The 212,246-nt window shown below is 41.6% G+C and overlaps 1 protein-coding gene across 9 annotated transcripts; it reads right to left on the bottom strand.

Annotated features, from left to right (window-relative positions):
* Window positions 1-30,063: 30,063 nt before the first annotated feature.
* CHL1 (cell adhesion molecule L1 like) lies at window positions 30,064-171,724 on the bottom strand. Of its 9 annotated transcripts, XM_049826741.1 has the most exons (28): window positions 171,199-171,248; window positions 139,181-139,261; window positions 90,817-91,007; window positions 88,713-88,818; window positions 86,873-87,063; window positions 77,977-78,099; window positions 76,688-76,858; window positions 74,859-74,906; window positions 72,805-72,925; window positions 69,776-69,960; window positions 63,349-63,480; window positions 62,573-62,710; window positions 61,772-61,883; window positions 60,905-61,071; window positions 59,245-59,410; window positions 57,960-58,084; window positions 55,175-55,276; window positions 54,766-54,963; window positions 53,833-53,903; window positions 51,073-51,295; window positions 48,631-48,746; window positions 48,259-48,463; window positions 47,903-48,025; window positions 45,849-46,028; window positions 38,819-38,980; window positions 38,006-38,137; window positions 37,077-37,149; window positions 30,064-35,112 (listed from the first exon to the last, which is right to left on the bottom strand). In XM_049826741.1, the coding sequence occupies exons 3-28, from the start codon at window positions 90,905-90,907 to the stop codon at window positions 34,896-34,898; spliced, it is 3,678 nt and encodes a 1,225-aa protein (XP_049682698.1). In that variant the 5' UTR covers window positions 90,908-91,007; window positions 139,181-139,261; window positions 171,199-171,248; the 3' UTR covers window positions 30,064-34,895. The 9 variants fall into 9 exon arrangements, with proteins under 9 accessions (XP_049682698.1, XP_049682699.1, XP_049682700.1 ...); XM_049826742.1 differs by lacking the exons at window positions 139,181-139,261; window positions 171,199-171,248 and adding an exon at window positions 171,645-171,724; XM_049826743.1 differs by lacking the exons at window positions 139,181-139,261; window positions 171,199-171,248 and adding an exon at window positions 122,856-123,210.
* Window positions 171,725-212,246: the final 40,522 nt, after the last annotated feature.

Here is a 212,246-nt window from a genome sequence, read left to right as displayed (position 1 = left end):
TTGGCAGAGGAAAAGAAAAAAACTCCACTCAAAACTAAAGGCTAAAGCAATTATTCCTAGCTGTATCTTTGCTTTCTGTGAAATGGCAGTGCGGCTTGCAAGGAAAGCTAACTTTTTTTTTGTTTTTAAGGAAACCAAATACAGTAAGAATGAAGACCTTGGTGAAGTTTCTTCACTGGCCACTGCAAATGATTGATGCCATACTCCTCCCTTTGAGCTCACAGCAATGTAACCTCAGAGCGAAGACCTCTTTGAACATCTTCTCCATGCTTTCCTAACTCAGTGCCATTAGTACAATAGTTGCAAAATGCCTTGTTTCTTTCTTCTTTTTTTTTTTTTTTTTCATGTTTAGCTTTCCTTTCAGATGTTATGAGCATATGGGGACTTCAAACAGCGCTCACTTGGGCTTGCTTTCCCTCCCATCTGGTCCTTCCACCGGGATGGCCTCCCACCCCTGAAACACCCAGCTCTTCTCTCCGCTTTGGATCATGGGTGAAGTGACGTGTTTCGTTTGCTGCAGCTACTGGACTCAGACAGACAGAACTGGGTTTTTTCCCATAGTGGTTGAGGTATCTGCTAAATATCTCCCCCACGTCTCTTTTCTGCAGGATTACACATGCAGCTGTAGCTACATTCATTTTTCTGCTCAAGCATTATAAAGGTGGACTTACTGCGTCTCTCACATTACTACAATATGTAAATACAAGTTAGGAGATGACTTGCGTACACTTTCGGCAAGTTCAGCACAGATTAGAGCTGGGCAGAGATTCATGGACAGAACGAGTGCCCAACAGCAGCTGTACGCCGCAGAAATCTGGGCTGCATCCCTTTGCCACGAACAAACTAAAACATAGATTAAACTCAAGGCGTTTTCTGGGCTGCCCACTTTGACCCTCAGTTGAGATAACCTAATTCAGTTTACGAAATTCTTTTTAGGCATTTGCTAAACCAGACTTAATCAAACAAACAAAACAGAAAGCTGCCACAGATTAAGTCTGGCTTGTTGCATCCCAGATTGAACTGAGGCCAGATTCTGCTTAACATTCACAGTTATGAATAAGCTTTCTCTGTCAAATGGGCGCTGCTAAGCCATGTGCAAAATAAAATTAACACAAAATCCAGCTTTCTTAATACTGATGGGATAAAGCAGCACCCAGTGAGGAAAAGGACAGCAGAATTAGGCCCAAAACTTTAGTATAAATCCGTTTACATTAAAAAGATATTTGACAGAAGGACCATGCAATACGAATACTGTCTTTAAAAAAGGTGGTTAGTGCTCACAAAGGTGCACTGCCCATCAATTGGGAAGATGCTACATCCATATTTGAAAATAATGTCTATTGGACTGATCAGTTTGAATATATTAGGTGGACATCTGTCTTCAGTTGAGATAACGCTAATTTGGTATTGTTCTGTTGAAGCTGACTACAAACTTAGATAGATGAGGTCTTAACTGACAACTATTTGTTGACTCCTAACAGTACGATCTGTATTTAGAGGGGAATTTCCCAAAACAAATACTAAACACGCTGCTTTTAGCATATATTGAGGGGTGCGGTGTTAACCCCTTTCCAGCCATTCAAGATATTTACCTGTTTTAATTGTTGTATGGCAGTGATTAGGAAACAGCGAGAAGTGCTGTCTCTAGTGGTTCCACTTAAGTGTCTTCATTTGGGTTTCAGTTTGGGGTTTCATCCCAAAAAAGCTAAGACGAGATCCCTTTTCTGTTTTGAGCCATGATGTTCAGTAAACATCTGAATTGTACCTTCAGTAATAGGGGTTTTTTCATTCAAAACACTTCCAAAACCAGCGAACAAGCAAATCTCAGAAAATTCTGCAGGCTATAGTTACGTTTGCTACAGTGCTCTTAGTAAGACTAATACGTAAAAGGCAATAGAAATACAACTTGTAGGAGACCAACACTTCTGAGACTAACTTTACAAAACTGCCCTTTGCTCAACCTGAAAGGCTTTTAATAATGCTGTGACACTCAAGACACGCTTCCACCAAACTGATATTTATTTATTGACCCCAATCTTGTGACACAGGTCAGGGCTACAAAGGGTTATTTGCCAGACAGAAGACAGGGGCTTGCCCACTGGCTACTGTCAAAGTCCTTAAGTCTATTTTCATTTATCTTAGCAAAAATCTTGCCCAAGCAAAAGCTGCAGGGCTCGACTCTCAAAGTTTAGAACAGGTTCATTTCTCAAATTAAAATTTTATAGGGCCTTGGCTGTCAGAGCAATTTGCAGACATGCCAGCCTTCATCACTTCTGCTGACACCGGATCGCCTACAACCCTCTCTGCAGCCGCCGCGATCCCCTGCCACCGCTCCGGATTTTTGTTCTGCCCTCGGAGCTGGAGAAACACTACCAGTAGCTTATGCCCCGTTTGCCTTCTCCTTCACCCCAACACAACCGTGCTGGCCTTTTACTCTTGATTTCCGTCTGTTTACAGGGGTGTTTTATGTCGCCAGGTTTATGATTGCTGTTTCTGCCAAGTCTCGGCCATGACTGCATTTATCAGCCCAGCTGAGAACAGGTGTAAACCAGTTCTTAAATATGGGTGTGAACGCGGAGTTAAAAAAAAAATACCGTAAGACTGTAAGGAATGCATCTTTTGGAGGAAAATAAACCCAAAGGAAGTAGACGAGTTTATCTGAAAGTAAACTGATAAATAAAATCAGTCCTGTGGAATACTCCAATAATCTGTTTTTAATATTTAGACTGCTTTAAATAGCATGCAGATTAAATTTGATATAGATGAAATTGCAGCCTCTATTTATTTGTGTTCATACACAGAAGCCACATAAAAACCTCTTGAGTTTGTGGAGGAGTCTGTAGCGAATTTGCAAATAACCGTATCTACAGCAGTAGTGCGTAATGTACCAGTATAATATACTGGAGAAAGTTGTCACTTGTTTGGCAATTAACACTGATATAGGAGGGAAAAGGAATGAGAGGATATTAACAGATTAATCTTGGGTCCTTTTAGACTGCGCTGAAGTAAAATGACAATTGAGTTTACTCCAACTTCTATTAGATCAGTGCCCTCTGCTGATCACTGCTTGGATTAAACCAGCCGCACTCTGCTCCTGCAGCAGCCCAGCTCACAACCACCTGAAACACAGTCCAAGTATGCGCCTTTACATTTACAGGAAGAAACCGTATATGGTTTTAACCCTCAACACCGTCTTTCTAACTGAAGCTACAAACAACAGGGAAATTTAACAACCACCACCTATACTGGCAATATTGCCTAAAAATAAAAGCATCTCTACGTATCGTCAGAAGTCCTGTGGTTCAGCCCAGAAACAAGAACTCCCCGACTTGCTGCGTTGCTGCTAAACTTTGTCTTTTTCTCCTTTCTGATGAAGTGAAACGTTTTTAACGTCTTAGGGAAAAAAAGTGATCGACAGTTTCATATTGCAGCTGTATATTGAGATAAACTCTCCCACTTTGCAAACAGCCCATGCCATGACGCTTAGCTTAGCACTTAGAGCAAGGAAATTCTTAAGGTGAGTAAAACTGGCACAGCCAAACACGTGGATGCATAAATAAATGGTCACAAGCTTGCAGTCCTTCTCATGCTGAATGAAGTAAAATAGAAAATGCTGAGCACCGTCTTTCATATCTGTAACTTGTTATACACATATTATCAGCTTAATATCCTTGTTTAGCTAATAAGCAAAGTGCTAACGTGGGGCAAAACCTGAGATATTTACCAACTGTCATTGCGTCCAGCAGATACAGGTGGAAGGGAAATTTTATCTTGGCTAGAAATAGTATTATGCTTGGGGATGCTCACACAGTAGAGGGTCTTACTCGCAATTGAGTGAATGTCAGAAATGCATAAAGCCACAGAAAATATAAAGCCTCTGTTAGTTTAAAAAATGGAAAGATAACTACAAGAAAGCAGAACAGTTACAAAAAGAGAAAAAATCCAATAGTGATCTGGGAAACTTGACAGCAGCCTAAGTTTAAACGCTGCCTGGAGGAAGGAACACAGTGCTCCATGAAGAATAGGAAGAAATGCACATGACAATAGTTGGAGTCTATTGATACCCTTTACATTTAATTCCTTCTTCTTTTTAGATTGAACTTTCAGCTTATATGCAACAATAGGATTCAGTCAAATTTGAAAAACGCACCAACAACTTTTTCTTCTGGGAGTCCATTTCCCAGAGAAGTGTTGCAGGCTGCTTTACTGATGTCTAACCTTAGCTCTAGTGTTCGCTATTCATATTTTTCACGGAAATTAAAGTAGAAAAATATTTTGGTAATGGTTCTGCAACCATATATTCCCTGCATAAGTACATGCCTTTGTGCGCGCGCGCGCGTTGTCTTCTCCAACAGTCGGTGAATTTGGATGCTGATTTTATTTCAGGTGGGCATGTCTTCTCCTATGATACATCATTCAGCAGTCTCACAAAGCATGGAGCTACACAGTGCCTTGCTCGCCGGAATCAGTCACATATTATGGTGGCCAAAGAAAAGCCCATTATATATTGGCTGCTGAATATCCCCCAGCTATCCCCCGAGGTACTTCATCTCAAAACGTAACTAGAAGATAGAGAGGGTCAGCGTTCACGTTATTCACGAGCATCACCATTCCCGCGCAGTCTTTTTAGTGGTTTGCCACTGTTCTTCCTTCTGTGCTATGAAAATGTGCTGTACATATTACAACGGGGCTTTTATATTGCTCAGGAAGCAATCAGAAAAAAATCACTAACCATTAGAGTGAGGAGTGGAAATGAATAGTTGACAACTTCTTTATCTGTTGGTAATCATTTTAAATAGAGTGGAAAGGACGCTGGCACGCTGCAGGCAAGGACCTCATCTCAGCGTGGGATCGTACACCGCTTACTGCAGCCCCCCCGACCTGGAGCAGCTCACCGCAACATCAGCACTATAATAATAGTTTGCAAAAAACGCAGCTGAAAGGACAAAGGGAACAGTAGACGTTGTACTTCTGGTAGTAACTGGGACACCCACGCTGGGGCTCTGCCTGCCCTGGTTTGTCACCAGCAGGTCGGGACCTCAGGGCAGCGCCACAGCCTGGAACCCAGCCACCGGTTCCCAAGTAACACATCCAGAACAGATGTTGGGAAATCTCAGGAAAACACAGGAAATAACCCCTTGCTGTGCTCTTTTGTAGGACACGCTATTTTTTTTCTGCGCTTCCGTGCTAATTAAGTTCCTGGAGGTGCCACTTCCTCACCAATCCTTCCCTTTCCCTAAGTGAAATGTCAGTATTAGTGCTGATTCAGTGGCAAGCATTGCTTTCGGGACCTAACATTTAAGCACAACGGTATTGCTGGCAAGGTACTACTTGGCAGAAAGAGAGCGAAAAGTTTGGCAACTATGGGCCAACACGGGTAGCAGATGTTTTTAATGCCAGCTTCTCTCTAATTGTAAAGCAGCAGCAACAGCACAGCATGAAAGGAGAATACCATAAATCTCCAATGTAGAGACTAGTCCACGAGCACATAAATTCTGCCACTTGTTAACAGAGTTTGCTGACAATCTCCATGCTCTATTTAAAATTGCGTGGTGTGCAGTCTCATTTGGCTTCCTAATAATAGGCACAGCGAGCTCAGGCTGGGCTTTCAGACACAGGTTGCCATGATACAGCTCCCCGCGCCACGAAAATCACAGGGGCCAATTTGGAGTACAGAGATGAATCTTGCATACAGGAAAGCCTTGGTGCCAGGCATCTTTGCTCAACAGCGGAGGATTAGCACATATAATCAAAGCTTCTCTGCTTTTGAGGACGCGGCAGCAGTAACAGGCTTTCCCCCTCACCTGTAGATAAAGCACCCAGTCCTTCGACAAGCTGCGAGGGTCGAGTCCTTGGAAAAGCGTTCATCTTACAAACATAAACCTGGCTTTGTGCCCTCAGTTCCTCCACGGAACCATCCACCGTCTCCTTCCCTCTATCGCGCTGTAAGACGACGAGCTTTCTTGTGCGGAGGGAGGTGAGCGGAGTCAGCAGTCGCTACGGGCTGCTGTCGCTCTCGGGTGCTGAACCTCCTATGATGTACTCTCATGGGGTTTGGCGACGATTTCCTCAGATTTTTCTACAGAGAGAACCCATGTGATATTATTCCTCATCCCCAAGATCGGGGTATCAGTCTTGCACATTCTTTTCCTGGCTGGAGGCACTAGGGATGCGACTACTCACGAGAGTCGGGATGTCCAGGAACACATCCCTGCTCCTCGTCCCATCTCACCGTGCCGCTTTCGCTAAGTAGTAAGGGTTAAAACCACAACCATAAAATCGCGGTTTGGAACTGACCTGGAAAGCAAAGTTTATGAAACATTTATTCACTGTTCTGACATCTGGAGGGAGATAATTCGTTTAGGTCATGAATTTTTCTGTCTGGATCCAAGCTGATCACTCACGCTGCCACACTCCACCCTCTGTTCCCCTGCACCTTCTAGCCCACAACTAATTTTCAAAACAGAGGAGGTTGACTCTTAAGAAGGCTTGGAAAGTAAACTGTTTCTTTTTCTTTTTTAAGCAGCAGGAAACAAGGCTGTTCACAAGAAGGGAAAATGTAAGAAATAAATGTTTAAAGAGCAAGGAGCTAATATGAAGGAAAGAAAATCTTGCATATTTATGAGTAAAATGAGACTGTGTCCTCTTGAATCTTGCAGTCAGAGGAACCTGAACTGAATTAATCAATCAGCAGACTATTGATAGGGGAAAAAATGACTTGTCAACAAGCAGCTTGCAAAGGATGTAGATGGAGAGCTAGACATACCAGTCCACTTTCTCTAAACAATTAAAGGACAGACACAGTTAATTTAAATCCACATAGCAACATCCTAATCAATACAGCTAAGCTGAGTTTCTCAGGCTAAAGATATTGTTGGGTCAACTTATATTATCCTTAGTTATAAAATTAGAAAATATGGACGCAACATGCTGTGGTCAACGCCATTCCAAGAAGTTCACGCTACCTTCTTTGGTAGGCAATGCGCTTCTCTGCCCCCATAAGAGTTATCAGAAAACTAGAAGGGTATTTGCAAAGGAAAGGGTGAAATCTGCCAAAGAAGTCAAAATCCATACACTTCTCCCTATTACAGTTCTTCCCAAGACAGAATCCCCTGAAGGAAGAGACTGTGTGAAAATGGGAGCTGGTTCTCTGACAGAGAACGGATTGACAGATTCTGTATTTATTTTTAAAAAATGCCTAACTAAGCATCATTAGTCACCCATCATCCATATTTCTCTCCATAAATGAGAGTGCATGAAGCTATAGAGTCTCCAGAGAAAGCAATTACAATATTAATTTCAACTAAATGACAACTAGGAAAAAAGAAAAAAGAAATCAGTTAGCTTAAGGAGTTCAGTTCTCTTAGATCGTGATTATGAAAACTACTTCACAAACACTGAAAACCACCAGTCACCAATATAATCTTTAAATGAGCTCCCTGGAAGGCACTACGAAGAGCAATATCTGTGTAGGAATACATTTCAGCAGTAATGAACATGCAAATCTTCAAGTCTGTCAAGCCACAAGTTTGACCATAAAACAGGCTAGATCCTCGAGCTGGGGGAACCAGACGCACACGTGTGCACACGGGCAGGCTGCTGATCCAGCTAGGTTTATCGGCATGTTTGCACTGAAATTCAAGGAGCTGTACTTTCTGACCCCACTCCACGGGCCGTGATCTGTCCCATGCAACTGGTTGCTGTCCAAAGCCTCGCTGAAGCCCTGAGTGACTCTTGCCTTGAAGATTTCATAGACTCGTAGAAATCTTGGTTGGAGGAGACCACATCGGATCATAATTTCCCCACTCAAAGTGGAGCTCTTCATGCTGGATCAAGTCAGCTGTGGCTTTTTTCTAGCTAAGTCTTGAAAATTTCCAAGGATGGAAATTGTGCATCTCCCTGGGCAGCCGGCACCAGTGCTGCTGGAGGAAAATTTGGGAGAAAGGGCTTCCCATCCTTTCTTAAACTGGAGAGCTGAAAGAAATCTCACTCCAGCTTTCAAATACTATAAAGGGCAAAGTCACAGTATGAAAGTCAGCGTGCCCCAAAGTGCTCTGGCTGTCTCCTCATCTTTACTCACTGCTGACAAGGTCAGACCCATAACCTCAACATCAGCTCAAGTATATTGTGTTGCTACTTTAACACCAATGGGAGCCTTTGTCCTAATTTAGATTTCAGGCCAAATTCTTCTGACAAAATGGCTTGAAATGACAACAGTGTAATGATTGTCTAGTTAATTCACTTAATAATGCGAAACAATTATATACCAAGAACATTTCCCTTGAGTTATTTTCCTTCTCAACAAACAGTCCTGTTGGAAACACGATGGTCTCCCATCCTCAGAACAACACAAAATATTTTATCCTAGTCGTTTAGCTGCCAAACACACACTGAAATGTGTTCCTGCAAACACTGACAAGATTGATGTGATGTTGTATTCTAGCTACACTGGCTGATTCTTGACTTGGGCTTTGCTTTTATTTTTTCTGGCAAAATATTGCCCATTAAAAACTGTAATAATGCTAAAATAGCATAAAAAAAAGTGGAAGGGGTTCTTTTGAAAGATTTCAAGGCACTTCCTATTTCAAACCAGCCTCTTAGATCACCAAAGCCCATTTAAAAGTTGTCTTCAAAAGGAAAAACAAACAAAGCAAAAATACCCTCCATTCTAATAAGCTTCACTAACTTCTAAATATCCATAATTTGTCACAGAACTCACTCTTTCTTCGGAGGACAGCAAACGCCTGCGTGTCTCTGACGGGCTAAACGACACCTTGTTGAACAAAACGTCTGGGAGTCTTTCAGAGTGACAGGATTTCGCAGGAGCTGTGTGATATTTTCTGTCGGCTTGGAAAACAAGCAGAAGTGCCGCTTCATTCTCTTTGTCACACAGTATCACCCAAATGAAGATATAAATGTAAGGAGCCAAATAGTTGTATCCTATTCCTTGAACTTCCGCCTATGCCTTCAGATCTGAGAGATTCAAGTTTCTGACCCCAATTAAGCAGCTTCATCTCCATACCTCAACCTAGGAAACAAATAGGTAGAAGGGACTACCATATGTTTTGGTTTTCAGTTCATTAAATCCTTGATTGTGCAAAACCTTTTAAGAGATATTACCCCGTAAAATTCATACAAAGCTATATTTTGTGTTGTTTGGAAGAATCTTATTAAACATTTTCTCCAAAGAAGTATTTCAACCTTTTGAGAATCAGCGTGACACTTAAATGAATTATTCATGCAAGGCTCCACAAGATGGGCAAGTTTCCTGCCAAGACTTGCACAGTGAGGGGTGTTATAAAACTGAAATTGGAATGTGGAGAGAACTGATGGAAAAGATTTCAAAGATCATTTCTGTTGGAAAAAACCCCCCACAACTTCAGACCTTTAAACTTGCTTCTTCACAGTAGAGAGCCTTCTAAATGTCCCTCTTCACATCCACTCCCAAATTCTTCAATTTTAAAATGTGCTCACAAACAGATACATGTTTTTAAATGAAGCCACTGAGTGATGTAGGTGCAATTTCTGAGAATCATTGACGCACAATTCATTTCAGTGATCCTTAATTGAGGCTTCATCTCAGGAAACTCTGGTAAGATTTCCTTCGCCATCTTCATGGAAGCGCTACCCGCTGACACCATGGAGCTCTTCCTAAATTACCCAGTGTGGGACAAACCAAGAGTTGCCCCGTGTATATAGGAGATGACCCTGAAAACCAATCAGTCAGGCCTACGAACCAAATTAATGAAAATTTGTTGAGCCTAACTCAAAAGCTGACATCTGGCAACAACCAAAAGACAATTAAGAGTCCAAACATTAAAGTCTTTTATTTTTAACCCATATTTGCAGGTTTAGATGCTGATGAAAATGAATAAAGCTTACTTCATCCCCCACAAATGCGCTGCACTGAATGACTAATGAAAGCCGCATTTTAAATAATACAAAAGACGCAAGAAGGGACTGCTATCATTAATGCAAAGCAACTCTGTACCACCTAACATTGTTTTGGTGGCATTTGCATAAGGGGAAAAAAGCCCTGTAAGCATAGAGGGTTGACAGGCATGATTGCTGAGCACATTTTAATAATTAATTCCACAAATAAGTGAAGTCTATTTTAATTTCACCTTAGACAGCATTGCTATCTCAGCGAAGTAAACTGTAAGCCCTCTTCTGTTACTGTACCCAACACTGACACTTTGGAAACATTACAAAAGCAGCGGGAATGTAATGAAAAATATATATAGTGCTGAGACTTCTGAGCTATCCAAAGTGCTCTTTAAGATCCTGCAGATAATCTTTAGGGAATAATCCAAACAGCTCTGTTGTATAAAGTTACATTAAATGACCGTACATCATGCTGTGATTGAAAATGCTGATCAGTTTGATTGGACATGGATTCAGTTCCAGCTCCTTAAAAGGCCTGTAAAGAGCAGCTTAGTAAAGAAAAAATAAACTAAAACCACCAAAGTGATGATGTTTGTGTGTTTCAAACAGAAACATAATAGTATTATTTAGCTGTGAAGGAACTGCTAAGAGGATCGGGGCGGGGGGGGGGGGGGGGGGGGGGAAGTGTTCAGAAACCTCTGGTTTTCTCGAACTAAGACAAAAAGTTGGTTTGTCCTGTATTTTGACTTCTCAAAAGTTTCTATAAAGCCTTTTTACATCAGCATCCCCATGGATAATACCACACCGCTGCTTTGGAAAATGCTAACACCTATCCATATTTGGCCAAGAAGAATTTCATGCACAGAGCAGATGAGGTGGATACTCTTTCTGACAAATGAATGTTTCTACATTTTCCCAGCTGCCTCCTGAAAAAAGAAGGGTTTGAAACTCATTCACAATTTCCAGATATAGGCCCTCTTATCATTTGTAGGTGGTATGATTTTTTTTTCCTCCCTTCTTTCAAAGGGAGGGGGTTTCATCTTGGGAAATCGCATACATCTGGGGGAGCAGCTTCTTCACCTTAACGCTTTACTGGAGGAAGTCCTGCTTCCAGAGTAGAGGGAATGGGAGAAAGTTAAGAGTTTTCATCAGTATTAAGTCTCTAACATATTTCTCTGAAACCTGAAAATTCATGGCCCTATTCCAGTTTCAAAAGAATCTCTGTGGACACAGTATCCAGGATGTATGCTTTCTCTTATAAGAAAAGCTACATTTCCTTACAGTTTCTTTGCATTTTGAGCAAAAAGGACTTAGAAACAAACAACATAGCCCAAGCAACTGACTTATTATATTGCATCAGGTACACATTTTATTCCTGCTACTCTGAAATGTTGCAATTTAAAGGTACACTCAGATTGTACTGGGGACCCGTATACTTTTTCTGAGATAAGACCTTGGGGATTTTTTTGAGATCAAGTCACATAAGAAGAAGAGATTATAAACACTTGTTACAGAGTTGTCCCAGCCTAAAATATATTCTGCAAATACATCTTAAGGTTCTGTAAATAAGGTTACTATACATAATCCCACAGGTACGAGTATTATATGTACATAATAAAGCTTAAGATCTTATTCAGTTTTCAGGTATTTTATGAGGAAAGATACTGCCAGATTCTCAAGGGCCAAATATTTCATTCAAAGGCAAGGAGATATTATCATACTCTCAATAGATATAGTAGTTAGTTTGTACAGCATCTCATAAAAGTGTAATTTGCAGACTTCAGGAGAAAAAGAAATGCTTTAAGGAACACAAGGAATATTTATGTAGCTACACAAATTACTTGGTTGAGTGGGGTTGCCTTTTCAGAATGATTTTAGAAACTGAAATTACTCCTTACAATATAACTTTTGCCATTATTGTTATCCCTTGCACTTAAAGATATTAAATCCTTGCCTTGAAATTTGGCTCATGAACATGCAATTATGATTAAAGCACTTCATCTTCTTAGCCCATTAATTCATCACAGTAACTAGCCAAATTCCACTGCACACAAAGTCTGGAATAAATGGCAACCTCAGTACAACATAGCAAATACGACCACAGGGTGAGCACATCCTCATTTTGTTCCAGTGACAATATCATCTCTGCTTAAACATGCATTTTTTGGATCTCAAGCAATACATAGCAAAGAGCAGATGAATCAGATTACCTGGAAAATGAAGCGATTTTCACATTTTCAAACCAATTGTGAAAATAAACTTAATAGATTATTAATGTGAAGGAAACACGTTTTTCTCATGCTTAACCAAAATTGCTCAGGCAAGTAGTTTCATTCCTTCTCAGTTCTTTCCCTGAATGAGCTGTCTTTCAGAAAAGCATGAAACATGTTATACTGAAGATTATATTGTTGGAAAACTTGAATTAGATATCAGTAAACTCTAAGATTCAAATGCTAATCACGCAGGTATGTATGCAGAAGGGCTCTAGGACTTGAGTGTTAATATGCTCACTTTAATAATAAAGTTAATGAAAGCCATTGTTTCAGACAAGAAGATATGCCTATCACAGTTGTATCTTATCTATCTTTAATACATTTAGTCAATATACAATGATGCTGAACATACCTGTGCAAACATACCTAATTTTTTACCCTGAAAGCTAATCAATAATATTTCTGTTAGCATACTTCAGCTTAACTATTGGAAACAAGTGGCTGGAAACAAGTAACTGGTATTTCCTCCGCATCCTATATTTGTGGGTACTAAATCCATATCAAGATGACTGCTGAGCCTTGTAACGACACCTCTAGGTCATGAAAAAGCCAAGAGTCATTCTGAAAATGATATTACTGCAAAGAGATTTTCCCTGCACTAGATATTTAGAAGACTGAGAATACCCCAGAAAGGTTTGGATCCGCTTCAAGCATCTCATCACCCAGGAGACAAGACTGCAGGATCAGTCCAACCACCTACGTGCACAGGTAGCAAAGACAACCCACATATACCTCAGACTCCCCGGTCAGGCAGGAGCAGAATCTTCACAAAATACCCTTCCTTTTCATGGGAGCATGGATTGAGAGTCGGTCCGCTGGTGTCCTGGGCTGTAACGTCTCTTTTAACATACTGGTGAAACAAAGCTATGCACACCCAAAAATCAGGGCGTGCAACAGTAGTCATGAGATGCTTGAGAGCCCAACTCAGACAAGCGACTGGACAGTAAACCAAAAGACTAAACACACGTCTACACGTCACACCTCCCATCACAGTTAGGTTGGTTGCAAATAGGTATTGTACAACAGACACAGCCCAGCTGGAAATTTTCTGTAGCGTTCAAAGCTACAGAGCATTAAATGATCACATCAATTGGTAATGACTGAAGCATGAATATAAAATAATTACCACCTTCAAGGGAAAACAAGAACGACAAAAATAATAACTAGCAGAGAATAAAATATAAGGAATATATTAATGTATAAATGAGAGACGTGGCTAGAGCCTTTGAACCTGAGCTGCAGGCCCGCTGTGAGAGCTTTGATCACCAGCACAGCGCTCACCAGGAGACACCGCCTGCACGAGGAGCAAGAGATGAACGCGGTACCGACCTTGCACAGCTCGGCCAGAATCTGGATCAGGATCCCAAGGCTGGCACTTGCCTTTTTGCTCTTTCTTTTCTTAATGCCAGGCTTCTTTCTCAGCTTGTTCTTCACTGAAGGACACCACAAGTTTCATCGTTTTAGTAGAACAAAGGAGACCTCCCAGCTCATCCTAGCGAGCAGCAGAGGACCCCGTGGTGGCACATGCTGATGGTGACCAGTACACAGACACCCCCTCCCATTCTCCTCACCTTCCATTTATAGCTCAAAAATATCCCAGTTTCACAGGCCACAGCACAGAGATGCTGCAGGGGTTCTCTGTGACTGACACTCCTTTGAAAATCATTTACTGGCGGTCAATATACTCTGTGAAGTAATCTCTGTTTTATTTGTTTCCCTTGGCTATAGTTCCCTGTAAAGTTAAAAAAAAAAACAAACACCACAAAACCCAAACAAAAACAAACCCAAACAACAAACGAGGTTGTGCGATCAAAATTTCATATTAAGCTTCTGATAATTCACTCCCAAGTGATTCAAGTAGGAACCAGAAGGCCTAAATGAAATCACAGCTCCATGTAATTCATAGTCATTTGCCAATTAATGTATTTTAGCACTAACCAATGAAAGACAACCTGACAACACTCAAAATACATGCATATCACAATAATGAAGACTTCATTAGAAACCCCATAAAAAGTGGCTTCCATATGTTTCACAAAAATTGGATGTTAGCTGTTCATTGATTCCGGTTTTGCTCAATTATGGAAAGCACATTTGCAAACATTAAAATAGTTAAAGAGCATATTTTATCTTCTTTAGGACTTGGAGGCTGAGGACAATATGTCAACTGATCAGAGAACAAATTTTGTCCATAATAACTCAAACTGACTCCTATTTGACAAAATTCTGTAAATCAACAATAGCCTGAACATTGCTGGGCTTGGACAAGACTGCAGTTGTAAAGTCACTACCTTTTGTCAGTAGCTTCTCTAATGATAAAAACAAAGAAGTAGTCATTAAAAAACCCAAGCCAACAAACCAACCACTGTTAGAGAATTAAAAGAATGCCTACTTTCTTATTTTTAATACTAAAGAGATATAGAGCACATTAAGAAAACCATTAAATTAAGATCTGTATAATGGCGAATACTCAGAGGAAAAAAAGTTATTTGTTAATTGGTTTTGGTTGAAAGTGATGTTATCCTACCAGTTATATTCCAATGAGCTGGATTCTGTTGATTAAAAGTTAACTTATAAATCTGACATGGTTCCACCCAAATCAATAGAATTCTATTTACTTGCTAGAGGAACATTGATAATCAGGCTCATCAACTTCAAATGAGCAAAAAACCAATTTGCTAGTCATGAGGAAGAGCCAAATCAGACTCCCAAATACAAGCTAATTCTAGTAGCCCTCCTCATAGACTTTTTGTACATGAAGGTAACCAGTAAATATTTTAATAATCTTACAAATACTATAACTAAACACAGAAAGCTTCAAAAGCTTACTTCCCTAAAGAAAAAGGAGAAAAACTGGAATTTTGAGGAAAGGGAAAGAGAAAGTCAAAGGAGAGTCTCTGAAAGTGAATTTCTGGAAACAAATATATTCTAGAGGCTGCAGCAAAATGTATCCTCAGCACAGCAGGCATGAGACGAATGGGTTGTCAAAGCCGTTAGGAGCCATTCATACTCTCAGAACAGCCGTGTACCAATATGATTGTCTGCCACACCGAGGGACTTCAACCTCCTGAAGTGTTTTTTACTAGTAGCTAGGTCAAGGAACCAAATATGGGACTATTTTGTGAGAAATATCAATATTAAAATTCACCTGCTTGGGAATTAAATGGAAGGTAAAAAGCTCAGTTTGGGGCAGAATGGTAAAAAGGAGAGGGGAATTGTACCACAAAAATTGAAACTTGGAATTTTCCCTTAGTGAACAATTTGATGGACTTCGTTTAGTTTTAATCTTTAAAAAATATAGGATATTGACTTAAATTCCAAACCATTAAATTTCACTTAAACTTTCCAAATGCATGTCTTCACTTAAAAAGGCAAACAATACTTTTAAAAAAAATTAATATATTCTAGTAGCCCTCTTCATAGACCTTTTGCACATGAAGGTATCCAGTAAATATTTTAATAATCTTACAAATACTATGAAGAAACACAGAAAGCTTCAAAGGCTTTTTTTTTTTTCAGGGGAAAATTTGTCAAAAGCATCTTTATTCGCACAACACCATTTTATATCCACATCTCCTGGTGAAAAATCAGGGTAGTAGTACCCAAAATGAGCTAACTGCTCTGCAGTCTCCAGAAGCCCTTCCATACCAAGTTCCTCCAGGACTTTTATGTTTTGTTTTGGTTTTTTTCCTAAAGGCATTGGCAGTTTCTTTTTTAAGATAAATAATTTACAGGCCCAACATAAATGTGCAAATTGTATTGGTAATGCATAATCCAAGTTCCAAAAATAGAACAGTATTTTTGTACAAAAGATCCAACAAATAACTAAAGGGGGAAAAAACCAGGGAAGATACTGTTGCTAATTTTGTCAATTAATTAAGAGAAGAAAGAAACTTAGAAAAGAATCCGGACAGCACAAGATTTCAGTGGTTGCTTTAAAACCAGGAAGATCATGAGTTTCTGAAGAGAATTTAAAAAATGCTATATCTGGAAAATATTTTTAGATTTTGCAGAGTCCGTAGACACCTGTGCACATCCCGACCTCCAGGAGAGGTACTAAAAATAGGCTTCAATTTAGATTTACACTGCACCTTCAAAAAACAGCCTTGTAGCCTGCATGGCTATTTAGACAGCTATAAATAATAGAAGAGCTTATGTAGGACTCGCCTCTGAGCTCAGTGGTCAAACGCATTTTGGCAACCCGAAGGGCGGATTATCAATTTTACATTTTGTTGCAGAGGTCCGTTCCTCATTCCCATGGGGCGGCTGCTCCAGCTCAAGGTCCTGCTGAAATCTCTGCCCGCGCAGACACCCCGCCGTGCCCCCGACCCGCTCCGTGCGTCCTCAGCCAAAGTCAACGGCAAAACTCTTCCGACCCGCAAAACCCACCGGCTACGCGCCGGGCAAAGCCTGCCTGGTGGGAAGACCAACCAAGGTCTCTCCCAGTTCAAAGGCCACCAAAGACGGTTAGACTAGAGATGATGTTTTTATAAAACAAATTGCGATTACTGCAAAGAAATCCAGCGGCGGAAATTGGCCACAATTCTCATTTATCTGGTCAGTAATTAATGAGCACTGCGTACATCGTTCGTAGTCTGAGCTTTCTGCCTTCGAGCTGCAGCGACTACATTTTCTGCCAGTGTTATCCCAGCACGGATCATTAGAGACCGATCGGGGAAGTCCTTCGCGTTTTCTCTGTGGCTTAAACAGACCTAGTTTGATATGGCTGGATTGCGAAATCTGTAGCCACTCTGGTGAATTTTCCCTGAACTCCCTCTGAATTTCCAAGCGGCTTCATAAATCGTGGACACCAAACCAGGACAGCAGCTTTGCCTCATGGAGTTGCCCTGTGACAGAGAGAAAGAGAGTTTCTCCCCAGACCTATTCAGTATTCTCCTGTTGTACACCGCTTCTCGGGATAAAATCTCCTATCCTGCAAGTATCAGCTACATTCATTATTCTTAGATATATGACCTTACATTTGGTGGTATGAAACACATATTGATTGAATGCTCATCTGACAGGCTTGTAATTACTCAGGTCATCCCATTTACCCTTTTTAAATAATGGCAGAACATGAGCTTTCTTCCAGCCTATTGAAACTTCCCTAGTCATCCAGGACTTATTAAAAATAAACATTAATGATCCAAGGAGTAGCTCAGCTGGCTCTTAAAAATTTTAGGTGCCAGTTACCTAGACTTACTGATTTAACAGAGCCCGACAATAGTAGCTGCCGTTTAACTGCCTCTTAATCACTGCTGGGATATAAATTATTCCCTCCTGCGAGGCGGCGGCATCACCCCCCTCCGTCCCCGCCGGGGAGAGGACGGACACACCGACAGCGCTGTTTCCATCTGCAAACGGGCTGGTGCAACTTGTTAAACTTCATTTCACTCCTGTCATATTTAAAGGACATTATGAAATAGGTTGAAACTTGCTGGCCATACATTTTCTCATGCTCTTTTGCTTGTCAATCTCACCGTGTTCAACTCCTCATTTATATTCTCTGCTATACGCTCCTAATGGCCCCACTCACCATTTGTTATAGAGTATTTTGCTAAGGGCGGGGAGGTGGGGGCAGAATTAGGAGAGTTTTATTGTTTTCATCTTTGTGAAATTGGATCTTTTGGAGAGGAGTAAATAAATTATTGAGACTTTTTTTTTTCCCCCCATTAGCACATACTAGACATAATCAAGCCATGCTTCCCTGCACCAAGCAACCACTAACATTTCATTCAGTGATCAATTACTCTCTTGCTGTGGAGATAGGATCTAATATAGAGCTCCCTTCCGTTGGATGCAATGCATCCTGAGTTAGGGAAATGTCAACCACAGTTTTTGAGCAACGCCAAGGGCAATCTCATACCAGCCGCTCGAGACCTTCTCAGAGGAAAGGACCCAGCGATGCCGCAGTTCTCCTGCTCCTCCCATAAGCCCACCTCCCTTCTACCCTGCAAGTGCACATTGCAAAACAGAGAGCGAAAAAAAATCCTGTGGGATTTGTTTTCCTAGCAGACATGACCAAGTGCCCCATCTTGTATTTTAGCTATTAGGAAATTGAACTGGAACACCGATCGCTCATTTCTATTAATTGCCTGTGACTGACGAGGGTAATGCACTCTGGTCTAAGTGCCATTTCCCTGTGCCTTCTGCCTACTTGCTTCTATCCAAAAGAGCAGAAAGAGCCACTAATTGTTATATTCAATACTCCCTATTTCCTGCAAGCAATATCAGTTTAATTAAATTTACATGGTTATAAGTGACCATTTCATTGCTGACATCTTCATTTTAAGTGCTCCCTCAGTCCCCTACTGACCTTTTTCTTTTTCTTAAGCTGTTTTCTACCCTTCCTGCTCAGCTATTCCCACCGTCCCAGCTGAGGCTGGCTGAAATAGAGGTCTTCTCCTTCCAGAGGAGGACAACAATCCATAAAACCCAAATCCCGCTGACTGCTATCACTGCCAGGGTATTTCCCTTCGCGCTTAGAGCATGAAGGGTCTTTCAGAAGAGAATTTGGACATTTCTCTTCTTTTACCCATTCAAATCCCCTAGAGCCATTCACAGGTGAAACCAGAGGCTGCAATGCCATTGCCCTCAGCAGAGACCATCATCATCTTCACCACGGTGGGTACCTGAAGCTGGTGAGACAGGCACTGCTGGCGATGCCCCAGCCCTGCAAAGGCACTGCAGTGGTCTCCAAAGCAACGAACAGCAAAACATGCTGCTACTTTAAACCCAAAACAGAGGGGATTGACCCGTGAGCGGCTGCTCCTCCCCATGCCACCGAGAGCCCGCTCCTCCGGCACCCGCGCTCCAGCACCGAGGGTAAAGCTCACCCCGTTCCCGTGTGCTTTTCCCAGGACAGCCAGGTCCACGATTCCATTGCAACTCAGAAACCTGAAAATCTGAATAAAGCAGCTTAAAAACCACCCCTCTTCTCAGTAGCTCTCATTTAGGTTAGCTCAGCTCTCTGCCCAAGCCCAGAGGAAATGCCCAAATGCTTTCTCCTTGTTCCAGGCTCCGATTCCCTTCTGAAATTGCTTTTTCTTTCGGTCGGGCAGGAGGGTTCCTACAGCCCTCACTCCCTCCAGTTAGTGCTCAAAGTGGGGTTACATTAATGCAGGTGAGGTTACCGCTTCCAGCCGCAATCGCTTCAAAGCGGCGGAGGTTGCCTTTGAAGGGTTGGCAGGACTGAAAATGAAACACAATTTTCAACTGCACGAGCATGAAGGAAAGAGGAAGGAACAAGCCGCCGGGGCTGAGCATCACGTGTCCATCCTCAGAGCCTGCGCTCAGAAATCAGTTTGCGTTCGCCGTGCCACCGGACGGCTCCGGTGCAGACACCAACAGGGACTTCAACAACTGGTTCTCTTGCAATTAATGGGAACTCAATTTTTTTCGGTTGTTTTGACATATTTTTCATAAAATTCTGTGGTTGGGTTTTTCTTCTGGAACAAGGGAGAAAAATAATAGCAGCAGCGGTTCTTATAAATCACTTTTATCTGTAGGTTTCAAAGCACTTTGTAAAGGAAAAGATTACAAAAGAAAAACAGGTTTATGTACAGGTGAAGTAGGTAGTAACTGCAAAAAACCACCAGCTATGGCTATCAACTCTAGTGACCCTACCAACACCAGCTCTACCTGTAGATAGAGAGGTATGCTGGGGACAAGAAGTCACGTAGAAAGAAAATTGATGTTCCCATCTCATCTGCCATTCTCCTCTAGTAAGAGTTTGTACCGAAACATTCACTTTGTCAGGGAAATACATGTAACGTCATCCGTACAAAACTTCTGCGTGATGTGTCATGCCACGTTCTGACTATGATAGTTTAGTAAAAAGAAATGTACACAAGAATTAGAAACGTATTGATTATGAATGCAGTCTGATTGGACTTCTATCTTTGGGGGTGGGTGAAGAGAGAAAAAAAAAATCTTTTCGGAAGAAACAGTAGTTAGCTTACTGGGAAAAAAAATAATAATCCATTCTCTTGACTTGAGAGATAGACAAGCTGACAATGAAAGCACAACTCAAATTAAATATAATGTAGGCATCCCTTTAGAATTTGTGCCATGTCTAATTCACCTTGGAGTTGAAATCATCACATTTTACTTTTCACGAGAAGTAAAAAAATAATAAAGGAAGTTTGGCTCCCTATGAAAACAGGGCAAATCTTTAGCACAATGGTAAATTATTTCTAATTCATTGCAAGGGAGCCATAAAATAAATGACATAGAGCTGTCAAGTAAAATTCATCTAAACACTTCTAAAAATCTCAGAGGGAAACTTCCTTCTTCTGCAAAATACAGTTACAAGGAAGTGGGTCAACTGTATAAATCTAAATGTAAATTCCTCAGTATACCATGACTAAACGAAACCACGAGGAAATCTCAGTTTAAAAAAATCAGACTTGATTTGTCTCGTAAGATTTGCACCAGAAACAAAACAGCTTCAGCATAAAAACTTCTTAAGAGCACGCGAGGGCCTGATTTCAGACCCCACTACAGAAACCTGACCTCCTCGCATCTAAACCGACCGGGACTTGAGACCAGCAGAAGACTGAGGCTCTTCCACTCCAGACACGACTTCGATCCCCAGCGCTCAGTCCTGCTGCATCCTCACCTGCCAGCCAGACCCCAAGGTATGGCCGCAACAGACAAAACCCAGCTGAAGGATGCTATAAATATAATTTTTTTTTTTTTTTTTTCCTCTGTGCGTGCCTGACCCCCATCAGAGCAACCCTCAGGCTGTTCTCACCGCTACCTGCTGCGGCTGCCGCAGGAGGACCGCAAAGGTAAAGCACTGCGGGGGCTCTGGCCACTTTCTTCTCGTCAGACAGTACCTGTAGCAGGGAGATCGTCTTCAGAGTCCTACACTGGCTGTGAAGATGCATTTGATACGGAGTTGAAGCCGAGCAGAGCGATTATACCACTGTTGCCATGTGTGTTAAGTCGGAGACAGAACTCCAAGCAGCCAAAAGGCAAATCTGGCCCAGTTTCTCCCCTTTCCCTCTGGGGAGAATTCAATCAAGAATTGATTAATGCTTGAATTCTCATCAAGAATTAATAAGTTCCTGATGTGGTGAAAATGAATACTCTCAGGGAAGCAGCTAAGCTTGTTGGGTTTTTTTTTTTTTTTTTTTGGGGGGGGGGGGGGGTGGGGCGCAGAAATTATATATATTTGGCAACTCTGATGCCATGGCTAAGTTACAGAGAGGGGAAATTCTGAATTCCCTGACTGTTTATGCTTTTTTTAATAATGTAATAAGTGCATTGACTGAAGGCCAGTTCTCAGAGATAACTTGGACTGCTTCCACCACTGTTTTCTCAAGCTTAGGTACAACGCTCAGACTCCTTACAAACATATCGGGAGAGATCCAGGCACATCCCTTCACAGCCTTGGTAGGACCCAGGTCCCAGCAAACAGGGGACACCGAAGCTCAAGATGCCTTTGAAGTGTCTTAAATCTTGTGCCTTTCTGGAGCTTTTGCATTTTACCTCCAGGCAAGAGTGGCAACTAATGCTGAAATAAGACTGAAGGATGGGTTTTTGCTACGGGATTGATTTATTTAGAGCACCCCGTTCTTGCTGCCTACCTTCACTGGCTGGAGCCCCCATTCCAAAAGGGATCCTCCAGCCTCAGGTGGGTCAGGTCTCCACATCGCACCTCCTGCCACAGGGTCCTCGCTCCCAGGTTACCCTACTGGAGGCCCAGTCCCACCAGTAGAGGTATGCTGGAGGAGAATATAGACCAACATCCACCTGCCTCAGCACCCAGCGAGGTCTGCCCTGGTCATACCTGCAGAAGTACAGCCACGAAAAGACAGGCAAAATCCGCTGGGAATCCTTCCCCCAGCTCAAACACGAGATGCTTTGCGGCGTTACGAGCGAGAGCTTTGGGGTACGCACGCCCAGGAAAGGAGCTACAGGGAGATGGTAAAGTTTAGTGTTAAAATACAGCTGTAGCTGTGTTAAAATACAGCTGTAGCTGTGTTAAAATTAAATACAGCTGTACCTATATACCCACGGATGTCAAGCACTTGCAGGTTAGGCAGCAGCTAAGCACTGGGCTCGGGTGCTTTAGCTGTTCTGAAGTTCTTAAATCCTCGAGCAGCAAAAGTTTCAAGAATAAAAAACGGATGCTGAAATACAGTTAAACCTCAAGAACTGGAGGCGAGAGAGTTAGAGCGCACGTTACTGAGGTGCAGGGAAGGCTGTCATTCAGTCCAGGAGGGAGAAGACACAGGGAAATAATAATCTCAGGTGATTTCTTACAATCACTATGTCCTCAAATCCTTCCAGAGGACACAGCCAAGGAGGTTATAAAAGTTATTATCTGAAGAGACACAGGAACAAGCAATATCCCTGGCACAATCGCTACTTGTAATTATCTTGAAGCATTTCCTGGAAGAGTCATCATGCATGTTGCAGCATCTGCCTATTTCCCCGGTGTAACCACAGCAACACTTGCTTTTCTGCTCCGACTGGCAAAGAACAGAAGGGATTTGGGGATAATAGCAGGGAGCGGAAACGCCAGGTGAATACTGCGGAATATGAAATTCCAGACTGCATTTGTTTATATTTAGCAATCGTTTGCTTTTATGAAAAGAGTTATCAAATGGTGATCATCCGGAATTAAAAAGCCAAGCGTGACTTTTGTCTGCATCACCAGCAGATGTTTGGGTCTGCAGAAGATGGCTGCATGAAAGATAGCTGTGCTACACTGCTCTCATTACCAGCCTGGAGGGATGAGGATTGTAAAATGTATCTTAGTGATGCCTCACAACGATGATTAAAATTAAGGTAGAACTGAATAAAATATCATTGTAAAGAAATAATTAAAAAGTCTAGACCACATATCTGTTACATACAGGGGAAGGCTTTTTGTTTTATTTTACTGCTTACTGTTCATCTCGGGGTAGAAACGAGAAAACAGGTTTCTGTTTTATTTCATTCATTTTCTTCCATTGCTGCATGAACATTCATTTGTGTACATGCAACAACAGCAGAAAAATATCCCCCCAAACCCCTTATGGAATATGCTTGATTTCCATGGCAAAAATGTGCAAGGAGGGGAGGGGGGGAAACTGTGCAAACGTGGGGAAAAGGAGTTTGGGGAAGGGAGGGAAGGGCAGGTTTAAGACCACTAGAGGGGTTTTTTCCCTCCCTCCATGACAAGATCATGTCCAATACAGATTTAATTCCACCTCGGATCTCTTTGCCCTTTCACCTGCTTATCAGGCATAGCTTTGTCTAAAATCCACCTTTACACATCCAACTTAAAACAAAGTCAGTGATTAATTTGGCTAGAAAGTCCAAGCTGGACTTCCATCATGTTTGCATAGGCACTTCACCTGGATGTGAGTTTTATTCTCCATATTCTTCTCCCTCCTCATCTCCCAGCTACAAAATAAACACTGCCACAGAAAATAGCATAGTCCCTGGTCAGGGAGTCAAAGGACTTTATGTCCTTTTTATAAAGGGGAGGGGGGGGGGGGGGGGGAATAAAAAAAGGCATCTAAATAGTTAATAAATTACAAGAGAGAACAAAATCCACTTATTTTTGTCCCCTGTTGCCATGCATTTTCTTTCATTTACATGACTAAAATCAGACCAGAAACTGTTGCTTATATCCCTGGCACTGCTCTTGTTTCACACAAAGTGAGAAACAAATAAAGCTGCACACGTTTCTCCATCTCCACATGGCTGTGGATGTCAAGAACACAATATTTCTTTTCTTCCATTCTCCAAAGCCAAGCCCTGGCCATTTTGTGTGGAAAGACTCTCTTACAATAACAATCCCAGAAAATGTATATTCTTCTCTCTTCCTTTCCCATATTTGAAAGTGCATACAACAGGGTCTATGGGACTTATACCCGACTCCTTGTTTGTTTGGGGTTTGTTGGAGGGGGTTGGGGTTTTTGTTTTGTTTTGGTTGGTTGGTTGTTTTTTTTTCCCCCTGGAAGGAAACCAAAATCCTGCTTGGAGCGGTGCCCCAGCCTCGATGGGAGCAGCTGGGCTGGGGACAGAGCAGCCCACCCACACTGCTCCAAAGTAGCCAAAGTGCTGTCTTTTGTCAGAAAATAGCTATAGGCTACGCCACTGCAGTAAAGCCCATTTCCTTGCCCAAGAAAAATGTCACTAAAGGTTGAAGAAAAAGCACAAAGCCAGTCAATACTTTCTCATAAATAAACCTCATCAATTTATCTATACATATACCAGTTAAAACGAGGTACAGCTAGTACTGATAGAAAGCCATAAAGGGAAATATTTAGCAACATTCTTGGTACTTTCTTTGACTGGCTGGATAACTAAAATACCTTAAAAAAAAGAAGAAGAAAAAAAGAGAGACATGATGCTTTAAGACTAATTGAACCAATAATCAAAGGCTGTCTCTAATTCCTGGACTAGGAGGTCAATTACTGAAATAAATTTGACAGCAGATAGATGGTAACAGTGTGCAATTACCATTTAAAGACTTGATAATTATGGCAAGAATTAGTCTGCATTTTCAACTGCAGCAAAATCCATCAATTTTTAGTAGTTATTATCTTGATTATAAGAAGAAACGGATTCAGCTATGTCTTGTCAAACTGACAGAAACCTGAAAATACAATGGGCGCTGATAACAGGCTGATGAAACGAGCCAGTTGAGTTTAAAGTTTCCATTCCTTAGCTGGAAACTTAAATTGCAGATGTGAGAAAATTTTAATGTTCAGAACATTCGGCAAGGATAGATGTAGACAAATTTAAACTCATAAATAATAGGACTGAGAAATGCATATTTTTATGAGGTTTGTGAAAATTAGTCAAAATAGGGGCTTCTCACACAGACATTTAAACTCTCAATTTTGAAAGTCAGAGTCAGCTACAGAGTCACAATCCTGCATATTTAAAGAATTAGCGTGCTCTTCTTCCATTCCCCGGGGCTTTATGAACCTTTCGGTTCATGGGTGCACACTTTCAAAGCTCCACAAGGTTGGTGAGTTGGGTTTTGCTGGAACCATTTCTTTAAAAATAAAATTGAAAAAATAATCTGAAATCTAAAATTCTCAGTAAGTCACGCATGGTGCTTGATGTCCTTTCTTCCTTGAGGTGGACTGTATTATATTTTTCCCTATTGAAACAATCTGAAAACAGAACAGTTAAGATCTCGCTGTTATTCACAAATCTGAAGTCCAGGGAGGTTCAGAAAAGTCAGAATCGGGTAAACCCACGGCGCTCCTGCTGCCCTGGGAGAATGAATCCCTGCGCAGGAGAGCGGCAGTACTGCTCAGCCTAGCAGAGCTCAGCACTAACTGCATGCAGAAAAAGCCAGAAAAATGGGTAAAACACGGTAGCTAAGAGGCATTGTAACAGCAACCATGATGCCACTAAGAATTAGATAATCTGCACACTTGGAATCATTAAAAAATGCAATTAAACAAAAAGTAAACAGGTTTTGGTCAGGGGGTTTTTTCAGTAAAAATTTTTCAGCAAAAATTTTTCAGCAAACATATCAAGAAAAATTAAAATCCTCAACAAGTGACAGTTATGGGAAATGAAACAAAACAAACATTTTCAGTAAATAATTTCCTCCCCCACAGATTGAAAACAAAAATCACTTAAATTACTCCTGACGAAGAAACAATGAAAACAAGTGGCTTTAATATCTTCCGTGATGCTTCCCCCCTCTATCTTGCAATGCGCTTCAAGACCTGTGTTCCAAAATCACTCTCCCCCTCTGCTTGTCGTTGCCACTTTCAGATCCCTTTGCTGACACTACTCTTTGCAACAATTATTTTTGCCTCAAGAACTTCTTTTTTTTTTTCTTTTAAGTTTTTTTACATTGGATGAATTAGTGTGTCAAGTGATCTGATTTCACTGCACTTTATGTAAATTTATTTACTTAGTAGCCTCTTGGTTTCATGCTGAGTTTGGACAAATGTACTCTTTTTTTAAATTATAAATAATTAACCAGAACTCCTGCTCTATTGGAAGTTGCTACTCCACTGTCAGTCTAAATAGCCCAGTACTTTTTTTGTATGCATGTTTTGTGTAAATTGCCTCTTAGAGGAAAATAAATGCTCAGAACAATGACCGACTGAAGTCGTAAAGGATAACAACCCTCTTACATGGTAAGCTTATTTGTATTAGAAACTGGTTTTGTGCTTTTAATTATTTAATAAGCAATCATTAAAGGAACTCGCTTCAAAATATAGGTAATCTCAATTACCACGTGTCCAACCACCTGCAGACACGCAGTGTGGCAGAAGTGACGCGAGTCATTCCCGGCTGGAATCCTGCACCAGGACTGGGCTCAGGCAGGTGTCCACACCAGTAACACACTGGTGAGGCCCTCAACACCTGTACAGATCTTCTTTACATCCCCAGAGGGGCAAGCTGAAACCAGTTTGGCCAAATTGTTGTGTTTTCAGCCCTCTGCTTTCCAGTGAGGGCCGGGTACCCGACCAAGAGCTCCCCGGGCTCCTGCGCCCTGGTCATGCTCCCCTTTGAGTCTCTCCTCTTCCCTCCCAGAAATAAGTATTTATTACATGGAGGCTTAAAACCTGTAGGTTAATCTCATTTTTTTTTAAATTTTTTTAAGCTTAAAAAAATGTTTTAAACTTTTTTTAAACTTTAAAAAGATGGAAAAACCCCGCAAACACTAAAATAAAAGTCTGAAACAGTTCAGACATCTTGGCCCACGGCAGTTTCAAAATCCCAGGTGCAGCTGTAAGTGGAGCACATTTTCCACCTTGAAGAGACAAGGGAGGTTACAGGCAGCGAGAAGAACACATGGCGAGGAAGAAGCTCCAATATAGCACCAATGCAAACAGGCTGGAAGTTTTCCAAGCCCAGGGACCGGGGAGTTAAGCGATCAATATAGACAGATCCCGATAGAAAGTCAGGAGGAAGACAAAAAAAACCCACAAAGTTTGTGCAGGAGAGGCAGCCCTGCTACTTCAGGGATAACAACAAACCTGTTTCAGAAGAAACACGGATCAGCAGCATCACCCAGCCAGGAGAAGGGGGAAAACCCCACAGCACGTAGCGTGGGAAAATGCCTTTGGTAGGGGTCACAGCCCTGTAAATCTCCCCAGCGAGGTCTCCTGACCTTCCCACCTTGCTCTTCCAGGTAAAAAGCAGGAACAAACCCATTTTCCCAGTACTGGTGTGCTCTCACCTGGGTGTCCGGGTCACCCCCCCACAGCCGTGGGGCTTTTCTGCAGCTCCATCCCCAGCCCCACCTCCCGCTCCTGTCCCACACGACGGGCCGTAACACCGCTGCAACGCTCGCTCATCCATCAAGAGGTGACGAAAACACTTCTCAGTCATAAAGAGAACTACGTCCCAGATTGGAAGGAAGGAAAGGCTACTGATTCGTTAACAGGGTAATTAGTAAAGAAGTACCACCTGTATGTCATTTCCTTCAGGAAGAGCAATTGAGAATGAGCCAGTTCTTATTCTGGCCAAGTGCTGCTGGCTGCAGCGAGAATACCGTAAACATGCTGAAGAAGCATTCCAACACAAAGCTGTGGAAATCCAAATCAAGACTGGGCTGTCAAAGGAAAAAAAACCAACCAAAAACCCAAACAAAGCACATGGCTGCATGTATTCTGTTTTGACATATTCCTGCCCTGATGTCCCAAGCAAACGGGGAGGACGGTGCTGCAACCCCCAGCCTGAGCTTGGATATGCAGCATAGGAGTACAAACTCTACAGGCAATATTTTATTTATTTATTTTTTTTTTTTAATTGCAAATTGTCCTGCAGCCAGGCAGGGACACCTCCTGTGCTTACAGAGATGCTCTGCAAAAGGAAGCAGCGCAGCAGGTATTGCCAGCTGGGCACTGTGTGGCCAGGCACCGGGGCAGAGCCTTTTTTCCCAGAAATACTCAGATCTCCAGGCAGCGACAGAGTGGGACAGCTCAGCTCGGCAGGTTCGGCCACATCAAAGAGGGATGTGGCCTCAGTGAGGCCACCAGGGCCTCCAGCATGGCAAAACCAACGCACAGGTCTTGCTAAAATAAGGCTTATAAATCTGCAGAGCTTACGCATTTCCAACAAGTGAGACTGCTGGTATTTCCCACCGGGTGACTGACTGACTTCTCTGCATTTCAAGCTTATTAACAGGTGGTAAAAGTCCAAAAGCCGTGACATTTCGTTGTAATACTGAAGAACAGAATGAAATGTTTGAACATTAGAAATAATGCTCTGCCCCCAAAATAGTGCCAATAATGCCAACTTGGTATTAAAAGCAAAATATCAAATAAAGGTATATTGGTCGCATACTTTCTCCTTAAACTCGTGCTCAGGGATTTGTCAGCTGGGTGTCAGCAGAGCTGGTGGGATGCGGTGAGCTGGGATCTGCCTCCCATGCACCTGACGGTGGCAGCAGCACCTTTTATTCTCACTCCAGTGAAGCACATGATTGTAAGACTTTTTCCTCTCCATTACATTATTGAGAAAAGTGTAAATCTTATTATTCCAGAATATGAAGAATAATAAAAAAAACTTGGGATGCCCTTGATGCCTTCCTGAAAGGTGAATGCTAGTTAGCACAGTCCTACTTCTTTCTGCATTTGCACTGAATGTACCCAGGAGTTTTTTGCAGGTGAAGAATGCATTAAAAAAGTCCTGATACCTTCCTGCTAAAGTGAAGAAGCTAAAGCCATGAGAAAAAAAGAATGTACAAAAGCATTTCCTTCACTGAGTGAAACACTCCTACAATAGCACAGAGACCGCACCAGGGTTGGAAGCCAAGGATTATTCTCTGTGTGAGCAATTTGTCTCACACTTGAGCGCTGCTTAGATCTTTCAAATTTCTGTTAAATACCCTTTTAAAAAAAAAAAAAAAAAAAAATCTTTTTTTTTTTCCCAGCAATATCAGCTGCCATGGATTTGTCTGCTGATTTTTAACGAGTCCTCGGTGGTGGTAGTTTTGCTGTTTCAGGTATCAGATGGGTGTACCTGTGTGCATCGTGCGGGTCCTGCCGCTTAACCTCTCTCCATGGACAGGCAGAGTAGAAATAAAGAACAAAATCATGTAACACTGAATATTAGAGGGCGTGGGGGGGGAAGACAGGATGACCATTTTAATACTCAGTAACAAAAGAACTAAGGTACTTTGCTCTTTTCCTATTTTCCTTAGCAAACAAAGAACATTTGTTATATTTCTGTATAATGAATACATATAGATTTCAGACTTTTAGCGTAAGTGGAGTTTTCCCTAAGGGATAATAAGAAAAGAATGAGTATTACTGGGTTTCCAGGTGCCTGGATATTTATAAAATCACCATTATTCTGGTGATCTTTAATGAAGAAGAGTAGAAATTCACCCTGCTAATCTTCATAGCTGTATTCTACCACCTATAACTGGATCTGCTCTTTTCACCTCCATTCATGCCTGGTATGTTGAGCTTTTTTATTCCATTTCATGGCTAAGTGTATTTTAATACTGGATAATGTTATTTTTGCAGATATTTCACATGCCATGGTTATGTGAAGTTATCCGACAGAGAGTATATAAAGCATGTTAGAGATGCTAATGTATATAAGATGATAGTTTGATCCAGGAGATGATCATACCATGAAATAAATGAGGTATTTGAATTCAGGGTGTTTGTCATTCAGGTTGATCCCTGCTTTGCCGTAGATCAGCTCTAGATAGTTGGTTGTCCGCGGTGTCCAGGAGTCCCAGCCAAAGCCAAGGGCAGCTCGACCTTGGTGTGGGGCCAAGAAAACCCACTGTAGACCACAAGCTAGAGAGGGCTATGAATGGCAGCTAAAAGAGATTCCCAGCAAAGAAATGGTATCAGGAGAAAAAAAAAAAAAAAGAAAAAAAAAAAAGCAAAACCAAACAGACCAAAACAAAAGAGAAACTTGCTGATTACAGCTAAGGCTTTTGAAGATTACATCAAGTCAAACTTTTATTAGCAAAGTTGTATTTCATGTAAAATGAAAATATCTTTTAAAACCATACGTGCACATATGCATGATACAAACAGCAACTACAGTACAACACGTTTCTCTAAACTTTAATAAATCCACACTAACATTTAGCTCAAAAAGTAACATTGGAACAGTGACACCACATTTGCTTTGATCTTTTCTCATGAAATTACAAAGTATATTGTTTAAAGTAATAATAACAAAAAACAAAACAGACAATATGCTTTGGCTCAAACCCACCTACTGGTTCCTGCCCGAAAACCAAACAAATCAGTGCAGATCACTTGAGATTTTACATGAAAGATACGGAACTGCAATGTAAACATGTACTGGTACTCCAACACGGTTTATACATCTTATTTTGAAATACTAAACATTAACAGAGATGCAGCTGAGGGCTTGATCCATCGTCAAACAAAGGAAATTCTTTTGCCACAAAGAATTTCCTTGCTTTATATCCGTCCTTACAGGTACATAAAATAATCTAAATTTACCACTCATTTGCAGAAAAAAAGACTATAAAAAATTATAATGAGATTTCCTTTCAGAAGCACACAGGGTCAGTGAATGTTATTGTAACTTTACTTTACAAAACTGCATACGGAATTACTGCTAGAAAACCCCACCTTTTTATATAGAAAGATTGTGCTAGTATTTGTTTTCATCTCAAAAATAAGATCAGCCTGAAAACTTTTATTAAAACCTCTCATGCATGGGATCTGACCCATTCAGTCAATGGAAGTAGTTATCAGACAAAAGAGCTACTCATTAAAATTTGTGTAATAAGAACAGAACAGAACAAATATCATAAAACATTAAATGATATGCTGATCAGATCCATTTAAAATGTAAGTTACAAAGAACGTTTTTTAAAATTTATTATGCATACACACATTTTTATCCAGAGGGGAAAGTCATTTTCTGATTTAGTTCCTAATTCTGCTCTTCCTAAAGATCCAGCCCCAGAAGGGCTTCGATAGCCGGTCCTGTACCGTTATCCTTGCTGAAGAGCAGAGTCAAGCACAAGTGAGGATTTCTTGAGACTGGGCCCCCAAATTTTGCCAGAGACTGAAGCTGGAGACATTCCTACAAGGTCTTGATTGTGCAATTACATTTTTTTAATTTTTTTTTTTTTTTTTTTTAAATAAAAACTTAGGTCTGAGGTTACAATCTACACCAAATCAATGGTACACTGCGCCGTGAATGCAAACGGCTCACTTGCATGGGAGCTAACACACAGCGGGGCTTCCCATATAGTTAGGAAGAGCTGATTTTATTTGCTTAATCTTATGCACAGCGAAAACTGCATGACTTTTTGAGAAACATCCATCCGTCCTTTGTTCCAGAGGCAGCTACTTAAATCCACAAGCCAGGATTCCGGGGGCCAGGGAAATGCCTCCTCCTTGCTGGATGAAACTGCATCCCGGGTTGACTAAGATATCAAATCTGAAAGTGCCATTTCCCCTCTCACACTTGTACTGCCAGCAAAATGTAATGGCGTACCATAACCAAATGTAACCACACTAAGAACCATGGTGCTGGGTAATTAATAATTCCCTCTCTGGCATGGCTTGCACGCTCGTACGACTGGCTGTCCCTGACTCCCTTCTCCCAGCAGGCAGTCTGAAATTCCCTGCTAGGTATTAATTAATGAAATCTCCACAGATTTCCATCAACTGATTTTAATAAACACTCTTGGCCAGAGCTTTAAAAAAATTTATTGGATTTAATGTACTATTTCAGACCTGTGGTACAGTTGGCGATACTTTTTATTCAGCATACATGGCTCCACTTCCTCTCACCTGTAACAGACTGCCCAAGAAAAAAAAGCAGCCCATCTCCTGGCAGTGACAAAAAACTGCTTGCAAAACTCTAAGCTTGCTCTGTCAGTTTACTTTTGAAAGCAAATCTCTAAAAAACCATTAGTGTCCTGCACTTTCCAAGGTACACAGTATGAGTGGTACCCTTGCAATAGAAAATAAAACCCCAATGGGAAGAAAAAAAAGGAAAAGAAATTATTGGGAAAGAGAAAAAAGCTCAGGTGAGTGAGATTCCCCAGGAGTTTTAGCCATTTGTTTAATATTCATTGAGCATATTCCTCAAAAGTCAGTGCACACTCTACAAATTCCATTGCACATCTTTTTGTCACTGTACGATTTTTAGGCCCTAAGGCATCATGAAACACCAACATTAAGATTTAAGGCTCTGAATTAAAATTTTAATAGAAAAAGCACTCATACTGGCACAGATGAGTAGCACATCACAGAAATGTCATAAACATCCCTTAGCAGCAACAGAACAATTGATAGTACAGGGGATTTATATTCATTATTCGATAATTTGACACTCACTAATACGATTGGAAATTTGTGTCTGTTTAACATCAGCGTTTTCCGGGACAAGGAGCCTAGCTGATCCCCGGGCACGCAAAGTACAAGAAAACGGACACCCGCGTCCGTGGATGGGTCGCATCCAGCCTCCCCCACGCGCGTCTGCCCAAAGCTCTGCCCCGGTTAGTGACCCTGCGGCTGGGAGAGCTCTGCAGGTACAGCCCTAATTTTCTTCCTATTTCAAAGCCCCTTGATCTTGCGCTGGTGAGGATGATTCCTAAAGGGCATACGTTAAAACCAGCCCGAAGCTTGCAACAAAGGTTGTCACGAGCCTAATCGGTTCTTAGACTTTCTCGGGTTTGGGCTGCAGCAGACGAGAGTCAGCAGATAAAGATTCTGGTGGGAAATGTCTCTGTTGACGAGATGCCAATTTTCACTTTTCTACAACGATGCAAGATTTTTCTTCCAAAATAAAAAAAGACTTTGGACTTTTTTCAGCACTTGGATTGAGAGAAATGCAGAAAATAAAACTTTATAAATAATAAAAGTTAATGTCTTGGGTCACTGACGTGGAGTGGGGTGATTTTGGCCTCATCTTTTTATACTCATACACACGGCATCACTGGGGGTTTCAGGCTGGCTGTTTGGGGTTTGCTTTTCCCAAACAGAAGCTATATGAAAGGCCCTTACAAGCTACAATAAAAAAAAAATATAAAAATAGAGGAACAGATATGCAGAACCATCGAGCACCAAAGGCCACTTACTGCTTTCCAAAATCGATGAGCGTGGGGGAGAAGCCCCGGCGTATGGGGAGCTGTGTACGAACCGTGGCCTTTCTACTGGTAACAACCTGCATTTCTGTGGGCACCTAACGGGTCTTAATTGTAGCCCTTCCTGGAAACTCATAACCGTGTGAGTAATTCTCGCTTCCTCTCTTTCTTCCATTGAAGTAATGGAGACCGTGAAGGAGCCATCGGGGATATTTGCCTAATTACTATCATGATGCAAAATGGCTTTTAGGATCTATTCCTCCTGCAGTAACTATTTAAAAACTATTATAATTGAAGTGACAGTCATTTGTAAGCGCAAGAAGAAATGAAGCCATATTGATACTCCACTCAAATAAGCATATTCAAAAATACAAATGCTTTTAAAGAAATTCAGAAGATTCCAATACAAAAAGACCAAAAAAATGTGCTGCACAGCTTTGCTGAGTTAGTGTTGGAGAGGCAAAGAAAAGGACCAGATTTAAACCAGCATTCAGTAAAGAAAATATAAAAGAAACTATACCATAATATTTTCTCTTTGCTTTTGCTTTTGTTTATTTAACAATGAATAGCTTGAAAAAAAATGATCTCTTGAAAGTCAGGTAGGTCTATTTTATGCGATACTAGGAAGATGTATATGACTGGTATACACACAACTCCTTCTGAAAACTAGTTTTGCTGGTCCAAACTCATATTGAGAAGCAATTCTATTTATTCCTACACAGCTATACAGACTCATGCTAGCAACATGTCTCATTTCAAAATAAAACAAGGCTGATTTTTACTTGTGTCAATATTAATATCATATGTACAACGTCTCCATGAAATGTATGCTAGCGCACAAATATACAGATATGAGACAGACAACAAGCATTTTGCTTAGAAATGCAGCTTGCAGAGACTCGGGAAAACAAAATATTTTCTAATGATGGTGGATGGGAACCCTGTTTTGCCTTGCCACAGGAAAGATACTGCAGCTTAACTTATTTAAGGAAATAGTGCCAGCTACTGGTCAGAAGATTCATCCACAAGGCCAGAGCTTTGTCTTTTAAGAGCAATTTTTCTGTGGATAAAGTTGCATCTCTAAGTATTGGTAATTGCAGTCAGCTGTAACCACTAAAATAATTTTAGAGTGTCATAAGCAAAGGAGTTTATTTCTTTATGAAAAATTATACAATATATAGAATATATTTCTCCAGTATTTTAGATTCTCATTTTTCTCAGTAGGATGTATTGTGTCACTTTGCAGAGTAACCTGTTGGTTTTGTTTGATATTCTTGTTGTGTTATAACCTCTACAATGCCGAGGCCACGGTACGTGAGGGAATACTACATATAAATGTACGTACAAAGTGACAACAGCCACACAGGAAAAAAAAATACTATACAGAGAAACATATTCCAAACCTAAGAAACACACGCAATAGCAGTTAAGTATACAGATGTAACACTGAGAAATTCTGTTTTGGTAAGACCGAGTAAGATGTTTCGTGTAGGAAAATATTATTTGTTTTGTTTTAATTAGAAGAAAACACCTAGAAATTAGGATGGAAAATCATCTTTTAGTGGCAGTGACTTATTTTTGTATTACCTGGCTGTCAGGTCCCTGACTGGCTCAATTGGCAACCTGCTTCCAATCACATGTGGCAACTGCGGAGTACTAATCAAGATAAATATCACAATTAAACACGAATCATTCTTGCTCATATTTTAGGCGTGGAGAGGAAAAGTTGCTGTAGAACTCCCAGTGCTTTCCACTGATCCTTTTTCCTTAGATCCAGAATAAGCTCCAATAAATGAACCATCTTCATTGAACATCCCATGCTCCCCTTCTCCATAATCTACCAGACTATCAGCACTTTCAGTGGCTTTAATGTCCCCGTTAATTGACTGGAGGCTGCCTTTCAGCGGCTTTTCATCGCTGTCACTACAAAACAAAGAAACGCCTTTCCAAAAATCTAGCTTTTAATTACAAGCATGGAAACTGCTCTCTTATTGTGAAAGCAAGCAGCAGGAGGGAAGAGCGAGGGAAACGTTTCTGTGGGGGTTGTACGTGGAGAATGATCCGACCCCGTGAGTCCTGCTCGGTCGGGTGCACCTCAAACGGGTCATGCACACCGACCTGAATTCCCCACATACCTGATTTGGGGATTATTACAACAACGGAATGGGTTAAAAAGGCAAACATCAATGAAAACTACACGTGTGTTTTGCTTTTTTTCCCTTTTTGCCTTGGACAGACAGAAGAATGGACAGAGAGGGAAAGGGAAAGCAAAGGAAATGCTGGAAAGGATTTGAGGGATCAGTTCCAGCGATCGGTGCTGTTGTCGAGTCTTCGGCACCTTACAGAAAAAGACATTTTCATTTTACAAAACAGTGGGCAATACTCAGGGCCTATTTAGTTCATTTTTCTTTCGAGGTGGGTGGGTGAACTGATGTAAAGTTGTGGAATGAGGCATCAGTTTTATCTCACTGTTTTGTGAGCATTTCTTTCATTTTAGATGACTAACAAAGGGGCTTTTTTCCTTTTTTTTCTTTTGTTCTGCTATTATCTTATCTTGCTGTAACTGATAGAGTTTCCCTCTGCTGAAGGGGAGGAACAGGGAAAAACGAAAGCAGGATCAGAGTGTCTGTAGCTGCTCATATGCAGTCTATGTTCAATGGCAATTTCGTGAAAAAGGACAGGCCCACCACCAAAATTCAGGAAAAAAGGGAAATTCCACCGGCCATTCCTCCTAATGGCACCACAGGAGAAGAACCAAAGCAGTCTGACTTCTCCTAACTGAACACAACGTGTGGGGGGATTGGGAACATAGATTAAAATATTACAAAAAAAACCCCAAATTAGGCCTCTGAACTAGGTACGTAATTACTCAGTTGTGGCCCTTGCTGATGCCAACTCAGTGTCAAAGCTTTGGTAACATTATCTAGGGAAGGACAGAGAAATGCACCTGAACCTTACCTCTTCAGCATATAATCATTAATGTGTATAATCAATACAGTAAAAATATTTGCTACTTTTCTACACATGGCACTTCTATTTATAAAAAAAGACAAGTTTGGAGTTTGGGGGGAAAGGAGGGGGGTCAAAGTTATTAACCTCAGGACTTTCTTACCTTTCTAAATATTTGTCCCATTAGAAAGCATTAAAAATTAAATAAAGATGAAATTATGCAGAAAAAAAACCCTATTCCAGTACAAATAATGTAGTATATATAAGAGGGATTTCAACAGAAATTTTATGCCCTTAAGGCCAGTGACATCAGTTTTCCAGCATGGTTCTTATAATGTATTTTTCTTCATACCACAGTTACATAATATTGTAAGCTTTAGTTATTTCAAAGCAGCCAAAGTGGTTATTTCGGTTCTCCTACAGAAACTTCTGTAGTGAGACTGGTTGGGTTTTTGCCATCTCTTACTGTATTTCAAACTTCTCTTTGTTTTCTTCCACAAAACGAACATTCCCCATATTACACGATTTGGGCCTGACTGGGTTTCAGAGACCCACCGAAGACATAAAAGTCTTTCTATTGACTTCAATGGACATTACAGCAGGAACTCAAATTATCATATATATTTACATTATTCATACAATGCTAATTAAAAAAAAAACAAACAAACAAACACAAAAAACAAAAAAAAAAAAAAAAAAAAACAAGTGAAAAATAACCACTGATACATCAACATTTACTTATATCCCAACCTGGATGGATTTCAGTATACTGGATATACCTTTATATTCCTACTATTATCCACTCCTGTGAGGTTTGCCTTGAAAATGAAAAATAGCATTTAATTGCATGCTATAAAAATGTTCTAAATAATGATGACATCTGGAAACAAACAAAACCCCAACAAACACAAATGCTTGTTAAAGCAGGTCCTATTTACCTATATTCCCCAAAGATTTCATCTTTTATTGATTGAGCTTCGGGATCTGGATGCAAATCTTCTTTTTCTTTCACTGTACAAATAAAATAAAGCACAGATCTGTATGCCGTGTTCCGCCGTGGATTTTTCTTTTCGCAGGTGCAACGGGAAAACTGCCTTGTGATCACCTCCAGCCTAACCTGGAAGGCAGCAGCTCGCCCTGCACGTCTGGTTGGACACAACCAGAAGGCTTCCGTCAAGGCTTTGGGGCCATTCCCTAATTTTTAAGAAAGCTAGCAAGTGTTTATAGAACCATAGAATGGTTTGGGTTGGAAGGGACCTTGGAAGATCATCCAAGTCCAACTCCCTTGCAATGAGCAGGGACATCTTCAACTCAACCAGGTTGCTCGGAGCCCCGTCCAACCTGACCTTGAATGTTTCCAGGGATGGGGCATCTACCACCTCCCTGGGCAACCAGGTTTATACTTCAATATTTATACTTCAATCCTTACTCACTGCTTTGAAAATGACAGAATTACTTTCAGCAAACTATTCTATTGTTAAGCAGTTTGGCTACCCATGGAAGTTACGTCAGTTAGTATGTCCAGTAGGAGTTATCAGGTGTGAAAGCGAGCAGGTAGCCCGGCCAACGGCGGCTCAGAGGTGCAGCTGGTAAGGACCTCGACTCTACATCTGGATTAAATACTGGAAGATTCACCAAGCACTATCAAAGGCCTTAGCAAGATCTCTGACCAGCACGCAGCACTATCTCACCCAGAGAGCACAGCTTCACTTATATTCATTAGAATCCATTCTGCAGATATTTCTCAAAAGCTACAAATCCTAATTGGATGCTTCTGCTTGTGGCTTTGCAGCCTCCAGAGATAAAAGTCTGAAGGATGCTTGTTATTAACACGTGAACATAGCGAAAGGACAATAAATCCATTTACCTGAATATTTTCCTCCTTTATTTCTTCTGACAAAGCAAATAGTTAGCAGCAGTAGGGTGAGCAAAGCGATGGCACACATCAGTCCAATAAACCACCCCTGGGTGGAAATTCCATCGTAAATGCCAGCATAGGCTTTGTGAAACAGAAGAGGAGTAAAAGAGAAGAAAATTAATCAGAGGAAAAGGTCATCACCCTACTATAACATGAATACATAACACGTTCTTCACTGGATCCTAACTGAATCGGTCTGTCACTACTTACTGTGTTCAACTTAAAGAACTGCAAGACAGAACTGTGTCCAGAGCGTGACATTTTTAGACTTAAGGGCAATGCGCAGTCTACAAGGCACAGTACAGACATTTTGGAAAGGTAATTCTGAGCGAGTAGTTGACTCAAAGGATTAATGCCAAATAGGAAAGCTGAACAGAGAATTGTTAAGCCTCTCATGCAAAAGCAGTTTTGCGAAAGAAATAGAGTTAAAAGTGCACCTGATACATGCAAACCGCTGGACTGGCACACTTAAAATGGATTATATCACAGCACTACCCTTTCAAAATCGCATAGGAGGGAAAACTGTTTTGTAAAGGTTTGTCATTGTTCTGGGCTATTGTGCATCAAGTAAAGCACAGGACTCAGCCAAGAACCACGGATGTGTTTATGCTCCCATGGGATTCAACTGCAAGGGTCAACTTAAAAATCACAGAACAAAGTAATGACTTTGGTACACTTTCACTGCACAACGTAAGATGTAACCTCAACATTTATTTACATTCAAAATAAATCTTTATCACCTTGAAGGGTTTCATGTCTCACCTCTCCCCCTTGTCTCAATTACATCTTCAAAAATGCTATTGTTATCAACCCAATTCTTAGTCACTAGACGAACTGTATATTCAGTTCCAGGCTCAAGTGCCTCAATGGGGTGAAACTTTTGGGTGGGCTTTACTGCTTCTGAAATCTTGCCGATCCCTTTACCTATGGAATGTACATATTCAAGTCATATTAATTAATGGTATTCATTGAACAAAAGGCCTGTGAAATGCACAGTTACAAATAACGTAAATAACACACAAATATGACATACAAGGATTTTTAACATTTGTCATCAGGTAATCTGATTTTCAAAAGCAGGCAGTAAAGTAAAAAACATTCCCCCTCTTTGATTTTTAATATTCCATCAGATAAAATAAACAGCAGACTGAAGTAATCCTGATGTTTATGAAGGGGTTGGTACACTTCCCAGGATGAAAGTTAATATTGATGGGGGATTATGAATCTGCTTTAACTAATGCGTGCTTAAAAAAATTACAACTTGAAAATGGGCTTGCTTTGTATAGATAATCTGGGGTTTGATGCTTCTCCCATTGAACTGAAGTCAGCAGGGAAGCACAGACAGCTTGTTATGTGGAAATGCATTCTTATGTGTCTCTCAGAAAAAATTAACATTGGGATTTGTACTCATTTCTCTCCTGACAGTGATTTTCCATGTCCTTTTAAATACCACAATGCCTGCACAAAGCACTGGTTTAGATATAGCTGAAGTTTGCTTTTAAATTGATATTTAGGCATTTAAATATTCCTGATGAGCTTAATATTTGATTAAGAGGTAGAAGAGAAGTTCCAGTAGCCCTAGTTTTAGAGCCTTTTCACTTGCAAAACGCCTACTGTAATTTCTGTCTGGTTAAGATTGCAGGGTATTAAAGCTTTTTTAAAACAGCATTTGTGGATCACAGAAAAAAAGGACATCTACAGAACTTAGCAATCACTGCCCGAGCACGAAAAGCCCGTTCGTATGAGCAAATGCAGAACCGCGTGTGACCTGCGGGATCTCTTTAGTCACCCAATGGGCACAACTCGGGAGCGTGCCTGCCCTCGGTGGCAGGAGAGAGATTTTGGCTGCTGCACGTAATAAATACAACTCTTTAATTGTGTTCAGTTGCCTAATTTGCCTGCTTTATCCAAAGTCGTCTGAACTAAGGATTGAGCACACAGTATAATTTGAAAACGACTTGACCAATTAGCGCTGACAGTAAAACAATGCTCGTTAATACTTAAACTAGTAAACAAGCAAAGCAAGAAGCTTTCAGAGATAAAGGCTTAGTTGACAGCTGAAGGGAAAAAAAAAAAAAAAAAGATTAAGATGAATCCAAGCACAATCAAAGCAGCAGTTCCAGATAAGTTTTCCAAGGCAACTATACATGTATTACAATAAGCAGTTAAATTAGTAGACCATTGGGACCCAGAGAGAGCACATACAGCTGAAATGTTGCTGATACTGAAGCACAGCTTATTAGCATAAATTAATCCGTCTATCGGTAGTTTTTGCTAAATGAAGTATGTGAAACCAAGTTCTAATTTTTAATCAAACTGCAAATTAAGCAACAGGATACCACAGGTATATTTTAATTACATGTTCTAAAATCAAGACATCAGAAAAACGTATTTAATGGAAACACTATCCATAAAGTAACAAGAATGAATGGGAACCCTCAACCCGTTGTGTATTAAATACCATATAACACTTATGCATGACACATGGTCCAATTTGTACACAACGCAAGCCTCCTTAAGAAGCATTTCTCCCGAATTCCTGGTAAGCAAAATGCTTAACCCTGAGCCCAGTGGTAGCCCACCACTGCGGTCCGGTGTGCATCTTCTTAAACCAGCGTAACCAGTCCGTATCTACCACCTATTGATTTCCAGCTCGTGCCAGCCTCTTCTTTTTGAACGGACGGCTCTTTACAGAAGCAGAAAGGGGGAACTGATATGGCTGAAAACCAGCCCTTTTCTGCCAGGTTATTGCTCAGCTGTATCAGCCGCTCCGGCTCCACAGCGAACAGCGCGGGGCTGGGACGCGCGTCCTGGACCGAGGGTTTGAGCCCAACCTGAGCTGGGACTGGGGATTTACCACTGGCTCTCCAGGCTGTTTAACATCACCTATCCCAAAACACTAAACGAATTTTTTTCTTTAAAGCTCGGTACAGGTGTCCAGTGATGGGTGATTATGAGGTTTCTTTCCACGCGATTTCTTTCTGGTGTGTGTTACACACTCAATATAGTATGTACAGAGGAGAAAGCATTGCTAAGTGGGGCAAGTTTGGTGGTTGGAATAGAAAAAGAAGTGTAGCATCCTGAAAAATAAAAGCAAAGATATACAGATAAGGAAAAGCTCAACAGACTGAAAGGTCAGTGAGCTGCAGAAATTAGCTTCAGAGAATTGAAAGCAGTTGGGTTAGGTTTTTAATCTACAGTAAGGGAGAAGAAGCATTAGTAATAAAGGCATATCACCAGCACTTCTCATCTTCCCCCACTATTTATCAGCCATACCATGGGACTCGCGTGAACATTAAACACTGAACTGCAATTTTACAATATTCCTACTGGGCTTCAAGATTTATGAGAACAACAGAACACACATTTTTTATAGAAGCTTATGGTATAAAGGGAAAAACAACATAACCTGCCCCCAAAGACTTACAAGAGTGCTAGTTCTCCAAAAGTTAGCACATCTGTTATAAAACATACTTATATAAAAAAGCTGGCAGTCTAATAGCTAAATACTAATTGTGGGCAACATCTTAATTTACAGCCGTACCTGTCTAAATACATCTGCTCCAATAAATGGAAAGTTGGACTTGCCTTAATTTTCCCCTACTGCCTGGCTATTAAAAGTATATAAATATGCATCACAAGTATCCTTCATCTTCTGAGCTTTTTTAGTGCGGGAGGTAATTCGTGCTTAATTGGGAATAGTTTAAGCTATAGAGATTAGTAAGCCTGTTGTATGTAAACTCTATTGAGAAGAATTTATAGGTGAGTTTGTGATCATCTATTTGTACTGATTGTCATTTGTATGAGAAATCTGAGCTCGGACAAGACGACAGGTTATAGTTTACTTCATCTCTCTCTGCCTCTTCTAAGCTCTCTGTGTTGGCTACACTGGGGCAGGCTGGTAGAAGAGGAAAAAGCAAAAAAAAATAGCAAAGATAAACAGTTAATCACAAATCTGCTTCAAGTACTCCAAGACTGATATATTTAGCATATTATATTTAACACGCCTGTTTTTCTTGCTCAAAATGATAGGGGTTTGAAACAGCGATATGTCACATATTCCTTTTCCCGGTCCAGCCTGTGTGCAGCACCGGGGCTGGCAGAACGCTTCGTTGCCCGTCATTAGCAACAACAGGGTTTGATGGGCTATGGGTCCCCCGGCCAAAGAAAAAGCAGCAGAATGGAATGGCATAAATGACAGAAAAAGAACTTTTTCATCAAGATTTCATCAGATTCTTTTGATTGTGAAGAAACAGGGCATATTTGGGGGGGGGGGGGTGCTGGTAACAATACCAGTGGTTACATATGGCTAAGGCAGCTGTATTTTTCCCTTTTCACTGTGCCTGTGGCAAAAAAGAACTAAACCCATATATTTTGTAACAAATGGTTAGTCTCCTCATCTTATGGCGTGTCATGAAGGTTAGTACCCTCTGGCTAAGATTTTCAAAAAGCCTGTGGGAGTTATGTGCCAATTGCCATTGAAATATAATGAAACTGGTGAACTTCTGTTCTCTGGCTTCTCTGGAAAATAAAACTACAGTTGTACGGCTTCCTCTGGATGAATTTTTCATTAAGGCTTGAATTTCTGGACACACAGTAATCATTCTCAACATGTAATACGTGTTTAGTAATCCTCGAGAAACACTGGTAACTAGATGAAAAGAGGCTTTGTGTTAAAAAAAAGACTGCTATATTAAATTACTTTTTTTCACTTATGTGAGAACATTATTTTGTGTTACATTTCTGAGCTTAATGATCATTGGGAAATTGACATTTTCAAGGGGAAAATTAATTAGTTTGTAGGTCATTTAAAAAATACTGCCTGAAAATGAAAAATTAGAGATAAAACTCATTCTCCAAAGACAGCATACCTTCTTCTGTGGAATGAAACCAAGATGAAGCCACAAAAATTAAACTATTATTTATTTTGCAGTACAATGCCAATATACTTTTGCCCAGGTTTTTCCACGATTGTCCACAGTATTTTATCAACAACAGATAAAAAACCTTTAGTTGTCGATCGCTGTTTCATACCTGTGTTATTTTGGCTATGTTTAAGATCTTTCATAAGAAAGAGGCCTTTTATTTCATTGACTTTGTATTAGCTGCCAGCGGCAGTGGTGTTGGGTCGCGCAGCAAAGATTCTATAAACAAAAGGGTTTATATCTCCTACTGCTATTTCTCACTAATTCCAGTGGGCCTGCGTTTAATCTTGGAGACAAATATTAAAGCGTGGTTTTCCTCTGTTAAGCAATTATATAGCACCAGCCCCTTCTGAGAGAGGCAGTGCTGCAGAGCAGAGCGGAGAGCTCGGTCTCCGCCACTGCCAGACAAGCACAGAGAGTGGCACTGCTCCACCGGGGAATGAAGAAATCCAGATGCGAGCGTGCGAGGGTCTTTTCCTATCAGTATCCGCTCATTGACCTTTTGGTAAAGTGTCGCTAACTCAAAGCAATGTGTTACTCCTGATAAAAATCTGAATCTGAACGGTTCATTCACAGAGGAAGATGTTGCAGTTGTAGAGAAAGTGTATGATGTCCCCATTTATCCATCCAGGGAGTTATATTCATTTAATTGAGAGAAACTTTTTTTACTAAATTCAGTCATTCATGCCACTGCAAACGCATCTTCAGGAAATGGGTTGCACATAAATTGCAGGCTGGCAAAATTATCTTTTAAAGCACAACCATTTTCCCTACACAGACTTGGTTTTAGTGGTGATACGTGCATACTCGTATATGTACATATTAAAAAAAGAGAATGACTTTTCTTTCTGATTCCAGACTATAGTAGCAGGGAGAACTGCAAATAAATGAAAGCAATAGCAGTGATGCAGATTGAGTATATCAATGATTAAATGTGAATGAATCCATAGCTTCCACCTTAACATCTCCACTTTCCTGGCAAAACGTATTGTGAAATTCTGAAATACCCATGGCACAGCCTGCAAAGGCTATATTACAGCAGTGGAAGCTATTCAAAGTCTTAAAATGAACAATGAGAGCTTTATGTTTTTATTACTAAAACCAGAACATAGTGGATATAGAATCACTGAATCAAAACCCAAAGAAACTTGGAGCGCTCTATCACGGAGTTTCATTTCAGGGGGCAACACGTTTTATATCTGTCATTTATGTGGGTCATTTTAAATTATGAACTTTGACTTTCAAAATCACTCCCTTTCTTCAAAAAGAGAGATTGTTTTAATTTTGAGCAATCACCTTGCTTTCTATACCACAGCTTAAAACCCCAAGAAGGTCACTGAAGAGAGTGATTTTTTTTCAGCCCATCATGTTTAGTTGAAAAATATCAGAACAATTTAGCCAGCAAATAATGACACAAAACTCTAGCGGCATCTCAGTGACAGATGCAGTGTCCTAATTTGGGGTGGCTTGAGAACCAGCAAGGAGCACACATTAATCGCAGAACCGGACCCTTGCGGCTTTTATCAATTATACTACTCTATTCTACAAGCATTTCACAAGAATCAGTTGTTGCCTCTGCTGAAACAAAGTCTTAGGAAAGAAGAGAATGAGAACAAAATGAATGGCAACACTATCATCCGTTTAAGCATATCAGGCAGGGAAGCATTTCAAAAAACCTGACAAGGTTATTCAACGAAGTTATAGACTTTCAAGTGGCCAAAACACATTATTCTCCCTGCCAAATGAAGGCCAGAAAAGGTAACTAATGAGGTGATATGGTGCATTTTTTAGCTCAGGGAAAGAAAAAAATAAAGAATCTTCTACTTTCCTTAATTATGAATAAATTTTAAACCCTGCTGATAGATTCGTAGTTACTACTACGTGAGTACCCGTATACTACAGTGAGACTGGAGGCTACAAGGCAGTTGAGAAGGAGTTTTCCTACTTGAGAAAGTGGATGATAGTTCATGGCTGGATCCTGAACTGGGGCATGATGAGTTTAAAGTACTTTTTACTTGTTTTACCAATAACTGAAGAGATTCTGCAACTTAGAAGTCCAATAGGATGTTGTGCAACAAGGACCATTTTTCTCTTTTATATCAACATTGTTCCCGACTGTTATCATTGCTAAAAATGATGAAGCCAGGACTCTTTTGCTTATCACATTCTCTTTCTCCTTCCCTGTGGTAAGTGCACAGCAATGGTTTCTGATTAATAGCAAGGACTTGTTCCTCAGTATTGTAGAGTTTTCAGACTTGCTGAGCACAGTACATTTTATTTCATTTCAGCTGAATGTGAAAGATGAGCTACCATATAGTGCTTGCAATTTTCCTTTAAATCACTGAACATCACTGAACATCAGTGGTTTAGGATAGGGTATAAGTGGCACACAAATGCTCACTTCCAGTCTCTGATAAAATAATAATAAAATAATGGATCAAATGCACTGCAGTCAACTTTATGTTCATCTGGATTTTCCGTGTCAAATACCTGCCCCTAATGTTTCTGGCAGTCCTGCATCTTCATGCAAGGACAAAATTTGTTTTTATAATATTACTGAGGACAGATTATCTAGATTTTCAATTTTTTCTTTGTGACTAAATGCAATTCACTTATTCTAGTACGGCTTAAAGAGTTGATGGGTGGGAATAGAAACAGTGCTGTACAGCAAAATGAAACAGATAAGCTCTACTTTTCTGAAGAGCTGCATGGCTACATTAAAAAGTTCATTGATTGTTCTCATGGAAAGAAAAACAAATTTATTTCTTCTAATTACAAAGGAAATGTCAAGCCTGGAATATTCTCAATAGATTTTTCCATTATTGTTAGAGCTTCTCCGCATAAAAACATATTGCCTATTAACTTACTCCCTTGAGCCATCGTTAGTCCTTCTTCTGTGACCGGCTTCCCACAGCCTTTGACTGTACAAGCCTTCACATAGAATTTGTACTTGGTACTGGAGCTGAGACCTGAAAGCCTCCAGCTGAGCGTGGAGCGGTTGGTTACGCTGACATCGTTCAGAGGTCCGATTTCATGCGTTTCGTTTACTGAAAGGGAAAAGGCAGTTGAGTCAGATCCAGCAGCTAAAGGCTACGAACATGAAACGTGTCATGAAGTTTCCTGCAAGGGAGGCACTCTGCAGTAAGTAGGAAGGATGAAGCCTGAATAAACGTATCTCACCTCCCTGCCAAGTATTTAAATGGGATTTATCTCGTCCATGTCAATCTCCCAATTACTCAGTGAGCTATTACTGTTCTTAAAAAGCTCTCTGATTCTAGATAGGCATGTACTGAGTGGGAGGTAAAAATTACTGTCTCCCAGATCATTAAATATATATAAATTGCTTCTTGCTTTGCTTCCAAACATCTGCAAACTTTTGCAAGCAAGTTAACGGATGGCTGTCCTGCTTTGCTCCCCTCTGCCTTGGCAGAGCTGGCAGCTGAAGGAGGGGTTACCACCCACAAACCACCTAAATAGATAGATCCACTCTCTGCCCACAGGCACCAAAACCAAAGGGAAGATTCAGCCCCCAGCCCCTGATTGCAAAGGCGACTGGGCAGTTCTCTTTCGGCAGCGTGTCCTGGTTTCGGCTGGGATAGAGTGAACTTTCTTCCTGGTAGCTGGTACAGTTTTGGGACTGAGAAGAATGTTGATAACACACGGATGTCTTCAGTTGTTGCTAAATAATGTTTAGACTAAGTCAAGGATTTTTCAGCTTCTCATGCCCAGCCAGCAAGAAGGCTGGAGGGGCACAAGAAGTTGGGAGGGGACACAGCCAGGGCAGCTGACCCAAACTGGCCAAAGGGGTATTCCATACCATGTGACATCATGCCCAGTATATAAACTGGGGCAGGAGTTGGCCTGGGAGGGATCACTGCTCTGGAACTGACTGGGCATTGGTCGGCAAGTGGTGAGCAATTGCATTGGGCATCACTTGTTTTGTATGTTCCAATCCTTTTATTAGTATTGTCATTTTACTATTGTTATTGCTATCATTATTAGTTTCCTCCTTTCTGTTCTATTAAACTGTTCTTATCTCAACCCACGAGTTTTACCTTTTTCCTCCTGATTCTCTCCCCCATCCCACTGGGTGGGGAGAAGTGAGTGGTGCTTCACTGCTGGCTGGGATTAAACCACAACACAGAGATAAGTCAGAATTACATGGGGTGTTTTTTGTAAATAGGGCACAGTCTCATCCTGTTCCATCCTCAAAGAACATATAAAATACCCTGAATTGTCACCACGCCTCACAGCTGGTGGTGTGGTAGTCTGGGACCAATACTGCATCTTGCCTGAGGTTATCTGCTCAAAGTCTCTTCCCAGCTACTCAGTTCTTTCACAGACAAGAAAGAAATACCCCTGGTATTTAGTTGTTTCTCAGTGTGATTACTCAATAACATGACTCAGGTGGTAGTTGTCTGCATTTCTGCTGAGGCACTCTACAGGGAGGAGGTGCTCACTGACATAATGTGGAGATCTGAACAAATGTGGCTGAAGTTCTCTCATTACAAATTATTTTGCATTGAATGACTTTCACTTCAGTAAAATGCACCTACAATTTATGGGTCTTCTTAACCACTACGTTAGGTATAATTTGCAAATATGAAATAATTGAATTAGTCTATAAATGTGGAATAGGGCCTGGCAGCAATGTGAGCTTACATCAGAAAAGTGTATGGAAAACTTTTTGCTCTGGAAGATGACTTTAGCCTGCCCTCTAGCAGGCTGTGCACACATCGCAGATCAAAACACACCGTTCTGACGCTATGGTTGTTACAGGGATCTCAGAAACAGCCCTTCTCATCAGCCTCTGTTTTAAAGAACTGCACATATAAACCCTTTTTTTTGGTTTTGTTTTTCTTTTTTTTCTTTTTAACTAATAATGCTTAAATTCTAAAATCGAGGTAAAACAAGCACATACTTATCTGGTATTGCAAAACGTAGCCAGTAAGGTGGCCATTTGCTTTCTTGGGAAGTCCCCACGACAGAGTGACCGAGTCCTTGTCAAAGTTCAGGATCCTTAGAAAACGTGGTTGTTCAGGGACTGCAAGATACGGGGATTAGCTTTTAGAGAAGAAGATTGAACAGGTCTGTCTCAACACATACTTGTTAAATGAGGATATAGTTTAGCTCAACACCTACAGTTCCCATTTCTAGTGAAGAGTTTTATGAATATTGGAGATTTTACAATCACTTTAAATAAGGAAATCAACTTACCTTGTTACGTGGACAATTTCTATTTATGTCCCTCCACCCCATATTCTCATTTTGTCTTACCTCCTTCTGGAGTTTCAAACACAACGGGGGAGCTTTCCGGGCCATCTCCTTTGGCGTTGTAAGCCAAAACAGTTAAGCGGAATTCACTGAAGGGCTCTAGACCAGGAATCATCCCATAGTTTCTGTCTCCTACAAACGTTAGGAAGTGTTTCTCTGGGTGATGCCTTTTTCCATCCAGCATGCTTTTTGTTTTCCACCAACTGACCTGCATCGAGATCGGTATTTCTATAGCAAATTATGTTGTATGGGGCTGAACGCGATATTGATTTCTCTCATCTTCCCAGAAATGGGAGATTGCAATCTATCCTTGATCTGGGATTCATTTAGTAGATTATTCAACTATATACAAATATTTAAAGAGAAATTTGTAACCTTATAGCCTCTTAAATGTCCACGAACTCTGTCCCTTGGTATTCCAAACCAGAAGACTTTGACCAGCGTGCTGTTCATAATATCCACCGATACGCCGGAAGGAGCGGCATCTGGAACTGTAAAAACAAAAGTGCTGCATATTAAAGATACTTACAAAGGCTCAGTTTCATGCCGTTCACAGCTACAGGGCTTGGCTTTCCAGCTCAAGCTGTGGCAGTTCATGCAGTCTTACTGCAGGCAAGAAAAAAGCCATTCCACCTGCATCCAGTGGGTGAAATGGGCCAATAAACATTATTTTGCCATACCAGGGCTTTCTGCTGAGGGCTGGAATACAGGTGCACTGGGACATATGAATTTCTACATCAGTATTTATGATTTCCTGTTTCAAGTAATGCTTACAGCAGTGAGAAGAATAAAAAAAAAAAAAAAGATTAGCACAGCACTCAAGAAGGCAATCATAAAGTTTTTTTTTTATAATCAATTTCATTTTACAACTCAGCTCATTAAACAGTAGGATTTTAATCACTACACAATACAGAGAGCTGTTCCAGTGGCTGAAAAAAAAGAGGCCTTGATCCATTGACAACTGAGTTGCAAGGAAGATTTTCCACTGATAGGTATAAAATTATATCCATCACAGACACACAAAGAAAATAAACGCGCTGCGGGGTTTCTTTCTTTCTGTTCTCACTATTCACCACCGCTTCTGCCATACACTCCACAGGGGAGAGAAGGTGCACGACCAAACCTTCCCGTTGTCCACCTCTGGGTGCGCAGTGGGGATTCTCCCACCCAAACAGCTCCAAGACCGTTCCCAGCACTGACACCTGATGCGGGTGAAACACCAGGAAGAAGTCGGCAGGCTGTAAACATCCAACTGGTCTATTGAGGGTTGATAGGAGTACTCCGGAGAGCCTACCTTAGGGTTAGTGTCCCTCTGTAAGGCTGGTAACGTCTGTGGTTATCACAGCCACTTTACTGATGGTCCCATAACACCTACCATGGGTCAGGATACGATCTTCTGCGAGAAGCTGCAGCAAGTGGAGAGGTGGGAGCAGCAGCACCTATACTGCTGCTGGTGGGGAAAGACTCCTGCGGGACGTGGTGGGTTAAATCAAGGACATGGCTGGCTGGTCATTTTAATAAGCAGCAAAACACATGCTTGTCTTAGTTGGCTAATCCACTGCAGACTTTTCAACTGCCATTCAAACTGTCAGTTTGTCTCACTCTTACGAAAACAACTTAAAGACTTCAGATTCTGCATGGGATGAAAACTGCCTGACTGTAACTAATAAAATTAATCTGCAGATCTGAAGCACAGACCTTTCGCTGGCCCTCCTGGCCCCTCTTTGCCAACAGCTCCCAGCCCCTGCTGCTAAGCGTTTGCAAATGCAATAAGCATTTGTATTTGGGATCAGGGAAGCTTGGCACCCCACGCTAGCTGGCCACCATGCTGTTTACTCCCTTGCTGATTTAAATCCTTAATTCCTACAAAAAAAGATTCTTTTTTTTTATGGTGGTGGTAGTGATTAACTGGGTTGCTTCCTAATGTGAGGCTTGGCATTTCTTTACTGCAACTGGATACATTTCCAGTCCTCCAAATATCATCTCTAGTCATGCGGCAAACACCAAAAGGGGCAGACTGCTGTTCAGAGATGTTGGGGTGGCCTCAGCGTGACATTATCCAGCGTCCCACGGATGCAGCAGGGCTGAGACATCCTGCGTGGCACCGGCATAAATTCTTTTCTCAGGGCAATCCTCCTGCATGTTCACTTCTCCTAACGGGACATGATTATTAAAGCCCACCATGAAGCTGGAGCTCGAAGAGCATGTGCAAAGGGTGGTATCATATCCAGTTGCTGTGATTTCAGAGCAGCCCAGGGCACGTATTTTGTGAAAATGGGTGGCAAGGGGAGAAAGCCTCTTTGATCTGGCCTGGAAGATGCACTGTGGGCCAGGCAGAGTCCAAAATCAGACATGGGCGAGCGCTAAGACCCAAGGAGGGGGCTTGGAGCAGGAGTAGATTCAAAGCAAAGCCTTACAGTGGAGGAAGACTTCACTTCTGACAGCGTTAAAGTGCTGAATCAATCCCCAGACAAGCTAAAGATTTTTTTTTCCCACCAAGCACACCACCATGACTGCTACACTTCATAGAATTCTTATGGACTGTGGCTGTCAAACAAGTATCCAGATTAAGCCAGCAACTGAGGTTAATGAAAGCACAAGTGACCTTTCCAAAAAAACCCTCAAATTCCAGCAAGTTGGCATGCACAGCACCCAACATCAGTCGTATCTGCATCTCATGTAGCCCATCAGGCCAAGCACTGGCATTTCAGCAGTTTTGGCCGTGGGCTCCCTAATCCATCGCTCCGCATCCGATCGTTTCGCATCGCAATAATTCCCCACGCAGCGTATTTTTACATGGAGGTTTCTGCTACTTACCGTCCTCTCCTGAATATCCGATGGTAACGTTTGGTTCAGGACCAGATCCTAAATTATTTACCGCTTGGACTTTGATCTCGTAAGGCACAAAGGTGGGAGTATTTCGCAGGGTCAATGAATGCTTCTTCACCATCTCCTCGTTCCAGTCTGCCTCGACTCCCCGCTGCCGCCAGCTGACTTTGTACTCCAGCCCCGGCCCGTTCCTCTCCACAGGTTTCAATGGCTGCGGAAGAAGTTAAAAGAGCTCTTGTCTGCCTTTGTTGCAGTAATCATGAAACAGCAGCTGAGGGGAGGGGGGAATAATTTTGGAGGGCGTGTTACAACATTGGGAGCGAAAAGCGGGGGGAAATTAAGCTTTAGCTTTTCAGTGTCGTGTTAATTTTAAGACTGCTGGAAGAAAAAAGGTCATGACTTCAAGAGAAAGGTGGGTGAAAGGCAGAGAAACAGCTGGATTAAAAATAGTTTAATTGCTAGTAGACGTATTTCTGCATACTACATACATCAGGTTTTGTTTTGCCACAGGTTTTCTTTGTTTTCTTGTGTGATGTAAAACCGCATGCCTTTTAGCACAACTAAAATGCATATTTTGGCATAAGGCTGTGTGTGCTTTTTAGTACGGCTAAAATCTGTGTTTTACCTTAGAATTTTATGTAGCACAGCAAGTTGGGTCATTAAAATTTAGATTTGTTCTAAGTACGCACCAAATGCTTGAAACTATGCCTGGACATTTGATGTGCAACTGCTGCGCTACTCTTTTTTTCTGATCAGCTAAAGAATTCATCACAACATGGTTCCCATCTATTTAACATTCATTTATAAAATATTAGAAGACATAAAGCAATGGCTTGTCATGAGACATTCTCCAGATGAGTTTATTTCTCTGAAAATGTACTTCTTAAATTAATAAAGTTAACTGGTTACCTATACTACTAAAAATGATGAAGGTTATTTCAGTCCCCTGAAACAGCTGTGGGTATTTCCCACCACACAGCCTACTTTTCATAATATTTAAGTTATCTATTGTGCATATTAAATATATAATAACTGATAGGTATCCAAACTGCACACAGAGGTCTGAAATGAAACAGCATCAACTTGCAAGTGCCAGGAGAAAGCGATGCCCCATTGATGCTCCTCATGCACAGGGGGACCTAGGACTGGGGGATCTGCAAAAATTCCCACTTATCTGCTTGAGCGTATGAGGACCTTTGGGATGACTGCGGTGAAGGAGCCGGTAGACTGGGCAGCTTTCTAACGGGCACTGCTGGGAGAATCACCTCCATGGCAAAGGTCCCGGGGAACGGGATTTGCAAGAGAAGCTGAAGAAGTAAAAAATTCCTACTAAAAAAGAACTTCTCGTTTTGAGTTAAAATGCAGCATTGCTTGACTTATTTTGATCTCCCTTAATGCTGCAAATCCTTGGCTGAAAAGCTAGTTGCTAATGCTCATCTGGTCTCTTAATCCAAAGTAGGCAGATTAACATCATTTTGCAGCCTTTGTCTGCCAGAAATAGCATGTTCAGGGCCTAGCATTTCCTCTGAAAAGCATATAGGAAACACCATAAATAAATGAATATCCTGTTTACGACGTTTAAATGATTCAACAAGATTTAACAAAGCCTGTCCATCCCATTCTCTCCCTTCAGTCCCAGTTTTCACTTCTACTTTTGCCCTGTCTGAGCAGTGGATTACAGGCTTCCCGGCGAGGAGAAGTGCTCGTTCTCTGTTCAACAAAGCGTTGGTCATAGCAGCATTTCCCAGCCCTGCTGGTTACTACCACTCTGCATTTCTTCTGAGAGGCAGGATGGTCTTCCCTGACCCTGGGCTATGTCGTACAGCAAAAATCCCCGTTCAAGTCCAAGCCAATAGATCTAGAGGGCCATCTCCTTTTGGCGTAATTATAGCCTAAACCATGAATTCACGCTGGGGAAACATTTATTGTTCTTTGCTGCAAGCAGCAGATTGAGAAGTAAATCTCATGTAAATTGTGTTTAATTCCAGCCACAAAAAAATTATGCTTCCTTCCACAGTTGTTGAAATTTGTGTTAAATGAAGGAATATATATCTCTCTCAGCTGTTGGTACAGAAGCTATAAGCTTAAAAGCCAGGGAATTTGAAGACTGGAAACCATTCTCAAGACTTTTACGCAATTCCTTTGACACACATGCTTAGGTGCTTTATCTACACTCCTTTAGTTCCTGATGTAAAAATTCAAGCTCACGTTCTCTTGGACAAGTGATTCGCATCATTTTTAAACCTCTGGGCTGGAAGGGCAGAAGCTCTGCGTAACCCATCCCCTCCCTGGAGCTGGCTGCTCCCCTGCGGGGCAGGGTAAGACCACAATTATTTTAAGCACTTTCTTGTATGCAAGATACACAGCAGAAGAGCATACTCTGGGCAAGTCTCACTGTGCTTTACAGGACTTTCATATTTATTAATAAACCACCAAGTTAGATGTAAAAAATTCTCTTTTGAAACAAAAATGAAACTAAGAGAGGAAATCCAGAATGCATTTAAGTCAATAACAACTTTACCTTTGATTTCAGGAGCATCAGGGATCTTACCTATGGAATTTGCTAATACTTCCTAAAAAAACAGGGGATAGGGGAAGGGGAGATAAAGTCAAGGGATCCGTTATTTCTTTTTAAATGTGATTATATTAAAACAACATCCTGATAAATTCCATGCTGCTTTAGAAACTGCTGCTTGCAGGGAGAACCTGTTTCCGATATTGTAGCACTGACAGACACATTTGCCTTACCTCCCATTTCATCACCATTTCATTTGGTTCAGAAGCTTCAACTCGGATGTTTTCTGGGTTCTTGTCTGGAGCTGGAACCACACAGGTGATAAGGTTAGCTCGCATATTGCGGGTTTTATTTGCATTTATTATTTAAATGCAAAAAAAAAAAAAAAAGAGATGCAAATACTTTTCTTATTTCTGTATTACTGAGAGTGAAAGACACCTAAACAAAAAACATTCATGAGATTAATTACTTGGATCAGCAAAGCTGCTGTGACCAAAACACATTGTTTATGCAGTTTTGATTCCTAAGTGCCCTTGCTGGTTGGAGCCACCAGCTAACATGAAACTGTGACTTTTGGATTTCAAAGCACCAGATGTAGGGGGATTATGAGGAAGAGATTTCTCTCCCTATGGGGCTAGTAAACAGAAGGTGTATCATTAGTGGGACGCACAGAGCTGAAAAGCTGAAGAAGGACCTGAAATTGAAGTAAAGGGAAAAAAAACGAAAGAAAAATGCCAAGGAATGCAAATGCCATGCTGAACAGTTGGCCTCTAAAATGACTTTCAGGGACAAAACATTTTCTGTCACAGTGAGAAATGCACTGCGACTGGAGATTTTTGACAAGCTTAGCGCTGCTGAAGGGCTCCCCATAAACCCAGATCTTCTCCAGCAACTGCTTGTCCACAAAGGGCTGCAATGGGCTGTAAAGATGCAAAATCAGCAGAGCTCTGGAAAGCGGCGCGTCAGACTTACCCTGGTAGGAACCAGCCTGCTAACCACAGCAGCCTAGACCCCTTCCTTCGGCATCCCTGGGCTGCCACTGAGCAGCGAGAGCAGCACAAGTCCCCCTGATTTCTTTACACCCCTCAGAAGCACAGGAGGACACTGATATTCCCAGCAAAACACTAAAAATACGGATATTCAGAAAACTTGATGGCAGCGTTTACCAGCCGGAGGTGTCGCATAGCGCAGCGATGGTTTGCTAGGCTGGCTCCTTCCGACAGCGTTCACGGATACGACACGAAACTGGTAATTCATATACGGGGCCAGTGACAAAAGGGTTGTGGTGTCATTCCCCGGGGTTCGGGTTAGCTCCTGCCACCTCCCCGGCTCCCACCGGTTCTCTTCAAACTCTATAATCGACTCTGGGGAGGAAAAGAAACAAAACAAAAGAAAAAAAGGCAGAGCCTGTATAAACGGCTTATAAATAGCAAGGATGGAAATGAACTTACAACAAATTAACTGTCATAGTAAAACCGATTAAGTATGGCTGTGAGCATGGTTTGTTTCTTCTAACAGCCATGACATGCCATAACGCTAAACAGTGCAAGATGATGCTACTAAAATCCTTCATACCATTAATAGGGCTGTTGTGATTGGCCCCAGCTTTCCAAGATAGTCGAACACTTCGGTTTTGATTTTCCGAGAGCTGAAGGTCTTCTGGAGGATCAGGAACATCTGAGAAATAATGAAGAAGTGTCAAGAGCACGGCAAGCTATTTCTGTTTGTCTTGGCATTTTCCAAAGGACTGGAACAGCAAGTTCAGTCAAGATGGCGGTAAAACATCTTTTGATTTCAAAATAGACGAAATTAGGAAAGTGGGAATTGTTTTTAAAGATCCTTTTTATTACAGAAAACCAGTCTGAATCTTCTGGTCCTGTTTTCTCCCTTATAAACACAATATCTCTTCTCAAGTTCATTTCCATCTACTCTTGTTACTGTGCTTCCAGCAACAGATTTTTCTTTTCAAATCAACACTAAGATCTATTTAATCATTAATAGATATTGACACTGCTCTTAGCAGAAAGTTATATTAGCATCACTTGGATTTACTCTGGTGCAAACCAGAGCGGTAGAAGGTGACTCAGCTCTGACAGTTATTGAACCTGGCCTTTTAGAGTATGAGTGAAAGGATAACATTCATTATCCCAGCCACGGGGATCTATATTAAAAGGAAACAAGAAAATTAATTACCTGCCAGCTCAACTAAAGCTGCCCAGAGAATGTATCGGAGTCAGAGTTGGCGGTGGTTGGTATGATAACTGCACTGCATCTCCTGGGGACAAAAGCGGGGCTGTACGAGCCCCAAGCTCGGGACTACCCTGTTGCTGTCAGAGCTCGCTTTTCAGGGACGTGGTCTTAACCGGGGCTGAGGTTACCAGCACCACCGAAATGGGCTTCTCCCCTTCACAGTCCTGGGAGATGGCAAGTGGGGACACACGTCTGCAACCCAACCTGGTTTCTCAACAGCATCAGGGGCAGAAGAGGTGTTCTGTGGCATGGCTTTGTTGCCAAATTGCCTGTAGTGGAATGAACACTTTCAAATTTAGCGGTTTCAGGCTGACAGATGCTTATCTCCCTTACGGCTTGCTTTCACAATTTGCAGTCTTAGTTTGGTAACTGAAATGTACAGGGCCTGATGTAAAAGACTCATTTCTCACTGCTGCGGGCTGATGGTAACCCTTCATCCTTCCGAAGTCACACACACACACACCCCTGCCTAAACATAGGGCTGGTGTTTCAAAATCTAAAAAATACACAGATCAAGAAAATGAGATTGCACAACTTCAGGTCTTTGACCTCCTCCTGCCCCAGTGTCCCAACTACATTTTTGGCTGACAATGTCATTTCTTACAGAAAAAACAGCTACCTCAACCACCAAGTCTGTCTCTGTCATTGTGAAAGAAATTAATTGTGTCTGTACCAAATTTTTTAAATAACAATGTTGAGTTTTCTTGTATATCTCAGGTTACATAAAAAAGTTGAAGAGGTTATGCTTGGGTTTGGGGTTTTTGTTTCATGGGGTTTTTTTAATTAAGTATATTATATTAATTTAAAGATGGCAATGGTGTATCTCAAACACACTTATCCTTCTATCTGTTCATTAATCATAGAACAAATACTTAGAAGAATTCTAACAGAATACTTCTTTTGCTCTTAGTTGCCCATATTCTGATGTCTCCACCTGTGCCATATTTAGTTCTTTAGTCACCTCACAAGTCTTTCATTGCAAAAGAAGCCTGAATTTTTCATTTGGAAAATAACGGATATTGTTAATCCACCAAGACCTTCCTTATATACAATAAACACGGGGAAAGGAGCACAAGACTGTTTTTCTTCCTCTGCAAATCACCTTTTTAAAAGGGAATAAAGTGCTTCATGAAATTTTCATAAGTAATGTAACAAATAGTCTACAAACATTTTGAATTATACAGCACTAAAGAACACAGTACCATAAATAATGTGCATAGCATTTTCTTAATTTACTATTTACTGAAAAATACCATTCATCTAAAGTGTGGAAACATCTTGAAGGTCAGATTGTCTTAGCTCATGTTGCAATCACTGCCAGAAATAAATAAAGTTGTAAAACGAAGCAAAATTTAATGAAATTAAAACGATGCAAAACTGTCAGTAAAAATAGCATCTTAGCTATTGGCTGACGCCCTTTGGTACATGCGCAAAGGACTGCACATCACTCCGCAAGTTCCTCCCCTTAATTTCAAGAGGTCTTTCAGGAAGGGAGCCGTAAGGATGCTCACATGAGGTCAAGCTTCCCGCTCTGTGGGTCAAGGTTTTTCTCTGCTGTGAACTTGCTGTTTGCCACTGGATGATAATTCATGCTCAGGTTCACAGAGATAATTAATCCTTTGAGGTGCTTAACTTTCACTGATCATCAGAGGACTTGAACACCTAAATACTGGCCTTATGTCTTTCTTCTTCAAAATATAGTCCAAGTGGGTGGCAATTCATTGCAAATCTCTAGTAAAGTGGGGTGAAGGACCGATCAAGGACTTCAAAGCAGAAGCAGAGCCATTCTTAATATGCTATTACACCTTCCAGCCTGGGCAAGCTCCTACAGCCACTGTGGGTGACTCCTGAACTGAGAAAAAAGGTTGCCTTGTCTTAGGTATAGCAAAGATTAAATATAAATGAAAAGTTTGCGTCAGCATCCCCATTCCAGGAGATACAAGCATAGCACAACTGAGGTTAACAAGTGAGAGGTACATTGCACGTCCATGAAATTGGGTTATTGAGGCTCTGTAACTGAATTGGGCAAAAGAAACAAATAAGCAAAAGTGCTGCAGTGGCATTATGTACTGCATGGAGCTGTTTACACACCAGGAAAATATTCTCTTACCAAGAACAATTAGCTGCGATTCAGCTGTGACACTGTCCAGAGAAGTGCTAGCCACACACATGTAAACTCCTTGATCCTCCAGTGTCACGCTTGATATGAACAGTGTATCCCTGTCCAGAATTATCCTACGGGGCAAAAGAAGAGGCACATACAAATAAGGGAGAGAAAAATCTGTAAGATAAGCACGTGACAGACAGACACCAAAAAACTGTTCATAAAAAACCTTCGTAACAGGACATTTTGAATAACATAATTGCACGTTAGGCCTATTACTTTTAAACATAATTGTAGTTGTATTATACACTGCGCTGTAGACTATTATTTGTATTTTGCAGCAATTTAGCCTCCATGGCTGGAAGTTGGCATGTCTCTCTCGGTCTGAAAAGAGCCACATTGATATGCATCGGCTGAGTGTCTGGAACATAGGATTTTGGCACATCATTAATGAGGCAAATACATGGGCTTTCTGTCTGAATTTTTGAAAGGGTTGAGTAAAACCGAGCATTCCCAACCCACTTGTGTAATGTCCAATGCACCAGGGGAAGCTGGCATTAACCCAGGCACATGGGCTCTCCTGCAGACATGGCATTTGCTTGGCGCTATCTCCCCACACGACGTGCCCTCAGCAGGACCTGCAACCTCTCCAGCACTGCAGCGTTTGGGAAACCATCTCTTTTCTGTGGTAATTAATAAAGACATCTAATTGCCCACTGTGGAACCCTTCATATGGAATAAAGGCTGAGCTTCATCCCCTCAAGGTCAATGGAAACACAAAAGTAAGGCAAAATTCAGCCTGCACTTGTAAGTCCTAAACTCACATGCAGGAAAAACTCATTGCTTTTAATGAGTATGATTTTAGGCAGAATCCCAGAGACCTGTTTTCCATTCATTTCTACATTACGAGGATTTTGCTTTGGCTGAACAGGTAGAAAACACAGGAAAATACTAGTTCCACTGAAGTGAAACCCCAGTTGAGTGCACTGGGGCTAGGGTTGTATTTTGGGGTTAAACCATCATTTATGCAATATTCTGCCGTGATGGTGAGAGAGTTAATAAAATCCAAAATAATTTGCCAGCCATGGCTCAGAACTCATACAGATGCACTTGTATTTATATTTATAGGTGTATAAAATGCAGATCTATCCACATATCACGTGAAGAATTCTTGCAGACATAAATTTGCATTTCAAGCTATTAAGTCTCATGTTTATTGAGACTCGTGCTCCAGCACCATATAGCATTATTCATCCGAGATCAAGAAAACTCTTGTTCCTTCCCTGCTCACCTGCCATCTTCCGTGCTGTTGACTGGCAGCTCATCTCCATCTTTCCTCCAGGATAATTTAAAACTATGTTTCAAGTGTGAATCATATTCAGACTGACATTTCAATAAAATTGAATGCGATTTCAACACTCGGGGGTTCTTCGGAGTAACAACAATTTTTGTAGCATCTGATTGATCACAGAAAAACACTTTGATTAGGAGAGAGAGACTATTACATCAAATTTTCACCAAGCACTTCATACATAAAAATCAACCTTAGCAGCAATGATCATGTCCTTTTTTGTTATATATACAAACATTTCAAGTGAAGGATAGTTGGTTTTGAAATAGATATTTGCCAGGATTTCATTTTCTGTCTCGAAAAAATCTTTTTTAGTTCACTCCAAAGCAAAGAGCTCCAGAAAAAAAACCACAAAAATGTCACAGGTGAAAATCCTTGTTAGCAGACTGTCATGAAATGGATGATAAAAAAAAGGCTTGAATATGATTTTTATGTCCAATTGCCATATGAAATAGGCTTTGGCAATGATTCAGGAAAAATTACAAGCTTCTTAAAGTCAAGTGAGAAAAAATTATTGCAATCAAGTTTGTTCTTTTAATTGACTCTAATCTGAATGCAGAAACAGATGAATAAGTAAGAAGAAAGCACTTGGCTGAATTCATTTTTACAGTGAAATGTTGCTCTGTGAGAATTTCATTGTACATTTTCATGTTTATTATCACTGTAAAATTTACAAAGCAAAGGGAGTGGGTAGAAATAGAACACAAAAAGAGTGTGCTTTTTTCCTCAAGTTTGTCACAGCAAACCTGCATCTGAGAGTTCTGAGGACTTTGGTAATTGAATATTTAAGGGTTTTTTAAATTGGCAAGCCCTAAACCCTAAGTAAATTTGTATGCAACCCACTAAATTTAACCTGTGTGATCAACAGAAGCCGTCCACTGCCATCACAGCCTCCAGGGGAAAACCCCTCCTGCCCAACCAACCACATAAATCCTTTAAAACAGAATTGGAACACAAGATACGTATCTGAAATTTATCAGTAAACACATTTCAGTATTTTTTTTCCCCCCTCTATTTACAAATATTTGTCCAGTTGATAATCAGGCAAAAGCCCAACGCAAAGCCCTTAAACCAGCTGCACCCCCTAACTCATCCTGCTGCAACGTGTTCACCATAGAAGTTAATTTAGTTTGGGATGTACCTTCTGATCACCAGATGGGAAGTAGATTTAGAAAAGGAGGAAGCCCACGGCTGTGGGAGATGCAGGGACCCCGTCTGGCTCAGCGAGGAGCCCACCAACCCACGAGCACAGCGAGGGCTCTGGGCTCCCCAGGGTCAAACAAGAACCTGCTCTGAGTGTAACAAGGCTGGTGGCAAGGAGGAGGGAAAATCCTTTTAATAACATTAACGGATTTGGGAAGTAAACTGCGAGTTTTTGGTGGCTTGCGCAGGTTCTGCAAAGGTCAAGAAGATATGAGGATGGAGAAATCACACAGGAAAATAGAGGCAATTTCAGGTCTTAGTATACAGAGGATTTACAGCCTCACACAATAAATCTGTATCTTGGACTAAATATTTACTAATTACTTATTTACTGGAAGTTTGTAAACAGAAAACCTTAGCAGATGTCAAAGGTCTTTCTGTTTAAGTGAGATACTACCTCTTATATCCAGATTAGCAGTGATGGCTCTTTTTCCAACAGAGTTTGCGGCCCAGCAAGCGTACGATCCCGAGTCTTCTTTCTTTGTTTCTTTGATCTCTAGGGTGCCGTTCTTATTTAATTCATAGCGTAATGTTGAAAGTGGCTCTATGCTATCATCCTTAGTCCTAAAGACGATAACAATATTCATGGGTTATTTCTAGGGCTGCAGGAGCTGTTATTTCATGGTTAGCAGGTATTGCAGGGGACACAGGAATTCTGAGAGCTGATCTCAGATCTGCCGCTGAGCGACCAAGTCAAGATTAGCAAGGCACTTTACCCACGTGCAGGTAAATCATAAAGGGATATAAGCTTCCTGCAAACCAAAAACCACACTGACAGCGTCTAGCAAGGTCTTTAAACTAGTCTGGCTGAGTCTTTCATCTATAGCTGTCACCTGCAATTTTATTGCACCTGTCAAGTGCCCTGACAATCCTGTGATTTCCAACCACATAGAACCATTTCCAGGTAAATACGTTCTGTAAGTCATCAGGTTTCCACCTCAATAATGTGTCCACATTTAAAAGTTGCCAACATTAAACTGAGGCTGATGAAGCTGTAGCAGGGTTTGGCTATATACAGCATGGCTTGGTTTAATGAATATCCCAGCACTTTTCTCACACTGGTGTGAGGACTTTCATTAACCTTTTTTTATAAAGCAGTTTTTCGGGGTTCTTGAAAGTGCATTTAAACACAGAATATTTACATACAGTTTTGTTACAAATTTCTAATTTTAACTCCATAGAAATAATAACTAGCACATTTGCCAATGTTTGGGAGCCTGTATGAACTTGTCTCATGCGAAAACATCAGTTCGCAGTGGCTTACCATCTAATATCTGCTGCAGGCGAGGCAAAGATTTCACAGTGCAGGAAGGCACTGTAACCCACAACTGTAGCATAGCTTTCACCATCTGAGGTCAGTATTAAGGGAGCAATATCTGCAGAAGAAAACGCAAAATAAGCAGCACCGCACTTCAGAACTGGCAATATAAATACTGTCCCTGTATCATCCCCTTTTCCAGCAAAGGCCAAAGGCTTAGACACTTGATGGGAATTTCACTGCCTTTGGGAACCAGTTGCACTGAGCAACTGAGCTCTCATATGCTTTGCTGACAAAGATAACGGTGGTTGACTGCTGGGCATGTCAGAACACGGAACATCAGTGTGCTCCAGGAGAGAAAACAGACCTGGTTCCGATTCATCTAGAAACGTCTTTTATTAAATAAATTCCCATCACTCCCTTTCTTCAAAGAACAGTCTGAGCATCACAACTGAAATTAAAGATTAACAATACACTTAATAATTCAAAAACAGAGTTGTGGTCGAAATTCAGCCCCCAGTGGTTTTAGTCCATTTGACTTCAAAAGGTTTTGCGCCCAACCACAACCATGTTTTAAGAATAAAGGATATATCAAAGCTCATGTACACTAATGCTAAGCATATAACATTGCCCGTGATAAGGCTTGTTACATTAGTTTGGACAATGTATTTCTTAAAATCTGGGGCCAACGCAAAAGAAAATGACATGGTTACAATCCCCAAGCTGTTCTGAAGCATTTGGTCAGCAGAATGGGACACTTCAGTTCGACCTTCCCTCGGGAACGGGAAAGGCCGGGAGGGTACTCACTGAGGACGTTCACGTTGGCGCTGGCAAGGATGGTGCCGTGCTTGTTGCTGGCCTCGCACTGGTACACGGCACTGTCCTGCAGCTGGAGGTTGGTGAGGCTGATCTCTCTGGCAGAGATTCTCCCTCTGAAGGTCCTACCTGGAAAGACCCAAACTATATCAGAAGATGGAGAAAACACCGTGACTGCGGAGTTGACAGTCTCTCCTCACTGCTGGAAAGTCAAAGGCAAAGCACATCTTCAGGATCAAACCGGGACCTTGCTCAACAGCTAGAGAGCGAGTTGCAGAGCATTGCCTTTGCCAGCAGTCCTGTGGCCTAAAGAAAGTGCTCTGCAGCACCAGTTTGCAGTAAAATCCCCACATAGACTTTTAAAAATGGTAGTAATAATACTGCTACGGCAAGGAGCAGGGCTCCCCAGCCCCACAGTCACTTGTGCTTATTCAGAAGCACAAAGAAAGACCAGGACCCCTCAATGAACGTGGGCTATGCCAGATCCCCAAAAGATGGGAGCGTTACGGGGTGAGGCAGAGGCAGTAACCCGTGGGTAGCACCACTCCAATACCCTACACCTTTCACCCCTACTCTTTTCATGATCACATTCAAACATTTGGAAAACTAGCTTTATTAAGTAAATAAATACTAACTCATGTCTAAAGAGATGTCAAACCAGACGTCATTCAGCGCATTAGGATTTGCGCGTCCCCTCTAACTGGGCGCAACGCAGGCGCATCCCACCCGGCCACCACCTAAAGGAGGACGCTGGACCTCGCACTTACTATCGATGGGCATCCCATTAAGTTTCCACTGGATGGTTGGCTCTGGGTTGCCAATAGCTTCGCACAGCAGCACCAGGTTTGTTCCTACGCTGTAAACTCCACCTTCGGGCTCCTTTATCCACCGAGGAGGCTCTGTAAAGAGGGGACATAGCGGGTATCAGGTGCCACAGAGAGATAATTCTAACTCTGCTATTGCTATGGTCCTCCAGGAGATGGCAAACGCTGCCAACAGTTCCCAGGCAGCTCCTAGGAGCCTATTGCGCAGCTGTATTCTATTTCTTGCAATCCGATGTTCCGAAAGGTAAAATTAGCATCAGCACACATCAATTTCTGTCCTTCAGACCCTGTGAAATGTGAGTGTCAGGGAGAGAGTGTAGGAAACGGGCGGTGTTTATCCAAGTGGAAAACAAATGCAAATGGGAGGTGAGAGGCTGGGGAAGGAGGTAAACCTGAACGGGTCAGCATTTTCCCAAGGACCCTCAGACATGAGCCTGTGGTCTGTGAAATGAAGTGAGACTATTTCAGCAACTCAAACAAGGTGCAGATATCCATCCAGCTCAAATCCCCCTCACTAGGCACAAGCAAGAGGCTTCCAACCACCCGCGCAGGAGCAGAGCTCAGCGGTGCAGGAGCGGTGCGGAGCTCCGCGGCAGGATGCGGCACCTCCATCTGCTCACCTACGTGGACTGGGGAAATGCATGGTGGTCTTCGAGATGCTGGTTTTCCACCATATATTCAGACGAGAGGCTTGTCCGTAAGGTATTTAGGAATGATGAACCGTTCCCCACTGGGGATGAGAAGCACACCATCCTGAGGAGTGGTCCAGAAAGGTTGCCCACAGGGTGGTGGTAGAGGAGCAGCAGTGTGCTGCTGCAATCCCTGGGCTCTCCTCTGTCCCAGCACTGCCAGCTAAACTGGGGTAGCTCTAGGGAACTGCTCTGCCCTATGTCCCGAGGTGCGATGCTTATTTTGATCTCTGCTGTTGAGAGCACAAGAGCTTCCTTCAGAAGTAAACAGGTTGCTAAATCTGTTACCAGCAGTTTTATCTGAGCTGCTTCCTGCTCCTTCTTTGATTTCTGCTTTTGAATTTTCCTTTTTTTTTTTTTTTTTTTTTGCATCTTACTATACGTTTCTTTCTCTGCAGACCAGCCCCTGAGCATCAGGTACCCAAACCTCGTTGGAAAAACACAACCATAAGGGAGGGAGGGGAACCGAGGGGGTGGAGGGAGAAGCATTAATCTGATGAATGCTTTATTCTCCACAGACTGAATGCAGATCCCTGAGCATGCCTACCCTTCAGTGGGCAGCCTCAACCCAAAACACAGCCTTGAATTCATCATTATCTCTCCCTGAGAAGCAACAAACTTCCAAATTTTAATTCCAGACCTGATATTACCTCTTCTGCATGTGCTGGGCAGGTCACTGGGCCGCTTTCCCTATTTGAAAAAGATGAGCTAATGTATGGGAAACATGAGGATTCATTAGTTAATGCTTATAAAGCGCTTTGAAGATTAACAGAGCTGTTGCCTGGTAATACATCTCCAGATGTTATCAGTGTGATACACTAAAAACAAAGCGTCATTGCTCATATTCACACAGATATATTAAAAAAACACCCCTGAAGTGTGATACACAAGAGCTTCTACACACAGTCCACCATTTCCACAGTAGAGCACCCATGAAGAGACCCTGTTAAGCAACAGCTAAAACTGAAATAAAATACAAGACACCGAAGCTTATCTAAAATTATAACATCTTTGCATTTCCTTCACACAGCAGATTTCTTCTACCGCCTTCCTCATGCAACACTGGTTGCCCTCCCGTCATGCAACGTGTGACCCTTGTTACACACTTGTTACACGTCCTTGTATTTGGCTCTAGGAAAAAACTCTGCAAGCAGCAGGACATTTTGGGTTTGCAGTTGTTTATCCTTCTCTCTCTCTCTCTCTCTCATATACATTATGCTTTCACCAGGAAAAGACAGGTCAAAGGCATGGAGGTGTAAAGGTTTGTAACACCTCTGATGAATTTTTTTTTTCCCCACTAGGTCTGCCACAAACACAGTGCTTGAGACAGAGTATTTCCTTGGTTTGGAGGAGGTGAGACACCAAGCACAGACTGAATACAAACCACCTGATGGATCCTTTTCTATTTTCATCTGCGCATACACTCTGGAAGTGAGCTGCAGATATATTATGCCACAGCTTTCCTTTCTCAGCATGGGGATTGCTGTGGTTGCCCCAAGAAGGCGATGCAGCTGCGAAGCCATAGGCAATGAGATTTTGTCAAGTATGAAACGTAATTTCACAGAAAGGCTGAAGAACCTCTTTTCTGTGTGGCAGATATGTTATTCTACTCATAAGTATACAAAGTATAAGAATAACAAAATATACATGTATTTTTTAGCAACTACAAAAACTAGTGGTTGGACAGTCAAATAGTTAATCTGCATAAGCAATATGGTATGGCAAACATTTCACTGCATAATATCTTCTTGGTAAGAGTTATAAATGTGGGGCTCTTGATCAAGAGATTTATATGTATAAAAAGACATACAATGACAGGTCCAAAAATAGAAGGGATCTAAAATAGGCATCTAGTCCATCCTTCTGCAGCAAAGCAAGACCATCCGCACCTAAACCACCCCCAACGGATCCAAACCTTCACAGCTTCCCATGCTGTTTAAAACTAGAACAAATCTTTAATGTCTAACCAACTTCTGCCTTGCTGCAACTTCAGTCTATTGTATCTTGCATTGTCCCCAAGGAACAAGGAGAACAATTTGTGAAGAAACTTTGGTGCATCTAAAGGCTGCTATGCGTTCCTCAGATCCATTCTTTCCTAAATTAAACATATCTATCATGTTTTTTTCTCACATGCATGTTTTTGAGCTGTGTGACTACCCTTGCTGCTGTCTCCTGAACTGTTTTGAGTCAACTCCAGCCTTGATGAAGTGCTCGATGTGAAACTGGTTGCACTACATGAGACCTTATCAGTTCTCAGTAGTCTCCCTTACAACACCACTTTTCTTTGTACTTTCCAGGATGATTTTTGTTTTTTCTGCAAGACTAATATTTCCAAGTTGTGTTCAGCTTGCGATCCAGTATATCCTCCAGACTAGTCTAACCAGACATTTTCCATCCTGTGCTTATGAAGCCAATTAGCGCTGCCTGATCAGAATTGCTTTGCACTTGTGCTTACTGAAGCCCATCCTTTTTATTCCAGACCGTTTTCCCAATTTGTCAAGATCATTTCAAATTCTCCTCACGTCTTCCCAAGGGCTGGCAATCCATCCCACTTTGGGGGTATCGTCTGCAGCTTCAGATGCAGTTACCACCTTGGGGTCTGCATCCCTGTTGAAGCAGCTTTCCAGTGAAACACAGAACTACAGTTTGAGTCTGATTAAAACAACCAGCCATGGTTCTGCCTCACATTAGTTTCATCTATTTTATTTTTCTCTAGCTGAGTAATGAAAATATTACGAGATGTAACTGCAAAGGCCCTTAGCTATTATATCATTACTATAATTAATCATTATATTGTAATAATTATTTCTATTAAACACAGCCTAAGACCTTCAGTCAAGATCAAGGTACCACTAGATCAGGCACTGTGATAGTGACAAGATTTTGAGGCTATATGTACATTTTATATTGAGCTTGGCAGATTATATACAATAACCAAATAAACAAACATTTGAAGTTAAGACAATTTGTGGGCTTTCTTTGCTTTTTTTTTTTTTAATAATTTTCTCTCCTTCTAAGAATAACAGTGGGGGTTTTGTGCCTGTTCCAAAGTTTCAGGCTACATCTTTCCTTACAAAAAGAGATTAAAATGCTCAAACAGTCAAGCAATTTGCTAGCTGAATATTTTCATATGCTTGGTAATAATTGCCTGAATCTTTGCCCTCAGACTGCTGTAGGATTAGTAAGTGGGCTGCATGCAAATATCATTAATTAAAGACTGTTATTTAGAAGGCTGGGGTATTTGTTTGAGATCCTCAAATACTGGAAAGAAGAGCAGAACATGTGACATAGTGCAGAAACGATAGCAAAATCCTGATTTACACACCAGCACTAGACTGAGAAGGTTTGGCGGTTGGTAACTGAGATGATATTTTTTCTTCCACGTTTAATTCTCTTCTCCCTGCACGCATTCTTTGAGAAGAGCCTGTCAGGTGTGAGGAAGCCCTACGTCAGCATAACTTCCCTGAAACCAGCTGAAATTAATGCTCACTTCCACCAACTCAAGACCTGCCCTTGAGTGTGCACACGAGAGTTGCTGCAAGAATGATGAACGTGCCCATCTCTGATTAATGGTAGTGACATTTTCTGGTTAGAAACTCTAGAAGACAACAGTGTTCAGGCTCAATTTTACCTTGATACGCTGCATATGAGGTGACTCCTATTAGGAGGAATTCCTGCTAGTGACAGCAGCCAACATTAGTTACACATATGCAAAATGAACTTAATAGCAATTGCAAAAGAATTTTTTTACATGGCAATGGCTAGAGTGAGATTATTTCCTTTTCTTTTTTTTTTTTTTTTAAACTTTTTTCTTAATAAGCAGGAACAACAATTTGCCTGAAAGCTTCTCCCCCTCTAGAGACTGGAGGAGAAGATGGTCAATATTCTGAACTACTTAATTAATGTTATTTCCCTGGTATTTTGGTTTTTGCAGCTCCTGCAATTTCTTTGAAGGATTCAATTTTTACAGCCGAGAAAATCATAGCCAGATTGTTAAAATATTCAGCTACAGCAAAGATGCTCCAAACCATCTGGAATGATTTCTAGGAGTCAGCACTTCCCCTCCATCGCAGCTGAAAACTTGCCATGTCCTGGTATCCCCCTCTGCTACACTTCCAGGAAAGGCGACTGTAAGACACAAGGTTGTGTCAAGTGATTGGGAATGATTCATCACATACTGGGAGAAAAGGCTTTTCCTCAGCTGACGAGTAAATACAGAGCAGGTAGCCGAAAGTGCCTTTTCTCCCGTCAGGACCCCTCGTGACCACGGAGTGAGAAGAAGCACAGATTAAAATGAAGCCGTTGGCAGAGCCCGACAGTTTAATACTGTCTGTGGGTTGGGTTTTTTGTTTGTTTGGTTTTTTTAACTCTGCAGAGCAGAGGCTGGAGCATTTTTCTTCAGTAAAGAGAAAACGTTTTCAGCAAGGTTTTCAGCTGTGCTTCAGGATTCTCATTTTGTAGCTATTTATGGGCAGCACTGCTGAAAGAGTTGCAGTGGCAGTGATACTTCTGCAGGGCTCGCTTGTCTGTTAAGTCTCATTGGAGCTCTGCTTTGCTCCTGGAAAAGAGCATCTGCACCTGCCTCACGTGAAGGGCTCACGCCTTCAGGGTTTGGGGAGTAAAAGAAGGGAGAAAGGAGGATGGAGGGAGACCAGGCACCACGTGCCTCTATCTGCACTCTGCAAGATGCCTGTTATGGAGGTCTTTTGGCTTCATTAATCTGCCTTCTTCTAGCAGCAACATAAATAAATGACGACCAAACGGATGCACAAACATACCACGTTGTCCGTTCTGCTAGCCCAGCGCAAGCAGCCAGCACTCACCCAGTTCAGCCCCCAGACCTGTGTATATGCTCATGCACAGGGTTGCACCACCCTGTGCACGGAGTATGATATGCATGCGAGTAACCCTAAGATTATTTATGAATTGCTGCTAATATATTGGTCACCCTTCCAAGCACGCAGGCTAGGGTAAGAACGGGCCTTGGATACTCAGTGGGATGACAAAAAGGATCGTATTTCTATTTTTTTTAACTGTTAAAAATTAGTAGAAAGTATTTTTTCACTTTTTTTCATAAGTTTTTATGATATTTTTTTAGGGGCTATAGAAACCACTCTTAGCTGAGGTTGTCCCCATACAGAAATGACAGCAAGGGAGCACGTGAAGGAGGGGAAGAGAGGGGTCGTCCCATGTTTGGTCACTGCATTTTTCCATCCTCCCTAGGTATTCACTTTTGGTGGAAGACAAAGAAAGGAAATTGAGCTAAATGTACCTCTGATCTGGCCCAGCATAGCCTTTTTCACATTCTTTAAGAGCAAGTAGAATAATTAGATCTTTTGGTCTGACATTCAGATTAATACAAGACATTTCATCAATATCTCTGCTTGACTAACATCTTTAGAGTGTTGGATCTGCTCATATTTGTACTCCCCTTCATCACTTTGTAGAGCCTTCACGGTTCAGGAAAAAAAATGCATTTTATATATTTTTTTTTTTTTTAAAAAGGTGCTACTTTCTGCAAGCTTCCCAAAACTGTAAGGCGGGTCCTTGGCTAGCATAAACTGATAGAGTTGGTTGAATTTATGCATTACACTGAGCGATATTAGCAGAGGTACTTATTCACTTCCCTTCGACCACCTCTCTGTTCAAAATCAATAAGCTTAGTAAAGTGTACTCGGCACCTTCCACGTGAACGTGGAACTCGTGCTTCGCTCTCCCCATGGGGTTGCTTGCCGTGCACTGGTATGTTCCTTCATCGGCTGCAGTCACTTGGTCTATCTTCAATATCTTCCCAAAATTTTCTGTTTCTGGTTCATCCTTGGGTAAGTTTCCAGTGACCTTGACCCAGCTTAGGTGAGGAGTTGGGCTAAAAGCAAAGAAAAAAAAAGAAAGATTTTGAGTTGAATACTAGGCTCCTGCAATGCTTCGTGTGTGCAGAGCTGCTGGACTCCATGCATACGGTTTGCAAGGTGAAGTTTTCAGAGTCTTTTGAGCCCTTTTAAAACACTGGGGCTATACTAGGAGTTATACTATAGACTACAACTAGTCCATACTGCTTTTTAATTTGAAAGGCCCCTAAGAATAGGTTCTTCACAGCCGACACCAGGCCACGGCATGAGGCTGCGTTCCTTGCACGCGTATTGGCATGGGCTGCGGGAGAGGGAACCGAGCTCATTTCGTCCTACTAAAAAAGGGCACTTGAGGACAGACGAGGAGGTAAAGACTTCATTACAGTGACTTCACTCAGTGCCCTGCCTGGTTAGAAAGGTGGCCAACCATTGGAGATGGCTGAAAATGCTCTTTACGTTTTTAGAAAGTAAATGGCAGCGACACAGAAATCCAGGACAGACTGTTGTCTGCACATTCCCAGCTGGGCTTCGCGACCCCAACACCGTACACGACGTACATACACAGTGTCATATCTGATTACTCTTGTGTCCATCTGTTATTGTGGCAAAATGCCCGGGCACAAGCTACTTAAAGCCCCAGGTACCAAGAAATTACGGTTTTCCACGAGCAGTGAGCACAACCGTGCAAATATCCTATTATTTCCTGCCAGAGTCCTTGTCCTGTACCAAAGTCAGGCTCTGCGTTGCCTTGGTGTTGTATTGAGGCAATGCCCTCCTGACACTGGCATTACTCAGAATATAAGTCTTCACAAATGACAGATTGCAAATGTACTTATTTCCTTATTTTGCAGTTGGCTGCCCCTGATCTTAGTTACTTGAAATCTGGCTGAGTCTACCCGCTTCTGTGATTTGTGGACATTTGGTGGGATGGACTGGCAGAGATATAGGCAAAGCTGATCATTTTCCTGCTGAAAATGGGAATTTTAGCAAATAAAAATATCATTTAATTTGGTCTAATTGTTGCATTTTTGAAGGCTTTCAATTAAAAAAATATTTGTTTGGTGATGAGACAAAGAAGTACTTTGTCTTCCGTTGGGGCGGGGGGAAAGAAGGCTTTGTTTGAAAAACAATTTCAAAAAAAGTTTCCTGGAAAGTATTTCTTTTCTTTACTTTTTTTCCAGATAAACAGAAAGCCTTTTCTGGCTTTCTCTTCTTCTACATGAAATTAATTCTTGCACATGAAAATTCAGATTTGTGTATTTCCAAGGTGATTTGCCTATTAAGTACCTTGAAAACACTACAAACTCATAGCTGTGGACTTGTGAAGGTTTGTGGGTCTGCGAATTAGCTTGATGGGTAGTGAACTAGACAAGGAAGTGTTGCAACAGGGAACTAAAACTCACTGCAGATACTTGGAGTGAATCCAATAGAGACAAGTAATTCACCTTCTCTCAGAAATGGCAACCAATTGCAGAGGCATAATCTTGCCAGCTTAAATGAGCAAGGCCCTTTCAAGCCCACATGGAAAAACAAAATACCCTAAACGTGTTTGTTCAGGCAGATAAAGATCCTGATTTTGGAATTTTATAGAGGGAATATAATTGCACAGCCTTTAATATGAATTACCTATCTGCTAACCACAGTCTGCGTTCACAGACCTGCAGCTCTACCATACCGCACGAGAAGACGATGATTTAAGCCTCCATTCAGCAAAAAGCTCTATCACAAACAAACCAGAAGCGACTGTGCTTTCATTGTGGGTTTAGCGGTTGGAGAGATTTTCGCTTTACCTTTTTCTCTGGTGGCACCTCTTCTGGGGCAGATTATTGCATCTACGAGCACACAGTAAACATTGGAAAAGCGGACTGAGGGCAAAGTGGAGCTTATGTCTGTCTGAGTTACTGCAGCAGGAACAAGGTCTGAGAGAGCTATTCGCAGCTTCTTTGTGAGGACTGCACTTCACATTTATTTAGCCATTCCCTTTCCTTACTTACCCCTATTTTGTCCTGTGTTATTTACGATAAGGAACAAAATTGTCCAACTTTCCCATCACATACCATCTCCTTTAACCCTTCCCTATACTTCTACAGCGAACAACTCCTCATCGAGATACTCTGCCATGCTTAGTGCAGCCAGATCTACAACTAGAGCATAAGTAGTGCTCTAACAGAAATGCTGATAGCAATAACAAGCTTGAGATATCTGTGCAGCACAAAGCACCAGAGGCATGCATAGGAATGGGCCCAAGCAGAAAACATGGGATTGGAACTAAATCTGAAGTTAGCCCATTACTGTTAGTTTTAGCAGGATCAAACCGATACAGCTGACTCCAGTTCACTGTATTTTTACATAGCTGTGGACTTTGTTTCTCAACATACTGTCACCTGTGACCTGTGATTTGACACCTGGAAAAATGCGGAATAGTTTTTGAGCATTGAACCAAAACTGAATTGGCAAAACTAGAATAGAAACCTTGTAGGTTGTGAGCCAAACCGGAAGCTGAATTCTGATGTTATTGAGTTTCTCAACATCTCAAAAGTAGTACTACTGAAAAAAGTTCCATAATCGGGGTTTTTTTTAATATAACAGTTAAAAAAAATCAATACTTACCATGATATAATTTTAATTACTTGTTCATAAGCTATAGCAATAACAAATACATGAATGTTGCATGCTAGCTCTGTGCTGCTTTACAAGGAGTATGCATACTTCAGAAAAACTCAATGTAGAGGTTCAATTTAAAACTGTATAGGCAAGTAAGTATTTTCATTTGCAGTTGTATAATTCTTAATATAGCTTTTTCTTTGCTCAATTCTATTTCAAAAGGTGATTAAGTTTGTGCAGTATAGTGCATTACTCACAGCCCTTCAGCAATACATTCGAGTAGCAGGACACCTCCCTTGATGACAGTGACTGATGAGCTACTGCCAGCAGATTCAGGAGGGATCAGCAGTTTGGGTTTTCTTTCCTTGATAAAATTTGCTAAAAAATACAATAAAATAAAAGTTAGATATGAAATCTTGGAGCCTTTGCTTATCCTTCAGTAATGCCACAAACACTACTTCTGTCAGAAGGTTTTGGATGTCGATTTGTAAATCTGTTTTTTTATTTATATGGTTTGAGACTAATCCAGGACTCTCCTGTTTCTCCTGATAACAGTCAGAAGACGCTACAGTAATAACAACAGGCAGCAGCACTAGCGAAGCCCCTTTTCCTACAGTTTTATGTCCTGCTTTCCAAGCCCTGGCCCTTTCTCTCATACACCTCAGCCAGTCTTGGTTCACTCATCTTCTCAATTGCCGATCTTCGGGTCTACACCACCTTTCTTAGCACCTTTCTTCTGCATTGACTCCATCATCTTTTAAATCTCAAATGAAACCCCATCTTTCCCGACTTGAATATCCTACAGAATTGCCCTTCTTGCTACAATTATTAAATCTACAGTAATGGAGATACAATTTGTAAGGAAGACTGTTAAAATAATAAAACAAGATTGACCTGCATTTGATTTCAACGGACCATTTGTTCCAGCCTGCCAAACAATGGTTTCATGATGAAATATGCATACAGTTAAATGGCTATCCAGTTATCACTATAATAACAATTAGCACAGTAATGAATAAGTCCCCAAATGGTACTAGTTCTTCAAAAAAGTCAGTTACGGATGATTTGGTAAAAGACTACATGTATCTCTCTGAACCATTTTCTGATTTTTTTTCCTCCTCTTGCTTTGTATCTCTACAAATCTGTGTCACAAGTGCTCAGAGCTGCAGCAAAACACTTTGGTGCCTCTGGATACGCTTGCGCGTTTTCCATCTGCCCTCCACGTCCTGCTGCCAAAGGCAGACGGTCCCCCTTCCCAACCGACGACAGGAGTTCAGACATCTCTCTGAGGGAAAAATCAGGTTTTGAGTATCTGTCACTCTGTACAAGCCCTGCTTGCTCTGCTTACAAGGCTTAGCCTCCGTAGGCCAAGGCTTGAGGACTGATCAGTGCTTTGAGTCATCCAGTCCCAAACGCTCGAGGAGAAACCCGTTTCAAAAACCTCAGTGCTCATCCAGCAAAACAAGGTCTTTCAGGAGTTTCACATTGGGCATTTCAAAAAACAGACTCTCAAAAGCAGTTTAACCAAATAAATCAGAGTCAAGAGCTACATCCCAAACCCAAGACTCTCATTTTTACATATTTTAAACAAAATTAACTGGGTGGAGAATTGCAAGAACAGTTACTGCCTGCCTTCTGACTTACCCACATTGCCTGCATAAATCTCAGCAGAATATTTTCAGGATACTGCTCCACAAAGAGGGGAACACAAAGCGAGGATAAGAAGAGCTTCGTTGCATTGCGTACCTGTGGTGAGTATCAGACAGGGCAATAGACGGCCAAAAAGAACCACCTCCCACCTACCACGAGGTATGGCTCTAAGGTGGGCACAGGTAACACAGAGCACCTAAAGCTCTCTAAATCCACACCTGATGCTCACCCTGGTGTAATGCAGCCCCAGGGTGACCCTTTAGACATGAATTCACGGTTTTAAATGGTGGGTACCTAGCGCCAGCATCTTCTTAACTGCCAGAGGAAGATGTGGAGCATCCAGCTCTGGCTCCTGCTCTGAACTGATAACACAAGAAACCCAGGACGTCAGCCTCCTTACTTACATCACATTATGAAACGTGAATGTTCTTTTCTCAAGTACGAAAACTATCTCTTTGTTAAAAACCCTTCAGATTTCTGTCAAATAGTACAAGATGAGCAAATTGTACTCTATGGACCACTTAAATCCATCCCACTGCAATAAAAAGGCTTTTGTGGTTTTTTAATTTTTTTTTTCTTTTTTCCTGAGCAGCAGCCCCCATTTCATCTCAGCTGGTTGATTCTCAGTTTAAAGGCTAAATAACAGATGCATTCAACTCACCCTTAGTAACCGCAGCGTTAGGTGAGCCTGAGTCATTAGCATGCTTAACTGAAATAAATAAAAGTGACAACCAAACACAAACATGCATAGTTGATATAGAATCAAAAGAAACAATAAATCAACCAAAACAAAAACATGCCCCCCCAATTCTGCCATAAAAGAAAGAAACAAAGAAAAATGTAAAGCAAAGCAACAGATGAACAATAAATATCTGAAAATACAAAGAAAATTCCTCAAAGATATGTATTATTCTACAATGTACTTTATGGGTCATCATTTCATCCTACCTACCTAGTAGAATAAAAAAAATCACTAACGCCTAAGTATCCACTATAAAGAAATTTTGTAAAATTTATTCAGTCCCTTTTTTTTTTAATACTGCGCCTCAACAGGGACTGGGCACAGAGTGGAGTGGGCAGTCTCAAGCTGAGTTTACAAACCCCTTTAAGTATATGCCTCCCTTTTTTGCCTGCACCTGGTCTCGTGGCTTTGACGGCAAGGTGCATGTGAAGTGTTTTGCTGGGCAACTGCCAGGGCTATCAGCAGCCCCACAGTCAAACCCCATCTCATTTTTCTGTAATCTGCATATGCACGTGTGTGGGAAAGGACCCATTAGAAAAGCTATGGAGAGCAACATTTCATTTTGCTATTTTTCTCACAATTATTATCCCAAGATATGGTTTAAGCAAGTATTAAGATATACAAAGCCACTATTAATCCTTTATCTTTTTAACCCAACAAGAAAACTCTCAAAATCATATATTAAATATTAGGCTTTCATTCATGAAGAAAAATCTCCTTGGCTTTCTGGGCTGCATAAGCCCAAAAGGTCAGAAGTATTAGTGAAAGAGAAGACTGATATTAAGGGCACAGGCAGCCTCAGCAAGTGGTACAAGTGATACCAGAAACTATTACAGCCACAAGAGATTCAAGCAAAGTGGGATGGGTCTCCAGCTGGTATAAGCTGCCTTAGTTCCACTGGCTTTTCTCGGGCTTTGCTGATTTAATGCAGCTAAAGGCGTGCCCTAAAAGGCTGCTTTTTTTTTTTTTTTTTTTTTTCCTCCTTTTTGGGGGCTTGGATATTTGTATTCTTTTCCTGTGTTTCTAACACTCGTGGTTGTACACCCCATATATCCAGTGGCTTTATGCAGCTTGAATTAGCAGTTTGATAGGGCAGCAGGTAGATGTACATCGAACAAATGCACGCGTCTGATGATGGGACGGCAAACCCCACATACCCCGGTGTGACTCAGGGGCAGTACCTGAAACCATCTTTTGTATAAGACCCTCGGACCCTACAGGAATACAGAGATGTTAAAATAAAGAAAGAATTAAAATGCGATGTACCCTACTCAACATTTCATTAAGGAAACAGAAAATGCCTCATGTGGCACTATTGATGCTCAAGGCAGCCTGCAAAGACCTGGAAAGCATCGTCCTTCCCGAGCACATTGCTGCACCCAGACCAAAGCAGGCCAGCATCCAGGGAGGAGGCGGCCGCATAAAATCCTCAGGACCCAGAGAAGTCCCATCCATCGGTGACCCACTGGAGAAGCAGATTTCCCTAATGCATCACTGGCTTGCACTGGGGGAAAAACAGGAGGAAAAACGGGGCACTTTTGGAGGCCGACAGCTGCAAAAAGCTTTCGTCGGTTGATTTTAGCCCTTAGAGTAAGGTTAATAATGCAGGCATAAGCACAGTAACATGCATTTTCTTCAGAGAGAATCGCATCAGAGACACAGGGCGCACATCTGTATTTGCTGATGCCTGGGGAGTTTAAAAAAGTCAAACCAACAGAAAACAAGAAACTACTCATCCACAGACTTACAACGGGAAACCTTCAGCGTCATTGGCATTTTCTGTACAATTGTCCTCAGTCTTGGAAATGCGGCAAAGCAACAATAATCACTTCGACTGTCATTTTCTTCCACATTTGCAAAGTAGAGATCTCCCTTAAGGCTCATGGAGACCCTTTCATCTTGTGGAATGTGCTGCAAATCTAGCAAGAAAAAATAATTATGATATGGTAATGATACTGAGCTGTTTCACCAATATGACTACTAATGCTCTCCTGTCATATGTTTGCTTCCAGATACAGAATGCAACTTCGACGCAAAAGAGGCAGAAGACCCAGCATAACCAATGAGTCATTTATCAATATTCAACATACAATTGATAATAAATATTTTAAATATAGTAATGCATTTTAAATATATAGTATAATATATTTAAAACTAATTGATAATGAATAATTGATAATAAAAAAATACTCAGTACAAAGTTCCTGCTCAGGTGCAAGGAAATTTCCAGCACCTCTCCCTGGTGCAAAGACCTGTAATGATGATAGGGAGGTACCATTTACAGCTGTCCCCCACTGCCAGTCCCCCAAGCACTTTGCTCTTCTGTAACTACAGATTACTGCAGGGGAGCGTTAGTACGAACTGAGGTTGCTGTACTGTCTCATTGCTGATCCAACCAAATGCAGGGCTGTGCTAAACACGTATGTCAGGAGTAGCGAGGCTGCCTTATAAGATCAGAGGTTTAATCTGGCACCCTGTCTCTGCAAGTACTTGGTCAGCATCAGAAACAAACCCTTCATGTCATGGAGGCAATCTGAGTTACTTTGCCTCCCAAGAGCCAGAAATTCCTGCAGAACACAAATGCTGAAGAATGATGTGACAGAAACCCACAAGGAACTAATTGTACATACCTGACAGATTTTTTTTTTTTTTTTTCCTTAATATCATAACTCAACCATTAGTTTATGAAAAGAGGAAAACACTAATGATAGAAATAATATATTGACACATTCTACCCTCTCTACTGCAAAAGTAGTAGTCCTCATTACCGGTAGACTCCTTTACTGAAATGTAAGCTTTCTGATACCTCATATTTAATAACATGTTGTGTCAATGCACTCTACAATTTCACTTTGTGTTATGTAAAAACATATCTCCATACTCCATTCCTCAACTTTCTTTTTCAATATCCATATCTTTTTTCCTAAGCACTTGCACAATTACCATTCCTATCTATTATGAATCTGTAATGAAACTGCTCTGGAAGACAAATGTTTTGAGTCTCCTGATATGAATTGTGTACAAATTGTTTACTTACCAATATTCATCCAATAGATATGCAAAGGTGGGATGCCTTTTGGGGGGTTACAGTGCAAAATCACAGAATCACCATGCTCCACATCAAGGGGCTCAATTTTTTCTTTTGGGAATTTTGGTACGCCTGTACAAAAGCAGACAAGTTCCTCTTACATTGTTACCTTTTGAAATTTTGCCCTTTCCATCCCCTTTAATATAGTTCTTAATAAAATCTTTTCCTTAACATCATCCTTTGCATTCTCTGCCTTTAGTTACTACTATTATTTACAAAGTGCTACAGAGTAACGACGCATTTTACTAAGAGTAAGAAATCTCTGCTAGCATTCTCCATTCACAAAGTGCACAGACCATAGTATTGAAAGCCAGTCAACTGAATGGTGGTGTTTAACACTTGTCTGTGATGTCCATGAGCTTTGCCCAGGCTTTATTTTAATGCATTTATTTTCAAACACTTTCTATAGCTCCTTTGTTTGTGCTGTCTGGAAGGAACAACTCACAGTCAGACAGAACCAAAGCCTGAGGCTAAGATTGGCATAGAGGACTGTGCACTGGCAGGTCCCAGGCTGCTCCTGGGGGATCAGAAACCAGTCTGGGAGTGCGGTATGTTCTGGGAAGTCTTGGCTAAAAAGTGGTTCCCAAGAAGCCGCTGCAAGTCAATGCACGTGAGGACAGACATCAGGCAGCTATTCCACCTTGAGCCTGGAGTTGTCCCAATTCTTATCCATCTCCAGAATCAGATGAAGCAGAAGTCTGGTTTAAAGATAATATTACCTTCTCATTTACACCCCCTCAGGTGTAAAATCTCTGCTGTGCAGACCTGCAGGCTTTCTCTTTCGGGGTGCAGAGACAGGCTTTGCACAAAAGAATACACAGGGGTGTGTGAGGGTTGCGCTATTGCGGAATAAAAACAGGTTAAATAAATAATGGATCAAGGACTTTTCTAATCACCCAGAGCATCAGCACTGATGCCAGCAGACTGTTCAAAGCCTGAACCACGCTTGGCAAACCTGGGCAACCTGGGCGGTCTCAGCAGCCCAAAATGCAACCGGAGTGCATGCAAGAAGGAAGCTGAGCTGGGCTGGAGCCCACACCAAACCAGGCACTGGGAGGCTGCGGCTCAGAGATTATTGCAAAGAAATTAGTCGGCAATATGTAACCACTCCTTAAACGAATTTAGCTAAGACGGTTTCAGGGAGGACGTTGTCTTCTGCTTTCGTTTCAGGCAGGTTCAAACTAGCAAAAGTTTCAGTTAAGGCAACTGCATTAAACAGCAAAATTAACAGCAATTAAACAGCAAATGGATGAAAGCATCCTGGCTGTGCAGAGTCGAACTGGCACAGCAAATATTGCCATCCTGGTGTTCAAGTCAGGACAGGGAACTCTGATAGGGAATAAACAATTTGAAACATCAGTGGTCCAGCGGCTCCGCAGGATATCTGCAGTGTCACATTGCGGGTGTCAAACTGAAGGAGGAGGGTGAGAAATGCAGGGCCAGGACTCTGAGGAGACTTTATACATTGTAGGATTAGTAAACATAAAAAGAAGCAATCACTGTAATGCTGATATTGCCTGAATGCAGATTGTGCATAGATTTTATCTCCAGGAGGATTATTAATATGTTACGAGTTCTTAGGAGAGGCAAAACAGAGCTAATGAGCATTACCCACTCTGTAGGTGAAATTTCAGATAATAAAGGGAACTGTATATTCAAATCCAGTGCGCTCAATAATCTATAGTCTTCAAGCCCTGGAAAATATATCTGTAAAAAGCCAATTTCTGGATCTAAAGCTTACTTCCCGAAAGCACATCACTCTCAACAAAACTTTAAGAAAGCTCGATCAGGTGAAGGATAAGGGATTTCTGATTAAACCAAAGAGACCAGCAAAGAGACTAATAGTGCTATTACTCATCTAGGACATTGGAAATTCTTGTTCAAACCCATTTTTTGCCTCATTTGGCACAACTAAATCTGGGTCTCCAATATCCCAGTTGGGTGCCATAACCACTGGTCTTCTCAGTCAATTTCTGTAGCCAATAATTACAGAATTATACAACAATATAGTAAGTCCCACTAGGAGACAGTGAAAAATCATGGTCTCGGTGTCATTAGCTGACAGCGCAGACGTTCATCTCCAATGTGCGGCCCAGATGTCTGCCTCTGCACTTCACTGGGGGAAGCAGCAATTTGAACCCAAATGTCCTCCACCTTGAATAAGTCCTTGAACCACAGGTGGTCGGGGCTTCTGGGTTCTTCCATGCTGTTTTGTTTCCCTTTGTTCATAGTGCAAAACATTGGAAAACTTTGATTTTCCCCTCAATGCATAACGTCGAGTGTTTTGAACCCTTGAAGGGTTTTGCAAGAGAGGAAAACTCAAATTCCATGAGAAATTCCAAGCCAAACCTTCTGACAAGCATATTTCCTTGCTGGGGTCCCACTGGTCTCAAAGACTAGAAAAATAAGTGCTTCTGAATTCTGCATGAGGAGATTTATTACAACAAAGAAGCTAATATCACATTAGACTTCAGCTCTCGCACATTCGTCTTCGGTACGTATATGTGGGCAATATATTTTTTTTTTTTTTCAGTGTTCCTCTGTTTTAATTAGTGGATATTCCAGAATCAATCACTACTGATTTGTAGCTGATCACAGAAACTATCACAGCTGAATTAAGCTCGAAAGTATCATACAAGATTAATTGTGTCATGAAAGTGTTTAATACTGTATGGAGTTATCAATGCAGCACATGGACCCTGTAAAATTCACATCCAATTGATCTCTTTGCAGCGATACCATTAAAACTGTCATGTCAATCTTTCATGCAATTCCCCACACACAGATATAATGAGAGGGGACAGAGAATCCAGCATAGCTCCAAGTGCTACCTCTCACATATCCATAACACAGGGGAGAACATTATTTAATGACTCTGAGAAAGGCTTGCTGAAGTGCCAGCAGGATGGCTCTCACGACACAAGCAATCAAGTGGCATGGATGAAACAGCCAAAGGGAAGATGAAAAACTGCACACCTGGCTTCTGTTATGGAAACATCTTCTAAAAGCCCACCGTGACATATAAAGCTCTCAAAACAGTCTTGGGAAAGGTTTCACTGCCCAGGTATTATTTCCTGACAAGGCTGTACTGTGAATGCTGTACAGCTCCCAAAAAACAGAATTACAGTGCTTTGACAGTGTGTAAACCATGGAAATGGAAGATTATCAGTGCCCAGAGTCATTTGTGCAAGGAACCAGGCTCTGTTTAATCCCTGGGGTGACTGAAAGTTTAACGACTGAACTGTACTTGAGATTAGGCTGAAATACCACTGGCAAATTAGGTTGGCTGAGAGAAATTTCAGAAAGGAGGCTGGGTCACTCCCTCCTGCTTCTTATCTATCAGAAAATGCAGTATCTCAACAAAAAGCAAACAGGAGGCAGACCAATACAATGCAATGTGAAATCTAAATTTGAGTTTAGCAGTATAGATACAGAAATATAGCAACTGGAGTTGGGGTTCTCCAGCCCCCAGCAGGATTGCTTCAGATTTACTCAGGTACCTATTTGTCCTACAGCTTAGGTTTTGTCCTACTGCTGACTACAGTGGCTTCATACAACTGTAACTGTATCGAGGATGGCAATTTATACCAGTTTATATGAGAATGGAGACCATGCAATCTGATATTTTACAGGTTTCTGGGTAAAGTGTTGAGAAATTGAACTGAAGGAAAAGGGGTTTTCCAGGTAACTGTAGAAGTCCTTGAGACCTCTGTGTCTGGTTTGTACCAGTATCTGATGTAAAATGGGAATCAGCTCATTACGGTAAATCAGCAATTAGCAAATATTTTGGAAATTCTTGAAGGAAAACCTCACTATACAGCAGTCTGTTTTTCTAACCTTCCCTGTGGATGCTGCTGGAGATGTGTCCTGGGCTAGATGAACGCTTAGCCTGACCCGTCATGGATATTCTGAAGTTCTCCCATGCAAATAAATCCTTGAAGGATGTAAGAGTGAGGGAAAGTGGAAACAGTCAAGAAATTTCTATATCCTGGAAATTCCCAGCTTCTCAGACACTTTAATTAGTAGCTGAGTGATTTGCTATACAGATCTATATCTTGTGCGGTGAACAGCCCAACACATCAAAGAATCTTAAACATGACTTACAGTCACCAATCCTCTGAATACAGCTTGGGCAGCTTCCAGTACTCATCTCAGTGCATCAATTGATACTCTGATCCGTGGAGTAGTATAAGCAGTAGTTAAATCTGTAATTTTCATTGCCGCCTTTGAATTGTTTATGAGATATGATCCTGCTTATTTATGGATTTTTTTAATTGCTGCATTAAATTGAAAAAGTGAGGAAGGTCTGGCTTTCCATAGGAAGACCGTGGCTGTCAGTCCACTCGCTCTCAAAGAAGCTTTTACGATGGAATCAGTGACGGTCTTTTTTTCTGTGTAAATCTCTCTCTATTGCCCTTTCCAAAATGATGGTTGCTGGCAACAATCAGTGATCCCAATGATTTAGATGGCCAGAAAGTTTGTCAAATGTATCAGACACTGGTTTAGGAGCCCAGACATTTATAATTTATCCCCATCTACTGCAAAGTCTCAGTGAGTTACTCTCTTTGGTTTTCTCTTCCAAAAAGGCTATACTGAACACCTTCACGAAGCGTGTTACTGAGACCTCCTATTTTAGTATCAGCTCAATATCTTTTAATGATTTCACAATATTCACGTCTGGTTTTCTGAATATTAACACAAGTTTTGCTTTCTTTGGGAATTCTAGAACCGACATCATTGGCATAGCACAGCCTGCCACTGGACTTTATGTTTCGGCTGTGTTTCCATCCTCAGATCTTTGGTCTTTTGGAGCAGAGGCTTTAGAAATACTCAGCATAAATCTTAATGCAGTCTACCATGAAGAGTCTTTTACACTACAGTTAATTAAAGAAGTTTAAACTGTTCTTCTCCTTCCTCTGGCCTTGGGCCTACTCAGTAGTTCAGGCAACAGATTCCCTAAATACAAGAGGAGGGTAGCTGAAGTCTGTGTTCTCACCATTTAAATTCATTTTCATGCTGCATGTATCTTGTGACAATCTGGACTTTGTAAGCAATGCAAACATATAGAGATCTTCAGACCCCATTCTTCCCCACTCTCCTTAATGTCATCATATATAGGGGAGGTGTGGTATTTTCATTATGTAGGTGAGATTTAATGATTACTTTTGCTGACATTTCTATTGCTTCCCTGGAATGACTACTGTGAGTAAACAGTCTTTTGTTCTCCTTTTCAGCAGCAACCTTACAGACCCAGTATTCTACTTCTGCAGTGTAAATGTAATTTATGAAAAAAACTGGCCTCGTCTGACTTGCTGGGCTTTTCTTCACTTCATTGGCATAGTGACTTGCCAAGTAGCTTACATTTTACTTGAATACAGCTGGCAAAGCACTGCCACCTCTGCATCATTATCATGAATGCATGTAGTGATCTCACATGTACCAGTCTCTCCTTCAGAACTTGTGGGTGAATAGAGGTAATTTATCCCAAAGTCTTCTGTGTCAGTGATTTGCCTAATTTACAGCAGATCTGTGCACCAGCAGCTCTCTTTCACTTGAGCACAGTTGTAGACTATCCAGCACTTTAGAAAATCAAAGGTGTCTTCTACTACTCTCTGAATCCTGATTTAATTTGCAGCATCTACATTGCACCATTAAATGAAAGAACAGATGGCAGAAGAGTATGAATAAAAGCAAATGTGCCTTAAAAGGTGTGGGAGTCGGGTAAATCCCTCTAATACATTATCTGTACCATTTATTTATTTTCTGGATTTAGGACTTTGCATGTATTAGCACTGAAATTCCTCTCACGTTTGATAACAACCATGTTTGTAACTTCTCAATTAATTTGTTGCTAACTACCCCCCCCAGTATATTTAATATCTACTCAAGCTAGTATAGACAACTTTTCATTAACAGCAAAAATTATCTGCTCTGAGTACAGATTCAATAATCCCAGATACAGACATCAACTCGTTCTTGTTTTCCATTTTTAATCATCTTTTTTAGCTCAGTAGCAATGGAGTATCAGAATATTCTGCTGCTGGAGGTGACATACCTTCACTGAAACATGACACTGAGGTCTTGAACTCCTCTGAAAATTAATGAGTCTGAGACACTTTGCTTAAGAGAAGTCGTATTAACCCCACTGCCCTGGCCAGACTCCAAAGTGAATAATTATGTCCTGTCTAAAGCTCTGAGTAACTGCATCACTCTCCTGTTCCTGCCTGAAACTCCAGCTGACATCAGCTGCACTGTCCTACCTGTGGAGCCAACTAACATCAGTAGTTCAAAAAACTTCAATTTACTGTCCTCAAACTTTATGCAGTTCTCCTCTAATCAGGAATGCTATTCCCCTAAAGCAACTGCAAGTTGGTAGAGACTAAACCGTATAGCAATGTAATTGCTACATGTAATTAATACATGTAATCTTGGTAATTCCTCACCAAACACCAAGCTACTGCATTAGGGAATACAATGCAGTATGGTGCAACGTGAAATAAATTTCCAAAGGAAAAAAATCCATAAAACTGGCTGGAAGGAAAATAAATCATGTCTTTCATGAGGAGCACTCATAAAAATACATTTACATGGCATCCTTAGCAGACCTCCCCCAGGAACTCTCCCAGCCCCTGCGATGTGTCTTATTTTCAACAAGGCCACAGTGCCACGACTCTCCCACCCCCGGCTATGCCTAGAATGCTCCTCAGGATTATTTCCTATGAAAAAGACATGAGAAAAATGGTTATGCACGTTTCTCAAAGCCCATTTCCTCTGCATTGACCTGCTAGAAGTGGTTTTTGTAGATAGGTAGCCATCTCCTGTCACTGCAAAGGCTGAGAAGACTGTGGAGATATCCCCTGCCATGTGCACACACCAATTCCACGTGTGCACAGCGCTTTCAGATCGCTTGATAACAAAATATTGTAGGAACTTGGAAATGCAGGATCTCGTCTGAAAAAGAATTCTACTGCACTGCTGATTCTCTTCCTTGTCTCTGCCACTCATCTACATCGTACAATCTGCTTCATGTTCTCACCCTGCTCCATTGCAGTGCCAGTGAAGATTCTTGTCCTTCGTACTCCCACTAGGAAGGCTCTGCTTCAATTTTTCCTCTTCTAATTTCATATATTTCAATCCTGAATATAGGACCAATTGTGTGTTCATCTTCCTGTGTTAATTCCAAACTATAAGTGCTTAAATGTATTGGTACAAAACTGGTTGTATCAACGCTGTCCTAATCAGGACCTCGAACTTTGTAACAGTAAATTTCATCCCACTTCTATAAACCTGGCCCATAAAATCACCCGGTTCCTCCTCTGCCCTCCCTCGGTGCTACTGACAGAGGGACAAGTTTCTAGGATCAGTAATTTTGACTACTATATTTTTGATCTCATTTTCCATTCAGTTCTGAGTCTTGAATATTCTCCCCCTAAGTATTTATACCAAACCCTGAATGCTACTGACATCAGACTAATGAACTCACAGTTGACTGGATCACTTTCCCTTCAGCTTTCAAATATTTACATCAGTTGCTATTTTGCAGTAATAAACTGTTATTTCTCCCATCCTTCCCCCAGCTTCTGATTTCATGTTCCTTGCTCTGAGATGGAGACCATATTGTCCTCCCAATTTCTGGGCACTCAGTCATGGTTGCCAAGCTAAAATATTACAGTCTTAGGACTCTTAACAGCATTTGCTTTCCAAGAAAAGTTTGGAAAGCAAAGGCATCACATAGTTCCTAATTCTTTATAAATAAATTTCTCCAGCATTAGAGAGATCACTCCAAATTTAACTCAGGAGTTTCCCCAAACTCACCAATTGTCTTTTACAACACTTCCCCAAAGTGACCTGACTCAAACCAATCTTGTTTTCTCTGACAATGACTTCCTATTCCTTTATTGCCCACTACCTTATTAACTTTTAATGTATTTCTAACAGTATTTCATGTTCTATGCCATTATTTCTCTCTTTCATGAACAGCTAATATCTTTCAATAACTGTACTGCAGTTAAGATAGCTAGTCTGCCATTTTTTCTGCTATTTGTTTTATCTCTCCAAATATTTTAATTTCTGTATTTTCATGATGTGCCAGCATCAGCTCACAAACAAATTGTCTCAGCCCCGATTAGGTAGAGAATTTATCAGACTACAGCTCTCATCAATATTTATGCTTTCTTCTTTACAGAAAGAGAAAAGTATTAGAAGTGGAAGCATCACAAGAACAAAAAGTGGCTCTAAGCAAATACAAATCAGAAAAGAATTCTTATGGGTTTTATGGCAAAGGCAAAGCAAGTGCTTTATAAAGCATTTAAATAGTCAAGTCAAAGCAAATAATAATTTTCTGACATTGAACATTCAGCTCTCCTGAGATGGCTATTAAAAAGTTTACAGTTTTTATGCAAAGTGGGGCAGACGAGACTCACAAAGCAAAAGTAAACAATAAATGTTTTCCAAATGAATATACCCGGGAAAACATGTACAAAGTCTACCCAGTTGCATTTGTATTTATTCAAGTTGGGAAGAAGTGTCAGTATCAGCACTGGGAAACCTGTAAGGAGTTGATAGTCCAGTGGTATTGTCTGAAATCCTGCATTCAGAATTGGTTTCTGTCTTCAAAACCAGGAATGAAATAAGATCATTCCAGGGAGCACACAGAGGTTTTCCTTCCAATATTCACTGACTAACAAACAGTGCATATTTTACCATACTCCAGCTTAGTAACTAGTTCTTTCCCATTTAGTTTGAGGAAATGCAGTTTTCATCTTAAAAAAAAACCACAAAACAAAACACAAACAAAAAAAACCAAAACAAAACAGCAAACAAAAAGCAAAGTAAAAGCCCTTACTTGGAACAATTAGCTCAATTTCTTCTGACATGGCAGTTCCCAGCACATTGGATGCAAAGCAACGATATTTCCCTTGAAAATTGGTGATGATTCCACGGTTTTGAATCACAAACGTTCCAGAGTTGTTAGATGGAACTATCCTTGGGTCAGATAATAAATCGAACGGTTTTCCATCTTTAGTCCAATTAAAGCTGAAAAATAATGCAAGTGTTACAAAGGACAGGTGACAGACCAGAGCGCACTATGGTACAAAACCAGTGGTAAATATGGGTCCAGTAGCGTACTATTAAAATAAAAGGAAAAACTTCATGTAAGAGGAGGACTTGAGTGGTAAAATGACCACTGTGCTACTGTAACTTGTGTTAGCTATTGGGCATGTCTCTCCTGTCGAACACTTTACTTTTGGATAACTGACTGTGACATGACATAAGAATACAAAGCCTAAGGCAAGGACAATAAATGGGAGAGACGATCTGTGAAAGCAAGAGCCCCACACAGCGAAAGGAACTAGACGTTTGCAAAAAAGCTGTGTCTGTAGGAGAGTTGGGACTTTTGACTGGCAAGGATTGACAGGAGCTGTTCTCACCATCTACAGAAGATACCATGGCTGAACCCAGGAGAAACCAAGATGACTGAGTTTCTCCTGGTCTTGACTAGAATTTACTTGTAGTTTTGATGCCACTGGGGTGTGATTTTGATGAATGCTGATGCATTGGCCATAGGTTATGTATCTGGAAGTCTCAAATAGATTGAAATTGGGCTAAACTGATTCAAAATCAGAGACAGTTGGAAATTACAGTATAACATGTGTTTCGTGCAAGACGTACCTTTATCAATATTTTGCAATGTTTTCAAGAGAATAAATGAACGTCAACAGAAATGTATGTTTTGGCACTTCACTAGTATCGGCAAAACTGCCTTGCTACACTATGGAGGGGAATATGGGTTCCTACCGCCTAACCAAGACTATCACATACATTTAAAAATACCAGAAAACTTCTCATTGATCCACTGACAAACAGCAGAAAAAAAGGAAATTTGTTATCACGCTACAAATCTCCATTCAGACCTCAATAAAAAATGATCAAATCATCTTGATATAAAATAACAATTCTCAAAGCAAGTTTAAATTGTGTTGCAGTGAAAGAAGGGAAGGATTAGAGAGTAAAAATGACATGCAAACCAGCTATTCATTTAGCCCATAGACCATGCAGTGGCGAAAGTCTCAGGAGGAGCTTTTACTCTCTTATTATTATGTTTTTGTTAATCACATTTTCATTAAAAATCTTTTTCCTTTTTACACTGGTGTAAAATAGATAAAGCTTATCTTTGGATATTTATTTGAATAACTCCTTATGTGTATATATGTAACATCACCACGGCCATGATGATGTTAGGTACAGACAAGGTATCTGATAAAATGCAAATGTGATCTCTGAATACATGGTTTAATGTGCTTGGTATTTTTAGGGTTGCTGTGGAAAAGGCAGAAGGACAGCTGGGACCCTTTGATTACCATTACACACCTCCTATCTATTGCAGCACAGCCCAGACAAGCTCTTTTGAATCGTGGGGTGAACTTAGCACATGCTGGAGAAATGAAACGTCTCCCAACAAGGAAAAGGCATGTTGATATCTATTCACAGAATGAGTTGAAGTGATGGAGCAACAAAAGCTGAATGGCCTAAAGGGAAACCCAAACCTCAACCTCACCCTACGATGATGAGCAGGTTGCTGTACTTCAGTTATTCCTCCCCTCCTCAAAACCAGAACAATGTTTGGCAAAGGCTAAAAGCAAACTCAATCTCTGTTTGCTTCTCCTGGTGAAAGCAGTACTCACGTGGGCTGTGGGTTTCCTCTCGCTTCACATTTAATTGTAAAGTCCTCATCAAAAGGGTAGGCAACCTGGGCGTGAGATTGCTCCGTGATGGTTGGAAGCTGCGCAACTGAACACAAAGAGGTGCTGGGTTAAAACGCCATTCGAGCAAAAACCGTGCTCTGCTTAGGTCTTTTCTTCAAAAGGGACAATGTCAGGATTGCCTTAGTCCTGCAAAAAGTGAGGCTTGCCTTAAAAAAAGGATGATCATCACCATCTTCCTGGCATTGCCAATACTCTCTGCTCCCCAAACCAAACCCCGTGATTGAGGAAGGCTGGACAGCACAGACCGTGTTCGGCCAGCCGCTCTCGGGCATCACCCGCGCACGCTTCCATGTGTGACCAACCCACCCAGGGCAAAGGAAAGCTGGGGCCGTGCTAAAAGTCAAAGCAACGTTGTGTGGACTGGTAAATTTTTTCAGCACTGAAGTCAATAACTGGCTTTTTTAATCCAGAGGCAGACACACACACACGAAGTAGCAAACTGTTATCGCCATCCTGGATAAAATTGCCAGAAAACCCATGGACTGCAAAGATGACTTAATACCCCCTCCAGGGTACAGCAGGGGAAGAGCCGTTACCAGTCACACAGTCACACAGTGATGTTTCACTAACTTTTTTTTTTTTTTTACTAAGTGAATTAAACTGTTGCGAGTGCCTGTGTAACAGAGCCGCACGAGGGAGAATGCTTCCCACAGCGGAGCTGGGGATAATAGGATCATCACATTGTTATAAACAGCCAGGAAGAAAATTAACATGCTTTTGGGTTTCTCTTTTAAGTCCAGGAAGCTCAAAGCTGGAGTGAAACGTGGTGTCTTGCCATATTGTGTGCTCTCAAATCCGAACACTTCCAAGCCCACTGGCTTGACTGATCAGACATAATTCCTTTTTATTAAAATATAAAATGCTTCATTAAAGCAAATTAAGAGCTAGATGGTTCCCCCGTGTAGGTACGTAAAAGCAATGGATGCCCAGACAGTTTGTCCTGCACTTCACAGTCACAGCTCCACTTTTGCTTTATTTAAACACAAGGAGCCACTGCGGTACCTTCCTCCAAAATAACCTTCTGCTTCCAAACGCTGTTAAACAAGTTTGGATAGCTTTAGAAAAATATCCTATAAACCTGTTTGATTGCCTTCTCCTTTGCAGCCAGGGCTGTTGGCAGACTCCAGAGTGCCAACAGCTCACGGCAGCTCCACACGATGCCCTGAAACTGGCCCGTGTCCTACTCTGAGGCTACAGCACCCAAAGCCCTGCAAACAGCCTACATTTCTTCCTCCTTAAGTTTGTTTATTTATTTTTCCCTACCATAATTCATAAAAAAACAATATTGTTGAGTTTTGCTTTGCTGGTTCACCTCCCTTCCCCAAAAAAACCCCGCAAACTGTAGTTTGCAGTTCTGGTCCATTTATGTTCAAAAAACCGCCGAGTTTGGGAGGTCTGGGCTGTACTCCAGGCAGTGGGGTCCACTGGCTTTTATTGGATTGTCCCCTCTGAGCCTCATCCCATATTTTACACGTGTCCTGAAACCCCACCGACCGTGTAAAACAGGCAGTTTGAATGCATCACAGCCAGAGAGGGGGAAAGGAGGTGCTCCCCAGGGCCGTATGCGAGGCGTAGCAAATACTTCTCTGGGGACTAATGTATGCCCTGAGACATACACCTGCTCCTTTCTCAGACTGAAACGGCAGGTTGCAAGACAAGTACGTGAGGGTATATGCACATCAAACAAGCTTCAGGGAGATTCAGAGCCAAAATGAGGAACTTATGTGAAGGACAAAACCAAACCCTTGGAGCTAAGCGGTGTGTTGCATCACAAACACCAGATATATGTTATTAGACAAGTTTACCGCTCCATTTAAACAGGTCCAAACAAAGTAGCTTACATTTTTATCACATCTGAATTTCCCAAAGGCCATGTTCTGGCAGAATTAAAATGGAACAACTGAAAAGCAGGATTTAGGGGTTTTTATTCTTTGGGGAAAGGTTAAAAAAAAAAGGGCGGGGGGGGGGGGGGGGGAATACCAAAACAAAACACCAAAGTGTTCAGTAAACAGCTACAACTCACCTGATAATGGTATTTCAATAGCTGCTGCCAAACTTAATACAAAGAAAAACAGGCATATGGTGATCCCTTTTGTGCTTAATAGCATCTCCATCACTCTTCTGTAAACAAGGAGTCCAAACAGAACGAGAGACACCTTATGCTTCCTCTCACTGTCACTTCAAATCAGATGTAAGGACATGAGATTGAAAGTCCTGCAAGGAGAAGAAACAGCCATATTAGCTTGCAATATTAACTTGGTTCTAACAAGTTTACTAAATTAAAGCAATGCTTCAAGATTTGCAGCTGGATTGCAAATTGCACTAAGCGCCACAATTTCCTCTCCTCTTCCTCCACCCCCTGGCTTCAGGAAGGTCCTCTATTAAATTTCTAGCATAAAAATACATGCACAAAAGAACAAATTCATTAAAGCACAGAAGTATAATTATTTTTTGTTTTGCAATTAAAAGTAGGGATGGTTTAAAATATGGTATACTTGTAATCATTCCAGTTCATAAATTTTTCTAATGAGAGTTGTGCAAGTTGGAAAGTAATGTAACAAATCTAATGAGAGAAATTTGGTACACTAATGACCTTCTTCATAAATCTTTTATGTCTTTTATCTTTTGTTTATGTTTAAAAAAGGACACAATCTAGTTGAGTTCATTAATAAGGACCAGAACATGAAACCCTTGCTTTTCCTCCATAATCCCAGAACTACTATGCGTAGGTTTTACACAATCCATTATACATCCTTAGGTTCTGCGTTACAAGGCAAAAATGTCAGGCGGCTGCCAAAAGGAGACATATTCAGCTCTAATGAGCATTTAAGTGTAATTCACAGAGGAGTAAAGGAGAGCGAATCCTACAAATGTGGGTGTAAGGAGGATTTCAGTCCTCAGCATCATTCACAATATCTCGGCGCAATATTCACCGGTGTAAGATGTTTTGTACCTGTGCATCTTCTCACACATAGCACTGATGGGACATCGGTCTCAAGAGTATTTAGACCTCAGCTGTCAAGATAATTTTGCAAGAGCAATTTTCAAGGCAAGGCCACTATTCTGGAGGTAAGGACCAACCGGCCGGCAGCCCAGCCCCGCACAGCACAGCGAGCTCCGATTCAAGGCACTGAGTTCACGAGCAGAGCTGTACGACCACGGCAATGGATTTCCAGACTAAGCCTGGCTCGCGCACAGCTCTCATATCTTTGCACACACCACCGGGTTAATCCAGGGATCAGAAAAGCAATCCCGGGGTCACCGAGAGCTTTTGGCGTGTGGGGGCAGGCAGGAGGTGGGACCTGGGCAGCGCGTTGGGGATGCTCACCCTTGCCCAGCACAGCTGGCTGCAGCTGGAGCAGAGACAGTGCTGAGCCGCGCAGCCAGCCTGCTCCGCTCCAGGATGGTTTGCTCCCGATGGTTGGTTTGCTGGACCTCTACAAAACGCAGGCATAAAGCAGAGATTTCCCTTTTACCCGGCGTGCTCCCTCTCGCATCAGCTCTTGGAGATGAGCAACAGGTTGTGCTGTGGCCCTTTCTCCAGAGGCATTAGCAGGATAATTTCTGTTCACTCGGTCACCAGTTCATGAAAACTTCCTGGAAGTTAACGTCTTTGAGACCAAAATCCCCGGGTGAAGATTGAAACTGGCCAACGAGGGGACAAGAGACAGACACTATAATCACATAAGCCTCATTTGTTTAGAAATGAGGCTAAAAACCAGATGTCTTATAAGTATCTTAGGCACCGAGTGTTCGCTGATGGAAGAAGCTGACTAATCTGCTTAGTGCCTCGCTTCGCAGAGGGGGACGGCACAGAAGGGCACCAGCGGGGATGGGGACCTGCTGGCTGAGCTGCCACCCCCAGGTTGTGTTTGGGGACAAATCAGGCAGAATCAGGCAACACCAGTAAGTTCGGTTTTGCGGCACTCAATATTTCCCTCGGTTTGTTTTCTCCCAGCTCGGACTTGTGAGCAACAGACTTTTCCAAACCTCAGTCCAATAAAATCTGGGCAGTATCACAGCCTGGGGGGGTACACACGAGCCCCAGCCACACAGCAGCCCCAGCCAGCAGCTACCTGACGGCTGCAAAACTTCTGTCACTGCAGGACTGGGCTCTGCCACCCTGCCTTACCTGGTCCTGGCAGACGCTCAGTGCCTGATCCATCTGTGTCATCGACAGTAAAACAGATGCTCTGACAGCAAACCCTCTAGCCACACAGTTGCAATTCAGGCTCATAAAAATCTGACCAGTGTTGCCGCTTGCAGATGGTACATTAGCAGTAGCAAAGTCCTCTTCTCCCCCCGCATCTGCTGACAGCTTTGGGGACCAGAGCAGCCCGTGTCAGGATGCCAACTGGAGGAAGGGGAGCTGAGATTACGGGAGGTGTGGAGCTTGCTAGGGTTGCAGGCTGAGGAGCAGGAAGTTTCTTTTTGTACGAATGTTACAAAGCATTGCATAGAATCAGATTAAATTCAAGAAAAAAAAACCAGGGAAACAGCTTGATTCCTTAACCAAACCTATTAGCTCACACTTTCTTCTTTTTTTTTTTTTTTTAAATAAAGTGAGAGAGCAAAGCAGAAATGTACTAAATAAGAAAGATATCCTTTATCATGTGGTACAGCAGGACTTGCCTCTGCAGGCTGCTGTAATTAGTCGGTCTGTCTAGCGCCTTGCTCCTTTTCTCTGTGTTGAATACTAATGCAGGGGGCCGACAGCACCAGCATTTGGAAGCAGCGAGCACTTGGGGACCGACGGTGCTGGACTCGAGCACAGCAACCGGCTACTTCCAAAGGCCACTTGGAAACCTCCCTGCAGCTGCATTTAACCTCTGCCGTTTTACTCTGTGGCCGTTTCCACAAGGTACAATCCCAGGGTGATGCGAATTAAGCAACAGTATCTTTGCAGAGGTATTTACCTACTGATAACTATCCAGCAAGATAAGCCTCCCATTCGTACGTTATATACATCACCCCTAATAGAGCAGCAGAGGCGTTACGCTGGCTGTGACAGCAGTTATTATGGAAGGCTAACACTTCATGCACATCTTCCCCAGTGTGCGCCACTTAACCAGTCGCTCCTCTGTGCCCTGTTCTGGACAGTGATGGTCCTCAGCGGACGCACAGGTGAGACATACGTCCTCCCTGCAAGGAGACCTGCGTCAAGCGATTAACCTTATTTAAGGTGATGTATAGACAGGGCTGCTGGGCGTTAGGTGTTTAGTATGGCTGTCACACGTTTGGCTGTCCGACCAAGCCTCAGGCCCCCAGCTCAGCTGAAACTGCAGAGTCCCTGATTAAATCACCGACCTTCCCGCTCATCTCCAGCACCCAAACAACCCGAAGCCCCTTCCTAAATGAGCAATATCAGACTGCCTCCGGACACCCCGTCCATCCCGGTCTTAAACGCAGCTGCGTACCCAAACTTCAGGCAGCGCGATCTTTCACTGCTGTGATGATTAAACTCCAACCCAAAATTTCTCGTCTTGTGCCAGTTCCTCGCAAATGAACAATTTAGCTGCTTAAGTAATTTGGAGAAATAAATGAGGTAGCTGCGCAAGCACTTGGCAGCCAGGGGCAGGTTTCGGTCTCGCTGGTGCCAAAACACAACGCTCTCCTGGGGTCTAGTAAGTGCCAGAGAGCAACTGGCAAAACCTTGACCTTGGTAAAAACATCAGCCCTGCTCTCCGAGCCAGTGTGCTGGATCGGGCCCAGAGCTTGCTGTGGACCCCTGCTTTTTCCTAGGAATTCCACATCCCTCTTTGTTCTCACGTGGAGTCGGCTGTGGCGTCCCTTGCACCAGGGAGGGGGGGCAAAAGAGGAAAACCTTTCCTCGGCACAAGGAATGAACATGGATGCTACAGCAAATGTTACATTTACGATCCCTCCTCTTCCTTTTTCCTTTTCCCCCTCCTCCCCTTCCATTTCTATCTTAATGTTCTCTTTTCTTCGCCTCAGGCTTAAGTCAAGTAATTTGAATTCACTGCAAATACTTATCTGTAGTTCCTTACCTGCAATTCATTATTTACTGTGCTGTTCAGTTAATAGTAAATACTGATTGCTCTAAGGACAGCTCATTTGTTTGTTTAATGAGCTGCCTTTAACTTACAGTGAGCAAATCTTTCAAAATATCAGTACTTTTAAGGAGCAACCCAGTTCCAGATTCTTTTTTTTGTATACCATTGCTTCCAGAAGCATGTAATAAAAATATTGGACAACTAAACAAGGAAAAAAAAAATAAATTTCCATTTATCTCATAAACCTAGTGAACAATTTTCCCTACATATAATTACAACATTAAAATTGCTCATAAATAGTAGCACAATGACAGCCAAAATTCCCAGATTACTGGTCTACTGCTTCCAAGAGAAATTATGTTGCAATACTAAATATGGCATCAATCTCAGCTATTTGGTTCCCTCTTAAAATATGTAAGATTTAGTCCCTGTATAAGTCCTGTACAGCACAAATATTCATGTAAGTACTGGATTCCCATAGCTTAATACTGGTACATTTCTGAGCTGACCTTTTCATTAGCTAGAATCAGATTTAATTTCTCAGTGACATATATGTTACAAGATTGTTAAATAAAAGCCATTGGTAATTAGAAATTACAGCCTTCAGGGTGGCCCCAGTTACATAATAAGTGAACAAAACTCTGGAAAAAAAAAAAAATGCCTCCTGGTATGAGAAATAAAAATGTGGTTATTTAATTACACCATAAGTCGCAAGCTAAGTGACTATATAGCACAGGAGCTTAATGAAGGACTCTCACTCTTTCTCAATTATAAACACAGAAGAAGAAGAAAAAAAATCCCATCCACAGCCAAAACATCCCCCACCCCAAAACACCAGCAGTCCCTGCTCAGCCAAGGGTGATGGCTGGCTTTTACCCCAGGCTACCAGTCACACCGTGAAGCACATCACATCTGCCTGTGTCCTGATGGCACGGTCGGGATTCAGCCCGCTGAGCACCGATGCTCCAGAACCGACACCTCTGCCTCCAGCCCTGCAGAGCCTGAGGTCAGCCCAGACCCGTTGTCTGGGGAGGCAGCTCCCACCCACTTACCCCTTGGAAGGGAAGGTTCCTGAAGCTCTACCACCTTTGAAGACCTCTTTGGGGAGGCTGGTCAAGTGAAACCTGGAGAAGGTGAGGCTCGATGGAGGATCAGAGGGAGCGACCTTGGGTGCTGAGGAATTTGAGAGTGGAGGGCAGTGGGGATGCTCCACCTGCCTGTTTCCACCCAAACTGCTCCGAGCTGCACGCCCTGCTTGAGGGGCCACTGCAGGTGACACCTAAAATGACGAGGGCTTCTATTCCAAAAGTGTTCATCTCTGCCCCAGTGAGCCTCCATGTCCATTTCTCCCCGGCAAATAGGTGACAAAAAACTTACGAGGCAAGGAAATGTGTTCAGCGTGGGGCAAAGTGGTCCCCCAGCAGCTCCCAGAAGAGGGGTCACGGTCCCCTGGGGTACAGGCTGAGAGCCGGGGGGCACGCAGGATTAATCACCTCTGCGCCTTTCCATGTCATGGGTAGGAATACCTCCCTACTTCACTAACTAGCTAAGAAAGGTTGAGATTTATGCTAGTGAAACCTTAAATGTAATGCTATAGCAACAGCTGTAGTTTATGCAGCTATAGTTCTTTTTTTTTTTTTTTTTTTTTTTTTTTTTTTTTTTTTTTTTTTTTTTTTTTTTTTTTTTCCCCCTGAATGTCCCGAAACATGCAGAGTCACTCGTGTTTGGAAAAGATGAGAAGGAATATTCATAAGGACCCATCGTTTTACTTCAGGTGTCAATGTTATACATAGCTTTTCCCCTAAAAGCTTTTTGACATCCCAGCGTTAGTACCAGGGAGAGGATAACCTTCACTTGACTCTGTCCCAATCACCTATTTTTGGATGTTGCCAGTTCTCAGAAAAGCAGCCCATGATGCATATGCTGGAGGTGATTAAAATAATCATCCAAATCAGAAAGACGTTCTTCCTTCCGTGGTAAAATATTTCCAAATAGACTGTAGCACATCAGCATGAAGGTTTTTTTTAGATGCAATTCCACTCTCAGGAGGTTTAGTGAGAGAAATCTATGCATTATTTATCTTGCCAAGGACTTTAGAAACATTATTGGACAGCACATGTAAAGTAAAAGTTTTCAGTGCAGTTAAACTTCAACATTATTTCACAGAATTTATGTGTTTCAAATATGATTGTAACTGTTATGCCTTCCCAATTTTGTAATCCGTCAGGCTTCCAGTTTCTCAAATCACAAAAAAACCTCTAAAAATGTGATAGAATGAATATAAATAATAAAGAAATATGTACGCAAGGCTGTGAAATGTTTTACTGTAGCACAAAGAGCAGTAAAACATTCAATTTGATAAACAGTGTAAGTATCAGAATTAATTTCCCTGGGACAAGGTTTTAAGAAATAAGCAGGGATTTGGGGAGACCAGCTTGTCAAGTCCTGGTTTTCTGGACGAGAAGTCAGACACCGGCTGGGCAGGGCATCTCCCCAGCCAGGCAGACCCAGCGCGGTGATGGCTGGTGCCGGACCCCGAGCCGGCGGTCTGCCATCGCCCGGCCTTGACCGACATCTCACTTTGATGTTTGTGCAAATTGTGTGGAAATTCAATTTATGCTGTTTCTGTCTGAGATCTACCCTGAGCTGAGTGGAAGCTGAAAAGGTGTACGGGCATCTTCCCTTCCAAGTGCCCAGCCCTGGGAGAAGGCAGCTGGCACCAGCTATCCATCTTTGCAAATACTCCCTATCTACTCCCCGCTGTTCCCAACAAAATCCTAAAATGCAATTCCCCTTAAGTCTCAGTAGATCACATCCTATGCTCTCAAATCATTTAAAAGCTAGCTATAAATGGCTAATGATTTCTCTTGGTCATCACTCTGCCCATATAATGGTACAGCACCTGACAGATTTGATTTGATTTGTTTCATACATCTAGTAGCTGAAGCACTGTACTACTAAATCACAGAGTACAAGGACCGTATTTCTTAAAGCCTTGCATGTCTTTTACACACAGACAATGACTGAAAACTAAAGAAATGTGGTTTCTAATCAGTACAAATGATCTGCTTGTCGGTAGCTCTCTGCTGACATTTGCTGACGTGAGCCACCTTTGTAGGATCTGGAGGTGCTTGCTGCCAAAGGATGTGAGGTCTTCAGGTTTTCCTGAAAAAATAAATGGATTCCCTATTGTCATTTCACCAGTATGAGTCATACAAACTAGATTATCTGAATACTTTTTTTTCGGGGTTTGTTTTTTTTTTTTTGGCTTACACCTTCCAACATGCTCCATTGGCTGGCTCCTTTCAATTCAGAGTTTGTTTTCTAAAAACAGGGCAGAACTAAGCAATGTTTCTGGCAACACATTGTTACGGATGCCACACACATGATATTTAAGCTTAATAAATAATTAGTCAGTACCCATTTTAGTCTATCTGCTAACGTTAACTAGACGTGACTTAGCCCAGCAGAGGATCATTTGTAAACTTTAAATCAAGCAATCTTAAATAAAATTCCCCACTTTTTGTATTTGTTTCCTATGAAAATTTGTGCGAGCAAGCTTAAGACCTGCAACGTTTGACAAATCCACCGACTTCATACAAATCACACAACCGCCAAAAACAAAGTTCATGTTTGCAGCTGTGGATATTCATAATGGAAACCTGCTCAATAAGTGGCAGCCCTGCAAAGACGGTCAGGAGACCAGCTTTGCCAGCCCCATCAGATCAGCTCTGCTGTGAGCTCAAAATGCCTCTGAGCAGCGCTTGTAATAGAGACTCAACAGAAAATCCAGTGTGGAAATCAATACTTGGTTTAGCTTTTTCATAACCAAAGAAATAAATGTTAACTGTGAACGGTACATTGTTTATGATGAATACGTCATTAAACTTCAGTTATACCGTTATTGACACGGCACTTACAAGTAAATTGAGATAACCATTGATGTGGTTATTTCTACCATTAGGAACACATAAACCTGAATACCCTGCAGCCAGATTCCACCGTTATGGATGTTCTTAAATATGTGAATAAATACAAGCATCTGTATTGATTTAAAGAGAACAACAGTGCTTAACGACGAGCGGGACACCAGGTCACACCGAAGTGGCTCTGACTCAGCCCTCCCGATGGGGCAGGCGCAGGTAAGCGGCAGAGGGAGTGCAGGAGGATCCTCTCCCGGTACATACATCCTCCCCACCTCCTATAGCTGCTTGGGGACTTTCTGAGCCAGATGCTGCATCTAACCTTTTGTCCATAATAGCCACCAAGGGGCCTTTCTTCCACAAATTTAAGTACCTTTTCCTTTTTTCTTAATTGATGATATCCTTTGACCTCCACCACCTGAGAAAATGAGTCCCTCAATAAGTACGGTGTTAAACTTGCTGCTTAATAGTCTCACCGGCTCTCCCCGACTCTCTGTGGGTCCCCCCCTCTGCATCACTTCTGATCGTGGAATTCCCTTGTATCCCCCCTTTGCAGTCCCGTTGCCGGACTGAACCCTCCCAGAGCACCAGCACCAGAGCGTGTGCGTGCGGTGGGGTAACTTAGCTGCCCAGTTTGGTCTCAGATGTTTCTTCTCTGGCCATCCTCACTGCGCGTAAAATCGTTTTTTCTCCAGTTCATTTTCAGGCTGGGTCAACTGGGCAGCAACTCTGAGCAGCGGGAGCACTGGGCCACTATAGCAGCTCCTTCAACAGATGAGTTTAGGTTTGTACACACAAAATTAGTCTTTCCTGAAGTGGGAACCAGTCCATATCTTTACATTCACCTTCTAGCCTGCTTTCTCTTCTACTGTGGCAGCAACCTCTCTTTCAGGGGAAAATCTGGATTTAAGACAATGTACTTGAGCTGTATGTATCCAATCCTGCAGCATCAATTGCTTGTGTAAATATTTTGCAGACTTCTGAGAAATCTACAATTATTTAATTAGCAAGTTTCTAAGGTATCTAAAGTTGAATTAAATATACCACGATGAAATTTTAGATTATATTTCTTCATTACACTATAAAGTGTACTTTGCATAACACTTGTACAAGACTCCATAAAATAAGGGTCCTGGCTTTACATATATGCACATTTACACATGTGAGAGCAGTCTAATCCCCCCCATGTGTATCTGTTGTATCTCCTTTTCTTAAAGGTATGGCCATACATTCATTCATTTTTTGTTAACCAATGAAATCAGAGAAATTATTGCAGCACAAGGAGATAACGCTGTATTAGAGGAATGTTGTGAGCATGGCTATTGACAGACCTACAAATACACAATGACAATCACTTCCCCTTGCTGGTAACAAAACAGCACAGATCTGAGCTTTGCAGATACATCTGAAAGCACACCAGCTGGTTAAAAATTAAGCTATTGTCTGAGGCTTTTACAGTTATATATTTCCTTGAGATTCTATACCTCCTAAATGAGCTTACCACATTTCCTGCTAAAACTAGTTTTATGTTAATTGAAATTTTCATCAGCGATTAGCATTTCAGCTCATAGGTCAAGCATGAAGCATAAACCAAAGTACAGTAGCAACTGGGCTGGATGACTGGAAATGACGGCGTGTCAGCCAAGCACAAAGGAAATAAAAGCAGGTTGCCGTTTGTTTTCAGACGAGACTGCTAATGACAGCCTCCTCCAATGGAGGCAATGCAAATTCTTCTGAATTTCAAAACGAATTTGTGGCAAAGGCACTTTCTTCTTTTGTACGCTCATTCTCCCTCTTTCAAAGCACAAAATAATAGCAGAACCGTGAGCTTTCTCGTGTTAATAACAAACAAATGCGGTCTAGTAAAGCAACACCTCCTAGGAGAAATCCTGCCTCACCTTGAAAACCTCTCTTGAAACCCAGCTCGTGCCACGGTTACTTTTAGCCATTCCAGCTCCCGCTCCGCAGCACATGGTCCAGCAGCCACAAAGCCAGGCAGAGCCCTATTGAATTGGAAATGCGGGCAGGGGATCTGCCAGGCAGAGCTCCTTGCAGGCCTGGAGTCTAATGAGATTGCTCATTCAGCATAAAGCTCGGTGAAAACAGCATCTATCCCTCCCCAACGTATGGGTACGGGCTCCTCGAAAGTCTGCCATGGGAGAAATTCTGCACTCTAGCAGGTAGTAAAGGAGGGCAAAAATCTACAGCACCCAGCACCTAATGGGCTCCATTTGAGAGGGTGGCATGCTCACGCTGCGGGAGCAATCCCCATGCCAGGAAAATCATCTGACAACAACAGAAACCGCTGCAGAGCGGTGAGGCTTCCACTTTGCATTAGTGATTTTCACAGCATGGGTTTGTGTTTACTTGAGAGTTCCCTGTGCTAGTAGCAAAGTGACAATACAAACAGGGGAAAGAAAAAAAAGTAGTATTTGATTGCAAATGAATTACTTCTATAAACAGCAGAAAACAGCTATTATTCCCACTTGACCCATTAGGGATCATTTTTTCCTGATGCATCCCAGACAGGTGAACTCATTCACACCGGTGAATACTGTCAAATATCAAAAATCCTAAATCTGAGCCCACTGCTTCACCTGTGCTATGCAAGATGCACGCTCACAGCACTTCTCTGCCTCACGGACTCGGGGGAGGCTCAGCGTGTTCCCAAGATCCCGAGAGGAAAATCCTGGCAGGCTTCACACACAAAACCTTAAAACCAAAGAAAAAACTAACATCAAAACCAAAGCAAATCTCCTTCTATATCAATTTTATTCTTGTATCTCAGCACAATAGCACAACAAGATAGTGAAAGTCATTGGGACACTGTGCATTTCTAATTTAAATTGCAGTCAGCGACTCATGACAACGAAGAGTTTCACGGCAAGCAATCTCGTGTACTTTCTGCCTTCCTCTGATTTTTCCTCCTTCTGTGTAATAAAGGAGATTAGCTTTTCTAGCTTCACGGAGGACCTCACACTGCTTGCTTTTCCCAATAAGTCAAGGCCATTAAGCTTCCAACATTTTCCACATTACTAGAGATTCAAGGGATTACCTTAAAAAAATTAAGAAAAAAAAAAATCAAGTTAAATGTAATGATTTAACCACAGACACTGCATGAAAGTGTTTAAGGATACAAATTAAACACCATCCACATCACTGCAGGACAAATTCTGAAATCCTGGCATGCCCTGCCTGGACAAGGAGCACCTCCTCTCGGTTTGGGTACCTTCATTAGCTTTTACAGCAGGATCCACACTTACCAGTGGGATTTGCAGTCTACCAAGGAAAAAGTACCAGAGGAATTTACTTAGGGCAATAAGCGCAGGATTTGGCCCAGTTTATGCATTAGGAAGTCTAAGCACTTGAGCAAACATGATAACATAAAAGAGGAATAGATATTTCATCCTGATTCAGCATTTCCGACTCTCCTTGTCTTTACATTGGAGGCTGAAATCTACAGTAATTTCCTTTTCCATGAACAATTTTACAGCTAAAAAAACCCAATAAGCTTGAAGAAAAACACACATGCAAAAACCTAGCCCATATATGTGGGAGACTCTTGTCTCACCTGTATTCCTTAGGAGCTGTTACAATCCCAGCAGAGGCATGAGAGAAACTGAGGGGACAAGGTTTTGGCTGGATCTCCAGGGAGGAAAGAGTTTATAATCTTACTGGAAGTGCCTGAAACATTCTTTTAAGTAGCATAATGCTACGATTTATCTGGTCACCATTTTATTTCAATAGCTTGTGTTAGTGGAAATGTTTTGTACTAAGGCTTTCAGGGGAACCGAGTTGTTGATAAGGTGAAGATTATTTCTGAGCATGAGCAGCAGTTTTCTGCTCTCACTTATGTAGTTTTACCATTGTAAGGGAAAAGAGTCGTTCAAAACGCTCCAGACCCAAATGATTTTTAGCTGCAATAGTTGCTTCTCTCCATTAATGCCTTTTTTTTCAGGGCACTGAATCAAAACATCAATCTACACTGAAGACAGTTAGCTGACAGTATATTGAATATATCTACTGTAGCTGTGAAAGAAAGGGAAAAGACTTCGTAATTCTGTTTCTCTCTCCCCTGGATCTATGCTCATCATCCCTTTCACTACCAGCAAGATGCAGAAAAGCAGCTGTTCGTGACTGCATTATTTTCAGGTGATCACACAGAAGATATTTCATTAGACAGATCACATAGGCACATGGTATATTTTAAAGGACAGTTGATCTTTAGAGATGCAATTTGACTCCAACTAGGTGCCTGTGCAGAGAACAACGAGGAAGCAACACACGTAGCAAAACACACTATGCAAACAGTCTAAAAGCCTTAAAAAATGTAAGATTACTCACCTATTTACTAAGTACCTGGAGAAAAATGTATTGAAGGAAATTGGGCAAAACTAAGTCCATTCTCCCTCAGCTAGCTGATGGGAGTTCAGTAAAGTATCTCTCAAGACCAGACAAGTAGGTTTAGAAACAACCCGGAGGTAATGCCCACTAACTACACGGGTGTAATTACATCATTACGTTTCGTTTCTCTTTACTTTGGGTGGTTTGCTTTCCATGGCAGCAGTGAAACACATGCACCTGAACTACACAACCAAATCTTAAGTCTTTGTTCCAAAAGCTGGAGCTGCTGCCGGTTCCCCATGATGTGATTGTATGAACACTGAGCACAAACACACCATTTTTTCCCCTATCCCAGTTTTGGAAAAAATGAAGTCCACCTTGCTGTAAATTAAAGTCAATAAAATTAAATTAGAAGTACAACAAACATATATCAAGAGTGGAAAACTTCTGTCTGAATGTATAAAATCTGTTACAGTGACATAAAACTGTAAGGAGAATCTTAACGTTGAACGTTGAATACGCAGAACCATGGTCTTCATTACCCATTCTGCCCATAACACAATGTTCTTCAGAACAAGTGTGACTTTTGCTCGCCAGCCCGTCTGCAGATGTATTGTACTAATCAATTACATGCACATTGGGAAAAAGCGCTCCCCATGTCACACACGTGAAAACTGTATTATACACTTCATACAGAGCTTCTATAACATCACGTGTTGTTCTACCTTTTTCTTAAGAAAAAAAAAAAAAGAAAAGAAAAAATGGAGAAATCATAAATACTGTTGGTCATACTATTTTTCATCTCATTTGTATCGCATCACATGGACAGATCCACTTTATTGCCCTCTAATCATTATCTCACATAACTGATAATGCAGCTTAGAAAGACTAACCAGAAAATGGCTAAGAAAACCACAGAGAGGAGTCAGTTATGAAAAAGACAAGAACTGCACAATACCTGTCATACACTTTGCTCTCAAATATCTCCAACTTAACTTCTCCTTCGTGCTTCCCTGCAGCCAGCTGTGAGCCTACAAAGGTCCCCAGACAACAGGTAAGACTGGCTGCACGGCTTCACTCCTTACGAATCTGAGCACTTCAAACAGCTCTCCCCAACACATACAAATGCACAGACACCCCACACTCTTCTTGCTTGTCCAACCCGATTGGTGTGTCCATTAGATTCATGCCCTTGGGGTGAACACCATCATTTATTATATAGCTGAACTGCATCTGGAAGCCTGATGGACGCTCTTAGGTATTACCTGAAAAATGTGACTATATTATTATAAATAATATTTCATGTTCAATGAATAGCATGAATCCTTTAGAGGTCCATGTCACAGCGTGACAGCTCAAGAGGGCGCAAAGGGAACTCACAGCGAGTCTGATCATAAATGCAGAAAACTGCCCACAGCCAGGGCAGTGCTCTGGCATGAGGGCACAAGGCCAAACCTGCTACAATGGGAAGCCACACGCTTATCTATAAATTAGCCACTGCATACTAGAAAAGAACTAACCCTGTACCTACCAAATTCTGTTTTATTCTACATGGCAGAAAAGCCAATGGGAGACTTCCTTAGTAGACCTTGTACACCTAAAATACAGGTAACAGGAGCTGGCAGGTGATGTATTGACTTCCATGACATTCCCCTCCCTACTTTTTGGCAACCATGTAAAGCTCCCAGAGCTTGAAGCATCCTGATTTTCCAAACAGGCAGATAAGCAGCTAATGGCTACTAAAGACATTGCAATGCAAAAATGAAAACGACTTCTGCAATTACAGCACATGCCCTTTGAGCTTTTCCCTTCACTCTTTTTTTCTCCCTTTATTTAGCTGAAGTTATTTAAAGGACAGATCTCTGTTTAAGCAGCTGCTGCCACAACTAGTCAGCCCAAGTAGCTCTTTTAATTAAATATTTGCTGCTGTGCGAGTTTTCTCTTCCCTCTCTGCTATCCTTGTGGACAACATTTGTTCTTGCAAAGATAACAGGTCTGCTGAGCAGCCCGTGCCTTCGCCTGCAAGGCCTCCTCGCCCCTATAATGATGCGAAGTCTCCACAAAAATTAATTTCGTGATATGCACCGTGACATTTGCTATCAAGGACAACCATCAACAATAAGGAAAAGAAACAAAACTTGCTGGTATTTAATAATCATTATTAAATTATGTAATTTACATAATTAGACTTTAGTAATAACTATGGCATATCTCTTTTATGGCATGGTAAATTGGCAGAGCACTTCACAAAGTGATATTTTTTTTTTTTCCTTCTCTGCCTTCTCTCCCACCAATAACTGAAAAGTAAATCAGGTAAATGATATCACAGCAGGTACTAAGCAGGTTGCAATAGAGGATGGAAATGGAGATGAGTATTGCAACGTGAATAAGAGAATTCTTAGGAAATACAGATTTCAAGCAGGTTTCTTAAAAATTTCATTCACCTTGAATTTCTCCCCAGTCAGTGGCCAGGTAGAGCAATGCCTCTGTGATGCTTTATGGTATTTCCCACCCAGGATCAGTGAGGCATTGGGTTTCTCTACCATATGTGTTAACAGAATTGTTCACTGTGTTCCCCCCAGCAGGTAACCCTGGGAATAGCATTAAAGGCAACTGGGTTGACCAAATACCAGTAAAGGCTTGACTTGCCCAGGGAAAAGCTGCTTTCCTACTGACGTCTCATAACGCAGATGTGTGTCTTGGTTCATCTTTACCCAGTTTAAGCATCAATCAGAGATTCTCACCTATTTCCATACTGGAAACAACAGAGCCCACTTAGTGTGAAAAAAACCTATCCATTAGACCCAGTTTGACACTGGAGGCAGAAAAGGTAAAGGAGAAAAAAAATAATTAAATGCTTTTTGAGCCAAGATGTCTCAACAGTGGGCATAGACACTCGCGGCAGTGCAGAAATGAGAAAGCAGCAAGGGTTGAGGCTGAAGGGGCGAAGTGCCGTGAAGCCGCACAGAGGAGAGCAGGACTTGGGGTATGGAAAGGAGGTGGAGAGGGAAAGGTTTCAGGAAAAAAGAGGCAGCAAAGAGAAGTACATGAGGAAATTAGACCAGACACCAACAAGTCTGGTACAGCTACGCGGGGCCTCGAAGCAGCTGCTGTTATATGTAGATGAGCGAGTGAACAGATCCTGGGAGAGGGCTGATTCTGTCAAAAATAGCAGGGAATGCAGATGAGCGAGGGCTCGGTGCTGTGCGGAGAGAAGCAGGGCAGGAGCTTGGGAGAATTTGTGAGGCTGGAGCAGTAACTCACTGGGGAAGGAATGAAAGACAGATTGAGTCTCAAAGCACCAAGCAGGGAACGGGAGATCCCACGATGGTGATGGCAGTCCGCAGGGATCAGAGAGAAAAGCAGCTCACCGAGGCAGAGCGTGGCAGAGAACTCTTCGTTCAACAGTGTATTTCAAACCTGCCTGTACTCTCCAAGTTGAGAGACGCAGTGGGAATTTATTTCAAAAAGAAAGACTAATAGCAGCAAGCAGATTTTATATATATATATGAATGAGATATATTAAGACAGACAAGATTGTACAAGTTATTCAGTTGCATCAGTAGAGCGGCACAAGAGGACTCAGCCTTCACTTTAATCTACACCAGACTGTATCCTTTGAGGTGAGGACAGATGCTCCCAACTGACATCACCTTCACTGGCAAAAAAAAAATAAAAAATAAATCTGATCCTCTGTTTCTATGGGAAACCTATCAAATTCCACTCATGCACCAGATCTCTTCCCTGCCTTTCCAGCTAACAGAAGCAACTAGTAAAGCAAAACAGGGCTGGGGTTGGGGCCACTCTCTGTTACCTATCTCAGGAAAACCTTTCTTGGGGGAGATTTATTAACATGGTTTATATTGTTTATAAACGTTACCAGATAACTGCAACTCAGTGTGTTTCCTGAGAGGAACAGAAAAGGGCAGTATCCCAAAGTCCCTCTGCTTTCCTCAGATCCATGTGCCAGTAAACCTCAGATCATTAGCACTCTCCAGGGCACCAGGCAGGTAAATGCAGACTCACAGGTCCTTCAAATCAGTGGAGAAATCAGGGAGAGTCTGAGAGCTATTATAAAGAGCCTTTTACATTTAGGAGTAGCCAGGAAATGAAAAAAAAAAAAAAAAAAAAAAAGAGGAGCAAAATCTCCAAGTAGACTCCCACCTCTAATAGACCTCACCAAAATCTGAGCGTTATCAGGCTGGAAGCACCAAAGTTAAAACAAACGAGTTTCCTGATTCAGAGGTCACGCCTTCCGCGGCTGCTAATCCACGTACACGCTAAATTTCTGTTTCCTAATTTTGCCTCTTTTCTTTTGTAACACTGTTTCTAATTTTGCAACTTTTGCTTTATTAGAGTCAAAGTTGTTTTCATTCTCAACTTGTCTGATGTTTAAATGGGCTCACGCAAACTTGTTGAGCATGAGGAATACCGCTTTCACCCTCAAAGAAAGCAGTGTTTTCAACAAATACTTTAAACCTCTATAATCCAGGACAAGTTTGGGCATCCCGGGCGTTGGGGAGTGGCTCTCACTAGCTGCAAAATCAGCTCCAGGGCTGCTACCAGCAAGCTGCAGGCCAGGAGGAACCGTCCCAGGAGCTGGTTGTTATCTCTAGCACAGCTTCTCCCTCTCGAAAGGGACAATCCAGGACTCCAAAAACCATCCAGACTGGCGTGCAGTGCAGCTCATCTGTTTTTAGACCTAATGGACCGCTGCATAGACAGGACTGGTGTTGCAGAATGTGTCCCGGTCCAAAGCAGGCTGAGCATAACCCCAACACCTGCTGAACGTGACAGGTCAGCAGTCTGTAAAAGAGCTGAAGGTGAGGCATATGCCCTGAAATATTCAGCTCAAACGCGGGCCTTTACTCTGGGGCTAACCAGCACAATTGAAGAGCCTCTCAGCAGCAATTTAGCAATGAATAGTCAAGAGGGCGGCTTTAAGTTTCATCAGAGGCACTACCTTTGCTCCAGGCTTCGTGGAGATCAAGGGTTGAAGAGTAACCTGGAGGGAGGAATGACACCGACCCAATCCCAAAGTCATCCCGATTTTCCTACAGGCGACGGAGCTTCCCGCGGGTGCCAGGATCCCAGCGTGGCCGCCAGCCCACATATTACCCACTCAAACAGGTCTGCCTGTAAATGTTTCACTAATCCTGAACCACAGAAAGGCTTAAAATATCTGTCAATCACACTGCCTCCCCGCTGTCCTCCCCGCAGCCCTCGCAACCTTGCTGGGAGGATTGCTATTGAGATCGCTGGCGCTGCCAATGTACTGCGGAAAATTAAACCCCAGCCGTGGAAACAATAGCTATTACAAAGTGTGTAATCAGCGGGAGATGGGATGAATGTTTGTAATTCCGAGCCGTAGAAAGCGTTTTTAAAATGCCTTTAGTCTCATCTGTACTTCTTTAGTATTTTGCTGCCTAATAGTTGCATTTTATAGCTAGGCCATAATTTTACTGAGGTACAAACTTGTACAGTATAATGTCAAGCTAAGTACAAACTTCTACAGGATAGTGTCAAGCTATGTGGTAAAGTCAAGTAAACATTTGTAGTAATTATATGCCCAGGAGATTTCATAACACCATAGAATTAACAAGCAGCTCAGTAAATTATATATCACTTGATCTGCAATTGCTACATCTCCAGCAAAGAACTTGGCTTTATCTACAGCAACTCTGACATGACATGTCAGCGCGTGGTGCGAACCTGTCAGGCAGTTATTGTGCATTAATATTAGTTACCACCTTATCTCATAATGTTTCTTTTCAAAGAATTAAAGCGCAATTTTCTTGCACTTTCTTTTGAAGAGAAAACACGACCCCAACTAGTAAAAAGAAGCCATTTTCTTGCGCCTTGTGATTTGCACTAGAAATCATTTCCACTTTTCCTTCATTACAGAGCAATCATTCAAAGGGACCAGCTCGATACAAAGGTGATAAGTCCTAATTCAAAATGGGTGTCTTGAAACATTTAAATGTTACATGGATAAGCTAAGCAGGGAGATGCAGCTTGCCTGCTGAGAGGAGCAGTGTGCCCAGCCAGCGGGAGCAACGTTCTTGCTGGAGACATATGTTACTAAAGCGGTTGGTCTGGCACAAAGCTCATTAAGCGCCCTGACAATCATTTTGATAAAGCATAAGCCAGAAGCTACTGCCTCTCCTGTTGAAAACTTATGGAATGAGAATGGTTCAAAAGATTTCCAATAAAGAAAATGCAGATTTTTTTTTTTTTAATATCTCTTTATAGACTACTTCAGCGATGCCAAGGTTAGCAGTCAAAGCGATTACAAACTATCAACTCGAATAGGTATTTGAGCACGGCAATGAATTGCTAAAGCAGCTGCTGCATTTCGGCTCAGAGGTGAGTGCCCTTTAATGTTTGCTAAAGTGATTTCCTACAAAATCCCTATCATTTGTCAGGCCACTACCTGAAAAGTGTAACACACTTAAAGAATTCGCAGATTCATCACCAGCTAATTCTGTTTTCCGAACAGCACAAAAAAAAAAAAAAAAAAAAAAAAAAAAAAAAAAAAAAAAAAAAAAAGAGACAATGCTCAGGCATCAACTCCCTTCATATTTTACAGCAGTTTTAAGGCAGACTATTTACTGCCTTACACATGTCCAAGGCAGACAGCCTGAGCCACCCGAATGGCACAGCCATGGGGCTCCGTGTGGGACATGTTCCCCCTCTCCAACCCTTCTAGGGCAAATTTGATCCTGCTTCTAATCCTTTTGGTTGCAGGAGCGATGCACTGGAAATGCATCTCTGAACAGAATTGACCTTATCGCTTGTGTATTTTTTTCTTTTACTAAATGTCTAATTTATGCTGTGCAGACTCTAATACCACAGCCATCTGCCAAAAGGTGTACAAACCATCTATATTGTAACAAAGTTTATTAATATGTATTAAAAACCACATTACAGTTGTCATAAGCCATTTCTGTACATGAATATGAAAAATATGACTATTATATTTAAAACTTTCAACTAATCATGCATCACTGATTTCCTCACTCTGAGTTTATAATTTAAACCTTTAAATGTTTCATAGCAGCCTCATCAAACCAAGATTTCTGGTGGCTGTAAACCGGAGACAGCCCATTACAGTAACAATACGAAAAAGACAAAAGAAAACAAGTAGAAACCTGTTCTTGGAGGTGGGGCTGGGGCAGGGGGGTGGAGGGAATGGAAGAGTGGAAGAGTACAAATGAAATTATTTTTACATCAAAATAGAATTAAAAAAAAAAAAAAAAAAGGAATTGTGTGCACCTGGTTCCTTCATTGTTTTATATCATATCGGTCACAGCACAGGTATGGTGTATAACATAAATCTGTCCAAAAGGGCACCAATGCTTTGCAGACAGAACAGACAGATCAGAGGTGACTTCTGTGTAAGCCTATGTCCATAACAGGGCCAGTCCTGGTAAAAGCTATCTAGATATTAGATCCGAGTCCACGAGTACAGCTTTGCCTTCTGCAGAGTGCAGGAAATATTCCCTAATTCATATTTCACTCACGGTTTTAGGGCTTTTACTCAGCACAGCTTATTTAAAACCTTGGGACTCAACAGCCTGAAACCTCTGAGCCGCTGAAGCCCAGAGCAGGAGCACAAACTCCCAACTCTCTGCAGGAATGATTCCCTCCAGGACACCAAGTCCTCCAGGCATTTGACATGATTAAGACCAATATTTCAAGGGATTTGGCTACTCTGTTCACATTAATACCATAAGCAATCTGTGTGCCCAATCTCCAAGGGTAATTTGAAAATCCCAGAGTGGGTTTTTGGTTTTCTTTTTTTGGTTTGTGTATTCTTCCCAAGTGCTGAGGAAGCAGATCCACTTATGAAAGCATTTATTAGACTTGCCCAGCTGTCTTTTTCCCATCCCTGAGTTACTTTGTGTGAATGTTAATCACAGTCATTATAAAGTTTATTGTGTATTAAATGCTTACCTTCATTCCCACACACACCCTGACCAGAAAAAAAAAAAAAAAAATTTAGAACAGGTTAGGAGAGAAAATGAAGAACACAAGCCCCAAAACTGGGAGCCATTTGATAAAGAATTATTTCCAGTGATTCAGATCCCTTCCCCACTTGGCCACACTCCTCATTTCCAAACTCTAGCAACTACCTCTTCATAGAATTGTCTTCAAAAACAATGCTAAGAGACAGCGCAGTGCTCTTCACCATTAGGAAGATGGAAAGCTGAGAGACAGAGCAGGTATTTTTGCAAGCCAATACACAGTTCAGTAAGTGTACGAGGGTTTCAGGTAGGTGTAATATCTCAAGTCGTTCTGTATTTTTCCTAGCGTGTGTGCAGGTTCCTGGAGCTCTCCACTGCATCAAACATGCACACGTAGGTATATATGCATGCATGTAGGTAGGTATATATGCATGAACATGAAAAAGAGACCAAGATGGACAGCAATGAAGTCCTTCACTTTCACTTGGCCTCACCAGAAAGGTTTGATTTCAGCTGTCATAAGCAGTGAGGCAAGAGCACTCCTCTTCTTTGCTGCCTAGTCTCCACCCTCTTGCAATCAGCAACTCTACTGAGGTAAGGTGACAACACCTAAAGCAAGGAAAGTCAGTATATTTAAGCTCAAAGAGCTGCTATAAGCACCTCTCTTGATTCACAGGTCATAGCATGCTCGAATGGGAACATGACTCTCACAGAAACTGCACCTTTTCCTTCAGCATCCCTCTCTAAAGGAAGATTTCCTAGAAAAGTGATGTACAGGAGTTTCTACTTTGTCCGACATTACCTTCTTGCCTCTTCCAGCCCTTTCTGTGACTAGCAATGCCCTCTACAGCACTAGCACAGACTTTTTAAACTGCTTGTCCTGATAAGAGAATATTCCACTAATCTTCTCTCACCTCAGCGGATCCATGGGATGTCAGGGATTTTGGTAAAACTAGAGAGAATCAAGTGCACTTCCCATTAAAAAAAAAAAAAAAAAAAAAAAGGACATATACAAAAATGAACAGGGAACTTGCCTCCGAGTAATTCTTTATTTACTTTGACATACAGAAACCCTCTGCATGTAAAAGTGAGCTCTGAAGAAGAAAAATCATTGAAGTGTTTTCCCACCCTGTGTGTGCTGGCAGAGCCATGGCCTGACTGTGTCTCCTGCTGTGCCTCCCCAGCCAGATCCAGCAAGTGCTGGAATACAAACCTGAGTGACTCCTGTACAAAATCCACTGATAAAAAGACTTTCACATTTGGATTTTGTGCAGCATGCACAAAAACAGCCTTTGGGGCCCTGAAACTGCTCCCCATCCAAGCATCTTAAAAGCAGGAGAGATAAGCACCTCAACCTCAAAGGAAACATTCTTTGTTTCTCTCCTTTTTGTAATGTTGACTGTGATTAATCTGTCTCCTGCTTTAATTACCTCAAGAAGATCTTCTAGGAGGACTTGCCTCCTGGTTTAGAGATGCTTCAAAATTGAATGGAGATGATTAAGTAAATGATATAAATAATTAAAAGGTTCTATTAATCTAACTACCATTTAAATGTTATTCTTCATATTATATATCCAAACCTCAGTATCTTATTCTATGCTATTCAACTAATATTTCTAGCATGTAAGTCCACGACAAATTAAAGATTTGAAAAAAACACTTATCTTTATCTGATGTTCACATATCTGCAAGTCTGTAATTTTGGAATAAATCAGCTTGAACAACAGTCACTTACACTGCTGCATCATAAGCAATCTGCTGCTCATAGTGTTTACTCCTCCCAAGACTTGAATTTTCTTCTAACATTGACTTGATGTGAAGATGATCTTAACTCCAGATGATGGAGCTTTAGAGGTCAGAGCATTTAAGGAGACAGTGACTGTGTGTTTTGCCAACAATATACAGTTGTGATGTGAGTTGTAGCAAACAACATACCTGTTACAGGAGCAAACTACAGGAAAACCCCAGATGGCATAAAACACAAGAAGTCTGGTGCCTTGAAGCAGAAGAATTTGAATGAAAGCAAAAACCTGTGAGGAACCTCTGGATTCTCTCATGAGTCCAAATTTTTATCCTGGCCTTTCTTCTAGAGCCACTGAATAAAGCACTGACTATTGGAATCTAAAATGCTGCCAATAAATTATTGCATTGAGAGTTGAAAGGTGAACTGGGAAAGGGGATGAGGACAACAGAAACAAGTTTTTCTAAGGACCTGGAGAACTGCCGTGTTTCAAGACTGAAATATATTCATTGCTATGAATCTATGAGGTTAAAATTACCTGGAAAAAGAATGCATGTGTAAAAGTCCAGACTATAAAATAAAGATGCTTCCTTCCTTACTCTTTATTCCCATATGATCTTGCGTAGTTTGTGCCCTGCTTCCTTAGGTGACCTAGTACCAACTACATTTTCCAAAGTGGTTCATATGTTATTGTACGCAGCCTACTCAATATGCCCTTTCCTGCCCAGGCCCCTTTGGTCCACCTAGGCTAACATTACACCCAGTTTAGTACAACCAAAGCTTTTTAGCATTTTCCTCAAGCTCCCTGACCTCTCACTCTTACCATTTCAGATGGGCAATAACCATCTTGACCTGTAATGCCACAGGTGATTTGGGGGAACTCACTTGCCTCTCAAAATAAAATAAAATAAAAATATCTGCAGCTGTAGCTATGATATGAAAAGGGCAGAGGGCTGGAAAGGGAAAGATCAAGAAAGATGAAAGAGGTGATTTCCTCCTGTAATATAACAGACATTGCCCTTAGCAAAAAATAAAGGCAAGTATGGAATTCAAACATACTACTACTGCATTCAGGATTTACAAATAAAGTACACAACAACATAGTAATCATCCAGCTTTTTGCAGTGTTAATTGAAGCAACTTATAGGACTGAAATACTGCAAGAAAACTAATTTAAAATGGACATGCACTGAAAAACTTTTGGAGAAACAGCTGGAGTAATCAAGAGACATCACTTTATAAATTCAGCATGAGCAGTCTAAAGTATTCCATCCACACACCTGAAGGAGCACCTTCATGTAGACTTGCTTTTCTTTCATTCAAGACTTCAAATGTCACAGCCAGTCTGAGTAACACTAACACAAATAGCACATCAGCTGCAAAAATCTCCCACCTGCTCCCGTGGACCAGAATTGCACCAGAGGCACTTGACATTGCACCGACAGAGCTGGGGCACAGGTCCTGCACCCCAACATCGCCTGCACTCACTGCCGGGGCCGGGTTACTCTCTTGCTTTGTCACGTGAAGCAGCAGTAGCAAAGCAACGCCCTCTGAATTCTCAAAAAAAAAAACCCCACCCAAAATGAAAAGCAAAAAACAATTCTTTTTGAATGTATTTCATTGCAGACATTGAGGTTCTTTTCCCGGAACGCTTGTAAAAATGTAGTTAACATGTAGGAAATGCGTTCAATGTCTTTTGAATCACAAAACATAAGCTGATGTTGAAGTGGGTTACAGAAATCCATTCTATTGGGAGGTAGACCTGAATTTATCCCCAGTATGCCTCCAGATAGATAGGTAATACTGTGATTAATTTTAATCTATCAGAATAATGTTTAAATATTAACAACGTTCATCCCCAAGTTCATTTAAATTATTAACACTTGATTATCTATTAATTGATTGTATTATTTTTTCATCAAGTGCTGGAGTTTCTCTCTAGGACTACTGCTATTCCATCTCCTTCCTACCACACTGAAATCACCTATGGCCCTGCTCATGGTAGTAAACACAACACTCAGTAGTGAGAAATTAGCATTTGTATCTCATCGGTGTCAGAAATTTGGACTTGTGAGGAAGTCTGTTTGTGTGAAAAGAAAATATCTTTCATTCTAAGGTTGTATCACGAGTGACAACTTAATTTTACTCCTCGGCATATTACTGCATACAGAAAAAATCCAACCCGTCAGAGAACAGCAATCACCTCACCAGGTAAGCGCCTGCTGTAGTGCAGATCTGTCATTGTACCAGCTTAACAGTTAGGTTGCTTTTCTTGGTAGCAAAATATTTAATCATACAGAAAGCAAAATGTGCAGTTTCTTTCAGGGGAGATCATGTACCTGATAAAGAATTCTCTTCAACCTGGATGTGAAGAACTTATTACTTGAAAATGCCCAGGTGCAACATAGCATAAAACCGTAACATCGCACTGTATGTGTCATTATAGCTTCAGTGCAATGAACTGCATTTAGATTATTAAAATGAAACAGTTATTCCCCCAGGATGTTGTGATCATTTCATCCAGCAATCCGAAAGAAATGAACCAAAAGTGAGGAACTGCATGGTATTAAGGGCAGTGATGCCAGGACAGCAGCCTGCTCACTCAGCATCGAGGACTGTGCTGATGCCAGGCAGAGACGAGGACCCACAAGCAGGACCTGCACTGAGCACTCACTGGTAGCTCTAGTTTTAGGAGGATAGCAAAAGTGCTACTGTGCGCTAGCAACTGCAAATTCAGTCCCCAGATCTACGGGATGCAACTTGTATATCAAGAAGCTTGAATTACAGGCCTGCTTATCCCATTATTCATAATTACTGGTTATTCATAATAAATAAAATCAACTTTTATACCTTTTTCCCCATTTTAAACCCCTCTGTTTCCAATGCTGACTTTCACATCACTGCTCCTCTTCATCAGCAGACCTAAGACCATAGTTGCAGGGACATAAAATGACTTAGACAACTAATGATTATGGTATTTTGGTGTTAAATAGTGGGGTTTGGTTATGACTGGGCTCTGAGTAAGACTAAGACACAAAGAAGACTTCATATATGAGCATGCAGATTCTGCTCCTATTCTGCGGAGAGATGCCACAAAAATACATACAGCATTCAAATGCAATTTTTATGTAAAATACTTGGGATTAAAGAACAATGGGCAGTCAATGTTTTCAGCACACTTGCTTAGAAACAAATATGAACACATCATATCAGAATAAAGTCAAATCTGAAGGGGACAATTTAGGATAGCAAGTTGCATGAAAGCTGGCTTGGAAGGATAAAGGAATAAGATAACAATCCAGACACAGAAAGGGGCTGCAAAGGTGAAAGAGGACACAAATAGCTTTAAGAAAGAAATTGCAAAGCCAGGCCCTCTCATCTTGGCTGCTGTTGTTATATTATGAACATGGCATCCCTTTACAGCTCCCCAGCCACCACGACACTGTATGGCAAATCCCTCCGGCACAGTATGTGCACACGGATGGCGCAATGCTTCTCTTTCCCCATCTAACATAACCTTTCTTCTATATATCCCATGTTTGAAACGTACTGAAAAAGCAGTTATCAAGGACTGGTTCAGCTTTAGGAAGAGGTTAGCCCAAAGCCAAAGTGCATACCAGAAGTCAGATAACATTCATGATGCATATGAGCAGCCATCCATGAGGACACACGATGACATGACGTACAGCTGGGAGCTGTTGAGGAATGAAATGCGCCAGAAGCAACGCTTAGGTGACTTTTACACTCGTAAATTAAAATGGTACAAGTAGAGAGCAGAGAGAAGACTCTTTGAGTTACAGCATATTAAAGGCTTACTGACATTGAAGTAATAAGAAATAATGAATATTTAACTTCCATTTCATATTAAAAAACCTATTAAAGTTTTATTTTGTCATCCATAATGAAACAAGAAATTAGGCTGGTGATTCCTAATGATATATATGGGGCACTAGCAAAATTGCTGGACCTAAATAAAGGCTCTTGTTAGTAAGGGCAGGCAGGAGTGGGCAGCCGAGGTCCACGTCAGTCTGCATTTCGGCTCTGCCAGCTTCATACACAAACCAGAGCTTCTCCTGCACTCAATGAAATGTTTGCAAGGCAGAACGTGAGCTCAGAAAAGGACAACATGGATTACAAATCTCAAATCTGACCTTGTCTCTGCAGTCCTTTGCTTTCCCAAATCATTGTGGCGCTTTTAATTGAGGAGATGGTCTTGGACTGCCGGCAGAAATTGAGATCCCAACTCTGACAGACTTTATATGCAATCTTACTCAATCCTTTTGCACCCAGCCATGTTGTAACTTCTTCCATCTTTTGGACACCTTCTCTATCCATACCATAAGTTTCTCAGGATGGGACCTGCGTGCAATGAGTATGCTCCCTGGACTTCCCATGGGATAAACATGTCTATTCTAATAACAAGACATTTAATCATGGCCTGAAAGTACTATTTAAGCCTTATTCGGAGGTACATTTGTTCCACATTTGCCAGAAAATCCAGGCTTTTGATTACAAACAAAAGGATGCTTAAATCGGCCCTGTACCAGTTCATAAATGTTACACGGAGGTTTAACAGAAGAATTGACAATGCTTCTGAGCCTATAAAAATAATAATTAAAGTGCACAAAACCCAAGTAATATGAGTAAGTATCCAGGACATTCAGCAAGGTGAAATTATTGGAATTCAAGGCTTTGTAAGAGCCGAGCGGGGAACACCGCCCGCTCCTGCACAGCGCTGTGGGCACACAGCTCCCACGCTCAGTGGGCTTTCCATGGTGGACAAAATGACACTGGGAAACCAGTATAGAAATGAAAGTGACTGCCATTTGGGTTCCCAACATTCACGGCTGCTCTAAAAACCAGGGAACCGGTGGGACTGCGGACACACAGAGGAGCTCCAGTCACGGCCCCGGCCTGGAGGTGGCTGGCGGGAGCTAGAAGGCCCGTGCAATAAAACACAGCTGAAATAAAATCCGGGACTTTCCCTTCTGGAGGAATCAGTGACAATGACAAAAAAACCAGAAATTCTCCAGCAATTCCTTCCTCCTGCTTCCAACAGACACGATAAGGCCACACTGGCAGCACTGATGCCTGCCTCGGTGCAGCGGCCCACCTCCATGGCACACCTCAGGCCTCGCCGCCTCCTCACAGGCCTCACCCTGCCAAAAGGAGCAAAAAATGCTCGCTATTTCTTACTCCTTCGGTGCTTTTCCCTCTTCTCGTTCCGCCAGAGAACAAAACTGGCACTGGAGAAGGATCCTGACTTGCTGAAAATCCAGGGCAGTGTGGATAAGCAAGCCTGGGGGACACGTCTGAATTTCAGATTATAACAATTTTACTAACTTGGGTTTGGCTAATAGAGGTTTTACTGCAGCGCGCTTCCCTGCTATACTTCAATCATTTATTACATGACAGGACCTACGAGTGCAGATCTACTTTGCATATACTATTACTTATCAAGAGCATTTAGTAATAAGACCCTCTGGAGAGCACATTATGAAAGATTATAGACTAATTTGACCAAAGATGTCCCTGGAGAACACTAGTGCTTCGGTGAAGAAGACATACAAGACTGCTGCTACAGCCGAAGATGAGTCAGGGAAGACTGGTGACAGGGTTAAAGCCTTCTGCTTTGGATTCTCTATAGACTAAACTGGTCACTAATCCCTAAAAATGTAATTTATTTGCATTAACGTTCTAGTGAGGCAATATTCGCTTTAGCCTATTGCACAAAATAATTTGAAATGTTTCTTCTAAATCTGGTTCAATTTCATTTCTAAATGCTAACCCACCTTTATTTCATAATATACCAGTAGCCTAATTAATATTTAGTGCTTATTACATAGGCTTAGTCTTACAAGAATCAAGTCCGAAAAACAACTTCCACAGGACCCTGGTTAAGGTGCTTAACCTTCCCTTTCGATATATGTAGTGCACCTCTGGTTTGCAATGGACTTAGGTCAAGCTACTTTGCTTCTGTTATCATACATGGACTTTTATTGTAAGTTAAAAAAGAAAAATAAGTATATCATTATCTCTACAAATGGGGTGTTTATTTCCTCTCCATCTTCTCATGGTTTTCCTCTGCACTTTATGTCTACAAGGCATAAAGTATAGAGCAATTTTCAAACACAAAGTTTCTGAATTTAATCTAAACTAAGCCCCATGTCCAATTTGGTAACAAATCACTGGAATGTAAGTATTCACACTTGGTAAATACTCCATGATTGTAATTACATACCTAAAAATCATAACGTGATAGTGTTAAGTGATGCTTCATAACAGATTTTTCCACCATTCTATACATAGAATACATCTGATATGTCTACACGTGATTGCTCTGTTTGGCCTTAGGCTAGAAATTAAAGGCCAATCTTTCAAACTATTTCTTCCCATTATAAACATTTCTACTGGGAAAATTGAACACTTTCTTTTGCATTTGAAGATCTTTGAATTCCAGTCACGGAGCTAATAAATACATCTTCAGTTAACTTATTTTCTGGAAGTAACCAACTTGGTTTGTACTGCAACACACATCACCGCTGAATGGCTCGTGACTTTGGGAAGTTAAGCTGCTAAACTTCAAAGGACTCTTCTATAGCAAGAATCATCTAACAGCCAATTTTCTTCCTAGTCCTTTTCCATAGCCTTTCCAACTGCAACTGAGGCAGAAAAGTATGGTTGGAAATGTCACTCATCCTCCCAAGCACTCTGATAGAGCTGGATAAAATAAAAATACTTTCAGATTCATTTCCATGTCTAAGACTGAATAAAGTCACCTTTCTGGAGTCCTGGAGCATCCTTCAAACCTTCCCTTCTGGGAAAGAGCTGGCCATCAGCATGTCCTCCTTTTACAGAAATCAACTCTGAAAATTAGGCTAAGCTTTCCTTATTGCCAGAGCAAATCTGGGGCATCTTTTCCACAAGGACAAACTCGCAGAGCCCGTGAAAGCCAGCAGGGCCTGTCTGCACCCACGGAGAGCCTGAAACCCTCTGAGAGCATGTGGCGAGGGGCGATGGCACAGCGACCACGCTGGCTGCCTCGGCCGCTTCAAAGGCAGCGCTCTGGAGAGGGGCTTGGGAACCCTGTACCACTGATAATTACCATCCAGCTCTCCTCTGCAGCAGGAGGATCCCTGCTGACTTTACTACCAAAAGATGCAGTATTTTTAATATTAAACAGCCACAGGGGGGGGAAAAGAGGGCGGGGGAGAGAGGGGGGGGGGGGGAAGAAAAGACTGTTAAATTCATAAGTTTCTGTGCCTAAAGGGGATCAACTTAATTCTAAAAATATCCCAGTTTGGACATGTTATGGACAGCTCTCATAACTCGGGTGTCAGCTCAGACAGCCAAGCTGAATATACACAAATTCCTCACCCAACACACACAACTGTCTTTTCTTTAGCAAGGCAGCCAGCAGTTATGCTGGCATACTGTGGAAAAAATTGAGAAGATCCCACCTAACCATAGCTTTTTCTGCATAGCTACATATTCAGTTGACTCTGTGCACAGTTTACAGTGAGGGAGTGTGGTTTCAGTCACTGCTTTCATCAAATGTGATTTTTTTGCAAATGCAAAAGCCTGTCCAAGGAGGCTTAAAACTTGCTTTCTGGAAGCAGCAGTGCAAAAAATCCTAATCACACCAACGCTCATGGAAAATAAAGTGAATTCTTTTAGAAAAAATCAAATTTATAGTCACTGAAATTTCCCCCTCATCTTTTGGTGTTATCTGCTTAGCAATAGGTCTGACCTGGCCTTCCACAGATAAATGGAAAAAAATGATAGATCTAATGGCAGAAAAATACCTCCATTAATATGAAAACCTAAATATGCCAGTGTGGAGCATTTTGAAGATAGTTTTATCCTACTGAATCTTGTTATCCAAACGGAGAAATGTCAGCAGTGTGTTAAGCAGACAGGAAAGCTGGAAGACTCATTAAGCCACATTTAAAATATGAGAACATGCAAAATTGAATATTTTCCAGGATCGTTACAATAAAACTTAATTACAGAATTCAGGTTTATCTGTGTCACCCAATGTCACAATACTTCAAGACAGATGATGAGGGGAAGAGGCAAAACATCCCCAACAACTGCATTTAGCGTCACAGCAGTATCTGCATTATTCATCATCAGTTGTGCAATGACAGATCCAAAATAATTAGTATTACTCACGTTAAGTTATGCAATTCACCCGCCTAAAAGAGGAGCCGTAAAGAAATGCAAACTAATTATAAGCCAGTCACACGCTCTGCTGCTGATGCATAGCCACCTCAGACCGACACTGCTGTGAGTGCCAGCCTGGTGCCTATGCTGGAAAGCTACAGCAGACCAAACCTCCAGCTTTGAGTGAGGAGAAAGACCAAACCTCATTAACACCATATCGTGACCAAAAATGCAGCTATCAAAACAGAGAAGTAAACGGATTCAAAACTCAGGTGTGTACCTTACAGCGTAGTCAAACCTCTGACCTTACATAAAAAAAAAAAAAAAAAAAAAAAAAAGGAGAGGAAAAAATGTTTCTTTTTTAATAGACAAACCTCAAAAACACAGCATCTACCTTAGAATAAGACAATTCACTGCCGTAAATGTCCCTTTCCTTCTAAAGACAACTGATGTGTACCCATTCCTGCTCATTGATGTATACATCCAACACAGCAGAACTGCGCTAGTCACCAAAATGAGCAGCACCGCACATGTCCTGCATCGCTCCAGAGATACCCCAGGGCAGGCAAAAACTCTCACTAAACCCCTAGATTATTTGACATCATTCGGCACCGCCAGACTCAGACCCCGGAGCAAGAAGAACAGCCTCACCATAACACTGTCTTTTCACAAAGGCTGAGAGAAGGAGATAGAAGAAGAAATCCAACACAGGTTTGGGAGGTTTATCCAGCAGGAAAATAGGAAAAGGCTTGAGATGGGTGTGTGAGAGCTGCAGTTCAGAGGAGACAGAAATTCATGTCAAGAGCTAAGAAAACATATATATATTTTGAAGGTTCAGTTACTTCCCCCCCCTTACAGAGTTTAATTTTTTTTCCTGTTAATTTTCCTTCAGCTGTCATAGACATGAAAATTTACTCACATCTTACCAGCAAGACAGATTTCTATTTCATCTTGAGATACAAGCCCTGAAGCATTATTGAATGGGTTTTCCAAGAGAAAGAATTCACCTGAGGCAAAATTGCTCTGCTTATAATTTGTAAAGGAAAATATTGGTTTACCACTGCAAAACACACACCTGTGGATCATAAACCTACATGCTCCACATAAAGACCTGGCTTCAAGGGTGGAGACAGACAAGAATACAAGACACTTTAATAGAGACAAAAGGAATCAATACCTAAAATTAGAATCGATTCTGTGATTGGTAAATAGAATATTCCCCTTCTTTCCCAAACTCAGGGCAAATAAGGCTATTATGCAAACTTTGTAAAATAAATCATAGCATTTCTTCCATTCAATCACACCTAACAGCAGATAGAAAGAAAACTTATATTATTTCCCACACGGTTTCATACATGAGTAGTATGTATTGACACTCATGGCAACATGTATAATATTCATCGACATACATTCCCATTTTCCCCATCACATCTTCTTATTGCAACCCAAAAATGCCCTGGGATCTACTCAAGGATTTTGTCCCTCTGCCTCAGATCAGATGAATTGAGAACTTTATTTGTACTAGCTTCCACAGAACATGCTAGAGAAGAAGAGAGTTCATCCAAATTTGTTGGGATTTAGATGATGGTATGTCAACACGAATCCGTATTTTGATGTTTATGAGAAAATAACTGTTCTTTTTTCTTTTCAGGTACATTTTTCTGCCCTCCCCAGTTTCAACCACCATTAAGCAATGGATTACTTTCCCTCCTTATTCTTCCTTCCTTCTCTCTACCTGTCCCACATAAACTTCTTAACATGAGAGTTTTCTAGTAGCAGGAATAAAATATGTATATTTTATTTAAGTTCCTTTATTCTGAGCTTTCAGGACAACACCCTAGGACACAGTCCCATCAAGTGGGGTATCTCTACAAGGACCTCTGTCTGAAAAGATAATTGACATTTACTTTTACTTACTGTCCATATAGAGCCAAAGATGCAATGACCACTAAGGTATCATGAAAGTTAGCAAGAGATTCATGTTGACTTCAGCAGAGTTTGGATCCCTCCTCCATAAGGAATTGCGAAAGACTATAGCACAGTTTTGATGAATCTTGAATATTTGGAAGCACATATAACTGGACTCTTCCCGATTTATTTTTCTCTCAAGGTCCAAAGAAGAAAAATGAATAATTGAACACAGGAAGCAAAAATATATCAGTGCACCCAACCAAATAGAAAAATTCAGTAAAGATTCCTCAAATAAGGATCAGAAGCTATGAGAAATAACCATGAAAGACACTGCCTTGATGCGCAGCTCTCTCCATTTATTGAAAAGACAGAAAGAAGCTGGTTCTACTCAGAAGGAGGCAAAAAAGGCTGTCAGTCAAAACCTGGCACGTACCGCAGCAGCTAAACACGGAGCTCATTAGGCGTGAGAGCCTGCACATTACTGGTGGTTTCACCTACCCGTGCCAGCTGAGACTATTCAAGGTTGCAAATGGTTGTAGTAGGATACTCTAAAAATCTGATAAGTGCTTAAAAGGATCTGCTTTTCAGCAGATGAAGTTACTGTTTTCTGAAAGGTGGGTTCCTGCAGAGCACCTGAATTTAGATTCATCAAAACTGAAGCACTCCATACCAGAAAGATACTTTGTAAAGAAAGTCTGGTGTGTTTGCTCAGCAAACAACTGGCAAAAATCAAATTCCTTTATGACCAAGATGACAGAAATCTTAAAAGGAATTGTTCCAGTAAAGGCTATTCTATACGTGTTTTAACAAGCAAAAAGCACCAGACACTTGAGAATAAACTCAGATGTCTCAGCTTTGCACTAGCTTAACATTTGTCACTTCAGCTCTGCCTCATTGGCATATTGAGCTATGAAGGGACATCAGGCATAGCTGTGCCCCAGGAGCTCACAGCTTGCAGGGGAACAGCCACGAGAGGTCAAAAAAGCAGGTTTTATTGAGAAAGAAAAAGAAAGAAAAAATAAAAACAAAACCCCCCAAAACCACAAAACATCTGGGCTGAGATAGAAATTCAGAAATACTGACTTAATAGAAGAAAAAAACCCTGATCTTATACGAAGATGTGCTTTAAAAAAGGCTCTGTGATACGAAACAGCAAAGAGAGCAAAGGAAGATGGAGAGATTAACATAGATACGAAATACCAGCTACAGCCCGCGCATCAACAGGTCACAGACATTTCACCAAAGTGGTCTGATATGTCACTGCGATGCCCAAGCCCTGCCTCGCACACCATAAACAGCACACTGGAACAAGAGGACAATATTTCACATATGCTCCTTTCTGGTGACCCCACTGGTTAACCAGCCATTTGACAGCCAAAATCTGCTTTAGATCAGCTTTTAATCAACTCAGAAATTTCAAACCTTCTTTGGGGTAGCCTCAGCGCTCCTCCTCCTCACTGCTCAGGATGGCTGTAGGTGCTTTTGTTGGACCCCGTCCCTCTTCCAGGACGATGCCACCTCCCTTCCTCCCACCTCACCAGGACCTCAGCAATGGGCTGAGGCTGCAGCTCTGCCTCTGTAACACAGAGGAGCTTCTACAAGAAATCATGACTATTTCAGAGAATTTAACCTGAAATGCTCTGCAGATGCAATGAATGGCCATTTAAGTAGTGAGTCATCCTTTCTCAGATCCTTTTAAGGAACTTAGCTGGCACATTTTCAAGGCATATTTCTTAATACTTAGTTTTGCAATTTTCAGGGTGATACATCCCAGAGCTGGAAACATGGATCATATGGCAGCAGAACCACATTTGTCATGGGGAAAGCGTTTAGCACTATATTTTCCTATATGTGGTACTTGCAAAGCCTGATCTTAAAATATCTGGGCTTCTGCCCTTTACGGAATGAACTTTTTAAAAAGAAGTCAGCTGAACTTGGCCAAGAAAGATTTTTAATTCTGTCTTCCATTACAGCCAAGCAAATTAGATTTTAAATATTTTTAAAATGCATTCCCAAACTCAGCTCATTACTGTCTTTGACTGTCATAGCAATCCTAAGCTTTTCCAATGCTTTACTTTTTCATTTTTCTCAGGTACCAGCATCCTATTGCCTATATCTGCACTCACTTTTGAGGAGGGTTTCTAGGAGGCTCTATGTAGTGCATAAGTAACTAAAACTACCCAAGTATGATCACTTCCAACAAGTACATACTAGGCTATGATGGCCTCTAACAGAGTTTCTGTTAGCCCAATATGAAACGACCTTCTACATGTGCATTATTCTACACTGAATGTACCCAGGCTGCAAATCTGTTACAGAGATGACCAGGTTCCCTTCAGGGAGATCTCAAGATTCACCAGAAGACCCTCTACCAACTTATGAGATGTGGCACCTTTTCTTTTTATTAAATTTTCAGTCAGTAGACTATTTTTGATTATTCTAAATTCTGTAGCCCATGTCAGTGTGCACCTGCCTTTGATACGTCAGCAAATTGCTATCTCTCTGCAACTGACTGTTGAAATAATGCCTGTAAGTATTTTTAGCCCTCTTTTCAAACAGGCAACGGGTTGCAGATGGGTGAAAGTGACAGACTTAAAAACAGAAAAACCCACAACTGAGTCAGAGAAATCTGACAAGTCATCTAAACCCAAGGATTTTATCACTGGAAATAGGAAGAAAAGAGATTTGGTCTCATGTCTTGCTCTAAAACAAGTAAATGATGTTATCTGACATGTCCAGATCACTAATTTGGACAACTCAGCAGCAAACTGAACAACCACCTACACAGGAACAGTAAAAAAATAACAATTCATAATAAATTATTAAAATATATCCTTATGTTATGATTACTTGTTGTCAATGAAATGAGGTATGATGACTAGTCCTGGAAGTCTGAAGAGATTAATACCAAACTAATATTCCTATGTATACACACAGTAATGGTGCAGGGATTAACACCTCATTAGTCCATAAGGAGCAGGGTGCCAACCCGTGCTTTGGATGTCAGAGCTCATTACATGGTAATATAGAATACAATATTTATTCTTTCTATCATATATATATATATATAGTATATAAATATATATGACATACAGACATGATCTGTAAAGGACACCACGCACATCAAGAAGATGAATCAATGGCATTAATTAGATATTTTATGACTGAAAATCTTTATTCTTTGCAGGTCTACCAGGCTGCAGTAAAACACTCTCTTACCTTTTCACACATACACAGAAAAAAATCCTAAATAAATCCAATTCTTTTAAACTTTCATCTAAAATATTATTCTCTACTTCTTACTATTTTCACAGAAATATGATCTTTTTTTGGATATATTTCTCATCGACTGACGGCACAACATTCATTTGCTGCCTTGTGGCACAATCATCTTCCCATCAGCAGCATCCTGACTATGGCTGTCGACTCCTGTGGGATCCAGGGCGGCACTTTTCCTTCAGACACAACATTAAATGGCTGGTCACTTGATTTGCAAGTGTGAGAATGACTTTGAACAGAAAATGGAGTGAAGAGAAACTGAAGCTCAAGTTAATCCTAATACCAAGCAACCTTTTCTCACTGATTTTTAATACTTACTACAAGAAGGAAAAATAAAGTTTCAGGTCTGGACATTGCCAGCAAACCACAGGGAGTCCAAAGGCTACAGCTCACGATGGGAACTTCAAAAAATATGTCAAAAGCATTAGCAGTTCAGAGGGAGACGAATGACTATGTTTGTATTCAAGCCCATTTGCTAAAGAAAGCGTTTAATAATGAGTGGCATCAAGAGCTGGTCTCCGTTTTTCTTAGCTGCAAAGCAAAAAGTTTTGCAAGTGCTTTCTTAGTATCGCTATTTCAGCGCTTCCACTAGCGCCTTGACAACACTAACATACTGAAATCTTTGATAAAGCCGCTGCTTCCCAAAACGCTCTTTTAAAAAGTAAAATGCCTCGATTATCATCTTGAGAACATCAGGGTGAAGTTATCACTTATTCAACGGATGCCAGGCTTGGTTTTCAGAGTTTTACTGAAAAATGCTACCGAACTCCCCCCGCAGTGACTCCCAGCTCCCCTCCATCCCCCCCAAGGGAGGTGCATCGTCCCCCATCGGCGAGGGCTGACTCCATCCTCGGCCACCAGTCCTGGGGACAGGGCAGGGGACCCTAGGGGCATTGGGGGACCCTGTGTACACCCCCCCCTTCCCGGGAATTCACCCACTGCACTTGCATGTAACAGCTCCAGCATAAGCCCTTCAGAGAGAAATGAAAATCCTGTGTAATGAGCAGGGTTTTGGCAAAACCTGCGCATCTCTATTTGGGGATAAAGGTTATAATGTTGAAATAGATTGGTTTGATGAGGACTTCTTTTTTCTTTGGCAAAGGAAAAAATGCTCTTTTCTGGGACAGCTTGCTGGAGAAATGGGGCTTTTTACACTTGTGCAGCCTCTCCCATCTATCCAAACCCCTCAATCGCTGGCAAACAGGGAACTTTCAAAGGAAAGAAACTCAAACTAGTGCCTCCACTGAGAGAAAGGACATTGTAAATTCTGTTTGAGAGCAGCTGACTGGCAAATCTCAATATATTTACTGGCAAGCCAGTCAGCCTGTTCGTAACATAGGCTGTGAGTAACCCAGTATTATCTCCTGCCTGCTGGGGAAGACAGAAAATGCACGAGCACTGCCCCGTGCAGAGCAATTGGGAATGCAAGTCAGTAGGAAAGCAAATCAGGCTTTTAGGTTCACAGGTTACAGAAAGGCTCCATTTCTAATTACCTGGAGAGAATTACTTTCCCCGTTATTTTGTGCTGTATGGGTATTATTAACTTTTTACATAAATGTGCATTGTAGAAACGTAAACCAAAGCTGGTTAATGAAAAAACCCACCCTGTAGGGACAGAGCAGTTCAACAGATGATCAGAGAGGCCTTTTGCATCGTTAATCTACATGATTTCATGACACCGCCTTGGATAGAATTAAGAAAAAAATAAGTATTTTGCTAATGTGGGCGTGAAGCATCCTTCAAAAGGTCTGTCCCTCCCCCAAAACTAGTTCGCCCAGAACCACTGCACAGCAACAAAGACTTACTCAAATTTGAAACTAAATCATTAACCAGAAAGCACTCAGTGGGAAAGCACTTCTTGCCCAATATAAGAAGTTTCATAGCCATCACGTCTGTAGCCTGCCATTTGTTCATTAATTTTCAAATGAGGGATTATGAGCATAGACAACGTCCCTTTGTCTTCCAGCGTGGCACAGTGAGGATATAACGCTGAGTCCCTTATTAGTGGGTGTCCTCCTCACCCCTCGCTCAGAGACAGAGCTTCTCATATGACGACAGAAACCACGCAGTGACCTCCAGCCAACGCAAGCTGTCGGATAACCAGCTAACAAAAAATGTTTATTTCACAGAAGCCTCTTCCAAGCTCTCAGTACGTGCAAAATCTGCTGTGGCAGCATCCCTGCACCCTCACACCTCAGGCCTTTCCGACAGCCCTTCTTCTACATTTATCAAAGCTCCAACCCTCATCAGATGCAGAAATCTACTGAGCATCTGTCAGGTGTCTGCATGCTATGCGGCAGATTATAGAAAAGCAACCCTTTGGAAAAAGCATGCCTATTAAATCTGGAAGAGCGATAACAGTATCGAAGTTCTTGAATTTAATGAGGCAACATCACTTAGGGCTGACTCTTACTAAATGTATATAAGGAAATAATTCCCTTGTAATGAACTCATGCGGCAACTGGCTTTGCCCTTTCTGCATGCTAATGATAATAAATTCCATCCAAATTATTTCAGGCATGGCATAGCTGGTACACTGTACTTACCCTCAGCCCTGTATGCAAGGACAAAACAACAGCTACACTAAAGGGGAAAAGGTGCATTAGGCCACTTAGTAAGAACTCTTTTTCTTCTTTTGCCATATTCAGACATGATCAGCGATTTTTTTTGGCAGTCTATAAAATGCTAGGCTTGGCAGGGAAGTATTTAGAAGCAAATGACTTTTTTCAAAGGTAGTAGTGACGAAATGTGCAAAGTGAGGTATCTCCAAGAGATATCTGCCCGCCTGGGAATCCTACTTCTACACAGCCAAGGAAGATGGTACAGCCAAATAAACAGATGACTAAACACGGGCTGTCAGTACAATTGAACAACAATCTATCTTACAGCTACACAGGAATAACTTCTACTGCAACCAATTTTGATCTAGCATGACAGGATGGGTTTTGAGGAAATCTGTCAATAGTATAACAGCATTTAAAGAAAATGCCCGAGTAATTTGTCACATCTCTGTCAAGCCAGGTTCGGGCACGCAAGTCATTCTGTAGTGAGACGTCAGCTTTCAGAAATGGGAGTTGCAATGACTTTCAAGGCTTAAGATTCTAAAAAGTGGTTGATTTGCTTAGCCAAGGTATAATTTTGTAAGTCTTCTCAGCGTACTTGCGTGGCACGGAAAACAGGAGTCCGCATGGAGACGTACCAGGCATCCATAATGCATGATAAAATGACGGAGGAGAAAGCAGCAGTCCTTTCAGACAAACATTAACTTCTGCACACATTTTCCCGTTGCTACCCTAAGCACTTGTCATACATGGGAGACATGAGCACTTTGCAAAGCATATGTGGTTTGGGCAGAGAAACGGAGGGCCGATACTAATAAGAGCTGGCACGTTGCCACGGCTCGGCCTGATGAGGAGGGAATTTGTGAACACCGCCTCTGTCGACTCATCACCGGATGGATGCCTTGTGTTTTGTTTGTTCTTTTTTGGAAAAATGTCAGTTCAGTTAATCCAATCAAGGATGGATCAGGGTGTCAGAATCAGTTTTCAGACTGTCAGAAAATAAAGCAAGTCCTCATCACTTAAAGACTGAGTTACTGTTGCCTCAAGATAAAATATTGTTAATACTAATAACATGGTTCACAAGTCATATCTCTTTATGTAACTATTTTCCTTTTCAAAATCTTCCTAGTTACCACAAACTACATTCAAAGAAAATTGTAATTCCAATTTCTAGTCTGATCATTTTCTTAGTTTTTATTAACTTAGTATTTTACCTGATAAGAAAAAAAAAAAAAAAGGGGGGGGGGGGGCTTTTTTTCCTATTCTTCTTCTTCTTCAGCTGACTATTTTGGTTTTGCCCCACTGGCTTCATTAGGGTCCTCACACATTAGGAGTGTTATTTACGTGAACTGGCCTCAGGACTTTTCCAAACTAAATGCCAGTGGTAAATTAATTCTTTAATCCTCTTTATGCCACAGGATGCAAATCTGTACACATAACATCTGCTTATCTACTTTTTGCTATTAATTATTACATTTTTAATCACTTTCCATTCTCTAGCATTTACTTATGCTATTCTGTGAAAGAATGAATTTAGAAAAGGAATTCAATAGCTCAGCCACTTTCAGAAAATTAATTTATCTTTTCATTTCATGGAGGGTACTGTGTCGTTTGGTTTTTTAAAATAGTTTCCTTTATTCCAAAGTACAGAATGGTATGCAACCTGTTATCAAATCTGCCTCAGAAATACCTAACTGGACAGTGGCATTGCAGAAAAGGTGGGTGTTCTTCATAGAAGAGTGAAATACATTAATGTTCAAGTCTATGGGGGCAGGACTTAGAAAGAGAAAAAACTACTAAAACATAACAAAAACATGCTACATTTTTTCAAGAGAATCTTATAACGCATGGTTTATCACATCTTTTTAATAAATTTACTATACTTAACATTCATTTATTATTCCAGTACTGTCTACTCTCTACAGTGGACATCAGAGTACTGCACTATACTACACACTGACCAAGTCTATAACTAATACTGCAACCAATGCATTAATTTATTGCAACCATATTCATATATAGTGTTGTGGTAAAGCCTCAAGATTGTACACATTTTTTCCCACACGTAAAAAACCTTTCACAAAACAAACCATGCATTTTAAGAGCTCATTTTGGTAACAACTTCCCCTTTCAAAAGTTGGCACAAAAATCTAATTTTTATTATTTCATCTAACCAGAGCGTTGGAAAGGACTTCAAGAGGTCACCTACTCTGTTGGCAGACTCAACCACAGCTCTGTCAGTCCTGGATGTACCCACCGAGGGACTGCTCCTTCCCAGCAGCTGGAGCCTCAGTGGCCACCCCAGCAACCTCAGGCTGGGCTTGTTGACTCGGTCACCGGCTAGTGTCTCTCCAATGTCCGTCCTCACTCATTCATGCCACAGTTTTGGCCTTCCTCCCTATCCACAATGGAAACCAGACTCTTTACATTTGCCTTTTCTACATTTGAGGACTTGCTCCTCCCCCACCACACTTCTCTATTTTTTTCTTTTGACTCATTTTGACCAAAATGGATCTGCATTTCCCTAGGGTGAAAACTAGCAAAAATATACTGGTTTCTTGTGCACATAATACAAATCCTTAAGCTCTTTTCCTGGAAGAGCTCTGTCTTCCTTCCCCTCCAAATTCAGTACAGGATGCCTCCTGTCTCAAGGACATGCCCTTTGCCATCGTCATGAAAAAAACCACCATCATGGTGTTATCAAGCTATAAGCCTCTAAATATCCCAGTGCACACCAACTTCGGAGACATTTGACAGCTTAACCCTCCCCACCCCTCTAACCCCCACATGTAGGACGCTCAGACTGCCAAAAGATCAACTCCCCGTCACTCTCATTCCTACTGCTGTTAGACTTGAGATTCACCATCTCAGAGTGACTAACCATCACCTAAGCACGGCTGCTGGAGCGGGACATTCCCTGCCGGAGCAAGGCTCAGACACCAGGACTGCAAAAAAGTGCTGAAAACACAGCCAGGAAGGTAATGTAATCAGAGAACATAACCACAACCGCGGTGCGCGTACAGAAACCATATTAATGCTGTATGGTTAATACAGTTTCTGTGAGTAATACAAAAATACGAATCTTCAAATCTTCCAGTTCAACTAATGAAGACCAATTAAGCAATAAGAAATACTTCATATAAATCTTAATGAGTTTTTCTAACCCCTCAGTAGTTGAATTGACTCTAATTAATCAAAAAAATAAAGATGGTCATTTACTAAAGAACCTTTTCCTTTTGGGGACAAGATCCACCCTTCCTACCTTTCCTGCAAAAAGGGATTTAAAAGGTAAAGGGAAACATTGGCTTGTTACCTAATAGGGAAAGAATAGCAAAACACGTTCCACATATAAAAGGTTGGCATATTCAATAACTTTTTTCCTTAAGTCTTCACAAAAAGATGTTTTACAGTGCCCAGACTCTCAATATAATTCATTTTAACTAGGAGCCTGGAACACAAGCTGAGCAGAGAGTTAAAGACTGCATGGGTAAGATACAACTGAGTAAGTTATTAAGGATTAACTTTATTTTGAAATACTTCAGGTATCAGATGAAGTTCTCTTTAAACTATTAGTAATTACTTTTTAGTACTCCCACGGTATGGCTGAGGTCCCGGAGGGGAAGGGGTGGTCAAACACAGCAGCTATTATTAGAAATGGGAAAAAGGAAGACTACGCAGTCTAGATTCAGTACATAGAAAGACCCAGGAACAAATGATTAAACAATGAAATTATAAGCACCCAGAGGAATATAAAGTGAGAAGAAACTGCCAAAATATATTTGTGAAGAACTAATCATGTCAACCCAGTCTTTTTTTTTTTTTTTAAATCAAGATAATTGCCCTATCATAAGAAGGAATTAGATGCGATACATTTTGAATAGACAAACATATTCCTCTATCACAGGAAGGCAGATTTACTAACTTGTTTTTTTAGACTAACAATAAATACATTCAAAGAACAGTTTTCAACAGTCTGCTTGCAAATTGAGGGAACACACCAGTGTATCTCCACAGGTCTTTGCACCTGGTCCCATATTTTCATGAGTAACTTAGGTCACATGTAGTGTGGAGGATCTGCAAGCACTCTGGAGGATAGCAGTAGCATAACAAATTATCTCAGCTTATTGGGAAAAAAAACCCATCTGAAATCATGAGGATAATTTAATAAAAAGATATGCAAAGTCCTGCCTACTTTGGAAATAATCAAGTGCAAATTCTAAAATGGCTTTATCGGGTAGGTAACAATAGAGAGCGAAGAGGGAGGTTAGCAAGGATAAAACCTAACCATGAGTCAGCAACGCGAGTCTGCTGCCAGAGAGACAAGTAGTGTTTTGGGAAATATTAACAGATGTTCACCACAGGACACAGGAGGTAATTATTCATATGAGATTTAGAAAACATGACCTAGAAAGAAGGATATCTGTTCACTCCATAAAGAGAGAGGACCAAAAACTAGGCGTAGCAGCAATATTGCAATACATAACAGGTTTTAATTAAGAAAACTATGATCAATTGTATTTCATGAGCATGAGTAGTGACTGCCTTAATTCACAGAAAGGAAAATTAAGGACAGATATTACAAAAAGCTTTCTGAGCCATATAGATAGTTAATCATTTTAATACGTTATCTCCAAGACGGCTGCTGGGACCCATCGCTGGAAGCTTCTAAAAAGACCTTGACACAAACATCTCTCCTGGAGGCAGGCTATGTAGTGTGGTCCAGCGAGCTGAACTGGATGACCGCCTAAGATTTTTGTGCCAGATTTGCATTCTAGCATGTTCAGTGTCAAAAAAACAAGAAATAACATCTTCTAGAAACATTATCTCCTCTGGAACAGGAGGAGATACCTCTGTTCAGCACAGCACAGTCAGCACAGCTGACTACCGCTGCCCAATACAGCACCAGCTTCATATTATCTTTCTTTTAAAATTCATGTTACATACTTGCAAGTCAGATCAAATATGGGCAATTAGCTTGAGAGTTTACAAAGAATCGGTCCACAAAGGCGCCTCTTTATCCCAGTGCTGCCAATTTTATCTTTTCCTAAGAAACACAATCAAATAAAACTAAAATAGACAAAGATATGTTGTCATACTTCTGTCTAACACTCCTGTGTACATTGGTTTCTTAACATGGTCTACTCAATATTATCTTTAGGGAAAAGCCTTTTAGGAAGGAATGTAATATAATTCCTTCATTGTGATGGTTTGTATTACATATTCTTATTCATTTGTCTTAATTTACTATGCATTTGGTAGTCCCATACAGTACTTTGCAGGAAAGCTTATTTCAGCATGAAACCAGAATTTTATATTTCAATTTACTGAAGTAATGAACGAGCTTTGCTGATGCTGAATATATTTTAACTTTGTATTTTTCTGTGATTTTATTAACTCATTTATATATACCTGGATTATAGTCTCTTACCAATCTATTTTCTCCCTGTCTACAAGTATGTAGTAATATAGCAGATATATTTGAAATAATAGGAATAACAAAAGTAGTATTATGCACAATTATAGCTAGTAGCTCTCAAAATCAGACATTGTTAATAATAAATTACAATATTATATAAAAGAAATACCATCTGAAAACTGATTTTACACGGCATATTAAAGACTTGATGGCTCAGGAGATGGGTAATAGAATAAAAAGCTTTTCATCTCAAGGTCATCAATTCAAATACAAGTCAGACGGATAGTAACTGAAAGCCATTTGATGAGAGCTCTAACAAACCTAGTGTCGTTACTAAAAATTTAAGAATAGCCTTAGCATTTAACCCTTTCTCCTGCCTCTGACAGCAGTCAATACAGAAATCAGAGAGAGTATGGAGGAGCAGATCTCATTCAGCAGGTAGAGTTGTATTTCCCTTGTCATACACTGCCAGTCCCAGGCTATCACTATTTTAGCAGCTTCCTAGCAGGTACCCATTTGTTCTGTTCCAAAATTCAACATCTTCAGCACTGCTGTGTCTTTTATTGCTTGGTGGGTTGAAAAACAGAATTGGGCTTTCAGCTCCGAGTGTCCACTTCACATGATGCATAGGCAACACTCAGGCCCTTTGTCTGAGCCATAACAATTTGGTACATTAATGCATTATCTTTATTTGATATCTTCCAATTTTTCTGGTATGTATTAAATAATGTACCAAAAGAAACCAATGCACTGGGGAAGAGAAGAATCCCTGTGCAAACTAAAGGAACTGTTCAGCTAGCCTCACATTAGCCAGCAAATAAGGCACACCACATATTGCATGACTTCACAAGGAAACTCAAAATCCTCTCAAATAAAACCCCTGGTATAATTTCCTTTGTTCCAGTATAATGCCTACATAATTTACTGTTGGCTACAGTATTAACATGATGCAAAGCACTGATAAGAAATCCATTGATGTTGTCCTTCTGTTTGCCTTTTTATGCTGAACAAGATTTTTATTTAAAAAATAAAACAAAACAAAACAAAGATGAATTTTCTGTGATTCTTCGAAAAAAGCATCCCAGAAGGAATTTTGCTTTCATATCTTTCATAGGCAAAGCTCAGTGTTTGCACATGCAAACTAACACCTACAAATACCTGTTTGCAGGTATAAATGGGGACACACAGAAGCATCAGTGTGACATAGAGTAAAAGGACAAGTGTTCCCCATAATCTCTATTTGGAACCCACAGATTCCTTTTTGAACTGAGGCACCCAGACAACCTCCCCAGGTCCCTTCCAGCCTCAATTATTTTAAGATTCTAAAAATTAACCACCTCATGACTCATGTAAACTCCATCTCCAGTAGAACCTGAGTTTAGGAAAGCCATTTTGTTTTCTTGAGAAGTGACCAATGGATTCATTTTAAAGGTACCTAAAGATGCAGTTTACAACCAGCGTAGGTTTATGATGTCTGGATAATCAATTCCCTTAATGAAATTTTCCCCCAGTGTAGCATAAGTGCCTAATAACCATAATAAACCCAGCCTTTACCCAGGGCAGACAGTAGAAGTCCCCAAACTCACTTTTCTGCTGTGTCTATAGATATGCGTCAGCACCTACGCTTCCACTACTAAACCCCTGTTGACACCTGTATTTCAGTGCCGAACTTGATAATTTATTCCTAAATCCTGATAATCTCATGATATTTATAACTAGCAACTCAGCGGGATTTTCAAATGCAATGCTATTTCAAGTTATTTCACACTTAGTACCTAAGCAGGCACTTCTGGAACATGCCCACTTCTCCCAGTTCAGCCCTCGCAGAAGCAGATGGGAAGATTCCAGACCGAGCTGCACTCGGACCACGTTACTTCCCACGGAGCGCGGGAACGGCCCCGTCATGCCACACAGCAGCGGTTTGGTGATAGTTCATCTCCAGTTTCAGGAGGGAGAATTTGCTGGTGATGCACCCAAACGTGAGCTCCACCCAAAAGCTTCAACTTTATGGAAGCTCTTCGTATGATGGAGGCTGTATAAATTTTTGAACCCCCATCAGCCCAAGATGCACGTGCCTCTGGTGTCGTCGTGCAGCCTGCAGCGCTGGATTGCTAACCTGATTTTCCCTTGCAAGTGGTCAGGATTTAAGCGACTCCAATTACCTGAGGTTAAAACTAGAGATCGCTTTGTTTCAGCAAAGAGCTACCCCCTGGCTTTCAACACCAAATAGTCCTCTCGCTTCATCTCAGTCCAGAAGACTAACTGTCAAAAGTGCAGAAATATGGATTTAAGTGGCTTTTGGAGTGTGGAAAAATCCCGAATCCATCAGTTAAGGTCATTAGCTCATGTGACACACCTCACTGAAGTCAATTTTCAAGGATAAGCATGTGACAATCTGACTGGAGGAATTCTCCTTTAATGCATTATTAATTCATTTATTATTACAGTTATTATAATCTTTATGCAGGGCACTGAAGCTCAATTTGTTCTATATCAGCTAATGTTTTTAATGAGCCCTTTCTTCTCCTCAGGATGGGAGCTTCCTTAACCAGTTATCTAGCTTTTAAGCAAGTAGAAAATGACATAACGGTGTATCCTCCTTATAAATACAGCTTCACATATCATGCCCTGAATTTTAAGTGAAAACAAATGAGTACTAACTTTCACATCGCCAAATATCTTTTAAAAGGTAATAGACTCACAAACTCTAAGTATAGGAACTTTATCACCCAGTTAAACACAATGAAATCTTAATTAAAATTCCTCTATCTGACAAAGAGGAGAAAGACATTTAAACAAAAAGGTCCTGTGTAAATGCAGTTATTTGCGGGGGAGACATTGGAGCACATATTAACTTAAGTCTGAAGCCCCATCTGAATGGCTTCGGGTTCATTCTCTGGTCACGCAGGGCAAAGAGGTCGCGGTGCTGATCCCTGCGCCGAGAAACTGGTTCAGTTGGAGAGGAAACGGCATATTAACTAGAAAAGTGAGTGTACTTGAAGTTGTGAACCAAAGGGAAGAAAATAGCACATTTCCCAAACATACACATTCCTGACGCGCTGAGGGCCAAGCATCCAGCTGCTTAGAAAGGCTACATCACTTTGCGACCTTTCTTGCTGAGGGAGAAGGTCACGGTATTTAAAAGATATGTAGATGTGGCACTCAGGGACATGGTTCAGTGGCGGACTTGGCAGTGCTACCTTTATAGTTGGACTCAACGATCTTAAGGGTCTTTTCCAACCTAAATGATTCTATAATTCTAGATAGAAATCTGCTTAAGTCTACACTCGGAATGTTATGCCTACATTTCCAGTATTTCTCCCTCAAAATGGAATAGCCTAGCCCATGGGATAGTCTCACAGAGAATATAGGAGAAGGGGTTTTTTTGGGTTGGGTTTTTTTTTTTGGGGGGGGGGGGGGGAGGAGTTTATGCATTTTGGGGGATGTGTAAGAAGAAACAAGACAGACTGTCCCACAAGAAAAGCAGAGTGAATCTTCATTCTCTTTGCTCCTGCATGCCTAAAAAAAAGTCAGCCTTCACATAGTGACCTTTCCAGCTGGCTGGTCTTGAAAGAGGGAAAGTTTATAAGCTAACTCACAAACTGACAAGAAAGTGAGCTTTTCACTTCAGAGCTGCTCCTGCAAAGAGGTGGATCAAAATATAACCAGATTTTATGGAGATCTAGATTCACACAGCATGTGAATCCCATTGCCTGATAGTCAGGGTTTATCAAAAATTAGTAAGTTATTTTCTACTTGAAACAATCACTGGCTGTAAGGAAAAAAAAAAATTTATCAGTGGGTATAATAAAAGAATAAAAAAAAATTACTAAAAAATGTTAAAGCAATATTCAGACAGACTACATTTTATCAATAACTTTGTCACTGTGAATTTTACAGACCACAAAAATATGGAAAATGAAATTCGGCAGCAGATACATAAGTACAATGTTCTCAGCCCCGTTCTCTGCAGTAGTCAAGGCCAGTGAGCAGAATACAGAAAATCCCAATAAACGGTATCTCAAAAGAAACCTATGGTGTAAATAATTCCCATTATACTCAAAGCTTTAGCCTTAGAGTTCCTATTAACAAAAGTTAATGGGAAATGTGGTTTTAAACTCCACATATTGGTAACACAGACTCCCTTTTCATCAGCCACAAATGAGAAACAGAACACAAAATTACAGGAGAGGTTTTTTATGAATAGGATTTAAAAAAAAAAAAAAAAAAAAAGATAGAAATCCCTTGCCAGTGTGATTATTTCCTCCAAGCACATCTCACTACAAGAAGGGTCCACGGGCACTAAAATTCCCTGGTAACAAGCTATCCTGGAGAAGCCCAAGACATAAATAACTCCATGGCTCCAAGACCTTTGTTCACTGGTGAACAGTTGTTGGCAATGCCACCGCTAAGGCTCTGCTCTTCCGCTATTTATTTTCAACATGCCCCAGGAGTACTTTAAAGAGAAGCAAGGTCCATCCACCACTTTGGATCCAGCCCCTGGGGTGTTTGGGGTAACTCACTGCCCGGACGGTCACCGTCACCAGCTGTTGGAAAGCAGAATGGAAGACTGCCTTTGAAATAATGAGGATAAAATAATGACAGCACCTTTTCCTACAGGCTGAAGGACCAAAGGGATTTGAGGGCGTTTTTTTAAATGTAAAATCACAAGCTCCTTGCCAATTAGATGCTACAATAGGATAAAGCCTAGCTTAGAGTTCAGCTACACATATAATAACAGATGACTGTTTGCTTAACTTGTAAAAAGAGAAGACAAACAAGTTCCACCTGACATTAGAGAGCTTTCAGAATTTGAAAGCATGTCCTCATACTTCGAGTAATTAAAATCATATGGAATTACTCCAGAACATACATACATGCACAAACAAATATACACACACGTGTTTATGCCTTTATAGAAAGCATATTAAAGACAAGAATGGTATAAAAAGGGTCTAAAATGGTTACAATGACTTTAACTGTTATGATTCAGAAATAAAGGTAAATAAAATTTACATCTAAAACACGAATACTCAATTTTTTTTAAAAAAAAGGCATTTCTAACCAGTACATGCAGCTGTTCCTTCATCAATGCATGGTCAATTTGCAGTTTTACATCTGAATCATTCTCCCCACTTTACTGCATCTAGAGGGAAAGACAAATTTGTGATTTGAGTAATGGTATGTCATATGTTGAATTCATCTAAAAATAGCATCTTTATCAGTACAATTTCTTTGTTTTCTGTTGTTTATTTTTTTTCTCTGTATCACTGAGGTTATATCTGATCTCATTCTCTTTGCCCTCTACTTAACAGGAAAAGGACAGTTTTGTCTGTATTTGAATAACAGAAGCAACATACCCCATGGAATAGAAAAATGGGCTGAAGTGAGAAGATCTGATTCTTATTCTAAATCTGGTTTGTGACCTTGGAACGAGTCATTTCTCTGCACCTCTATTTCCCCTCTCTTTCTTTGCCTTTCTTGTCTACTTAGATTACAAGCTTTCTAAAGCCCGTTAAGTGTTTATATAGTATCAAACAGATAAGATTCAGCTTTCATTAGAATCACTAGATAACACAAAACCAGAAACAATAAATCTTATCAATTACCACTTACATTATTCCTCTTCTGTAGTCCACAAATATGAAACATGATGTCAAAATGATTTTCAATAGTTAATTTCATTTAAAATAAAAAAAAAAACCTAATAAAGGCCCACAAAAGAAAAGTATATTCAAGAGGAAACAGATCCCTTAACTGTTTTTTTTCTAATAACATTCCCCCCACTTAAAACACATTGACCAAGAGTTGCATTTCTGTATCAATCGCTTGTGTACGTGGACATGAGACACCTCTGCTATTGAACTAGCACCTCGATAGTCACTCCTGGCTGAGCCACATCGCACCACAGGCTTCAGCCTCTGCTCAGCATCCTGCTCTGTACCCATAGGATGCTCTGCTACGTGCTGGGAGCAGCAAAGGCAGTGGGAAGGCTTTGGAGCTCTAAGACCACTTTTCTTGCCCTCCCAAAAGAGAGTACACAGAGACTGTGTAAATCCCAGGCCATATTCCCATGCCACAAAGGAGCAAAAGCAGCACACAAGCTTTTTTTTCCTTTGTGGGTCACCTTTAAAAGTTATTTTCTTTCCAGACTCTCCATATGAATGACAAGATATTCAGTGAGATGTCTTAAGGGAAAAGAAGTGATAAAGAGAAATTCAGCTAACCTATTTTCTTTCTTGTCACTACTTGATAATCTCTTTATCTGGTCTCATTTCACCAGTTGCAGACAGACTTATTTCCCCATGGACAGACCCAACCCTTCTTCCAAAGTGCACACGTGCACACGCCCCTCCTTTTCCACAGCATTTCAAATTCATATTGTAATGTCTCTCTACTAGTTTGGTGTACGTATAGCCAAATTCAGCATACATAGATGTACATGCTTATTGCCACACACACCTCTCGACTTTCATATAGTTTATGTGGTTATGGGCACACACAGAACCCTTATATGAACCACCCCATCGCAAGAAGTATGCAATTTCACTGAAACACAATTCACTAGCACATATATTTTAAAGTTCAACCCCTTTGTCAATAAATTATGGTTTCCAATGTGAACAGAAAACATCTTCTAAAGCTCTGCAGTGATTTAGGAACCTCAATTCCACTTTCAGCTGCACCTTAATCCTTCTTGACTTCTATTGAGGCTTTAGCTTAGAAATCTCTATTCTCCTGCTAGCAATATGCTCAGCCTTTTAGAACGGCTTTACCTTCACAAAGTAATGTAGCTGCAATCTGTAATGCCAAATGCAAATTGCCTGATCTACACCTTGTGCCAGCTGGGTATAACCCAACAAAGCCGTGGCAGCCTGATCCAAGGATTGCAAGACATGCCTCAGCTAGAAAGCACAGCAAACCCAAACCCAGTCCCACGCACAATCACCAGGGCTTGCAAAGCAGAGTAGAAAATCCCTGTGCTGTGAATCAATGTAAAACAGAGGCTATTTTCCGGATTTCAGTTTATCACAGGACTGGTTTTAGAGAGTTCAAGACCAGAGATGCTGCTATTACATCAGGTCCAGACTTCCCACCGTTACATTTCCCCCAGCTATCTCTATATTAAGCCAATTCGCTTCTAATTGATTAAAACATCTACTCCAAATAAAAAATCCACTGTTTATTTAGAGACATGAAAAAAGAGGAAATTCAAGACGAAATTATTTTTTTCAGAGATTCTGAGGGAAGAGGGAATTATGATTTGTATGTCCCCCTCCACCTATTTTTTAATCTAACTCAAAAATCACAGCAGAGAATAGTAACTCAGATGCTTTATAGCTGAATTCTTTTTAATCAACTGTCTCCTATCTTTACCAGCTGTTTGTCTGCTTCTCCCATTTATGCTGTGCATCTTGGACTTATCGATCTAGTAAGCTTTAAATTACAGCTATCCATGGGGAAAAAAAAAAAAAAAAAAAGAAAAAAAAAAGCAGAGGCAAACCATAACAGGAGAGAACAGACCTGATAAAGGATTTCTGAAGGACTACTCACTTTTGCTAAAAGAAAATAGTAATAGAATTTCCTGGAGAGAAGGTCTGTAGGACTGAAGTTATCAGTGTACTGTACACACAGAGGAAGGGTAAATAGAGCTCACGGACTGAAGGAAAGGATTTATATCAAAAACGGTTCCAGTGAAAAGTATGGGAAAACTTGGGGAAAAAACCCACAAGAGACAGTATTAGTAACCTAATCTGTATCTCTGGGTGTTTTTATTGGGTTTATTAGAGCCAGCCAATTTATAGCAGTTCTTGTTGTTTCAGGCATAGTATAAACAGACAGTAACAATTTATCACTTCCCAAAACCACTAAAAACGTTTAACACTAAAAAGGCAGAGTAGGAGCAGAGCTGATTTCAGTGCTCAAGCGCACCTACTGCAGCTTCAACTCAACGACTGCTAAGGAGTTTTGCTTCAGGCTTTCACCAGTGAGCTATCAGGACTCTCCTACTGAAGGAACTAAGCTGACCATAAATCTCCACAATCCTCCTCCACCTCAAGTCCAATATTCCATGCAGTGATACAGCAACTCCCCAGGGAAGGTGATCTAAACTCCTGGCAACGTGCATCACCTGGTGAAGGTTATCCATCATCTTTGCCCAAGTCTCTTCTGTAACACGAAGGAAGAATTACGACTCGGCGGTCGATGTCCCAGGTGTTCCCATCTGGGGTGATGCTGTCAGGAGGAAAGCACCGTCATTCCTCCTGCGGCACAGCTATGCAACAGGCACAGATGGCTCTTCCTTCCCTTAATCAGGTAAACGGCTCTCTGTCCGAATCAAGCTACTTAAGTTTAAAAATCAACCATGAGGCTTTTTTCACAGAGGGATAAGATGAGGATCCGTGGCACTCTAGGCTATGTGCCGTTATTACTGCTGTGCACAGAAGTATCCACGCGGTCATTTCTAGGCTGCGGAAAATTTGCAGCGCAAGAAAGGTCTAGAAAGATTGCATCTAGCGCTACACTGGCAAAGAAAGAATTACTGAAACAATGTATGTTTAAATGAGAAAACCTGTCTCCCAGTCTATGTTGAAAACTTAACGTGCTCCTTGGTTTTTCATGCCTTCCATACTACAAGGGAAAAATCTGCAATCTTACAAACTGGGATTTATGATGACTGTCCTAGAGACCCCATGGCCTGAATCAAAGTGGTTATGTGCCTTGGTCTTGTAAATCTGTTGGGACTGTTAAAGATGAGAAATAAAAATACAATCTTTCTTCTCTGTGGGTATGGGCATAGTGTCCGCATGGCTGGATTCCCAGTGCTGCTTCTGCTTCCCGCTTCGCAATGGCATTTTATTGTTATGGTGTTCTGCAAGTACAGTCACTTTGGTCTTTCAATTTTCCCAAAGGTTAGAGGGAGCTGACAGACTTCTAAGTGAGGGAATGCAGTTCACACTTTTATTCACTCAGCTGGTCATTCACTGAATTTGACACCGTATTTCAGCCAAGTCGCGCATGGTGCAGAGAAGGAGAGAAGCAGCAGGGCACAAAGATGGCTTTGAGATATCTCTGATCCCTGTGTTGAGCTACCCTGGGGCTGCTCGGTCTCGGAGCAGAACTGGGAGCAAATGTTGGAGCCAAGATTAGGGCTGGCATCACCCGCTGCCTCTGGCCACACCACAGATGGCATGGGCGGCTTCCTGGGCTCCTCCATCTACTGACTGCGGAGGAAGAACAGACTGGAGCAGGGAAGAGTGGTCCCTGCTGCAATGTGACCTTCACATCTCATCCATCCATTTCTCTCTAAAAAGGTACACGAATCGATGAAGTACAAGCCTCGGAGTCAGGCTCAGATGACGTTCTGAAAACAAGAAACTAAATATTGAAGCGTTACTTGAATCGTGCCTGCTGCAGATCCCCACAACACCGAGGAAAACAATTAATAGGTTTGGCCCAGAGGACTCGACAAGGCAGAACACCGGCCAGGATGAAGCTTTGATGCTGCTTTGGCCACTTTCCCGCAGCAAAGCCCTCCTGAAGCCAACGCGCTCCCACAGCCCTGTGCTCTGCACGTCAAATCTTCTGAGACCCGACTCTGCCTTGCGGTGCCGACCACGAAGGTTTATCCTGCTGCGGCATACGTCGTGTGACATGTGGGTGGCAAAGGGATGAAAGGACCCAAAATCCCAGCGCCCAGGCCTGGGCAGCGTTCCCATCGGCTCCAGCACCACTGCGAATGAGGAATAAGCTTCACTTGTGCAGATTAATAGCAGGAGGTTTTTTGAGGAGGAAGTTCTGACAAACAATAAAAAGGTGCATTAACCAGCTTGGAAAATAGCACAGGATGAAATGGCTAAACTGTAGTCACAGCAAAAGGTTGCTGTCCTTACAGCTTATGGATCCCACATAAGTGTAAATGTGCTAAAGGGAGTATTTGCGATGACATCTTCAGACTAATACCAAGTACGTAAAGTTAATATGGGTTGAGAAAAAAAGAGCAAGAGAGAAAAGAAGCTCTTAATTATTAAAGAAACAAACATTTTTAGATGTAATTTTACCCACGTGCATTATGAATACAACCTAACAAAGATGCAGTGTTGCTGAGAAAAGTCAGTACAAGAGTTTTTCTGCCTCTTCAATCATACGATTATTTTCTTTTTAGCAACAGTAGGAAAGTACTAATTTCACAGGAATAAAATTAAGATGTCCAGTTTAGCAGACCTTTTTTGCCAATATTTAAGTTTTCCCAGCAGGAAATAAAAAATTTGGTTTGGGTCAGTCTCACACTTAGAATAAGGTGGCTCGTAATTACTGCAAGCACACTGTTGCAAGTTGCTCAAATATCTGTTTATTTATTACTGAAAGGACTATCAGAATACGAAGAGAGCTTTGAAATACTAATCATAGCTGTCTAAGACATATTGTTAGCCAACAATTTCTGTGATTTACTGTACCAATAAAAGAAGGCAGCCATGAACAAGTTTTTGTAAATCAAGCATATTGGGCCAGATTCTGGTCCATGATTACTCAAGCATAAGAAACGTTGTAGCACTTTGCCAGTATGTAATTCAGGTCTGTAGTGAACTTCCCAGTATGGATGTATGGCATTAAAAGTTGTTGTAACAGTTACCAGAAGAAAATCACCTTGGTTCTAACATACATATAAAGGCTAATGCCTATACACGCACACACACTCTCTCCCTCAGGCTTGTCACTAGCCAGGCACATCACAGATATTTTTCCCTAAAAAAAAGGTCAAGGTCCGTGCAAAAGCACTCAGGTGTCATGTACAGCACTGCCACACGATCACGGTAGGTATATGTTCAGCGGTTAAACCCTGTGCCACGACACACATGCATGCATTGGGTTCAGATTTACAGTGAACACCAGGTGTTATTGTCCCTTAAGGGAGGTTGTGACTGGCAGAGAATCACCTCTGTCAATATTTCCCTCCTGGGTCAATAAATTCTGATAGTCAATAAAAGTCAGCGAGCAAAACCGACACCACCACAAGAGCCTGGGTGTACCTTGGGGTAAAATTTGGCACATTTAGTATCCGCTTATTAGATAGAATGATTTTGTATTTAAGGTCCCCAAGGTATAGAACACACTTTCACTTGGTTTTAATAACCTTCTAATGCACAACACAACTCTGCATTACAACCTTTCCCTGAGCTCTTCAACACAGACTATGTGCAAAGTGAATGGCACATGGGCTGAGAAAAGGATTTCTCCTGTACTGGTAATGCAGCATCACGAGTATCTACATGCCAGCTAAAAAATAGCCACCATTTTTCATGAGACCCATGCACTGCTATCACAACACTGGGGTTTCAGGAAAGAATACAGCCAGAAAACTTAGTTTTGTGTTTTCCAGGTACAAATTAGATTTCAGCTATGCACACCCATGTGCCAAAACACAGAGTCATTCTCAGATACTCTGGAGCAAATCTTCAGCTGGGATTAATCAGCATAGGTTTTTTGAAGTTATTTTTATTTACACCACCTGACAAACTATTCCCCCAATGTTTCCTGGTTAAAAATTTTATGCAGGCAGTATGCAAATTTAACTGAGGACGCTTTTTTCCACTCTACAACACAAAAGTCAATCATATGCAAACTGCCATGACACCTGAACTCAGAAAGATCAGAAGGACCTAACCCGTGACACTAAGTACAATAATGTAGAAAGGTTTTTGAAACTATTTTTAAAATAATCAATTTTGCTGCTGCCCTGTTCACAAAAGATTTAGAGCATAGTTTTAATGAAGGAATACTTTTTTGCTGTTGTAAAGATTGTTCACTGTTAATCTGTAATTTTCAGGGTTTTTTTTCCTGGTAATGGCTTTTAAATGCACTTGAAAAACATCCAACACTGAAATTGGAAACTTAGCCTTATAATATGCGATTCTATGTTCAGATTGCTAATGATCACACAAACTAATAAGTAACTTATTTGGCATCTAAAACGATAAGTAAAGCCACGAAATAAGCAAACTTAAAAGATTTCTAAAGCTAACTGACAAATGATTTACAGGCTAAAAATTTCTCTAGAGATTGAAAGTCATTAACTTTTACAAGTCAAACAGAGGGAAGAAATGAAGTCAATAGACTGAAGTTGTTCATTATAACTCATTTGTTCAATTCTAATCTTAATTTGGTCACCAGCTCTCCGCTTGCTTATAAGATGGTCAAGCCATGCAAACAAAGTGATATTTGTTCACATAACAATATTGAACCCTTATATAGCACTTTTCATCGTCAAATCTCAAAGCATTCTGCAGAGAAGGAGAGCTTTGTTATCCCCAATTCAGATAGGGAAATTGCAGCAGCAGGATAATTGCAGAGCCAGAAATAACACTTCCGAGTCCCAGGCTAATGGCCTAAGTAACAGCACAGGGCATTTTATTAACACAGACGATGACTGAGGTCAAGATGGGCGATTTCAGTATCGCAACTTTCGAACGGCTGAAAGTGCAAAGAGAAAAGTGCAGCTGAAAAAAATGCATCAATTCAATGAGTGCTTTACATTGGCGCTTAAGACTTCAAGCATGCTGTTAACTCCTTCTGTCCACAGATATACATAAAGACTTAATACCAACAATCCCCCATGGAGAAAGGTTACTATGCAGATACTTAAGTTATTACGGTACCCCAAATGTTTAGAGTCCAACAGGATTTCAAAATTTTTTTTGTTTATCAGAAAAAACACATGTTTCTGCTGGAAAAGGCACTGTATAGGATTAAAAGCTGTTAAAATGTATGCTCAGAAAACAGACTTTTTCCCCTCAGAAGAGACTAATGAGTCAGAATTATTTCTCAAGCCTTTTATGCCTGGAGCTGTGCTGTGAAACAGGTGATGGGTTTGTTGGGAGCTAATGCTTAGGGGTCAGAATCAGAGAGGCCAACAAGGAGGATGCTGCTGTGTGTGTTTTCTGCCCACCACCCAAATTAAGAACTGGAAGTGGATAAAGCTTTATTCAGCCTCCACAATCAAAGGCCCTGGTCTTCCTGGGGGACTTTAAGCACCCTGATATCTGCTAAGGTGGCAACCGGTGGTGCACAAGCAACTGAGATTTCATGAGCACATCAAAGACAATATTGATGCTGAACTTCAGGGGAGCGGTTTGGCTTGCTGAGGGAACTAGCAGGTGTAATGTCATGGATGACTGCCCTGGGGTGCAGAAGGACACAGGGGAGCTCCTTGATCTTCAAGGAATAACTCCTCAAAGCACGAGAACAATCCACCCTGATAAGTGGGAATTGGAGCAGACGTGGCAGAAGGCTGACTTGGCTGAACATGGAATCCCTGACTGAGCTCAAACGCGAAAAGAAAGTGAACAGAAGGTGGAAGTGGGGACTGGCTACCCAGGAGGACTATAGAAACCTTGCCCAGACTGCAGGGACAAACTTAGGAAAGCCAAAGCTCAGGTGGAGTTGAAACCAGCAAGGGATGGTATGGCCAACAAGAAAGGTTCACCCATAGGTACATCTGCAGCAAAAGACCAAGGAAAACGTGGATCAACAGAACTACTGACAAAAGGTACAGAGGAAGGATGAGGAATTCAGTTCCTTTTTTGCCTCAGTCTTAACTGCAAGGTCTACTCTCAGGCTGCCCAGGTCCATGGTCCTAATGTCTTTGTCTGGGACAGGAAAGTCCTATCTATAGTAGAGGAAGATTTTGTTAGGGACCACTTAATCAAACTGGACCTACACAGGTCTATGAATGTGCAGGAAACAGGCTGACATCATTTTGAGGCTGCTCTTTGTGTCTTTGAAATATTGTGGCAATTGGGAGATCCTTTTGAGGACTGGAAAAGACAACCGTCATGGCCATCCCCGAGAAGGGCAAGAAGGAACAACACACACCGACATCCAACCATCTGGTGACCATCACCTTGGTCCCAAAGAAGATTATGGAGCAAAACTTCCTGAAGGCAACCTGTTTAAGCCCTTACCACCTTCGTTAACAACTTAGACAATGAGAGGGAATACACCGGCAGCAAGTTTGTAGATGACACCAGAGCTGGGGAGCAGCGGACGTGCCAGCGAGCGGGACTGCCGCTCAGCAGCATCTCAATAGGCTGGAGAAGCGGGGTGACAGAAAGCTTACAACCTTCAACCAAAGCCGACGTGAAGCTCTGCGAAGGGAAACCCACGGTGCAGAAAGCAGCTCTGGGGAAAACAACCCGGGGGTTGAGCAGGAGTCAGCAGCGACAGCGATGAACGCCGACCATGCGCTGGGTTGCTTTTGTAGGAGCACAGCCAGCAGGACAAGGGAAGGAATTATTACTCTCTATTCAGCACTTGTGAGGCTGCATCTGGAACAGAGTGTCCAGTTTGGGTTTCCCTGTCACAAAACAGACACTGACAAACTGGCAAAAATTCAGCAGAGAGGACCAAGATGATGAAAGGGGCTGTAGCACATAACTTAAGAAAAGAGGCCAGGAGAATTGTGTTTGTTTAGCCCGAAGAGAAAGCTAATTACTGTTTTCAACTGGACGAAGCCCTCAGCAACCTGATGTAACTTCAAAGTCATGCCTATATTCAGCAGGAGGTTGGGCCAGAAGATGTCCAAAGGTCCCTTCCAACATAAATTATTCTACAGTTTTAATGGTTTCTCCTTCACTTGTATTTATCGTAGGGCATTCAGTTGTAAAGTATCATTTGGAAATAATTATTCTGACTTTGTGCAACATTTTTAAATGCAATAAAAAATTCCATACATATTTGAGAAGCATCCAACTGCAGGTGAAGAATATCATGGCCTAAAAGCCAGTCAGCTGGAGCCAATTAAAGCACAATCAGCATCCCATGACACCAAAACGCCTAATTGAACTTCTACCCTCTGTGCAAGATGGAGATTTTTGCCTTCTCCGCAGCAGCCCAAAATGAGGGGTTCATTGCTCTGTGTCTCTGTAAATCAAGATCATTATCAAAACATAACGATCAAAACAGGAGATGCATGCCTTGATTAAAATAATGGTATTCCATCCTCTAAGAAGAAAGAATACTTCCCTTGCAAAAAGACGACCTCAGATGTTTAGTCACAGACACCCATTTTTACCCTCCTGGCAAATGGAGAATGTGATCAGGAGCAAGTGACACACATGCATATTTAGAATTAAACTTCAAAAGCTACTGGTTCATTAGTGTAACGTGAGAAAAACTAAGACATGTCTGAATGAACAGCTATGGTCTAATAAAACCTGAGCTTGGTTTTAAAAAGAAGAGAAAAACTAAAATGTGTGTCGACTGAAATATATAAATGTACAATGAAAATCAATTGGTATTTATAGATACTGAATAATGCACTCATTACTATTCATTCTCATTCCTGTTCATTTTGCAACCGTCACAAAAAATATGGTGACTGACTGACAGCTTTTAAAATATTTTTATGCCTGAAGAACCAAAATAGCTGAAAGAGATCTGGAATTTTGAATTCAAAAAACTGTATAAACTGCCAATACTATAGTAATCTAATCTTCTCTTAATTAATTTTTGGCCTTTTTTATAAGTTCAAATTTCCCCAGTCTTTTGAGTTAATGTGAGTAATCCTTTTGCTTTTCTTCCTTTTTTTTTTTTGGGGGGGGGGGGGGGAAATCATGTTTCACTTCTATTTGGCTTTACTAAGCTGTGAAAATCTCTGTCTATCAGCAAGAGTACAAGCAACATTTTCCCCTAATTAGTCCATAAAAATGCTAATTTTTTCTAATGAATCAGATTGAAATATCACAGGAGTAGGTAATAGCGCAAATACAGAGTTTGCTTATGGGGTAGGCTTTCAGATTCATTTTGCTAATCACTACGACAGCACTGGGCAACTTAGCCAATATTATAATGAGGTTAGAGAGGCAAAACATGCTCGTCTTAATTTTTGTACAAAATACAGACAGTTACATGCATATGCATGCACTGCAACCATGCATTCATTTATATATATGAAGAAAACCAGACCCATCATATTTACAGCCCAGCTCCTCAGCTGCAGCAAGCCCTTCCATCCCCATTACAAGCAGAGGTCTTCTGCCTGTTTACTCAAGCTGAGGATGTGACCATAAATCTTTATTCTGCCCAATTTCACTGTTAATATAATCCATTTCTGAAACCAATAAAATAATACTTTCTTTTTTCATGGACCAGTAGCTAATAATGTCACCAGTTTGAATTGTACAAGCGAGAGACTGAAATCATTGTCTGTCTGCCCCACAGCATCTTTCTCTATTTTTTTTCCTGCTCTTACACTTTTGCTCCTGCCTTCTGTGCTGGCACATACTAAGGCACTTGTATCCAAGCCGCAGATCTAGGAAGGAGTGGTCTTTTTTCAAGTCAAAAATCTAGTAGAATCAATGAGCTCTTAGAGGAAATCTCTTAGGGCTTGACCTTCAGGGTGGCCTCTTACTCTCTAAACCCCGTGTAAAACAGTGATTCTGCCAGTCAATCCTTAGTAAAAGATTTAAAGAAAGCGACTGTTGCCTATTGGTGGCACCAGCAATCTAAGCAGGAATTAAGCAGCTTGAAAAAGCATTTAAATTCAACTTACCATTCTCCCAGAGCTCTCCATATATTCTTTATGGCCCTGTGTTCCCTTACCCCTTTGATCATTTTATATTGAAGTAGTCTCTTGTTTAATACGTAGCTAAGATGACTGCACGATAACATCAAAACAGAAGGGAACATAAAGAACATGAAAGAATATGAAGTCAATAGCTTCGCCAATCACAATACATAAACAGGCCTAGTTAAAAGCCACGGCGTTACAGTGCCGTCTTTATGCTCTCACAAAGCTGCACGCAGTGTTAAGACCAACTACAGACTGAAACCAATGATTAAAACTACATTGAGCTTGCTTTCTTCTGCTTTAATTGTTGTTCGCTTTACTCAGAGGGTATGGATCCGCAAATCCAGCGCCTATCTTTGTGCTTCAGCCCAGAAGCCCACTGCGCCAGCTGGTCTAACTGTCTTTCTGTTAGAAATCGGGGTTTCTAAGCCAGGGTTTCCTCAATGCATGGAAGCTGCACACGTCCATAAAACATGGTCCATTACCCTTGCTCCATCACCCTTACAACAGAGCTCCAACCATGCTCTAACCAGTTTCAGAGGCATTTTTGACAAGAAGCAAAAAGAGAGAAGAGGTTTCATTGAAATCTCTCTCATGTTCTTTTAAGAACATTAACTCAATTCAACAAAAAAAAAAAAAGAAACAAAGCCTATTAACACAAGACTTTGTCTTCTTGATCCCCAACATACTCCTGTTTTAGTGTTTACATAAAACTACGCGGTATGTTTCGGAGGCCAGACAGATGGAAAAGTTGATGTCTACTGTCTAGAACTCATCTCACACTTGGTTTTCATACCATATTTCTTGGCTGCCTACACTCATGCTAATCTGCTAAAAAATCACTTTACCCACGTGGAAGGCAACATATCACTTGTACTCAGTTCTATTATTCATCAGACAACCACGATGGCAGCTCCATGACTGACTGCTAATTATCCTTTCCAACTGGATGTCAGAGTTGCATTTTCGGTAGCAATTTATTCCTCTTCCCATGGAGTCATGAGGTGGAAGCTGAGCCCTATTGATGTCAGTGACAAAAGCCCTGTTGACTTCAATTGTGTTGGGAATTCATCTTTTAATGGAAAGAGACCTGCTTAAGTGTTATTTAGTATATGATGTCAACACTTTGAGATAACAACTGACACGAGAACAACATGCACGTTACCAATGGTGCCAGGATGGGACACAGCACTCAAAGGCTCTGCACACCGTCGAATCCCTGTCACAGGACCAGACAGGATGGTGGCACGTTCACATTTCGGGTGCCTCCCAACATAGAACAGCCTCACGTCTGGTCAAGCCCAGTGCACACGACGTGGTCTGTAATACCTGGGAACAGCAGTTCTTCACCAGTGTGATGGAGACATCGCATTGCTTGGTGGGCTGGATCCATACTGCAGCCCGTAGGCTGGCTTTTTCATATCTAGTGTCTAACAGGGAGATGCAATCCCTGTTTACAAAAGCAGTTTGGAATAGCTCCAGCATTAGAAATTCACAGCGTACACTGCGCCTTAACTTCTTTAATAGAGGCGAGAGCTAAAAGGGCAATGAGTGAGAAGGCAAAGGAATCTCACCTTTCACTGATTTTCTGCCTATTTCTCTCTCCTAGACACGCTGGCAAGGAGGACGGCAGCATTGTCTGAAATGCTCACTTCTTACAGGAAAAGTCATAGTTTTCACCTGAAGAATGTTTCATGTATGTAAATGAGAAATTAAAGATAAAATCCAAGTGTTGACAAACACACACTTTCTGAATTACAACAGGCTTTGATGATGGGTTTGCTGGTTTAGGGGTTTTTTCCCCCTCCAAATAAACTATCCTGACCTGTCCTTTCTCCTGGCTACTACTACTGCCTTACTGTCCCTCCCTTACATTAAACAAAGTGTTTCACTCTCGCATCCTTTCACTCCCAGCTGGAGGACCCCCTTTGCCTGAACTCCCAGCCGGAATGATGGGCTTCTCTTCCACACTGCTCCTCAGCTCTCCCTCCCTCTTCCATCCAGCTCTTCCTCCTAAACAAACAGATATTTAATAACCCACCACCGCACCAAGGCAGCAGGTACCCAACCATCCGCAAAGGCACGCACTCGGGACAGGACTATTCTCTTATTTCTGCATGGTGTACTCGGGCTCCATCTCTTCTTCCCACATTTCTTCCCACTCATAGCCAGCCCGTGCTCACTCCCTGCCTCCTATATTGCTTCCAAACTCTGTCTGTATAGAAACCTCTTTCAGCTACTCGTATAACTTCTCTAGTTTACAGTAGCTGAGGACATAGGCACCAATTCCTCCAGCCAACATGCTGATCGCAAGTGAATAGCCGTGGTTTCAGCAGAGATGTTTGTATTTTGCCATGGTCTTTGTAGAGCAAAGCCATTCCTTGGGGTAAAAATACCAGCAGGCTGCAGGAACGCTGCCAGGTCCAGGGGCGAGGAATCAGCAGAATCCCATCATTTTTTCCCCACCTGCACGAGCCTGAGCAGGTAAGGGAAGGAGAGTCATCTCCCGAAGGCAGCAGCAATGACAAGTCAAGCTGGAAGGCAGTTTTTTGCAGTTGGCCGAGACCAGCAGTAGTTTTAGCAGCCGTCCTGCCCCAAACTGAGCTGAAGAATATTCCGCTTCACTCCATCTTTCTCATGCGGCTAAACAACATGGGTAGTAAGAAAGAATTCTTCTGTTTGTGTGTAAATTGTTTTTAAAAAAACTTCACTTTAAAAAGGAAGCCTCCAAATACATTTAAAATCCTGTTCAAGCCAAGTTCCCAGCACAGCCTATGAGATTTTATTCAAATAGACTTTTCTATGCTTCTGTATCAGCTGACTGCAAGTTGCTGGTCCTTTGTTCTGCATAAGGCTCATCTTCTCTTTTCTAGTCCTGTACCAGACAAACCAGCAAGCTGACCTCTGAGGACAAGGGAAATCCACTCTCCTCATTCAGAATTGGTCTCTGGAGCACCTAAACCACAGAAGCCTTATACAAACTCAATTTGCTTTTCTGATGCATCCTTTTATTTGTGTTCTTTAAGAACACTTTATGCAAAAATTTATTGCTGAAATTAACAGCAATTCTTATTTATGGAACAACAAAAAGAAGGAAGATAAGAATAAATCACGATTCCTCTGTAATACGTGCTATGACAAAGTGGTATAAGTAAAGATGGATTGTAAAAACTAACTTAAAATATGAAGCAGAATCCACAAGAGCAACACATCAAACTGAAAATAAATAAATAAATAAAAATCAATGTGCACTGTACTGGTTGCTTGCAAAATTAGACAATTAATTCTGTGTAAACTAACCTATCAGGAAACCACACTGTGGGGATTCTGATAGCTGTTATTGCAGTACACTATATTAAGAAAAGAGCGCTTTAATGAGATCCCCGGAGGGTGTCCATGGACTTGGATCTTCCTCTTGAAAAGACCGTTTTTACCCCATTTAACTGCCAGTACGTTGCATCTCTGATACACATATGAACAACAAAAAAAAACACCACCAAAAAACCCACCAACCACCAAAAAAAACCCCAGCCATTAACACAATTATCAGTACCAATAAGCATTGTGCTTTTCAGGATAAAAAAGACATTATGCCATTTTCAATATATAAGATCCATTAGAAATAACATCTATATATTAAAACCCACTGCACTTAACACCACTTACAGCCAGAATAGCAGCAGCACAAAGAAAGCTTTTACACAGGGGGGTGTAAAAAACCATAATAATAATAATAATAATAAAAAATAAAATAAAAACACACGGTGCTTACCAGAACAATCTGCAACCTGTTTTTTATTAATATATTATTTTTCTATAAATAACGCCTAGTGTAGAGCTTGCCAAATACAATAAATGCCCCAGTTTAACATTTGATTTTTCAAATAAGTACTGGAGAAAACCACCTTCAGCTCCAAATTCAAAATGGCTGTATTTCAAACTGATTGCTTGCTGTAAAATAGCAGCTGTAAAATAGCAAGGCAGAATATTTTGATCGGAAGCTTAGTAGCAGGGTTAGAAGCTATTCTTCTATTTGCAGATTCTCTGTAAAAAACATGTATAACCCCATTTATGTCTTAAATCTGAGGAATCAATATTCTCCGGTTTTGAAAAGCTTTTCCAGTGAAGTCTGTGGATTTTTCTCATTGTATTATCTGTTTAACAGAAGTGGTTCTGCTAAGTGATGCCTTAGATTAGAGGGGCAAAAAACATGAAAAATTATTTTACTAATTGCATTTAACATGAAGTGCAAATGAATAAACAAGCCAACAAATAAACCCTTATAAATGTTTAAGCCACCCTGTAAATTTAGGTGAATTATTGCATTTCTTCTCCAACTGTACTATTAGGACCTATGGAAGTACCAGCTCTATGCATCCCTAGTATAATGGACCGGACATTACTCATATAATGGACCAGGCTGTGATACTAATGTTGATTTGCAATAGTTTCATACTTCAGCAAGTTAGTAGGTTAAAGAGTTAGTGGGTAAAGAAGTCAATAGGAATACTCAGAGCTCAAGCAGTTAATGAATGCAAACCAACACACTAGCGTATGCTGAATTATTACTGTGCTGCTGCCATTTTACCTGGGCCAGCTTATGTGACATCCTCTCCCAGCATGGAACGGGGCTCCTACCTGCCCCATCCGAGGCAGACCAAAAGCCGACCTGCAGGAGATCACCGATGGACGGCCACTGCTGAAGTCAGCTCTCTACAGGGAAGCAGATTCTAGCAAGTTTTAAGAGTCCCTAATTGATTTTACAGTGCTAGGAAACTGAAAAAGAGTTCACATATAATCTTTGAGTCCTAATATTTAGATGGGGAAACATTTGTTTATCGGTCAGCTGTGTAATCTCAGGGCCTCTGCAGAGTGTGGGACAGCCTCTTAAGTAGCTTTCTCCAGTTTTGATTAGCTGACTCCATAGCCAGCCCTATAAATATTCTTAACATTTGCACCCAATGGACCAAGTATTTTGTTGAGCAGACTAATTGGTTCACAACCCCTGCTAAGTATCAGCCATATCATCCCCGACTGCCATAGGCTACTATCATCATTAGCCAAGTGACAATCTCCTAGAGAATTTTGGCTCTTTAATCTCTCTTCTCCCCGAGGACATCAGATTTATTATGGGTTAAAGCTATCAGAGTTCGCTCTCGTTCCTTTCCTACGCTGTATTCTCAGCACAGAAGGAAAAACCTTGCGAACGCGGCGACACAAAAGAAGCTCCTGTCCACGTCTCCCTAAAGGGAGGTAAGATGCTACAAGACCTTGGGGCAGCCAAGGCGGAGGGCCAGATCCTGCCTGCATACAGATTTCCGCTGATTTCCGAGAGAAACGTAAATTAACAGATCCCAGCGGAAGTCGCACGCTGATGAAAGCGGCCCTTGATCGGCATCGTTCCTTTTCCTGACACCACGTTAACACCGAAACGCCACGGTCAGGGTTGTCCCAGAGGCTGCGGAAAGAGCCCACGTGCCGAAAACGCCACGTGCCCAAGACCCAGCAGTGGTTGGGTGAGGAAAACTGAAGAAGGAGAAGCAGAGAGCGAGATGAAACAGGTCAAAAGCTGGAACAAAAGGTGAACAAGAGAACAAAGGTGGGAAGAATGAAAGACAAGCTCTGAGGAGACATAATATCCTCGGAAAGCCAGAACACGCGCAAAGAGTACCAACTTCAAACAACGCAAATCTGACCTTCGTCGTGGCTGTGCCATAGGTCTGGAGATTTAGGCAAGGAACAGGGGGGTTCTCTTTGCTTTGTTTCATTAGAAAGAAAAAGTTCTGCTTGCAAACTTGGGAAAAACTTTAAAATGTTAGAGATCTGGAGCATTAAGGTCTCTTACTTCGAAAGACACACAGATCACAGACACCAACAGCTCATAAGATGGTATTCACAACGATGTTCCCTCCATTAATTTTCCTTAAAACCCCCCAAACAACCCACAATTAACAAGGAATTCCTCTCCTCGTTGCACCTCTCCCTATTCAAAGAGGGAAAAGCAATCATCCTGGTACAGACAAAAAGCCCTTCATGGCCCTCCGGCAGTCTCTGGAAGAAAGCGTCCTCTGGATTGCCTGCTTTCAGACCAAATTCTTTGTCATCTTAAAAATATCTTCTGCTCACTGATACTAGAGATTCACCTGACCATTTAAAACAGGTAGAGGAAATGAGATTTTACACCTCCAGTCACCGTCCCAGCCTAACTGAACGTAGCAGGGAAAAACCAGCTCTGGCGTGTTGGCCTTGATGTAGTTTACAGAGGAAAATGGTTATTAAAGGAACAAAGTCAAAGCAGCTCGTTCATGGACACTGCCCCTCGTGTCCAACTCTGTAACAAGGCAATAAACCATGGGTTTCAGTACCAGAGCTACACCGCAGCAGCACCCTCCCACCACAGCAAGCGATCAGCATGCACAACATTTTTTTTATTTTTTTTTCTTTGAGTCACGCTGAGAAATCTCTGCAATTTGTAGCTTTGGAAAGCCTCCACGTTCACATTTAATTTGAAATGATATCCTCCCTGTCAAAACATGCCTGGGGGCAAGTCACTTATGAAAAAAAAAAATTAAAAAAATAAAATCTGAATCTTCTTGTCTGTTCTGAGTCATAACATCTGCCACAGCAAGTGTCTGCAGCCAAAGACAAGAAGATGTTCTTCTACAGAGAGCAACACCTAAATAAAAGCAATACCCCAAAATAGAAGGAATCTGAATCACTTCTCCATAGCTGTGGTAAGACCTAACTGTTAAATATTAGGAACCAATAAACTTTAGTATACAAGCTTTCAGGCACTTCTCATGTGCCTGCACGAGACAAAGATCTGAATTGCACACATATATATTTATAAATAGAAGGTATATGTGCACTTGTGTATGTATGCTCATGCAAACATACACATTCTAAGTGTGTAATTTCAAGTTTCAAAATTCATGTCTCTGGAATAAATCTAAAAATTTGATATGCTCCATATTGAGCTGGTTCACTTTTGTTTGTTTCCCTTTCAGTCACATCAGCTGTTGCTGGTACTCTGGTTATTTTCACGGAAGATAAAGTAATATCAGATTCAAAAGCCCAAGGCAAAAGCTATCACCCGTTGCACAAAATGGTTTAGAAAAAGAAAAATAAAATACATGCTATATATATATATATATATATATATAAATCCCAGATGATCTTCTTTTTCCATGAACTGCCATGATGGTTAAACAATTCTGTGCAAAAAACCCCACATATAGTTTAACTAAACACACAATGTAACTAATTGTGTGTGTGTATATATATATATACACACACCTTACAGTGTATCATCTTAACACTTTATCCACTCAAACTACTATCTCTTAAGAAACGGCCAGGACACTCAGTTCAAAGGAAACTGTGAAAAACCTTGCAGGAGGCAGTTACAGAATAATCAATCCAGGGAGACATTAATTTCCGATCCCTATATTTAGAAAGGGCCTATGATCTAAAACATGAGACCTTCTCAGAGGGTCATAATAGATTTGTTTCATTTTATTTAACCAAAGTTAAATTCACCAAATAGCCCCTGGCCTTAGGAAGGCTGAAAGAGAATAGTGTTTCTATTGGATTGTTTTCTTTCTACAAAAAAGGAAAAATCACTTCAACGGAAAGCATCTGCTCAGCAGGCCAAGGTGGTCAAGATGCAACTGAGATGGGAGGTTCTGTACAGAATGTATCAGCAAGGACTAAAAATAAGTATGGTGCAAGATTAGCAATTTAGATGTGTTGTTAATATATTCTTACCTTTGACACTAAGTATAACTGCATTTGAAGGGCATTCAAAAATTATAGAAATAGAAATGACTAAATGGGTCAAAAATAAGGAAAATAAAGGTCCCTTTAAGAAAGGAATGAAAAGAATTATCAGCATTTCATGCACAGATGAAGTGTTTCAAGGAATGAACATGACAGGCATAAGTATTTATGAAAACAGGTGAAACAAGGTCAAATAGTCGCTTTCATGATCACACCAGAATTAAGAGACAGCAAATTTAAAACAGGAAAGAAAATCACAATAATTAACTTTGTGAACTCTCTGACACAAAAATGTTATTGATACAAAGGGCATAATGATTAGGAGAATGATTAGATGTTTAAAGTGCTAATAATAATACTTTCCCAAACCAGGATAAGAATTTATAAGGGCTATTGATCTCATGTTTCAGGATGGAAGCCAAGCAGTAAGTGCTTGGTAAGAAGAAAAAAAAAAAAAAAAGAAAAAAAAAAAAAAGAAGTCTTTCAGAGACATTTTGTTCTTTAATTGTGATAATGAGAGTTCAGGGGAGGAGGGAGGAAGGTTTGGTGTTGGTTTTTTTGGTGGTTTGATTTTTTATTTTTTTTTCCCAGGGTGTTGAGTCATCTAGTATTAGTTACTAACAGAGATAGGATTCTAAGTTAATTGGATCTTTAATCGGATTGAATAGGGTAATTCCTACCTCTCTGCGTTCCTAATGGATGTCACAATGTCGTGAGTTAAATGCTGAAGTGCTGCTCTGATTTGAGAACAGCTTCTAAGGAATCCTTAGGCAAAGACAATTATTCAGATGTCCATTGAGAAAGAAAACGATCATCAAGGTCAACATACTTCCAACAGTATTTTAGAATAATTACTGTCCAGTTAGTCAATTATTACAGGTAGTGCGGACATTCTTGCACGATTTTTTTCTTCCACAAGAAAACAGTTTATTATAATTTGTCAGTCTTCCTAGTTCCAAGGAGAATATTACCATAATAAGCCCAGGTTCTAGCACAGTCCTGAAAACACCCAACTCCAGCCCAGAAGTCAGAAAACTGCTGTGCGGTATTGCTGGCAGTGCAAAATGTCTATGGCCGTATGAGGTAGAAATAGTTGACCCATGAAGAGGTGCAGGTAATTGGGTGCTTTAATTGATCACAAATGTTTCTGTTAAACAGTCCAAATTTCCATTGTAAGGATCCTGAAATAACTGCTCGCTTCAAATCCAAAACCAATACAGGAAACATTGCTAAACAAAGGTAATGGCTTTGTGATGGAGTTGTACAAAAATAACATGCGAGTTATTTCTCTCCCCAAAACAATTACAGTACTATTCTCTACTGTGGACATAAGACAGCGCTTTTGAAAATGTTTCTGGAAAAGTGATTTTCAGTCCTGGCTAAAAGGCTTCCACAGTAGCAAAGTGACTTACAGTCCTTAAGGCATCTGTTTCACTTCCATAATAACTGGAGATCCACACAAAAAACCAGCAGCAAATTCACCTGGGCCATGACCTTGACCGAACCACTGCACTTCCCCACCAAAGAAACACGATATTACTTTTAAATTAATGATTACGTGGTTATTAGGCACTGTAAGCACTTGAAATACGGTATGTTTCTTCTTTGAAAAAAAGAAGACACAGTCACTGACCTGGTGAAACTATTTCAAGACGACAAACACCCACACAGACAGTACTCATCAAAAGCAGCCGAGACCACATAGGTTTCCCTGCTGGATTTCTCCAAAATTTGTTTGTAATGGTATAAACATAGGGTTCACGATTTCTTTTAAAACTTGTATGGATAACACTCATGTCAATAAAGCAAAGGGCACTCAAGAGACCCCAGCGACAGCCCGCCGCTGAGCGGGTAAACCGTGCCGTAGCCCAGGCGTTACACGACGTGCCCTTCGCTTCTGGGGAGCGTGGCGCGGCTCTCACGGTGGAACAGCCCTCGGCTCCATCACCTCTGAGCAAAGTTGGTTGCGCTGCCTTCTCTCACAGCAGCAGAACAGGGAGCCGATGCTGCCAAAAGCCCAAACCACAAATAGGAGGTTTCTTCATCATCGTTAACAAAGCGTAGAATCCAAAATTGCTGTTTTGACTATGAAACAGATGACTCCAGCTCTGCCAACACTCAAGGTGTTCCCAATGCCAAAACTCACTTTGCTGAAACATATGCTCCCATATTTAGAAACAGAAGCTCCTTCTCCAGATGAAATTCCTTTCTTTGCCCTTTTGGTGCTTCTATTTCTCCTTTTTGTGCTTCCCATGTACGTTCCTCCTTTTTCTTATCTTCTTCCTTTGATTACCCTTTCAATGCTCACAGATTTTAAGGCCTTTGCACCCTTCTATACGTCACAGGCTGCTATGCTTTTCCCTATCGCCTGCAAATCATATCCAGTAACTTGTGTTTGACTGATCATATCACAGAAGGTATCCGGTCTCGATTTGAACGCATCGTAGTTCATTCCAGTGGTTAATCACAGATAAAAAATTGTGTTTAATGTCTAATTTAAAATTGTCTGGCTCCAGCTTCCAGCTATTAGATCTTATTTTTCTTTTCTCTTCTTGATTAAAAAGCTATATATGCTTTCCCCATGAAAATACTTGTCCCCGTAATCAAGTCCCCTCTCAATCCTCTTTTTGATGAGCTAAGCAGATTGAGCTCTCTAAATCTCTCACTGCAGGGAATTTTCTCCACTCTTCAAATCAATATTGTGGTTATTTTCTTGATTCTCCAGTTTTGTAAACTCTTTTTTCAGCTGTTGACACCAGAAGTGGCCATAGCTTTCCAGCATTCTCATGCACTCGGATAAAAACCCTGTGTCAAAGGAGCCCCACTAGTCCTTCAGCCGTAGCATCCCGCTGGGAAGTCATCTTCCTTTCCTTTGTCCGCCGTGACCCCTCCGTACCCTTTCACGGTAACTCTTCTCAAGGATACCCTCTTCCAAGTGCATTGGTTAAGGCGCAGACTGTTGGGAGCACAGGAGAAGAGGCAACATCTTGCCAGCCAGTCAGTCTGCTCCATATAACTTATTATTTCCATATTACTGGTATTGCCTTATCCACAACTTTGGCAGCAGTCATTTAATTTTTGTGTCCAGATTATTGATAAAGATGTTAACCAGTTTCAGAACTAGTTCTCTTTCTTGCAAAACTGCGCTAAACCCACACATCTTTCAATGCATAATCCTCACAGAGAAATACCTTTTCAGCTCTGTTAGCTAAATCTTAATCCATTAAGCAAGACTGCTACTAATTCTACATACTAAATTTGTTGGGTTTGTTTGTTTTTAACTGAGATTTCATCAGATACCAAATCTAGAAAACTGCCATAAAGCTTAGTTACCCGTATCTATCAAACCCATAACCCCATCAGGAATAGGATCCCTTTTCAGAAAGCCATGGTCACTGGCCTTAATTATCTCTCTATTCTTTAACTCTATATTAATTCAGTCTCTATTAACTTATCCATTATTTTTCTGGGATTGGTGCCAAGCTCCGCAGACAATCATCCCCTACCTCCTTCTGCTTTCGCTCTTTGTACATGGGCTCCTCCGGTATTCCCGCAGAACACCAAGATACGTAGGATAACGGAGCCCAAAATACTTTGTCGTCCTTCTATGATATATCACCCTATCTTTCTCAAAGATAGTAAACCAGACTTCTTCCAATAGGCATTTTATCCCTTTGATCAGTCCTGCCTTTCCCTCCCACCACCATTCCTGTCCGTCCATCCCGGTTTATCTGTCGCACGGGTACAGAGACGCCAAATCCAGCCGCTGAGAACAAGACAGACCACAAAGGCTATCACCACAGCCCGCTCGTGAAAGCTGTTTCAGAGACTTCAGTGTTACGTTTTTAGCTTTGTTTGGGTTTTAGGAGAATCCAGCTTTGGCCTATCTCCATGATATTAACGCGGTAAGAGGTTTTTTTCCCAGGGATGCCCGTTTCATTACCCCACAGCATCCTTTCGAGTCCCTGTTCGAGAAGCACACTTAGCACCACACGTTAATTGAACTTTCAAGTGCCAGCCCAGGGCTCGGTGATCCTAAGTGGACTGGACACCGTCTTCTCTCAAAGGGGGGCTGCAAATTGCCGGATTAGCACCACACAACCCTAATGCGGTCAAGCATTTGGAATATAAGCTGTCTTACATTATTTACCTGTAGCAAAATTACAGTTCAATTACTGAAGTAATATCTCATTCAGGCAGAACAAAGAAAAAAGGTATGCAAATCAGTTAGTTTAAATTCGCTTAATTTAAAGTCCTAAAATTTTTAAGGGCGCATTCCCTCTCCAGGGACATATGGGTTTAGAGATTATAAAATACATAAAGCTCTAAACAGTTACATGGATTGCTATTGTCTGAGCTTTGAAAGTTTGCATAAGTTATTCTTTTCCGTGAGTGCATTATATAACTAACAGTGCAGGTGTGTAGCGCTCCTGCCTATATCCTATCCTATGTAAGGATAAAAAATTTGGTCTAACCACCACCCATGACAAGGAGCTTTGTGCGCAGACAAGCTTAGCATACATTTTGGAGGATGACAGTGGAAGAGGTTTGTATGGAGAATGCAGCTTACCAGCTGAATACAAAGATTATTCCAATTTTTTTTGTGATATACATGATAAGGGTTCTGAATAGCCCTTGACGTTTGTTGCCTGTTGGGTTTTTTGGTGGTTTGTTTTTGTTTTAAATAAACGCTGAGGCATATTTCTTATGCACCAAAGGTGAAATTTTCATCTTGCTGTGCAGTTGGAATTATGTGAGGTTTCACTGCACAGTGATGCCTGACAGGGGGAATGGCTGACAGTGAGAATTTGCTGCACTGGCAGGATAATTAGGTACAATGCTCCAAAAGGTAGGATCCTGCACAGGTGGAAGTAAATGGGAGAACCTTCCTTTTCTTTAGGGGCTGCATAACCAGACCAGCTGTATTACTTTCTGGTGCCACCACACTTAACTGCACTTTACCTTTAATAAAGCTCTGTACCACCATACAACTCAAACAGCTCTCAGTTTTCACCATTTCCCTGGGACGTAACATGAAGCCGAAAAGGCGAGACCGAGCGTTTCCCAGCAGGTAGGCACCGTCTGGGCAGGTATTAGCCAAAAAGCAGGGTGGGCAAAAATCACCGGTGGAGTGCCGCGCAGACACAGACAGCAGGGATGCTGCAATTCAACACCATAATCAGAGATAATAGAAGTCCCAGATTTAGGTGAAAGCCTAAGTCAAACCTCATACAGTCAATAATAGAAAGGTGCATTTGTCATGCAGGTAGTAAACCCTGAGCAATTACCGTGGATTTCAGTGGTAACCCTGTAAATTTAATGAAGTAGGTACGCCTTAGCTTTGTACAGCTGGGACAGTCCTTTAATCACTGTTACTCCATATAGCTTACAGTATGACATTCGTAATTTGTACAAGTCGGAAAACAGGAATATTCATTACTGTTTCCCGGTTATTTGTTTCCATCAAAACAGGAGACAAGAACACGCCACTTGATAGGAGACACCATTACAAAGCTCCCAACCTGCGTGTCTGCGGCGAGCCCGAGCGCGCAGCCTGTTACAGCGTCCTTACTGACGGACACGACAAGCCCACGCGGACGTCGGACACGATCCTCCAGAAGCCCAGATGGCGTAAGTCAGTGTAACTCAATCATCCTCAGCTGAACCACAGTAATTTGTATCAGTCAAGGACCTGAGCCATTATGCCTATTTCTCAAACTGGTTAGGTTGTAAATTAGATTTTCATCACTCCTGGGACAAAAACCTGACTCTGCTGAGGTCAGTGGGAGTTTGACCATCTATTTCAGTGGCGCCATGACTTCACCGGTAGTTTTCATGTGCAATATTAATCCTGGAAGTCATCACAGTGTATCGGGTTTATTACTTTCCTAAAAATATATTAAATTAAATCTTCCATTAGACTCGCAGATACTAGTAATTCAGTTCTGTGTTATTTTCTTCTGCTCAAATGTAACAAAAGGAATATTTATCTCAAAGGATTTGGGATTTTAATTACCAAAATAGCTACAGTTTTGACTGATGCTTCAGCAGAACTCGTACAAAGTAAGGACTGAATACAGTTTATTCAGCTGTAAAACTGCCTCATGACCAAGAAGATCAGATGGGACCTTCTCTGACTCATATCAGGTCAAAATAGAAATCCTCTAAAATCCATTTCCTACAATGAAATTCTACTAGAACGATGTCGTTGGTGGAGTAATATGAAAGAATAACCTATGGAAAACAAAGCACAGGGCCCTTATCCAGTAACACACCTGAGCAATAGCCCCAATTTGAGTTAATCCTTCCACTGAAATCAGCAAACATATTGTGCTTTAGAGTATTTTGCCTACGAAGTAGTAAACCCAACAAAATCAGGCAGACAGGCATGGGTGCAAACACGCACACAGACCTGTATCAACCAACACAAACTGCCCCAGTACTGCAGAGGGAAGGATTTTAGTGATGTGACCGACCAAACACACTGGGCTATGAGATCACTCTTGGAAAAAAAATGTAGGTGCTTCAAACCCTACAGACAATCTCTTATCATTAACAATTCTCTGATTTCAGTAAACTAAAAAAAAAAAAAAAAAAAAAAATGTGAATTCTGTGAATATGTCTTAAAAAAAAAAAAAAAAAAAGCCATAGAGTTAATCACTACTGTTAGCTGAAAGCATTGTTATGGTATTTTCTAACAAAAAAAAAAATCTGCCCTGGAATAATAATTTTACTTTTTCTATAAGCAAAGCAATCTTTCATCAAGACTAATTTTATTTCAGGCACTGGGGATACAGCAATGGCACCAGCCATTTTTTACTGAAACATTGTTCCAGGTTTCCATCAGTTTTAATACTGTAACACACACGACATAACTGAACGATGCATTTTTCAAATATACTTTAAAGCTGTGGGAATACACCCCTTAAAGGCAGCCCTCGCTTCCTTTCAAGTGCCATACAAGCACAGCAGGCAGCATTCAAAGCCACCTTTTCTGTGTCAGCCAGCGGAAAAGGCTGACAGGGAATTGGTTGTGTCACACTCAAAAAGTCACCAAAGGAGACGCAGACTGAAAGGTGGATGGGCCCGATTCTGCAATTTATTTTTCCCTATTCCTCTTAGGACATTACTGCCTAGCCAATTAATTTCAGCCGGGAGACTGTCCTGAATAGCGACTGCCAACCTTTCACAGTCGTCTCTAGGGTCTCCCAAAAAAATGGAGACACTTGAAATGAGATTTTTAAAAGCACTGAAGTCCCCTGACTAAGCTATATTGAAAGGTAGGAGGACTTTGGCTCGCTGAAACGTTTAGATACAATTCTTTGGAACTGGAGTCTTGGGCTTTCACTACTTGGCTTGTTTACAGTTAAACTTTCTGTTCACGAGGGCGTTGAGACTTCCCAGCCACAACAGACCTTCAGACACGGGTTCATCCCACCTCTAAAGTTACAGCCCTCTCCACCTCTAAAAAAAGACCAGCAGCCACAAAAACTTGTGAAGGCGCAACCCACGTGCTGCCTTCCACGCTCCTGCGAGGAAGAAGAGGAGGAGGAGGAGGAGGAGGAAGAGGAGGAGGAGGAGGAGGCAGGAGCATCGTTGGGCAGGCGAGAGCAGCCCAGGTGGGGTCCGGGCTGAAGACCAAGAGCATTCGCAGAGCGATGTGAAGGTCACCGGTGCACATCTTGCTGCTGCACAGGGGCAGCCCAGGGGAAAAAGTCCACGACCAGTACACAAGGTTCAGCTTTCCCCACCTCCTCGATCGCAAACGTGGGGAGGATGAAACGGGGACACTACGAGAAGCTCCGTTTTTTGCCACGGCGACAGCGGTTGTTTGGAGATTACCTGTTGGGAGCTCGGCGTGGGGCTGTCCCCGAGGCAGCTCAGCCTGGCTGACAGACCGGCTATTACAGCCAGACCGGGAACCATCTGTTAAAAATATCCTCGAAAGCTGCACTCTTACAGAAAAAACCCTGCCCAGGCTCGACCATTAGCTCCTTCTCCCCCAGCTGCTCAGGCTTGAATCCAGACATCTCTATTTCTTCTCTGCGGCAGAACAGGAGCAAAGATGAGGATGAATCCAAGCAGGCTCCTCCCTGTCCTCCCCAATCACCCCTTCACCCTCCTCAACCCGAGTCACGTCCCCACCACACCTCTAATTTCATACCATCTTGTTGCTGAATCAGCAAAAGGAGAAAAACACCTGAAAAGAGAAATTGGCAATTTTCTTGATAAATGGAGAAAAGAGAGGGCTAGGGAGGCTCAAAAGAAATTATGAAGACTTAAAAGCCCTAATGACGAAAGCAACATAAATCTTGTCCTTCTTGCATGGAGCAGGATCTGCGCCTGGAGGTCACACTCGAAACAACTAACACTAGTTCAGCTGTAACAATAAACACTAATTTTAATGATGAACTGTTTTCCATCTGCCTTTTTTGGAGTTTTATACATCCAGGTGTAATGAAGGAAGAAGGAAACATCTGCTAGGGAACGCTGCAACCTCAGAAAATAACACATCACAACGGCCGTCACAGCTCCACACTCTGCGTTTCACATGGGGTGCCTGGACACGCTGGGAGGAAAAACCCGAGACACCAAATATTACCGTGTACCTTCATCGATTTATAATGCAGAGGCAATCACTAATCAGCATTTGTGTATGCAAATGCACTTAGAGAAATCAATGCATAAAACAGATACAAGGAGAGTAGCTGTGAAAAAAAACCCCAACGACAAACACAACCTTGAGTTTTGGGCATTGACTTTGTTGCATAGAAACAGCAGCAAAAAAAAACCCACAACAAAATCAAACAAGCTCACGTGTACCTAAATCTTTACCTAAGTCTATCTAAGCCTAGAAGGGCAATTACAAGTACACAGATTATGACCTATAGTAATCTTAGCCTAGGAATATTGACAATGAGTTGAGATTTAGTTCGCTGTGGTCCACAAATGGCAGCAGTTACTACAGGCACTGCTACAACGTCCCCTTCTAGTCCAATACACCGGTAAATCATGCAATACCGAAGCTCTTTGTCTAGGAAAGAAGAGAAATACCTCGATTCCTTCTTCTCACCAAGAGGGAGAAAGAAATCTTCCAGAACGCCAACTACTATCTGAGTAAATTAAATGCTGTGACAGCCTGCAGTTCTCCTAGCCCTAGTATGCTTTTTCTTAGTTAGGACTTTAGAAGGAAAAGGCTATGTCTATATTAGCAAGTAGCAGAGCTCAGAAGGGCATAGATGAGTAGAGCAAAACGGTGCTGGGAACCCCAAATCCACCCACGCACATTGCAAAGGCTTCGCTTCAGCTCTAGGCAGGAGGCCACGGATGAAAAACCCATTAGCAGCTGAAGTGCACAAAATAAACTCCTGAAACAGATATTCTGGCTTAGGTTCATCCGAAATTAATCCGGTTTGTGCGGTCTCCCCAGAAGGCAAACCAAAGCACAGCAGGTGGGGATGGGACAACTGCAAGATTCCCTTCCAAGGTGCACTCCAGAACTAAGATGCCAGCGTACACGGACCCAGGGGTAACAATAAAGGGTTCACTGACATAAAAATATAATTCCACGTGTATGAAGTGCATGCAGGATGCTGCAACCTGGTTAAAGCCAATATTAGTACTTTGTGTGTACAGACCCATGATAACATTTATCTTCCTTTGGTTCTTTGAGTACTAAATCTGTTATTTCCTTACACAAAATTGCTCTGTTAAGAAAGCAGTGTCTTCTGCGAGGACAACCCAGCAGAGATCTCCAGCCATGTGGGCTGTAGGATGGGCTAGACTGCCCTGACGTAATTCGGACAACAATCAAACCGCACGCTCCATCTTGCATTTAATTTACTCATAATGGAGCGTGGGGTAACGCCACAAGACCTTGCAGGATCTCACGTCTCGAGACAGCATGAGGGGATCTGTTCAAAAAGCATTTGGTAGATGACTGTCTTTGTTAAGACTTCTTGTCCCACTAATTATTTTGGGTTTTGAACAGCAGTCTAACCGAGAAAGGGCAATTGAAACTTGTTATAAAACACTGAGGACATCACCACCAGAGCATGGCTTACAAGTAAGATTCCTGCTCTTTTCTTCGCACCCATGCTGCTCCCCAGACCCTGTACTGGGGCATCGATTTTAATTATACATAATCTGAGGTTGTTATAAGGTGGGCTTTGTGCTAGCAAAAAAAAAAAAAAAAAAAAAAAAAAAAGATCTTTAAAAAAAACAGAATTTCTACTTTCCTGGACAAATATACCAAAAAGAAATTGTGGCATCTTGGTGGGTTGCTAAGCAACCAAGAGCTCCAGTGTCACTTGTTTGTGATCAATTCAAGTCATTCATCAGGAGCTGAAGCACCAGCTCAGGAATTCCAACAAATCTGCGCCTTGGGAAAGCCACGGGGACTTCCTGCCACACAATAACACTTTCTTTCCTCCAAGATAAACTTTGTAGATGTTCTTTTGATCTGTGTGATATGTTAATTCATTAGTCTTAACATATTGCTAATGGGAAAAGCTATAATTAACTAACTACAGCATTGTAACACATGCAAGATAAACTGAACTAATTAGTAGTGTTTAAAGTAGTCCCTGTCCTCTCCCACTGGGGAAAGGAGCAGATCCCTTCTTATCACAGAAGCAACTGTCCACAACATCGTTTTATGTAACTTACAGCTACCTTTTTCTTTTTCCCTTCATTTTTCCTTCTAAACTTAAGTGATAAAGTATATATTATTGGCAAACGAGATGGCTACAATCCAAGCCACTGGAGGTACACATACATGTCGTGAATAATGTAATCTTTCATTAAAATGAAGGCTTATCTGCTGGGTTTCTTGGGATAAAGAAGTGGACTGTTGTACTTTCATTCATTAATGACTGAAGTAACACACACTAAATGCCCATAATAATTACATTCACTCACACTGACAGTGAGTTAAATGTAATCAAAGTGTATATAGCTGAAGTATGGTCTCTTCATCTCAGCCTCAGATTCAAAATTCATTTTATTCCTATTTTGATAACAATAATAAATTGCAAGAGTTTAGAGAACGAACCGGTTTAAAAGCTGTGTTGCATATGGCAAAACTTCTACAACTCTTGGATTGCTGACAGGTTTTTTCTACTAAAGATATTTCATGATGCTTTTACATATATTGTGCAATATTCCTGAAGGAACTCCATTACCTCCTGCAAACCTTGGTGGTATCTTATCTTTTGCATTTCATGTTAATGTAACATAGTCTAGTCTTGTAGTTCTTCTGTAAGCCAGACTCCACTGACAGCAGATGTTCAGCCTCAGTAAGGACCACAGAAACTGGCTAACAAGAATTTTCTAATTTTTTAATGACTCATTGGGAGAGGTGGGTTTTGGTTTGGTTTTGTGTTTTGGAAAGACAAAGAAAATTCCTTACTTTTAAGACACAGAAAAGTGTTCACGCAGCAGTAGTCGAGCACTCTAATACTTCACGCCAGTAAAAGCCAAGCAGAGGATCACGGGAAGCAATGGGCAAAGGATCACATGCACAGCTCCGACAAGGCAACCTTGCATGGGTGTTCACGAATGGGCAAAAATTACACATTCATTTTAAGGTGCAGGTTTTTCCCCCGTCTCCTTTCCTCAGGCCTGTAACTAAACTCATAATATTTATTATTTATTGCTTTTGGAACGGTGTTTGGGAGAGCTACATAACGTGTATTTAACTCAGTTGCATCAAACGAACCCTCGACAATCAAACAAAAATACCACCTGTCAGGTCTCTGGTGAAATTTTCCAAAACATGTTTCAAGCAAAACTATTCCTAGGTAGCACTGAGAACAAATTCACTTGCTTTCTGTCTGTTGAGTTATGGTTGAATACCTGTATGTTATCCAAGATATCATAGTTTAGCTCCTTTCTACCCCCAAATAAGAGGCAAAGTAATATTAGTCGTAGAAGCGATAGATGAAAAGTCTATTTCCATTTACTGTGTCCGACTGTTAGAAAACAGAACCTCCTTGCATTATGAAGACCTAAACCTAGCCGAGACCGCTGATGCCCTGATCGTGCAACGCAAATTAATAACACACAGCACACGACACCGAGGTTTAAAGATTCTTACAGCTCTCCTGGAGCGCAACACAATCACAGCACTTCCCCGGGGGAAAAAAAAACGGGGCGGGGGGGGACGACTTTTCTAATTATTTAGGTATTGCAGGGAAAAAAAAAAAAAATAAAATACTCTCCAAAAATCACTAGTGAAGGAAAGAAGAAGCGTTTTGCCACAGACGCCTGACATCCAGGCTTGCAAACTTGAACCCACCTAAAACCACACGAGACCGCGCCAGCCCCCAGCCCACTCCCACCGTGCTTTTGACCTCCCCGGACCCCCCCGGACCCCCAATTTCCCACCCCCCACCCCCCAATTTTCCGCATCCAACCTCCCTCACCCACATCCCCCGGGCTCCGCACCCTCCCGCAAACTTTCCCCGGGGCAGCGGCTCCTCCACCCCGCCGGGACGGGAGAGCCCGAGCGTACAAGGAAGAGGGAAAAAAGATTCATAATAATAATTATTATTATTATTATTAAAGAGGCTTTTGGTGGAAAAGGCAGGGCGAGAGGAGGAGGCGACCGGGGCAGCGGGGCACCCGCGGTCCCAGCGCTCTCCGCCAGCCCCGAAAGGGGACTGGGATGGGAATGAGGATGGGAATGGGGATGGGAATGGGGACAGGGACACCCCCCCCCCCCCCCCCAGCGTTACCTTGAGCCCTGCACGGGCAGAGCCGGCAGCTCGCAGGGCGGTAGGGAGGGGGGGGGATGATGGCCGGAGCCCCGTCCCAGCTTTCCAAATTAATGGCTCCACCCCGGAAAAAAAAAAAAAAAAAAAGGAAAAAAAAAAAAAAAAAAAAAAAGGAGGCGGGGGGGGGGGGGGGGGGGGATGGGGGGGGAGCCCAACCACCCCGAACCCAGCTCCACACCCACGAGAAGGAAGAGGGGTCCCTCCGTGACTGGCATCACTATCTCCTCCGGCAGAGCTTGCAGGGAGCCATGGCAACGAACCCCCCCGGCACCTTCCCAAACCTCTGCCCGCCTTCCCCCCCCGCCCCTTCCCCGAGGTTGGGAGAAGGATGGGGGGGGGGGAGGGGGGGGGTTGAGGAAAAACCCCGAGCCGCCCCCAGCCCCCCGGTCCCTCCCGGCGGTTCCCACCTGCCCGATCCGACGTCCCTCCAAGCGAGAGCCGGGAACCGGCTTCTCCGGGCGGCACCTGGGGATGGAGGGGACGGGGCTGGGGCTTGGGGGGGGGGAGCCCCAGCCCTGCCCGACCCTCCTGCACCTCCCCTGCCCGCCTCCAGCCTCGGGGGGGGCAGCGCTGCCGCCTCCCGTCCGTGTCCCCCCCCCTCCCCCCCCCCCGCCGCCGCCTTCTCCCCGCAAAGGGAACGGCTGGGCTCGGGGCGGGGATGGGGGTTTGGTGTCGGTCAGTCGAGAGCCAAGGCAAGGAAGGGGTTAAAGAAATGGGAGGTGGATTTGGGGGGGGGGGTGGGGGTGGGGGGACGGGACACGGTTTGCCATCGGGAAGATCCTCGCTCGGTAGCTCGCACTTTGGAGGGGGGCTGCTAAAATGGGGGCTTCTGGCGTTGCTTTTTTGGAGGAAAGGGTGAGGGGTCAGGAAAGCTCAGATGGGGATGGGTCCTCCCCACCCGTGTGCTCGTCAGGGCAACAGCTAGTGCTTTATAGGTACAAACCTCTGAAAACCTGTCTTTTCCTCGGGTTTTTTTGCAAATGCCCCTCTTCCCCATTCTTGCTGCGTGCGCTCTACAGCGCGCGCAACCACAAAAACCCGATCGGGTTGATGTGTGTGTGCTTGAACACTCGGAGTTTCTGCCTGTATGGTTTACTTCGGTAATCCCTTTGTGGAACGGGCTAAATTTTTAAGTGATTGCTGAAGACAGTCGTCACAAATCTGCCAGTCATTTTCTTAAGCGCTCCATCCAGAGACGCCGTGTGGAGGTGGTGAAGGTCAGACATAATCATTTTCATGAGGACTTGGACTTCTCAGACAATTTTCTGTCTCACTGCTGACCTTTGGGTGTTTTTCTTTTCTCTGAGCCTTGTCTAATGCAATGAACAATAATCATAAAGTAACATTCACGGGCATTAAACCATAAAACCACCCTACCGAATCACAGTTAGCACTCACGGGGATTATTATCATTTGGGTTAAAGATTTTTCGGACAGTAGCAATCAGAATTTGTGGAGGTGCTGGCCAACTCGTGTTGTTCGTCTCCAGCCGATTTAGGTAGGTGAGCTTACTTTTTGGACAAGAAGTAAATAATTACATTTAAGGAAAGCTATTATAAACTAAAAGTGGCAGTAAAAGAAAAAAAATCCGAAAACTAGTAGGGAAAAGGGTAGAATAGCTTAATATACTTGTTCTGTGTTAAGAAAGCAAATGCAAAACTCTGTTAAAGCAATGTTATGCTTGATATTTTCGTCATGCAAAGTCAGGCAATTCATAGATCTAATTTTCATATTAAACTATGTTTAAGTCAATTCCTGCCAATATAAATGCCAAAGTTCTCACCAATTGCATGGAGAAAAGCTGCTATTATGTAAGGAAAGCATGCTGTGGTTGCTTAGAAAGCTCTGACGTTGGGCAGTCGGATTTCTGCGCAGCGGAGGCCCGGCCCAGAGCACACATAAGGGAACGGGACTTCTCCCTTTGAATCCCACTCTCATAGCCAAATCCTGAATTGACTTACTGTTTCGTCCAAAGACAGTGAAATGGTATGTTTACAGCACGTTGCCTTCCAAAGCAACCAACAGCTAAGCAACAGGCCTGTGCCCCCATGTCGCAGAAACCTCGGAAAACAAATGGAAAAGGAGACAGCTGTAGAGGAACGTCTCGACCGTGTCAGGGCTGCCGATGCACTGAAAAGCCATTTGACCCAGTAAAGACGTGGCCATCGGAGACCGAGTCAAAATCCAGAGATGACTGGAGATTTACTGAAGCGTTGGCAAAAACTGAAGACGCCAAGGGTGGGAAGCTGTGCCCTGCTCGTCTGGGAGCAGAGATAACAGAGCTGGCCGGAGAGCTGGGAAGAGCTGGCATTGCCCCTCCTGCTATTGCCAAGAAGATGAAAAACGGGGGCAATGACTCTTACCCACTTCTGGCCAATACTGCCCTCCTCCTGGGATGCCTCAGCAGTACCAAGAGTTTCCAGGCTGATTTCTGCAGGGCTCTGACATAAAGAAGAGACACGACAATTTAATTACCTCCAGTGACTGCTTGAGGCAGGGCTGCTGCCAAAGTCAACTTCCCAGGCTGCCCATACCTACGTCGCAGCATCCACTACCCAGATACGCCGTGCCACGAACAGAAGGAAGCTGGGCTCCCAAAATGCAGCGACCACTTAGACTTTCATTTCCCTGCCTAGCTAGCCCAACTTTTAGATCCTCCCTGGCAACGTGATTTCCCCAGGGTCTTCTTACATTTTCAGGTTTCAGCCCGTAATACGGAAACCATTAAATGGTTTTAATTTTTTGACACAGAGTCGTGCAGAAAGTTTTCCTTCCACTAGGAAGCCAGCTGATGGAAAAGTCAAAGTACGTCAGCTTACCAAAAACCGCTCCCTGCTGCCAAAATAAAACGTGTTCTTGTTCAAGACACGGCACTAATAGCATCTATTTCCAAGACTAGGGTTTGCCTTAAGTAAAGTGTAAATAGACATAATCCATAGCGCTCCAGATTTCACTGGGTAATGAAACAGGGCAAATGTCATCGCACTTAAGTCTGCACAGAACAAAAATAAAGACAGAGAAGCACAGTTCGGTCCTGTCCATGTCTCCACAGAACTGCTCTTTATTTTGGGATTTCCTGCTGAAAATCAAGGAGCCTTTTCATCAAACCCACTACTTGATGTGATACTGAGAGCACAAGGCTGCTAGAAACTTCAGAAAAATTCATTAAATCTCTCCAGGCTAGTACTGATCACATATTTAAAATACCCATTAAATGCATAATATTGTCTCAAATCAAGTGTGAGGAAAAAAACTTGGAATATTTATCTCAGGAGTTGTCCAAAGAAACCGGAAGGAATAGAGGGTGTGTTTGTGCCTACTGCAACTTTAACTTGTTACCTGATTCACTGAATGTACTCTCGAGCAACATCTACCATTTTAAAATCAGTTCCAGAGTCTGATGGGAGGCTCAGAAGATTTCCGATCTTACTCTAAATGCCCCTTAAGGTACATGAAATACTCAGGACAAAAGAACAGATTGGCCAGACTTTCTTCAGAGAAAATTCATTTTGCTTGCAATTGCCAGCACATATCCCACCACCACAGCTCGTTAATAAAGATGATGGAATTTTTCAAATAGGTAGATATGCAAAAATGTGAACGTACTTGAATATCAAAAGCCACAATTTGATTTTTTTTTTTTTTTTTTTTTTTTTTTTTAATGCTAAGTTTCTGGCAATCTGTTTTGGTCCTGGACAAATTAAATGGCTAAAATAATTGACATCATGCCAACTAGCATTTTTTCCATGTCAAAATTTGGTTTGGAAATTATGCCCTACTGCAACATTTCACAGCATTTTCATAAACTTTGGAATTTTTAGAATATTTAAATTATACCAGCTGAGGTGTATATTGAGAAGCACAAAAGCTCCATTACAAACTTTGAGCTCATAGGGAAAGATTTCATCTGTAAAAGGCAAAATACAGATGAGAGAGAGTGATGCATATCCCACTAATGCTTTCTTAAACTTGTATCTGAGTACACATCATCATTAGCCTTGAAATGTTGAAAGTTAGATAGGTCTTGACCAGAACAGAGAAGCTATAGATGTGCTAGAAAATGCTCATCTATTCCTTCATAATGAGAATACAGGAAAAATCCATGTGATCAAAGGACAGCAAATTTAAAATGAATTAAAGGAACTACCACTTTTCGCAGTTCGAATCAGTCCCAGGAATTTAGGCTTTGAAGAACCTGGAGTGAAATGTTGAGATTTTTTTCTTAATATAATTTTTTAAAGGCTGGATAATTTTATGACTGCTAATAACATTTGTAACTATGCAAGCTAAGATAATAACAACGGTAATCAAATCTCATGCTTCAGGGCATAAATTGATTGCTTGAAGGGGCTATGGAGGTTTTTCTTTTTTCCCACTGCTGAGTACATGATTTCACAACTGACTAAGTGCATTACAAGGGGTGTGTTTGCTACTGTAGCTAGACAATTGATCTAATCCGTAATAACAAATACGACACCAAAATACAGTGAGCTGCCTATCTGCTTTGCAAACACTAATGGATTTAGGATCAAATTCAGTGAAATATTTGGTTCTTATTTTCCAGTTAGCTTCCTACAGTTCTTTTGAAAGAAAGCAGTAAGGTCTAGATTAATAAATAAATAAATAAATAAATAAAAACAACCCAAACCACATGAAACTTAGGAGCAAGAATCTTACAATGAATCTTAAAGGCCCAAGTTAGGGAAATGGGTTCCTCCATACTTAGGTTCAGATTCAAAGATGGGGATGAAAAACAATCAATTCATGGAGTATCAAATCACCACACAGGCTGACCCATGCATCTCCTATGGCCGGCTTGTAAGAATTCAACCATATTTTTCCATCAAAAAAAGAGGCTGTGGTTCTCTTTTCTTTGAAAAACAGGCACAGCAAGAGATGAGAGAGCTCAGCCTGGAGATGGGGATTTAGGTTTAATTCCCAGCTGTACCAGAAAGCTCCACACAAGTTTGCATTCTGCTCCAGGACAGACAGACTGAGCTCTGTAGAACACATTGCATCAAGCAGAAGATAATTGAAGATTCAGTAGACACAGCCTGTAGCAAAACTGAGCCTCACCTTCGTTACGGAATTTGTGGAGGGAAGGCTTGAGCTCCAGTGGTGCCACAACAGACTATTCATGCTTTTTGCTTCAAGCATTCACTAAAGATCCTAGAACCTGTCCAGAACGCTTCTTTCTGAATGAATATATAATATAACATACAAGAACAACTTTGTAATTTCTCATCTTTGATGGCATTGCTTGTTAAGTGAGACCTTTATCATTCCAGGTTTCAGGTTTGGGTTGATTTGCTTTGGCTTTTGGTTTTTTTGGGTTTGCGTTTTATTTTTGGTTTTGTTTTTTGGTTGGGTTTGGGTTTTTTTTCACTGCGCAGTAGTGACATTGACAGATATCACACTTCAAAGCAGAAATCCATAGCACAGGTTTCAAGTTCGTACATGTGTTGAACGTAGAGATCTGCCACGTCAGTTTAGTTGGCCACTCCACCACAGACACCTTCTCCTTTGGTAGCCTGCCCAGAAATCTAGTTGGCGTGTACCAGTTTCTGGGCTGAAGCTACAAAACTGTAAGTCCAACAGAAAGGCTGTGCCTGAACGGCAGACCAACGCACGCCCGGTCATCCAGCACAGAATGGGACAAGGTCATTTATAAAGAAAAGCAAGTACCGAACTCACAAAAAATGCCATCTGAAAATGTATCTTTGGTCTCTGCGCAGAACTGGCACAAAGCCCAGAAAGAGCAAGCCACAATATTTAGAGAAGTGGAATTGTGACTCACGTCAGGACAATGGCATTGATCTCATTCATTTGTGGAAGAGATTAAAGAGGCCTAGAAATAAAGATTTTCTATTTCCTGAACAATAACTGCTAGTCACTGGACAAAACATCAGCAACAAGGTCCCCACAGATGCTCTTATTCTTGCCTAGTGTGGAGGTGGGATATGTAGAACGAAGCCTTTGCCTGGATAAGCCATGAACCCAGTCATAGCTTTTTCAGTGATGTAGATGAGACCTATCGCTCACCAACTACTGAATAAAACGAATTCTTTTTGCTTTCTGTCAAGGTCAACTGGTGTAATTTGCACGTAATGTCTACTGCCAAAACCCTACATTGATATAAAACAACCTGATTATCTATACAGCCCTATACAAAAAAACCCCAAGTATTTTAAAGAAATTGTTTGTGCACCTTTTTCCGCTGAGAGTCTAACCCATTTGGATTATAATAGCAAGTAACATTTACGGAATTATTGTAGCTACCTTTGAAAGCAAGCACAGTTATGAATGTAATCAGCTGATTCAGAATTACCAGGGACCCCCCTCCCAAGTTCTGCAGACACATGAACAAGATGATTACTGAGGGGTTCATTTGGTTTTCATGAGAAAAGAAGAAATGACACTGATCTCCTAAGACAGGGACAAACAGTGGTCTTGGCTAATGCTATCATTTGTATTCTTCCATTTTTTATGTCCATATAGTGAAACGGTTTTATTAAAATAACCTACATTAAAGTCCAAATCGAAAACAAAACACTAGATGGTTTGTTGCTGAACCATTTGGTGCTCCCCGCGTTCCTTTACCAATTTAATCTGACTGGTGGGTTGCAGGGTGTTCAATAGGTCACCTGCATCAGCAATTTCAGTCCAGACAATTTGCTTCTAAATACTACATGGTATGATACACATTTTCCAATTACATTTCAGACTGCTTTTAAATTCTGCTAGACAGACGAAGTTATATGAAGAATAGAAGGCTTCGGAAACAACAGCATACAAATAACTGCACATTAAAACAAATTTTTTTGCACAGTCAAGCTATACAAAGTTATTAATGTGAGGAGGAGAGCAATAGCTTGATCAACAACATAAGACTTCTTTTAAAAAATATTGGCAATTCTCATCTAACAGAATACGTAAATGATTTATCCCTCTTCAATGTCCTTCAGACGAGACATTCAAGGAGAAAAAAATTAGTACTGTGAATATCAGATACAATAATTGGGAAAACACTCTAAAAACAAGCATACTTCTGTCTTACCCTTCAACCTTATATACATATTTATGTATATATATATACACACACATTGATGTTATGGAAACCCAGGAAATTTTATTAAAAATAAGCAACGCTCAGTAAATACTGGAAATACTGTCACCAGGCTGAGGTGATGAGCGTGAGTCAAAAATTACATTCTTACAAGAATGAAACTAAGCACTCCCTTGAAAGTCTGGGGATTACCAAAATGGTCAGCATTATACTTGTCAGGTATGATAATACACCCTAATAGTTTTAGTAGACTCTGCAGGCAACACTTAGTATTTTTTTTTTTTTTTTTCAGTATCTAAATTAAAAGGATAAATACTTCCAAAACCTTCAAATCAAAACTAACAGTAAATGGAGGCCTGTGGTGCAGGGTGACCTTAACCATTTGTTTAGCTGGCTGTAAGCAAGCAATATGCTTTTTCAGAATAGCCAGTAAACGCAATGTGATGGAGCAAGGAACAAGGAATGCAAGGGATAGAATCAGGATCCCTATGAAGAACCTGTGCTCTGAGTGGGACATAAGTCTGAGAGAGATTTAAGAACCATAGGTTGAACCTTATCTGTTTGGAGGGCGACAAAATCCATAGCTGTATAAGCAGAGAGTATTAAGTAGGTATAAAAAGTCTCTATTGCTTTTGTATCTTGTGCTGGTATGTATTTTGGAATTTAAGTGTCTAGTTCTGCCATCTGCAGCTCAGGAGGGATAGCAAACTACTTGTTAGGATTCACAAAGGAGTCAGGGAAACAACAGCAGCATTTGAAAGTACATCTTAGAACGAGCAACGAGAATTCATCAAGTAGCATGTTAAGAGGTGATTAGATTCCGGTCTGTGGTACCAGAGGGAATAGGTATTTTGTAGCGGAGGGCTCCTCTATCCAGCTGACAAAGTATAACAAGATCTAATGACTGGCAGATGAGAAAACTGTTTATTAATTTTTTTCTGAACAGTGAGTTTAATTAACCTTTTAGCAACAATTTCCTAGTTGTGCCAAGTTATTCATGACGGGCCATTATAATATCAAGACTACCTATTTTTCTTAAAAATACTTTTTAGCTCAAGAAAAAAAGATTGAATCGGCAACGTATAATATAAGAAATTCCTGTTGGCTGATCACAAAGGTTGTACTGCAGCCCTTGCTGATGCCCAGCAGTGACAAAAAGCACAACTAAGCGCAGGATCTAGGCCAACAGGACCCTGGAACGAACCAAGGGTGCGCTGCTCCAAAGATGACCTCCAAAGAAACCCCTTAAGCCAAGTCCTGTCAGCAAAACGAAACTGGTTTTGAGACCTGTCTAGCTGCAAAGGGGCTGCAGCTGTAGCAGACCGCGCAGGCTGACCCTGCTCTGTCGTCCTCCCGTTCCTGCCTGCATAGTCCAGCTCTGGGATGGAGCAGAAAAAATCCTCAGTTCCAACAGCTACATCTTGCTCGAGGGCTTGAAAAAAGTTTCTCAGAGAGGTAATGTGCTCCCTCAGAAACCGACGGCAAAAGCGGGTATATGTCATCTTAAACGTGCGTACTAGTTTGGCTAGATGTTAAATCCAACACTGAGGGGAAACAATACCAGAGAAAAACTGCTGTCAAATTCACCTGTATTTAGAGCCATGTGGGTGTGCTATGTTACATACGGATTTAATGATATAGAATTATCATGCAGTTCAAGCTCAGCTGACTTCCAGCTCCTTGAAGTTAATATAGCTGTGACACTTTCCATCAGCTGAAAATTTATCCTATATACTTTTCTAAATATATCTATCATCTCTAACAGCTCCCAAATTCCAACTTCATTGAAACTGCTTTCTCAGTCCTTCCGCCATCTGCTTTTTTGCTGGGCTCACATGTGTTTCTCTGGCAGTGACTCTGTAGACCATACTAAAGCACTGAAAAGCACAATAGAAAGTATAATTTTAAAGTATCTTGCCTCATTTGGGAGTGAAATGCACTTATATCACGAAGGTATAACGATTAAAAAAATATCAGAAGCCAATACACCTACATTTGGGTATACATTTCTCTGCAAAGTATTCACTGACTGCTGACAAAACCAATCTCTTACAAGGTCCGTGAACACAGCCTAGCACATATTCTGCACTTGAAGAGTCGCACACATCCCTTATACAACCACCAAAGAAAGAAATCCCCATGCCAACGTTCAAACTCTGGACAGGAATGCAAGTCAGACATCATTTTGCCACGATGACAGTAATCACCAATGTACAAAAGGAACTTTTCTAAAAGGAATTGTTTCTAGAAAGCTATATTCAATCCTCTGTCCAAGCTGTGAATACCCAAATTGTTTATATTTCTCTTACCTTTGCTAGAATGGGTATCCTTCCCCAGTGCCATCTATGATGCACTGAGATACGTTAAAAGGCTTACACGTTTTCTTGATAGAGGGAGCCAGAAGGGAGAAGAGGTTGCCATTTTCTTTCAAACTATAAATAAAACAAAAAACTGTTTCAAATTTTACTTCTTTCTACGTGACTATATCTCATTCCAGCCTATATAATTATCTTCTGGATTCATTGGTTAATTTATCCCCCAATTTGTAGAAGGGAGATTATTTTGTTCTCCATCCTTATTGCCAAGAGATTGGAAAATAGAGGGATGTTAAATAATGCAACTGCAGCAAAAGCAAAGCCAAAAAAACCTAACACAAACCTTTAAAAAAGGAACTCCTTATAAGATAACCTGTCTACCCAAAGTGGGAGTAAGCAGGGTTTAAAAGACAAAAGAAGACTTCAAAATAGGCATGGCAACCTCTGATCTGAGTTTTTGCACTCATAAAAGTTTTAATTCTACATGAAGATGCATTTCTTCAGGCACAGCAGTTGAAATATAACGGGGCCCTTAGGTGGAAAATTAGAATATAAAGGCTATCAACTGCCAATTAATCTTGTGAGGTCAACGGGAAACAGCCAGAATTGCTGTTTCCAGATGGGTGAAGGGATGCTGCGGAATTTAATTTATCCTGTTACCAATGCACTCTGGCAGACCTCTGAGCCCATGCTCTCAAAAAAGGAACTGAAAGACCAATGAGTTGGCAAGATTTGGGGCCTTATGTGTCAGCTTCATACAGTGCCTGGGCTGGAGATGTAAATTCACCCGCTAAGTGGGTAGGTGGGACACGTTGCTGTGCCACCCTCACCTGACAGGTTAGAATGGCCTGCAATGGGTCTCATCATGTGGCCAAAGGTGGTGCATTACCGCATACGGTCCAGGAGATGCACAAGAGAACGATTTGGTGTTTAATATTATTTGACTATTAATTTAAATATTAGTAGTGCTGGTTAAAAACCTCTAAACTGTTTAAAGCTAGTCACGTTGTAGATGGGGTTATAAAGAGAAAGTATTGACTTACCATAAACAGTTGAGCACTTTTAATGTTCGATGTTGAAATGTAAAATGGCCTAGCAAGTTGTGTTTGTCAACAGCAGCTGAGAGGTACTAAAATTAAAAAAAAGCAGTCATGTCTTTAAATAAAAAAACCACGGAAATCTTCAAAGCAATGGCTGAAGGTGTGAACGCTGTCACTGATTCGTGCAGCTTTGTGCTTCACTGAGAAAAAAAACCTGAGAAATATTTGTTTTACTGTGTGTTTTGACTCACGTTTTCTCATCAAAAGATGCTATTTGAACTTAAATTACTGAGCAAGCTGCAGCATATTCATGGCTGTGGATCTCCAGAGAGAGTTTTCAATACTGTGAGGAGCCCTGTGCTGACAAAGCCTCTTTTAAACCACGGCTGATCTAGATGTGGTCACAGACCACTCGGCCAAGGCTGATTTTAAATACCTCTGTAATAAAGTCAAGTATCCCAGATAACCCCTGTGGGCATCTATTATGGTTACTAACATATTAATTGTCTAATGTAGTTAAAAAATTGGATAGTCTTAAATATGAAATGCTGTCTCCTTAAAATATGCTGTGATGTGTATTAGCTCATTACAAATGTCATTAATATAATACTGATAACAGACAACAGTATAGATGAACTAACATTTTCCCTTATGATACTGGTTTATGGAGAGTATTCATCCTCCAAGATATACAGTTAATCTTTAACCTAAGCATAAGCTACCCTTCATGACAAGGGAAAATTTGCTTACGTGTTTCCCAGAAAATGCTGCTTTGGTCCACCAAAGAAGGTAAGGTTATTAGGTGGAAAAGTGCGAGGCCACAGATTTCCCCTCGCTCTGTAGGTTGACAAAAGCATTTCCCAGCTGGAAAGTCAGTGGGGTAAGTTGTGCAAGGCAATGGAGAAATTCATGTTGCAAGTTCAGCACGCCGACCACCAAAAGCCAAGAGAAAGTAAAATGTGGCTTAAACCGTGTTGAAGAGGATAAGAAAGGCTTATGGGTGGGTGTTTACGCTGACGAGGTTAGTGGCTTGGAGTGTGACCCAAAGAGAGGATAAGATGGATTGCTCTAACGGTGTTGTCTCTATCTCCTGTAGGAATGACAGTGAATAATGGGGCTTTAATTGGCAGCCGCCTTTTCACCTGTACTGAGTAAGTGCTCTCACTTGTGCCTGCTGGAGTTATGCATCCCAAAAAGGGCAAAGACAAGCTGGAATTAATAAAAAAAGATGACAGAGTAAGAGATGAGCACATTTCGACTGCTGGCATAAATCAGGAGTAATGCCAAGGAGCAGTAGAGTGATACCTCTGCGAAACAGGAGCAAGTGTGATCAGAATGGGACCCTTTCTCATTAAATGAACAAGTCACTTCTGCATCAGGAGAGAAACATAATACTGCCTTAAATTAAAGCTGCTTGAAAAACAACTTTTGCTATTCAATTTGTACAGGATTTGTTTTGCTCACAGAATAATTTATCATTATTTCTATCGCAGTAATGACTATGAGTTCAGTGTTATATTAGGCTGTGTGCGCACTCCTGAGATAACATTCAAAAAGATAGAAATCAAGCAAAGAATGGCACAAACAATGACAATGTAATGGGGTAATGGGGAATTTTGGCAATCAGGCCGCACGCTTCGTAGGCTAATGCTCCTTTTGCAGTTTTTTTAATAACGTGAAGTTGTCGTATCCTTTCATACTGTAACATTATAATGGCTGGCTTGGGCTCTTTTCTCTACTGGAGGGCAACTCAGGGGACAGGAGGGGAAGAGCTCTTTTGAAGTGAAAAGAAAAAAAAGATGAAGTTAAAAATGAGGGTAAACGAGGAGCGGGGCAGGGGTGGATGACGAGTGAGTGTTGGTGGGGACACTGCCTTGGCCAACATCATGCTGCCCCACTGCACCCAAGCGGGACTGGGGGCAGAATGAGGCCCCACGGTGAGATGGGGGGGTCAGACCTGGGGCATCCAGAAGGTCCAGTCAGAACCGGCAGGAGATGGGGTCAAGGACAAGGCTACCGAAAGGGTGACTCTGAGATCCATGCCATGGCACGGGTCCAGGGCTCACCAGTCAGTGAGGTGGGACCGTGGGAGATAGAGCGAGGCACAACCACGCCGGTGCCATGTCCTAAACACACCTGGGTGCCCACGGCTGGGCTTAAATACAGCTCCTGGGTCCTTCGGGAGAAGGTGTGTGAGTGTGGGTCCTGGTGAGCCTGCTCAGAGCAATTAAGTCTATTAGTGCCCTCGAGAGACGGGGTGAAAGAGGATGCGCGGCAAAAGGATAATGGATAAAAATTAACTGACTGGTAGAGCTGAAAGGCATTAGCCCCTTGTGTGATGGTGTGGATCCGCACCGCAGAGCTGAGTTTCTCATTTCAGTTCAGACAAAGACAGAATTTAAGTTTCCTTCATAGGAGCTGGGGGGGGGGGGGGGCTGGCTTTTGTCTTCAAAGAACGTTTCAGCCTGGGGAAGAAGGGAAGTCTCTGGGGTCTGCCCCGAGCCTGGGGGAAGCTGTGGGGTTCAGGAGACCTGATGGACCTCTGGAGGCCACACCGACCAGCCTTGCATGGAGCTACGGACTACTTCTCAGGTTTTTTTTTTTTTCTCTTCTGTTGTTATGGAAACAGCCTGTTGAAGGGCTGCTGAGGTTCTGAATCCTGGATGTGCAATGAGGGCAGGTAGGTAGGGGATCCCTCTGTGTAGTTTCACAGCTGAATAAAGATGTGGATATTTTACATATATATTAAACAAACACAGATAGTCAAATCCCTAACATGGAGGCATTTCTAGGACAGCAACATTCATAAGCAAGCCTGCTGATGTGAATTTCTGTAACCACCTGTAGGCATGTACAGAATCACCGTGCTGAATGCCAAAGGTTTTGCCTAAGGAGACGCCTGATTATACCCAGATGCAATTGTACATAGTGCAGATTTCATTAAGAGTTTCCTTATGTTTCTCCAGTTAATTTCAAAGCTGTATCCAACCTGAAGTTGCAGGAGTAACAACCCAAAGATATAAAACCGTGCCAGGACAACGGTTGTCATTTGGGGAAAAGCAGCGGTCTGACACCTGAGATAATTCAGCAACTCTCGATGCTCTAAGGCTGGAGATAATAATTCCGAGTGTGCTATTTCATCTGGGATAACATGCACCATCCAAGCCACTGCTTCTAATTCCTTGCTTGGCAAACAAGACTGTTTTTTTGGACCTCCAGTCCTTTGTATAGTCAATCCGATGCTGTCAGCCTGTGAGTCAAGACAGTTTTCTCCAAGAGACTCAATTACTTCCTTCGAGAACGAACTTGCAAGAGGCAGCTCTTAGATGCATGCGCTCATGTGAACATGCCAGGGAAATGTGTCTGATTGCAAAAAGGTCAAAAGAGACGACTAGTCTCTCCGCGGGCTTTCTATCCCACCTTCTCTGCAGACCATTAATGGAAGAAAGCTCCCTTCTGCTTCTCCCCCAAGCACGCTTGGTTCACTTGCTGCTCCCTCTCTATTTATTCAGCTGCAGAATCTGCCTAAGACTATTCAAAGCCTGTAAATCAGACACCAATATTTAAGCACAGAACAAAACCATCACAAGCCAATTCACACAGTCTCCACAGGATGAAAGAGGAAAGACAAATTCTCCAACACTGTTTCACTAATGAACCTCACACCTTTGTAGTAAAAGCGAGATTGTCTGCAGTTCGCTCTTTCTCCCAATTATATCTTCAGCTCTTTGCTAAAGCTGCTAATCAATGTACTAGATAATGCCAGCTCTGAATGTCATTCTGTATATGAATATTTGTCCATTCAGTATTGCCTGTAGAAAAATTTAACTCACACAGGGCACCGCAAGCTCTTGTGGCTAAAAAATCCCAGTCTTTCCAAGTTAGACAGTGAGGTATCTCTGAACCTGGGAACAAAGGAATATGTCCAGAAGAGAAACAGTCGCCTTGTAGGAAACTTCCTCCCCTGCACTTCCAGTTCTGGGGCACACTGGAATAGAGTCAGGGCTGCTGGTGCCCTCTCCTGGTGCCATAGCATCACGATCTCCTCCAGTGGAACCACCAGTATGGTTAATTGGTGGTAAACTGACACTAAATACTGGTATTTATTTACTGGTGTCTGCGATAATCTCCAAATTTGAATCAGCAAACCTCATGCACTGGGAGAGAAGGGACTTGAGCAAACCCATGAGACGTGTCACCACACCAAGGCTGTCCAGTCAAATGAACGACACTGCAGTGACGTACAGGCGTGTCATTTGGGTTTGGAGGTATCACAGCTATATGTTCAGGTCCGTTAAATGATCCCAGGTTTTTAGCTAACACAAACTCTTTTGAGCTGAAGGTGGTTCCTTCAAGGCCAGCTTTGCACTGCTCTGCACTGCCTGATGCGGGGAAAACCAAAACCCTTTTGTACTTGTAAATCTTGCGGAAGGGACTCACAAACAGAAGGCAGAAGCTTCCAGTCTGGGCTACTGTCATGGGGGGGATGTTTCCCAAATAAATCAACCCACACGCGTTAGACCTTCAGTGTAGGTATCAGTGACAGAGGGCTCTTGTGGGCACAAAACAAAACGTAGAGGAGACCTTTCCTTCACAAAGATGAGATGCTGCCAACTTCTTCTGTCCTCACCTACAGGGTACACATGCTCCTTTCTCTGGCAGTGTTCTCGTTCCTGAGAAGATACGAAGATGTGGTGTGATCAGCTAAGAACAGTCCTATAATTACTGAACTCACAAGAAAAGCATTATGATACTATACTACAAACGACAGAATGAAACTCTGTGATGAACAGACAGCCTTTTATTACCTAATAGCATATCAGATCTGGAATTTCAGTACAGAAAAGGTGAAATCTGGTATTCTACAGCGTGTCCCTACCTTATTGCCTCCATCTGAAAAGGAAATCACGTAGTATTTTTCCATCGGTGTTTGCTCCTGGAAGTTATGTTGCCTTCAGTTAACCTGAAGTTAACTGGAGGACCAGTTCTCTTGAAGTGCACTTCTCGGAGCAGGCAACAGCTTGGAGAAAAGATTATTATGCAGGAGCAAGATTGCACTAATTGGAGAAATCGGTATTTCAGCTGCTGCTGTTTTGGAGTATTGGAATGAATTAAAACAGATGAAGCTGACATTAAATCGGTATTGAGAAAAAGCACCAAAGACCGGGAGAGCAGAGCTGCGTGCAAGATGAGGAGGTGTTGTATTAACGTGCGGTGGTTTATAATTTCATAGCCGTTTGTTTCACTGATTGCACAAAGTGACCTGAGTCTTGCTAACAGCACGTCTGTAGGACACAGAAGAAACGTCCCGCCGTCCATCTGCAGCAGATGCCAGAGGACACGCAACCACTCGGCAGGTCAGTAAGAGACCTGGTAGAGAGCAGAGTCTCGTCCCACCTCCTCGAGTCTTCCTCACCCAAACTCACCCCTCGGTTTCCCTGAGGAAGCCTCTTCAACTCGAACACGTATCATGTATTTACTGGAGGTTTTTTTCTACTTCAGGGCAGTACCTCACTATTCAACACCTACAGCCTCATGTGCACCCGTCAGTAGATGTAAAGACAGTCTCTAGTTTATAGCTGCACCACCAAAAGCTGTCTGAATGCAGGAAAGAAAAATTGGCAAAGGAGAAAAGACCATACAGGGCATTATTCCCTTCCACAGGGCTCTACAAGGCCACGAGTACTAGGTAGTATCTTCCAACAAATACATATTTTTGCCTTTATTAATCAGACTTAAAGCAAAAGAGATACACAAACTGGTGCTGCACATAAACCCCTTTTCCTATTTAGAGTAAATTCAGTGTGAGCATTTTCCAGAAAATACTGATAAAATAAAAATGTCCTCAGGGAACCATATACCATTTCTTCAGCTGCTCATTATGTAGCTTGCTCTAACAGTCCATCGTACTGAATTTTGTATCCCAGGTGCTGATGAGGACAGAAACAGTTTGCCAAAAAAACAACTGTTTTGAAACATTTCTGGGCACTGATGTTATCAGTGTGCAACATTTGGGAGACTTAGTGAGGTAAAGGCAGAACTAGATCCAAGTAGGTCGAAAGGTGTTACATGAAAATATTCAGAGAATAAATTGTGAATTGGGTAGGGGAGAGGTGCTGTTCTCGGGCATTCTTGCTAATAATCTTTCATTTACATAGTGGAATTGTCTGCAAAATAGGGATTATTATAATGTATTAATGCCTAATTGAAAGAAGGTGCTGCAGTTAACTCAGGAACTGCTTAATTTCGATCCCTTTTATCATCCCTAAATGTGAATCCAAATTTAAACATGGAGGAAAAATACATGGTGTATTCAGGAACAAACAAAGGTATTGTCTGACATAAGGAGCTTATGTAAATGTGGGATGGCAGAGCTCCTTTTACAGTAAACCTTTCAAATACCTCAATAAATCATGAAGAACAAAAAAAAAAATCTTTCTTTTAAAGAGGTTTGCAATGGGATTTCACCTGTCCAGGACTGATGAGGGACAGCACTGATCAGAGCAAAAAGGAGCTTTGCTAGCATCTTCCTAAGCAGTAAATTGCAAATAAATATCTTTTTTGTGTGTGTGCATGTGCTTGTGTAAGAAGGCTTCCATTATGTACCCACTGACAATTTGCTAATTTTAAAGCAGAGGTGACATCATGCAGGGATGGATGCACCTGCAGGAGTGTTTCACATCCTTTCAGTCCCCCTTTACAAGCCAGTAGATTTATTTTTGCTTTTAAAGGCACAGAGCCCATTGACAAAAAAAAAATAAAAAAAATAATAAAAAAAAAAATTAAAAGGTGCTTGTACTACAGTGGCTTGAAAAGACATTGGATGTGATCTAGTGGATAAAATGCAGGGTCAGAGACCCTGGACATTTCCATTCTACTCAGTGCGGTCACTGTCCTGCCATATAATCTCAGCAAAGTACTTCACCTCCTTCTTTCTCTCCTGCTATTCTTACCTTTTAATTCTGCATTTAGACTGGCAGTACTTTGGAGAAGGAACTATCTCCTGTGGAGTCCTCTAGTTCACAGTGTTCTGCTCTCAGTTGTTCCTGGAAGACCAACAATTATAATTACATGAAGGCAGGATGCATGTGGATGCAACATTACTTTGTTCAGGCTAATCAGCTCAATTCTATCAGTGAAATCTCTCTCAATTATAGGAGAATCCACGTGTGCGACCGAGACAGCAGAAATCAATCCTAATTACTCCCCACTGCCTGCACGATTCTCCTGTGAAAATAGAGGAGAAGGGACATGAGGTGTTCCCAACATGGGTGGCGGTCATTGCAGATTCCTTCTTTTAGGAACCTGTTACTGCCCTATCAGGAGATGCTTATGCTACGCCAAGCAAGAAATCCAGCAGTATTTATGTCAGCAATATTAACAAAATGGCCGCTTCAAGCAAAAAAACAGTCATAAACCCCTGCTTCCTCCAGGACGTGTTGAGCAATGAATTCAATAGCTTGTCTAAGAAAAAACACAGAGATCCCTGTGTTTTATGCCAGGTGAGAACTTCATAAAATCATTTCCTTGTCCCAACAGAAAAAGCTAAATTTTGTGTTCTTGGTAAATCGCCTTTATTCCCACGTAGGCCCACAAATGTGTCTTACACCAAAACTCACCTGCGGATGAGCGCTGGGTTCACCCACCACCACCCACAAGGCGTGCAGCAGCAGAGAGCTGGGTCACCTCTGTGGTTGGCAGGGGCAGGGACAGCGGCAGACACCCAAACGGACCCACAGCTGGCAGGATCTCCTGGATCTCCACTCCTCCACTTTCAGAGTGGCCGCAGATGAACTGGGAGCTGGTTTCATCCCAATAGCATCAATGACACGCACAGGCAATTTTACAGCTGCTCTAAGTACCTCTTGAGCATCCCTGGCAATCAAGCTTCACGTCTATGTGTACTGCTACAAAATGAAGGAGTGAGTGGGTTGCAGTGTTTCATTTAATCATCTTTATTTTTATATTAGACTCCTGAATATGCTCCTTCATACACATAAATCAATTTGAGTTACAAAAGATATTGAGCACTGTCTACCCAAAACAATGACAAGAAGGGAGCCGGTGCAGGCAGCCCGTGCTCACGGCTGCAGTGCCGTTTCATTCAGGTTGCTCTCCTCGGCACATAAACCTTCTTTTATTTTTATCCACCGAGATCTGAGTGCCTGTATTTTGAAATCTCTGCTATAAAACCACATAGCAGCCACACAGGAATTAGAAAGCTGCTGTGTCTCAGAAAATAATTTTTGTCCACAGTGTTTACACAAATCAGAAATGAATGAAATTATTCAGCAGAGTTGAGAAGTCAGGACAAGACAGTGTAGTAAACCAAAACGGAGCAATAGCCAAAACCCTCCTGCAGCACATCCTCCCTTTATCTGATGCAAAGACAGAATGCTGCTTCTTCCTGGCACGAATTGCATCTCCAGAGGTTATACCCACACGTCAGAGAGTGCAGAAAGAAATACAGAACAAAACTGGAGGAGCCAATCGGCAAGATTTTGTTTTAAACTTAGAGCCCGAAGATCAAAAGGTCAACTTCAAAGTTTCCAGCTCTTCTTGTAGTAATGATAGGCTGAATTATGCCGCTCTTCTCCAGGGCTAGATTTGGAAATCATATACATTCTTTGTTATAATTTGACCTTGCAATGATCTGCCACAATAGGGATTAGGGTGTTGTCAGAAGATTATTCTGCACCTGTTTCCCTGACATTTGTCCGTCGCAGAGGAAGTGTAAATACTGGTGACATCTACCCGCAGCGACGCCTTGTCACTCCTGTTGAGATACAGCTGAAAAGCAAAGAGAAAGAAGAAGGGAAAAGGTAATGAAGAAATAAAAATAGAAGCAGAAATCGGAAACCAGTCTAACTTTCCCCCTGCCTACCACTCGTGCCAAGAAAGCAAACCAAAAAAAGATGCACAGGAAAAATCAGTACAAGTCAGCAAAGAGAAAAACGTGTTGGAAACATACACAGGGAGATGCAGGAACACTCAGGCATTTATACTAAAGTCATATTAAAAACTGTACCTCTCTCTAAATTATTAGGAAACCCTGGATAAAACGTGTCTGATATAAAGGTTTGCTCAGATTGAACTGACTGACAATATCCATGGGGAAAAAAAGGTGAAAAACAGGCTATTGCAGCTGGATGCTCTTACTGAAGTTAGACATTTCTTAGTAGAAGAGAAATACAACTACCTTGGAAAGAAAATTGAATAAAGTTAGAAAATGTCCTCTACAGAACAAGTGAAAGACTGGTATCACAAGCACTGAAAACAAAGCTTGAAGCAAGCTTGAAACCTCAGTTTTCAAGCGGTGTAAAGCTCTCCCTCTGGACCCTCTTAACTTTCATTAATCACCAATGGAATAAAAAGGCCTAATAATGTTATTACCTTTTACTATTTTTATTACCTGTATTTTCATACAGACAAGCTATTCCTGGCTCACAGTCCCATGATATTAAGTTCCCTCATCCCTTGGCTGTTGATGGGAAGTGGGAAACTAACTTTGCAGGGCTGTTATAAAAATCTCATTCTGTCTCAGTATCACTGATATATATACTGCCTTTGGTATGGATCACATCTGTAACTGTCAGAAAAGGAGCTTTCCTATGAAAAAAAAGTGGGTTTATTTACTCAACAACATAGTCTGCCACAAAAAAAATCTCTAGCTTAAAAATCTAAGGTGGACACGTTTCTTTCAAATAACCTCAAATGTTTTAATCCCATCTTACTTAACAGCAATACGAAAAGAAATAAATCTGAGTTTTGTAGCTACGTGACACCAAAATCTCATTGATTTCAGCTAGACCCTAAACACATCAGTGCCCCGAATTCCTGTTTCTATAAAGACAGGTTGAGATTTAATTTACAAAAACATATGCTATTTTTAAAATGTTCACCAGTTTTTCATCTTCATTCATTCTGATGCACATATTTAAACAGTTTCCAGTATTTCAGTTTTCTTGGCCAAGCAGAAATATTTATTATACTTGTTAAAGTTTATATTACCCTGTAGCAAAGCAATTTATCATTACTATACATGGGTGACTTTCCTGATTATTAAAATACTGTTAAAGTGAAAACTGTTCAGCTCACCACACTTCTCTCTAATTTATTCTTGTTGTTCGACTTCAGTTGGAATATAACTGCAAAATAATACATCCGATCTAGAAACTGAGACACAGGATGGATAATCAGAAAGGTGAGAAGCGTCCTCTTGACAAGGCTGAGCGTATCCTCGTATTTTGTACAGATATGGGCTAGGGTCCCAGACTGTCTTCGGGGCCACATGGCCATGAAAGGCTGATTTTGCCTCTGGACAGTAAATCTGCTTCAGAGTTTTATTAGTAGTGCCGTACCCTCTTGAACTGAGGGTGGCACGTGCTGAGAAATTCCCCGCAGGGAATCCACCTTCAGTAAATACACCCGATACAGACCTTTGCTACCTGCCCTCGCGCCCATCTGCTCGAATGACATTGCCTGACGAAAAGTTGGTCCTTGGGAAACTACACTGGTCTGATAGAGAAAAATACACATATAACTACTGAAGTGCTAAAATTACTGCAGGAAGCACCTCCTATGCTTTACCGAAGCCACCATTCTGTGAATCCTTACGAAGAAGCGTACATATTGCCATCTATATTGGTGTTCAATCTATTCCTCTGTCTGTATCTTAGGAAGTGTATAAATTTATTGAGGAAAAAGGTTTAGCACCGTTCATAGCAAATCACAGTGCTAACAGAACTACCTTGATAAGCAGCAGCGTCTGAAATACTCTGGAAGCCCATCAGGGATGCAGAAATACAAGCTTAAAAAAGTAGTTTCAGCAAAGTCAGGCTTAGATAAGACACACAATAGGAAGGCCAGCAAACAAGCAAAGGGATGAGTCTGGAAGACTACACTGGAGTCACTGGAGTTCAACTGGCGATGGACTACCTGAGGATCTGCTGCACCGTACCAGGCTCAAGCGACTGAAACGAGTTCCCAGGATCAGAGTTTGTATCATGTTCTCACAGGGAAACGGGGAAGGTGAACATCACCCATCCTGAGCTGGGCACAGCCAACAGAAAAGGCACGAAGGCATCTTTCTTAACTATCGCCACCTCACTTGATCTGACAGGTAATCACAGCCTGAAAATATTACTTCCAAAATCTTTTCTGATCCGAATGGAATGAGATTTGGGAACCGAGTCAACCTCTGCTCATGGCCCTGAGGACAAGAATGATGGACTTTCCGTCCCAGTCAAACCAGCTGGAATTTTATACTGTCCACGCCTATGCTATAGAAAACCTTCCATAACAAGTGTGCGTTATGGTTCGCAGTTAGAACTATGTGCAGCTTTTATTGTAAGAGCTGGTTCCTATCTACGTGCCTAGTAATTACAAATCCTGGCTTTTGCACAGTGTTGCTCATCAGAGACACTTTCAAAGTAAGTAAATATTATCCACATTTTACAAACATTTACTTTGGGGTATGAGCAAGCAAAACAATTTGCTCAAAGTTAGACTGGTTACTATGCAGGTGGGACAACCAGTATTAGTGAAACAGCAAAACAGTGAGAGAGCTGGGAACTGAGACCAAATTACCGCAGATCCAGCCTCCTGTCCACTGCACCACACGAGACCTGCACAGAAAAAAATGCCGAGATCAAGTACAGCCATAGCACGTGGCTAACACACAAGAAGACAGGACTGTCTGCATAGCCGGCTGCACGCTCAAGCCAGGTGTCTGCTCAGTCAGCTCCAAAATCTGCAGAGAAAAGAATCCAAAGCCTGTTATTAGCAAGCATGAAATGACGTCGCTATGCAATAAGTTGTGGGAGTTTTTTTCCCCTTGTCCCTGTTGGTTAAGGATAGGTTTATGTCCAGAAGCGTCATGGTCCAAAAAGCCTTGACCCCTCTTCTTGAGGATGTTGGGACTTTGTGGCGATATTTAGTTGTTCTGACAGTGTTTGGGGCCAGTTAGAAACAGCCCGTGGGAAAAGTTAAGCAGGGAGAGGGGAGCAAGCCGGGGTTGCTGTGCTTCTCATGGCTCCACTGCAAACACACTCCAACCATGAAGGGGGCTTGGAGGTGTTGTACCTGACCTGCCTTTATTTTTTTCCCCACTGAATCTGGAGGTTTTGGAGAAAGCAGAGACATTTTTAACAATCCTATGGGAGGGACTTCAAGTTCCAAGCATATAAAGAGGAAAAGTATATAAACGTTCTGCATCTTTTTTCAAATCCAATAAAAAATGTTTTGTTAAGGTTCAGATATTCCCATTGAATGCAATAGAAGTGGCGAATTTGTGTTGTTCTTTAAAATACCTCCCTTAAGTATCTTTTTACAGACTCTATGACTGTATTCTAGCTAGAATTTTGCATACCAGATTTCCAACTAGTAGTGATTACTTACGGCTGAACCGTCAGCTTCTGTATGCAAGGAACCGCGATGGCAATGCTCACAGAGAACAGCCCATAAAAGCTGCAATGGGTTCTGCTATAAGTTTGTTTTTTGGGGGGTTTTGTTTGTTTGTTTTAAGCATAATGCCTCCTTTGGTCTTTGTGAGAATCTTGTAAAATTGAAACATAACAAAATTCAAATGCTCACAAGCGGATAAGAGCACCGAGCTCATGTCTGTGCTTTTCATTCACTACCAGTTACATTTTTCTCTATCATTTGCTGTCGTTGTAGTGATAACACATAATTTTAGAGCTGTCATGAAATGAGATTTTCAACAAAACATTTATTTTTCAATCTGAATTCACCATGTTTTAGGTAATATTTCCGCATCCTTTTTTCTGAAACTGAAACTCAGGTCAAGTTGCACTGTTCTTTGCTGGCAACAAACAATTGCACCAATCAGAGTATATGCTTTACTTCTTAATGAGCTGATTTTTTTTTTCCATTTCTTCCTCTGCGTTATCTTAAAATGCAGAAGATGGTAATTTAGTTTGCTATACAGAAAAATCCCCTCCAGTAAAAAAATACATTCTTCTGAAGCTGTAGTGGCCAATAGCAAATAAAGTTCAGTTCTTTGGGTGATGTCAAAACAATGCCTGATAGTAACAAAGCCAGCTGCTTTGATTTATATTGCCTTCCTCTAGCAATACAAGCCAGCATTCTGCTTGCCCTTTTCACTGCAGTTGCACATTAAGCTGAATGCTTTAGAGATTTTCTACAACAACTCCCAGATCTCTTTCCTAATCAGTATTCGACACATCTTTCCTTTCAGCAGATGCGCTATTTTTTCCCTTTGTTCCAAGATTCATTGTTCTCCATTAACTCTAGTTGCCAGTTATTAGTCCAGATGCAGAAATGATCCAACGACCCCTTATGAGTCGATGTGTTTACACCCACCCACACGTCTGTGTGCCAGCATGCAATAGGCCCTTAGATCATCATATATTTAAATATATGCACCAAAACTATATGCTGTTTATGTGAGATTTATGATCTTTCCCAAATGTGCATATGATAATGAAATGCAATTTTGAACTGTTAAAAGTGAACCACCTTCAAAGATAGTTTCTGAAGACGTGCTCTTCTGGGCTTCAAGAATAACATAAAAATACATAGAAGGAGATCCTCAGCTGGTGAGAAATCTTGTTAGAATTAATGTTGCTCTGTTGATTTACACCAGGTAAGAGTGTGATCAATTAAATCTGTGCTGTGAACTATATAATTTTTTAATGAAAATTTAAATGTAATCAGGCTAGGCCACAATATTCATTTTGGAGAGAAAAAGGAGAAAAAAATTAAGTATGGAAACACTAGGAGAAACCATTCTTGAAATACAGACAAATTGGTAGGAAATGGAGTGTGTAATGCTTAAATATTCAAACTACTGATAATATAAACAGGTGGCAACCATATAATATAAAGTACATTAACTTGGAATTCTGTAGACACTTGGAAGATAGGAAAATAGGATTTCACATCGTATTAGTTCACTGGTCCATGAAATCCTATATCCTTCTTTCAACATTGGCTAGTAGATAATTCTTCAGTGGAAGACAATCCCGCCCCGCATAATGCATCTCAGAAATACAAAATGCTGTAAGACAGAAGAAGCAGGAAAATAATGGGCAAGGCAGTCATTGAAAAATTTGGAAAAAGCCAAAAATAGGAGCTCATAGCTTTAATAAAGAGAAAAGATTCATTGTCTTAAGACCAAGCTCAGCAGGGTATTGGACAGCTAGAAGTATGCAGTGCTTTCTACCCTCAGGTTACTGACTCAGCTCATCTCCCCTATCAACACTGCCTAAAATTTATGATCGCTGTGCCCTTTGTGAATAAAGATGTTTCCACTTCATAAAATCAATGGGTTTACTAGCATTCACTCCTTCCCCTTCTCCTACCAGGGGCAGCAAGCATGGCAACTCCATGAACCTCCCTTTGTGACAGTCCCTCCAAAACAGGACTGAGAATCGTTATTAGGGAAAGGATGGGAAGCTAATATCAAACTCGGTGAATACTGTCTTAGCTACCATACAAATAAGTTTGTGTTTAAGTAAAAATAAATTTTGTGGCATATTCTGACAGTTAATGCTTGTAGTTGTCAGCGGATTGTGAAAAAAAACCCGAACCAACAAACACCCTAAAAAATTCTGCAGTCTCGTTTTCAAACTAGAAATTCTACTGTTTACAACAGTTGGGATAGCCACAACCACCCACTGTGGCATTGTCTATGCTGGTGAGAGCAATACCCAGCTCAGAAGCCCTGGCCTCAGGTATCGGTAACATCCAAGCACAGACGAGTAGCAGCGTGTCTCAGCTAAATATTACCAAAGGTGATTATGGAGATAAGCAGGACCTAATGCAAATGGTCCTTAAATCAGCCCATCAACTAAAACCAGACCCAGAATCAGCGACTAGCTGCACAGAAAACTCTTGCAAAGTCACAGGTGCTGAACAACCCAAATCAAATGTTACCCATTAGAATAACTCTTTCCATCCCTCATTTCTAAAATCTTCCTATCCGTTTTCTGTCCTGAGCAGATTTCCTCTGTGCCAGCTCTCTCAGGGCACCGACAGCCCCTTTGCAAACATCTTTCCAGGCTAAGATGAATTACTCCGAGAGCAGCAGCCCCTGCTCCAGTAACCTAAGTGCCTTCCTAAGGTCCACCCCTTGGGGGACGTGCAAGCCAAGGAGAGGCAAAGGTAGAGATCTGAACCCTGCAAAGAATTAACACAAGCCTTTGCAAAATCCAGCAACTTGCTTCTACAAGAACCAGGAGGGAGGAGGATGAGGAGAAAGGAAAAGGAAGAAGGGGCTGATCGGGGGGGGCTATTGATATTAGCTGGGGACATTCTGCTTTCTAATGAACATTGAGTCAGGCCCACAAAGACATTTCTTTAGCGTTTTTCTCCCTTACTACCCGCTTTGAAGTAATTATATTTCAACTCCCTTGCAACTGTTAGACAGTAAAAGGCATAGCACTAGCAACAGTGCTAAACTAAGCTTAAAATGCGCGTAGGTGTAGGGGGTGAGCACGTGTCTCTGGAGACAAACACTGCTGGAGGGTAACCGAGAGCAAGGTCAATGATCGCAATGGTGGGAGAAGGCTGTATACCATATATACAAACGGAGTTACGTTACACCTGAATTCATGACTTCCAAGGGTTTTGCTTACTTCAGACTTTTCTGAAAATTTTTTCTTTTCTTAAAATGCTAATAACATTCTCAAACCTCCTAACCTTTCCTTATTTCTTCCCAATTGCCTGGGCTGCAGCTGTCACCTGAGACACCCCAGGCATTTCGCTTCTCTTCTCTTCCTCTCCTCTTGGCCTCCTTCCCACCTGGCAAGTGTGCTCAGTCATCACCCAGCTCAGTGAGAAGGGTCTGCCTCGTCTCCATACGTACTGGGAATCAAAACGTATAGGTCACAGCAGGAATCACTGACTCGCGATGCACACATGGGCTTGTCAGGAGGCGTCAGGGACGCGTCGATTCAGCTGCAAGTGAGCAACAGCACTCACCGACCCCGCGAAACCTCTCCTGATCTCTCAGGGGCTCTGTCGGCATTCAGAAATTCCCCTGAGCGGTGCAGTAATATTCCCTCTCCACGTCTGGTCCCAGACTTTTTTCTACTTCGCTTCTGTAAGAATGAAAAAACCTAAGATGTCTTTGAAGTTTAATACAGACATTTAATTGTCTCTGATCCTGGCTTGAGCTGTGCAGAAGAAGAAAATGAGGAACTCCATTTTGCGTGCTTTCAAAAGGTCTGGAGCAACCTGCTTGCTCTAATTCAGCCCAGGAAAGAAAAAATATGGATAAATACCTTCATATGTTACAAAGGCTTAAAGTTGCCTTTTAGTGCCATGGGACCATGTGGAAAGAGAACATATTGCAAGGCCGATCACATTAATCTCCAGAGCGGTGCTATAAGGGGCATGAGCAGAAACATTCAAATAATGCCATTTATTCCCATGAGTCTGGGACAGCCCACACCTAGTGCCCTGAGCACTGAGGTTACGGATGGGGCTGTGTTAGGTTATCCCAAACACCTGCGGATAAGCAGAGTGACGCTCCCCTCTCTTCATCACCTTTTAAAACGTGTTTACACCGAGAAGTAAGAGCGGAGCATGGTCAGAGGATGACAGAAAGGACTGCCCGTCCTCCAGCTGGGGCAGGTCCTGGCACAGGGCAGACGCCCCACCGCAGCACTGCCGCATCGCACCACCACCCTGCCCCATGCACAAGTTTAGTTTTCTCCCCTCTTCGAGACGTGACAGAAAGAAAACCCTCACAGCAAGTCAGGGGAAGAGTCTCGATAACCAACACAAAATTGTATCTTTGTAGGTGAACGGAAATGACACCATTTTCCTGCCAGATCTGGGTACGGATCCTATTAAACAGCACGGTCACTTCTTTCCTTTGTTCCCAAATGGTTATTTCACTAACAAACACCCATAAAATGACAATTTACAATGAAATGGTTTCAGAACTGTAAACCATTCTAAAAGCTGAATTCAGGCAGAAGCTAATGATGCAGTAGATTTACTAAGCCAGATCTAAGCTTAGGAGGGTGATTGGAAAAAATACACTGTCTGATACTTTTTTTTAATATACTTTGGATAACAGTACACAGAACAGCATCATTTAATATATTAAATGATCCATCTTGTCATGTTATGGCTTCATCTGATATGATCTATTACTTTACAGCATGCTATTATGTGTATAGAAAAAAACCCCTAGCTTGTAATAAATTACCACAGCATCTATTTACTTTGCAGTACCTATTCACTTTCACATTCAACCCATGCCAATGTAAGTCCATTTACAAAAACACAGGTCCATTTCCTAATCTTTGCGAGCTCTTCAGAAGCATGGACCGCAAGATCTTGTGATATCTCTCCTGGATAGCAAATGTTCAGTATATGAGCGCTAGACCTTCAGGCCTTACTGATGCACACTAGCATTAATAAGAGTCTTGATCCATCTTTGAAGATGATGAGAAAGCCAAATCCTACAGCTACCTAGAAAGGAACAAAATCCCTGGGAGATGGGAGATGCAGTCCTAATTCCTTCTTGTGTTTTGGAAAGTTCCTTCCATAATACTTGCTCTACTTTTGAAATATCTACTTGATAAAGAGCTCAAACCTAGATCCTACTTGTGGTCTTCGTGCCACTCTTATACCGTGATGTTGCCAAGGACAAATGGGTTTTCCAAGATGAATATTATTCTTTCACATGGCCTGAAGTTGTGTAGTGAAGGGCTTGATCCTGGGAATCACAGCTGGGCAGGCATAGTTTAAAGGAGATCTGGAGATGCTCTAAAAATGATAATCCCACAGAAATGCAATAATAGGGCAGGCAGCAAACACTTCCTAATTTGTGTAGCAACAAGCTGTTCTCCAGGTGCAAACATAAGCGTAGCTCCCGATCAAGATTAAAGATCAAGACTGCCTTTCTCAGACTGGAATTGCTAAACAACTTTCCCCCTCCCATTGCAAATGACATCTTTTGATATGTGTTATCACGTTTTTTCATACAAATTCCATTGAAACAGTAGAACAGCATAACAAAACACCAAATTATTCCTGCTAGATTCACCAACTAAAATTAAAGAGGTTTTTTCTACTTGGTCATAATTGTAATATTTCAGATTCCTTCTACAAAGAGCAGAATTTAATGGCTGTTATGGATTTTTCACCCCCTTAGAGAATTTCTGCAAAATTCAATTATTTTTGGAGACTGCTTGAGTTTATATCTCACAGTGATGATGAATTACCTATTGTACTGGCTGACTTAAAAACAATACACAAAAATCAATTTTTTGACAAAAGGAAAGACACAGAGAATCCAGGATTGGCACACACTGCCTTTGCCCAGAGTTTAAAAATGAGCTAATTTCAACCGCTTTGCCTTTTTAAACCACTTGCTGTAGCAGCATCTGATTACATTTCAACTGTTTAGGTTTCCTATAGAGATTGACTTTGCCAACAAGATGATTTGCCATCAAGAAATTGTAATTAACTTAATGAACTCTGTCTTTTAAACAGTTGGAGATTTTAGAGCTAAGAGTCATGATTATCACAAGTATCAAAGAGTTTTGGTTTAAACATACATATTCAGTGCCAGATATAAGCAATTTGCATGTTAACATTTTCATGCTCAGATGTGACAGTGGTATTTAGGATTGCTGACTGTCTAAAGTAAGAACAATATTATGCATCAAATAATAGAATTTGAAATAACAATAAATAACACTGAAAATGGGATTTAAGTAATGCCTCTCTTAACCAAGAGTTCTAAAGCTCAAATTTGCTAATAAAAGAAAAACATTGCACCAGATCAGAGCAAGAGTCCTTCTGTGAAGCCCTGAGATACAGTTTGAAGCCAACTTTTCATTCTGTTCATGAATCTGCAAACAGATTATATCACATACTTTGGGTTGAGTAGCATATAAATTGTCAAGAAAAAATATAGGTAGCCTGAAGCTACCAATAAAAATTGTTGTAATGCCAAATGCTCGGCCTTTGTGGACCAGCTGACCTTCCCCCTCGAAAAGTATTTTCATATTAATCTCATGCTAAACAAATCAAAAAGTATTGCACTGCTAAAATCCAACTTTGCGTAGTGCTGTGATTTTACATAGCAAACACTCAACCTGTTCTCATCCCTAGATGATCAGATGTTATGGTTTGGGGGTTTTTGCCATAAACTTCTCAGCAACCTTGAACAAAACCAGGACATTTCATAGGGAGTGATGCTGAGCAGCGACCATGGAAATATTGCTGTAAGAAAGCCATGCAGCGTGCTCTCCCTCTGAGAAAGGCTGATAATATTGTCAACAGGAGACCCAGATCTTTGTCTCTAAACTTCATTACAGGGAACACTGGCTCTGAACACGATTTCCTATACAATATCACCGGTGCAAAAGGAATGGCATAAATAGTTGACATCCATCTTCTTGAGAAAGTGGCCGCTATACCTTTTTCCCATTGGTGGGCAGACGCAACCTATTAGCTAGATGTGGAATTCATCCTGCCTTAGAAAAGTAGTGTACAAGACCGTCCCAGCAGTATAGCCCACGTACCTCCAGGTCTCTCTGATGCAGGTACGACCCTTATTGCCTGCCGGAAGGTCGCCTTTCCGCTGAGAAAAAAAAAAATACTGAGGAAGAGTGAGTGATACATCTCCGAGAAGTAAGGCATGCATGGCGTGCATTGAAATTACGGTGCCAGCTTGCCAATTTTAATGGGTGACCTCATCTCAGGCACTTTGAAAAGACTGTTTTCAAAAGACAGTCAACATTTCCTGAGAAAAATCAGTTTCCTGACAAGGCATTCATGATGAGCATCTCTCAAGAAAGAGCTACCTTGCATGGCGTAGGTGAAGAGATTTGTCAGAAAAATGTGTGTTTTTCTTAACTTGAGGATGTCAGTATTTATTACTTTTCTATTTGGGATTTTTTTATTTATTATTATTATTGCCAAGATATTTTCAGTCTAGGAAAAATGTTCCCGTTTTGAATGTCACTGCATGGATCTCCTGCCAAAACACACATACAATTATGTTGTCACTGAAAAACAAGAAAGTTAAATCTTGAAGCTCTTACTCACTTGAGTAATCTCACTGAATCAAAGCAGTGGGATCAAGCTCCTAATTACGTATCCCTGAAAGGCATTTTGTTATAATGCTGAACATCTCCACTGAGGACCCTCCATGACCCTCTCATGTTATAAGAGCTTTGCAATAACTCAATAAATAACTGTTCATCTGAAGACGAGCCGTACAGAGCGCGGGGTTTCGGTTTTCTTCCTTCCTGCAGAGGTGAACTAAGAGCCACCGCTGAGAGTCACCATGCAGTGACCATGTTGCTCTCCAGCTATTTATTGACGAAACTTTCCCCAGTGGTTTTCACACTGGTGAGTTACAAAAGGGAAGCACTGAGCAATTCCTAAACTCGCCAAAGGTGGAAACAAAAGTTTTCTCACTGTCTGTAGCTGCTGCAGGATTGGGATCAGACCATAAATTGTAGATTAAGTCGTGTGCACGAATGCATGAGATTCTGGTGGTTGTATTAACTTATCATTTCTAGGTAAGGGCTGTCTAAACTACAAAACCATCCCAAAACGCCTTCCTAGCACAGACGTGGCTCATCCTGGCAAGCAACTTCAGTTTAGGTAGCGTTAGCTGCCCAAATTACTAAATTCTGCTAAAGAATAACTGCATCTATGGGAAGGCCAGCACAAACATGCAGATTTACATGTGTCCACATGTACGTACGACATACCCAGTCTCTGACTTCCTTAGGACTTCGGTGGTTCACAGAATTAAAGCTTATATAAACTCCTGCACGACTATGACTGCAATAAGTCTGTTTCCCACCTTTGAAACAGTTTGCACTGCAGAAGCACTAATGCTAAAATAAAACCACAAATTTTCCACCCACAAAACCGTGCAGCCTAACGGTAAGAGAAGTCTGCATCATTCCCTGTTTAATCAGCAATGGCAGCAGAGCCCACCTCCATAACGCGTAACAGAAGCAAAGGGAAAGGCGCTACTATGGGTAGGAAAGACAAAGAAAAAGATACAGGATTAATGAGTCAGCTGCCAGAGACCAGAGGAAGAGAAAGGAGGTAGAAAATGGCAAATATCCTCAACAAAAAGCCACCTGTGAATAAAAGCACCACCACACATGAAGAAGTTTGTCTCAGCAGCAGAGACAGAGTGAATAGCTGATGGTACCACGGGACGTCAAGAGATCACCCGGTGTCAGCAGGTTCATTCAAACCGAAACTCGACTGCCACGTCGTCACAGCTCAGCTCCAAAATACCTGACATCTGGAGGCTTAGTCTGGGCTTAGGCAACATCATTTGAGTTGTGATCTTCTTCCAAAAAAAAAAAAAAAAAAAAAACAACCCCAAACAATGAACCAAACTATCATTTGTGAGACAAAATAAAATATTCTCCATCCTGTTTTAAAACACAGGAGCACACGTGCCCACACACAGGCACATTATTGGAGGGAATGAAGACAAATCCTGTCATTGCAAAGTGCAACCAGCTGACAATATTTCCTGACAAGTACCTTGAGGGCAGAAATCAGTTACAGTGGCTGGGCAAGCTTCCCCTGCTATTACTCACCTATGCTGATAAGCCGTCCTGCCAGTAGCACTTAGTGCTACGCAACTAGTCCTGGATGTATTCATACTACATATTTCAACTGCTTTCATTTCTGTGAAATTCTAGCTGCAAATGCCATGGCTCAGCTACTTTCTGTAAGGCTTTCTAAAAATCAGGACACCTTTGATGATCACCATGCTTCTGGTCTCGAGCCATTATTAGTGCATGTACCTCTTCACCTTTTCCTAAAACACTATTACCAAGAAAATGATGGGTACAGATATAATTTATGTGGGCAAGCAAATGTATTGCAATGTAGCTACATTACAAGACAGGCTCAGCACCTCCATGTGCTGAAATAGGAAAGATCAAGAGTTATTATGCTCAAGAGGGGGAGGACAACCTTGTCACCATTCAGCATCATTCCTCTACATTGCCAGGGGCAGATGCATTTCCATACAGCTGGTAACATTAATTAAGGTTGCCTTTTAGGGAATTCCTTAAGGGATCCATACTGTCCCCTAAGTTAAGCACTGCATAAGCAGAAACATGCAAACAGAGCAGTTTTTAAATCAGTGAGGGAAAACAGCATCCCACCTACACCAGAATAATAGATAACAGGGATGAAAGAGGAGAAACAAAGCCACAGAGAGAAGAAATATGAAAATCTTGTGCTTCTAGTACCATATTTACAGTGCATACCACCTTTATAGTGCACAGAAATGCTCCAGCATCTACCTACCTACCTGTTTCAGTTGAATCCTTGATTTTTCCATTAAGTGAACCAGAGCATTATTCTGAAAATAACAGTAAAACAGACGAGTGAGGTCAGGGATTACCCTACAAACAGCATCTGCCCAAGACAGATGATGGCTTGGGACACTGCCATGTTTCAGTCTGCAGCCCTCCACTTTTTCTCCTTCCTTCTGTTTCTCACAGAGGTTTTGCCCCTTGCTTTTCAAACTCATTTTTCGCAAAAATTGCAGTCCAAGTCCGTAGCTAAGGGGCTGCTCTCCTGACTTGCCATTTTCTACTTTTATAATAATAGGGGTCAAAAAAGGATACATGCAAAAGCAAGACTGATAAAAGGAAACGCCTCTGTTAGGGGTGTTCCTCTAGTTTTCTAAAGCCTTCACCAAGTTTTAGTAAAACAAGTGTTACAGACGGGTCATGGGTAGGTGACAGGGCTGGTGGGGTAGAGACATCTGCATAACCTCAGGGCTACCTTGTGTGCACTAGGGCAGAAAAGCACGCTCCGAACTTAAAGACAGCGCTGTGGTCTACTGGGCTTTGCTGTAGTGTGGCCCAATTTCTTCCCATTGTTTGAAGCCTGAAATTTCTACTGGCTTTGTACACACAAATAAACCAGCTCACCAACTTCAGGAAGCGCCTGCAGAGACTCATAAACAGTTAGCTGCAGCTGTCATTTTATACAAACGTTTCTTGCTGTGATGAACTGGAAATGCAATGTGTTCCTCATCGAAATCATATTTAATTGCAGCTAATTCCAGTGCCATCAGAGGAAGTGTCTGCACATTTGCTTATCGCAGCCCCACTGGCAGCCACTTACACTGGTTTCCCATTTATTTCATACCCAGTTCAAAGCTGCCTGCCTCAAAATTCTCCACGGACCATTTCCAGTCATCTTCACAGATCTTGTGCCCATGCTAGGTTTCATTGAAGTCACTGGGAAAATTTCCATTGATTTTAATTGAACAGGCTGTTTAGCTTTTTTTTTTTTTGCCCTCTGGCAATGAACCATTACAACCAAAAAATTCGAACCCATGTGCCTGTGGGTCTCTTATTTTATGGCAAAACTGAAAATCAGCTCATGCCCACCCCAGGTGTTGCTAAGATTTACAAATAGGAACCATTTTGTGTGTTTTCCTCTAGAAATGCACACCAGTTGTGTAATTGGTCTGAATGTGACACTGTTCCGAACTATGCATTGATATTTGCTTGAACAGGACTTTTTAAAACAAAAAATACTTTGCATTATATATCAATTGATCTATAACGTCACTACATATCATTGAAGACACTGGGAAAATTTCCATTGATAACTGCCAGTTCTCTTAACTCGTTTGTCTGTTGTTTTCTTTTGCCACAGGAAAATTGTCATAATTTCCAAATAATTACTAAAACAGTAGAACATACCATGTTTAGAAATAAGATTTCAGACAGGGCAAATTTATTCCTATCTGTTGCATTACTGTTTTCCAAAGTACCGGAATATCTGAACCCCCAGATTTGCTTGCTCTGCAAAGGAGAACTACAGAAAGATGAAAACAAGACATTTGCCGCGGTCCTCAGCCTTTTTGAACAGATTGGAAAGAAAAGAAGAGGACTGGGAGACAGCTGGAGAAGACCTGTGGGGTGGCAGTGGTGAAGAAGGCTTGCTAACTCTCTGAATAATTGTGCCCCAGCGCTAGGTATCTCTCAGGGCTGGCACTCCCCTCCTGCATTTCCTTCACTCTTGGGAAGGAAGATTCCTTATCCTTGTCAAATTCTATGAATATTTTGCTTACAGTGTTAACAAAGGTCTGATTCCACTCAAGTGCTGTGACGGAGCCTATTCAGGGTGGCTATTATGACTGCAGGAACATACGCCAACAGTGAGATGCCTTCCATGGTAATGAAAAGAAATCCACAACAAAAGAACTCCAGAAAGTTCAAGTCTACCTCAGGTTCACTGGTTTCTGTGCTATTCTTTCATGCTATTCATTTACTCACAATGAACTACTGCAGAATTCAAACACATTTTCTCTATGCTTCTTGTGCTATACAAAACAAGGTTGATTCAATGAAAAAAAAAACAACAAACAAAAAAAAAACAACAAAAAACCCAAACCAAAAATAATAAAAAAAACCCCAAACAACAAAAAACCACCAAACAAAAGAAAACACCATGAAAACAAAACTCCCCCACCCCACCCCACCCCCCCCCCCAAAACCACAAAGCCAAGATGTCTCTTTTGGACTCAGAGACTACCCACACCAACAGTTCATTAATTACCTGGATTGCTCACAAAATTAAGTCCTAACAAATCAAATTCCAAAATTTTTGTCTCTGCCAGAGCGAAAAGCAACCAGAGCAAAATCAACCACTCCATTTTTGGCCAGGGCAAATAGGCACTACTTAATAACTGATATTCCCTTCCACCGAACATGATGTTAATTGAATGGATTCTGTTAAGGTATGAATAGAAAGGACCAGATTAAAAAAACAAGCCATCTGTAAACTGAGCCAATGATTTTAATGGGAAGAAAATAAAGGCTAGCAATTGTGTGGTGAAGTGCATCAAAATGTTAATTGCTTATAGTCATCTGCTTCTGAACTAGTGGAGAGGATGATGAAGATAAGGTCTAATAAAATGTCTTTTCAGACAGCAGAAGTTCTTGTCCTTGGTTTTTCTGCAGTGGAAATAAATGGGTGAAATAAGGAAGGAATATTTGCAACTGCATGGACTTAGGGTTTAGAATGAGCTCCAAACCAGTGAGTCTGTTTTGCCTTTCATTTTTATCATCCTTTACATCCATGCAAAGTGAGGGCAGAGCAGATATAAACACTTCCATTCCAACTTAGAAGCTGTTCTTTAGGCAAGATACTTCAGTTCAGCCAAGCAGGGCCAACGTAACTGTCAAACACAGCTTGATACCACTTTACTGTTCTCATAACTGCTTTCTGCGTATAGCACAGTTTCTAACAGTCTCAGGACCAATATTAGTTGCATACTACAGTATACATCTCAAAACGCATTCACTGGTGAACAGCAGAATGACAGCGTAATCCCTTTTCTCACATGCTGCATTTTCATGAGACACCCTGGATTCCTCAGAAAACCAGTTAGGCAAATTTATGACCTCTAACTTGGAGTGAGGCCAAGGAACCAACTTAGAGCCAAGGCCCTTGCCTACCTACACACGAGATGGGAATATGGGAAGTTGATATTAACAATCCAAAAGGATTATTTTTTTGCATGTGACTAAAGATATTTCAGGAGGTAATTTCAGAGGCACCGATTTTTAGAAAGGCTCTGTCCACACCGAACTCTTACAAAACCCATGCTTTCTGTGACACGTAGGGAAGACCACAGTAGTCACCTAAGGCAGAAGAAACTGTGGAAAACCTGGCCTTAAATACAAGTCCCAATTTCTTCTGAAAATTCTCGTCCTATGGTCTCCAGACAATGCTATCCAGGCATTTTATAAAAAGCTGAGCATAGCTACAGTCTGATCCTGACTTGCCTTCATTTTCACAACTCAAAACCACATCAGTCACCTAATGAAAGGCAAGAAGGTGGCTCACTTCCACTCCTCAGCTCCCCAGTGCCCTCTCAAGAAGAGAGGGATGCACTTCTTTCTCATTTGTGTGTCACTGGTAGGACTGGCAATTAAATTCCAGTACTAAAATATTGACAACGGGTGATGGTGATGGTATCCAAATCTGAAAGAATCATGTTTGTCTTTCTGGTTTTAGGAGCTGGCTGCAGAAGAAATGTCCTTTTCACTCATGTTGTGAATCGGGACACAGAAAGAGAACTATTAAAGAAAATACTATAGCATTCCTGATGGAATAATGGTTCATATACCCTCCCTTAATATTAAGGGAGGAAGTACTGATTTTAATCTGATGAATCTCGAAATTACACGAGGTTCTCCAAGTCACATGGAGCAGCCCTGATGAGATCCTCCTAGCTTTCGTTTCTTACTCGTAGCTACAAAATGTTCTCACGAGTGCCGTAACGGGAACTCGGAGGAATGAGAGTCGGGGGAATTTTAAAATGTCAGAAACATGCAAATATTGCGGATTAGTATTCCACACAGAGCCATAATTTTCAGTGTTTGCATTCATTTTAGCATTCCTTTTAAATTAAAGGCGCAATAGGTAAGCTGGCAGCGTGCAGATGGTTTAAAGAGTTTAAAACGTCCTTATTCATAGTTTTAATTTTTTATAACAGAAGCTATTTAGAACCCAATTTTTGTGCTCTTTCAAAGGTAACGGGATTTGTTCTGAAAACTAAATTCAGCAGGAAACCGGCAGGTAATTTGCGTTAATGCGTTTGCATATTTTAAATACAAATAATATGAGTTAATAATATCCCTTCAGATATTTAAACATACCTTGAGATACAGACATCTAGCTGTGTAGGAAAGATTACAGTGGAACAAAACTGTACTCACTAGGGAAGAGGCACAGGAGAAATGTGCCACTTAGGGGAGTCCTGAAGTAGATCCGGAGAGCGCTGCTGCACTCGAGTAAAGGCAGCTGGGGGTAGATGAAGGACGTAGACATTTTCACCTCAGCGGCAGCTGCCAGAGCTAGACTCTAGAAGTGAAAGTGCATAAAGGTAATCAGGCATTTGGCAAAATACATAAAAAACATCCACAGGTTGATGGTTTATTGTCAGCCATCAGCAAACACTAAACACGGAGCGAATTCGTGCTGCTCTCTGACTTAGAAAGATGTCCCTTTCGTTTGCAACTTTGGGTCCACTTTCACCTTCCGAGATTGACTGAAATGCAGAGAAATTGGTATGGATCTGATCTATTGTACAGTTTGCTGACCTCTAGAAGTGAAAGATCCATGTTGCCTTCCCCCCTCTGTCTGACGAGGACCTAACACACGTCAGAGGAGAGCGTGTTACCAGTCAGCAATGGGATGTAAACCGTAAACCCGGTCAGCGATGCTGGAGCTCGCTATCCTGATTCCCCGTGTCCCACTGAGTGCCCTGAGCTGTGAATCATTCTCTCTGTCTGACTTCTTCCCTTTTTCTGTCCTCAGGACTCGCAGACTTTGCTGCGATGACCGCGAGCAGCGAGCGCTGCTTGCTCCGAACCAGCTGCGAACAGACCGCTGCTATAGGAAAAAAAAGACGATGGATGCTCCTCTTCATCCTTGAGCTCTCAGGATAGGGAGCCTACGCTTCTCAGAGCAAGGCAGTGCTTCGGGGGTCTCATCTTGTCTCACCATCGTGTCATCGTACAGAATACGACTACTGCTGTCACCACCTCGAAAGAAACCACCCTGGCTGTGGCTTGTTGAGCTGGTCCCTGAGAAGACCTGTTGCCCGTCTCAGCCCATCGGGCTCAGGTGGAGGACATATGGCTGCCTGCTCCTTTGGGGAGAGCTCCAGGCACGTGCAGCGAGAGGCTTGGGAATTTTAACGTCAAAGATAAGATGAAAGACATTTATTTCTTCCTCTCTCCTGGCTCCTTAAAGATGCTTGTCCCTTTCAGGTTGCTGAAAGTACTGTCCTTATGTGCACATGAGCACATTCCTGATGGAGCCTCACCAGTTAATAGATTTCCCATTGCTAAGTAGGGGGAAAACACACAAAAATAACCCAAACAAACAAAAGCTTATCCTATTAGCTAGTTGTCAATTATCCTTGATGGGTAATTGTACCAGCGGCCAGAGGGAAATGCTGGCAGGTGTAATTACTGGCTGCTTTTTCCAGGGTTATAACCTCTGACTTGCAAGGCCTGTCTTCAGGTACAAGAAAAGAAATCACTGAATAAATTATGATAAGCTTCTTCCCTGCATAAATAAGGAAGATTGCACCTGAAACTGGAAAATTTTAATTGCAAAAGCATTTTACTTCCAGAGCTTCTGCGCTCACGATGGGTGATGTGAGCAAATATCCTCACAAAGCATGGTCTCTTGTTAAAACTTACAGGTACCAGCACAGAATATTATAAGGAAAAACATTTACGTGGAAAAATATTGCATGCTGAGTTGACAAGAATCTACTTGTGCTTATTACAAAAAGATACAGTGCAGTTTAAAACTGACAATCCATTACTAGAAATCCATCTTTTGCTAGGATGATAAACCAAGATTGAATTATAGATTTCACAGCAGCAATTTCTACATTCTGCATTTAAATCCACACCTTCTGCTTTCTTAAAGCTTTTTTAATCCATTCATTTGAAATAAATGGCCGTGCTCAAAAATTGTCTCATTTAATGAACATTTTCATTGCAGGAAACGTAGCAACACAATCCCCCAAATTGTTCACAGACCTCATTAAAAGGAGCTCTCTCATCAAAACCCAATTTTTAACATTTATTTATTTATTTATGTTTAGTTTGATTTGTAAACAAGTACATGCCCCAAGCGCACGGCTGCATTTCCTACTCAATTCAAATTTGCAGAGAGTGCTGCAGAGATGTAGTTACATTTTGGGCGGGATTCTGATTTCAGACCATTGCCATTCGTACATGAATATTTAGTCACACATGAAGTCCATCTAATCCACAGATTGCAACGCAAGTGAATAGGGCGAGTGTGTTATCCACATTCTCCCACTAAATTAAACCTTTCTGTCTTGTATGACCTCATTTAAAATTGAGATTTCTGTTCACTGTACTCTGTTCAATGATGTGCCGCACAGCTCGGCAGCTGTAAATATGGGCCAGTTCCTTCAAACTGGTTTTACCCCAGAAAGGGATACCAGCGAGTGCCCGAATCCAGATTGCTGCTGCTTTCTCCCCGTTTCACTTTGATAATTCAGTTACAAATAAAGGCAGTTAAACCAGTCAAAAGCTTACTGGACTGAGCAGTCCTGGCCAAATCTCCCGTCACTCTTCCTAAATAGCCATCCCCAACCTGTAAACAGATGTGTGTGTGGGAGAGAGAAAGACTTCCTAACTCACCCCCATAAATCTGAAAAAAAGTTCAACATTCAAACTCCACCAAATGTTAATCAGTCCGCCGCCTTTTGTTATTCTTATGAATGACTGTAGTCAGGCTATTTAAAGCAACTGATGCATTCAGTTGTTAATTGTAAGTGCCCATTGAGGGCACCTCAAATGAACCACAGTCTCCCTCAGTTCTCATCCCCCCTTCCCAGCAAAAGGCTGGAAAGGCTTTAAGAGAGAACAAGAAGTTCATCTGCTAAGAAGTTCTTCTACTAAGCCACCAGAGTCCTTCAGAAATTATTATGGAAAGGGAAGGGCAGTCTGGGAGGAAAGAGGAAACCCAAGTATTTTAGTAGCTTTTTATTTATCACCCGAACCTGCCGTAGCTCCGCGCTTACCTGTTCTCACACCTCCTGAAGAGAAAACTGCCCAGGCTCTGTCCCCTTTCCAAGCGTCCCCTGTCCAGACCAATGAAGAAGGGCCCTGTGAGAGAAGGTGTGACTACACTCTTATTGCCATGGTCAGCATCACTTTTACAAAGGCAGAAGAATTATTTCTGTCTCTCAGACTTTTGCCTACCTCTTCAACTTATCTGCTCAAGTAGGGGGAGAGGTTGTGTGCCGGCATCCCGTAAGTGTTGGTTTATATGCTAGAAAACCTCTGTTTTGGCCCACTACACAAATATTTAAGTCCTAGTCTTGCAAGGATTCATGAATTATTTCAACTAAAACAACCAGTCCCAATAATTTCAATGGTTTTATGTGCAGAGTGGAAAAATAAGTACATTTGCTGTGTAGGGCGATAACTGGCTCAGCGCATATGCTCTGCATGAATGTAAGAAAACACCTGTACCATCTTCTTGAAAGCCCATATGACCACCTGCAGGATATGGTAAAAAAAATTAAAAAGAAAACTACCTTCAGGGAAAAGTCATGCATCACTAGAAAGAGTCACAGAACTGCTTCCTTTAAGCCGAGCAGCATCACACGAAAATAAAACAGTCTCGGTGTTCCTAGATATGGCAATCTTCTGCACCTCTTGTCTGCCAGGCTTCCTGCTTGGAATTCAAAGCAGGAGGATGCAAACAGGTACCGCTGCCAGCAGAAATGTCCTTTGTAGGGTCCTGGCCACCAGCGGAGCGGGAGCCGGAGCACTGAACAGCCTGGGCTGAGCGAGGAAACAAAATGAATACAGGTGGTGTGGAGCTGAACGGCATCAGCATACCAATGCTAATTCAGCCCATGTCGTTAGTTAATGAGAGAGAGGGGGTTTATGTACGCGTAAAACAGAAGGCTGAGGCCTTGGGGATGCATATCATATTTATCCCGAGAACAAACACCCAAACCTGAACCCGAATTTATACAATCTAGATGTGCAC

This window comes from Accipiter gentilis, chromosome 23 (assembly GCF_929443795.1).
Source record: "Accipiter gentilis chromosome 23, bAccGen1.1, whole genome shotgun sequence".
NCBI classification, from domain to species: domain Eukaryota; kingdom Metazoa; phylum Chordata; class Aves; order Accipitriformes; family Accipitridae; genus Astur; species Astur gentilis.
Note: the sequence above shows the minus strand (reverse complement) of the source record. Positions and strands in the feature narration are given on the sequence as shown.

Coding starts and splice junctions, on each gene's coding strand:
- CHL1 (XM_049826742.1), bottom strand. CDS start 90,907: ATGGAGATGCTATTAAGCACAAAAGGGATCACCATATGCCTGTTTTTC. Junction 88,819..90,816: donor TATTGAAATACCATTATCAG/GTGAGTTGTAGC, acceptor CTTTGTGTTCAG/TTGCGCAGCTTCCAACCATC. Junction 48,747..51,072: donor CGGATATTCAGGAGAGGACG/GTAAGTAGCAGA, acceptor TTGTTTTTACAG/TTCCAGATGCCGCTCCTTCC.